Here is a 262676-nt window from a genome sequence, read left to right as displayed (position 1 = left end):
AGCTGAAACTCTTCTGGATGGTACGGAGAATTTTGAAGCCTCTAGTAGCATATGAATTTGGATCTTTTAAGTCATGCTGAATAGGTACTATTGGAAATTAGGCTGTTGTGTGTGCCCCCCTGTAAATTATTACCAGCATGACATTCTGTGCTTACACTTGCTGCCCCAAGACCTGCAATAAGATGCATAAGAGCCAGAAAATGGATGGATGTATAGATAAATAAGTGTAAATGTAAAATAAATTCTAATCAGTTCAATCAAATGATTTTTTACATGAATGCTATCCCAAATACTTCCATCCACCTATATTTGTACAAACGATTACATCATACCTCACATCACAATTCCTGGATGGAAATCACTGACATTCAGTGACCAAGCACCCACGTTCTGTTCAGACACATGTGACAGAGGGGCAGCTGTCACATGTTCGCCAATTCAGATACATATAACAGAAGCACTCAGTCTCTGCTGCATAAGACTCTGGTGTCAGTCAGTGCAATGACCCTGCATGCAGTGTCTCTGAGTGAGTGAGTGTTTGAGAAATCTGTCTGTTAGTATTTACTGCTACTACACTGGTATGCATTCATTCATTCATTCACCCTTTCTATGTGCAGATGTTCAGACAGTAACCGATCTTTTCTCTGCCACTGCAAACCGATTCTGATGCTGTTAGTTACAAACCGATAATAGTTGTTTGTCTGTTTTATTGTGGGTTGTTTTTTCATCTTTAGCACCATAAAATCAAAACAGAGCAGAGAACTTTTGAAACTCTGCATTTTAAGCATGCACAACATGCTTAAAACACATCTGTTTAAAATGAGAACGCTTTTTCTTTTAATTTTGTCAATGTTTAACATTTAAAGTTCTTTGTGCTTTGGAGTGAACCGAACGGAATAAACCAGGTTAATGTGTATTGCACTTTTATAACCTCGTGTCCGCATTTTATAGGTGCCAGCAGAATACAAGCTTTGTTTGTAATGCTGAATGCTACAGATTAAGACTATGGATGGGAATTGATAAGAATTTAGTGATTTCAATTCCAGTTTTGATATCTTTATTAGTTGATTCCTTATCAGTTCCCTTATCAGATTTCATTAGGTTGTCATTGGCTCTGCTTTGAGAGTCACCACCATCGCAGCATATTAAAGGCATTACATTTGTGCAAATTCATTGCATGCTGTGTGGTCAAATGTTTCTGCACATTGGAGGTATTTCCCTTCTAGTTGTGATCAAATCTAATACTGTCAGGAAGCGCTGTGTGGCAGGCAGGAGATGAGGACTCAAAAGGCAGGACTCAGACACAAGGGATGAACTCAAAACCACAGCTTTAATTGCTGGCACGGGAAAAACGAGTATACGAAGCAAACTAACCTAAACTGGGAAATAACAAACTAAACATACAGGGAGACACAGGGAGATCCACACAGCAAGAGGGACGACGTGACACTGACTCAGAGAAACACAGAGTTTAAATACACTGGGAAGTAACGAGGGGAAGGAGACACAGAAGGAGGGCACAGCTGGGAGAAATCAGAGACAAGGAAGCAAAGCAGGACACATTCACATAAGACCCGGACCTTCAAAGTAAAACAGGAAGTATAACACAGAGACACGAACTTGACACGGTGGAGACAGCAACTAAGAAACACAGAGACATAAACCATAAAGCTGAGGACTCTAAGAACCAAAATACACAGAGGGAAATACTAAGCATGGAACACAAGAAACTAGACACGAGGGAGTAACAAAAGACCAACCATGAGAATATAATTCACAATACAGAGTGACAGAAAACAAGAAACTCAAACACGCAAAGACACAGACATACACAGAACAGAGGAGGCACAGAGAAACATGAAGGGCAAAGGATCAAAACTAGAAACCATAGAATAAATCACACGAGTACAAAATACAAGAATCACAAAGAGCTAAAAACGCTGGGTCAGGAGACCCAGGATCCACTGTCTCATAATTATGATTTAACAATACAAACCTAGAGGCTACACAAATTGTTATCTCTAATAAAGACACACATAAAATCTTTTTCTTATTGTCTACGTATAAACACAAAGCAAAGATGAAAAGCAGCGCACTGTCTGTGCAGATGCTTGCAAAGAGCCAAAGTTCTGTTAGAAGCAAAATGCAGTTTTTTCTGTCCTGGATGGAGTTTGCACTTTACCATCGCACTCTTACAATTTTGTGAAATAAGTGAATAATGTCCATATCCATGCTGTAGAAAATGAAACTTTCTGTTCTGCTATCGATTGTAATAGATTTTTAATTTTAGGCTCCAGGAAGGCCAGTGATTTAATGTACAGTGTTATAACATTAATTTTACTGTATACCAGAACCATGTGACAGTTTTTGTAAAACAGTTTGAAAATGCTGCTGTAAAAATTGTCATACATGATATTGATAGAACAAAAAAGTATTCTTGGAAATCTTGAATGATTGTGATTCATGAGTCACTTTCCAAACAGGGAAAGTTTTCATGATATCAAATTACCCATGCACTTCCTCGGGTAATCTAGAGACAAATCTTTTTTAATGCAATGATCTCTCACAGGATTCTGAATTAGAAAAATAACAGTGAGGACATCAATATAGTTTCTTTCCTTAGAGAAAGATTTGTGTACATCAAAACAAATTAGAACTTTTTTTTAAGAGATGAACTTAAATCAATTTTTCAATAGATCATTTTCATCTACTACAATACCCAAATGTCTCCTGTGAGTAGTTTTCAGCTCTGGTTGGATGCTTTAGTGAATAGAGGAACTAATAATTTGCTTCCCGCTCACAAATTAACTCACTTGTAGACTGAAAAATTGCTTCAGTTTACTGCATTCCCAAGCCAGAAGTCTCAGAATACAAAAATAACAGTATATGAATAACACTCATCAGTACCGCCGTGCCGCGTCTGACTGAAGTTGACAGAAGCCGGGTTACTGGCAAGCATGATGCTGACAGCATACCAGTTTTGAGCTGTTGACGCAGCCTTGCATGTCCATGACAGCAACATCTTTGATCTCATTGCTGGAAATGAGACTGTAGAGAGGCACCAACATGAGCTGCTCCAACTTGCACTTTTCACCCACACGGCCAAAGTTGGGCAGGACTTTGTGGATCAGGATCATACCCGTATCTATTTATTGCATTTAGTCATGCACATGTTACAGTGTTGGTACATAAAATATAGTATATTTACATAGCTTTTTTATTTTTATTTTATTTCCACACACACTTTACATCACCAGAAGCCTCAGTCATTACTATTAATTCTCTTTTCAACAAACCAATCAGACGGGTGCTTTTCTGGAACACCTTTAGAAATAAACACAGAGCTAAGCAGCAGCCGAAAAGGTCAGTGAACAATCAAATATTGTAACCTTCATGAGCGTCACCATGGTGCCTGCTTAGTGTGCAAAAGCAGGTAAGAAGGAAGATTTGTTTAAGCATCTGTTTACATGCAGGAATGATTACATTTTAATCTGTCTCCTAGTGGATGAATAGCACAGGAGTATAATAGTACCTATAGCAAATTTGGGGATTTTTTAACATAATTTTATTTTATCAGGTTGCTGTAAGAGACAACTGCTGCAGTTTATTTGGTTTTGGTGTGCTGAGGGGAAAAAAGATTGGTAATAATAAAGGAAGAGCAAAAGTTTGACTTTTCTTCTTATATGAATATTGAATTTTTTGATTTTTTTTTGTTTACACCTTTTTGCTCTTAATTGGTATTTTTAGGAAAGAGACACAGGTAAGAATAGTGAATTTCAATAATTTTTGTTTCCTCTCCTCATGTTTTGTGTTTTTGGCAAGAACCACTTCAAAATTATTGTGCATTTACTTTCATTTTTCATACAACCCCTCAGTCCCTTCAAAGTTAGGGACAAATGCGGCTTGACAAACCCACCAGGAATTTATACACTGGCATCTTTCCTTCCATCTGTCATTCTGAATGACTACTATTCAGGTTTCACAGTCTCTGGTTTGTTTCTTTGTGGCCTGCTATGTATCTGGCTCAGCTAGTCACAGATTTGCACACAAACACACACATACATAAAAGCAAGCTCAGAATTCATATGTACGCACAAAGATTATCCATTAGTCATTCACATTGAAGTGTAAATAAAACTTGCCGCTAAATCGACATAAATCCATCGATATGTTTGAAGCTTGTGTTTGAAGCAAGTATTTAAACATAACTGCACTGTGGTAACACAAACTACTAATAGATAAACACACACTTATTCAATGACTTGACATTACCTCACCACAACTGAGGTCATGTTTACTTGTTTCATTACAATACCCAGCTCTGAAAGCCAGAGAAAGTGATTCGGTAAGCTCACTCCCTCCCCTGTAGCAAGCTGAGTCAGCTTAAGTTTCTCATTATAATCAGACATACGAAAGGACTCATGCAGAATAAATTGAACAAAAACGAAAATGTGTACAATGACTAAGTTAACCTTTACTGGTCTCATGACCTTTCACTGGTGCTATTAATCATTAATTCCAAGACTGATTATGTGCATGTATGGGGTTTATTTAAAAGAAAAGACAGGAATCATTTTATAAAATTCAGAGTAACATTTTAAAATTTCCTGTTTTTTTGACAACAATACAAAACTAACTTCAATTTATCCTTTCATATACCGAGGTTGAGTCTGTTAATGGTTAGCAGTTTGCTCAGTGAAGAATTTGCGCTTTGCTGTTGATCAATTTCACATGAACGTGGGAACGTTATTGAAAGACTGAAAGACTATTGAAAGCTGTGGTCTTGGGATGAGGATAACTGCCTATTCAGTCAACAGATTAGTCGATTTAGGGAAATTATTTCAGAGGAATTTCGTATATCCTCTGAGATTTCTTAGTTTAGGGGCGTGTTTTTTATCATTTTTGGAGGCACCCAAAGGTGTGTTGGCCTGAGCCAATGTAAAAAGTAACAAGCATCATAATTAAATCATTTTTGGTATGACTTTGTATTATGGTTCTCAATATGTATCACTTAATGGATAAGAAGATGTATATGCAACTTGAATGTTGCATTGCGTATGTATTAATACAGGGGTTTCCAACTCCAGGCGTCAAGTGCTGGTGTCCTGATGGTTTTAGATATCACCCTGGGTCAACACACCTGAATCACATGATTAGTTCATTACCAGGCCTCTGAAGAACTTCAAGAAACGTTGAGGAGGTTATTTAGCCATTTAAATCAGCTGTGATGGATCAAGGACACATCTAAAACCTGCAGGACACCAGATCTCGAAACCTGGAGTTGGACACCCCTGCATTAATACATCTAAAATAAAGTTTTACATGATTGTTACATGGTTGCTTTAAGCTTAAAATATACATTTACTAGCACTTGGATTCCTTCGTAAAAATATTAATATTGTCTCTTTATTAATGTAAAAATAATTTGATGTTAATAAGCTTCTAATAGAGACTAATAATCCTTAATATTAGTGGAGTGGTAAAACATTAATGTGCTTTAATGTCTTACCACTTCACTAATTTTAAGCATTACCTTCTTCTAACTTAGGCTTTCAGAGGACTGCTGAAAATCCGGTCAACAAACTAAATGCCTTTATTAAACAAGGACCTATTCAGATTCACAAAAGAACAGTGATGATGATTTAAGGCTTATTGTTTAAATGAAAAGTCCAGGAACCTCAAACCTCCACAGTGGCATGTGGCTCTTTTGCACATCTCTGTGGCTTTGACAAAAAATATATTAATTTTACAGGTTTATGTCTGAGGAAGTAATTGCTGTATGTAGCCAAAGAAACATTTTACACAAGCTTCTGTCACTTCACTGTTGCTCCAATTTGTTGTCAATATTAACATTAAAATACCAAATAATTTTTATTATTTTAATTCCATCCATCCATTTTCTTGAGATTATTTGGGGTCGGATCACGAGAGCAGCAGCCTAAGCAGAGAAGCCAAGACTGACCTCTTCCTAGCCACCTCCTTTAGCTTCTTCAATCAGATTTTTTTTCCCTCCACAAGCTGCAGGAAATTATAACTACTATTTTTCAAACAGAAATAACTCAAACACAGCAATCAGAAATTTAATCAAGTCTCATTGGTGTCATTGGACTAAAAAATCTAGCATTAGCTGATAAAGCCGATTGTGAGACAGATGACAGTAATATCACTACTGCCAGTCTTTTCATCTCATCAGACCGCCCAGTACACACACAGCTCTGCAGGCTGCAGCTGCAGAGTAATCACCACGTTGTCCATTTGCTATTGAGCAGGACATAGGTGTAGTCGCACATTGTTTGTTCTGCCACAATAAACCTCCTGCCCCTTGGCAACAGGCAGTTATTACTAGCACCACTCACAAAACTGAACAGCCTTCTATTTCCCATCACAATCTGTGGTCCAACATTAATGGACAGATAGGTGGCACCGCAAACAGACAGATGCACAAAGAAATCAATGGAAAGAAGAGAGCTGGTAGAGCTAAAAAAAAAAAAGGCTTTACTATTTCCAGTATTTCACAGAAATGTTGGCAAATATTTGAAAATGTACAAAGGACATGAGTAGAACTCAATAATACATATAATGTAAATAAAAGGCCATGCACATATTTTCAGTAGGAGTTAAGGTCAAATCTCAGTGAATTCCTTTAAAAGGCATTCATGAATATACCACTCCATAATACTATGATCATTTTAAAACATGTAAGATTTTATTCATGTTTTAACTTTGTAAAATCCTGTTTCTGAAAAGGTGTTTGAACCAAGGTTGATTTCTGTTTCTGTCAGCAGGTCAGATTTCATCAGTTTAGATACATTTATTTATTTATTTTAAATAATGGTTTAACTGTTATTAGACGATATCCTTTTGTTATGCCATCCCACAATGTTGACTGTTAGCCTGCATGCCACCAAAGACTGCTCAAACAAGACTGGTCGATAGCCTTCAGGTTACAAGACAACTAGAAGGGTAAGACGGAAAAAAATCCAGAACCAAAATCATCATAGAGCAAGCATCAGGAGAGAGGCTGGTAGATGAGTTAAGATAAATTAGGGAAGTTGTGAAGGCAAAACGAGGTCGAACCCATTATTAGCAAGGTGCAACTAATGCAACTAGATTATTAAAGTCTTTTTATGTTGTTGTTCTTTAACAGTGTTCAAAATGTTACGAAAATCCAGTTTGAGGTCATGCTTTACAACAGTGTCAGCATTTAAATTTGCATATCTCACTTCCTTATAATGAAATATTCAAGTCTGATAAAAGTAGCATCTTTCTAGGGAGCCAGCATAATTTTCTTCGATAACAAAACAATGCAGTCCATTAAGGTTGTGTATGCCATCTGCCAAAATTGACCATAAGCATCAGTATAGTGTTGATACTTTAGTAGTATGTAGCTCCTCAGTGGTCACCTTTCGAATGTGGCACCTTTAGCCCTGAGATGGGAAAGACACCTAACGTGTATATGAAGAGAGACTAAAAGAGTCTCAATCGAGCACACGCAAGTCAAAGTAAAGCTCAGACTCTTGCACTAACAGACATATTTATGATATTTGCAGATCAGTTGTGCCGGGTTAGTAACTATGTCAGTACTGATAAGAGGGACATGTAGAAGCCTGTTAATTACTCTGTCTGATGCAAAACACATTCCTCCCCTGGGTCAGGGTTTGGAACCTCACACAGTCTGAGGCAGAACGTATTTGCAGACACTGTCACCTCAAGTGTGCACTTATGCAACTTCATCAGCAGCTATGTTGTCCTCTACGATCTGACAATGAACCTAATACAGAAAACAATGTTTGGAGTAATTCAGAGATTATGTATAACATAGGTTGTCTAGCAGAGTAGTTTGATGTCTGCTGTTTACAAAACTCTCAGCACTGTCTGCGGCACACGTTGCAAAGCGCAAATTACCATAGAAAGACACTATGTTTGCTCTTCTCTTCAGCTTGTCATCTGTCTGTAATATGTGATGCACCAACAGTGAAATTCTGCAGCAGCAGTGGGGTTTAGAATAACAATGTGGCCTTTTTGCTGTCACGTGACCACTAACCTCCAGACTTGGTTTTAACTTGTCTGCCAATTTGCCCATTTTGTTAATCATGGTGACATTTTAGGGTCAAGTAGATAAGACTCCAGTAGCACAGGTGGTTGTTGACTGCCCCTCAAAAAGCAAGAAAAACTGTTTATTTCCCAGTGGACTGGCAAGTGGTTGACAGATGGGTCTAGCGACCTTGGCAACCACTGGTTGCAAAGAGTCTCAATTTCCAGTTTGTGTGGCAAGTTTTGCCACTGCTCTACAGAACCCATCATTTCACTATCCCAACATACACATTTTCTCGCCCTAACAACATAGTTGTATCGAGCAACTAAAAATAATGTGTGTAAAACCCTTATTTTGAATAAATATCCAATGTTATTTAAATTATTTTTACACCTCAATTACGCATTTTAATGTATATTTGTGCAAAACTTACATTACATAACAGATAAATATTGGCTGCTGCCAATGCCATAGGTCGATGTATCAGTGCATCTCTAGTAATTACAGATAAAGAATATGAGAATATTTTTACACCATAGTCTGCATGAACCACTAAAATGTGCAGTATCGGCGATACTCTACATAAAAATAAAATAATAAAATAATAAAAAACATATACTATATAATATATTTAACATAGTTTTAATTCAGTCCTTATCGTTTCTTGGGGTGAAACACCAAGTGTATAAAGCCATGAAAAAGGTCACGGTATCTGTGCAAACTGCACTTCCCTGAGCTTCACAAGAAAATACTTTGCAAGTCACGTCATATTTTCGAAATAGGGATTAATTTACACTATCGTTTCAAGTAGTAACGGGTTTCCGTTTACCTTTTTTGCAATATTTGCAGCTCCTTTGCATATCTAACATGAAATGTGAGAGGACAGCAGGACAAAAGTGATGACTAAGCATTAGTAATAATTTCATGGAATCGTATCAGCACTGTCAACACAAGGAATGTCCTGCATGTGTTACCGATACGGATTAACTCTTAAACCAGGAGTTTAACCAACTATTTGGATATCAAAGGAATTCTTAGATACGTGATGCAACACCTCGCTTGATTTATGGCTGTTGTTTTTTTCCCCCCACTTTCCTTTTGAGGAAAATAAAACTTTAAATCAACAGTGAAGAAGCTGTGCTTTGTGAGTAAGCAACACGTTCTTTGCATTTGCAAATACAGTCTAAACAAACGGCAACAGGTCCAACAAGGTGCTAAATCCTCCTCCATTGTGCTGTGAATTTGGTTTAAGCAGCGGGGCAACTTAAAAGTTCACTTACCTGATCTTCGTGATCACCTGTAGCGGAAGAAGCCATATTGAAGAAGGTGTGTAGCGCAGCTGATCCGGTTCACAGGTAAGTTTATTTACAACAAAATCACCCTGAATCCAAATAGTCGCTTAAAAAGAGGTGACATTTGCTTACAGATTCACTTTCTCACTAAACGTGCAGCCCCAAGGAGTCTCTAAAGTGGTCAGGGAGCAGGAAGGGGGCGGTGTAAGTTCTTCGGAAACGGTAAAAAGTCCAGGTGCGGCGGTGGAGCGGTATGCAGATGCAGCCTGCAGTTACGCTCAGACGACGCAGGAGTCCCGACACAAGGGGGCAGCATTACCACCATAATCATTTGTAGTATCTTAGCTTGCTGTATTATGTCTGGTAAAATATGGCGCAGGCGATAATATCAGTGAATACACGTTTGGAAAACTCGCATATATATTATTTTAGGACTAATATTCAGTATATGTATTCAGAGATGCCAGAAATTTGGAAATAAATGATTAAGTTAATGTGATTCCCCCCCCGCAGATTTCCTATGTGGCAACTTGAAATCAAATAATGGATGATATTTATCAAATGTATTTGTATAAAACATAGGAAAGCCCATTCAAAGCCCATTGGGTTGTTCAATCATTCTATTTTATTTTATTAGGTGCACATTGTTGTACATTATATTAATAAATTCTGGTGTTTTATGTTTAAAGTGTTCATTATTTTTCAATCAGCCAAATATTTTCTAAAGATCTATGAAGGAAATCACACAGCCACACACACAAAATAAGGAGCTAAATTACAAATAACTAAAGTCAATCTCCCTTTCTTATTGAAAAATAGAAATATGGAGCCAGTGATCAAGTTCTTTCATGGATAGGGGAAAAAAAATAGGTGAATATGATGGGCCATCTTCTAAATTAGTGACCATTTCAAAATTTGTGTTGCTATAATAGAATTTTTCAAATTAATGGTTTTAAAAGGACAAACAAGCAAACTGCTGAAACAATTAAACATATGACTGCATAAAAATATAAAATATATTATAAAAACCTTAAAAGAACCAGACTCTTTGTCTCAACATAACTCCTTATGGGGAAGTTTCTTGCACCAGGAAGAGGAATTAGTGCAAATAAACTCCAGGCTTGAAAAGATAAGAGATCAGTATGATCCAAATTAATGCGATGTTTTTTCAGGAACTGAAACTTTCAGTCAGAATAGATTTGCTGGCATTTCTACCACCAAGGTTTGTAAAAGCACATCAGCACTCCTGACATACCAGTTTTATGTGAGAATTTCATAATGTGTTGAGACCCTGCTCATCAAAAAGTTCACATCATAAGCTAATGCATGGATCAAAGATTTAGACAGAAGGATTAATAGTAGTGTGAATGCAAACATGTAACTGCTGCCAAGTCAAGTCATTAGAATAAAAACAAGTTTTTACATAACGTGTGGAAGCTACATTAATACAGTTTCATCCTGATGGTTCTGCATAGTGTAACAGTTTGCTTAAAGAACAACAAAGAAAACTATTCAAGCTTTTTTGGACCTGCACACCTACATTAGCACTGCAAAGGCTGTTTTGAAAACAATGTGTCAATCACTGATTGAGACGTACGATAAATACCTGCAGACACACGCTGCGCTTTGTTTTCATTCTTTTATATTCGCCTGAGAAAGGATTAGTCTATTATTGCATTTCAGAATAAAATAAAAGCAAATGATTAAATTGACTTTGAACAAAAAGAAAAAAAATATGCAAAGTAAATTCAATAATTCTTTATTTAAACATTGGTGCCCGTTGCCTCAAACCTCTCGACTGATGTTTAACAAAATTCATTTTTCAAGCCTCTCATTCCTTCTGTGTAATTTCCATATTCCTGCAGGTAAATACTTCCTCACAACATAACCTTTTTATATGGAGCAGACCAATAAAGGCATCTTGGGTCACAATTAGGTCAGTGTTTAACATTTGATCACATTAGAAATGTAATATTTCTGCTTTCAGGTTGAAACCCACCTACAACTTGAAAACACCTCTTTGGTGGTAGGTAGAGAGGGGTACATCCTCGCCCTTTGTCCTCAAGAGTAAAGAAACAGTCTGAAGTGAAAAAAAAAAAAATGAAGGAAGACAAGAGGGAGATGGAGGTGAAATTTTTTTTTTTTTTTTTTAAACTAAGTATGAAAGAGGTACAGAATAGAAGGGCGTAGAAGAGGAGGGGGAAAATGAGAGAAGAGAAGGTAGGAGGGAGTCAATGAGGAAGAGAATTGTACACAAAGGAGAGAGTTAAAAGAGTGGAGAGGATGATAGTTTGGGTAGGAGAGTGTGGAAAGTATTACTGGAGCAGGAAAATATACTGGTTTTTAAATACTGAACATCTTAAAACAAATAAAGGGTTCCAAGAGCCTTCTTACTTCTTGTTCTCCCCTTTCTGTGCTAAGCTTTTCTGACAAGCATGTTTACAAGTCAGTCAAAATATACACAAATTCAGATTTTATCTTGGCATAAATCCACAAAGGGGTTCAATAAAAATTAATTGAAATGCAAAAGCACAGCTTCAACTCCTACAAGAAATTAGATCCAAGTTAGCTGTGAACTTAAAGTGTCAGTGTTCTGCCCACCTTACCTTTAAATGCTGAAATCAGTGTGTCTTAGTGCTGAACACTTGAAAGCTGTGATGTATAGACTGGAAATTATTCACTTGATTGCCCTTTAATAGAGCTGTTTTAGCACAAAACTTGTTTGTTCCTGCTATGTTTGAAAGCAACACATGAGGGCGGTGTTGAGCCACAGCAGAAATGTTCATCTGTAATCAAACTTGATATGAAGTCCTGGGGACCACATACAAACAGGCCTCAGAGTCAGGCAGCAGCAGCAGCATCAAATGTATACACTGCTTGTTTTGCTTTTGTTTTCAGTTCACTTTCCATAATGCATCCCTCCCCCCAGTTTATTCTTATTAGATTGTACCAAGTTCACCAAACCCATTTCCTCAACTTAGGTGACCTTTCAACCTTTAACTGGAACTCGATAATTCACTTGAGCTATAACGTAAGTGAATTGGTGCCAACAAAACCGCATCATTTCAGTGCTCTTCAATGTTATTTTAAAAAAAGAAAAAAAAAGAAAGAAAAACAAAAAACCAGGGGAAAAAAACCAAAGCATTAAAACCAATGTTTAAGTCACCATTCTATAAAGTTTGACAGATGATGGAAAATAACTGCTTGTCTTTTGTCTTAAGTTGTTTATTCAGGTTACTGGATTTTAGCATAAAGTTGGTCAATCTGAAACTGGAAGAGGTTTTTGAGCTCAGCCCGCTTTGCTTTAAGGGTGGGGGTTAACAGGCCGTTCTCAATGGTGAATTGCTCAGGATGGAGGTGCGCATCTTTAACCTGCATGAGTTAGTAAAATGGAAAATGTTAGCCATGATAGAAAGCAAATTAATGTTACATTTCTCAAGTTATGGCATATATTGTAAACTAAAGATTAACAGGCTAATAATTATTAAGAAAATTGACATTTTGGGGCACATGACAAGAATTAGCTGATTTTGCACATTTTAACCATTAGAGGGTGATAAAAGCCAGGTTACTGAGAAGTGCAGAAAACCTCCAAAAACGTGTTGATAATGTGGATAACAGCCAACTTCCCAAGACATTACACAGCAGTTTCATTTTTGCAATAAAGGATGAGTCATCACCTGCTCAAAGGACTTGAGTCCTGCTTCTTTTCCTAGTTTGGTCAGGTCTGAAATAATTGCCCTCTTAACTTCCTGCAGACAAAGACAAATAATTTTTTTTTTTCAGCAAGTCATTTCAAGTTTATACGATTGTGTTACAAAACTTGCAAGAGAAAAACATTACAGGGATCTTGCAGAGTTCTTCAATGGAACCATGAAAGCCAAGATTTTTAGCAAAACCTGGCAGGACTTCAGGATCAGGGACCACAACGGCAACCAGGCAAGACTAGAGACAAAGAAGACAGTGTAGTCTAGGTGAATTTTATCCACTGTGTATACATAGCAAAGGTGCCCAAAGATTTACCTGTAGACTGTCTCCATGCACAAACACTTGTGCCACTGGTGCACTGCGTACATACACATTCTCAATCTTCTCTGGTGCGATGTACTCTCCTTGAGCCAGCTTGAAGATGTTCTTCTTCCGGTCAATAATCTTGAGAACTCCATTCTGCCACAAACAAAAACCAGGCCAGATCAGAGAATGGGAGCGTGATTTGAACAGTTGTGTGTCCCTACATCTCATTAAAATAATGGTCCACATCTGGGAAAGCATTGTTCCTGAGCTTCAAGTAAACATTTTTAAATGGAAGTCATGTTGGTTTCTTGGTAAGAGTTCCTTGAAAACCAATAACACTCCAAAAGCTACAGCCTGCAGGAAAAGCAAAAACCCCATTCTGTTCACCAGTACTTCTAAAGTGATGGAGCTTGTATGTTGTTATATTTAATTTTACCAAAAAACAATTTCCCCCTCCCCATATTAAAACAGATCCAACTTTCCCCTTGAATCCCCAGTACTTTCAAGAGCCAGTCATCTCTTGCTGAAGATTTACATTTAGTTGACAGATAAATGAGTTGCTGATGTCTTCACTAAACTTAACATGCAAGAGAACAAGCACCTCAAGGTCAGTCTGATCCTTTTAAATGGCAGAACCTCAAGAAAGCCCCTACATTCTTGTCAGGCAGTGTAACCATCATGTCTTCCAGGGCAAGCAGTGAAAAGAAAAAAACAAATTTAGTAGCTCACTTATAAGAGCCTTTGAGCTCTTAAACTCTGATTCCACCTCATTTTCTACTAAACTTTACTTTGTGTTCTATATGATGGGTACATGGAAGGAAAGCATGTGGTCGTACTTTTAGTCAGACTTAAAAATGGCTGGACTATTTACCGGAAGCCATTTCCCAACGTCTCCAGTATGGAGCCAACCCTCTTCATCCAAGGCCTCTGCAGTCCTCTCTGGATCTTTTAAGTACCCCTTGAACACATTGTTGCCCTTGATACAGACCTGGGAAGAAGAAGAAGAAAAAAGTAATGAAATTACAGGATGAGTAGAACATTTTTTTTTTATTTAACCCATCCATGCATTTATCCACTTTTCCCTTTAAAAAACAAACAACCAGTCAAACCAGAAGTAAACTATTGCCCACCCACCTGTTTTAATTCATGGCGAAAACAGATGCAGAACTATACGGTTAACTATAGGCTACAACTTAGTCTATTTACTTTTGAGACAAGTGATGATGTTTAAAAACTTACTCTTATTTACTCTTTAAGAACATGCTTGGATAAATTACTGAACTTACCTCAGTACTTCAGATTAAACTGCTCTTGCTGCAGGTTTAAATATCCCAAAGCCTCACTGTCTGAATTGCAAAAAGCCTACCTCTCCTTCACCATTTGAAGCAAAGTAGTTCATATCTTCAACATCCACCAACTTCACAAAATTGCAAGGCAACGGCACCCCAACATGACCTATAGGAGGAGCAACAAAAAACAAAACCAAATGTTTAAGATGAAAATAACATTAAACACAAAATGTCAGTGAGAAGTGGGAAGTGATGATAAACTCAGCATGCTTCTGTGCCATGTACCTGCAGTGGCATCACATGGCATGGTGATCGTGCAGCTGGCTGTGCACTCGGTCTGACCATACCCCTCAAAGATCTAAGGGGACCAATAAAACAAGTGAACATTGTAATCACAATCTTAAATCTGTAAGATACCATTGTGGAACCTCCTGTTCTTGGACCTAATTCACTTTTAATGTTGTTATTTTAACAAGATGTGCATGTTTACAGGAAAACAACATGTACCAAAGCCCTTGAAAGTCTACCACCATCTTATAGTAGATTTCAATATCAAGAGACTACCTGAGTCATAGAAATCTGAATACAAACTACACACACACACAGGATTAAAGTGTTTATTACCTGGCAACCCAGAGCAGCTCTGAGAAATTTGAGAACAGAGGGAGATATGGGTGCTGCGCCAGTCACCATGACCCTCACACGCCCCCCTAGAGACTCCTAAAAGAAAGGTTGAGCACATATACTTTTAGTGAATGCATTGCAGCTTTTGAATATTTAAGGGGAAGGTTACATTAACTAGAAGATCAGGGGGTCCTCCCCGTGAATGCAAAGTCCCAAAACGTCTCCATTTCCTCATGAACCGTGTACCCTTTTTGCACAGTCAATTACCCACTGACAATTCAACATGCAGTCAGTGACTTGACCTTGCTAGTGCTGGGTTGGATCCCCTTCTGCTTAATTCTTTTTGCCATACAGTCTAGTCAAGATTATGGTCAATATTGGCATAACTGTCACAGGCTTGCTGCAGATTCAGTCGCACATCCATGATATCCTCTTCCACATCCCAAAGGTGTATGGATTGGGATCTAATGACTGGAGGATATTTGACATCAGTGAATCCACCGTCATGTTCAGTTTGAGATGATTTGTGCTTTATGACATTGTGTGTTATTCTGCTGGAAAATGTGTACAATGGGGTGGCTGTAGCTCAGGTAGCAGAGCAGGTCAGCCACTAATCTGTGGGCAGGGCAGCTGTGGCTACAAGGTAGCTTGCCATCACCAGTGTGTGTGTGTGTCTGAATGTACTGTAAAGCGCTTTGGGGTCATTTACATCCCAAAGATGGCAGTGTGTGGGGAGGGGGAAAAAAAAAAAGCCCCCAGCATTTCTGCAGTTTCTGAAATACTAAGCAGTCTTGTCTGACACTAAGAATTATGCCACGTTCATAGAATTTTTAAAAACACCTTCCTTCCCTTTAAAGATCATCAGTTTGAACTCTGAACATAAATGCATGGCTGCTGCCATGTGACTGGCTCACCAGATGCTTGACTTAAATTAAGTGCAGCTGTTCAGCTGTACTTAATTAAGTGGCCATGAGTGCACACAATTTACTATGCTGCTTGTGTTTTTATTAGGTGTGTGTCCCTTGAGAACTACAGCTATTCAAACAGAAGCAGTACCTGGACTTTGTTGAAGATGAGCTTGTCCCATACGCTGTTCTTCCTGATGATGCCATCCTTCACCTCTGCATATTTCCTCTCCACTGCAAAGTTCAATAACCATTTCTTGAAAGGTGTAGTGGCTCCGCTCTGAACCTAAGAGTCAAAGAAAATTTGTGCACTTGATATCAATGAAACTGGAGTTGTGTTGTGTTAATTCTTTGTAGTATATTTAAAAGGAATGTGAGCTGTTTAGCTTACACACACATACACCCACCTTGTCATAGATACGGTTGAGAAGTCGAGGCACAACTGGAAAGAGGGTGGGCTGCAGTGTCTTCATGTCATCTGGCAGCAGTCTGATGTCACCCTGGAAGAATCCCACCTTAGCTCCAGCACCAAACATCACCGTCTGCAAAATACAAAATAAAGTTAGCACACCTAAAGAGAACTTTGAAGGATGATCAAGTATGGACCTTACCTGCACGACTCTCTCAAACATGTGTGCCAATGGCAGGAATGAAATTGTGACATCCTGGGTGTTTGGAATCATCGATACCTGCATTTACACAGAAGCTCTGTTAGCACAAATTTTCGCTCATTACACGAGTTTTTTTTCACCCCAACATTTAGAATGGGGAAAGAAAAAAAAAAAAAAAAAAAAAAAAAAAAATCAAAAACCACTCCACTTTTCATGTACCTCAATGGTTTTGAGTACACCTGCAGCATCGGCGACCACGTTCTCATGGGTCAGCATTGCTCCCTTGGGATTTCCTGACAAATGAGTACAATGATTTACCCTTAAAAGCCTAAACATCAAACGTAGTGCTATCCACTTCTCCCAAAATGTTTTCACACCGTTTCCTTCACAACTGCTTTGAATAATAGGCCAGGAAGAACATGTTTTCCTTACATGCTTCCATCATGATACCAAGACACATTTCCTAAAGACAGTTTGACAAAACATTTCTAAGGATTTGATTCATTTTAATGGGCAATTCATTAGGTGCAGGTCCCCCCGAAAAAAAAAACAAAAACAACAACCCCCCCCCCCCCAGCAAACTGCATTTCGTTGCCATGTACCTGTGCATGTGCAATGACAATAAAGTTGAATTCTATTCCAAATAATTATGTGTCAAATATACAGGTTGGCTGCAGGCTAAGGAGATATGTACATTTAAAAAACATTTGTTGCAAATTGTTGATCAGTCAGGATAATAAACACCTCATTTCTTCCTGGTAAAGACATAATATTCATAAAAAGGGGTTAAAAGGTTCCATCTGTCAACATATTTTGCTTCAAACCACAAGTGTTAACTTCGTGTTTGTACTCACGGGGAAGTCCAGTGAGTCACCAAAATTAGTGCAAAATAATTTTATAGCAATCCTTCCAAAGGGTTCCCACCCTCACTGAGACCAAGTTTGCCATCCTTTCCATATTGTGGTTAATTATCACCTTCATCATTGCCACTTTGTCTTGTTATATTAAATTTGGATTTAACTTTCATCAAGTTCAAGTTTCCTAAATGATTTAATTCCTGCAGGAAATGACTTTGATATTCTTAAGTAAAACCATTACCTGTTGTGCCGCTGGTGAAACAAACAATGCTGAGGTCCTTTGGCTTTGGTGGCTGTTGGAACATGAAATCAGTTCATCAGAACAGTGTGCAGTGTTTTTAAGACTCAAATGAATTTCATTACATGGCTGTATCAGAAACTTACGATTGGCTTTTGAGGATTACTTTTCCCCAGTGCCTGGAGAATAAAAACAAAGCATGTTTTCAATAATGCTGAATGTCTTCTAGCAGTTTTAGTACAGATCTTAAATGTTAGTTCCCAAGCGAGGAGAAAACAAAAGCAATGACTCATCTGTAACCACTATTTGTGCTCAGCGTGCATTACCTCCATTTCCTCCAAGGATGCAATGTTCACACCACACTTTGCTCCTCGCTCGACCAACTCGGAGTTGAAAGAGTCCATAATGATGATGGTTTTGAGGACTGGAGTCTGGCCTTTCTCCCGATTCTGCAGGAGTGTTTCTGCTTTCTTTTGATTGTCACAAAGCACTGTGGAAAGCTCAGCTGAAACAGAGCAAAACATCAGCTGGACTCTTATTAAATTAGAAGGCTATTGTTCAAATTGAAACCAGTACAATTTGAGACAAATGCCTCAATCTAATGCCACTTATAAATTTTCCAGAGCTAAATCAGAAAATCAAAAGCAAAATATGTTTGAAGGAGCACATTGGAAAAGAAAAGATTAATGGAAAGTCACAGATCCCTGTAGGGATCAGGGAGATACCGGACTTCCACCCAGCTCTAATTAGCAGAATTGGATTCAAAGAGAAACTCAATTACCTCGGTCGATAATAAACACAAGAGCCTCCGGACCCAGCGTGTCGTACAGGGGAACAACTACCATTGAATAGGTGTAACATGCCAGTTCACCAATAACCCACTGCAAGTGACCAATGAAACAGTAAGACATTTGCAGCATGTTGATCACATTGAAAAGACAATAAATAAATAAATAAATAAATCTAAACTTCACTGACCTCAGGTCTGTTCTGGGCAAAGATACCAACAAAGGTGTTAGAGTTTGGCTTCAAACCCCTATGAATAAGCCCAGATCCCAGGTGCTCTGCTCTGTCAGTCACCTTTTGGAGAGAGAGAGAGAGGGGGGGGGGGGGGGGGGAGGGGGTGAGTATGAACTGAAATTCACAGCTGGTGTTAATGTTTTCCCCCAGATGCTGATCCTTTTACCTGTTGGTACTTCAGCCACTGGTATGGTCTTCCTGGTTTTCTGTAGCCTAAACATGGTCCATTACCTGGAACAACAAGAGACTTAACGTGAGCTTCACAACACTGTCAAGGTGCTTAAAGGAATGCAATCAATATGAGAGTTAACTAGTTTATGCATATACTCAAGTTTTTCCATTTCTCAGCTGGGAGAAGCAGCATCTAGTTTCTGAGTTTTCCCTTTAGAAGCATTTTCCTGCCTGGAAAAACTGTCTTGTTAAACAGAGCATAAATGCTTTATGCTACATATTTTATGCCGTGTTCAGCACAAGAGTTATCCCACTTATGAGCCCGACTAGTAATTTGGTTTATTGTGATTTCTTCTTTAGCAAGGCCTCGCTCTACGTCACTCTTGCGCAATTAAGACGCCTGTCAGCGTTGAGAAGAGGGCGTGGCCAAAAGCATAGGGCTGCCGACCCCTTTTATTCCAGTGAACTTCACATGAACGCTTAAATTTACATGCACCTTTTACATACCTTTTTGTTTTTAGGTACCAATTTTTGACTTTTATTTTATTTATTTTATTTATTTATAGTTGTACACATTTTAAACAGTTATGCCTATTAATGTTTATAAAGGGTATCGGTGTTTGAAATTAACATGTTTGGATTTATACAGTTGAAGTATGAACAGCAAAGCCTATACAACTGTTTGTTACATTTATTCCTTATAAATGGCACATTTTCACCATCCACACACATCACTACATCACACATACTCTGCATATTCATTACTACCAGAAGAGTGTTTAGCTTAAACCTGCAGCATACATATGGAAGTTAAGTCAGATCGAGGTTTGATCTTTTTTATTTTTTTAAAGAACTTTGAGTTCTTTTTGGATTTGGACTAAGACCACACCCACAAAAGGGTCACACCCAAGTGGAATTACTGTTCCTATCTGAAGAAATTGTACGGAGGAGTTAAATTCAGAATAAACTAACCACCAAGTATAAGGGACAGGTAGATGCCAACTTTAAGACTGGAGAACTTTCTTAGGTCTTCGGTTAATTAAATCATTTTGTATGTTATCAGGTTTTAATCCATATCCAAAATAAGATAACCAGAACCGTGGATAACATGAACTGATAACATTGTAACCTTTGCCATTTCTACCACCCAGCTTTATCAAGGCAGACTGAAAACATGCTCATTAAACCTCAAAAGAAAGCTAGGCAACATTGGGATTTGTTTTGTAAAAGATGCATATAACAAATTCAGTGATATTACCTGAAACCTTCAGACCCCTCTGAAAAACCTCATAGAGTGTCTTTGCATCTTTGCAGTAATATGATATCAGGTTGTTGTTATCCTCCAACAAAGCAGACTTTCTTGCACCATCCTAAGGATTTCAAACAGAGACACTGTGACATTCTGTAGCAGATTATGCACCAATTTAACAGTCATATTTGACAAGATCTGACAGTTTTCTGACTTTTACCTTGATACCCATAGTTTGGCAGCTGAGGTCAGTGGGGGACCGGATGGGACTTGGTCGAGTGTTCAGGTAAAATAGGGTGGCAGCGGCCAAAGCGAACAAGGAGACAATTATAGGGGTTGGGAGTGGGGAGAACAGGAAGTGGAAGATGAAGTCCATGGTGGAGAGTCTGCAGGGATACAGAACAATGTTGTGGATTTATAAAGATTTAGACCTCCAGGTCTTTACTATTTGATCAAATGTAAGTCAAGTTTCTTTAAAAGCTAAGCTAAACTATACATCATTGTGATGCATCTGGGCTCCTTCACACTGCTCTCGATATTGTGCCCATAAATCAAGTTCAAAGTCAACATGAATTGTGCAAGTTATTCTAGTCACTCAAGTTAGAGCCCAACCCATAAAAAGGTCAAGAGAGAATTACAGCCCGTACAGTGTAAAGACAGTAAGTGCTGCAGAATATTTATAAACACCTAAAATGAGAAGAACATAAATCCATGCTTTAATGGCCATTTTACTTTAAGCATAGGAAGGTTTCTTGACCGTTGTGACAAACTGCTGAACTGCACTTAGGTAAAGATGTTAATTAAGACAACTGAACAGTCAAGCAGGTGCATTTAAAAATATTTTACCTTTTGTGCAACAAATCTATTGACACATTTATAATGAGATTTTTAAGAACAGGTCCTAAAATTAATGATAGTTTAGAAATTAACCAACACAATTAGAAATAGCGACAGGTTCTCCTACCTGCTGCTGGTCCTTAGAGGTGCGTGGCATGTGCTCACAGCAGATCTTCGTCCTCTGCTCTGAAGGGCAACACAGAATAAGAACCCATAAAAATGAATGAGCATGAGACTTCAAAACCTTTGAACCTTGACCACCATCACCTCCGCTGATAAAAAAAAAAGAACATGATCACAGAGATCAAAACCTGTCTTGTATTAAAGTGTACATTGTGCAATTTATTAAACTACCTTTCAACCATCAGCTCTTACAACCACAAAATTTCTTTGATTTCTGTCCAAATCAATAAAACTTGTGTGTACACTGGGAAATCCAAGAGGTTGCACTTGGTGAAAAGGGCACTATTCTTATCTCCCGTTTATCAAGCTCAATTTTGATTCTTTCATGTGTTTAAATCCCATAAGTTAACCATGGATATTGTCAGACAGCACTTTTCCCCCTCAAAAGACAGTGCAAGGTGTATTGCATTGTGTTGAAATCACTGGAAAGAGATTAGATAAAAGGAAACGCCACCTCACATTTGCTCATCTTATCATCAGGTTACAGTCAGTAATGGTGAAATGAAACATCAAACAGCAATACTGAAGGATACCAATGAATTCACTGAATTATCTGTGCGTTTTCTCACTTGTGAAACTTTTATCTGTGTGTACAGAACACATGTCTGACAAACAATCACCACACCTAGCTTTGTCAATTTACTTAAAGCAAGGAACACAGTGCTGATCTTCTAACAGGTTTTCTTGTGCGAATGAGTTAATTTTGTCAGGCAGTGAGATGAAGGGAATAGGTTCATTAAAAGTTACCTGGTGGGATTAGCGGCAGTAGTTGGGGACCAGGCTGAGCCGACTCATCCCCTGGAGAAAAAACAGCTGAAGCAAGCAACACCACTAATGTACAGCCTGCCCACCTGCAGTCATTAGCACCTTAAACTGCACACAGGTGTGAGAACTCCTCTGCACAGAGCAAGGCTCGACCTGCCTTATCTGGCTCTTGCAGCCCTGCATAAGCAGACAACACACCCGGGAGAGTTACAACAGTTTTCACTTTTCATTTCTCCCCTAAAAAATCTTTATGAATTTAGCCCACATTCTTTAAATAAACCTGTCCTCTTTTCCTCTCCCTCTTTCCTCTCTTCTATGTGTTTGTTTGAAGTGGACGCATGACACTGTTAAAGGTAAAACAGATCGGGTTGAACTTTGACACTGGATTTATGATTGCAAGCAGTGACTACATGTGCACATAAATGTGACACAAGTTGGATTTATTGGTCTATTGTAGTTGAATCCTAATCAAGATCTTATTTTGTTAATCAATAAAATCAAAAGTTAATCTTTGGATAATTATTAATTCTTATTTGGATTGCTGAATGTTTTCTGGATAAAAATATGAGCTACACAGAAGAAAAGTAAAGTAAAGAGCACAAATTCTACTATTTGATTTGTGTATCAACTAAAAGTTATTTTGAATAGAGGATCAAACCACAAAAACAATAATAAACTTTCCCTCTCTATACCACCTCCCTCCTCCTACATTTTCCCCTCCCTAACCAAATGTCCAGCATCACCAGTGAAGTTGCGTATTTAAGCTCTGTAACACGAAGCCACTAACAGGATGAGAGTGATGCTGAGGGGGGTATATTGCCGTGGCACGAGTCCCATGCTGGTGCTTCACTTCACACTTCTGTTAACTGCTGCTGCTAGCATCAGCAATGGCACCAATGGATCTCAGCCTCACAAGCTGCTCATTGCCTTCCAGGCTCCCTGGAACATAACCTTCCCTTTCAGCGCCCTGCGGCTGGGCTCAGCCATACAGATAGCTGTGGAGAAGGTGAACGCTAACCCCGCCTTACTGGGAAACATTAATCTGGATTTTGTGTTCAAGGACACTGAGTGTAGTCCCAAAGAGTCCCTAGGAGCATTTATTCACCAGGTGTGGAAAGAAAATGTGTCTGCGCTCTTCGGTCCAGCATGTCCTGAAGAAGCTGAGGTATAATTCATGTGAAATTAATGTTTTTGTTTATGTGAAATACATATCCTGCATAAGTTGCATACTTCCTGCATAAGCAGAAAGTATGGTTCTTTTTGATGTATTGTAAATCATCCTAAAAGTTTATAAAAGTCTGTAAATAAAGAGCATTTGATGGATTTTAAATGACTTTACTTGTATTTACTCTAACTTTTTGTTATTGTATGCTAGACTCATTTATTGCAGGAGCATCAAACATATGGCTAATGGGCCAAATTGGCTCCTCAAGTGGTCCAGAATCGGCTATGGGAAGTCTCTGCAAAGACTGAAAATGACAATAGAGGAGAGGATAAGATTCTGAGTTTTAGATTTATTTTGCAGCTCGAAGTTTGGATCAAACCATCAAAACAATTTGTTGAATTGATTGAAGTCCAAGGTCTAATTATAGTCAGTTTTAAAGCCTTCTTAATACAACAATAACCTGCCATATCACACAATAGTAAACTAATCAGGACAAATTTACATTACTGACAAGATATTGACTGAACATGGAAAACTGGAGAAATATTGCTTATATTATATTTCCTAAAACAAATCAGGCAATTCATCAGTTTAGTATAAGGATGGGTCATGAAATTTGACCATTTTTAGAAATTAATTGTGCATCCATACACCCAAAGAAGGTGGTTGATTTTACAGGTTATTAAGTTGTTGTTCCCCTCATCAAGGATGAGTTTATGTTATAAATCTCTCGGTGTTTCTAAAAAAAGACATTTTAGTTAAATAAAAACAGTCTGTTGTTGTAAGGCTTTGATGTTTTCCTTTTGAAGTTAATATTAATTCAAAACTTGCTTTCCCATTTTCTGATAAGCCTTTTTGTCTTTTAAAAGAGTGTTTGTAAAAAAAATAATCTTACCCTTTAAATTTTACTTACTAAAACTGCTTTCCAGGTGACTGGTCTCATTGCGTCAAAATGGAACATCCCAATGTTTGGCTTTGTGGGACAATCAACCAAAATGGACGACAGTGACAACTACGATTCCTACATCACTGTAATGCCCCCTCTTAAAAGAAGCGCCGAGGTCCTGGTGAAGACCTTGGAGTTCTTTGGGTGGAGTCATGTAGCTTTGATCGGCGGGGGATTGGACTCGAATACTTGGGACAAGGTTGATGCTTTGTGGAAAACGATTGAGGATCCTCTGCGAGCCAAATTCAAGCTCACTGCAGCGGTTAAATTTGACACCAGCGATCCCCAGTTAGTTCAACAGAATGTTAGGTACATTTCCAAGGTTGCTAGAGGTAAGAGAAATGTCTATGAGCACTTTGTAGCAAACTATGAAACCACTTTTTTGTCTGTCATTTGTTCCTGTTTTAATTTTTCCCTTTTTTTAGTCTCTGCAATAGTTTGTCCTCTGTCTGCTTTTTGTTTGGCTGTTCTTTTCTGTTGTCTTGTTCTCTTCATCCCATAATCTGAGATTGGTTTTTGCTCAAGGTCTCTTTCGCTTAAACGCTTAAAAGGGAGCTCTTCCTCCCCACTGTCGCCTTGAGGACCTCTGTGATTCTACCTCTATTATTGAAGGGGTTTTACCTTACAATAGAAGCACCTTGTTTTTATGAACTTCTTATGTGTTGTATAAATAAAATTTAATTGAATTCTAATTTCTTCATCCACCCTTCTTCAGTTATTGTGGTGCTATCGAACAAAGAGGATACTATGGCTCTGTTGTTGGAGGCTGAGAGTCAGGGTCTGATGAATGGCGACTACATTTTCTTACTGGTACAACATTTTGAGGTCAGTGGCACTGTGGTGAGTAAAACTTTCACAACACAGTAAGACAAATATTCAGCTGTGTAAATCACCAACAAACGGGGACACCAAGACAACAAAGCCTGAAAAGACACAGGAGAGGTAAGCTTCAATTAAATTCGTTATATCCTGAGGCTATTCTTATCAAACAAAATTCAACAACATTAATAACGTACAGCCTCCTGATTTTTTTTTTTTAAATTAGACCCAGAAAGTCCAATATTTTACTTTTCGATTGACTCTTGAGTTGGATATGTTGTCTTTTAGAACCGTGCTCATCAGGAAACTAAATAAAACTTTAAGGCACACATTATCTAAAATTAAAGGCTCAAATACAGTTTTAGTGCCTACATGCTGGATATAACTTAATTCATGGATTTGAATATTTGCTCCTTTGTGTCAATAATCTGCATGTAAAGCATGTAGTGTTGCATGAGCTGTGCTATAAAAGAAAACTTTGTTACTGCTGTGTTATATCTGCAGAGTGGTTCAGGGTTAGTGAGCTTATACATGATTTCATGTATGATTTGGAATATGACTGTTTGTTTTTAAATAAAATAGCATCATAGCATCCGTCTTCCAGACTGAGTTAAATCTTTATGAGCCATCAAAATTGATCAAAGCTGTTTGTGGTAAATAGTAAATGGACTGATTTTTATATAGCGCTTTTCTACTCTCCTGGAGTACTCAAAGTGCTGTTGCATCTACTGACTCGTGTATTATTCATGTTAAACTTTCTTTTTTCCTGAGCAGGATAACTTGTGGAAAAATGCCCTGAACAGCACGATAGACGAGGTTGCCGTAAGAGCTTTTGACATGGCGTTCATTATTGCTCAGAAATCCTACGAAGGCTACGAGTATTATGATTTCTTTGAACAAGTTTTTGAAAGACTGAGCGGACATCCATTTCGGAGCAACCTAACATCTGAAAAACAGGCAAGTAGGCACAGGGAACAGAAAGCATGAATTTGAATCATGGAAAATACTGAACTTTCACATATTTATTTTACTGATTTAATGTATTTCAGGTTAGCCCATACTCTGCCTATCTGCATGACGCTGTGCTTTTGTACGCCATGGCACTGAAGGAAGTCCTGAAAGGTGGCAAAGACCCTCATGATGGTCGGGAGTTATTACAGATCCTGAAAAAAAGAAACAACTTTCAATTTTATGGTAGCTACACAATTCAATACCTGTATTTTGATTTTGCCTCAGTGTAAAGTGCAAATATTGTTTTTTTTACTTGGTTCTTGAAAGGCTTCTATATTCTTTAGTGAAGGAAATAATCAGTTTAGTGCTAACAGTTTGTTTTGTTGATATAAATTTGGATAATGCTTATGGTCTGCTGAGGTCAGCTGACCATCAGCTCTTAAAGCATGAGTAACTTTTATGTTATTATTATTTTTTTAACCATGCCAACTACCTCAACACGCCACATTCACTCTCTGTAACGCGGTCACGGCACAGCTGCATTAGGTAAACATGTAAACTGAACCAATTCAGCCCATGAATGGGAAATCTAATAAACTGTCCCAGGTGCCAAGCCTGTCCAAACCATTCATCAGTATAGTCAAGGCACCAAAACTTTGACAAGGAAGAGGAATGGCAGCAATAATAAAGAGGATATTTCTGGGCCTGTTACAGTAAATCAACATGTCTACAAAGCATAATCACAAAATAATAATCACAATAAAGTTTATTTTGACTTTGAAAAAACCTTTTAAAAAATGAATTAAATTTACCTTAATTGTATTTTTATCAGATACCTCGTGTTATAGAGTTTGGCATCCAAGTTCAAATTTTACATCTAGAAATTGGGGAATTCCTCATCTTTACAAAAGTTAGACAATCTAGCTGCTGGTATTTTTAAACCTGCTGTAGTTAAAAGTAGTTTCATCTGTGGATGTAACACAGATTGATACTGAAATCAGATCCATGGGCAGAGGGTAGGTGATACTGTATGTTTTGGGTGAACTGACTTTTAATCGGTTGTAGTTACACCCACAAACACTTTGCTAAAACAATCAAACTCAAGGGTGACACATAATGTTCTATGACACTTTGATTCACTAACAGATTGTCATTGCAGGAGCCTCTGGACTGGTCCATTTTGATAGAGAGGGAAAGCGAAATCTAGACTACTCAATTTATGACCTCCAGCACACAGGTGACATCACCAAGTTTGTCCCAATCCTCCATTTTGACAGTCACACCAAAAATATCAGGTACCAAATTGTTTTGTATCACATCTGTATGACAACAATCTTCAGTCACATCTCAATGATAACACAAAAAACACAACAGAGACATGATAGTTATCAGAAAATGTTTTATTTCAGACAAACTTCAATGTTTGCGTCTGTGGTGTGGCCGAAAGGAAGACCTCCACCCGATGTGCCAGTATGTGGCTTCAACAATGAAATATGTGAATGGGTGACTAATGGTAAAACCTATTCCTTATGGAATTCGATTTCAGTTTTTGTTTTTCGTATGCCTATTGGGACTTCCACACCCATGTCAGGAAAGGCACAGGTAGAGAAAGCAGCAGCAATGTCCAAGCACAGAGCAGAGCTGATACAAAATACAGAGTGGACTTACTAGGTTGCAAAGTGGCTTGCAGATGTGAAGCAGATGTGGAGATTCAATTCAATTCAATTTTACTTATATAGCGCCAAATCACAACAACAGTTGCCTCAAGGCGCTTTATATTGCACATTAGATCGTACAATAATAGATACAGAGAAAAACCCAACAATCATATGACCCCCTATGAGCAAGCACTTTGGCGACAGTGGGAAGGAAAAACTCCCTTTTAACAGGAAGAAACCTCTGGCAGAACCAGGCTCAGGGAGGGGCGACCGGTTGGGGTGAGAGCAGGAGTTGGGGTGAGAGAAGCAGCTTAAAAGCACAGCTTAAAAACACAAATTATTTAGGTCTGCCACAGTATCAACCAGTCTGCTAGATTGCAGCTCAGCTTGACTTCATGCCTTACCTACATTTTTTGTTTCAAAACACTAAACCTTTATTTTGTGTGTATTCTTTTTGAAGAAACTTTGATGTCTAACTGTCATAATAACTTACTGCTCTCTCTGGACACAGACATTGCCCTGCTGGCTCTTCTTGCGACCTTCCCTGTTATTGGGGTACTGGCAGTTCTGAGCATTGGGGTGCTGGTGCTGCAGAAGTTAAGACTCCAGACGAGGCTGGATGACTCCTACTGGTGGATGATCAACTACAATGACATCACCATCATCAGGGAACCTACAGTATGAGCATTCGACAGGTGTTGTGAAGTCGAACAATGATAAGTGTACAAGGTTTCACATGTGTTTTTTTTTCCTTCAGGGAAATCAGGGTATGTCTCTAAGCAATTCAGGTACTCATACTTGGAGTGGTAGCTCTCAGGCCAGTTTATCCACCAACAGCTACGACCTGAGGGACAAAGCAGGCAAAGAACATATCTACACCACCATAGGTCTCTACCAGGTACTAGTTTTATTTCGAGTTTACAGTGAGCCTGTGTAACTTTTGGGACTATATTAAGGTTAAAGGTAGAGAAGGATGGTATCTCTTTTTTCCAACACAAAACTTAAAGCCACAAAACCGAAGCTAAAGCAGTCTTTTTGGCTTCTGCTCTTTATTTTGTTTCTGGCAGTCTCAGTTCACCTATATTGAGGACAGAATACCTGATCCATTACATGAACATGTTAAACATAATAATAACATAGGGCAGGTTTTAGACAAACACAGAATATATGTGTAATTCAAATTACATTCAATTCAATTCAAATTCAACATTCAATTCAAAATTGACTTGAATTAATGTGAATTGCAGTGACTCCAGTCAAAGTTTGAGTATCATATGGGCTTTTATGAATTTAGTAAACAAGCTTATTGTCTGAATGGCTAGTTTCAAATATTATTTAATGTAAATGCAAAAGAAAATGTATCAACACATATACAAATATGAATTATTGTTTATCTAAGAATTATAAAGAAAGCTTTTAATGCTTATGTAATATAAAGAGGTGTTTTTTTCTTTACATAGTACTTTACATACTCTTCTTTACTATGACTTTAAGAGATGTATATTTTGTTATTTTAATTTTTCACATAGGGAAATCAAGTGGCTATCAAGTACACTGAGAACCCTGTTAGCTGTAATTTCCAGAAGCCTTCGATCACTGCAGAGTTCAATATGGTAAAGTTCCTCATTTTTTTCAAGATAAAACATAATTTACTTTTTATTTACTCTGAAAACTCTAACAGCCAAAAATCCAGGTGGACTGTATCTAATACAACGTATTATTATGTTTTACTTCACTTTTTATTTATGTTGTACCTAACCTTCTTAAACTCTTCAAGACAGATGAAAGAGATGAAACATGAGAACTTGGTGCAAATTTTTGGCGCATGCATCGAACCACCAAACATTTGCTTGGTCTTCCAGTACTGCAAGAAAGGTAGTTTGAAGGTCAGTGAAGTCTGAAGGTTCTTTTTTCAAAATGGATTGCATTAACCATAAATAAACCTTTAACTTAAAAGTGAACCATGTTGGCATATTTCTGCAGGATATTCTTAAGGCTTCAGACGTTGACTTAGATGGGATGTTCAAGCTGTCTTTTGCATATGACATTGTCAATGTAAGTCTATTTATTTAATGAGTAAATTTCTTATTCTAATAACAATTTAAAAAAATGTACTCAGGTCCATAGCAGGAACTTAAGTCATAAAGTGACTAAAAAATTGTAAAAATAAATAAATAAAATAATTAAAACATATCTACAAAAAGAAACAGATTGAAAAGAAAGAATGAATGAATTTTTTAATTAATCTAATTAATTCCAATTAAAAAATCTATTGGAAATGTATTTTCACATTTTTAAAATAGACATCAAACTGTACGTATACCTTTTTTTTTTTTTTTTAACTTTTATATGTTAAAATTCTGAATATGTATTTTGTACTCTGAAATGTTTTACTATTTAAATCTTAAAATAATTAAATTGTTGTCCAGGGAATGGAGTTTATTCACAAAAGTAGCCTAAAATTTCATGGGAACCTGAAACCTAGCACATGTTTGGTGGATAGCCGACTACAAATCAAACTCTCTGGCTTTGGATTGTGGGAGTTTAAATATGGAAACAAAGGCAAGATGAACTCACTGGAAAACCCCAATTACAAAGGTCAGTGAAATCAGAATTTGTTGTAATAATCACTGTTATCCTAAATAAATTCACATGATGGAGAAGTAACACACGAGAACATGTTGTAGAGATGTACTGGATTGCCCCTGAGCTTCTCAGACAGGTCGGTTCCCCGATCAATGGAACACCCAAAGGTGATGTCTACAGCTTTGCCATCATAATGTGGGAACTAATGTACAACTCCAAAGCTGGTCCGTATCAGGACATCAATCTGGACCCAAAAGGTTGGCATGATTTCTTAACTGTCTTAACCTACAAATTTTTTGTCAACGCCCAAAATCAGTTACTGTTAGTTAGCTACAATCTCCAGCTTTATTTACCTTCTGGCAATTTGGCACCATTAGAAGCATTTCTACTTCCATTTTCTTTTGCGCTGTAATTATCAGTCTATCCCAGTTTTGTAATAACTTTAAAATGTGATGGTTTCAACCAAGTTCTTAAGTATCTTTGTGGATTACTGAGTATATGTGAAATAATGTAGCATTGGATTGAAGTACAAAATTTTATGGCAATTTTTCCGGTATTATATTTTAGTCTGAACCAAAGTTGAAAGATATAGCCCATTAAATTCTAATGCTAGATGTTCTTACAGAGATTATTATGCAGTTGAGGACACCTTTTCAAGGGGAACCCCTCCGACCAGTGCTGTCTGAACAGCTGGTTGAAGAGAACATCAATGCACTGCTAAAAGCCTGCTGGAGTGAAAACCCTGACCACCGACCGCCATTTGGTTCTATACGGAGGCGGCTGAAAGACATTAGTTCAGACAGGTAATATCATACCCCTAAATTTTTATTTTATAAAGTTTTTGTGTAAAGTCATATTCCACATTTTTATTTAAGTGAGACACAAATTTACCATAATGCCCATAAATGTTAAAGTTCACAAGCTAAAACTTCCAACTGTCTTCAGTCTTACTCAAATCTAAGTAAGATTTAACCTAACTAAATCCTCATTGCAAAAGAGTTAATGATGAATTTCTATCTTGTAGCCATGCAAACATTCTAGATAATATGGTGGACAAGTTGGAAAAGTATGCAAATCACCTGGAGGACGTGGTGGAGGAGAGGACCAATCAGCTTACAGTGGAGAAAACTCGTGCAGACAAGCTCCTCGCCAGCATGTTGCCAAGGTACTTGATAACAAAGGAACTATATATTTTGTATTGCTATACTCAGTCAACCTTATCTTGTGTTGTTGTTGTTTTTTGCAATGATTTTAGATATATTGCTGAACAGCTGATGTCAGGGAAGTCAGTGGAGCCACAAAGCTATGACTTGGTCACCATCTTCTTTTCTGACATTGTCGGCTTCACTTCCATGTGCTCAGTCAGCTCTGCGATGGAAGTGGTAACATTCCTCAACGACCTCTACAGTCTCTTTGATGACATCATCAAGATGTACGATGTCTACAAAGTAAGTGACAGTGAACATACTGTGATCATAAAAAGCAAAATATCTATCATACGATAGATATTTTGATAAATATTGACTTTCTTACCAAGACATGAGAATAGCTTTACCATTTCCTTCCATATTTACTAACTCAGCATCCAGTTACATTATCTTATTAAGAAAAAAACAATTAAAGAAATTTAACCAGCAATGCAGAGAAATCATATCTGATTAAAAGCAAAATCTTAACAGTTAAAACTTTAGAAAATTTATTTGCTATTACACGAAATAAAAAAAAAAACAATTTACAATTGTTTAATGAAAATTTTAATTTCCTTGAAATTTCAGGGATCTTTTTTTTTTGTTTGTGCTATGTTTTATTTTCTTCCAGCTTTATTTTATTTTAAAAATGTAATTTACATCTCTACATTACAAGGTGGAAACAATTGGTGATGCATACATGGTGGCAAGTGGTCTGCCTATCAGCAATGGAAACTTGCATGCTTTGGAGATATCCACAATGGCGCTACATTTCTTGAGAGGCATAAAGGTGTTCAGAATCCGTCACATGCCAAATGAGAGCCTTGCAATTCGCACTGGGATACACTCTGGTAAGATACAGTAGCAATGGAGACCATGGCATTACAGAATTTGAAGGTCTTGAAAAGTACCCCAACTGGTTAGTGAGTGATTGCTGGAGGTTGGTGGCTGTTGCTGGGTAAAATTAGTCACAAAGAGAATGCTGCACAAAGAAAAATCCTTCTGATTATTTTGGTCACTAGCAGATTGTCAAGGTTACCCATAGTAACCTTGACAAAACTGGAAATTGACATTATTTGCCTTCAGTGTAAAAGTTGCATCTTTTAAAATGTGTTGGTTTCACCAATAAGACACAACTTTTACGCTGAAGGCAAAACTTCTCTTTTTGGCTTGTGTTGCACTTCTCAGTTATTTGCAAATATTTAAGTTACAAACTATTGGCAACCATGGAAATCGTGACCAAAGCCATTGGACGGGGGCTTTTGGTCCAGGACTATATACTTTTTGGACCAATTTCACACTAGTCACTACCCTGCAATTTCCAGCAAACACGGTCATGGAATACACATTTTTCCTTTGTCACCACTTGGCTAGCATATGGTCACTGACAAGCTCCTAGAGCTCTATTACTGAGACCTAAGTACAAGTGACAAGAAGTATGAACGACTTTGTAGTGGGAAAAATAGTTTGTGCATTGAACATTTGAGCAATTTAAACAAAATCCATTCTGACTTTTAAAAATGTTGTAGGTCCAGTAGTTGCTGGAGTGGTAGGGACCACCATGCCTCGATACTGCCTATTTGGTGACACGGTGAACACAGCTTCTCGCATGGAAAGCAACAGCTTACGTGAGTAAGCAGTTGAAATTTCAAAATTTAAACTCTGAATAACCCTAAAAAAATAAGATTTATGTAGTTGTGGTATGATTTGAAGTGACTATTGTCACTTTCATTTTTTAATAGGGCAGAAATGACAGTGCATTTTTCAGATAAATCAAAACATTCATGACTATTGATTTCTTGCTTCACTATAAGTTTGACAATTTTAGATTTCAGTCAGTTTGGCTACTTTTGAATGAATCATTGTGGCATTGTTTATAAATGATAGATGCACTCTCTGGGTCTGAAGGCCTGAAAGTAAAGTCAGTGTCCAAGTTCCACAAGACTGCATTCTTTCACATGACCAGCCAGAGCTGACCCCATTGGCAACAGAGAGACCAGTGGCTAGCATGCAGTGTCCTTGGTTTGTTAGATATATCCATCACTCATACGAGTTTATGTTGGGTACAGTGTATGAGAATGAAATGAAATTTTCTCTAGATGCTAATGGTGCCTTGAGGATGAATTCTAATTATGTTGACAATCCCTTAATTTTTCATAATTTCATAATATCCATTTCATTTAGTCCAGTTCTTGGTTGGTTTATACCTACAAATATTTATGGCATTCTCCTTCTGTATTTTGTGCTAATCTTCAGGCTAACAGTCTACAGTAGTCGTATTATGCCTTAAAAATTAACTTGATGTGATGGTCTATATTAACATGTTTGCATGATTAAACATGCAGAGCTGTTGAACTCACATGCAAACCTAGGAGTTTGTCTTGCTTAAAATCTCTCTTTAGAAGTATATGTGTATGTCACATACAGCCTTGAAGATTCATGTATCTCAGTCCACGGCAGACATTCTTTTCCAGGCTGGATCATTTCAACTGGAAGAAAGAGGAGAAATTCAAATGAAGGTGAACAGTCTGTAATATTTTTTCCCTCGAAATGAAATAACAAAGATGTTAGGTTGACCAGAATGTCTTTCTCTTTGTGACAGGGTAAAGGGACTCAAAAGACGTACTGGCTGCTGAACAGAGCTGGATTTAATCCTGTCTTCACTGACCGTGGTTCTTCACCAGTAAAAACAGAGGTATACTCACAAATATTTATTTATATGTATATATGTTGTATTGTATAATGACTTGTATTTTTTATTGTTTTACTGTATTTTCTCCCATTGAAGAAACCAGGAGTGACCAGAGGTGAAGACAAAAGAGCCCCAAAAAACCTGACTGTACCTCCTATAACTGAACCCACGATGCCTCCAGTACACATCTAAAGAGAAAAGACGCATATTAATTAGCAGGGAATACTGCAGAAATTTATTTTAAGATATCAGTTTTTAACAGCTTTTAAAAAATTCCATGCAAGATGAGTTTGAGTCATCCATGTATAAAAAGAAGGACTAGAGACAAAATGTGGATGGAGGCCAAAGTGAAAATGCAGAACACAATGCATGAACAGAGACTGCAGTTTGGATTGCAACTAATTGCAGTTCTAATTCTTTATTCTTTGGGATTTAAGTATTTAGTGGATCCACTTTTGCACACAAGGCTGTAAATTATTTCAAAATGCTTAGCGTTCCATTCAAACTGTTTTTTTGTGGCACATGTAGTCAGCTCTGACGTGCCTAAAGTTATCTCATAAGAAAATATTTTGTAAGCTAATCAAGCATTTCTAATTTATTCTTACAGCTGCAGAGCTGGTTGTTGTATCAACATCTGTCATTCAGCTGTGCACAGTTTGGTCACTGAGACCTGGAGAGAATAAATAAATCAGTAATTGAGTATTTTTCTATTATTGTCATATGACTATTTCACAAATAACTAAACTCAATCACTGTGGGGTTTGGTTAGATCATGTAAATCAGAAGTTTGATAATGCTTATTATAATAATAATCAAATACCTGTGATTGAGCTGTGATTGATCACTGAGAAAAACACCTCTTCCCATTATAAAACACTCCATAAAAACATGACAAGCAAACAACGAGATTTAAAATCTGTTTTCATTTTTCCTCTGAATAAATAAATCCCATATCAGAGTTTTTATTTTCAGTGTAACATGAAATGAAGAAGACATTTTATAGTTGTTCTAGATTGTGTCATGGAAATAGAAAAAATGTAATATTATGTTTAGTCATGTGCTCTGTTTGTTGTAGTGCTGTCAGACCGAAAATTTGGTTTTAATTTAAGGACTGAATGAATTTTTTTTTTTTTTTTTTTTTTTTTTTATGGTTTGGAACAAATGGAAAAAAATTCCTTTTCTTTCAAAATGTAATGAATCTTTATTGGAGGAAGGAGTGAAATATCACACAAGGTTCAAAGCATCAATAAACATGCTAAATAAAAATCATATTGTGAGATAATGATCGCGTGGGGAGGAATGTATTCATACGCTCCCTGAGTCCTGGGTGGCACTCCCCTCTGTGTTTGTGTGTTAATGGAAACTGATGATTTTGTTTTATAAAATTCTTGATCCATTGATGAAATCATAACATGTGTTTATCAGGACCACAAGCAGGATGAGCACTGAGACGCCTGTTAAAGGAGGGAGAAAAAAATTAACAGATCAAACCTCAGTGAATGAGAACCAAGTTTGAACACGATTAGCTGAGCGTAAGCCTTGAGAGGATGAGTTCATGTTAAACTTGAGTGGTTTTGCAGCTCATGTACAAAGCAATACACAGATTTAAACATTTCAGTTAAACTCTACTTATTTAAAGCATAAAAGACCTTAGTTATCAAAAAATTTTAATTGTTCAGATTATTTTTGTTTCGATTATGATTTCAATCAACCAAAATTATCATCGCATTGTTTTTTACCTGTTATGTGTCCATTATTAGAAGACTGATTACCTGTTAAAAAAAAACAGTACTGTTCATACTATACAATCGACTGCATGAGTTACTCTTTATTGATCTCAGTCATAAATATGCCACGGTTTACTCTACCTTTAATGTGAAATTCAGCAGTAAGGATCCCCCCATTTGGGTCTACGTCTGATGGCAAACTCCTCACAGAGCAGGGGCTCTTCAAGAAAAAGCAACCATGGTCTCCTGTTTAGTATGTTTGTCTGTTTTTTACACTGTACTCAACTTTGATGTTAAAGGCCAGTAGAAGAACTTGAAAAACAACCAGTCAGAATGTGAAATTAGCTTTTTTGTTAATAGAGGAAAATCACTAATTTGTAAATGTTATTGCAGAAAAAGTACCTAACTGTATAAAGACACAGAATTCAATGTTATAGTGATCTGTTATTCAGTTTATAATTGCATGGTGTCAAAGGCCAAAACATGGACTGGCCAGTAAAGGCAACTTACCAGCTATGTGGAAGCTAGACTTAAAATGTATTGGTTAATGCTGCTAGCCTTGCAGTCTGCATCAGTCCATTGATAGTGAGTTTAATGAGTTTAATCTAAAATGGTTTGGTCAGCCCAGATTAACCTGCAGGATTGTAAATGCATCTATTAAGTGATCTGCTGCCAGGGAAGAAATCAGGTAAGCCTGGAAGAAAATCAGCTCTCAGAGATGATGAGCTAAAGAAGATTGACTAAGAGACCTAAACTCTGAGAAAACTGTAATAGCCGAATTCCATTTAGATGTTTCAGGTTTTGTATCTAGTGCATGTCAAACTTTGGAAATTAACAACAGAGCCACAGTTAATGTTATTAGTAACATCTGTGCTTTTTCTACTATGACATTTAAAAAGAGCAGTTGCAAAACAGCAACATGTAGATGGGAACGACTGCTATAATGTTTTTGGTATCATTAAATAACAAAACACTCACTGGCTGACAGGTGATCCTTTCTCCATCACAGACCTGGACCTCACAGTGAAGCCAAACAGTGGACACCTTCTCCTGCCGCTGGAAGCGGAAAGAGTTGAACTTGAACATGGAGCGGCTGTCTTTGGCGTTCTCAAAAATAGTCACAGTGTTGTCAGAGGAGCAGCTGTTGGAAAACAGCAATTAAACATCCTATAAAACATAAAGAAGTGGGAACAAAATGTTCCTTAAGTTGTTTTAGCCTTTTGTGTTTTAGTACCTCTTAATGATGAGGCTCCACCTTTTCCTGTCTGTGGAGTAAGGTGAAGGAGTTGCCCAGCAGTTGTTTATCACAACTTTGAATCTTTGAGATGTAAAGGACAAATGCGCTTTAGAAGTCTGGGAGAATCTTACCTTTAAAACTACAAAAATAAACATACAAACATCTAAAGTCTACCTGTTACTTAGACCTTTTGCCTCGATGCCAATGAATACTTCAGAGCCGATCTCAGAGGTATCAATCACATAGGGAGCGTCCTTGGCATACAGGAACTTTGAATTCTATGAAATATGGGACATTTTGTGTTTTTCAAGATGTCTGCAGTTCTCGTTTGCATTCAATGATCGTGGTGTGTACACGATAATACCTTCATTTATTAAAGACAGTATTTATAACAAAAACACACTGATAAAAAGCATTTATTACGTTAAACATGTCGATTCCACCGGGCGAATCTTTGAGCAGCTACTCACCGTGAACACATTCATAGACAACTGTGATCTAAAAGTGCCTAAACTCCCATTGTTGACATAAACTGTAGCCACTCTGGAAAAAGCAGAGGGTTTAGTAAAAACGCTGCAAGTCATTGGGTCAGAAGGCACATATCATCCAGACAGCAGCTGTGGTCATCTCGTATCCTGAACTGGTGCTTACCTTTGGCTAAAGACTGCATTATTAACCAGATAGGCTGCTCGGTACGTGCAGCTGAAGGTGTAGTTCACAGGCTGGTTTCTGACTGTCAGTGAAGTATCGTTGGACACAATGGAGTTGTAGAAGATGTATTTGGGGTCTTTGCCGGGAATGTACTGTGGCATGAAAAGTATAAAATAATGTTATTAATACTTTTAAATAAACTGAGAGAGACTTCTCTGTATTTAAATAGTACTATCCTCAAGGGACAGTAAGACCAAATTACAAAAAATAATGCAGTAGTGTTCATACCTACATAGATCATTTTAATTTTATATGCCAAGACCTTGGGATAACCTCAGCATGATTGCATTTTAGTGACCCTGTATTTTGTTGATTGTCTGTTATTCTCAATGCAATGCACTGCAATGCAATGCCTTCATTACATTTCCAGCCCCTGTCCTATGTCTGCAAAATAAAAAGTCAGTATTTCACCTTTCAATTCAGTTTTATTTATATGGTGCCAAACCACAACAACAGCTGCCTCAAGGTGCTTTGTATTGTAAGGTAAAGAGGCAACAATAATCTCAGGTATTGTCTCAATAAAAACTGACAAAATTAATCTCTAAGCATGGCGGCACAGTACCGGTTATTATGGCCTACTTGGCTTCTCACCTCAGACTGAGTCCCACAGTATGAGTGATTTTTGGGTGTGAGATCTGGGATGATGAAGCGGTAGTAACCTGGGCTGTGTATTCCATTGTAACAGACTCCACCGAGAGACAAGTGTTCAATCTCCCAGCCGTAAGGACACTCTGGGACGTTGGCAATTATGGCATTAGGGAAACATGACACCATAACGTAATCTGAAGTAAAAATTACAATAAAAAGGGAATATTATACACTGTACCTTACAGTTTATTTAATCATACTGTGACAGTAGTGGTTATCAATTCCTTCTTTGTTTTTCCTCTTGAGCTTTATTCACATTTAGGGATAATTTTCATATATGTATAAAAATAACTCATATAAGTCATAGTTTTAGGATGCATGGTGATTTTTGCATTAAAAAGCAATGACCAAAAAAATCTACATATAAATGCTATACAGGTCATGAGGCAGAAGCATGTTAAATACATACTCATCTTTGTGTCAAAGTGTTTTTACCTGCTTTTTGGGGAATGCATGACCATGCAACAGGCAGCAGCATTAACAGTGCACTGACAAAAGCCATAGTGTGGTGCTGCAGAGAAATTCAAGAATTATCAATAACAGGATAATGTGTAAAATAAGTCTGAGAAAATATAACACATATGACACTTACCTGACAGAAGTAATGTCTTCAACCACCTTGAGGTCAGAGGTTCCTCATGGCTCTTTAGCAGTTTACCTGGAGTGGTGATTCAAGAGCTAACAACTCTTGATAACTTAGGGAGGGATTTTATACTATCACAGGTAAGGCTAATCGACTTTCACCCATTCTCCTATCTCCACTTTTTCCCTTGGCAGGATGGGTTTAAGAGCTCTATTGTCAGCTTCTCACAAAAGCTCTCTGTACTGCTCAGACATTGACTTTCAAATGACCAAAGTCTCTCAAAGGATTAGCTCTCAGGGTTGTAGAGTGTGTTCAAGACAGCTAACAGAGAATTCTTAAATTTATACAATTAAAACTATTAGTTTTTGACTAGTACAAAATTTAAAGCGAGTCTCTCTATGTGTGATCTCTTTATGTGTGATCAGTGTTGCTATTGTTGCAAAACTAATATTAATATCATGCACATAGATCCGTGTTAGCAAGAAAGCTAATGTTAGCCAGAAGGATGCAAGTTTTATCAAATTAAGCCCATCTGACCAAAACAACATGATAAGCAGTAGAGTCGTCATTGGGTTATTTGATTTTTGGTTTGACCTTCATGTGGTTTTGAGGGCTAAAACTATACACTGCTTGAAGACCACTGGTTGTGGACACTACTTTTTGGAGTTTATTGAGGTTTTCTTTAGCCAAAAGATATCACCTGTAGGGGGGAGGGTAAATCTTAGCTAAGCTAGACTAGCAAGCTGCATTCTTAAAATGTTAGGACTCAAGAAACACATATCTACTAATTAGCACTAAGTAACTTATAAAATGCTAAAATTTCACTTGCTTGGTTGGTTGTACTTTGCAGGAAGCCTTATCTTTGTCGCATAATTTGTTTTTAAATAAAGTTGTCCGAAAACACCAATCTTGAGCCTGCAAATAGGACTTCACAAACCAATGGGTGACATCACAGTGGCTACATCCACCTTTTGTACGATCTATGATTGGTACCTCTGTTAATAATGGTGGCCACGCCCTTAACTCCATACCTGGTAACATAATATATTGCAGCTTACATGGGCAGGTAACTATTGTAAAAAGGATTTTATATTTCACTGAGGCTTTTATAGTTAAATAAAGGGTATAAAAATAGATAAATATGAAATAATAGAATAAAAACTAACTTCACAAAAAACAATCACTTTTTATAGTTATAGATAGATCGGTTTTGTATATATACATCAGGCGAATATTTACAGAAATCTGGAGTAAAAAGAGAAATAGGCAGCTTCTTAAAATGTCTTCAAATTCTACACTGGTTTTATTTCCTTTTATGCTAGAGGACAAAGCATTCAGGAATAGAAAACCGTTTAAGAAGCTAAATAGTGCAAACAGACATGTATAGATACCTCCAAAATGCGATTGTTGACTGTGATACGTGCTGCCTACAATGGTAACTTCTGTTCTTAAGTGGAGATGATAGGCCACTGTTTTGCAGCATTCGGCAATATAAGGTTTCTCAAAGTCTTGTGCTATTAGATATCGCTTTTGTCTCGTTTGCCTTTCTTATGTGTGTGAAACGTGTGTTCTCGCTGGCAGGTTTAGAACAGTCACACTGGCTTCTCCTGAAGCCTTAATAACTCTAGTTGTGATTAGTTACTGTGCATTATTTCTGGCATAAATTCTTCTTTGCCTTTTACATCCTGTTTGTTCATAAAATCAAAAGGTTTGTCAGAAAAAACACATCAATACCTTAATAAAACATCCTAAGACTTTCCAATCTTTCTTGTCATGAGGCTCTATTCACAGCACCAAATACCTCCTTGCAAAGACTTAATGATAAGCTCTGTAACACGATAGCAAAGAGGTTAGACACTAATGTCCTTCACAGAACAATTCAAGTCACCGTGAAATTGAAGGGGCAAACTGGACGATTAGCATGTGAATGGCCCTCAGACTATGCCCGACGTAGTCCGAGGAAGATACTGATCTAAGAATGGGTCAGGGGACAGCTAGCATTACAGCATCTGGTGATGCTAACAATTAGGAGTTGCAAGATTCCTTTATATTATGTAACTCCTTCCTGTAGTCCAAGAAACGTGCTCAGAGGGAGACAGACTCTGTTTTCATAAGATTGCACAGTCGACTTGGTGCTTTAAAGGAATACAGCACCTAAAATCATTTCAGTTTCATCATATTTGAAACATGGGTTTTCTGAGAATTCTACATAATCAAATCTAAACAAAATTGCACAATACAGTTTTAATCAATGAATTGCAAAAAAACCCAAAAAACCAAAAAAACCCCAGATGTAGCAAATGTAAAACAAATTAAAACTCCTATATTTCCAATTAATATTTCATTTAGGGTTTTTTTTAACAACTTGTCAGAAGGTTTAATAAAGAATTTTTGGCAATTATTTCATAATTCAGTCTTTAAACAGTTAACTATATAAACATGTAATTTGAAATTTACTATAAGGTGAGCTTTGTGGTAAGGAAGACAACAAAACATCCAAGAAGATGAACTTTTCTCAAAATGTCTCTACATTTTAATTGATTGTATGCTAAATGAATATATACAAATTATCTAAAAAAAAACAAAAAAACCTTAAAATCTAAAATAATTTTATTTTAAAGAATAATAGTGACTTTACTGTCATTACTTTTAAAAATGTATAATTCTGATTCTACTTCTTATTTTTGCTATATTTAATTACCTTTGTTATCTTGATGTTATTTGGCAAAATTCTCCAAAAAACATATTTTGATTTCAAAACATTCTTTGTCTGTAAAGTCTGGATTATATAAATGTTTTACATTTGTGTGTGTATATAATGTTTCTGTATGCACAGGTACTTTACTCATTACCCAAATGTTTTGATTAGTGATTGGGAATGATCTTGGAAGCTTTAAAATTAAGAAACTGTAATACATTTTTTGTGAAACACAAATTATACTCATTAGTTTTGGAAAACCTTTTCTTTAATTTATGCTTAAAACTTGAAGCATTTCAGACATTTAGAGAAAGAAAGATCAGCAAATGATCATGATGAAGATTTTGGATAAGACACTAGCTTTGTTGAGCCCAGCTACATACAGTAGTGCTTTTTGTCAAAATTTACAAAATGAAATATTAAAAACAACTTTTCTTTAAGCCTCTAATAAGAGCAAATAACAATACAGCATATTTAGAAACATATACATTTAAATATATACAGTATAGTTACACAGAAAATAGAACTTCTGTTGATAATGTATCAAAGGTTGGGCACTTGACAGGTCCAGCTTGTTCGTTCTGGCTGGTATATAAACTCCCTCCTGAAAGACAAACAAACCCAAGTTAGTCTTTGCAAGAAGCAATTATTTTAGATAAACTGAACCATGTTTAAAACATATTACTTGCTTTCAGTTACTGTCATATTGAATGAAAGAAAAAAGCTCTTAAAGCTTGCTGTTACTAAGGCTGTAGATTAGTAGACAATCATAGTACATAGTGCAAACATACAAATTTGCATTGCAATGTAGAGCAACTTTTCTGAGCTGTTTCTTTTACTGTCTTAGCTAAAGGCTTTTTCATTTTTCCATCTTGGAACACTTCTTAAATTTCATCTGTAAATTGTATTGTGGAACCTGTTTTATGCCAAAAGACATGTACATTTCCAGTATAAATTAAAAACGACTCTAAACCTACTTAGTTTGTAAAAGTCTTAAAAATACACAATACAACATAAAAATTAAAAAGTAACATAAAAAGATAAACTTTTCTAACAGTTGTACAAACAGAGAGGCTTAAAAGCTTTAAAAGTTTTCTGGGAAGTTAGTCCTCGACCTGCCCTTTCAAAGGGCCTAAAAGTCCAGAAAACCCAGTATGTCCGTTCAATTGTGTAGAAGTCCAGGAAGAATTTGAATTAACACCCACAAAATGGTATAAATGTGATTGTCATTTGCCTAATTTTTTGCAATAAAATCTAGATAACAAAGACCCCAGAACTGATTTGTCAATGAAACTAAAAGCTTTGGAGTGAATATTGATATCAGTCACTTTAGCAAACCCTTTGTTTGTTGAGTAAAATATCTGATGATGAAAACCAGTGTTTGTAGTACTTACTCTCTCTGTAGCTTTCCACTGCTTTCACGACAAAGTAAACCCTCATCACACGGACAAATCTGGTTGATGCTGAATGCCAGGCCACCATCAGGCACATAACAGCTCTCATCTAACGTCAGTCTTCTTTTGCACACCTGCTCACCATGATGCCGGGCACAACACATCGATGCTCCACAGTCTCTGTCAACTTTACACCTGGCACCTGGATTAAGGAAACAGTGGTCACTTCTGGTTTCGTATGAAGAAAAATTTGGAAATTTAAAAGATTTGGTTACATTTGTTGGTCCACCCTTACCCTCTTGTCCATTGGGGATACTGCGGTGGCACTTCCCGAACATGCAGCTAAGTCCACGAACACATTGTGCATCTCTCCGACAGTAATGACCCTCCCCTCTTAGAGGCACACAAAGGCCAAAGTGGCGATCACATGAGAAACCCCTTCCACAAGCTCTGTCGTGGTCACATGCAGCCTGAAGAAAAGAAGGAAATCATTGCAAACTTTGCCTGAAATTCTAAGCCCAGTTTAAGACAGAAGGGCCATGTTGCTCTCATACCTTTTCTACAGATGTCAAATGATTTCGTTAATTCAAACAAAATAATCATGGCCACTTTCAAGCATCTTACCGTGACTGGTTTGGCAACAGGAGTGCTCTGTCGAAGTGCTTTTGCTCCTTCTTTGGGAGGACTGTGGGGCATGTTCAGCATCCAGGCCCATATACGTGCTTCTGTCCCATAAAAGGACAGACACAAACAAACCAACCACAGATTTCCAAACATTTCCAAAATGCACAAAAAAGGATTAATAAAAAATGAACAATGATTAACTTAAAAAGAGGTGAGTCAAAGAGAAAGCAAGAAAAGCTCGAAACAAAAATCCAGCGCTTAAAAGTGCAAGTCAAAGTGTAAACAGTCAGTACTGAAGGTATCCATGCAGTGACACTGGCTCACTGCTCTTCTGGTTTGACTTTTATAGGTCAGAAGGACTTGACCTCCCCCCACCAGGCTGTTTGTCCAAACAACAGAGTAGGAGGAGACAATTAGTTGTTAATGGATTAACTAAATTGTTGGGGTCACCCCCTGCAGTCAGAAAATAGTGGCAAAATGGCCATTCATGAAGTGGGGAGAAAGGGAATGGGGAGAGATGGGGCACTGAGGGTGGTGATGGACTGACAACAGTTTCACACAATAGAGCCAAGACAAGCACCACCTTCACGTGATTATCTCTACCAGAAAAACAAACAAGCAGGACAAAAGCAGACAAATTAATGACATGTTTCACTGCTCTCTGACAAGTAGAGCCACTGCAAGTCTTGACCCCAAACACTGGGTAAACACTCCTGGCCCCGACCTCGACTGTCCTGATACCCCCTACCCTATCCCACTTCAGACCCCATGCTGTGAGCAATTTGGAGAAGTGCACCCTGCGGATGAACCCTGAACTCATTAAATGTAATTACCATCAGGAGGAGAAGGGAGACAAGGTGCTGTAGGGGAACAAAAAGAAATTTTTTTTCACATTTTTGTCCTGGAATCTTTACACATGACAAGCAGGACAAGCAATTCTCTATAAATACAGTTATGATAATAACTGAAATGTCCAACAATCAGCTAGTTTTAAGTTTTTAATATACACAAAGTGTGTGTTTGAAATCATTTCGTTATGCTTTATTTATCCAGGTAAAAGTCTCCCATATGATTTAGTCATATAACAGATCATTACAAAAGTAAAATTAAAAGCAGTCACACTGACTAAAAGAGTTTAAACTCCCCCACAATGACCAGTTATGACAATTTCAGCTCCTTCCGTACTGTTCTGACTTCAGGAATAAACATTTGTGAGACATAGACTATACTGGTTGTGGTTTTTACACATATAGATATAGATAATTCTAGGTAGTTATTAAAATTCAGATGATATTGAGTCTCCTTTATGGCGTCAGCAATCATGCAGAAATGTGGTCATTCTTGCAGAAATGAGCAAGGCCTTCCCTTAAAAATATAGCAATATCTTCAGTAGTGTCCTCACAGATGTAAAGGTTTCCCATGTACATAAATACAGGCCATACCATCAGCAATGGTGACTTCTGATTCAAATGACCACGTGTCCATGATTTCAAATGACACTCCACATCTACAGCATGGTTTACTGAAGTGTTTTTGAGTCCATGCGGTGATGTCCAAGACAGTCTGTTTTTAATGAAAAGCTGACTGAGAGCTTCAAAGACTACTCAGTAATGATTGAGGGCTTTGTCCCATGCATCCAGAGTTTTCTCCAGTTCCTTTAAATCTTAATTATATGAACCATCCATGATGAAATGTAATTTTAGATTCAGAAACAGTCATCTTCTTCTTTCTGGGATTCTCTTTTATTTCCATTTGGATTCCACAAGATGTTTTATAGGCATTTTAAAGCTTTTTCAGTCTCCCCTGTGCAGACCTTTGTAAAACATTTTCTTGTATCAAAAACAAAATAAGCATGTATATATTTTCAAAAACATACAATTTCATATTTTTAACATTCGTTATAAAGGTTTCACGCTTTTTAAAATTTGCAATGTACACAGCATCCAATCTTCTTTTTTTTTGGGAAATTGGATTTGGTTCTTTGTTTTGCTTGGATGAATGTAGTCATAGCTTACACCTCGCTAAACCCACACAGACCCTCTGTCTCACTCACGAGCCTCCAGGCCACTATAAAACCCACCACTTAATGTCTCTCCAACTAAGACAACATCTTGTCTTGTCTATAATTGTAATTAATGCACCTTGTATGGAGAGCTTTATCTAACATTACCAGGTATTTCTTACTCAGCCTGAGGTGCCTGAATAATTGTCACTAATTTACATTTTCTAAGTGGCAGACAGCCCAGATCAGATACACAGATATTGCAGTCTGGGACTGTCTTAGCTCCTTATCCTTATCAGAACAGAGTAACACAGACTAATGGCACAGTTAGTGGGCACAATAGTAGCAATTAGCAATGTGTAAATAAGTACTGTGTCAGTGTTATGCAGCCTTTGGAGCAGTCTAATCATTTTGACTGGATTATTGAGTTATAAGAGGTAATGCAAGGGATGCATTAATGAGAGAAAGAAAATATAATCTATTCCAATCCATTCAAATAAATGACAGATAGTTTTATCGTACTCATCAGTTTTCTGTTCATTATTGGTAAAAATATTACAATGTTTCTAAATTGTAGGCTACATCAAAGCTAAAATTGGGTTATATTTGGTTAAGTTTAGTGGATATCTAGGTGATGCCTAGCTGTTGTTTCAAAAATGATAACGTGTTATGTATGTGTTTTTTTTTTTTTTAAAAATACACCCAACTCACTTATTATTTTGCTGTGACTTGATTGCAACCACAAAGCTACACAATGTCCATTCCATGTATGCATTTATGTTAAACAGCATTTGACCTTAAATTCTGTTTCTCGTGGGGTTACGTCTCGATATGTGTTTCATGGTAAGGATATTTATATGGACCTCTGGATAATGAAAACGTATTATTCCCACAGAGGCAGGGGAACTGGGAAGCAGTGTTGCCTCTTGGGATGAAGGTGCTGGGTCAGATGGTAAAGAAGGGGCAAGTACGTTTTGGAACATTAAAATCATGTCAAAGGATGCAAGGGTACAACTTCTTGCATCCATTATTTTTGTCACCACGGTGATTGTGTAGACTTGGGTGAAAAGATATACCAACTTGTTGCCGATAAAAACATGAGAAGGGTGATACTTAGAGGAGGGGCAATTCATTTCTTCCAGGGACCACATGAGAAACTAGGATTCTTGTGATGGGCTGCACCAATAAGCTTACAAAGAGACACAATTAATATTGAGCAGAACTGAGGTAAGCGTAATGGTTATTATTAGTCTTTAAGCTGATTTGTTTCTCTGTTTGCTTTGGTTTTAAGCAGAAATGAAAATTGTTAATAATAAAAAAGGGGTTAGATTTGAATGAGTTTTCAGAAGTAATGATGTTGTTTTGCCTTACAAATAAAACCTGTGGTAAAAGGATACATTTTCACTAAATATGCTATTAACGTAATATATTTTCTTGTTTCTTTTTTTTTTTACTTTTTAGCCGAATCTGAATATTAGGTACGTGTCTGGCACAGTCATCTTTTCAATGTCTTTTTTGGAAAAGTTTTAGAGCTTGCAGACTCATCATTGCATCATCAATTTTTCTGTTCTGTAACTCATAAACAGAACTTTTAAAGCGAGTCACACATACACATATTCATCATTCCTAATAAGATTTACAGCACTGCATTTTGCATCATAGGGATTACAGTTTAAACTACACCCACTCCCTCCCCTTATCATTCTTTTACAAAAACGCTATTGTTATACATCTGTACTTACAGTAAGATATCACCCTGACTATTTACCCAATGCAGTGACAGATAACTGTGTCTCTACGGTCCTCAACATGTTTTCCCTGTGTTAATGACTCTGCTAATGACGCTTGTAATGCATGTAAAGAATCAACATCGCTGATGGTCGTGCAATTAGGGATTAAGAGAGACAATAGACAAGCTGATGTCTGCCCATTGTAATGGACCTTGACCCCCCACCCCACCCCCCAAGACCACCACCTCCACCACCACCATGGGGAGCTGTGAATGGTGGAGGTTATGACGAGTCCTCATTCCCACTTCCAAGAAAACACTCAGTGCAAGACGGATGGAAAATTTGGAAAAGTCCCTTAGAGTGTATGTTTATTCAGGTCAGTGGAAAAGAATTCGTTTCAGCATTACTGAAATTACAGTGTGCAGTGTCAGATGATACCAGGCCATGGTAATAAATATTTATAGTCCGGGAAAGGCAAAAGCAAGTTGTGCTACATCAGCTGTGTTGTTTGTTCTTCTGTTAGCTGCTTGAATGTTTCATGACAACTGGAGAGTGGAAACTTTATGGACAATAAAATCAGTTAGTGGTTGGTGTACGATTGAAAACTGTCAGCATTGATTTTGCGTTGTTCACCAGTAGTTATGATTTTTTTTAAAAAGGGTTTAGATGTATTGGGAAAGATTTGTAAATCGCAAGTAATGTAGATGTGCTTTAGTAATGACACAATGACAAAAACAGGCACATGTTGCACATTCATACATTATTGCCACAGGCTAAAGACAGAAAAGCCCAATTCAACTGGCTGAATGGCCAGTGAATGGCTATGCTAAGTGGGAGTTTCACCTCATAGATCAGATGTTTGCTGCACAAGTATCTGCGAAAGATAGCGCATCGTTTATTTGCAGTTTATGCATCAGAAAATATTCAATGACTACATTATTCAGACCTAATTTTAAAAGATCTGCAGACGGTAAAGTTAAGGCAAAATTGGAAATATTGAAAAATGATTTTGTCATTGCATTTGCACGTTTGTCTTTGGGATTCTCTCTCTGTTTTTATGGTTAGCTTTTCCTTTGCTATGTCACTTATGTGTAACACTTTGATCCGCTAGCATGGATCAAATCTTGTATCCACTCTAGAAGGAGGCAGTGGTAACAGTGAACCCAGTATTGGCAAACTTGTTTTCTTAAAGCTCATTTTGATACAACGGGAAACAACTTAGCTGTGCACTGAATAAAAATTAGCACATAGCCACTAAACACAGGAAAAATTAGCCATTAAAGAGACAAATGTTTTTCTTTCGGTGATCGTTGGAGACCAGATTTAAATTGACTTCCATTTATCAAAATTAACACTCAAACGAATATCAGCAGTACTCTGTTTGCTGTGGAAGTTTCAAGATGTTAGAAGCTAAAGCTGCAAGCTAAAGCTGCAAGCCATGCAGCAAACCTGCGTGTTGAGTGGTTGCTGATGTTTGTTATGTTTGTTTAAACCAGCATGCTGTTGCAGCTCTGTTTACCCCCCCCCCCCCACACACACACACACACTTTGTCTTTCTTACTCATTGTCAGAAGTGGTTTCTATAACTAGATTTGATGAGTTTAAGAGCTTCGTAGGGGTTCGCTGCCATTCTTTTTTACTTACTTAATTTCCCTGTTTTGTGTAGAGTTACAAAGCTTAACATTGTTCTTTTTGTTGGACTGTTGGGGGGGAAAGGGGCATCCATGTTTTTCTTATCAGCTTCACTATTTTGTAATTTTAAAGCTACAGACATGTTTTTTCTGTATTTGGCCAACATCCTGTAACCCTTAAAGGATAAATTGACTTTTTGGACTTTGATTTCCAAATAATCAACTTCCATCCAAGTGTCTGAACACATTGATAAATGCAATGATATTCATACAATTTGTCCTCCGAGAACAATTCAAGAAGTGTGAGCAGAATTTGTACAGGTGTCACCCCCATGCTGTGAATCTGGCTGTATCCCTGTAGCACGATGTGTTCGTATCATAGTGTTCTTCCAAATTGAGGTTACAATTTAAAATGAGGTGCTAGAAATGCCTTAAAGCCTTTTCTCTGTGTTTGTGGGCAGGCAATTCACACCTTGAGCAAGCAGGGCAGAGGTTTTATGGTGCTTTGCATGAAGTGAAGTGAGCAGTGAAATGAAGCCAGTAGATGTTAGCAGGTAGAAGACTGCTGCTGGGACTAAGATAGGATTAAAGCTGTACTCACATCAGTACACAAATACAAATACACGTACATGTTAAAAAAAATCTAAAGTAAAGTTTGTATTACTAGTAAAGTTACAGTAATACAAAAGTAGTTGATAGACAATTAATTAAATAATGTCCAGTCATTAACTGTATTCTTTAAAAAATGAGGTAACTTTATTATTGGTAAAACAGATGTTATTTCTAAGGGAATGGCTCCTATGTTTAGTGTCAGGTTTTCTGTAAATAAGATGACTTGTTCTTGAATTGAACTGAACTTTTATGCTTTAATTTAATACAGAAAAAAGAACTTAAAAGGGTGACGTGAGAAAATATAAGTCTTGAATTTGACTCATCTTGAAATCGACTAACACAATATATGGCGAGCTGAAGGATTCACAAAAACACCATATGTCTGCCTCTGTGACTCAACCAGTTCCACATCTGTCCGTTATGATTACTAATATAGGGTGACAGTAATCCTGCAAAGACACATATTTGACAGGGACATGTTGTTCTAAACCTCATGATAGTATTATGTCAGCTGTGTTTTGTATCCATAAAACAAAATAAACCCCCATCTTAACACTAAAAATAACCTCAAATGAACCAAACGTGTGTTTATTTTGTCGTTAGATCTTTGAGTACACTCCTATCCAGGTTTAAATAATGGTCTCTATAACCTGTTTTCAATTGGAACAAGACCTAAGAGTGTGATTCCTTCTATAATGGGAAACAGGCATGCTTTCTTTGTGCCAGGTTTAGGGGTTTTTATCATTAAGATGGGAAAAGAAGCAAAGGACAAGAATGTAGAACAAGGGTCATTGGTGCCCAATAGTTAAAACTGTTATTAATATTAGTTTAAAGCATATAAGTGGACCCCACAAAAAAACTGGTGTAAATTGTGTCAAAATAGGCACCTTTGGAACATCTTCAGTGTATTTTGGTATATATTTTTAAGTGTCTTAAACTTTACTGGTCTATCTTGTAAAAAACGTTCCCCTAATTTGGTGTAGAGCTGCCTAACACATCACTTTAAAAGAGTTAAGATCTTAAAACTCTGTGTCATTGCTCTCCTTGTCTGCCAGGTGTGGCGCCTGCCTTTTCTTCTAGAAGCGCAGTTGTGAGGTCAGACAGTGATTTTGTACGAGAAGGCCTCGCAGTCTCAGTTCTAATTAATCCCAAAGGTGTTCTCTCAGGTTAAGGTCGGGACTCTATGCAGGTCAGTCAAGTTCTTCCACACCAAACTCTTTCATCTATGTCTTTATGGACCTTGTTTTTTGCACTGGTGTGCAGTCACGTTGGAACTGGAAGGCGACATCTCTAAACTGTTCCCATGAAGGTGGGAGCCTGAAATTGTTGTGACTGCACAATGCAGTCAGACAAGTACTGTTCTCATGGCAATCACCAAACCAAGACGGAGAAGCATGATTTGTTACTCCAGATAACACGTGGCTCAACCCTTTAGAGTCCAGTTAGGGTTAGAGGGGGTTAGGGTTAGCTGCTTTACACCACGGCATCCAACACTTTGCATTGCACTTGGTTATGCAAGGCTTGCAGCTGCTTGGCCATGGAAACCCATTCTATGAAGCTCTCCATGTACTGTTCTTGAACTAATCTGAAGGCTGCATGAAGTTTGGAGATCTGCAATAACTGACTCTGCAGAAAGTTGATGAACTCTGCCCACTATGTACCTCAATATCTGCTGACCCTGCTTTACAGAACCTGAGTTGCTATCATTCCCACTTTGTTATAATACCACTTCCAGCTGACTGGAATATTTATTAGTGAGGAAATTTAATGACTGGACTTATTGCACAGGTTGCATCCTATCACAGTACAAAGCTGGAATTCAATAAGCTCCTTAGACCTCACAGATGTTTGGAGAAGCAGTCTGCATGCCTAGGTGCCTAATTTTATACATCTCTGACCATGGAAATGATTTGAACACCTGAATCCAAGTGACTTCTTCAGTCTCAGCTGACTGCAGGTCAAACTGCAGGTCAAACTGCAGTCAGCTGAGACTGAAGAAGTCACTTGGATGAGTGACGAAACGTTTCTCCCACAAAACGCTACATCCAGATGAACAGAATCAACATTTGGAGATTTATTTTCCTGGATGATTGAGAATGCATCAAGACGCTTTTGGTAATATAGTGTATGTCTTCCAGTGATGGGAAGAAACCCTGACCAGCCATACCTGTCATCCATCTGCAGTCAGCATAGTGTTTTAACTCAGCCTTCAATATGCATTGCCAGTTTATTAACATACCCATTTGGTAGTATTGCTCAGGCCTTTAGTTACTTGTCAGCTTGCTTGAGTTAATTCTGCGTAATAGTTATTCACTTGTCTTTTCCACTGCTCAGGGAGTCTACCCTTGACCCACCCACCTGCTTACCTGACCTGTTCATTCTGATTATACTTGCTGGAAATGTAACCTGCTTTATGTTCCCAAGTCCTGACACTGCTATCCTAGAAATCGAGAGACTTTAATCTCCTGACAAGGCAAATCCACACAGTCATGCAGCAGTTTCTGTAGTGTAGTGGTTATCACGTTCGCCTCACACGCAAAAGGTCCCCGGTTCGGAACCAGATGTTAGTTTGGTCCTTTACATGTCACACATAGTTTTGATAAAAACAACTCCTTCTGTGTTACTAGTTCTGCTTTTTCTGTCTGGTTTCCTCTTTTTATTAATATGCCTCTGCAGCTTTGCACTACACTTCCTGTTTTTTAAACTTCCACTAACTTAAGCCTCTGTTGCTAAGGCACTAAGAACATATATTTATTCTTTAACACTTTACAAATGCAGCTTACTAACCAATTTTGCTAGAGTTACTGTATTACTTCATATTGTCATTCTCCAACTGAATAAAGTTAGTTTACACATTTTATTATCTAATACCTTTAACCACTTAACATCTAGTGTTTCAAGGATCAGTGTGAGTGAAGTTAAAAACTCAAATATGCAAATTAATATTTCCTTTTTTTTGTAAATCAGAATTTTCAATTAAGACACTACTTAATTGAAAATGGTAAATATTTCATGGCTCAGACTTTAAAGTTTTAAGCGGATTAAAGTGTACATATGGTATAAAACATTTCTCATTAATGCAGCAAACATTGTGTTGCTCACATTAGTTTTGTTGTTGTTCTTTCTTTTCTTTTTTAAACAGTTCACACAGTTCACAAACATTATGAGTCTGGAGGAAATTCTCATACTTGGCAAACATTTGTGTGTTGTAGCAATATCAGTGAATATACTTTTAATGAACTTCTCACATCAATCGGCAAAATAAACAGTCTCCTAAATAATCATGTGGTACAAATTTACCGGCTTACTGGATCTATAAAAACAGTAAAACCTTCTGCTCTACAGTCACTGTGTTTGCGTATTAAAACAGGGGAAGATAAAACATTGTGTAAGTTTATGGGGAATCACAAGGCAGGTCATATTTTAAGCATAATTCTCCCCGCTAAAGGATCAGAGTGTGTTGGATCATTTTCAGCCAGATCTAGCAGCTCATCTCCATCCAACATCTTGTTCCAATTGATGACAAATGCGCTCATTTAACATTTTGACAGGCGTGAAACACATTTTGAGTTGGCCTTTTTGGTTTAGTCAAGTTAAACCTCTTTCACGTTTCATCCAGAGTTTTGCCCTAATTATGGTACCTTGTGAACAAGCAAGAAGTCACATGAGGAGAAACCCAAGGTAGACACATAGAAAAGATAAAAGAAAAAAAATGAAAATATCCTATACAATACAAAAAGAAGAATATGCTTAAAGTAAGCCGACCACACTGCCTGTTTAATTTAGGACTAGTTTTGTGTACATCTGCTCTGTTTGGTTTATGCACCAAAATATAATGTGCATATTCTGGGAATTTGCACGTTTCAACATTTATAATATAAATGCAAGAATTTAACAAGGCCTACTCTACACAGAACCACATGATGTCCTCCTACCAGTTCATAAAAACACAGGAGGATATAGGAGAAAAATACTGGGGGGCATTAACTGATCATTTCAGAAGAACTATGAATATCTTAATACACCTACTAACATTTCGTCATCCCACTACACTGGGACATTCATCGCTGAAAGTAGAGCAGCACCAATTGCAAATATATGCTGGTGGTTTCCTTATTGTTAACAAATCCTACGAAAAGACCAAAACAATAAAGAGATTCATATAAAAAAAAAATATTGTTATGCAGCTACAACCTACACACAGTCACACACAGTCACACACACACACACACACACACAAACATGTCACAAATTCAGTGTGTGACATGTTCCCTTATTACAACAAGCACACACACCTTGACTTCCAATCCTGTTAACAGAAATGCTCATTGGAGCACCAAATGTGTATTAATCTTCCATAAATTTGCTGTGCGTTTTAGAAAAGGTGAGGACGATGATTTAGGTTTTTTTTTAATTGATATATAAAATAAGGCCAGCCACAAAACCTGTTATTTCAGTTTAATTATTCTTTAGTTTTATACTTGTGTGATCTTTATATAAGACCAATAATAAAAACAAACTAAAAAGAAAAAGATGTAAGCTCTCTAAAAGCAAAAAACTTCAGTTTTAGAGATTTTTTTTATGTGGACAGCTGTCTGTAACATGCTATTGGGACAGATGGAGAAACTTGTGAGGTGCGTTCAGATGATGTTTCTTGTGCCTAAACATAATTACTTTGTGTGAGTAAGGGCAGGGGTGGGCAATTACCAATTTACCAATGGGCCAAAACGGGCTATTGTTCAGAGCCTCGTGAATAAGATGAATATAGTTCAGTTTATAAAGAGATAATCTTAATTTTATGTCTTTATAAACTGCTAGTGGTCAGAGTAGATGATTTAATTATTGTTTTTCTTATTTAATTAACCAGGAAAAGTAAGACAACAAAGATTAAAGTTCCTTTTATGTTCGCGAAGGACAGCAGTCCAAAATTAGTAGCACATACACACATACACATCCAAATCCATGCACCAGTTAGATTCAAAATCCAAAATTTTAGGACAGCCCAACCCTAGGTTTGAGTCATATCATCAATTCTCCGTGCCTGACTCTGTGCAGCACGTATCATAACAGCAATTCTTCTACAAATAAAGAAGTTACTAAACTACACACAAGGCTAACACCGAAGTTTTGTGCTTGTTAGTTTTTATTTGCAATATTTGCTTAATTAATTACTTACTTAAAGCACCGACACCAGTCTTTCCCTCCTGAAGTGGCCCATAGTTCTGAGAGGGTTTTCTGAGAGACATATCAGGCATCTAGTGTGAACACAGGAAAAGCTCTGATAAAATCCAGCAATCCAATAGATAAGATGGGAGTTTTCATCATGGAGCTGTAGCCAAGAAGTCTACAGCAACTGTGTGATGCTATCATGGACCAAAATGTCTGAGGAATTTTTCCAGCTCCTTGTTTACAGTTTTTGCCCGTTGCTTGAACACTATAAACCCATGCTCAGACTAAAGTAACACAACGTGAAGCTTTTGTTACCATACCTCAAACACATGTACCCATACCTTAAACAAAAGCGCTGCTTTGCACCCCAGTACCAACTAGAAAAAAATTTGCATTTCCTGCGAAAATGCAGTGTGGATGCCTTAACGCTGAAGATGTCTGCTGAAAAAAGCTGAAAAAGTTGAAACAAAAAAAAAAAAAAAAAGCTGCCCTGAGCAGGATTTGAACCTGGCCCTCCTGGTCAAAGGGCAGCTATTTAGCTCACTGAGCCAAACACTTTCTCACAAAGAAAAGGTGGAGAGATTGACAATTGTGCTGAAATGAGCAGAAGCTGCTGAGAATTGTGCTGATAAGAGGTGGAAAGGCTGAAAATTTTTCAGAAGAGGTGAATAAGCAGAATTTGGGCAAAAAAAGAGGTGAAAATTCTGCTGAAAAGAGTTCAATCAGCAGAATTTCTGCTGAAAAGAGGTTTTTGCTGAAAAAGAGCTGAAAAAGTTTGGATTTGTGCTGAAAAGGGGTTAAAAAAACTGAAAATTTTGCTGAAAAGGGGTGAAAAAGATGAAATTTGTGTTGAAAAGAGTTTAAAAAAAGTTTAACTGTTAAGTGAAAGAAATGTTGCCATAAGCTGGATTTGAACCCAGGCCTCCCAGTCTGAGAACGGATGCTTATCTCACTGAGCTAAAACACAGCTCAGCCCATCATGCAAAATCAGTGACCACATTGATAATGTGTTCCATTCATTTCAATGGTCAAAAGTCATAACACACATCATCAGAAATAGCAGAATTTTTTAAAGTTTAAACATAGTATTTCTGCTAAAACTTAGTATTTATACTAAATAATATTTTTTTCCTGCCAAATCATAGCATTTGTGCTGGAACACAGAAAGTTCTGCCAAATCATACAATTTGTACTAAAACATTATTTATGATTTAGCAGAAACACTGGGACTTGGTAGAAATACTATGATTTACATGAAATACTTTGACTTAGCAGAAGTACTACAATCTAGGAAAAAAGTACTACAGCATAGCAGAAATTCTATCATTGAGCAGAATTACTAGGATTTAGAAGAAATACTAAGATTTGGCACAAACACTGATGTGGCTCAAGAACCACATAACAGAATTATTAATTGGGCACAAATACCACGATTTGGCAAAAATGCCATGATTCAGCACAAATATGATGACATGGCAAAAATACTATGATTGGGTACAAATACTATGATTTGGCAATAATACTACATTTTAACACAACTACTGAGATTTGATTGAAATACTATGATTTAGAAGAAATACTATTACTCCATACAAATACGATGCTTTGGGACAAATACTATGTTTTGGTTCCAATACTATGATGTGCAACAAATACTATGATTTGGCACAAGTACTATGATTTAGTACAAATACTATGATTTGGCAGAAATACTCTGATTTGGCAGAAGTACTATCTTTTGGTAGAAATTCCTGCTAAAAGGTAGTATTTCTGCGTTTTAGCAGAAATACTGTAATTTGGCATAAATACTATGATTTGGCAGAAATACTATGCCTTAGTAGTGATACTATAACATAAGAGATATACTATGGTTTTGCAGACATACTATTACTCCATACAAATACGATGCTTTGGGACAAATACTATGTTTTGGTTCCAATACTATGATGTGCAACAAATACTACGATTTGGCACAAGTACTATCATTCAGTACAAATACTATGATTGGGCAGAAGTACTATGTTTCAGTACAAATACTATGATTTGGCAGGAATACTCTGATTTAGCAGAAATACTATGTTTTAACATAAATACTATCTTTTGGCAGAAATTCCTGCTAAAAGGACTATTTCTGCTTTTTAGCAGAAATACTGTAATTTGGCATAAATACTATAATTTGGGATAAATACTATGATTTGGCACATATAATATATTCAGCACATATATTATAAAATAACAGAAATATTATGATTTGGCCTCAAAACCATGATTTTGCACAAATACCATGATTTTGCAAAAATACTATGATTTAGCAAAAATACTATGATTTAGCCGAAGTACTAAGATGTAGCAGAAGTACTTTGTTTTAGCAGAAATACTATGATTGAGGAGTAATACTTTAACATAGGAGAAATACTGATACACAGACACACATACACAGACAGTAAAGGGAACAGGAGCTGTGGAGAGTCTGGGCTTGGTATATGTAGGTCAGTTAAATTAGCTGCACCTGCTGTAGTCAGCCCTTACACACACAGAGACAGAGAGAGGTGTGAGTTTTCTTCAGTGTATTTCTGACATTCAGGATTCCACTCGAACAAATGGCCATAATTTCCTAACCGTAGAGGCTAGAACGGTCATTCAGGCATCGTTTTATTCAGAAGAGATGGGGGAATCTTCAGGTCTTCATAATTCAGAGATAAAACATAAATTATTAAAGATATATGACTTGTAATACACTGTAACTGAGTAGAGGCGAAGCAAAAACTCCCTTGACTTGTGCTCAAACAACCTTCGATAACTCTAAATCTATATGGAGCATCAAAATCATTCTTTCACCGTAAGAAACAGCAGGCTTTGGTGAACAATCATGGAAATTTTCAGGGCTCTGTGGAAATCCATCAAAAAGATATGACGAGAGAAAAAAGTGGTTCATTTCCAGAGTTTGAAATCTGATGAAATCTGAGCGAGGGACAAATTTCCTACCCTCAAACAAGTCCAACTCATTTCAAAACGGTAATAGGTGAGAAAGAAATTCTTGAATTGTGAGCGTCAGGAATGTCTGAACATATACGGGGACAAGCCTCATGTCTTAACTTTGCTTCGTTAAGGAGATATGACAATTTGAAAATGCCTCTCATTAGAGAAATCCAGCGGTGATTTTGAACAAACTCTCCATTGAGTTTATATGGAGAGTTTTCTGACTTTGTGTTACTCTGAGGAGATTTGCAAAATATCTATGAGTCCCACAACAATGATAGGGACATTTTCTGAAAGCCAGCAAAAATACCTACGTTTTGATGTATAATTTGTGGGGCTTGAGTGGAAATTGAGCGAGTAGCAAGAAGTTGTTTGGACATGAAGAGAAAATTCAAACAGTTTCACTGTCCCCTCTGAGTTAATTGCATAGCAACCATAGCAACGCATGTATTTTCTGAAAAATCACAATTTTGCAACTGAAAACTCAAAGAGGGATAAGATTAAAACGGTAGAAGATCTGAAAAAGCTGAATCATACAGGAATAGCCAAATCATTTGAGAACATTTTAAAGTTTGAATGGAGTTTCTAGGTGAAAGTATGAGGCAGTAGTTAAGTTTCAAAGACAAGAAAGTTTTAGCAGAATTGTGGAAGTTTCCCATTCATTTCAATGGGACAAATTAAAGGAAAAAAGTGTAATATTTTAATAAGTATAATAGTAATAAACACCAAAAGTCATAGCCGGCATTAGCAGAAAGAGCAGAACAGTTTAGAGTTTGAACGGTGAAAATAGCACAAAAATTGTGGAAGTAGATCCACGGCGAAAAGTGTACGGAAACACCCGGAATAATAATAAAGAAGAAAGAGAAACAGGAACTCAATAGTGTGGATGCCTATTAAGGCATCCACACAATTATGCAACACTCCTACTCCTTTATGCAACACACCTACCCCTTTATGCAACACACATGGTCCTGCATGCTACACTCTATTTCATACATAAGACACTTCGCTCACAAAATGAAATCTCAGGGTGCCATTCGGAAAACACATGTATCCAAAATACAAAACACATCGGATAATTGCAACCACTCAAATACACACCTGAAGACACGTACTTGCAAAACCGAACACCAATTAGCCAACTACAAAAAGCCCTCAGCGTAGCCATTTCAAGAACTTTGCAAGCATGGATGGAGGGAGAGCAAGAGGAAGAGGTAGAGGAGGAGGAGGAAGAGGAGGAGAAGGCCGAAGAGGCCATGAACGGACCCATATTTCTGATGAAATAAGAGCAACTTTGGTGGACCATGTCATCAACCATGGCCTGACTATGAGGGAAGCTGGGCAGAGAGTCCACCCACATCTAAGCCGCTTCACAGTGGCATCTGTAATACGAACATTCCGACTAGAAAACAGGTATGTCTTCACCTCCATACCTTCTGCTCTACTCAGATGGTTTCATAGCACTGTTCTACAGTATATCACATTACCATATCAAGTGTACGGGGTGCTAATGCTCCTTTTGCAGCCACAGTGGCTGATTCCTTATATTGAAGTACAGTGTTGTACAGTGGATGACACAGTACATACAGTAAAGTACTGTAAGAAAAATAAGCAAACCGATGACAATATGTGGTTGTATTCCTCCAGAATGACCCGAAGACCTTCTGGGGGAGGACGGCAACGCCTGTTCACACAACAGCAGGAACTTGCCGTTGTGGACCTAGTGAGGGCAGACAATGCCATCCGTCTCCACCAGCTACGACGGAAAATACTTGCAGACAGGCGAGTGTTCAGCAACATAAACCATGTGAGCATCACCACCATCAGACGCATCTTGGGTAAACTCAGCATCACCATGAAGCAGCTCTACAGAGTCCCATTCGAGAGGAACAGTGACAGGGTTTCGACATGCAAGAGGATATTTTCCCCGGTGCCCAGCGGGAGAGGACACTGCTTGCGATGTTGATGAGGTCCTGTGGCCAGACCCCAACAGACGGCGGGATCCATGAGCCCACTTATGCACAATTGTCATGGTTTTTTGTGTTTACAGTATAGTGTTTTTTCTATTGCAGTATTATTGTGTTGTGGTTTTTTTTTTTTTGCTTTATCTGAATTCATGGTACTGCGATGTACACTATTGAGTAGGTCTATTTGCGTTTTTGGTTGTTTGGAAATGTGTCTCCTGTAAATGTGCCTTCTGAATACACAATGGAAATCAAGGACTGCAGTGTTTTATGTAAAGAAGACTAGTGTGTTCCCCCTGATCTGTAAGTGTTTGCATATGATGCAAGTATGTGTCATTTTGTCAACAGAGTTACATTTTGACAGAGGAATGTTAGGTTTTGACAGCAGAGTTTAGGTTTTGGGAGTGGAGTTTCATTTTGGCACAGATGTGTATGGTATATTTCCCAGTGTTGTGTCGTGTTTACTTGTGTTTAGAGTTTTGGCACAATGAGCGACGTTTTGCCAAATGTGTTCAAGCAATGGGCAAAAACTGTAATTCTTTCCACGAAAAATTCATATAGTCCTGAAGACCAAACTACCAATCTGTACCTAATGAAATTGTCAGAGACTTATATAGCACTCCTAGAGGGAAAAGAAACTGGGAAATACAGTTTTTTCTGATTGCTTAAGCACATGTTATGTAACTATTGGCTAATTTAGCAAAACTCTACACACAAATAAAACAACCTGTCACCCAATTATCCAAACATTTTAGTTCTCTTGCAAAAGCAAACACAGCTAGATTAACTCTTCACACCTTTGTAAAAATGGTGTTTCCGTATCAAACAGTACACACAAGCCATCATCTACTAAGCACACAATGCGCCAACTGCACACTGATGGTATGAATACAAAACACATCTGGCGTTTGCCTTCCCTGTGCACAAGGTAGGCTATGTCAGTTTGAGCTCATACTTCTGTCATAGATCCATAAGCATGGAGGGATCCAAACTTCAAGTACTGGTGTTTAGTCAAACACATCAAAACAAACACAAGTGTTTATTTCCAAGTATAGGATTATTTGCAATCGCCATAATGACTATATGGGTTACGTGGTCTGCAGTGAACATGCTTCCTCTGCCCCCTCCTCGTCTTCCTCTTGCTCCTCCTTGTCCTTGTCGTCCTCTTCATCCTACTTCTTCACCTCCACGTCCTCTTCCTCGGCCTCCTCTACTTCTCACTCTTTCTGCTCCCACCATTGTACTCCGCACACACAGCTTACCTGTATTATAGTGCTTAGGCTGATTGCAAAGTGAACGAATTATCTAAGAAAGTTTTCACATGTGAAAGTGTGCCAGACAGTTGGCAAATTAGTGTTAATGATAGCCATACATGTGTATACTTTTGCTAGGAGTGTGTTGGAAATTTGGAAATTGAGTGTTGTGCAGTGAATTGTGCCTACAGTCTTGCAAAGTGTGTGTTACAAAATTGCAAACTGAGTGCAAAGCAGTTTTTGTGCTTTTAGTTTTGCACACTCAGTGAGTGGTTTTGCTATACGTCTGACTAGTTTTAGAAATTGTGCTACAGGAATCACAGTTAGTGTTTAGGCATTCGGTAAAAACTGTAAAAATGGTCACCATAGCGCCACTATCAACAGCACCTAAATAATTCCAGGTTCTTCTTTTTCAAGTGTTGGACACAAAACATATTTACCTCATCAAATAATCTTCTACTACCAAGAGTAGAAAAACAGTTCTTTTCAAACCTTTCAATTAAAAATGTGCATTATCTCTGTAACAGACTACAGAGGAAGTTCTTCTCAAAACGCCAACCATTTAACTACCACATTTGTTTTGGTTCAGCTTGCTTCCACATGGGGGAGACATGCTCCTCCCATCTTCAACACCCCCTTTTTTTCTACTGTGTAAGGAAAGGAAAAAAAATGTAGAAATACATAAATATTTCCTCATTTTGGGAAGTCTTCTAAAAATCCAGAGCTCTGTTTTGGAGAAAACAGAAAAACACAAGCGAGACAGACAGACATCCAGAGGGGAGGAGGTGAGACAACCGAGTGAAGAGCTAATTCAAAGATAGAAATGTGACTGAAGCAAAGGAAGAGCACAGAGAAAACACATCTCTTCACTTCAGCTGTTTATCATCTCTCCTGCGTTATGGACCGATCATCTGAGACAGTATTCTGAGGGCCAAACAAGGGCAAAAAAGGAGGAGGGAGAAAAGCAGTAAAACTTGGCTGAAGTGAGGAAACAGCAATTGTGTGGGTGAGCAGAGGCGAAGAGACAGAGACGAAAGGTGGGGGAGTGGTGGAGTGAGGTGCCCTATTCCTTTACACAAAGTGAGAGGGGAAACTGGGGAAAAGAAGAAGAAGAAGACAAGGAGTGATCAAGAGAAGGGGAAGGAGGGAGAAGAGTCAGCCGGACATGGGGCTTTATGCTGTTCTCCTCATCTGTCTCTCCCAGGCTGAGCTAGGCAGAGTCTGGGCTCAAGAGCATGAAGGTAAGCCCCCTTTCTTTAACGTCAACACCCAATACAGATCTACAAACAACAGCACCATTACGACTACCTTTTTGCACAACAGACTGTCAAGTGCCACACAAAACAGCTTCTAAAAGTCTCAGTTAAAGTTAATATCACACACACACACACCTGAATTTGTTGTCACTAACTATGGAAGGCTTAAAATGCTTTTTGGCACTTTTTATGGCATGTCTATGGATACGTGCATGCGTGAAGTTAACTGGTCTCGTGGTAGTTCTCACTGTCAGTCACAGGAAGCACATAAAAGATGGTGTGCGAGTCTGGATTTTTATTTTCTCTCTCTTTTCATGATGCTATTCCAAAACTTCTGTATTTCCAGTTTGGAGGGGGGAAAATAAATGTCTGGGGTTCATTTGCTTTAATAATACTGATCCTGTGAATGAGAATTTTGGATTTTAACAAATAAATATTTGAGGGTTTAAGATTCATTTCCAAAGTAAAAGATGAAAGTCAGTCAGTGAGAACAGCATCTGAGCTAGGATTTCTTAAATTTGGAAAGTTTCATCTCAGACTGTGTCTCATCACCTGCTCTGTGCATTTCCTGTATATGGATCCTCTGCCATCCTATCTGTAGGTGTGTGTTGGTGCGTGTGTGCATGTATGTATTTTTGTTCTCCTTGGAGATATATTATTTTTAGCCAGCCCCCGTTCTTCCGCTGTTCCTCCTCCTCCTCCGACAATCAGCAGTGCTCTAGTTTCTCTGGCCTCTCCTGTGGTCCCAGTTCCTCTGATCAGGGGCCTAGCTCTGCAGAGGACAACCAGACATACAGAGAGGCAGATCTCCTCAAATATACGGTCACACGAAGTCCAGCATAATGTCCAGGCTCATCTTTCCTACTAACACTCCAAAACCAGTGATCCAGATCAATTTATTAGAGTCTCCCTCGTAAAGATGGATTCATATTTGGGCCCTGTAAACTCAGACGTTTTTAGATTAGTGTTCTGTTTCAACAGAAAGTAGAACAGCTCTATACTAAAAAGGAAGTGCTGGAAGCTTGGTAATTAAATGACTACACGCTCAATGACTTATCCAAAGGAACGCCTGGCTGCAGATGATGCCAAATCTCTTTTACAGAGCAGATAATAATACAGCAGAGTTAGGTAAAAAGACTACATGGCTGTCCCAACTTTCTCAAAGGTCAGGACCATCAAGACTGTTTACACATCTGCAAATTTCAGTGTAAATTTCACAGAAGTTAAACACCACATAAAAGATATGTGTGGATTTTATGAATGCTGATATATCCATGTACGTGTTGCTTTTATAAGCAGGATATCATCATATTATATCAAATCTGTCTGAAAAATACCAGGAAAATACCTGTGCTAATGAGTTTGTGCAAAAGCAGGCAACACTGTAACTATGAGTCTATAAAGATGCTAGTTGCTAACGTGCAGTAACAGTGCTAACAGTATTTAGCAGTCAGTATCCTTAGCATGTTAGCATGCTAACTTTTGCCATTTAATCTTAAATACAAACAACATGTGGCCCAGGTATCTGGGCTAAAAGCACTAGATGAGAAGCCCAAGTTTATTCACTAATCATCTTCATGTTAGCTGAACCAAATTTCCACAACAACCAATCCAACTAGAACCTAATGGAAGAAGCACAGTATAGGTTTCTGGCACAACCACCTACGTTCAAGGTGGAGAGGAAAAGGTCTGACTTTATGGTCTTGATGGCTTTGATGATGCTGATAAAGGTCAAAAGCTAAAACACGTCAGTCAAACAATAATGCAGTGTCAGAGCTTAAAAGTCTTAAGGCAACAGGGAGTTTTTTGCTTAAAAATGCCTTTGCTGCAAGACCTCTGTTTTTCAACAAATGACAGCAACCTATGTTTCGTATGCACAGTCGTGCACTTCTAAAGTTGTGCGATAACCACCTTGGCTTGAAATCTAAACTATAATCACAAGGATCTTTAATGACAAAGTAGCTTTAATTTATATGTATGTACAAGTAACCACTATAAGGGACTGGATCTGTGTTACCTCTATAGTTTCCATTTGTAGTCCAAGTTCCTAATGACCAATCATGTTTGAGCAGATTCTGGTTGTGTACAGGCAGACAATCTGCACGAAGAGCCAAACAGACATTAGCCAAAGGGTAGTTTTTTTAAACCTGACGATTTTTTAGTTTTTTCTTATCTGAAAAAGCTTTTCTGCATAACAAACAGTGAATAGAAGACGGAGGACAAAGTCTTGGCCTGGACATCGCCTGAACACTCCGGAAACCTCCAAAAATTGGCAATGGACTCCAGAAGCGAGGGTTACCAGATGTCCCACTTTATATGGGAATGCACAGCATATTTGTCCCTTGTTCCGCCGTTCCACATACTGAGATGATGTATCGCATTTTGATTGGAACTAGTTTACAAAAGTGAACACATGTGGGTCTCACAAGAAACACATGGTTCAAAAAGAGATTCGCTGACCTACTGCAACCCAAAGATCAGTAGGCGGGAGAAGAGCAGCTGAAATAATATTTAAAGTTTTTAACAGTATTTACAACAGAAAAAGGGAATGCACAGATATATAAAGACTATAAATATACATTGTGGCTTTCATTTATATTAATAATAAGTTGTGGAAAATTGCTTTCAAATACAAAACAGCATTTTCCAATAGATGGTTATTGCTAAATCATTAATTTAAACTTTTGTGTATTTATTAAGTTAGACGTTAAAACGTGAGACTACCTCTTAGCCCCATGTGGTTAACATTTGCCTCATGTAGATGGATTTGCACTATTAAGAGTTTTTTAAACAATGTGGCATCTATACAAGACTATTTTGATTTTAATCTGATCGGCTGCACTTATCATTTCAAGGGGCAGAACATTATTTTCCTCTGAAGTCATTTCTTGGTTGCTACTGCACATTTCTTACTAAGGTAATCTCAGATTTATGACTATAAATATTAAAGCACTAAATAAACAGTTAACTACAACTGGCCAAGCACATCTGCAAACTCAAATCATATGTCATCTGGACTGAAAATGAAAGATCTGTTCAAAAACATAAACAACTGACCCTTGTCAATTTGTGCACATTAATCTAAACACCACATTTTTCTATTTATTTTCAGGTCTTTATCATTCCAGCTGCTAGTGTTTGCGATTGTGTGTTATGGTTACTGCTGTTCTGAGGATAAGGTGCCAAATAGGTCCTCCCACGCTACTAGCTCCAGGCTGGTTTTAACACAGATCACCCTTTTAAAATCCAAAATAATAAAACCACTGCACTGAACTATACTGAGTCGACAAGCGATGACCTCGTCTTGTGATTATTGTTCCCTAATCCCTGTCCTGACAAAGCACGTAATACTGTGTCTCATTTCCACCACTAGAAAAGAGTGATAGGGTCAAGACTTTGATTGTATCTTGAGATTTAATCTGCTCTCGTGTGCTGTGTTTGGACAGTGCACAATAGTTCACTCTCTTCAGTGTGTCTGCCTCTGGAGCAAAGATGTTGGCCTTTTGTTCTCTGTTGATGGGCCTGCAGATAATTCTCTTTCCCCTTCATTGACCAAGTACATGCCCTCGATGTATTCCCGCCTGTACTCAAACTTCAAAGTGTTGCACATTTACCCAGGAAAATATTGTTTTCAGAAGAAATGTATTTTTCGCCCATGGACTTGATCCATCTGAGCAGACTGAAAGGCCATTTAGCTTTTGTCTCAGTTTAGGAACGTGGCTCTGGTTTTTGTAGAGCCTTCAAAAAATACTTTCATACAGAAGAAAATATACCCTGTTGTGTTTCTTAGATATCTGTCTTTGACAACAGATAATGAGGTAAATTATAAGGATAAGTAAAAGGTTTGTGTGTTTATATTGTTATTATATTACAGCTTTGCATTTTCATACTTATAAAGGAAAAAAATAGAGCAAAAAATGAGAGAAATGGAAATAGGAGTGTGTAACATGGTACTGGCATGAATGAATACAATCCATGTATCAACAGAGCAATGTATATGGTTCATCAGGCTGTGTCCTAGTTTGACAACACCCACTAGATTTGTGGCGGTTGCTGCAATGCAGACACATGTGAAGGTACAGTGGACACCGCTGCCATGCAGGTGCCATCTCCTCAAAATAGCGAGCATTTGTTAAGGGATTTAATGTTTCTTAATCAAGTCAACAGACTTGGCACAGAAATAAGGATTTTCTGCTGTTGGATATGTGAGGTTGGCTAAAAAAAAAGCAGAAAATCTGACATCCTGCAGATGCATAGATGTAAATTCAAAGGACTGTCAGAATGTGTTTCATGCCTTTGATTTTATTTAGCAGCAACATCAGAGGGCATTTTTGCAGTGAAGCCACTGACTATTCACCCGTACATCTGTCACACATCATATCTGTCGCGTCAACAATTAGACCATTCATCAGCATAGGTTTTTTTTTTTTTTTTTTGCACCAGTTTGCACAGTCCCAGTGCAGGGTCCACACGCACATGTGTCTGCCAGACATGATGCTACTGAGGCCTGTCTTAAGTCCAGGTCCTTATGCAAAGCCCAGCACACTTTTGATGTTGAAGTTCATCCAGCCCCACATGCAGACAGTTAGATAAGGTTAATGATGTTTCAGGAAAGAAAATGTGAACACTTGGAAGATCTGTAAAGCAAATCTCAAAGTGACCTATTGTAAGGGTGGCAGGAAAAATCTAAGTATAGTCATGGTCTATTAGACTGTAGCCTAAACTGCGCTAACTTGTGTGCAGCCCCTGAACTCCCCTTTTCAGTTTTCCTGCTCCTCAAAGCTCCTCCTCATTGTTTAACTCTGCTGTTTGAAGCCTCCTCCGCTGTTTAGTGATGATGATGATAAGTGCCAATCTGACCCAGTTAGAAGCTTTTTGTTCTGCAGCAGTGAAATTAGCTTCCACCGCACCATAATCAAACAAGATTCCTCATTAGCACAATCTCCCCCGAGTGTGTAATAACCTCTCTTTTTCACTTGTCCTATTTTGTCCCTTAAGACTTTTTAATTTAATATCATTCTTACTTTAGAAAAATTAACATTTTATATATATTTATTTTATGCACTCTCTGTTTGTGTGGTATCAGGTATAACTTTGTGGAGTGCATGTTTTTTGAATCAGCGAAACAATCAAAATACAGGCAGTTAATGTTGGGCTTTAAAACCGGACAGGAACCTTTTGATGTTGAAGCCACAAATTTCTAATTTTATTTTATTTTTATAAAACTAAGTTTAACTATATTAGGTGCACAAAAACTATAAGGTCATAGCCACCGTGACACGTTGGCTTGTGAAGTCCCATTATGAAGCCTCAACCTGAGTTGTACGCCAAGGCGCTAGATAATCCTTCTTTCTGACAAATTTTATTTTATTTTATTTTATTTTATTTTATTTTATTTTATTCAGTATGACACAAAATGAGCGACTGAGCCCATAAACTCATCAGCAAAGTGTTTACAGAGGCCTGGGACGAGGGCCACTTTCTCTTCTTTTGCAACCACATGTATTTCCCCCTGGTGATCGTTAAAAAGAATGCAGTTTTAAGATACATTAAGACCCAGGAACTACATCCATCTTTTTCAGTCTTTATGATTAGGTGTGAGTTAGTCATAAATATTCATTGTAGTTTTTGTATTAATATATAGTCTATATGTCTATATAAAAGATGGAAAGCAATGTCAACGCAGAAGTGCCTTAAAGCAGCTCCCCTCTCCCCCAGCAGAGATTGACTCCACTGGTCACAACACGAAGTCTGATTGTATAGATGACTGTGAAAAAATTACTAGTAAAACTACTAATAGTTAATTTACCGCCTGTGTTAAGAAACTGGAAGGTTACAAAGCTATGCCTATGCAGCAGCGATTTGCTTTCCTGCCAATCTCACTTTCAAGCACGTTAGCAAGTCCAGCCTTTGATCTTAGGTCATCTTAGGATCACAGTCAAAGTTTTCAGTTCATACCAGAGCTGCAGGATGGGGTCATGGTTGGGGGTTTGTGCAGTTCTTCAACAACAAACGGTGAAAAACATTTTCTACAGGCCTATTTTTTTGTACACAGGCCTTTCATGTTAGATGAGACAGGGGAGGAATACAAACTACTGCTAAACTTATAATCTGGCATTAACATTTTAATCATAACAAACTGTCAATCCAATAAAACAGCTCCAGACTGAAGGGGGGGGGGGGGGGGGGGGGGGGTTATCCACATAATTTTGGCCATAACTTCGAGACGGGGTTCATCTTTCTCACACTGAAGGGAATGTTGATAACATGCTGTTAATTAATAGCTCAGTTCAGTGAACTAACAGCTCAGAACCAGACAGCAAAGGGAATTTAATCCCTCTGTTTCAGAGGGAATAATGAGCTCTTAACCCTGTTGAACTATCAGTGAGTTCTGCTGATTTTGCAACTGCCAACTAAAAATGTGGACAGTGAGTCATAGATCGGTTGAAAAAAACATAAACAGCCATCTATGATCTGTTAAGCAGATGTCACGAAAGCCCACACAAATGTAGGTGGTCAGTAGAGATGTGAGTGCTCTAAAAAGATGCACACACAGACAAACCCCCACAATCCTTTTGTACATACACAGGGATTATTTGAACAAAGAACAATGTTGGCACCACATGATTAAAAAGGAATCATGCCCCTATTTCTGCATGACAGATGTATACAAAATCTACGGTGTTGTTTGTGCTGATCTTATTTCTGTCTCTGTGTGAGTTATTGCCCCGTGACCTCTAAACATGGATTTAATTTTCTTTAGATATGTATGCCTGTTAATGATCCAGATTATGGTAACCAATAAAGAACAGATGTGACCACAGAGTTTAAAGTCAAAGTCATTATAATGTCTATAACACAGTTTTCACACATTTTGAGAGATAATTACATTATCTTGTTTTTCCTCAAAGTAATTGTGATTTAGTAAGCAAGTCTGTGGCTTTTTGTTTGTTGAACTCTTATGTCTCAAATTGATGGTTAACAACAGGTGAGAGATTATGTGGTGAGAGTATTTATTCATGGATTAAATCCTCAAGAAGTACATCATCGTGAATGAATCTGCATGTATGTGTGTGCTGCTGCTTGTGTTGTTCTAGATGCATGGAGTGGAACTGCTTTGGAAGATCCGTCCAGTTTTCACAGAACCAGGAGAGACCAGCAGACCCCACACAAACACAGGGAAGCCCGCAGCTCACAGGCTGAAGGAGGAGGAGGAGTTGATATCAGTCCCCTGCCTGACAACATGACTCGCATAGTGGTGAGATGCAATGACTGATTCATGGCTAAGACCTTAGATTACAATAGTGACAGTAGGAAAATCAACTATTTTAATATGGCCTAAATTCTGTTCATAGAAATGACGCTCCCATTGCTCTTTTACTTACAACACATACAGTAAATATCAAGTTTAATGTAAGCTCTAAAATAATGACATCATGCCTATGCTTGAAGCTAAAGCTACACAGCGTATAGCTGTTCCTTAAGCTTTCAATCTCTCTAATGGCCAGCAGGGGGCATCTGCTCTGGTTGTGGTCCAGCTAGATGGCCATGAGAAAGTGAGCTTCATATCAGTCGATTTCATACCAAAGTAAACACTTTCCTAATGTCTTTACTGTCTTAATTGTTTATCTTATTCTTATTGTATTCCAGTGTTCTCTAACTTTGCACTGTCCACTTTCTGCTGTAACAAAACAAATTTCCCACGTCTGGGACTAATAAAGGTTATCTTATCTTTTCTTAGATGGCCAACTCTTTTTCAATTGAGAATAATGTTCATTTAGAAAATTATGGTCCTATTTAGAATAAAACAGATGTTTTTGTGTTGGCAAACCTTTTGTAAGACTGCGATGGCCAAAACCGCCAACAGTTTCTTATAGAGCCACTTTCAGCTGTCATAACTCTAAGTTGGTATGAGGTTTCCTGTTGAGCAGATATGCTGTGTTTGGTTTTTTGCAAACATGGCACTGTGCATAATAACCAAACATCTTCAATTTGGTTTTATGTTTCCAACGGGCACTTAGGATTGCAACTGTGCAAACCTTAGCATGCTGTTATGTTCTTTCTAGAGAGAAGAGCAGTCCAAACAACCCATATTATTCAGCCATTTTCTAACTGTACTGTCTTGAACTTTAAAAGTTCTACAGAGGAACTGTCTACAGAGTCAGTTTTGTTGCTAAGTTTGTATGTTGAGACTGCGTCACTGCATGTAGCTTCAGAATGTGCTGTTTGTATTGTATTATCTAACTCTGCTAAAATTATGCTAAAATTAGCCTAAACTGCATAATACTTCCTTATGGAGGGCTCATTGTTGTAGAAAACTGTACAGCCACAGAGCTACAACCAGTAAGAGCATGAGAAAAACTGCCCCAAAAACTGTGACCAGTGAGAATGAGGTCAACACAGCTGTGCAAGTCATTGTCAGCTGAATTACAGAAATGAGAATTCTTATATTTATTGGTTCTGCAAGAAAAAGGGCATTAATAGCTGCCAACTTAAAATGACATTAGCCTGAGGGATAAATATCCCCTACTTATTTTAGGAAAACTAAACCATCCATTACACCAAAGCCAAAGAATCTTTAGTGTCAATCAATATAGTGATGTTTACATGGTTATTATAATCTTTAAACCAAGAAACAAGTTACTTTCACGAACGCTGCAGAATTAACCTAACCATAGGCTGGGGTATCACAGGTTGGTATGCTGACCCCTAACAACATTTTAACCTTTAATATAGCTCATTGTTATCTGTGTATGACAATATGAAGAGATAAATGTGAGGCAAACTCTAACTGTAAATGGCTTTGGTAATGATATTGTGCTGACAAGTCAAGTAGCTACTGCCAAGCCAGAAAAAATAAAGTTTAGTCAAAGGTAAAGCCTGTAGCACATCACTGTCCTGTGCCATTTTCCAGTCATTATTTTAGAAGTGTGTGTCTGCGTGTGTGTGTTTTTAGTGCATGGGATGAGGTTTTATGAGTGTCTTACCTCCTAGACTCATCTTTCACTTCAATCAGCCTCAGTAAAAATTAGCCCAAATAAATTGTGTTCTACGTTTTTTTCTTCCTCTCCCTACAATTCAAATTGAAAACAGACCACATACTTGTGTTGCCAGCTTACAGTGTTTGTTTAAGCATGGCTGCGCACGAGTATGTGCATGTGTGTGTGACTCACTTGGATTGGATCACAAGTAACCCTGTTATAATGCTGTTGCTGCTGCTGCTTTTTTAGGGGGAGGCCTGATCCCAATTTCCAAAACCCTCCATCTCCTGTCCAATCAGAGTCACTTCAATAAGTCAGTCAGCTGTGAGGGAAAATAAATGATTATTCTCCTCACCTAGAATCCCCCTAGAAAATATAGGCTGGTGTCAGGCAGTGGAGATGGAAGAAAAAAGTGGGTCACTTGCTGTAAGTGGAGCAGCCGGAGCTGCATTTAACTGCTCCACTTTCTGAGCCCATACTAAACCCCAGAACCATTGCTCTCTGTCACCTTCAACTATGCTATACATTAATAATGCCATCAAGACTGGAGATCTGTATGAAGACACAAGTGCTTGTTGTCAAAGCCAATGTGTAAACAGCTCCATCAAGTGGCACTATGTGAGAAGGACTGAAGGGAAAAATCCCTGCATGACTCACTGAGTTTTATCCCAGTTGTTTTTTCAAAATAAGACATTTTTGCTTTTTTCACATTATTTTTGAGCTGATCGACTAAATAGTGTTTTTTTTTTCACTTCACACTTACACTAACCTAAATATTTTTCACAAAAAAGAGGAAAAAAGGTAAGACTGTACTTTCATCTAATACCAGTAATAATACCTGTAATACCTGTACTACAATATGGTGCAGCGAATAATTATAAGCTTTATTTAACTAAGTAAGCCATTAAGAGCAGAGGAAATAGAGTAGCTTAAAACATATATATCAAAATGTAAACACTGGAAAATCTCAACAAACCAACTCACAAAATGCTGCCTCCTGTTGGTGAAAGTCAAGTTCTGAAGAAGGTAATTTAAAAAAAAGTACCTTGTACAAACACAAATGTAAGAAATCTGTTTAGAACGATGATAAATGTTTTGATTAGCTATTAGAAACTGGTACAATAGGATGCAAAAATCCCCCAAATGTTCATAAAGATGAGTTCTCTTTGATAAGATTTCTTCTCAGAGATATGTAAAAGGGTAAGATGTTCTATTTTTTTCATTTGTTATTATTATATGGAAATGCACGTAGCAATCCTTTAGACTACTAGTTTAAGATGTACATAAAACAAGATTGAAAACTATGCATCTTTATTTTGGAGTGGCTAGAGCTACCCAAAATGTATACATTTTGAATTATCCAGTCCTGTAGTAAGTCATTGATTTCAATATAAATCAGTCTATTTCATACAGAGACCTACTCTAAACTACCTCACCATGATTAATGTATTCAGGAAACTTGTCTAATGAGTGACCTCTTTCTCTCAGGAGGACTCCCAGAAGTACTACAGATGGCAGAGTTTTGGTCCAACAGACACACAGACTGCAAGCTTGTGGGTGGATATGGACAACCTGCACAAAAACCAAGTCAGAATTCACGGCATACTGTCCAACGCGCATCGACAGGCAGCGGTGAGATGAGCGTTCGCACATTCAAGCACTAATGTCTGATTTACAGACAGATTTAACCACATCTGACATGTCTTCTTATTCACAGAGAGTGGCACTCTCCTTTGATTTCCCCTTCTATGGGCACTACTTGAGACAAATTATTATAGCAACTGGAGGTAGGTCACATGCTTCAGTTTAAAGATGTGCTGTTCGACCATGAGGTAGAGGTGTTTTTAAAATCTTTAACAGTTCACTTCTCTTAATGTTTCTCTTCAGGTTTCATCTACATGGGTGAAATAACTCACAGAATGCTAACCGCCACCCAGTATGTCGCTCCCCTCATGGCCAATTTTGACCCTAGCTTTACTAAAAATTCAACAGTGAGGTACTCGGATAATGGTAGGTAAAGGTTCCTCTATGAAGTCTCTAGAGTTTGGGAGCTCCTGGGTATCTCTGACTGGCCTTTGTATACTGCTTTGCCCAGGAAATTTATTTGTCGTGCAGTGGGACAAAGTGCGGTTAAAGGACCGAGAGGCAGCGGGGCCTTTTACTTTCCAGGCAGCGCTCCACAAAAATGGAACAATTGTTTTCAACTACAAAGATGTAAGTTATGTATTTTTAATCAGATGTAGCAAAAAATATAATTCCACCACTTCAATATTTTGTAAAAAACACAGCTCAGCTTGAATGTCAGGTTTACCAGTGTCAAAACAAACTTCTGTTCTTTTTTGAGATCCCATTGCCAGTGGAGGAAATAAATTCTACTGAGCATCCGCTGAAAGTTGGACTATCTGATGCTTTCATGGGACACCTCCCTACATCACTGCTGTCAGGTCAGTTCCTTTAAAATAAAAAAGAGATGCTTCCTCTACTGTTAATTTAAAGTAATTATTCATATTTTAGTAACTTATTAAGCCAGTTAAGGCAGAGGAGTAAAAGCAGAAACTAAATACTTTCCATTACAAGTAGTTCAATTTGAACAGGAGTTAGTCCCCTCTCAGAAACATGGAGAACAGACTTCATTTTAAGTTTTCACATGAGACTTAATACAGAAGAAAGGCTGACATTCAATTTTTGTCTTGATAGAAGCAAAGCGGCGTACTATCTATGAGTATCATCGTGTTGCCATTGACACCACAAAGATTGTGAGCGGATCAGCTTTTGAGTTCACACCTCTGCCCAGTAAGTTCTGTTTCAAACTAGTTTTTGTTCGACAGCCTAGCCTCATTACTCACCCCGTAACTGCGTAATGATGCGATTCCCGTTCCCCAGCTTGTCTTCAACACACATCCTGTGATCTCTGCCTAACATCCAACTTGACAAGCAGCTGTGGCTGGTGCAACACACTTCAACGGTAAGACAAAGTTCAATTCGTGATGTTATGAGACTCTCGCCTTTTCTCACTTTGCTTTTCATTTCTAGATGTTCTGATGGTATAGACCGACATAGACAAGAGTGGCTGGATTACAACTGCCCTGAAGAGGTGAGACTCATTACCATATTACACAAGAGAGAGATGAGCAGCTTTGTTACTGATTCCTGAGTCATTCTTTTCGGCATTCACTCAGGCTAAAGGCACGTGTGAGGACTACAACACAGTTCTACCTGAAGCAACTATGAGCTCCTTTAATCACTCCTCTCCAGGTCCAACCGTTTCAGTGCTTGAAGAACAGCCTGTTACTAGGGGTGAGTTGGAAAATACAGTGCTGGTATTTCAGCAAAAACTCAGTCCCACAACTGGTGAAGGATTAATGAAGGAATATTTAATTGTTTATTTTTTGGGGGATCATGCAAAATGTGACCCTTTGTGAATAGATTAAGGAGAAGCAGAATTACTAGTAGCTCTCTGACTTCTGAGCATTACAGAATTAAAGCTGAATTTCCATAGAGAGCATAAGCATTCAGGTACCAGCTGCACGACTCAATATAAACAGTAGATAGCCCCTAAATCTGTGTCAGATTTAAACTTGTACATCTTTGCAAACATTTTCAGAATGTAAAAAATAACAATAACAGAAAGCTTATCATAAAGCTAGTCTCACTATAAAATTATGACTAATAATTGCTGAACTTATCTATGTATTTATATATGAGATTTTGTGTAGATCTTTTCAAAGACATGTTTATGTAAAATCAAATGTACCTAAGCAAATAGGAGTGCCTTCTGTTGCATTGGCAGGGACACTTTTTATGAATAACTAAATTTTCACTTTTGACAGTAATAATCAGAAGAAACCATTAGAAGTGTGTGAGCAGAAGCTATGATTTCCAAAGCTTGTAATCTAACCAGGGGTAGGCCCCAGGGATCAATCCTAGGACCACAATTTATTCATTCAATATGTTCAAAAATTTTAAGTTCATCTATATGTTTCTACTTATTTATTTGTATAAATTCTGCTAATTAAGAACCCACTGATTTTAAATCTCATGTGTTCTATTATCATAGTTAAATAAAGATTATGTAAGTGTCAAACTCAACTTTAATAAAGTCCAACAGTAAAGTAGTCAAATATTTGTTTTTCCATGTGGACTTTGGGAAGAGACTGATGATTGTTTTTTAATGTTTTTCTGTTGATTTTCTGTGTATACAGATTTTGGGGAGATTTACTGTAAATACAAACAAGTGAACATGAATTTCTTTTTTTTTTTTTTTAATTTGAAAACGAAAATTGTCCCCACTTAGTTTTAGGAAGTTGGCCACAGAGTTTTCCAAAGTAAAGTCCATAGTTAGCTACCTAGGCATTTCTATATTTAGAAATGCTTTAACAGGAGCAACAATCTTCCTTCCTTTCAGATATACAGACGAGCCCTCCAAACAACGGGATGACAGAGAACACGGCCATCATCGCAGGCGTTGTGGCTGCTCTAGTTCTGCTTGTAGCTCTCACCTTACTGGCTGTTTACTACATCAACACACATCCCACAGTGGCTCCACCATTCTACCTCATGCAGGTCAGAAAAACAACATCCAGCTCTCATTCCCTCTGCAGTAGGGATGGTCACAGACTTTAATTTTCTTTTATAATATAGAGGACCTTTTCTTGTCTTAAAATATATGTTTTCCCTTAATTTCACTTTGACCTGGTGGGCTGTAATATACTGCTATGGTCAGATGGTGGTGGTAAAGTTGTTTTAAGCCACTGTTGAAATACATCATTGATGCTGGTATTAAAAGGAATGTAGATTTAAGGCACTTCTGCATTGGCTTCCCTTTTAAACCTGGAAGTTATGTCCATCTTTTATAATGTCTACATAACTACCAGACTTCAGACAGGTGAAACGTGTAAGCATGCATACTCTGTCACTGGGTGACCAGTTTATTTCACAGGTCAATGAAATGACAGATTCACCTGATGAATGAGAAGTGGGTGATGTTCATGTGTCTGCAAAAAGACTTGCAGAAGTCTGTGACAAAACAGCCCTGAACACTGGAAACACTCTCCTGATGATCTTTAAGCTCCAATGGGCCAATGAGCTTGTGGCTTCACAGTAAAACCCACTCTTGACTTGAAAACACTCACCTTTAAAATTCATAAAAGCACTTGCAGTAAAGTTTAGGGGATTTATGGATGTGCAGTAGGCACATCCCAGTGGCTACATTCATCTTTTATGCCGTCTATGGTTGAAGCCTGCATCTTCCCATTTGCCTGCTAGGTGGTCTTTACCTACTACTGTTTCTCTGTCTGCAGCGACGCACCAATAACTACTGGCCCTCTATGAAGTTCCGCAATCAGGGCTGTCACTCCAGTTATGCTGAAGTCGAGCTCGGGGGCCATGAAAAGGAAGGCTTCATTGAAGCTGAGCACTGCTGCTAAGGGTCTAGGACTTGCAGGACTCAATCAGTGGAAGAGAGGACACCATCTTGAGGAAAACTGCGGTACTACAGGAGGATGAATATGGACATTCAGGCTGACCATCAACACAAGATGTCCTTACTCCAACCTTTGAGGCTGGACAGTGTTTACTGTAACTGCTCTTGTAGCTCTTGCCAGCTTTCTCTGTGTCTTTTGCTGTTTGCCATCACACAGAGGATTAGCCATATTATCTAAGGGTTGGAGGGTTTGAGAGGAAGACGGCAGTACAGAAATGATGAGATGCAAATGTCCAAAAGCCAATGATGCAAGGGCCTGTCAGGGAATGAATTAAACTAGCCTTCATACTGCAAATCAATGTACCACTCAACTTTACTCTGTGTTTTTTGTTTTTATCCATTTTATGGAGTCACTTTTGTTTCATGAAACTTCTACGCGAGCAACGATGAGTTCATAAAATGTTATATCTATGTGGACTTCACTACGACAGATATTTAGCTTTATAGCTGATAGTGATTATAAGGACGTATGTTGTTTGGATGAATTTTAGAGACGTGTTATGAGGGTTTTCTTTGAACCTTTCTGTTTAAATGTCTTCTAATAAAAGCTGGTGACGAGTCTGGATTTTGATCTCAAGGTCATAGTCTGGTGAGTGACTAACATCTATTTAGATGGTTTTCAATTTTTATAACTAAATGAATGAGCCTTAAAATATAAGGAAACAGCATTAAAGATACTATTAGAGAAATACCTTATGTGGGCATTAATACTTCATGTGCATCTAATTTTTAAAAATAAATTTACATTATAGCTTAAGCACTGCTGTGATAACAACTCAAAATGACTGCATGTATGGAATTCATTTTTTATGCAAATTTATTTGACAGCAAATGCATCTGTCTCGCCCTGAGACAGCTAGGATGGATGGAAATTTATCTCCTTCCTTGCTGAAGTCCCATGATAGGTTAAAAATTGCAAAAATGTAAGGTATTTAGGGCTGTGCACAGCATTGCCACAGGATGGCGCCATAACACAACACGAAATTCCACATGACAAGCGCAGCCACGGTGATCATTTGTTATATTGAGCTTAAAGATCAAGGTGTGTACCGAGCAGAGACAGATATTCCGATAGTTTTGCTAACATACAGGCATATTAATCGCTTGCAACGTCTATAAATACTTGTAAACTTTGCAGATTAATAAGAAAAGAGATTTTCCACACAACTAATGGTGACAAAATCAAAAAGTAAAGTAAAAGTACACATTGGGACATGTAATTAATTTAGTGGTAAAACCCTCTGAAGAATTTCTTTTAGATAAGGTGGAATATAGTATTTTAAGACGCGGTGGGAAACATAAAAGCGACAAAAAGACATACGGCTACTCGTAGAGATTATGTTCGTTAAGTAAGGAATAAACTTCATATATCGCTAGGCAATCGGTGAAGTTTTCTATTACATTTATTTATACGAACGCAACGACAAAAAGTCACCAAGGAAAGAAAAGAGGGGGCACCCGGATTTGAACCGGGGACCTCTTGATCTGCAGTCAAATGCTCTACCACTGAGCTATACCCCCGATGCACGAAATAGGCCAGTTTTGGCTATATGAATATACCACATGTTCAGTACTGACACGCTGAATATACTATATAGTTGTTTCTTGCATTTACTCATAAATCCCAACATATATTATAATACACAGGTTTGTTTAGTCCGAAGCTTTCCGCTAACTTAACAATGTAAACAAAATGGCAGACCTGGTTGTAATCGAGCTTGTTTCCAGCAGAGGGCGTCAAATAAACAAAGTCGAACCGCAGTACAGTATATTATCATGTCCCCACGTAGCAGTTGGTGATATCTATTTATCATTCACGTCATCAATAGCATGGAAAATTCTTTGTTTTCTTTACTGGTTAAATTTTTGTGTTAGTGCTGTGTATGGGTTTTTTTTAAAAATAAAAAGTTGTAACCCTGTTGTTGTATAAATGTAGATATTTAGAGCTTACCGCGATAAATTTATGTTTAGAGTCGACCTTATTTATTTAAAAGCGTTATTACAGTACATTTGGATTAGTCTATGTTGTTACTCCTTTTAAGGTTATCAACCTCACTTCTCCTCAACGCTGCTGATGCTGCCTTCAAGGCATGCGAAAACCCTGTAATTTACAAAACATATTTGGACAAGCTAAAGAGGCCGCTGAATGATGCGCAATGGTTTCGTTTGTTTTGTTGTTAATTCATTTTAAGTTACTAAAAATATCATATAGAATCACATTTGACGACCATCTCGTATTAATTACTTAAACACCAGAAGTAAAATTGCTATGTCCGACGACCCGTAAAGGCAACATGAGGTCTCCGTGCTGCACAGTTGACTCCTCCTCGCCTTGGGGTCATATTAACTGAAATGCCTGCGAGAAAGCGGGAGGACGGTTCGAGTACCAGCTGCCCATTACAGGTCCTTTACTCCTGAACTTTTGGACTAGTAAACTTGTTTTTGTTTTTTCTGCAATCATGAATCCGCCCTGTGGGAGATGCAATAAACCAGTTTACCCAACAGAAAAAATAAACTGCCTTGATAAGGTAAGGTGAAACAAGTTTAAGCCCATCCACTGACCTTAATGTGATTTACTCTAATGTATGCAAAGATTTATCAGGTGAGTTTCAAGACTAACTTATACTTTCAATTTTATTATAGATATTTTAAATTTAAAATAGTTTTGTCCACTTGCAAAAGTTCTTTTTTATTCTACAGTTTTAAAAATATTTTTATGCAGTCATATCTCATGTGATGCTTTAACTGGGTGCATATTTTGTACAGTCACAACCAAGCCAAAAAAAACATGCAAAATGGAAGTCTAGATAATACACATAAAAATCAACTAGAAATTTCCAAATGTTAAAAAATTTATATCTTACATAATCAATAATAATCTATGTATCTGTGGTTTCTCAAATAGATGTACTCTGATCATTTTAGTGGAATCAGATGAATATTATTTATAATCAAGATGATCTAATCAATTTAAGGACTTAATCAAAGCAAAGTGACCTGAGTTACAGAGATGTTATCAATTCCTGATTTCTTTTGGGAAAAATGGCTTCCTGCAGGACTTTTATTTAATAATGCAAAAAATATATTTATGGGAAAGTTTATATGCATAGTGCATAGGTTTAAAAATGCACCTAATTTCACAGCATTATTTCTCACAGTCATTTTCCATTTGAACCATTTCTTATTGGAAATCTTTTAGTGAAGCGATGGGAGAAATAGAAACAGATTAGTAGGACAGCTGTGGCCTTATGTAGAGGAGTCAAGGGATTTCCCCGCTCAGAGAGAGAAAGAGAGAGAAAAAAGTTTTATTTTTTCAAATGAAAAACCATTTAATTCAATCAGCCAGTAAGAGTGAACAAGATTTCCACAGTGTTCTGTCAAAAAAGGTTAATACAGATCTAAATTTGTGTCGATGGAAATGCATTTTCTTCTAAGTTTAATACTTCAGACTTTATTTCTTCTCTTTTTTCCTAGTATTGGCACAAAGGTTGTTTCAGCTGTGAGGTCTGCAAGATGGCCTTGAGCATGACGAACTACAAAGGCTTTGAGAAGAAACCTTACTGCACTATGTGAGCGTTCACAGCATGCACCACCATGATGACTAAAACAAACACTTAAAATAGCTGGATAGCATCTGACTCTTTGTTAAGAGCTTGCAGTATATTTGAAAGAAACAAAACCGTATCTAAAATATAAAAGATGTGGTTACCTTTCCTCTGAAGCCTCAGCATTAGCATTTCAGACGTAGACGTGGTGGTTTTTTTGTTTGTTTGCTTGCTTTTTTTTGAGCCAGCCTTATTTGGATGAAAGAGTCAAGTGCTAAGTTATGAGGAAACGCTAGCAAGCTTGTTCAGAAAGCTGCATCCTTTTTTTTTTTTTTTGCGCCTGTCCCGTTTGGCTCTTTTGCCATCAGAATTGTTGTCTAAAGGCAAAGAAAGATGCCCAACGGATTTACTTTACCAAATTGACCATCCCAGCCTTGCCGTAATGGTCCATTTGATTCACCTTTTATTGTTTATTTTATTTTCACTTACTGAATACGGGACAGACTTGACTGGGGGAAAGAAGGGGAGAAAGAAAGAGGGAAAGAGAAACAGCTGAGAAGAGGGACGGGGGAGAAGGGCAAAAGACAAAAACCAACAGAACGGGCAGAAAAAAAAGAAAAAGAAAAAAAAATACATATATCGATCACCTGGATCACCTGCTGAGAAAGAAAAAAGAAAACAAGCAGAAGAGAACAAGAGTAATAGAATAAACAACATCACAATGATATATGGGAATATGACAGTAAATACTAAATATTAAACATTATTGTGCAGCACATAAGATCAACAGAACACAGTGTGCTTTGAGGTAGGAGCCAAAAAGAGTGTAGTTTGTGGGTGTGATCACCCGTGTGTACACCTGTGAGCATGGACGCGCTTGTTTTTTTAAAAGGTTCCTTCATGTAATGATCTGCTAGAGGGTGTGGGGGGGGCCACAGCCCCGTCCTCCAGGGCATGAAGCAGGTATGGAGGAGATCAAATCTCCAGACATCCAGAGGCCCCCAGAACACAAGAGACCAAGGAAGAAAGCTGCATCCTTACACTGTAGAGGTGATCCACACAGACACTGTGTGTGCTAACTAGTGCCAAGTAACTGACTAATAAATTATAGAATTTCATTCACTGAATTTGAAGCACAGATTTCTTGGACAGGCTGTGCTTTGCAGCATGCCATATTATAAGTCAGATATTATGAGTTTGCATTAACACACGAGGTCCAGAAGTACAGTTCAGTAATGCCGATTACTGGAGGTGAGGCCTACAGTATCAGCTATGGGCTAGGTGTTGGCACACCTGTCAGTCAAAGGGCTCAACTACTTTAGGCCTCAACAAAATCCAAATGAGTGATTTCTTGGGGAAAAAAATCCACTGTACAGTAATCATAAAAGGCGAATATTGTAAGTTTATTGCTGAATTTGGACATTTTAACATGGGAGTCACTTTTGGAGCCAGAATAAAATGGCCTTTAGAGACACTAGTTTTTGACGTTTCACTTTTTCAGCTCCTTTAGGTTACTGCTTGTTATTAAGTAACATTAGCGTCAATCAAAATCAGTTCATTACGCAACTATAGCCACAAAATTATAATACGTAGCATTATAGGAATTATTTACTACGGCCTTTTTTTCTATTATCTGTGCAAGGTGATTGAACAGGTTTGGTTGTTTCATCATTAACAAATCTACCACATGAGCAGAAGTTAAATTCTGAAGCAGTTGAGCAGGAGAAGCTGCAGGCAGCATGTGGAAGTGATGGAAAAGAGAAGTGTGAGCAGACAGATTGAATCATGTGATTCCAGTCATTCCTAAAGATTGACGTGAGATTAGAAATTTGCTGTCCGACTGTTATTAAACAGCAACCCGGGTTCATCTATTGTGCTCTTTACATAATATTATAAGGCACAAATTATTTGCAGAATGAACAAATTAATCAGTTCATTCAATTCAGTTTGACAACAGTTTGCTTCTCCTGAAAATCAAATATTGCAAAAAACAAAGCAGCCAAGCATAAAGCCATTGAACATCCATAGGAAGAAGACATTCAGCAAAACCTGAACTAAAATGTACGGAAAAACTCTATCAGCCAATCATATTGTTGGGCTGGATTTCATAGAAGATTGCTGTTATGTTGTAGGACTTTGGTTAACACCAATCAATCTAATCATGGTCTTGCTGCTTAACTGGATAGATGGGTGGATGAATGCATGATGTGAATCTTCATTTATCTAATTTCTTCCCTTCTGTTTTTTTTTTTTCAGGCATTACCCCAAAACCTCCTTCACCATAGTGACCGACACCCCCGAGAATCTGCGTCTCAAACAACAGAGCATGCTTAATAGTCAGGTGAGACTTTAGCAGTTCAGGCCTATCTCTGCCATCATTTACATCTTGGTCTTGACCAGCAGAGAAAGGAGATACTGTTTGCAAGCTCACTGCAGCAACATCGCTTGGTGTTACATATCTGTCAGTCCTGATTGCCTCTTTTCCGTCATCACAGTGTTGAAGGTGGTGCGAGAAATAACAGTTCTGCTTTGGTGTCTTTGATAACCAGATATGCCAGGGAACTAAATGTTACACTGTAAAAGCTGGGCATTTTAAAAGAAGTTGCTTTGGCTCATGTTTTATTAAAATTAGCCCTGAATTTTCCGCCATGGCCCTCACACTGTCACTGAGAGCAGTGATTCCAACTTTGGTGGCAGCAATTGTTTGGAGCTGTGCTGATGTCAGCTTTTTTGGCACCAGCATCAGTCTTTTTAAAGGTGGAAATAAGTGGAGCTTTTTCTAGGTTAAGCACTGGCAACAGCAACCCATTGGTGGAAAAGTTCTATATATATATCTCCTTCACTCAGCTCGGTATCAGAGCAGGAGATCAGGACGCAGATCTTGGCTCTGCTCTCATGACAATTGGATTCCTTTGATTAAATCAAAGGTACCCTTTGATGAGTTACTTAAGTAAGGACATGGTAGCTTCATTTTGAGACTCTACTTTTACAACATGAGCCAATCTGACATTCGTGAAGTTCAAATGCGTTTCGTCAGGAACTCTTGTAAATGATCAGAGGTTTGAGAGCATTTTTAAAAATACTCTCAGATCCAGTCTCCTTTTAGCCTCTGATGTGGTACCGGCCTCCTTTTCCCTGCCATCCCTGTTCTTAAGCTCTAATCTAATCACACTGTTCATGCCAACATGTTCTAACCTGATCAAAGAGATAAGTCCTGCACGTCACGCAAAATTAAAGAGATTCCTTCACAGATTAAACTTTAGGGATCATCTTGCCACTCAGCATTTTGAGGTGAAGCTTCTCTTCCCTTTTAAAAGGATGAAAAAAGTTAGGCAATCCACTCACGACTGCATTTCTGCAAGACCCGTGCAGACCTGTATTTGTTAGACAGAATATCGAAATTTGCAGAGAATAGTTAAATTTAGTTAACTGAACACAGCATAACCTTTTATCAGTTCACGTTTCCTGTTTATCAGGAAATGGTTTCTATAGCAAAGTATTCATGCACACTTGCACATTTGTTTTGAAATTTTCAAGTGCTTTAAAAAAAATGCATAAGCTGGTGAATGGTATTTTTTCAGTTCTTAAGAAAAGTGAGGGGTACTTGTCAAAGTCTGACTTGCATAGGCCCATATGCTCCAAAATCAGTGTCCTCCTTGGTCATACTAAAGTGTTTACTGCAGATGCACTAAGGTGCTATTCACAGAATCATTAACATGAGCTTGGTTGTTATTACAATAAATTAACAGCAATGTGGGTGTTTCACTTCTTAATTACCGAACTGTATGACTGGATTTTACATATAAATATGTAAAATGAATATAGCTGAGGGGGCACAGTTAGCTTTTTGGATGGTCCTCGACCCCTACCCCCATTCATAATGTCAGCAGTTAAGCTAAACCAATTGCGTAGGTATGCAGAACGCTAATCTGCATTGCCAAGAAAAATCATCCAAGTGAAAAATGTGAATTTTGTGAATTATTTAATACATAAACTGTTTCTGAAAAGAGAGGACACAGTTTTAAATGTAACTTTTACAATGCAATAAACAATGCAAAGGTCTTATAATGGCTGAAAAAATCTTAAAGGTTGCAGTAACACAGCAGAAACCATTACACGTGTATTAAGGTACATGAAACCATTTGATATTTTTGTAGCTTCATTGATGTCATCTATAAATGCATCAAACAGTATTGACTTTCAGTGCTGCTACTCTGTTTCCTTTGTCATCGCCTTGCTATTTTCAAGTGTTTCTGTGTCAACATGTGGTAATAAATCAAAAACATTCATGGTAAATATTAGCACATCTGTTTGATGAGAGGCACTGTGACCTACATCTGCCCAGTTCACTGAGGTTTGTGAGCATTCACTTATGCACAGCTCTTTTAAGGTCCCCATCACAACAATTCACCTGGGCTGAAGTGTAACCTTGACTGGGTCATTCCCTTCTTTTGTAGATTTGCTGCTGTGCTTGCAATCATTGTCCTATTGCATGACCAAATGTTGACTAAGCTTTAGCTGTCAGCCACATGGCCTCACTTTTGACTCTAGAATACTCTGGTATACAGAGTTCATGGTCGACTCAGTGACTGCCCAGGTCCTGTGGTTGCAAAACCTCATGATGTGTAAGGTATATGTGGTGCTTGTTTGGTTTGCTGTTCTTTATGGCTCCATTTCCACTTTGTTCTCCTCTGTCAAAAGCACATTGTTACAAAAGTCTTGCAGTTCGTTCAGATGCAGCTTTGCAAACCTAAACCATAATGCCAAGTAGGGCTGAGTGATAAGAGGAAATGTACCTGTTGGGAGGGGAGATTGATGATGCAGTCGCAGCGTGTGGGAGAAAAAACTGAATTACGTGCAGACAGCTTAATATTGCCATAGCCATTTATACTGGATGGTTATGATAAAGCCATTTTAACCATCATAGTGGGAAAAATTTGCGATACATTAAGTTTATTTGGTATATTGTCTACTGCCATGTAGAGGCTTTGTCTAACCAACTCTTCCAAACAAGCAAAAAAATGTTTCACCTTTTTTCTAATTTTGCTGTTATGAATTTTATTATTTAACATGTTTACTGAGGTGTGTAGGCTCTGATATATAACTCTTGTTTTCTTTTTTTATTTCTCTGAGCACAGTCTAATTTGGGGGGAATTTGCTGGGAAATCCACCCCCGGGAAGTGCGGAAACTTTTTGACGATCAGTTAATTAAGTGTATTTGATTAGCAGCACTTGGCTGCAACTTACACTCTTAATTCATATGGACACAGTAAGGCTGTACTGAGTTTTTCTGGTTTTCTATTTTTTCAAAGGATTGAGTCCTATAAAAAATGTGACTGTCTTTTATTTTTTATTCCACTAGATTCCTTTTAAGCTGTCTCTTTGAACAGTTAGTCTCTAAATAAACAAGCACCTGATGAAACAGGACAAACACGCCAAGAGCGGCTGTATTTTTGGTTAGCAATTTAATCTGTCGTTTCATTTCAACACGGCTGTTATAACAGCATGATCAAATTTACACCACCACCCCTCCCGTTCTGCGCTTTACTCATCAAACCAGCCCAGTTCATTGTTTATAACCATAAAAGTCTCTGCAGTCAAGCTCTCTTACCGAGGAGGCATATTCCTCATAGCAACATCATGACTCACTTATGTTTGCATGTCTGCGTGAGTTCGCGGGGATCTCAGATTTACTTTCAAATAAACATGCAGGCATGGAATAAGTTTGCAAGTGTTTCCTTGAGGTTTTAAGCTTCAAAAACTCTCACCAAAAGGCCATTTAAAGCCCTGCATGAATCAGTTTTTGTATATTTTTGATTAAAATGCAGTAAAAGTGTTTAACATGATCATTTTAGCAAGTATAACCCTTTAGAATTGAGAATTTAAGCCAAAGCATTGCCCTAAGCTCCTTTGTCTAAGTTAAAAACATTAAAATGAACAATAAAGACTGATGAATGAAAATTTACAGGCGCTCTATAAGGAGGAGTTTGAAAAGAACAAGGGGAAAGGTTTCAGCGCCGTGGCTGACACTCCAGAGATGCAGAGAGTGAAGAAGACACAGGACCAGATCAGTAACGTATGCTCGGTCCACCTTAAAGACCACCAAGAATCGAATTCTCCGATAACATCTCCATTTATCCATTACCTCTCCAATTATAACAAATGATCTTCCTTCTTTTTTTCCCTCCTTCTTTAAAACATTATTGAAGGTTGTGATGCGGCTTTGCTATCTGCATGTCTGCATGTCTGCATGGGCTTCCATACCATCTTATTCTTTACATGTAAAAGTCTTTGTTAATCTCCTTTGTTGGCTTTGATTCAGTGCTGCATTCAGGTTGTGCTACATTTGAGATGAAATGAAAAATAATAATAATCCCAGGAAGTTAGGCAGGTGTGCCTTGCAAAATAATAAAAGCATAGATGAAAAGTTCTAAAGAGATATCTGCTTAGTTTACAAGCTTCACTAAAATGTAAGCATTTGCAAAATGTCTTAGATTTTCCACTTCAGGCTGCAAAGAAGCCATGAAAAGAACTATTTTCTTTTAGTGTGCATGGTAGACGGGCTGCAGGATTGGATTTTTTGTTGCTGTAATAACAGATCGTTGTAACAGTAAAACGATGCACAGTGTAACTGAATGCGGCTTCATTTTAAAACTCGACTTCCGTGGCTTTAGCTGATGTCAAAGATAAAACAATGCATGCATTCGATATGTAACAAAGCTAACTGTTTCCTTCCACTTGTGTCATTTAACTTGTTTAATGTTTAAAGAAATATTGGATCATTGTTGGGAATGTGACCATTCACTTTCTTGGTCAGAGGCAGATAAAAAGATTGACAACACTCTCATGTCCGTATGCTAATAATGAACCACCAGCCAGTTGGCTTAGTTTAACCATTAGGCCTCTTAATATCAATAACATTACCCCCTAAGAGCTGCAGATTCGTTTTTCCACTGTTTTCACAGAGAAAGTGTTCACTAGTCAACCTTATACATGCTTGAAGAGGAATTTGGGGGACAGACCCAACAGTTAACGACTGTTAGCGGCTTCATATTAACTGCTTTAAACCGTCCTCATAAAATCTAGTCAATAACAGCTCTAAGTCTGTAAGGCCAAAAGGAAAGATATAGACCTTTGCAGTTAAACCTTATAGCAATAAGGAAAGTCAGTACACACAGATGTTATTGTACCTGGGCTACAATGCAACCAAGATTGATGCAAAAGAAAGGAAGCACAGCATTGCTACATATTTTTTAGTCATAGTAATTTCAAGTGGTATCTCCATCTTTTCAAAAAAAAAAAAAAAAGGCATTCGGTTGGATTTTAATAACAGATACAGCTCAGTCCTGATACACAAAGAGAGTGGAGTTAATTTTTTTAGAATAATTTTTACCAAGAAAGCAGTTTTTTCTTTAAACTTCAAGTTATTCTTCTAAAATAACTCTGAAATTTGCAGGCCCTTTACAAGGAGGAGTTTGAGAAGAACAAGGGGAAAGGTTTCAGTGTGGTGGTCGATACTCCAGAGATGCAGAGAGTGAAGAAGACACAGGATCAGATCAGTAACGTAAGTGCAGTCATGTTGTCAGACTCCTTCAATATCTTCTAATAGAACTTTTGTATCTTCAGTTTGCTCTTCACTTGCAAAAATAAGGGAAAACTGCTGGATGTTTGGCCTTGACTGTCAAACATCTGGTATGCATCTCACTATGGCAACATTTTTCAGTTCCAGAAGGATGTCATAGACAGATGCAAGCAGCAAGTCTGCAGATGTTAAAAAAGGCATTTTAGTTTTCAAAGAAGAAAACGAGAAAGTCCAGATCAGGATTGTAGATTTGCTGATGGCTTCAGCATACAAAGCAGAGAACATGTTGCTGCAAAGAGCAGCAAAAGATGTCAAGAGTACAACCCTGCAGAGACACACAGGCACATTTCAGGCATTTCTCTCCATCCACTGAGGAACAGCTGCCCTATATGGTCAAAGTCTCTCAGCTGTGGACACAAAGGGAACCGCTATCCACACACACATACACACAAACTTTCTCTTCCTCTCTCATGAGAGCACTAGTTGTAGAAAGGAATCATGGGTGATAAGCTGTGTGTCAAAGGGGCAATCTATTATTTTTGTCCACTGGTATTAGTATGAGTCTTTTTCTCATTTCTCCACCCTCACTTCCCACTTTAAAAACAATCCCTTTCCTCCAGTTTTATTCCCACAAATTCCTGTTTCTGTTTACTCCTCTCGAGGTTTCTTGAGGTCACAGGAGGCTGCTCCTTCTCTTCCTTAAGCAACATCCAGTTTCCTCTAAGTACTAGACCCAGAGTTGTTTTTATTCTTGGGGGACATACTGTATGTTGCACAAGCAACATACCAAACTAACAACAGAATAAGTTCAACACATATAAAGTTCAAGAATCTTTGAGTTGCTTTGTGTCACTGAATACCCCATCACCAGCAGCTTCTGTTGGAAAACGCTGAAAAAAGCAGTTTTTAAAAATAAGTTGCTTTCAGACAGTTAGACCAAAAAAGGCAAATACAATTTACTGCATATAAAAGCTCAGCCAGTGATGTCACTAGGTCATTAGTGAAATTCTGTTTTAAAGCCTCAACTTGAATATTTTTGGCGTAGCTATGTTGGTTTATTTATTTTTTTAATCAGTGAGGGGTAGATCTCCATGACATATGACAGTGATCTGTCATCAGTATTAGTCTGAATGCCAACATAATTGACAGCGTAAACACATTGTTTTATTAAATAATATGTCAAATTAGCGATTGAGACTATAAACATATTAGACAAGTGTCACAACTTGGCTCATAAGGCCATGGCAAAAAGGTTGACACACCGCTTGCCAATATAAACATTATTTATTAAACCTAATTAAACAACTGAAATAGAAACTATTGACATTTGCAAATCAATGGCCTCAGTGACGTAGGGTGTAGATGAGTGAGGACATGTAAGCAAGTGAATGTATGTGTGTGTGCAAAAACAAGTGCTATCTAGGGTGTGATGGTCACAAGGAGCAGGAGGGAAAAAGAGATTGCCAGCTCTAGATTTATAGCCTGGGAACAGCTGGCCATCACAAACCCTCCTCTGCCCACCAGCGACATCAAAACAAATGAGAAAACCTAAAATAGTTGATTCTGTTCATCTAAAACGTTTCTCCCACTGAAAACGCTACATCCAGATGAACATAATCAACGTTTTTTGAGATTTCCTTAACTAGATGATTGAACGTGCATCAAGACAAATGTGAAAAGGTTGAAAACAAGAGTCAGGGGTCGTCACACGTCTTTACTAACCACAAAGATAAACTGAAGTGTACGACTGCATTTGCAACTTCCTTTTGCAACCAGTGGAGAGAAACATAATTATTGATAAGTGTAAGACGCACCAAAAGAAGCTTCTAGGACATGCTGTTAGTACAGGTAACTGCGCAGCAAGTTTGATAATGCCATTAAAAAAAGCTTCAAAACGCACAAACATGGCAAAGCGGTCCAGTTCAGAGGACCCTAACTATAACCCTAACCCTGTTATTGGAAGTGAAACCTTGAAGACAGCTTTTGGCTACAAGCACACCTGCACATCAAAGTGATTCCCTGTTATATCCAAATGAATGAATTAAAAATAATTTGCTGTTTATTTAATGAAGGAAAAAACAGTTCTCTGTATTGGGCTATAAACATGGTATTTAATGATATAAAGGTCAGCATTTTTAACATGGGAGCCTGTGGGGGCTTTTTGAGCCACTCTCAAGTGAAACTAATGTGACAGTGGTTGAAAGGAGCAAGTGGGCTGCAACTACTGAAAATAGACAAATAAAAGCAGACACTAAATAGATGTGGGTCTTTCTCTCTCTGCGTCTGTGGCTGCAATATCCACTCGTCATCTCTCAGCACCTCCTAAAATGGTGAGCTGCTTCTCACAGTGGGAGGGTTTGCTGAGGCTGAACCGTCAAATGTGAAAGCTTAGCACCCCCGTGTGGATTTAACATGTGTGCATGTGTGTGCAGATAAAGTACCATGAAGAATTTGAGAAGAGCAAGATTCGAAGTGACGCGCCTCCTCCGGAAAATAGGCAAGGTGAGACAGATCCTTACACAGGGACTTTATAACAGTTTTCCCTTTAAATGTGTGTATGAACTGTGTGTGTGTTTAGACTATGAGGACCAGCCATCCAACCCTGTCAGTGACTTTGGTCAGTCTGCTGGACAAATGCGTACTGCTGCTGTAGCACCACACAGTGGAGGGGTAAGAACAATACATAAGCAAACGTATGCCCAAAAGTATGTGGACACATACATTACACCTGTGTGCATGCTCTCTTTTAAGATGGGCCTCATTCTGTGGGTACATCAATCATCTGGAGAGATTCCTCCAGAGGTTGAATCTGCAGGGATTCACTATGAATGTTGATTGATAAGGCCTGGCTTCCAGTTCAACCAAATCTATTTTATACCAGAATAGAAAACCAGGTTTTTATGGATGTGACTGTGTAGACTGGGTAATATGTTGACCAAAAAAGCCACAAGAAGAAACACAAGCTGTTGCACAAAATTATATTTTCTATACACGTCATTTCAAGTGTGCTCCCACATTTTAATAGTAAAGAAAGGTGTCTACACACTTTGGCTCATACCCTATATTTGTGTGAAATGTTTTTCAAGCTTTTTTAAATTTTCTCTTGTCTCCTGCAGCAATAACACAGATCCCGGATACTATCAATTCATAAAACACAGCTGTAGTTTTTAATCTTTCACCATAGGTGTGAATGCTCACAGTTTTAGACTTTAGATTTGATTAACTATAAACACAGCAAGCTCTAGTGAACTAATATTAAAACTTCTTGCCATGTATTACATTTGCTTCTGTTTATTTTTCCTGTAGGGAAATTAAATTCAAATGTATCCTGGTAGACTGTGTGCTCTTTATGTTCTTATCTGCTATATCAGTGTGTCTGCATGTCTGACTGGTTCTGTTCATTCATCTCTTCTCTGTGTGTGTTTCCGCTCATTCAGAAGCGCTACCAGGCCATGTACAGCTACATGGCAGCTGAAGCGGATGAGCTTTCTCTGCAGGAAGGTGATCTGATCTTAGATGTGGAGCCGATAGATGAGGGATGGGTGTTCGGCTTTAACCAGCGCACTGGGCAGCGGGGCATGCTTCCTGCTAACTATGTACGACCTGTGTGAAACAAACAGTTCTGCCCAGCAGATATTCAGAGATCCACCTCCTGCCCTGTGGATCTGCTGCCCGCACCTGCAATCAGGCTTTAAAAATCACCTTTTTGCAAATGAAATATTGCATTTAAAAAGCATCCCTGCCTGGTTCTGCTTTGCATTTTTTCCATAAATGTAATTTTCAAATCGTATGATGGGGCTCTGCTTATGGTTTCTTTGACTTCCATGAAGAATAAATATTGATAATAAAGCTTTTATGTTTGTAAGGTCAAAGGAGAAAGGAGGAAAGGAAACAAATTCACAATAAAACCCATTCATCTTCAGATTTACTAATTATTTATATTTTTGAAGGGTAACATTTACTAGCACAGAACCCACTCTTAGAGTAGAATGTTATCCAGTGTATTTTTAAAGCTACAATTACTTATATTTTTACAATTGCTTATGCTTTTATTTTGCAACATTTTCCACTCTTAAAGTGATAACAAAAAAAAGCTACACTAATATGTTACATCAATACCTTTTATTACTATTTCACAGACAATTTTTAAACGTTAAACAGACAGCACAACATGAAACCACAAAACGGAATAATTTTACCCAAAATTAAAAAGGCTTCATTTACAAATTAAGTTAAAAAGTATCTTATCTAGCACCATTTTTCAAAGTATAAATACATATTCCCAACTTATAAATGAAGACATTTCAGTGAAGACTTGCTCAGAATCTTGGTGTCTAGTCTAAACATAGTCCTCTCTAAGTTTTAAGAACTGGCAGAAAAAAAGCTCATTCTCTTCTCAAGTGTCCTCTGTAGCTTCGATGGCAGCCAGCTGAGCTGCAACCTGAGCAGCTCTGAGTTTTGTCCAATGACATCCTCACATAACCTGAAGAAGAGCAGAACACAGGAAAATACCTCAGCGTGCAGTTTTATTTATTCAAGGGAACCATTATGTTTTCTGTCACCTACACTCTCACCAACCACTTTATTAGGTAGACCTTGCTAGTACCAGCTTGGGGCCCTCTTTTGCCTTGAAAACTGCCTTAATTATTTATGATACAGACAAAGTGTTGAAAGCATCTCTATTCCTGCTGCTCACGGGATGTTTTGTATTTTTCAGAGAATTCTCTCTAAAAACTACAGATGGTTGTGCAGGAAAATCCTAGAAGATCAGCAGTTTCTAAAATACTCAGCTCGGTTTGAAGTTTAGCAGGTTGTCTTGGTCATGAGCTGAGTTTGTCATGTAACCAGACGATTAGATATTTGTGTTAATAAGCCGTTAAACATGTGTACCTAATAAAGTGACCTGTGTTCGTATAATACCAAGATAAAGCTTATTAATCTAACGCCTTGCTGCATGTGAGGCAGCACAACTACAAGGAGTTGCACAGCTGTGTTTGCAGACTTTATTAAAACTGATTAATTCTGTGTAAATGGAGGTTGTGAATGGAGGTTTCAGTGATGACAAGAAATACATGTGTTAAAGTATGAAATGATTAACACAACAGAAAGTATGAAACCCATGCTGCATCTTTGTTAAATGAATCCTAAAATTTTAGTTAGGCATACCTGGAGAGGGAGTAAGGCTGAGTCTGAAAGATGAGTACGTCTCTGCAGTGATGTGGTGATGGAAGCCTCAAAATAACCATCTGATGACAGGATTCAAAATAATCCCATGAGGATGGATGATACATGCAAGAATCATTATACCTTTTTTCCCTACTTGAACGTTTTTGGGCACAAAAATTGAATCGGTTTATGGTTGCCACACTTAGTGAACACTCTGTATGTCCTACTGTACGGTCATATCAACGTTTGCACGGACTTCTTGCAGATAATAAATCATAAAGACTTTCTTAAAATCCCTGACATTTTCTAAAGTACTGCTACATTTAACATTAAGAATGAAATGTCAAAATGCTTTTTTTCCATCTTTAAAGCTCATGATTTCTCTCCCACAAACGGTCCTAGGTTCATTTTTTCTGTGCAACATCAGCACCGGTGATCCCAGTCATCTTATTTGAGTTAGTTTTCTGTTTGTGAATGAAGCATAATGCTAAACGTTCTACATCTGAGTCTGAGATGTGGCTTTTAGGGTTGTTGTTGTTTTTTTTTTTGCAGTTTCTTTGAGCATTACATGATCTGAACTTGAGGGAAACACATTGGGAGACATCGTCAGCTTCCCTCTCGTAAATAAACTTTCTGACTGTAGAATGATGGACTTCAAATAAAATGGAAATGACCCAATAACCCTTCCCAGATCAATTAGCAGCAATAATGGCTTCTCTGAGATCATTGCTGGTGTCTCTCCTCCTTCACACTGTGCTAACACATAGCTGGAGGCTCCAGACCAGCAAACTGCCAAAATGTATGTTTTTATAGAGCTCTCCACACTTGCTGATGATCTGATAAACAGATAATAAACTTCACTTTGGCTTAGTATTTGTTAAATAAATAATGGCAATTTGTAAAGTGCCATGTTGTTGTGGTTCATCTGAGGCCCATTTACCTCATTTTAAGACCCGTTAAGGAACAAATTACTGTTTCTGTTGCCTTGATATGTAAAGCCTTAGAACTGAAAGAGGTTATTTTTCACATGACTCTGCAACACATTGCAGGTGCATTTAATACTTTGAGCCCTTAAACTACTTATGCGTCATTTATGTAACACTCCTGGTTAAAGACGACGCTGTAATTGGTTGACTCAACAAGTTACCTTAAGAGTAATGGGGTTTAAAAGTATTTAAGGAAAGTTGCTGTTTAATGCAGCAGCCTTTTGATGATGTCTGCAACGGGAAAGGATTATACCACAATGGATTTATTCAGTAAGACCTTACAGTGTAACAAAACAATATGACCGATGTTAATCACATACCGAATCCATGACGATGCGGAGGTTCCTGCTTCCCCCAAACACCACAACGTCACTATCCCTCCCCAGGCACGCCGTATGGAAAACTCTGACAAGTAAATAAAGGTTTACTGCAGCAAGGCTTAAATTTTGTGCATTTTGAAGTGTTCTGAGGAATAAATAACAAGATTTTATGGATAAAATAGACATTTCTGTGAGAACAAATTATGATAAAACTATGAAGCTGAAACACTTAATTTTAACATTTACAGAATGATTTTAATTACCTGGGCTTGTCTTTGTGGGGGTTTATCATCTTGGTCCACTCTCTTGTTTGTGTGTTAAACTGCCAGGCATCATCTAAAAGAAAGAGGCTCATGATAAAATAACGAAGCTTCACTTTCACAAACCATTCACTTCCTTGAACCAAAAGAATGATTATATGCAATCAGAATGGTTATCTGTTTTATAAATGGCATCAGGAAAAACAAGTGGGGATTTGCTTAAATATTTGGGAGTTTTTTTGGAAATCGGACCACAAAGAACCACTTCATTTTCTGCCTCTTTATAATTACTTTCATTCTTGGAGTATTTTGTCTCATCCCATAACAGATCGGTGCTTATTCTGGGTTCTTAGACTTACTTAAAGTATCTCCATTTGTGCCAAAACCTCCGTACATGAACAGCGTGTGATCTGACGTGGGCGTCATGGTATGCCAAGAGCGACCAAGAGGTGCAAAAGCTGAGGAGATGTCACTGTTCAAAAAAGATAAATAAAAAAAAAATAAAAAAAATACAGAGCAGTGGTCAGTAAGCCACTAAGGACAAATCCTGTTAGGTCATTGCTTTTGTATGTGTGCAAGAGTGAAAGAAAATTTACAGTTTGGTCCAGGTCCAGGTGTCCAGGTCTAAGCAGAACATGTCCAACTCTGCTGCTTCCTGCAAATGTAAACTCAGATGTTAGGCATTGCTCTTGCCTGAGGCACTACACTTGGCTGTAAATGACTGCAGCGCTCAGCATTAAAAGAAAAATATGAAGTACAACAACTTTATAAATTTGTGCACATCTGGACCGGTTATTTTGCAGCTGCTATTTTTAGACTGTATGTAAAAGAGGGCCCGACATAATCACCCCCTGATGGCCATTTAAGGAAAGTTCAAAGCACTTCCATATTTGCTGCACTTTTCAGACCTGGAAGCTATGTCCATCTTTTATGTACAGTCTGGAAATCCTGTTTGACTACTTACTGGCTCTTCCACCAGTCTGTCAAAACAACAACACATTTTTATTTTGAGGAGAAGGAGGACAAAGTTACAGGAAGTTACAGTCTGCCAAGTAGGGCAGGTGGTGAGTTAGTAATATGCTCTTGTTTTCACAAAAATCTACAACCCCTCAGCCTCCTAGTAGACACACCTATGGTATCAATTTCAAAATCACCCTGTTCTCAAGCTATTGCATTCACAAACTTAGGTCTCCACGCCACCCGATCAGTGGCGTGACAACAACACCCCATCACCCTTTTGCAGGTGAGGGGTAAAAAACAGATAATTTCAGGTTCAGCTCCACACAATCTTGTGAATGCTGCAGTGTCGATCCTCAATATTAAAGTCGAATTAAAAGGAAGATGATGAAACAAAATTGGAATATGTCTGTGAAGGTTATCAGTCATCCAGGTCATCGTAGTCAAAGGAGCTTGCAAAGAAAAGCGTCTGGACTTCTTTGAGTTACTTGAAGACGTTTCACCTCTCATCTGAGAAGCTTCTTCAGTTCTAAGGTCAAATGGTGGAGAGTCCCAGATATAAACCTAGTGGGAGTAACCCCCCACAGAGGGACAAAAGGACCCCCTGATGATCCTCTAATCGCCTGAGCCAAGGTGTGAAACTGGGTGTGGGTCCCAATCAGCCAGAGTTTCGGGTGAGCTCATTGTGAAACCTGGCCCCACCTTATCATGCAAATTCCTGAGGTCAGATGGCCCAGGATGTGAGTGGGCGTTAAGGCGTCTGGGGAGGGATCTCAAAACTGGATTATAGATGGCAGACAGTTGGTGTCATAAAACACCGTCTCTGTTCAAAGATGGTCGCTCACAGTGGACATAGATGGCTTCTTTCACTCCTCTTTCAAACCATCTGTCCTCTCTGTCCAAAATGTGAACAACAAAATCGGAAGCTTCACACAAAGATAAAGGCATACATTTAATATGCCTTTAAGGCCACCAGTTATGCTGGTCTCAATGCCTACTTTGCTCTCTCATCTTTCTTACAGGACTAGTTACATGCAAAGTTATTTTTTTCTTCTTTGTCTACACCATTCTGGGCAAGAAAGGTGTTATCAGCCTTTTAGAGCGCCTTGAGGTTTATGTTCATTGTGTGATCCCATGGGTGCTTACGTTACACTTTCACTCACACCTGTGGTGAGTGAAAATATATTTGCCTCTTTGTGTCTCCATATAGAGAAGCTGCAAGCTGATATGAGTTGGTGTATTTTTTCAGTGTGTGTAGAGCTCAGAAATATAGGCGTTTTATTACGACCTTTAGCATTTGAACATGGACTTTGTCATATTTTTTACTGTATGACAGTCGAGTCAGTCTGAGGTCAGAACAGAATTTCTATGGAGCAAACTAATAATATTGGCATGCTGGGAGAGGACTGGAGGTGTGGAAGGAGATAAACCTAAAAGGGGCAGCTGGGAAACTTAACGTGATTTATAAATCCTGGAACTTTTTGGCATTTAAAATCATATTTTTGGAGAAATAAAGTTTTAAGAGAGTGACTGTTAATCTGCCATACACTACATGGCCCACAGAATATATATTATTGTTGAGCATCTCAATATAAAGCTATGTCCATTAATCTGCCGTATTTCTGCTCCACTTTTCTGAGATTTTCCCACCAGACTGTAGCTGCATTTGTAAGGTGGAACACTGTTTTTAGGTGATAAGCCTTGACTTCCACCTCATCCCAGAGAGGGTGGATGGGATTGAAGTCGTGACTCTGTGCAGGTCAGTCAAATTCTTTCACACCAAAAAAGAAAACCATTTTTATAAAGGATCTGGCTTTGTGCATGAGAGCGGCTTCACGTCACAACAGGAAAGGGATGTTGAAACAGGAAAGGGCCTTCCCCAAACTGTTACCACAAAGTTGGAGGAAGAGTATTGTCCAAAATAGTTGCAGTATACTTCAGCATTAAAGTTTCCCTTTGAGGACGACAAAAATGCAGATCAACCGATACAAAATAGGTTGCGTGCAAGAGTGTCTGCATATTTTTGGCTGTTTATGGTGTCGTTAAGCAGCTCAGAAAAGTGAACTCACCACACCACCACTGATGTAACCTTTGTTCCCCAGCAAGGCACTGGCATGGCAGCCTCTGGGGGATGGAGCAGAACCCTGAACAAAAGAAAACACACCATTTTATTATAAAAATCAGCAAAACACAAATTATAGTTTTGTGACATCATCCTTCTCCTTTTTTTAAATGTTTTTTTATTTATTATAGGCCCACCCAGAGCATCATCCTTGCTGGTCTGATAAGCTTGACAAGAACTGATGAGGCTGGTGATCTTTCCCCACAACCATCAAACCCATTCCCCACAAAATGGTCCTCAGATGATGAAGCTTAGACCCGCAGCTTTTCCTGGAGCACCACCAGCATTTCAATACAGTGATTTTACCACTGCAACCATCTCTTCGCTTTCAGTTAGACCCTAATTTTTCTACATACATGAAAAACCTATTATATACCCACCATGCTGTCATATGGTATTCTATTATATGAGCATTGTAAACACAATTTAGGATGTAGCTAAAACCTTAATTCCTTCTAATGGCCAGCAGGGGGCGACTCCTCTAGTTGCAAAAAGGTGTCTAATTGTGTACAAGTCTGTGGAAAAACAGCCCTCAGCTCCCTTAATTATGATCTCAGTAAACACTTTATTTGTGAGTGTATTATCTCAGTTGCTATTTTAATGATTTATTAATTATTTCAAGGTATTAATTTAGTAAATTACAGAATTGTTTAAAAGTGTGGAATTTTTCAGCTGGGATCAACTTCTGCTCCAGTCATTTGGTTAAAGATAATAAAAAATACCATTTTAGTGTGTAATGCTTCAAGGTCATAGTTCAAAGGTCAGACATCAGCGTGTTGTTAGAAAGCAGGCTGATGTCAGCACGTTGTAATAAAAAAAAAAATCATAAAACATCAAAGTTTTAGTGTAGCTTCTGGTACAGCTGTGTCTGAATACAGCCTCTGAGAACTGCTAGCATGGATAGCCTAATAGTTCAAAAGTAAGACCATCTTATCGTTTTACTCACTTGAGTCTCTGGCATGCTCCATGTAGCTGTGAGTGTGTCAAACACATTCACCTCACTGTTCCATCCCTTGCACAGAGTTACTTCATTTACAGCTCTTGACTAAAAAGAAAAACATATCGATCATCATTAGTAAAACAACGATTAACCAATAAATTGGCAACCAAAGTTCTATATCAGAGTAATATCTACCCAGGACATCTCTTCTAAAGTGAAGTTTGATGACGATGTGTTTCGTAACTCCCTCAAGGTCTTGCATCCATATCCACCAAAGTAGATCAATCTGCACAGAGACAACATAGGAGAGAATACTGCTCTTTTAACTTTCATTTACAAATGAAATTACTGAAACCTGGAAGAATTTGTGAAAAAAAAAAAAAAAAAACAAAAAAAAAAAAAACACAATACAAACAAACATCCTTCAATTAAACAAAAAAAATGAGGTAAAGGTGCAACATAAACCCCTGCTATTTGTATTTGTAAAACTGGGGCTGCTATTCATTGACAGCTTGTGTATTGTAGTAACTGACCTGCCTCTGTGTACCCAGCAGGAGTGTTTGTTACGAGGTGAGGGGGTCGTTCCCTTCGTGTCAGTCACTCTCTTCCATGAGCAGCACGGCTCAGAGAGGTCAACGCTGAACATCTACAAACACCGTTCAATTTATTAGACAAAATAAGAAAAATACACTCGCTGGCTACTTTGGTAGGTACACCTGATCAGTTGCTCCTTAATGCAAATATCAAATTAGCCAATCATATGGTCAAATGCATTTAGGCATGTTAGACATGGCCAAGATCAAACTGTGGATCAGAATGAGGAGGAAAGGTGATTTAAGACTTTTAATGTGGCATGATTATGGTGGCAGATGGGTTGATCCGAGTACTTCACAAATTGCCGATCTACTGATTTTTTCCGCACAACCATGACTTGGGTTTAGAGAGAATGGTCAGAAAAAAAAGAAAATATCAAGCGAGTGTCAGTTCTCTGGGGGAAAAAAATGCCTTGTTGATGTCACACATCAGAGGAGAAACCAAACTGGTAGGAGCAAATTTGCCATAAACAGCATGAAAGCAAGGATCCATGCTACCTTGTATCCATGGTTCAGGTGGTAATGGTGCAGGGGACATTTTTTCAGCACACAGTCTAGCCATCTAGCCAATTTTTAATTCAAACCTTTTTTTAAAGGAGCTCCTGGCTGCTTGTGTTTGTATTTTATTGTCAAAAATGAACCACAAATTCTTGACTCTTAATTTTGCATATTATATGGATGGTAAATCCACACTGCTTATGCACCTTTTCATTTTAAAAGCCATTCTTTGTGAACTTCTAGTCTGCCTCTACAGAGAGCTTTCACACGCTTCAAATAGCTATCAGAACAGATGATCGAGCTGGATAATCTCCATCCAGTCTCTACAGAGTCTGGTATGAGCCTGACAAAACAGCATTTGTGAACCACACACACACACACACACACACACACACACACACACACACACACACACACACACACACACACACGGTGCTTGGAATAATACACAAGACAAACTGCATTTGGAGACCGTCTTCATACCCTGAATCAAAACATGAAATAGATGAATCTCCTTTATGCCTCTCTAAACACTGATGTGCAGACAAGCCCCTGCGACTATCTTTATGCACGTCCGATCACATTGTCCAATCTTCCATATCAGTGATAGCCACCAGAAAGCATAAAGAACAGGTCAGGCTCTGAGTGACTTCTAATTAAACATTATCACAACAATGACGTCACACAGCTGAGCCCGTTTTCAGAAGAGACAAATATTTGATGACCTCTGAAAAAGTCAAACAACTTTTACAGCTTTCTTTAAAAAAAAAAAAAAAAAAAAGCTCAGAAGACTTACTCAAATAGTACATCTGAAACATGATGAACAATATTACACTTAAAAAAAAAAAATACATAACTTCAAATGTGTTGCTCCTGGGGAAGGAGGCATGCATATCACTGCACATACATGTAAAGTGTCAAGCAGTTATGCAAGGAATTTTGTTTTGTCTGTTGTTTTTTAGAAACCCCTAGAAAGAGAGCCTTATCTGCTTTCTTACTATCGTGCATCTTAGTAATATTGTGCTGAAACTGACTTTAAAAAAAAACATGTTTGCTTTTTTGCAAGTTACCAAAAAATGTAAAGTCTGATATCAAAAGTTGACGGGCGGGTAGCTGGGTGTAGTTTTCCAAATCTATTCAACTATCCTTCAAACAGTTCTGCTGAAGTATGTACTCCCACTGTGAGCAAGTCTAGCAAAGTTCAGAACGATAACTTGATCTTCACAAGAACAAAAGTGCCAAGATGCTGATGCCTCTCAGGTCTAACATGTACACCAGCTCAAGTCACTAGCTAACTTTTTGACTTTGTGTATGCTAATATTTGCTCATTATATCAAAGACAAAGAACAGCCAGTGTATAAATGCAATTTTCCAATGTGAATGAGACATTTTAAAATATATATCCAGCAGATCTCTGTCCAGAAGAGCTACCTTGTATCCATGGTTCAGGTGGTAATGGTGCAGGGGATATTTATTTATTTTTTTTAATTATTTATTTATATATATATATATATATATATATATATATATATATATATATATATATATATATATATATAAAAAGAGCTGCCATGGTGACAGTTTGGAGGAAAGGATGGGAGTAGGTGGGAAGGTACACTTTCTTGTCCATTCTTCTAAACCACGATTACATGTTTGTACAGCTCATTTACCAAATTTCACAGTAAACTATCTGACAGGAGCAAACTGGTAGGCAAATTGTCACTGATACATCTACACCCAGTCAAATAGAAAGGCTAAAATAATTTTCCAACAGTTTCACATGTTACCATGAAGTTAGTTAAGTGAAATAGTGAACTTATACTGGTCATATGTGTGAATGTGAGTGTGAATGATTGCCCTGCAACAGACTAGCGACCCATTTTGGATATACCCCCACCTCTTGTTCTATAACAGTTGGGATAGTCTCCACCCCCTTAACGACCCCAAATTGGATAAGCTGAAGAAAATGGATGGATGGAAGTAGCTGGAGTGCTGTTAACAGCATGCTCTGAGAAACTGCAAAAAACCCAAGAGCTCAAACTCTATAGGCCTCTGTTAACATGTTAAATGTAGAAGTTCATGGCAGTACAGTTGTCAAGTACAGTGGTGGATGGGTAATGATTATGGGGCTTAGTTTGCAGCCACAGGAGCATGACCTCCTCTAGATGCGAGGACATCTCTGCGACAAGTTAAAACTTCCTTGAAATTGAGCCATACAAGAGGGCATTTACCTTAAGTACTAATATCTGCATGGAAAAGTTCTTACCCTGCAGAAAATTGTACAATTAGTGTCTCATTAGTGAAACATGTACGTACACTGGCCCATTTTTAACTTACCACCGTGCATTTGTTGGTAGAGCTGAATTATTCTGAACCAACAGGGCTATGCAATCTGCTGTCAGACACTCACTACAGCTTGAGTGAAAGCTCAATAAATAAAAAAAGACTACAAGAAAAGGAACCAAGCAAGTGAACGCCATGGAGCGCATGATTTGCAAGTCCAAGATAAGAAAATCAACGTAAAGAAGAAAATGAAAATCCAGATTCTCCAGCATCCATAGAATAGTGCCAAGATGTCTAAGTGTCGACATCTGGCAATACCAGAAGTATTTTAATGAAAGATATGATCATTTAAAATAAGATGAGTTGAGATAATGAATACTGGAATATGTGGAATATGTTTACACTAAAAAGTTTAGTGTTATGTTTTCAAGAGGAAGTAATGGCTGTATTCAGGTTAAAGACTATTTAAATTGGCTGAACAAGACAAAAAAATATATATATCAAGGTCCACACCTCAACCAAGCTGAAACGCTGTCACACAACCTTCTGCATAATTATTTCCTCCGCTGAAGTTTTTCAGACACTACCTTTGCATTTTGATGGATGAACGTGGTAAGTACCAGCTGATTTATTTTATTATGTCCTGATACATAAAATCATAAAATTGATAGAAAGTTTTTGTATGACTGTAGAAGTTTGTTTAAGCATTTATCTTTATCAAACGTGACGCTCAGGTCTGAGTTGGAACAGAATGTGTGGCCCAGCATCTCACCTGGCTGGAGTACCCAGCTGTTTCATATCCTCCAAAGATGTAGAGTTTAGTGTTAATATTAGCACCGCAGAAGCCCGACAGGTCTGGTGGGATGTCTCCAGTCATCTCTCTCCGCTCCCTGCAAAGACAAAAACGTTAAAAAACGCCTGTAAAAGATAAGAAGGTAAAGCCTTAGAAATCTTAAACACACATATAAAGTAAACACTAAGAAAGGTTGGCTTTGGTTTTAGTTGACCTGACTCAAATAACCATAAAAGAAAAGGCTGTTTTTTGAATGCTAAGTCACTTTTATCTAGTTTGTCCTATCCTCTGATACATGTCAGTGTGACACACCGTTTATCTCAGCTGATAAACAGCCCTCATTTGATCTTACCACATCCCACTGTCTAAATCACAGAGCCATATCTCATCACTGGGCAACACGACATCCTGTCCGGCAACTACCTGTGAAGGAACAAAGACAAGATAAAGCTGTGAATGTCCTCTTTTGTTCACTAAAGCTGCACATTGCTGAAAAGCTGTGGTGACCTTAGATGGCTGATGGACATAGCAACAACCTGGATGCAGCAAGATGCAGTTTAAAAAAAATGTTTCTTGTTGAAACATGCTAGAAGGATTTCCTAGAAGGATATTTGAAATCTCCAGTTCATTTGCCAAGTTGGTTTCCGCAGTGTTTTTTTTTTAAGTCTACATATACATATACAGTCACAAACGCATTGAACCAAAACAACTGTTCACTTTTAATTAAAGTGAACAGTTAAAGTGAACAGTTACACAAAGGTGCTTGTACACCTTTGTGTAACTCACTCAGTTCAGTAGCAGCTCAAGCTGTAATACCTTTCAACGACACATGCTGGATGCGTGTTATTTGTCGTACTCATAAATACGAACACTGATATACTTCGGTGATTTATTCCTTTAGGATTCAATTTCCTCAAAGTAAACACAGCGAGGACGCACTGAGTTACCATAGAAGCAGTCACCAGTGACTTTTTCTTTAAATTTATTGTCATGACTTGGCTCCGCGTAGAAACACCTGCACCTAATCATCCAGGTAAAGAAAGGAAATTCTAGAAAGTTCATTCTCTTCATCGAAACGTTTTCCCCCACTGATGACGTTCAGATAAACAGAATCAAGTTTTGGGGACCTGCACAGGTAGCGAGGTTATAATTACACCTCGGCTCTTCTTACCTGGTAACCTCCCCACACATACAGCGTATTGTTGTGTATGAACGCGGTGTGGCTGCTCCTCTCCAGCGGGCTGACCGGCGCGTCTCTCTGAGCAGCATCCATCCCAGCTCTGCGCTCTGACTCTCCTGCCTGATGAGCAGCGCCACGTCGCCCAAATAAAAACCGCCGAAAAGTGCTTAACAAAGCTTAAGGTGAATGCTGTGGCGGCTCAGAGGACCTGATCGTGTCGCTCTGGCTCAGAGAAAAGTGCCGTCTGAATTGGAGGCTTTGCGGAAAGTGTTTTTCAGGCTTGCTGCCTTTGTTTACTCCTCCCATAAGCATGAGCCCTTCATGCAAGTTCGGCACACCAGGTATTGCGTGTTTAGAATACCTAAGTGATTAAGAATCATTTGTTTAGAATGGGCCGCATGAAAATTTAACACATTGCGCGTAATTTCTCTGTGATAGTGAAATATAATCATGCTAGTATACTCAACAATAAACAGGCAGGTTAGAAGCAGTGAAGTGGATATTTTAACACCCCAAACACAGATGAAATCAGAACATAGAAGTGCCAAGTATGGCAGGTAGGTTTGGTATTAAGGAATCTGCTCCGAGTGATACATCTGTTCCTTTTCTTGTCAACCTGTTATACAGCCAAGACTTCTCCCTCCTCCCCTCTTCAGGAGCTTCCAAAATTCTAGTTGAATTCTAGTGAAATGAAGGTCAAAACATTAGTTTCATTGATCCTGTTTTTTCCCATAATACTGTAAATCACATTTAATCTGTGTATTTTCACTACATATTAATGGTCATCCACTTCCTTCTGCAGGAGCTCTTTGTCTCTAAAAGCACATTTCAAGGTTCATGTTAAACTTGGACTCAAGTAGAGTAGCTTTGCATTATTCAGTTTAAAATAATACTTGTTTTTCTCATACTGGTCTTTGTTACAGCCCCATAGACTGTTTTAGGGCCTCTCGCTTTAAGCCATCCTTCTTCTGATTGGTAAACATAAGGTCTGTGGGACTGCCATGTGCCACATGTGACCATATAAGGGATATCCACACTCAATGAACTAAAACAGAGTCCAGAGTGAGGATCAAACTATCTGTTTAGAACACTTTGAAGCATCAGCTTTCGTCATTTATAAATATTGATTTCACTATTCGCAATTTTGGTATGTTTTTATCTTAATATAAGGATCCCCTGATGTATCCGTATAAATATGACAGAAAATGATGAAAAGCACAAAATGTCCATCTTAAAAGATGTTGAAAACAGGAATTTCCCTTCTCTTTTCTACATGTAAAGACACACCCAAATTCCTACAATGATTTCAGTGTGACAGATGGCGATGAAACTAACTTCCTGACTTCCTTATTTCACAGAGGAACTTGTTAAACACAGTGTTATTGTTTTTAACATGACTGCACAAAAACAAAGTTTCCACAGGACTTGATGGAGTCCCATTGCATGACCAAATTTGGACCAAGCTTTAGCGTTGGACAATATGGCCTCACATTTGACAGGGTCATGTGACATGAGCCCAAGGCTGTTAAAAACATGTTCTGCAGAAATATGTGGTCCTCCAGCACACCTGCATTTGCAAAAGGTCCTAAGCCTGTGAAACACCTCTTGCTTAGTCCCTGTTGCAAAGGAGAGTCATCACACCAAATACCAAGACTATAAGACCCGTAGTGCTCACCACATGTCATTATGACGCTTGAGGGGCTGGTCCTCTCGTATATCAGAGTTTTTGTGTCAAATCAAACCTTATTACAGCTTGCTTCCTTAGACCACAGTATGTGCATTAGCAAACATCATCTCTATATGGTAGGCACTGCACAGCCTGTTTTTTGTGTGTCCACAATGGAGACAAACATATCAAGAAGACTAGCTCTGTGTTACAGTCTCAAAACGGAGGTAGTCCATCAGGTGGTGGAAGAATAATCCTCTTGAAAGTGAAGTCAATTATGATCAACCCTGCACACCCACGCCATGCCCTGGAGGTTATCAACAGTAGCATCTTCAGCCAAAGACTCAGTGCACCACAGTGCAAGCTGCTATAAGACTGTAATGCACAATAATATTCGATCCAGGTTTGCATGTTATTGGCAGTTGTATTTAATTGTTTATATATTATTGACTTTATTAGGAATTAATATTGTTTTACTGAGGAGATAACTGACTGTGAGGTGCCGGGGTGTGTGTACTGCAAAATAAGCATCTGGTCTTCATCAGCCTTCCAGGGACTGATGATGAAAATTAGCCCGTATGTCTGTGTGTGCCATGGCTACGGAAGAGGATTAGGGCCACTGGGAAAAAAAAAATCTGAATTCTGAGATTAAAGTCAGAATTCTGACTTTTTTCTCAGAATTCAGGAAAAGAAGAAAAAAAGACGTGCCCACTTTTTTTCCCCAGTGGCCCTAATCCTCTTCCATACATGGCTTTGTGAGTAAAATGAACATTATCTGGTGTGAAAGGCTTAAAATAAAAGACAACCGAATCAAATACACTGACATTTATTTCAATACAGTCATTCATACATAATGAGACAAAATAAATACAAATCCGGAAATAACAGTACTGCAGTATATGCAATTTTCCCTTTGCATATGATATGTTCTGCATATCACAAAATGGAGTTCAGTACATCTTCAACTTATTTTTGTTCTTTGCAGACCCCAGAGAAGTCTGATGATTCTCAGTTCAAAGTCAAAAATGAAAGAAAAGGGAAAAAAAAAAAAAAAAAGCTCATAAACACAGCTGGGTTTTTAGTTTAGGGATAATTTAATGTGGCTGAAGATATCAGAGCTCAAATAACTCAGCTGAAATATCCATTTAACAGTCATTTCCGAGTGCAAATATGCAAATTACGTTTTAAACTTTATAAACACTCATCTCAAATCTTCATTTTTAATGTTTTTGCCACACAGTTATTATTAAATTATTTCATTAAATGCATGAATAAGCAGCATAAACAAATCTCCTCTGTGAGCCTTAACAATTGCCTGTTTAATCACACATATATATATATAGAGAGAAACATTCGACAAAGCGCTCATATTTACACTAAATTTTTTTATTGATCAATCTAATTTTTTTATTGCATGATTATGGGTATATAAAAAAAAAAAGTTTTGGCCCCGTAATAGTGAGATATCATGGGAAAACTGTAACGCTTAAATTAAAAAAAAGAAGGCACAATCAAGATCTGTTAATCAAAACATTTCTCATTATTCTACAAGTACAGTACTAAATATTAATGCTGGAAATCATGTCTGAATAATTTGTGCATTGAGAGAAACAGAAAACATACTGTGGATCACTTTTGTGTAAACATGATGGTTAAGAAGACATTGACAAGCAAAGTAAAGAGCGTGAATGGTCACTTTTCCACTGCACAAACTTGTAGCAGGAACCAAGTTTACAGGAAGTCCCCATGATCAGCTCTTACAATCTGTGGAGATCCTGAATGCACCAAAAAAAAAAAAAAAGGCGAAGGGTAAGACAACGCTATGATTTCTGCTCATACCTTGGTTTTTCTCTACTGATCGGTGCATTACAGCTTTTACCAGACTAGTATGTTTTGGTTCAGGAAACTGAAATAAGTCTTTGACGCAGTCTCCGAGACTTTCCATCTTGATTTCGGTCTCAGTTTCAAAATTATTAAACCACTAGTTAAACTATGAATCTGTGAAACCAGATGATGATGGTTGTCATTCGTTTTATCCACTTAAATTTTACAATTTGAAAGACTCCTAAACTTCTTTGTTCGAATAGGTTTGGGGGTTTTTCAAAGATTTTCTTGTTCTGAAACTAAAGAAGGAAAAAAAAAAAAAAAAAAAAAAAGTAGTGTTTGATAGTAGTTAAGAACCTCTAAGTACAGGCTCTTATTCTGGAGTAGATTCTGATCCAGAAGCAGTCCTACAAGAGGTTTTACAGGAGTGGGTGTGGGGATTCCTGAGTTTAGAATAGGTAATGGTGCAAGCTACTTATTAGTTCCTGCAGTGGAAAACGGCCAACTGTAAAAAATGTTTGGATACAATAGATTGGCAGCACCCTCGACGTCTGACCAGGCCTTTTTTGATGTCGTGGCTGAATCAGAAATCAGAGAGGTATTTAAATCACTGGTCAGTAACATTTGGCTGCATCATGTGAGCAGCACGAGGCTCTGAATGCCTCTACATTAGTGCAAGAGAGTCTAGCTACTGTAGCACTGTGACTTCAAATACCTTCATCTTCATGCTTGCTTTAAGTCAGTTAGGGCAGGCAAACTCATAATTGCACTTGAGGTTACATCATGTGAAAGCTAAATTTTGTTTTCTTTACTCTCCACCAGCTTACGTTTAACAGTCTGGCCCCGTGGCTCACAGCTCAGCACTGTCCCTACTGACCGTGCTCAGTCCTGCAGATCCCTCTCCATGTATTTCCTCATCCGCTGACAGCGAGGACAGGACTGCTCATCAGCCTTGCAGCTTATATGAAACAAAGCTTTGCAATCTTCACACCTGGGCAAGAGAAAAAACAAACCAAATTAAAGGCACTGTGGACACAATTTCCACACCACTTCTAGTAAAAATACTAATGACCAAATTTAGCATATGTTAAAGGTTTTGTTTTGCTTTTCCACAAACTTAAAGTATGATTTTCACAAAAGAATTTCTCAGTCAGTTGACGGTGTCAGCCTTAAATCCTCCGATAGAGAAAATGTGTTTCCCCAATAATTTCCACACATATAGGTAGGGATGGGTATCGAAAACCGGTTCTTGTTGAGAACCGGTTCCCACTGTTTCAATTCCTTGGAATCGTTTGCCATTTTTGCAAACGATTCCCTTATCGATTCCAGTCGCCCCGAATGACGTCACCACGTTGCGGAGTGTCATTTACCTGGCAGGAAACACGGCGCCTAAGCGGCTCAAACGCTCAAAAGTTTGATTATACTTTATGAGAACCGATGACAACAGGGCAACTTGCAAAGTAGATATTTCATTTAAGGGAGGAAACACTACGAATATGCAAAAGCATTTGCTCACAAAACACGCGATGACACGCGTTTTTAATTCCGCTCCGGACTCGTGACTCTCAACCCAGCAGCAGCGCTAACGTTTGCACGTCCTCTCCCGTTAATGCGGCAGGTAAATAATCAACTAACAGTGCATATTATGTTAGCGCAATCTGCCTTATTACAAGACCTGCCATTACTGTACATGTAGGTGACCATGATGAGAGAGACAGACAGAGTCTGGCTCAGATGCTGGCAGTTCTCGCTGCAGTCTACCGGTAGCGTCTCCTTTCAGGCCAGGATAGACTAATGTCACCGAGCAGTGTCTAAGTTTGTGGTCAAAGGCTTGCACCCATTTGCCACAGCAGATGCCCCCGATTTTTGGTAAGTGAATGTGTTTAATTGTGGGCAGGGACATTACTGGATATTCTTGTGTAATTGCCACAGAACAATTTATGTTATACTTTGTTATTGCTACAGAAGAATGTTGCAGCTTTAAGGCAGGGATGACTCCTGGAGTTGCTTTCTCACTGCATATGCTTTATTTCACAATCAGATCGATTCGATAACAAAAACATACAGCAGCTCCTCTCCTACTCCTAGCCCTTCGCTGCGGTGGAAAAAAGAACGACTTCAATCCCCTTCAAGGAACATACGTACAAAATAGTTTTCCTGATACACCAATGGGGCGTTCAATGCCATCTTGTAAATATGAGTACTCTGGCAGAGTAACAGTTCAAATGAAAAATACACCAGAACAAACAAGCAAACAAAAAAAGAAGTGTGGGGTACCTTTGAACCAATGAACAAAGTATAACAATTTATACTTTTTAACATAACCCGACCCCGTCAATATGTGATATGTCTCACAAGAATATTTATTTTATTATTTTACATTTACATTTTTTTTTCCTGGGGACCCTGTGACACCCCATTGAAGAGCCGTAGGCTGGATCTCTCAAGATCTCACTGTTGGGTTTGTAAGGCCATGTTACTCCTAAATTTCTATCTTGTTCAAAGAGAAGATATAAAACAAAGCTCTGAGCTAATCGACCTTAGTGTTCTCCTTTTTTAAAAAAAAAAAAAAGAATCGATAAGAGAATCGATAAAGAATCGAATCGTTAAACAGAATCGAAAATGGAATCGGAATCGTTAAAATCTTATCAATACCCATCCCTACATATAGGTGTTATTTTTATAGCTTTGGAGACACAGATTTTAAGATCTTATCAATATTTTAAAATGAGGTACAGGACAAGACAGTCATTTATATTAGAACAGTTTGAATTCACGTTCTATAAAGCGCTTCTTTGGTAAAGCTGAGCGAGTGGTTGCAGTTGTCACACTATACCTTAGGCTCCTTCCGCCTCACACCCACTCTCACTCAGAAGCTCAAAGCCCCCTTGGACTTTCTCCACACTAATGAGTACACTGTAATTTTCAAAGCCACCAGACAGCAGTTGCTAATCTAAATCTAAAGTGTGTTCTCAGGTATAATTACTATTTTTGTTAGTGGAATCTGGCTGGTTTGACAAGAGTGCAAAGACTTCAGTTCCACTTCAAAAACAGCACATGAAAACAGGGCATTGAGGGATTTGTAGATGAGAAGATGGATCTCGTAAGTAATGCGTTACTTGACTGGGAGCCAGTGGAGATTTATGAGGGTGAGTGTGATATATTCCCCGAGCTTAGTGCATGTTAGAAGCCTGGCAGATGAGTTCTGGACATACTGGATTCTGTCCAGGGCTTTGCAGGAATTTCCGAACAGGACCCCACTGCAAGAAGCCAGCCGGGTGGTGACAAAGACACGGATGATCATCTGTTACAGATTTTGTGTGACTGATGTCAAGAGATGTTCATTAGGTTGGTGACAAATCCCATATGAGCCTGGAAGTAGTGATTGTAGTGAGACCTACTAAGATGGATGGTTTGGAGATGGTGGCACTGGCAGAGTTGCAGGTAGACAAGTTAAAATGCTAAGAGTTTCAGTGCAAGTGAGCAGGACAGACAAGTTTATTGTAACAGAAGGACTGTTCAGGATGAGCGTTTTGAATACAAAGTTAGAGAGGCAAAGCCGAGATGGTTTGGACATGGAGCTGCCAGACAGGAGGAAAAGCGGAAAACCACAGAGAAGAGAAGGAGGACATGCAGCGGGTTGGAGTGACAGAGGAGGGTGCTAGATATAGGGTGAGATGAAGGCAGGTGATCCACTGTGGCGACCCCTAAAAGTAGCAGCCAAAAGAAGATCATTTTGGTCTGTGTGCTTTATTAAAAGTGTTTTCTACGTCTCTCTGGTAGATTGTGTCTTGCTATTCATATTAACAAGAGGGCTTCAGTTTATTTTTGTCCTGTTTACACTTTATATAGCCCACGTTAAAAAGCGACAGACAGTGGCGACTAAAAAGAACACTGAAAACACAAACAAGGGAAAGGAAGTCACACAGAAGAACAGGATGTTTAAAAAGTTGGAGCTGGTGTTTAGCATTTAATTTAGAATATTTGGACAAAAGGCTGGCCTCATTGTGGAGACTTTTTCCTCTTTCTTTTTAAAACTATTTTGTTTTAGGGCTCAAATAAATAAAAAGAATGAGGAATGAAGAGAGATGCCTTTGGAAAACATACCTTGTGGTTGTCTCAAACTGGAAGGGGAAGATGGTGTCATCAGAGTGGCATATCTGACAAATGTAGCCACGCTGGGTGCAAAGGTCGCAGCTGAACACGTGATTAGAGGCATGTTGCACCAGCCTGCGCAGAAAGTTTACATACTGGCCCTCTGCTACCTGACAAAAAAGAAATAAAAAAAATACAGATGCCTATATGTAGGTATTTTAAGGTGGCGGATCCTATATGCAATAAAAGCGGGCCAGAAGGTTACCTGTCGCAAGTCCTTGACACTGTACAGGTGGTTTGACTCCAACAGGTAAGTTCGCTGCCCCATTCTAGAGAGAGAAATGGAAGGAGATAAAAAAAAGAAAAGAAAGGTGTTTAACATGTTTTATAGCATTTAAATTGATTGTTCCTATTAAAAAGAAATTCAATAGGAACAATGTAGCCTAGAGTAATTTATTGTTATTGCCAAGGCATTCTGCCAAACACCTCGCTTTGAGTTTCTTGCAGGCTCCACTGCGGCAGGTATGCAGATATTCACCCAGAAGGCATAGCTTCTGCCTCTGCTCGTGGGCCTGACCCATGGACTCTGTGTGCGCAACCAACTCAGGGTTCAGCTGCTCCAGGTTGAGCAGAGGCTCTTGTTCTACCTGCTTCAGAAGCCACAGGGCTTTCTTAGACACCTGTGCAGACAAACAAGTGTAAGCAGTCTCATGAGGCTGACATGTTGCTTCAAAATGTTCAGCAATTTAAAAAAAAAAAAAAAAAAAAAGACAAACTAGAATATTTAGTTATGAGTGGGTTAGAATACATAAAACAAACCCGCACAGAAAAACTGTAAGAGGACTGTACTGTCAGTTAGCCTGGAGGAAATGCAAATAGTCTGTACTGCCATTTAACTCTATTTCAGCAGATGGCGCTGTATGAACAGTTTCTGTGACAAACAGCAACAACCAGACTTTTTGGTCTTAGAAAGAGGTGACCTCCTCAAAATATAAACACTGTTAGCACATTTAGTACATATTAGCCTAATCCATTCTTCAATTCCTGATTCAGGTTTGCACTGTAATAAATCAATGTTTGAATCAAACCTCAAAACTTGCAAGAAATAAAAAAGAAAAAAAGGTTACTCATTCATATTCATGACAGTGATCACATTTATGCTCATAATTAGTGTATGTGAACATAAATATTTCCTTAATTAAATTTGAGATATTAAATACTGAAATGGCATTTACTTTTTGACTTGATTGTTTTAGCAAAGCCGTCTTTTTATTTAACCTCAGAGGTCACAAAACAGTTAAGTTGCAAAAAAACAAACAAACAAAAAACAAACAAACAAAAAAAAATATTAGAAAATATTTCAAATGAGACTCAGACCTTTAAGATGCAAGTTCATAGAGTTTGGTGTAACACATTACACAGTGTGCTTCATGCTTCCAGTCTGCAGCACTCGTGTTAATACCCAAGGCCAGTTTCTTCAAATGACACTAAGCTTTCATCTAAATTAGCAGGTAGGAAGTCATATATGTTTGTTTTTTCTAATTGCTGTAACAAATTTTTTTATAGAAGTTTGTTTGCAGATAGTTACGTGTTGCACCTACCTCTCTTTGGGCAACATCCCAGTTGTGTACCATGCGTGAGGGGATGATGGAGGTGTCACCTTTGTGGCATGACTCACAGTAGTACAGCCCAGAGAACTCACATAACCTGGCTCTGCCCAGTGACAGTCCAATCTTCTGAGGACAGCCTGCAAGACACAGCAAAGCACAACTCAGTCTGAGTCACATCCACTCTAACAATGAGTCGGATTCCTCTTCCCGTAGACTCAATCAGTGATACATTATGATTTACAAGGCTATGCTTGATCTGCTCCACGTGTCAGAAGTTGATGTCTTTCATCCCAAGATTTATCCCCCCCCCCCCACAAAAAAACCAAACCCCAAAACAGATCTGTCAGCGGGATTACGCAAAGAAACACCTGACCGAGTTTTAAGATACTTGCTAGAAAAGTGGGACAAAAGCAAAGGAATAATACTTTAAATTTCTTTTGGGAAAATAGGTGGATCTTAAAGATGGGTTTTATTGGTTTTGGGGTAAAAGGATCGTAAAAAATACAACTGAACACAAGATCAGGTCTTAGACTCCTAGGCAACATGCTGATTTTTATCATCACACTCAAAACCAAACTAAACAACAGGAAATGAACAGACTGAACAGACAAGTGCAAATCTTCCATAATCTCCAGTTTTCTTAATGTAAAAGTTTCTTCTTTTTTTTTAGTACATAAAATGACATTATCTACTGGTTTATGGATCCTGGATTTTAAAGTTTCAGCATTATTGTTTTGGCTGTCAATATATTAGTTTTGCAGAGCCAGAAGTGAACAATATTTGAACAAGAGATTGAAGTGCAAAGTTATTAGCTAACACAAGCAAGCTCAAGCCATAGGCTCACACACACACAGACGCATCTGCAATGATCAGTACCACACAGCAAGTCAGGTCCATTAAAATGTTCCAAAATGCACATTATAAACATTAGGCCATACCCTTAACTTCAAGTTTTAGTCAAATGCAAACAAATGCATTATTAAAGCATTCATTTACTGTAAAGGTTATTAATGAAGGACGAAACTATCCAAGAGTCCAAAACATGCTTTTTAATGCTGTTAAGCTGATAATTTTAAAACAAGGTTGATTTTGTCCGTCTCAGACTGCTGAAGTCTTAAATTTAAAAAAATGGTGTGCTCAAACCCAGTAAAGGGTTTTGACCCAATCACTTACACTAGAAGTGCAATGAAAAGCTTCAACTTTTGATACTGCAGACAGGATGGATTACCACAACAAGCAAAATCTGCTTGATTTTACATCAAACAGGCTTCAAAAGGTTTAAAGATATTTTTTAAATTCTAACATTACCTGCACATTTGAAGCCCTGAGTGTCCAGGCCCTTCTCTGAGGGAACTTTGAAAAGGTGAACAAGAAGTGCTCCATCTTCTTTTAGCCTATGCTGCACCAGTCTGTACAGATTTCCAGTCGCTTCCAAAGGTACCTCAGAGCCTTCACACTCCCCATTCTCCAGGTATGAGTCAAGAGCCTCTCGGATAAACTTCCTCCAAAAGCGAGCCTCCTTGTCATTCTCCGCTCTAAATCTAAGCGTTTCTCGAATTGTCAGGAGCTTGAAAAAGGCTGGTCCCCCCTGAGAAACATCGGGTACCACATCCCGGATTTCCTCAACAGGGTAATTTAGCCGCTGTAGCTTCCTTCCTTCTTTTACGAGAAATCCTTTCAAGGTCTCCAAGGAGAGAGAGAAAACCATACGTTCCCACGTCCGGGCCTCAGGATCTGTGGAGAAGTACAAAACAGCTTCTTTGATGGAATCTGTTTCTAAATTTGTAGTCGATGTCCAGTCAAATTCCTGCTGAGGAGGAGATGGAGAATCCTGCCCTCCACAAGCATCAGAACCAGACGGGCCTTGCTCAGGGCTGGAAGGGGACAAGGGTGGCGAAGAAACTGCACGTTCATCCACACCATTCTCACACCCGGTGTGCAGCACCTCCCACTGCTCGCCATGCGGTACTGGTCGGCTTTTGTTGACAGCCTCAATAATCCGGTCCACCCAGTCCTCAGCTTCGTCACGATTGGCCGCCCGGAGGTAAAGCCGTTTTCCAGGAAAGGTCAAGTCAAAGCGGCCCTCAGTTGAGGTGATGTGAACGTCTTCACATCGCACCAGGGAGCAGTTTTCGCAGCATGTCCGTTCATCTGCATTCCCATATAGGCGGAACTCAAAGGGTGACAGCTCGCAGTAGTAGTCGCGCCATAATCCTACGGCGCTGCGTCGTTCTAGGTGACCGAGCTTCAGCAACCCTCGAAAGGGGTTTGACAGCCCTGGGAAAAACACATACATAGATGACATTGTCGTGTTTTCACACTGAGAAGGCCTCTTTTATATCCATGTTTACTAGCTGAGCAATACATACAGAAAATTAAGCCACAATTGAACCTTTTGCATTATTTTGAGCAAAGTTGCAGGGTTGTCATAAATAAAAATAAATAAATAAAAGCTGGACTGGTTTTCAATGTAGCTGTCAACTGTGTGTTAAAACTTAAAGACTAAAAGAAAAATCCTCATTAGGACAGGGATTTGTGTCTATGTAAGAAACTATATTATTGTTTGTTAATGTGTTATTACATTAACGTCTGGTAATTCTATGACATTTAGGCCACGTTATATGGTAATGCAAATGTAACATAAGTAATCTAACAAATTACTTTCCCCAGAAAGTAATTCTTCCCTGGCAAGTCCTCTCAACTTGCTACAACACAGTGATGCAATGTAGAGAAAAAAAATGGAGAAGGAAACGGGGTTACAAGAAAAAGAACAGGCCGATATGTGAACTGACATTGGATTTCCAATCAACTATTACATGACTTCAGAGTTCCTGTTAGCAGCGCGAAAACAAAATGAAAAGAAGGCTTGGAATTCAAGTTGACATCCCCAGTGGGATAATTTCACCAGCCAACATTCCCCATTATTTGCTTCAATAGATAAGTTAACATTGACTCACAACACGGTTAAATAATCTAATCTGTTCATGTGAATGACTGAGATTAGCTACTCGTGAACAGTCCCATTATTGACAAAATGATTTTAAAAATAAATAATAACCATAGTCCATATGCTTTGTCACAAAATGTCCCATGACATGCTTCACTATCTGCGCTGTTAACGTTACTGTGTTACACTCTTTCACATTATTTCTATTTTTAAAACAGGCCATGGGACTCATCCAGGTGACGTCCTGCAAATGTAGTAAAATCACATTCCACAGTGATGTGGCCACACGCCAAGCATTATGTAACAGCAGGCGTTTTCTCTTTTGAGACCTGAAGGAAATTACCTGCTGGGAAAATCTGGGGGCGTGGCTTTAATCTCATTCCACGCTTTCTAGTGCTCCTGGACTTTAGTGCAGTATGTTACTTCATTTGTAATCCCTCAGTGGCTACCTGTATTGACCAGGTGTGCGCACACTGCAGGTACCACTAGAAGTGCTGTGGAGCAACGATTTTATATGTGGGCTTCTGTTTAGTTTGTTAACAGCTCTGTCTCTTTCACTTGAATGCAATGATCTATTTGTGATAGAAACAGTTTGTTCAGAGAAACTCAGTTGGCAGAATTCTGAAACTCAGATTTCTTTCCTCGGGCAGTGAGATTGCTGAGATTCCCCATAATTACTTATTCCTTCATTTATGCATTTTTCTTATATTGCATAAAATTCTTACATCTTTTTTTTTTTTTTTTTCCATACACAAGCTTGTAGTGCTCAATTACAAAAAAAAAAGAAAGAAAGAAACTTTATTATGTTCTCACATTGAGCACTGACTGCTGTGAATTATGCCCAGCGCCCAAAACTCTTTTCATACAACCGTTTATCATAAGTTTTACACTCAAAGCTTGGGGGACAGGGGATGGTACCTATTTGTCTGCGATGGACGACACTTGGACGTGACGGCGAGATGCTGGGCTCAGGTGCGGGAGGAGAGACAGGTGCGTCATCGCTGTCCGGCAAATTCTCCAGGTGGGGCTTATAAATGTCATCGTCTGAGATCCAAGAATAAGAATGCTGCAAAAAGCAGGAAAGGATGTTTTATTTAGCATTGGGAACTAAAGGGTTTCATTTGCATGTTAATGGTAAGTAGCAGAGTGCAGTTTGCAAAAAAAGGGTTCCCCTTTTATCATGTGTCATTGGTGTTAGTGGTGTAGAAGCTATAAACAGTGGTCTCTAAACGGTCACGTGAATTTAAGCACAAATGTGTCTGTCTTGACTAATGTTAAGAGATTTTCCTATATTTATGTAAAACACTAAGAAATATCTTTAGTTTTTCCCCATTCAGAGATCACAATTAAGAGTTGTTTTCACTCTAGGCATTTGCTGGTATAGTATGGCTACCTTCTGTACTCCATTTTATTAACATTTCGCCACAGGACTGGTTTCATATCACTACTAATTTGCCTTCCGGCAGTATTCTCACAGTCTATTAACACTGAACACTAGAACAGCAGGTTGGTGTGTTTTTGCTGTGCCCATGTGGGTTTCTGCTGCGTGCTTAAGCTACTTCCCACAGATCAGAGAGGTGTTTTTCAGGTAAAATGTCGCTGTGGATGTGAGTACTATAGTAAGACTCAGTACTCAGTCAATAAAAGTTAGCCCTAATTAGTAGGGGTGCAACGATATTCGTATCGATATTGAACCGTTCGATACAGTGCTTTCGGTTCGGTACGCATATGTATCGAACAATACAACATTTGTAATTTATTTTATCAATTTTCCTTCTGACGATGCTGTCTGTGTTGAGCGCTCAGTGAATCTGTGTTCGACTACTCCGCCTAGGCTGCACTGTCCAGCGCAGATCCACTGAGCGCTCAACACAGACAGCATCGTCAGAAGGAAGAGCGCAGGGCAAGCTAGCGAGACAGAAGTTAAGCTCTCCTTGCAACAGGCAAATTGAACCTCATTCAGATCTGGCGTTTGGAATTATTTTGGTTTTCATGTGACGTATGACCCTGAAGGTAAGCGAGTCATGGACTAAAGTAAAACAGTATGTTGGATGTGCCATGCAATGCTCAATTACATTGGTGTGAACTAGTGTGTTAGCGCAGTTAGCTCGTTAACGTGTTGGCCGTCTAGCCCCATGCATGGAGCGATCGGCGGTAGCTCGTTAACGGAGATTTGCCGTGTTGTGGCGTTAAGGTCATTTCAACGAGATTAACCTGAAAGCACTAGTGGGAACACAACGAATATGACTGCACATTTACGCCGACATCATCCTAGTGCAAAGACAAAAACAACAAGCATGCTACTAACTTTAGCCGAGTCATTTAGACAGCTGTTAGCACATGATTCTCCTTATGCTGCTGAGAATATAGCCCAGAAGAAGCGGATAGTATAGCTTTTATTTTGGAAAGAGACATTTCTCTGTAATAAACTCTCTTTTCCAAAGATGAGTGATTCCTCAATCAGATACAGGGCTCGCAATATCGCTAGCCCGACGTCCCGGAGCTAGCGATTTTTTTCAGTCGGGCTACCAAAATCTATCTCTGCCCTGCCCGTCGGGCTATTGTAGGAAAAATATATGTCAATGCTTTTGCATTCTTTCAGAAATGTAGCTGGGTAATTATGTCATTGGCATCGGTGAGCCACTGTCAATATGTGACATATTGAAGTCGCGTTTGAATTTGCGCTTGTTTTTTTGCTTTCACTTTGCAATCGTGCGAACTGTGTATAGAGAGCGACAGCACTGATCTGTGAGTGATGATAATTTGTGCACCAATTCCTCTGACATCGTCTTATTAATCGTTAGCTTACTATGCAAACATGACAAGTGAAATCTCCCGCAGCAAGCTTAAACATGTGAGAGGTTGATCGCGCAGAGAATCGCTGAGCTTATGTGAGTCGGTGTGTAAAAGCAGCAGGATATATATTTGAGTTCTGCTGAGCCAAATAAGACAGGTCGGGGTGAAGAAGTGACAGCCAAAGAAAAGCTTACCACAAAACGGAGAAGTTATGACAAATCAGACTATAAGGCAAAAAGAAAGTGCAGCTTTATGGTTTCATGGACAAAAGAATTTCTGTGGCTGCAATATGATGAGCTAAATAACCAGGACTGCACATAAGTGGTCCGCAGGTGCGCATTCGCTGTCAAAATAAAAAACACACACAAGGGTTAGGGTTAAATTTAAAAACTGTACTTTTGAGTTAAAATATATATTTATAATTTTAATAAATGACAAATTAAAAATGCATGAACATTTTTTTGTATCGAAAAAATATCGAACCGTGACACCAAAGTATCGAACCGAACCGTGAATTTTGTGTATCGTTGCACCCCTACTAATTAGACAAGGAGTTAGACGATGGATGGACGATGGATGGATGGACAGACTAAGTTAGTAAAACTAATGCGACTACTCACCATTTTTGTGAGGGGTTTTAAAATGGAAAACAAACACAAAATAACATTTTTCCATTATTTATTACAGATATTGTGTTGTTTTTTTCTCTATGCATTATTCAAGATTCAAGAATAAGAGTTGAACATCCTACTTGACATTTCATGCAACAAATATCAAATAGTTTTTTTGCATTCTACGTAATCAGCAACCACAGTATTTATGAACTGATATGAGTGCATTTGACAAATTTGCATTAAGGCCAGATAAAGTTTGTGGTTTTGCTCAAATAACGGCTACCCTCTACAGAGATGTTACACTTACTGATAGTGAATCTGAAGATGGCTTTCTGCTCAAGATGCTTGTAGAGCGACGTGGGCACTGATGAACTGCAGAGTCTGCGTTGGTTTTTTCAGAGCTTTCTGTTGGCTTCTCTTCCTGGACAGGCTCAACAGTGACACTTACTTCCTCCACAGGTTCTGCAGGTTCACTGACTGCTGAGACAAGACATATGTCCGAGTGCAATTCTGAAGAGGCACTTTTGCAGACTTCAGCGGGACACTTATCATCATCAGATGACGGCAGCTCAGTGGTTGTTTCTGGTTGCTCTAAATCAAGCTGTCCAAAGTTTGGAGGCTGGTACTCAGAAGCCTGGGGCTCACTGTCACTGATAATACCCTTCTCAGAGAACTGAGAAGGACCCATGCTGGAGACAAATGAGTCTTCCTGTGTCGAGTCCTGACTGCAGTGTCCGCTCTCCCGGAAATCAGTCAGCGAGCTGCAGAGATACAGATAACTCAAAACATGTATTCTACTTCAAGTTAAATAAAAGAAAAGCTTTTGTTGACGAAAGACCAAAAAAAACAAAAAACAAAAAAAACCTCTGCATCCAAGCTGCTAATTTTATATACTGGTTATTGGCTGCTTTTCAGTCCCGTGCCAGAGCCCATATTGGGGTGGATGTTTTATTGGAGGCTATTTCCTGCCAATGATTAACACATATCTGGTGCTCTATTGATTATTAGAACAACAGGATGGTGTATGAGGGACTGGCTAAAAATATACTACAAGATGGGGCTCATTCAGGTGCTAAGAACAGTTATTTAACTCCTATTTGCTCCAGAATGATTAAAAACTGTTTAAAATGTATACATACTCTTTCTGTGGCCTCTTGGTGCAGATGTTGGGATTAATGGCTGCTTCCAAGTCACATGAAGACCAATGCTCTCCTGTCGGGCTGCGGGGGTCCTGTCCCTGCAGAAGGCTGTCAGAGCTCAAGCTGGAGGACAGCTGAGAGGAGCCTGTGGTATCCAGGCTTAAATTAGAAGAACGAAGAGCAGTCTGACTCCCTTGTAAAAGATCTGATCCCCTCCCCACTAAAACTGGGCAGCCTCTCTGTACATCCAGTGCGTCCGAAGAACCCGATGACTGAGACACTGTATCCCAAATTTCCTTCCATATCGGTTTGGAGGTGGGAGGGTCTCCACCATTGAGGGGCAGGTCGAGTAAGTCTGCCTGGGACAAAGGGCAGAGTCCGGCAAGAGCCAGAGGCGTGGTGGTCCACTCATTGAGGACAGATGACTTGTAAGACAGGCTGAATGTGAGGGAGGCCAGACCCTGGAGGTAGCTGAGCAGAACCTCTCGCTCCTCCGGGTTCAGGAGCAAGGCACTGGGCTGATAATGGGCCTGCAGCTTGGAGTCTTCACGGAACAGCGATACGAGGTAGCACTCCAGGAGGCCGTGGTTGAGGGCCAGCCGTAGCCACGCTCGGCAGCGACCCACATCAGTGCCCACAAAGCTTATCTTCTCCAGCTCTGTGATCACATCACTAGGTTAAAAAAAAAAAAAAAAAAAAGAGTGTGATAAACATATTGCATTTTCACAGAATAATACCTTAAATCAGTCATACTTAAACTTAAGAACAGCATCACTCAATATGAACTCTGAAAATCTTCAGGGACACTTCAATTCAATTCGATTAAATTTCTTTATTGTCCCACAAGGGGAAATTAGTTTAGCAGCAGGATATAAATAAACAGAACAATACTATAAAATAATAATGAAAATAATAGTGATAGAAAGTCCAAGGACAGTTATTTGCCATTGAGGAGACAAGATGCAGTGGGGATAAAAGAGACCTGGAGTCTTTTAGTCTTCCTCACAGGTACTCTAAAACGGCAGCCCTAACCCTTTACTAAAAACTCTGATTTAAACACAAGACTCGGATTAATGACCTCCTGACGTTTCTGTTCTTCATTTCATTTGATCAATCATCTCTCTTATTCTGTGTAATTCTCTATTAACAGCCTTCTTTTTTGCCATGTGATAATGATCAGTCAATTTTTAAAATCTTTTGTCTTGTACTTGTTTTGTAAATGGAAATATTAAAGCTTGAAAATGTTACTCAGGGAACTCAGAACATTTTAACTTCAAGCTTAACAATTGTAAATTTTTCACTGACCACACAGACAACCTGCATACCTTCAATACCCAAAAGGAAGCTGAGGGCCACACTTTGGGAATCACTGATTTGAATTTCTCAATAACATTGTTATTGAGAAGATTGAACATTGTATGTTCACTTTTCTTCTTTGCAGCCACCACATGCTGCTTTAAAGAGACACACACACATACACATGAACACACACCAAAACCCCCTCATCCAGGAGACACAATACTGTCAGAATTCTTTTTGCCTCCTGGAAGATAGTCTTAGCCCAAAAAAGTAGTTGTCATCAGATTACTCGATTAATCAGTGGAATAATTGTTAGAATACTTGATTATTCAAGTTGCCTCAAGGCACTTTGCATAAGGTAAAGACACTACAATAAAATGAACCTGAAGTCTAAGATAAAATCTACAAATGTATTTTTTCCAAAGGGAAAAAGTCCAAAACCCCCCAAATTTAGGAATAATTGTGCCTTGGTTCTGACTTACCGGTGGGTGACACTCTTGAGGAGGCTCCAGAAAAAAGGCTGAGGGAGGGGTCCACGGTCCCCTTTCCTACTGCTGCTTCGAGACTCTGAGCGGATGTACTTGCTCTTGATACCGTGGATGAAGATGGCCTCCAGGGCACAGCAGAGGAGGTTAGCATCGGAATCATCACTGGTGACTACCGAGTCTGACGCTACATATCGTTTCTGCAGGGCCTTGAGCGACTGCGCCAACTTCTCTTTGATCTAAGAAACAATACGTGGAAGAGGAAAAGGATTTTAATAAAACACATGATAGGTTCAAGCTACAAACCTATTCGCTGGAACGTTGAAGGCAATATAATTACACAGCAAGCAAGACACGAAGTAGGCAAAGTTCTTCATGTTTCTCGTGCACAGGAGAGAACCGGACAAACGCCATTCCTTCGCTTGACCCCAGTTGCTCTTGTCCGTTCTCCCGTAACACTGCTCTTTTATTGAGGTTACATGAATATGCATAGGTTCATTAACATATGACGTCTACACACACACAAAGAGTACCTTGCCTTTGTGTGTGTGTGTATGTGATTTGTGTGAGGTCAAGATGTGACCCTGTGAAGACTCCCCAAAAGCTGGTGCCAGGAGTCTAGCGGGTCCATCTGAACAAAAGGCTCTTATACTTAAAGAGATATACGTGTGTTTGCTATATCAACAAAGAGAAGACAGGACCTCTCTTATGCTCCTAGGATGTGGGTGTGCATTCCACTCTAGAATGCACACCAAGCCTTTGCAGCCTGCTAAAGATCACAGTCCTATCACTACACAATTGATTATACACCTCTAAGCATATATGGTTAAATATTTCTAAGCATAAATGACAATCAACAATACAAAACCTAACAACACATTCCTCAACTGGTTCTGATGGGAAGCAGCTGTCAAACAAGAAAAAAAATTCCTGTTCAACCACATACATAGAAAACATCTTCAAGCATTAACTGGCACTTTTTTCTGCATTTCATTCCACAGTGTGATGACAAACAAGCAGTTTGAGATCAGCTGTGATGTTATGACACTCAACCTGTATATAACCTCCTGTCACATGTCACCCACTGTCAGCTGATGGGGAAAAAATAACAAACACATTACAAACAGACCTACATTATGTAAAAGGTTAGAGGACAAAGGCAGCTTCTTTCGCAACACACAAGAAACTTAGTGCTCTTGAGCACTGAAGAACTCTTCCTTTGCAGTGCTTGACTTGTTAAAAGAAAAACATCTACAGGTCCAGTTCCAAGCACCTGGACATATACGGTACATTAATGCAGCGGGGTTATTTTCTGCAAAACTAGAATTACAGGGTTTTTCCACGGTCCACGATGGGCCAGACAAGCACAGTTTGTCCAACTATACTCAAAGCAATGACTTTGTTTCACCTTACCTAATGATCTGAGGTCTCAAAGCCTTGTTAACAAAACATAAAAATTATTTATGTTTTTTTAACTCATTTTTTTCCTTTCATTGAAACATCTGAAAAACACATTTGAGAAAAAAAAAAAAAAGCCATAACCCTGGGGTTTTCCTGGCGTCTGGAGGATGACTACGCACGACTGGTCCATAGTGACGGAAAATAAGATTTGGCATCTAAGCTAACAGAAGTTTCTCCCTGTTATTTTTAGCTATTTTATAAACAAATTAAAAAAAAAAAAAAAAGGTATTTTAAACTTGGGTAAAATAAGCCTCACTTTAAAAAAAAAAAAATACTGGTTACAAATATTTGTAATCATAGTTCTGGTTACTTTTCTTTGGTGAAAGGTCAAAAACCTCTTTAGTGGGTAGCGCCACCTATGACTCAGGCTTCCTACTTTTAAAGGATAATTTACGTCTTCATTTTTATGATCCTAGGAAAGCCTAGTTGGAACACTTCTCCATCTTCTTTAATTGAACCCTCTGGACATTGTGGAGGAATATAAATACCTTGGAGTACACAAAGACAATAAACTGAACTGGGTTAAGAACACCACTGCACTCTACAGTAAGGGCCAGAGTTGTCTCTATTTTCTGAGGCGGCTGAGGTCTTTCAACATCTGTCGGACAATGCTCAGGATTTTCTGTTAGTCTGTTGTGGTCAGTGCTATCCTCTATGCTGTTGCATGCTGGGGCAGCAGGTTGAGGGTTGCAGATGCCAACAGACTCAAACTGATCCGCAAGTTCCTGTTGCAGGAAGGGTCGTGTCTAGGGATGGGTATCGTTTAGGTTTTATCCGATACCAGTGCCGAACCGGTACTTTTGAAATGGTGCCGGTGCTCAAACTGGTGCTTAAAGAATGGAGAACACAAAATTGGTCCAAAAACCTCTCATGTTTAGCTGTTTTTTTGTAAAAAGATAACAATGTTACCTTTTCTGCAGCTATGGGGCATATATGGTATCACTCTTGGCTGGAAGCAGTGCTTAAACAACCGCAGTAGATGCGCTTGGTGTGAGGTCTCGCAGCAAGCTATCAAATACGGCGCATTTTTCGGCTTTTAAAAAAATTTGAGGTGTTACTTCCTTTGACAGTATCACAGTATCAGCTTAAAGCACTTGTTGCAGGCTGCTGAGTTTGCATATTTTGCTGTGAAGTACAGCCAGACTTTTGACCGCTTCGCCTTGGGCATTTTTAATCTGTAGTTCTGCTCTAAAAGAACGTACGTACCTGGACCCGCCTACTATCCTCGGAAACGTAAAATGATTGAATTCAAAGTGTATCACATCTCAGGAAAAACAAGCACCGAAATGTGCGCTGCTTTTCGGTCTGGTCGTTTATGTCAGAACCGGTGCCATGATACCGGTACCCATCCCTAGTCGTGTCTGAGAGGTGGATGGTGTCCAAGATAAGGACAATGCTGAATAATACCACTCCATTACATGCAGGCTAGTCACAGGAGCACGTTCAATGAGAGACCGAGATTACCAAAAATCACACTGCACCACACAGGAAATCATTCCTGTCTGTGGCCATCTCCCTGTACAACTCCGCCATCTAATATACTGTAAACACTGCAATAGTTACACCCTTTAACACACTCTCTACAGTAAAATAACAAATGACAAAGTTCACAGGTTAGAGTTAAATGTCAATCATATATATTTACCTCTGTAATATTCTTGATATTTATAATTGAGCAATTTGTATGTGTTAGCACTGTTTCTTAAATTTGTAACCTTTGTAGCATATTGCATTATTTATTTAGTTTGGTCTGTTACTGTCTTGGAGCAACTTTAACACACATAATTTACTTAGGGATTATAAAGGTATTCTGGTTCTGAAGTCTACCATTCAGGCTAGAGTTAGACTCTCAAAGAGTAGCCCACAGACTGGTGGCAGCCCTTGGCAGTTAAGAACACAGTTTAAGTTATACAATCATATACAGTGCACAACAAATCTCTGCAAGCCATCATAACAGATTGAATATGAATGATGTTGAGGGGTTTAATTGTTGTTAGTGGTTAAAAAAAAAAACAAACACGTTTGAAGCAATAACATGTTTAACATAACAGCGTTGATGGTGAGAGGTGACCGTCTCACTTGTTGTCATTATTTAGATTCAAGAAACACGGGGTGATTCATTAAAATCTCAGAGTTATAATCAATTCTCAAAAATAGTCACACTGAAAATAAACTAATGTCGCATGTATCAAGTATAAGAAAGCCAATGTGTGAGTTAAAATATTAAAAGTAAACAGCAAATATTAGCCAGATCTATTCTTTGTTAAGTAATTCAGCTTTGTACTTCAGTGGTTTTATATTACAGTTCACCATAGACACACAAGCACAAAAAGTACTAACAGCAAGTTCCTGATTCCTGACACGATCACCCAGGACTGATGCGTCAGTTATGTCTATGAAAAAAATCTTGAAATACTTCTGAAATATGTGAAACTATTTCACATTAATTGTTCAATATTTGACTCTTGGGTTAATTTATCAAAGTAAGTAAGACCCTCTGAGACAAAACATGTCCACCACTGATCTAAAAGGATAGAACTTGTTACAAGTTTCTTAGGTTAACCTTCATTCAGTCTTTCAATGCAGGTCCCCTGAAGTGTGCACAACAGCAGCAGAGCGGTCCATTTGGGCTTTTTTCCCCTTCCTGTCTGTACCAGAAGACCTCCTGTAGCCCTGGGACTACACCTATGCAAGACCAGCTTCACCATTAAACATAATGAAAATCCTCTGTTGATGAGCTTAGTACCGGGATTATGATGCATTTCCTCTGCTGCATCCACTATTAGTGGCGTATTGAAAACAGGCTGTGCTGTTGTCGTTTTGTTTTTGTTTTTCTTTTGGAGCACCCCATGTCCCCCACAACCTAAACATCAAGGGGGTACTTTGCATTACAATACTACTTAAATCTCACAAGCCAACTCTCACGCTGTCTCACCAGCAGAGGAAGGAGCCAGACAGAAGTGAAATCCGCAACGTGAAACGAGCTGATTCTTACCTTTTTAACATCCTTAGTCTCGTGGTGAGCTTCAGTCTGCGTGGCGAGCATGGCACCTCCTGGAATAAGTTACTCCAACATGGCACACTGAAACACACACAAAAAGACCTGCCCTTTTCGCACTTGCAGGCTTGACTAACAGCGACCAAACGAGTCATGCGAGTTTGTATCCTGAATATGGCCACGCCTTCGAGCCAGACATGTGACGAGAAGGAAACGAGTTTCCCTCCTCACATCGAGTTTCCAGAATTTCCTATCACGAGGCTGTGCTCTGTGACATTATTTGCCATTTCATCCTTTCTGTGAGTAGCCCTCCAAGTCACGTGAAGCACAGATTAAAGAAGACGTCTGCAGGGAAGTAGCTTCTTAATTCCCCAATAAAAACTGAGAGGCACTCTGAGAACTAATTAGCATGTAATCCAACCACCCTGACATCATCACATCCAAATAAGATTGCGTTAAATACATCAAGTGCTGGGCTATCAGCAAACAAAGTACTGTTTACCAAACAGTGGCTGGTTAATAGTTTCGTTTTAAACACCCAAAGCGACATTTAGAAGCATTTGTTTTCTCTGCAGACGCTTTGCAGTGACGAGCACTGGGCGTATGTGCATTAATGACAGAAATGCACGACCGAAACACTGTAAATTAAACAAATAAAATAAAAAAGCTGTGTAAATAACGAAATGTCTATCAGCTATGTAATAATATTAAACCCAGACGTTGTCGGCGGCTTTTACTAGCTAAGTTTTGCTTACCGAAACAAACAGCCTGGCTAACAGGTCGAAAAACAAGCGCGTGTCCTCCTTAAACTAACGTAAACACGGGAGCTGCACGTTAGAGGCACAAAAATCCGTGCAGTCACTCTCCATCGCTTCCAAAACACCTAAAAATAGAGCAGAAGTCAGCTCGACTTTAGACGCTCGACTGTCACCATCCAACTGAAAACGAAGTGCATCATGGGAACTCAGACTAGTGATGCGTTCAGGCTCCATCACAAATGCTGTGAAACTGAGCTTGTTCTCATGGATTCTCTTCTTGTCGATCTTTTTCTTCTTCGTGAGCTTCTTTATGATTTTCTTGATCTTCTTCTCATTCTCATCCTCTTCAAGGACACAGTGGATCATCTATCTCACCCTATCTTAAGCATCCTCTTCTGACACACCAACCCTCTGCATGTTCTTCTTCGCTACACCCAAGAACGTCCTCCGTGGTCTTCCCTTTTTCCACGGAGCTCCATCTTAAACATCCTCTGCCCAGTATATGCAGTATCTCTTGTCCAAACCATCTCAGCCTTACCTCTCTAACTTTATCTCTAATGTACTTGATCTGAGCTTTGTCTCTGACATGCTCATTTCCAGTCTGATTATTTGCACAGAAAACCTTAACATCTCCAGCTCAATTTCCTGTCTTTTTGTCGATGTCACCACCTCCAAACCATAAATCATAGCAGGTCTCTTTCCTGTCTTGTAAACCTTCCCTCATGGCTCGTACCTCTAGGTCCTTTTCCACCTGCTACCTACTCTCACTGCAGATGATCGCAAGGTCATCTGCGAGCATCACAGCCAATGGAAACTCTTGCCTGAACTTATTCCTCAGTCTACATGACAAAAACAAAACAAACAAACAAAAAACATAATTTATTGACATTATTTGTGTCACTTGCATGCCTACCCTGCCACTGACATTAAAATTATTCTTCATGAATTGTAAAAGTGACCTCCTATGTTATTTAATCTGACTTAGAAGTGACAAATTATAGCTATTAGCTTTATGACTTTTACATTAAAACAAAAAACAAAAGACAAAAATGGCTATTTTGCCCTTCTGGATGATAAAATGGTTTATCACCCAGAAGATAAACCATTCTATCATGGTATTTGTAAAGGGTTAAACCCAAATAGCTTAATAACATGAAAATAACAAAAATACACGAAAGTAAAAAGCTCAATTAAATAGAAAAAAGTAAATAGAATAAAATTGTTTTATCTGTTATGTATGCTTTTAGCTTATTTATATAAGGATTTAATGTGGCAGGAGTTACATAGAGCGTGTTTGCATTTCACCATCTAAACGAGCTCCAACTCAAGTTGATTTCCAATCCTCTGGCGGGATTTCATTTTTACTGTCGACATATTTTTTGTGTCTTATGGTTTCCGGGTTATTTTTTTTATTTAAGACAACACATTAAAAACGAACAAAATCAACATGCAGAAAGTAGGTTAACTACTAACCTTAACTAAAGGTAAACAGAAGCGGTAATAAAAACAAAACAAACAAAAAAACAAACCCAAAGTAGAAGCTGTAGTTTACGAGTAACACTTAAAGACGACATAGTGGTTCCATTGTTGTTGACACCACAGACTTTCTGTTCTCCGTTCTCAGCTCCTGCTCTGCTAAAGACTTTTCATAACACACTCTGCAACTTATAAACTACTCCACCGCATAGCCTCACCACCGAAACAATATATTTCCAGTATAGTTGGCTTTTTATTGGTTTCAGAAACTCAAAAAACATAAACTTCAATCACTCTATACTCCTTTCTTATCCTCTGTAATCGTAGCATACTTGAAAATGAAAGCAAACGTGCGTACGGAAGTTTCGTACTTTCATTTTCCTTTGTGTCTACAGTCAAGACACAGCACTGATGTGTGTGTGTCTACAGACACAACACTGATGTGTGTGTGTCTACAGACACAACACTGATGTGTGTGTGTCCAAACTGGATTTTAACTGGCTGTTTGATCTTTTTTTTTTTTTTTTACTTTTTTTTTAAAAATTACCTACCTTAATGTCTTGCAAACTGCCAAAAAGGTAAAGACTCCCTGAAAAACATTGCTGTAAATCTCCGCTCTTCAATTTTCCAAGATTAAAATCAAGAAGTAAAAACAGATTTCGGATAAATAAACTTTTTCTTGACGGTAATTAAATTACATTTAAATCAACTGAACTAATTAAACGACTATGACGATGACATAAATCTGCCATGTTTTTACTTTTGAGACGTGTGCCTGTGAGGATTTTCCAGCTGATTGGAAAGTGAAATAGGTGTGTCCTTGGGCTCTGCTATAAATGAAGCGCTGGAGGTTTGCTCCATCAGAACACCAGGACACATGAGCGTTTGCTTCACATAAAGGAAATTTCTACATTTTTCAAAAATGATCAGCAGGATTTTCTTCGCTAGCCTGTTTCTCGGGATGTACAGTACGGGCTCCTCGTTAAGTTGCAAATGGATTGTAAAAGATCCAGGCGACAAAATGTGTCAATTCAGTCTGCACAACAAACAAGCTTTAGGTCTACTTGATATGATGGTGAGTGCACTTCTTTGCATAATGTTTAACATGGTATTGATTTAAATAGTTTGATTAGTTCCATGGATATGATGTGTGTGCGTGTTTTGTGTGTGATGCAGATTACTAACACCACTAAGGTTGCTGAAATTGAGCACAACGTGGCTTTCCCTAATCGACTGTATCGCAAGACGTCCAAAGCAACAGTAAGTCACCCCCAACTTTTTACATAAAGTTGTTTCTTTTTTTAATGGAAGAATGGAAAGTGTCAGGATGGCAAATCTACAAAAGTTTGTCTTTACCTATATATAGACTGTTCGGCTATTAAAGGGTCGTAAGGATTCTCTCCCACAGAGCCAAGGGAGTTGTCTCTTATCACGACTCTGTCATAACTGTGCATAATTCAAGGTCGAAATACAAAGAACTCATTTTCAACCATTTATTCCTGTGCAATCTAAGATATATCTGGGAAAATTTTCATTGCTGTGTGAATTCTTGTTCTTTGACTTTCTAAGCCGTCCATCTTCAAGTGTCACAGAAGTATTCCTATAGTAATTATTTCTTCTTCTTCTTCTTTGTCAATGGAAAATTGTACTTAGTAGTCAGTATAATCTTTTAATGATATAAGTTTGCATATGGTAGAATGCTGCATGTAATTATTTGTGTGTAGAAGTATATAGTTGGTGGCATATTGAAAGAATGTCTCATCCTAGGAGGTCTGTAACATTCTAGGGTATTCACCCCCACATCCTAGGAGCATGAGAGAGGTCGTACCTTGTCTTATTGTTTTACGGTAGGATTAACGTAGCTATGTCAGTTTTAGTTTAAGTGCTTCTTTACATATAGATGAACTGTTGGATTTTCCAGACCAGCAGGTTAAGGGAAGTTGTTTATGGGGCCACACTCTGACCACACACACACACACACACACACACACACACACACACACACACACACACACACACCTCCACATTGCAATGTAAGGAACAAACGCTCACTGAAGTATAAATAAAGACCGGGGCAGTTTCTCAGCGCGAGTCTCAGTTTCTGGAGACTGCCCTTGCTAGCAAGAAGTTCTGTGTGTTTCTCTTCTCTGAGTCTTTACTGAAGAAGTGTTTTAGAATATATTTCTTAACATTCTTATTCTTCTTCTTCTTCTTCTTCTTCTTCTTCGAGGATAAACTGGCTTTCATAGTTCAGATTCTGGAGAAGCTGTTTGCCCTGTTTGAGGAGGATCACAGCTCTGCCTCATGGGAGGAGAACACAGTGGAGAACTTTCTCAATATTGTCAACAAACAGGCTGAAGAGCTTCGCTCCTGTGTAAGCTCACTTTCATTTGTTTTTGTAATTTTACAATGAATTCAGTCTCTCTTGTGTAAAAGACCTGACAACTGTGAATAAGTTAAAGTGGTGAATGATTTATTTAAATATATTTTGTTTTATTTCTCTTGATTTATTTAGATTGGAAGCCACAGTTACACGACACAGAAGGTGCAACGGCGGACAGAAATTCATTTCAAGCGACTCTTAAATAAAATCCTAAAGAAAAATGTAAGCCTGCATTATTTTTTTTTACTGAGCCTGTATTTAGTATTTAACTATGACAGATTTTACACCGCTGGTATTTTAATAATGATAATATTGTTTTGTCTGTAGGGTTACAGTGCTGAAGCCTGGGAGACGATCAGGAACATAACAAAAGATCATCTGAGGCGATGCGGATTCCTGGTTAACTCTCTGGGAAATGCCCACTAAAACTTATCTCTTGGATAAATTTTTTTTAAAATATGTTAGTTAATTTATTTTTTAAATTATATCTTAGTTGGTTTCATTTATTTATTGTATTTATGATATTTGCACTATTTTTAATATTTGTATATTATTTATTTATTTATTTATTTTGTAATTTTTATTAAAATAAACTATTTCATATTATTCTACATGTCAAAGTCAATAAATATTTTCTTATCACACAGATTGAAATATGTTGACTTTTCTGTTCCTGAAATATCAAGAATAATGGTTATGCACTTATTTTTAATGAGTGCAATCAAACATTAGACACATTGTCCAGATTTATATAGAAAGATTGTTTTGATTCTTCACAAAAGCTCTTATAACATAGAAAGTAGAAGTACTGATACCTCATGTGGAGTGAGTATGAGCACCAAGACCACTTTAGAGACTTTCTTTGGTTTGGTTTCTTTTGATTTATAAAGTATGACGAGTAAACTGAGAGCTTTGCCTTTACACTCAGCTCTCTCTTCACCCTGATGGACCAGTACAGCAGCCGCAGCACTGATCTGTCTGTCAATGTCCTTCCCCCTTCTCCCATCACTCGTGAACAGGACCCCAAGATACTTAAACTCCGCCACTTGGGGCAGGAACTCATCCCTGATCACGAGTGGACAGTCCACCCTTTTCTGGCTGAGCACCATGGCCTTAGATTTGGAGGTGCTATTCTCATTCACTTCATTACATTTGGCTGTGCAGCATTCCAGTGCGAGCTGGAGGGCATCAGCCGATGAAGGCAATAGAACAACATCATATATGAAATGCAGAGCTGAGATTCAGAGAACACCTAAGTAAAAGCTTTCTGCCACAGATACAAGAGGACTTGTTTTGCAGCCATAAGACGTGAACAACTTGTAGTCCCTGAGTAGACCATGAACTCCTCTCTATGTCAAAATATTCCAAATATGAGGCCAAAATTTGGCCCAAACTGGATCAATGTAAAACAGAAAGGCTGGAAAAACATTATCCACGTTTTTGTTTATTTCATCATGAAATAACTGTCTTAATCGTGTCAATTTATTGATTAAGTGACAGAAGAGTTACATCTTATATTATGGGCTTTCCTTTTAACCCATTAAAGAACACTTTCATTCCACTTTCGTGAACTTCCAAGCACTGTGGAGTTTTGTTTTTCATTTTTTAGTTTAATTGCAATCGAAATCTGGTTAAAGGAACTTACAAGTTCACCATTTTGATATTAAAAAGTAATATAAACAATAAATTCACTTTGTAAGAAGATAGACTCTTTTATTTGGTAAAATATATTTTACAAAATTTTCATTTTGCTCATTATAAAGATAAAAAAATATTCCTAAATCTTCATCAGCATAGAAAAACAATCAAAACAAAAATATACAAATAACCAAGTAACTAAATAAATAAATAAATAAATAAAATAAATAGACAAGCAATTAAATTAACACAGCCGTCATTACAGACATGACAAGAGACAGGTTTTATTGGGCCGTGTGCAGAGATGAAGCCAGCTGTTCTGCTCTCATTAGATGGGCTTTGGTTTCTTTCCTGATCACCTCCCAGGCTTCAGCACTGTGACCCTACAGAAATACCAATATTAGTATTCTTATTGTTATTGAAACAAGTTATTATATCTATTTATCTTAAGGATGATCTAAACCCCAAATTAATGAGAATGATGTGATCTTACCATTTCCTTTAGGATATGATGTGAGAGTCTCTTAAAGTACATGCGCAGCTTTGTGGTTTTCTTCTTGTGACTGTGGCTCCCAATCTAATTTAATTACAAGCAAAATGACAATTAAGAATATGTCATGTCATGTAAAGTATCATATTCGAATGTAATAAAAACCTAACTGAAAGTGAACTTACACAGGAGTGAAGCTCTTCAGCCTGTTTGTTGACAATATTGAGCAAGTTCCTCACTGTGCTGTCCTCCCATGATGCAGAGCTGTGATCCTCCTCAAACAGGGCAGCCACCTCCTCCAGAATCTGAACTGTGAAAGCCAGTTTATCCTCAGCCTGGAAGAAGAAGAAGATCAAATACAGACCACTTTAGAAATGCTTCAATAATAATAAGAGTGGATTTAAAAGACAAAATTAATCTGTCCTAAGGGAAAATTATGTTTTTTTCTATAAATAGGCAAAAGCTGAGGTTCACTTACTGATGATTTGGACACCTGGTGGTACAGGTGATTAGGGAAGGCCACAGTGACCTCCACTTCAGTGGTGTTAGTGGAGTTTTTAGCCTGCAACACATTGAATGTTTTAGTCATCAGATGCTCAAGTGAAATAATTCTAAAACTATTTAAATAACGAATCAACTAATATTAAAACATTAAAACACTCACCATGGTATCAAGCAGATTCAGAGTTTCTTCGTTGTGCTGTCTGAATTTATGATCCATCCATCTGCAGCTTAGCGAGGAGCTTTCAGTGGACAGAGTGAGAAACAGGCAAGCAAAGAGAATCCTGTTCATCATTTTTTTAAAGGTATAAACTTCCTTTGTATGAAGCAAACTCGGATGTCTCCCGGTGTTCTGATGGAGCAGACCTGCAGCGCCGCATTTATAGCAGAGCGAAAATATTTCATTTTCTATATACCTGGGAAACCCGCAGGTACAACAAGCTGTAATGTCGTACACGTGGGATTTAAATTTCCGTCTATAGAAAAAAAAATCCCACACTTAACAATATATCTTAAAGAAGATAAGATATCATGATGTATGAGGGTTTGACCTCATTATGAGGATTCGTGGACATACACATCCATTTGAACACCTAAGAAACATGACGACAAACTCAACTCACGACTGATGATTTCATTTGTAACCAAATCGTGTATAGGCTTACGTTTTGATACTAAACAGGTAACGTGTTACAGGGATATTAATGCTGCTTTGAGGACATTTTCATCTATTATTGTCAAGAAACGGGCATGTGGCAGGCAGACGGTGGACCCACATGCATGAACAGGTGATGAAACAAAAGTGATCAGATCACAGGTCAGATATATGTTAACGATAACGTCATTGCAAGTACTACATGTGCTGGATTGCTTTTCTTGTTTGTTTGTTTTGTTTTGCTGAGGGGGGCTTTTTTCAGTTATTATTATTTCAGACTCATTCAGAATCGGAGCAGATAAATACTCCTGGTTTGACCTCCACTACCGGTTACATGAGGTTAACACAAATACATCACAACTGATTTACAAGTACAGCAGAAGTGCAAGCTGCTTAATAATGAAGAAACTGCTAAAAAAGCTAAATGCAGGCCACATGAAATGACGCAATGATGCAATGAACCAAGGTAAATACACCTGCTCATTCATACCTACGCCCATTCTTCACTCACGTGGCAGCCGCTTTCATTTTCCTCGGTAAAGAGAAAAAAAATACCCAAAGTGGAAGCTGTAGTTTACGAGTATCACCTATAGGCGGCGTAGAGTTTCTACTTGGAACAAGTGTCACCTGGCAGTTTGCTGCTTTCTGCCGTGTGATTGGCAGAGGAACTTTGAAAGTTAATAGGTGTGTGAGGTGAGGTCAGCGCTCCTCGGTGAGGAAGTTCCAGAGACAATTAACTCACTCTGGTGCGAGTGGGTATGTTGTTCGTGTGACGTTTTAATGGTGTTCAAGCTGTAGATCGACAGCGCGCGATCAATATTCTGTTGTTGTGATGCCTCTGCAGTTAATGTTTCTTTTTGGTTGATTTGTAATTTCCTTTGGTTAGTCCGTCCAGCCGTAAAGACTGTTATGAATGAAGGGCGGACTAACCTCTCTCGTTGTTATCTTTATCCTTTCGTTTATTAATTTGTGCCACTTCCCTTTTATAAATCCAGACTGCAGGTTACGCATACCGCTGATTCCCAGCTGTGCTGAGACCAGAACTGTTTGCAGTGCGTGCCCAGTGGTAAATTGATTGCAGTGTCTCTAAACTGGGTTTAGTGTAGTGCAGTGTAGTGTTATTTGCTCGCACCTTTGGTTTGATAGGTTTAATGTGCAGCTGGAATATTAGTAAAATATGTTTTGAGTCCTGTTTGGGAATGAATGGGAAATGTATGTTTAATTGATGGAATAAATAAATAAATTATACATTTATCTCTTTGACATTTTATTTGACACCTTAGTGCTCTGTTACATATTGTTGTAGACGCCACAGACTTTCTGTTCTCCGTTCACAGCTCCTGCCCTGCTAAAGACTTTTCATAACACACTCTGCAACTTATATGACCTGTATATTTGGCTTTTTATATATTTCAGAACCTGAAAAAACATAAACTTAAATCACTCTATACTCTTTTCTTCTCTCCTGTAATCAACCCTACAACCCTAAATGAAAGCAAACGTGCGTAAGGAGCGTCACTGACGTTTGGCGCACATCCGCTTTCATTTTATTTCATCATAAGTAACGAAATGTGTTCGACGTTGACTGTTTTCATTTTTTAACATTCTTTTTTAAACTGCCATTAATGTCTTGCAACCAGTGGCGGTCCTAGCCTGTTTGGCGCCCCGGGAGAACACTCCCTCTGGAGCCCCCCCCCCCCCCCCCCCCCCCCCCCCCACACACACACACACACACAAAAAAAAATATTAAGAATTGTACATTAACATAAAACTGTTGGACGGAACCATACTGAATTTCACCAGAGAAACACACATACACACATATGAAGAGAGAGAGTGTATGCATTGTATGCAAACGGCTACCAAACAGCCATCATAATTCGTCATACAATGAGAACAGGACGAATCAACAATTGACAATGACTAATTAATATTAAAATCTGTAACATAATGTATTGTTTGGAGTTTAGTCTGTTACTGTTACTATTTTTACCATTTCTCTTTGGAGCAACTGTAACCCACATTATTTCCTTAGGGATTAATGAAGTATTCTGATTCTGATTGTTTCAGGATGACCTGCCATTATCCAATGACACATCTGCTTACCTGTATCTTTTGCTCGTTTCTCCTCCTCTTCTTTTCTATTTTTTCTAAACTGAGCACCTGATGGCTTTGAACTGTTCTTGTTCATCTTCCATTGGTTTTAATTTTGCACTCCAGTATGAACACAAATTCCCCAACTCGACGATCGCCACAATATAACCTAATAGACCTACACCTAGTTCGCAGATTCACTTTGTCTAAGGTGTATTTCTGGGATTTCACACAACCCAGGATTCAAATCATGAATACATATGGGCTTGGATTTACATCTTTATGAATGAAATGTGCTCTATTTGGAAGCAGCCAGCCCCCCTCCCCTGTCGACAGGCTGTATGTACAGGCTGTAGTGAGTACAAGCTATGTACAGGCTATGAACAGGATATAAATATGAAAAACTATACAGAATATGAAATAAATAACTTTACAGAATCTGAGATATACAGTTATACAGAAATGGGAACTATGCAAGTTGTAGGATTAAAGATTATCGAAGAGAGACCAAACAGCCACTTCACAAGCGCATGGCACAACACAGAAGAGCCACCTCCACAGGACAAGACTCAGCAGTCCATCTGCATCTTAAGGATAAAGGACACTCTTTCGAGGATGCCAATGTTCACATTTTGGACAGAGAGGACAGATGGTTTGAAAGAGGAGTGAAAGAAGCAATATATGTCCACTGTGAGCGACCATCTTTGAACAGAGGCGGTGGTTTACGGCCAGGTTTCACAATGAACTCACCCGAAACTCTGGCTGATTGGGACCCACACCCAGTTTCACACCTTGGCTCAGACGATTAGAGGATCATCAGGGGGTCCTTTTGTCCCTCTGTGGGCGGATACTCCCACTAATATCTGGGACTCTCCACCATTTGACCTTAGAACTGAAGAAGCTTCTCGGATGAGAGGTGAAACGTCTTCAAGTAACTTAAAGAAGTCCAGACGCTTTTCTTTGCAAGCTCCTTTGACTACGATGACCTGGATGACTGAGAACCTTCACAGACAGATCATCAAACTGTAAATTATAAATTTTAAATTGTTATTGATCCCTTTACCCCGAGTCCTAAAGTGTGTATTTATTTTCTTACTCTTCTTATATTTGTTGTTCGTTTACTTGCACTGCTGTAACTGGAGGCTCGGCGTTTCGTCTCTCTATATACCGGACTGTATATAGCGGAGATGACAATAAAGTTTACTTTGACTTCAGCAGCAAGCAGGCGCACCGAGGGCTCTCGCGCTCACTTTTCGCGTATAGAATTTCGAAAAAACATCGGTGCAAATTCTAAGTCAGTATCATGATGTCTCGTGTTTGGTGTTTGTTGGTTTTTTTATTGTTTTATTTTGCGAGTTGGTTATTAAATGCTATCCAACCAGCCAAAGAATCCCCCGCCGCCCCGCCCTCTCCTCCCTGTGCCACAAGAAGCAGGCGCACCTCGCAAACGGAGGGCGCCCTTACTCCCAGCAATCCGCCCCCCACCACGATGCTGATATCAAAAACCGCTACTGCTTGCAACCCGCAAAGAAGGTGAATACTACTGCCTGAAAATAATTACTGTAAATCTCCAACCTTCAATTTTCCAAGATAAAATAATGTAAGAAAGAATTGAGATGAATATACTTTTACATGACGGTAATTAAAATACACATATATTAAACGACCATTATCCGAGGTTTACTTGAAACCAGCTGAAGGTTAAAAAACTAAAACTAATTTTTATTTTTTTTATTTTAGCTACATTAATGTCTTGCAAACTGCCAAGAAAGTAAAGACTCCCTGAAAAACATTGCTGTAAATCTCCTATCTTCAATTTTCCAAGATTAAAATCAAGAAGTAAAAACAGATTTTGGATAAATAAACTTTTACTTGACGGTAATTAAATTACATTTAAACTAATTGAACTAATTAAACGACTGTTGTTCTACGTTTACTTTAAAATCGCCTAAAGGTTTCATGTTAATCGCAAGTATTAAGAGATTGACATAGAGGTGGAGATTTGTGTTTTTATGCTTTTATGTGGTAACTTGACGTCATCTCATGGTGCTGCTGCCTCAGTTTTTGTTATATCATAGCCAATTTTTGTACAACACTGTCTTTATATGACACAATTATCATAAAAAAACAACAACAAAAAAAAAACAAACACAAACTAAAAAAAAAAATGACATAAATCTTTTTTCTGGTTCACGTTTTTCTAGTTTCTACTTGATAGAGTTAGAAAACGAAATCTTGCACTCTCTATAAATGAAAGAACAGATATTAAATCTTAAAAGGATGACATAAATCTGCTATGTTTTTACTTTTGAGACGATTATCCAGCTGATTAGAAAATGAAATAGGTGTGTCCTTGGGCTTTGCTATAAATGAAGCGCCTGAGGTTTGCTCCATCAGAACACCAGGAGACCTGAGAATTTGCTTCACACTAAGGAAATTTCTACATTTTTCAAAAATGATCAGCAGGATTTTCATCGCTTGCCTGTTTCTCGGGATGTACAGTACGGGCTCTTTGCTAGGTTGCAAATGGATTGTAAAAGATCAAGACGACATAAACCATCAATTCCATGTGTACAACAAGAGAGCTTTGGGTTTCCTTGATATGATGGTGAGTGCACTTCTTTGCATAATGTTTAACATGGTATTGATTTATATAGTTTGATTAGTTCCATGGATATGATGTGTGTGCGTGTTTTGTGTGTGATGCAGATTACTAACACCACTAAGGATGCTGAAATTGAGCACACAGTGGCTTTCCCTAATCAACTGTATCACCAGAAGTCCAAAGCAACAGTAAGTCATCCCCAGCTTTTTACATAAAGTTGTTTCTTTTTTAATGAAAGAATGGAAAGTGTCGTGATTGCAAATCCACAAAAGTTTGTCTTTACCTATATATAGACTGTTCAGCTATGAAAGGGTCGAAGGGATTCTCTCCCACAGAGCCAAGGGAGTTGTCTCTTATCACGACTCTGTCATAACTCCTGTGCATAAAAATGTATAATTCAAAGACAAAACACAACAATGTTATTTTCAAACATTTGTTCCTGTGCAAACAAAGATTTTCGGTCCCTGGGAAATTTCTCATAGCTGTGTGAATTCTTGTTCTTTGACTATTCAGCCATCTTGAAGTTTTAAAGAAGTATGATCTCTTCTTCATCTTCGTCTTCTTCTTCTTCTTCTAGGATGAGGATAAACTGGCTTTCATAGTTCAGATTCTGGAGGAGGTGGCTGCCCTGTTTGAGGAGGATCACAGCTCTGCCTCATGGGAGGAGAACACAGTGGAGAACTTTCTCAATATTGTGAACAAACAGGCTGAAGAGCTTCGCTCTTGTGTAAGTTCACTTTCATTTGTTTTTGTAATTTTACAATGAATTCAGTCTCTCTTGTGTAAAAGACCTGACAACTGTGAATAAGTTAAAGTGGTGAATGATTTATTTAAATATATTTTGTTTTATTTCTCTTGATTTATTTAGATTGGAAGCCACAGTTACACGACACAGAAGGTGCAACGGCGGACAGAAATGTATTTCAAGAGACTCTCAAATGAAATCCTAAAGAAAAATGTAAGCCGGCATTATTTTTTTTTACTGAGCCTGTATTTAGTATTTAGCTATGACAGATTTTACACCGCTGGTATTTTAATAATGATAATATTGTTTTGTCTGTAGGGTTACAGTGCTGAAGCCTGGGAGACGATCAGGAACATAACAGAAGATCATCTGAGTCAATGCGCATTCCTGGTTAACTCTCTGGGAAATGCCCACTAAAACTTGTCTTTCGGATAAATTTTTAAAATGTATTTGTATTTCTTAATGTGTTTAATTTATTTATTGTATTCATAATATTGACACTAGTATTTATTTTTGTATTATTTATTCATTTATTTATTAGATTTCTGAACATTTTCCATAAAATAAACTAGACATATTATTTGATATGTTAAAGTCAATAAATATTTTCTTATCACACAAATTGAAATTGTTGACTTTTCTGTTCCTGAAATATTAAGAATAAGGGTTATGCACTTATTTTTAATGAGTGCAATCAAACATTAGACACATTGTCCAGATTTATATAGAAAGATTGTTTTGATTCTTCACAAAAGCTCTTATAACATAGAAAGTAGAAGTACTGATACCTCATGTGGAGTGAGTATGAGCACCAAGACCACTTTAGAGACTTTCTTTGGTTTGGTTTCTTTTGGTTTATAAAGTATGACGAGTAAACTGAGAGCTTTGCCTTTACACTCAGCTCTCTCTTCACCCTGATGGACCAGTACAGCAGCCGCAGCACTGATCTGTCTGTCAATGTCCTTCCCCCTTCTCCCATCACTCGTGAACAGGACCCCAAGATACTTAAACTCCTCCACTCGGGGCACAAACTCATCCCTGATCACGAGTGGACAGTCCACCCTTTTCTGGCTGAGCACCATGGCCTTAGATTTGGAGGTGCTATTCTCATTCACTTCATTGCATTTGGCTGTGCAGCATTCCAGTGCGAGCTGGAGGTCATCAGCCGATGAAGGCAATAGAACAACATCATATACGAAATGCAGAGCTGAGATTCAGAGAACATCTGAGCCTTCTGCCACTTGGCTACACCTAGAAATTCTCTAAATACAAATTATGAACAGAACCGGTGACAAGGGCGGCCCTGGTGGAATCCATCACCCACCAGAAACCAGTCTGACTTATTGCTCATTGCTGGCTATGCGGACCAAGCTCCTGAAATGGTTGTATGAGAATTGAGTGGTCCATAGCAATGGGCCAAACAGCCCATACTCCTGAAGTACCTTCCACAAGACACTCTGACGGACATGGTCGAGTGCCTTCTCCGGGTCCACAAAGCCCATGTAGACTGGTTGGACAAACTCCCAAGCACCCTCAAGTATCCTCAAGAGGATAAAGAGCTGGTCCAGTGTTCCACCATCAGGATGTAAACTGCATTGTCCAAGGTTCGACTAACTGCCACCTCAGAGGTACCACCCCTGATCTGGTAAATGGACTGATTCTTATATAGCACTTTTCTACTCTCCCGGGGTACTCAAAGCGCTCTATACAACATGCCTCATTCACCCATTCACACCCACTCATAGAAGCACTTCAAGTGCAACCTAAACTACATTCACACACATTCATACTCCGATGAATGCAACTCAGGGTTAGTATCTTGCCCAAGGCATGCAGACTGGGGAAGCCAAGGATCGAACCACCAACCTTCCGATCAGTAGCTGATCTGCTCTACCACCTGAGCCTCAGCCACCCCACACAAAGTAAAAGTTAGACTGATGCAGTACATGAGCACAATGCCTATACAAATATACCTATATCATGCATAAAAGAACTGAAAAATGGTACATACTTCTTCAATTCTAAGTTTTTCCATATTCGAGCATTAAAAATAAATAAAAGAATAAATAAATAATTTGGTCATTTTCAGGTTGTAAAATAATTTAAGTGGAAGCTTAGACGACAGTATTTATAATTATTTAACAAAAAGTAAACTTCACAGCACCACATCTGAAATTAAGTATTTTAGCACAGATACAAGAGGACTTGTTTTGCAGCCATAAGACGTGAACAACTTGTAGTCCCTGAGGAGACCATGAACTCCTCTCTATGTCAAAATATTCCAAATGTGAGGCCATCAGTTAAAATTTGGCCCAAACTGGATCAATGTAAAACAGAAAGGCTGGAAAAACATTACCCACGTTTTTTTTTATTTCATCATGAAATAACTGTCTTAATCGTGTCAATTTATTGATTAAGTGACAGAAGAGTTACATCTTATATTATGGGCTTTCCTTTTAACCCATTAAAGAACACTTTCATTCCACTTTCGTGAACTTCCAAGCACTGTGGAGTTTTGTTTTTCATTTTTTAGTTTAATTGCAATCGAAATCTGGTTAAAGGAACTTACAAGTTCACCATTTTGATATTAAAAAGTAATATAAACAATAAATTCACTTTGTAAGAAGATAGACTCTTTTATTTGGTAAAATATATTTTACAAAATTTTCATTTTGCTCATTATAAAGATAAAAAAATATTCCTAAATCTTCATCAGCATAGAAAAACAATCAAAACAAAAATATACAAATAACCAAGTAACTAAATAAATAAATAAATAAATAAAATAAATAGACAAGCAATTAAATTAACACAGCCGTCATTACAGACATGACAAGAGACAGGTTTTATTGGGCCGTGTGCAGAGATGAAGCCAGCTGTTCTGCTCTCATTAGATGGGCTTTGGCTTCTTTCCTGATCACCTCCCAGGCTTCAGCACTGTGACCCTACAGAAATACCAATATTAGTATTCTTATTGTTATTGAAACAAGTTATTATATCTATTTACTTTAAGGTTGATCTAAAACCCAAATTAATGAGAATGATGTGATCTTACCATTTCCTTTAGGATATGATGTGAGAGTCTCTTAAAGTACATGTGCAGCTTTGTGGTTTTCTTCTTGTGACTGTGGCTCCCAATCTAATTTAATTACAAGCAAAATGACAATTAAGAATATGTCATGTCATGTAAAGTATCATATTCGAATGTAATAAAAACCTAACTGAAAGTGAACTTACACAGGAGTGAAGCTCTTCAGCCTGTTTGTTGACAATATTGAGAAAGTTCCTCACTGTGCTGTCCTCCCATGATGCAGAGCTGTGATCCTCCTCAAACAGGGCAGCCACCTCCTCCAGAATCTGAACTGTGAAAGCCAGTTTATCCTCAGCCTGGAAGAAGAAGAAGATCAAATACAGACCACTTTAGAAATGCTTCAATAATAATAAGAGTGGATTTAAAAGACAAAATTAATCTGTCCTAAGGGAAAATTATGTTTTTTTCTATAAATAGGCAAAAGCTGAGGTTCACTTACTGATGATTTGGACACCTGGTGGTACAGGTGATTAGGGAAGGCCACAGTGACCTCCACTTCAGTGGTGTTAGTGGAGTTTTTAGCCTGAAACACATTGAGTGTTTTAGTCATCAGATGCTAAATTGAAATAATTCTTTCACGAAAAATAACAAATTAACTAATATTAAAGCATTAAACACTCACCATGGTATCAATTAGATTCAGAGTTTCTTCGTTGTGCTGTCTGAATTTATGATCCATCCATCTGCAGCTTAGCGAGGAGCTTTCAGTGGACAGAGCGAGAAACAGGCAAGCAAAGAGAATCCTGTTCATCATTTTTTAAAGGTATAAACTTCCTTTGTATGAAGCAAACTCTCGGATGTCTGATGGAGCAGACCTGCAGCGCTGCATTTATAGCAGAGCGAACATATTTCATTTTCCATACCTGGGAAACCCGCAGGTGAGCGGGTTGAGGCCTCAACGTACAACAGGCTGTAATGTCGGAAATCTCAGATTAGAATTTGTATCCAAATCAAAGAAAATATTCCACAGTGGAGGATAGGCAGCGTTTTTAAACAAGCTAAGGTATCACCCTCGTTAATTTAGTAATTTACGTCACTACGAGTTACCTGCCAAACATAAATACATGAACTTAAATACGTGAAACACAAAACAAGAAACACATCTCACAGCTGATTTTTTTCCCCATTAGGCTACCTCTACATGTTTCTGAAATAGTTAAGTTGTGATATGAAAAAAATTACGTCTTCCTTGAATATTTATCTCGATTTTAGCGCCAGTTTACACCCCGAAAATAAAAATAATTAAATACAATGAGATTTCATTAACGGCCACCTTACTTAAATCTGTGTAATTTATAATAAAAGCTGGTACTGCACATTTCATCAATTTGCATTACTTGTTTGTGGTTTTTTTTTTCCTTTTTTCGGCATCTTTTTTCACACAGCACACAGTGTTTTCGGTTTGAACAACGAACAATGTATTTTTTTCACAGTTGGAATTACTCAGTTGCTTCTTTTACCTAACGCTCCAGGTCTATTGCACAGTGTCCATGTGTGCTATAAAAGGGAAGTTCTTACTTTCAGAAACTGAAAGTGGCTTGATGACTGTGCGGAATGTGTCGTAACGCGGTATCAAGCAGATTCAGAGTTTCTTCGTTGTGCTGTCTGAATTTATGATCCATCCATCTGCAGCTTAGCGAGGAGCTTTCAGTGGACAGAGTGAGAAACAGGCAAGCAAAGAGAATCCTGTTCATCATTTTTTTTAAAGGTATAAACTTCCTTTGTATGAAGCAAACTCGGATGTCTCCCGGTGTTCTGATGGAGCAGACCTGCAGCGCCGCATTTATAGCAGAGCGAAAATATTTCATTTTCTATATACCTGGGAAACCCGCAGGTACAACAAGCTGTAATGTCGTACACGTGGGATTTAAATTTCCGTCTATAGAAAAAAAAATCCCACACTTAACAATATATCTTAAAGAAGATAAGATATCATGATGTATGAGGGTTTGACCTCATTATGAGGATTCGTGGACATACACATCCATTTGAACACCTAAGAAACATGACGACAAACTCAACTCACGACTGATGATTTCATTTGTAACCAAATCGTGTATAGGCTTACGTTTTGATACTAAACAGGTAACGTGTTACAGGGATATTAATGCTGCTTTGAGGACATTTTCATCTATTATTGTCAAGAAACGGGCATGTGGCAGGCAGACGGTGGACCCACATGCATGAACAGGTGATGAAACAAAAGTGATCAGATCACAGGTCAGATATATGTTAACGATAACGTCATTGCAAGTACTACATGTGCTGGATTGCTTTTCTTGTTTGTTTGTTTTGTTTTGCTGAGGGGGGCTTTTTTCAGTTATTATTATTTCAGACTCATTCAGAATCGGAGCAGATAAATACTCCTGGTTTGACCTCCACTACCGGTTACATGAGGTTAACACAAATACATCACAACTGATTTACAAGTACAGCAGAAGTGCAAGCTGCTTAATAATGAAGAAACTGCTAAAAAAGCTAAATGCAGGCCACATGAAATGACGCAATGATGCAATGAACCAAGGTAAATACACCTGCTCATTCATACCTACGCCCATTCTTCACTCACGTGGCAGCCGCTTTCATTTTCCTCGGTAAAGAGAAAAAAAATACCCAAAGTGGAAGCTGTAGTTTACGAGTATCACCTATAGGCGGCGTAGAGTTTCTACTTGGAACAAGTGTCACCTGGCAGTTTGCTGCTTTCTGCCGTGTGATTGGCAGAGGAACTTTGAAAGTTAATAGGTGTGTGAGGTGAGGTCAGCGCTCCTCGGTGAGGAAGTTCCAGAGACAATTAACTCACTCTGGTGCGAGTGGGTATGTTGTTCGTGTGACGTTTTAATGGTGTTCAAGCTGTAGATCGACAGCGCGCGATCAATATTCTGTTGTTGTGATGCCTCTGCAGTTAATGTTTCTTTTTGGTTGATTTGTAATTTCCTTTGGTTAGTCCGTCCAGCCGTAAAGACTGTTATGAATGAAGGGCGGACTAACCTCTCTCGTTGTTATCTTTATCCTTTCGTTTATTAATTTGTGCCACTTCCCTTTTATAAATCCAGACTGCAGGTTACGCATACCGCTGATTCCCAGCTGTGCTGAGACCAGAACTGTTTGCAGTGCGTGCCCAGTGGTAAATTGATTGCAGTGTCTCTAAACTGGGTTTAGTGTAGTGCAGTGTAGTGTTATTTGCTCGCACCTTTGGTTTGATAGGTTTAATGTGCAGCTGGAATATTAGTAAAATATGTTTTGAGTCCTGTTTGGGAATGAATGGGAAATGTATGTTTAATTGATGGAATAAATAAATAAATTATACATTTATCTCTTTGACATTTTATTTGACACCTTAGTGCTCTGTTACATATTGTTGTAGACGCCACAGACTTTCTGTTCTCCGTTCACAGCTCCTGCCCTGCTAAAGACTTTTCATAACACACTCTGCAACTTATATGACCTGTATATTTGGCTTTTTATATATTTCAGAACCTGAAAAAACATAAACTTAAATCACTCTATACTCTTTTCTTCTCTCCTGTAATCAACCCTACTTGAAAATGAAAACAAACGTGCGTAAGGAGCGTCACTGACGTTTGGCGCACATCCGCTTTCATTTTATTTCATCATAAGTAACGAAATGTGTTCGACGTTGACTGTTTTCATTTTTTAACATTTTTTTTTAAACTGCCATTAATGTCTTGCAACCAGTGGCGGTCCTAGCCTGTTTGGCGCCCCGGGCGAACACTCCCTCTGGAGCCCCCCCCCCCCCCCCCCCCCCCCCACACACACACACACACACACAAAACATATTAGGAATTGTACAGTAACATAAAACTGTTGGACGGAACCATACTGAATTTCGCCAGAGAAACACACACACACACACACACACACACACACACACACACACACACACACACACACACACACATACATATGAAGAGAGAGAGAGTATGCATTGTATGCAAACGGCGACCAAACAGCCATCATAATTCGTCATACAATGAGAACAGGACTATTTTTACCATTTCTCTTTGGAGCAACTGTAACCCACATTATTTCCTTAGGGAATGAAGTATTCTGATTCTGATTGTTTCAGGATGACCTGCCATTATCCAATGACACATCTGCTTACCTGTATCTTTTGCTCGTTTCTCCTCCTCTTCTTTTCTATTTTTTCTAAACTGAGCACCTGATGGCTTTGAACTGTTCTTGTCCATCTTCCATTGGTTTTAATTTTGCACTCCAGTATGAACACAAATTCCCCAACTCAACGATCGCCACAATATAACCTAATAGACCTACACCTAGTTCGCAGATTCACTTTGTCTAAGGTGTATTTCTGGGATTTCACACAACCCAGGATTCAAATCATGAATACATATGGGCTTGGATTTACAATTTTATGAATGAAACGTGCTCTATTTGGAAGCAGCCGGCCCCCCTCCCCTGTCGACAGGCTGTGTGTGAGATCATCAAACTTCAAAGTTCACCGGGGAAGACACAAAGGATAACTGTTTGCCTTTCCTGGACTGCGCTGTGCACATTGAAGAGAATGGCAACCTCAACATCGAAGTTTACCGGAAGCCCACACACACGGACCAGTACCTCCTGTTCGACTCCCATCACCCTCTGGAACACAAACTTGGAGTAATTAGGACCCTACACCACCGGGCAGAACATGTTCCCTCTAAGCCTGAAGGAAAAAAGAAGGAACACACACATGTAAAGGAAGCACTCAAAACGTGCGGCTATCCTAACTGGGCGTTCTTAAAGTCAGCAAAGAGGCACAGAAAAGAAGATCAGACACCAGCGAGGGAGGATAAGAAAGACAGACGCAACAACATTGTCATCCCCTATGTAGCCGGTGTATCAGAAAAACTCAGGAGAGTTTTCTCCAAGCACGACATCCCAGTGTATTTCAGACCCAGCAACACGCTCAGACAAAAACTGGTTCACCCGAAAGACAAAACGCCAAAACACAGACTTAACAATGTGGTGTATGCTGTACAGTGCAGCGAGGAATGCCCAGACCTCTACATTGGAGAGACCAAACAGCCACTTCACAAGCGCATGGTACAACACAGAAGAGCCACCTCCACAGGACAAGACTCAGCAGTCCATCTGCATCTTAGGGATAAAGGACACTCTTTCGAGGATGCCAATGTTCACATTTTGGACAGAGAGGACAGATGGTTTGAAAGAGGAGTGAAAGAAGCCATCTATGTCCACTGTGAGCGACCATCTTTGAACAGAGGCGGTGGTTTACGACACCAACTCTCTGCCATCTATAATCCAGTTTTGAGATCCCTTCCCAGACGCCTTAACGCCCACTCACATCCTGGGCCATCTGACCTCAGGAATTCGCATGATAAGGTGGGGCCAGGTTTCACAATGAACTCACCCGAAACTCTGGCTGATTGGGACCCACACCCAGTTTCCCACCTTGGCTCAGGCGATTAGAGGATCATCAGGGGGTCCTTTTGTCCCTCTGTGGGGGGTTTATATCTGGGACTCTCCACCATTTGACCTTAGAACTGAAGAAGCTTCTCGGATGAGAGGTGAAACGTCTTCAAGTAACTTAAAGAAGTCCAGACGCTTTTCTTTGCAAGCTCCTTTGACTACGATGACCTGGATGACTGAGAACCTTCACAGACAGATCATCAAACTGTAAATTATAAATTTTAAGTTGTTATTGATCCCTTTACCCCGAGTCCTAAAGTGTGTATTTATTTTCTTACTCTTCTTATATTTGTTGTTCGTTTACTTGCACTGCTGTAACTGGAGGCTCGGCGTTTCGTCTCTCTATATACTGGACTGTGTATAGCGGAGATGACAATAAAGTTTACTTTGACTTCAGCAGCAAGCAGGCGCACCGAGGGCTCTCGCGCTCACTTTTCGCGTATAGAATTAGAATGATAAGTCAGTATCATGATGTCTCGTGTTTGGTGTTTGTTGGTTATTTTATTGTTTTATTTTGCGAGTTGGTTATTAGATGCTATCCAACCAGCCAAAGAATCCCCCGCCGCCCCGCCCTCTCCTCCCTGTGCCACAAGAAGCAGGCGCACCTCGCAAACGGAGGGCGCCCTTACTCCCAGCAAATGGGCGATAGAAAACCGATGGTGCCTATGCCATTCCCAATACGCGCTGGCTGATGTCTGGGCAGCATGAGTACGAGCAATTTATTTATTTATTTATATTTGCCGATGCCCGTGAATCCGCCCCCCACCACGATGCTGATATCAAAAACCGCTACTGCTTGCAACCCGCAAAGAAGGTGAATACTACTGCCTGAAAATAATTACTGTAAATCTCCAACCTTCAATTTTCCAAGATAAAATAATGTAAGAAAGAATTGAGATGAATATACTTTTACATGACGGTAATTAAAATACACATATATTAAACGACCATTATCCGAGGTTTACTTGAAACCAGCTGAAGGTTAAAAAACTAAAACTATTTTTTTTTTTAAATTTTAGCTACCTTAATGTCTTGCAAACTGCCAAGAAAGTAAAGACTCCCTGAAAAACATTGCTGTAAATCTCCTATCTTAAATTTTCCAAGATTAAAATCAAGAAGTAAAAACAGATTTCGGATAAATAAACTTTTACTTGACAGTAATTAAATTACATTTAAACTAATTGAACTAATTAAACTAATTAAACTAATTAAACGACTGTTGTTCTACGTTTACTTTAAAATCGCCTAAAGGTTTCATGTTAATCGCAAGTATTAAGAGATTGACATAGAGGTGGAGATTTGTGTTTTTATGCTTTTATGTGGTAACTTGACGTCATCTCATGGTGCTGCTGCCTCAGTTTTTGTTATATCATAGCCAATTTTTGTACAACACTGTCTTTATATGACACAATTATCATAAAAAACAACAACAACAACAACAACAACAACAAAAAAACACAAACACAAGCTAAAAAAAATAATGACATAAATCTTTTTTCTGGTTCACGTTTTTCTAGTTTCTACTTGATAGAGTTAGAAAACGAAATCTTGCACTCTCTATAAATGAAAGAACAGATATTAAATCTTAAAAGGATGACATAAATCTGCTATGTTTTTACTTTTGAGACGATTATCCAGCTGATTAGAAAATGAAATAGGTGTGTCCTTGGGCTTTGCTATAAATGAAGCGCCTGAGGTTTGCTCCATCAGAACACCAGGAGACCTGAGAATTTGCTTCACACTAAGGAAATTTCTACATTTTTCAAAAATGATCAGCAGGATTTTCATCGCTTGCCTGTTTCTCGGGATGTACAGTACGGGCTCTTTGCTAGGTTGCAAATGGATTGTAAATGATCGAGACGACATAAAACATCAATTCCATGTGTACAACAAGAGAGCTTTGGGTTTCCTTGATATGATGGTGAGTGCACTTCTTTGCATAATGTTTAACATGGTATTGATTTAAATAGTTTGATTAGTTCCATGGATATGATGTGTGTGCGTGTTTTGTGTGTGATGCAGATTACTAACACCACTAAGGATGCTGAAATTGAGCACACAGTGGCTTTCCCTAATCAACTGTATCACCAGAAGTCCGAAGCAACAGTAAGTCATCCCCAGCTTTTTACATAAAGTTGTTTCTTTTTTAATGAAAGAATGGAAAGTGTCGTGATTGCAAATCCACAAAAGTTTGTCTTTACCTATATATAGACTGTTCAGCTATGAAAGGGTCGAAGGGATTCTCTCCCACAGAGCCAAGGGAGTTGTCTCTTATCACGACTCTGTCATAACTCCTGTGCATAAAAATGTATAATTCAAAGACAAAACACAACAATGTTATTTTCAAACATTTGTTCCTGTGCAAACAAAGATTTTCGGTCCCTGGGAAATTTCTCATAGCTGTGTGAATTCTTGTTCTTTGACTATTCATCTTGAAGTTTTAAAGAAGTATTCCTATAGTGATCTCTTCTTCTTCATCTTCATCTTCTTCTTCTTCTAGGATGAGGATAAACTGGCTTTCATAGTTCAGATTCTGAAGGAGCTGTTTGCCCTGGTTGAGAAGGATCGCAGTTCTGCACCATGGGAGAAGAACACAGTGGAGAACTTTCTCAGTATTGTCGACAAAATGGCTGAAGAGCTTAACTCCTGTGTAAGCTCACTTTCATTACAATGAACAATGATATTGCTTTTTTTTTTTTAAATTTTACAATGAATTCAGTCTCTATTATATATATTTTATCAGTCTCTGACAACTGTGAATAAGTTAAAGTGGTGAATGATGTATTCAAATATATTTTGTTCTTTCCTTGTGGGTTATTTAGGTTGGAAGCCACAGCAACACGACACAGCTGACGCATTTCACGAGTCTCTCAAATGAAATCCTAAAGGCCAATGTAAGTCTGCATTATTTTTACTAAACCTGTATTTCAATATGACAGATTTTACACCGCTGGTATTTTAATAATGATAATATTGTTTTGTCTGTAGGGTTACAGTGCTGAAGCCTGGGAGACGATCAGGAACATAACAGAAGATCATCTGAGTCAATGCGCATCCCTGGTTAAGTCTCTGGGAAATGCCCACTAAAACTCGTCTTTCGGATAAATTTTTAAAATGTATTTGTATTTCTTAATGTGTTTAATTTATTTATTGTATTCATAATATTGACACTAGTATTTATTTTTGTATTATTTATTCATTTATTTATTAGATTTCTGAAAATTTTCCATAAAGTAAACTAGACATATTATTAGATATGTTAAAGTCAATAAATATTTTCTTATCACACAAATTGAAATTGTTGACTTTTCTGTTCCTGAAATATTAAGAATAAGGGTTATGCACTTATTTTTAATGAGTGCAATCAAACATTAGACACATTGTCCAGATTTATATAGAAAGATTGTTTTGATTCTTCACAAAAGCTCTTACAACATAGAAAGTAGAAGTACTGATACCTCATGTGGAGTGAGTATGAGCACCAAGACCACTTTAGAGACTTTCTTTGGTTTGGTTTCTTTTGGTTTATAAAGTATGACGAGTAAACTGAGAGCTTTGCCTTTACACTCAGCTCTCTCTTCACCCTGATGGACCAGTACAGCAGCCGCAGCACTGATCTGTCTGTCAATGTCCTTCCCCCTTCTCCCATCACTCGTGAACAGGACCCCAAGATACTTAAACTCCTCCACTCGGGGCACAAACTCATCCCTGATCACGAGTGGACAGTCCACCCTTTTCTGGCTGAGCACCATGGCCTTAGATTTGGAGGTGCTATTCTCATTCACTTCATTACATTTGGCTGTGCAGCATTCCAGTGCGAGCTGGAGGTCATCAGCCGATGAAGGCAATAGAACAACATCATATACGAAATGCAGAGCTGAGATTCAGAGAACATCTGAGCCTTCTGCCACTTGGCTACACCTAGAAATTCTCTAAATACAAATTATGAACAGAACCGGTGACAAGGGCGGCCCTGGTGGAATCCATCACCCACCGGAAACCAGTCTGACTTATTGCTCATTGCTGGCTATGCGGACCAAGCTCCTGAAATGGTTGTATGAGAATTGAGTGGTCCATAGCAATGGGCCAAACAGCCCATACTCCTGAAGTACCTTCCACAAGACACTCTGACGGACATGGTCGAGTGCCTTCTCCGGGTCCACAAAGCCCATGTAGACTGGTTGGACAAACTCCCATGCACCCTCAAGTATCCTCAAGAGGATAAAGAGCTGGTCCAGTGTTCCACGATCAGGATGTAAACTGCATTGTCCAAGGTTCGACTAACTGCCACCTCAGAGGTACCACCCCTGATCTGGTAAATGGACTGATTCTTATATAGCACTTTTCTACTCTCCCGGGGTACTCAAAGCGCTCTATACAACATGCCTCATTCACCCATTCACACCCACTCATACAAGCACTTCAAGTGCAACCTAAACTACATTCACACACATTCATACTCCGATGAATGCAACTCAGGGTTAGTATCTTGCCCAAGGCATCCAGACTGGGGAAGCCAAGGATCGAACCACCAACCTTCCGATCAGTAGCTGATCTGTTCTACCACCTGAGCCTCAGCCACCCCACACAAAGTGGGGTGATGATGCAGTACATGAGCACAATGCCTATACAAATATACCTATATCATGCATAAAAGAACTGAAAAATGGTACATACTTCTTCAATTCTAAGTTTTTCCATATTCGAGCATTAAAAATAAATAAAAGAATAAATAAATAATTTGGTCATTTTCAGGTTGTAAAATAATTTAAGTGGAAGCTTAGACGACAGTATTTATAATTATTTAACAAAAAGTAAACTTCACAGCATCACATCTGAAATTAAGTATATTAGCGCAGATACAAGAGGACTTGTTTTGCAGCCATAAGACGTGAACAACTTGTAGTCCCTGAGGAGACCATGAACTCCTCTCTATGTCAAAATATTCCAAATGTGAGGCCATCAGTTAAAATTTGGCCCAAACTGGATCAATGTAAAACAGAAAGGCTGGAAAAACATTACCCACGTTTTTTTTTATTTCATCATGAAATAACTGTCTTAATCGTGTCAATTTATTGATTAAGTGACAGAAGAGTTACATCTTATATTATGGGCTTTCCTTTTAACCCATTAAAGAACACTTTCATTCCACTTTCGTGAACTTCCAAGCACTGTGGAGTTTTGTTTTTCATTTTTTAGTTTAATTGCAATCGAAATCTGGTTAAAGGAACTTACAAGTTCACCATTTTGATATTAAAAAGTAATATAAACAATAAATTCACTTTGTAAGAAGATAGACTCTTTTATTTGGTAAAATATATTTTACAAAATTTTCATTTTGCTCATTATAAAGATAAAAAATATTCCTAAATCTTCATCAGCATAGAAAAACAATCAAAACAAAAATATACAAATAACCAAGTAACTAAATAAATAAATAAATAAATAAAATAAATAGACAAGCAATTAAATTAACACAGCCGTCATTACAGACATGACAAGAGACAGGTTTTATTGGGCCGTGTGCAGAGATGAAGCCAGCTGTTCTGCTCTCATTAGATGGGCTTTGGCTTCTTTCCTGATCACCTCCCAGGCTTCAGCACTGTGACCCTACAGAAATACCAATATTAATATTCTTATTGTTATTGAAACAAGTTATTATATCTATTTACTTTAAGGTTGATCTAAAACCCAAATTAATGAGAATGATGTGATCTTACCATTTCCTTTAGGATATGATGTGAGAGTCTCTTAAAGTACATGTGCAGCTTTGTGGTTTTCTTCTTGTGACTGTGGCTCCCAATCTAATTTAATTACAAGCAAAATGACAATTAAGAATATGTCATGTCATGTAAAGTATCATATTCGAATGTAATAAAAACCTAACTGAAAGTGAACTTACACAGGAGTGAAGCTCTTCAGCCTGTTTGTTGACAATATTGAGCAAGTTCCTCACTGTGCTGTCCTCCCATGATGCAGAGCTGTGATCCTCCTCAAACAGGGCAGCCACCTCCTCCAGAATCTGAACTGTGAAAGCCAGTTTATCCTCAGCCTGGAAGAAGAAGAAGATCAAATACAGACCACTTTAGAAATGCTTCAATAATAATAAGAGTGGATTTAAAAGACCAAATTAATTTGTCCTAAGGGAAAATTATGTTTTTTTCTATAAATAGGCAAAAGCTGAGGTTCACTTACTGATGATTTGGACACCTGGTGGTACAGGTGATTAGGGAAGGCCACAGTGACCTCCACTTCAGTGGTGTTAGTGGAGTTTTTAGCCTGAAACACATTGAGTGTTTTAGTCATCAGATGCTAAATTGAAATAATTCTTTCACGAAAAATAACAAATTAACTAATATTAAAGCATTAAACACTCACCATGGTATCAATTAGATTCAGAGTTTCTTCGTTGTGCTGTCTGAATTTATGATCCATCCATCTGCAGCTTAGCGAGGAGCTTTCAGTGGACAGAGCGAGAAACAGGCAAGCAAAGAGAATCCTGTTCATCATTTTTTAAAGGTATAAACTTCCTTTGTATGAAGCAAACTCGGATGTCTCCCGGTGTTCTGATGGAGCAGACCTGCAGCGCTGCATTTATAGCAGAGCGAACATATTTCATTTTCCATACCTGGGAAACCCGCAGGTGAGCGGGTTGAGGCCTCAACGTACAACAGGCTGTAATGTCGGAAATCTCAGATTAGAATTTGTATCCAAATCAAAGAAAATATTCCACAGTGGAGGATAGGCAGCGTTTTTAAACAAGCTAAGGTATCACCCTCGTTAATTTAGTAATTTACGTCACTACGAGTTACCTGCCAAACATAAATACATGAACTTAAATACGTGAAACACAAAACAAGAAACACATCTCACAGCTGATTTTTTTCCCCATTAGGCTACCTCTACATGTTTCTGAAATAGTTAAGTTGTGATATGAAAAAAATTACGTCTTCCTTGAATATTTATCTCGATTTTAGCGCCAGTTTACACCCCGAAAATAAAAATAATTAAATACAATGAGATTTCATTAACGGCCACCTTACTTAAATCTGTGTAATTTATAATAAAAGCTGGTACTGCACATTTCATCAATTTGCATTACTTGTTTGTGTTTTTTTTTCTCCTTTTTTCGGCATCTTTTTTCACACAGCACACAATGTTTTCGGTTTGAACAACGAACAATGTATTTTTTTCACAGTTGGAATTACTCAGTTGCTTCTTTTACCTAACGCTCCAGGTCTATTGCACAGTGTCCATGTGTGCTATAAAAGGGAAGTTCTTACTTTCAGAAACTGAAAGTGGCTTGATGACTGTGCGGAATGTGTCGTAACGCGAACCGATGAGTGACATTTCGCCTTGTTTTATCTTGAACCTGTGGCTTCCCTGTGTGAACCAGGTAACCTACGGAAAACTGCTTCACGTCTTAATCGGAAGATTAGCCCATGTTTTCATCTCAATTGAGAAATAATGAATAAAGACACTACTATTGTATAGGCAGACACGAGATCAGTAACCCTGACTGAAACCCACAATTTCAATTTTCAAAATTTTCTGGACCGGTACAGGACAAATACGGCCTAGCTTGAATTGTGACCACTATAAAAAGCATAAAAACTCTCATTTTGAAGACCCTGAGTAATTTATCGCCTGTAGATTTGATTAAGCAATTCACTGTATATTGGAATGAACAACACTAATACCCCAGTGCAGGTGGTTCTGATGTCATGCAAATGTGAGCATATATTCACTGGTACATATATTAACGAATTAATAAAATATTAGCATTTGTGAATTTTGTAGCTCATTTTTAAACACTTAAGTAACCCTTAAGAAGAGTAACTCTTCTTTATCTGACGGACTTATTGCACCAATATGCCAGATCACACTCGTCTAGATCACTGGAGCAGATCTCGAAATTTCAGGTTAGGTCTATTTACCGTTTCCACTACATTATGATCCTATATTACTTAAAGCGTCATTTTTAGTTTCTTTAATTAACTCATTTTTTATTCCTTTTATTATATACTGATTTAAAATAAAGTCGATCTAAACTTCTGCTTGTGTGGTCACGTTAACCTGTGTCAGTTTGTGTGCTAAGCAATGATGAGAAATTAGTTTGTGAGTTCGAGAATTGCATTCGAAATCCAGTTAATCCTGCAGCCTGGAAGAACAATCACAGACTACCTAACAGATACTTTTACACCACTGCTCAGGAAATTTTTAAAAGGAAAGGTCAATGTATTTATTACATCCAGTGATTTTGTTTAAAAGAAGAAGAAGAAGAAGAAGAGAAGTAGGTTTAGAAGTAAAAGCTGGGGACGCCTGACGGTACAGATGATTGGGGAAGGGTATATTTTCCTCCACTTCAGTGGTGTTGGTTCAGTTATCCTGCATTAAACTCATCAAGTGTTTAAAGCATCAAACACAATATTGAAATATTTAAACTAAACAAAAATCCAACTTATTAGATGGCATTGAGTAGCTTTAGTAGCTTTTTATTATAAATTCAAAGTTTCAGATTTTATCACTGGAATAGCTTGTGTTTTGGTATAAAAAAAATATAATGTGTTACAACAATATCATTCCAACTTTATTACATTTAGACTATTATACAATTAAAATGATTTGTTAGCTGCTGAATTTGGGTATTGTGCATTTACACATGAATTATTTCCACAGATTGTTAATGGTTTGGTTTGGTTAATTGTTTTCTTATTCCTGGGTACTTTTCCACTAGGGCACAACCCTTTACTGTACGCTGACCTATGTGATTTTTTTATGATTACTCAGTTGCTTGTGTGGAAAACTAATACTTCATAAATAAATGAAACTGCACAGTATCCACACGAGACATAAAAAGGAAGCGATAAAAAGTGGCTTTGTGGTTCTGCAACTGTTGCCATTCAGCATTCATTCAAAGGAACCGGCCAGTGATATTTCACCTTCTTTTACCTAGAATATGTGAAACTTGTGGCAACATGGGAAGATTAACATCCCTTGAGACTTTACAAAATTACAAAATAAAAGGCATGGTGAGGAAGAGAGCCAGAGAATAATAACACAGCTGTGTTTGAAGAAAGAAATGCATTTCAAGAAACTCGCAGATGATGATCTGAAGAAAAAAAATCTACATTATTCTAATTCTTACAAGAAGGATTTTTTCATTTAGCTTATAATTTTGTAATATATTCTTCTTTTTTTTCATTTACAAGCTGCTTGGATAAGTGATTCTTTTTTTTCCTCTGTGTGGGCTAACAGATATACATAATTATAAATATGTATTAAACTTAACAGTTGATATAATTATTTAATACTTAATATTTAAGCTTTCTGAAGGGTTATTAAATATTAAACTTTGGTTCTTCTTTGTTTTTTTGTTTCTAAAGTACGTTGTGTGTAATTTTTTATTTATTATAATTATTCATTAAATTATGTCTGGTCAAGACTGTAATAATCCAACAGCAAACATGCTGGAAAACGTGAAAAAAAAACTTGAGAACCAAGTGACTTCAAGAACCAGTAAATGCCATCAGACATTTTCTGTAGGCTCTTATCAAAGCTGCACAAAAAGGGGAAAATTTTGACCTGCTTTGACCTTTTAATCAATAGAACCTTTTCTTTCTGTTTGCCCTTTGGTTGCTTTTAACTTCTTTCATGATTTCCCACTGTGATGTTTCAGCAACTTTGCGGCCGTTTCCAGCTTTTTGTTTTTCTATAGAGCAGTAAAAGACATGATCATAGCATGGTTCACACAAGTCTGTTCTGACAACAACTCCAAGAGGCTTTTGAAAAAGTCTTTAGCAAAACTGAAACGTAAAACACAACAATAGTAAAACAGTCACCATGGTATCAAGTAGAATTAGAGTTTCTTCATTGTTCTGTCTGAATTTATGATCCATCCATCTGCAGCTTAGCGAGCAGCCTTCAGTGGACAGAGCGAGAAACAGGCAAGCAAAGAGAATCCTGCTGATCGCTTTTTCAGAAGCTATAAACTGCTTTTGTATGAAGCAAACCCTCAGGTGTCCTAGTGTTCTGATGGAGCAGATTGTTAAATGTTGGCTTTAAATCTATAATTACACAAAAGAACGGAGAACATGGTAAAATATCAGAATGATAAAAAAGAAACATATGTACCTGAAGATCTAGAAAAGACCAAAAAAAAGCATGACAAAAAATACAACTCATAACTGACTATTTTGTTTATCATAGGCTGTATATGTGTTAGCTTGATAAAAGAAATAACGTGTTTATATGGTGACTTTACATCAAACAAATTAAAACAATCAAATCAAAAACAATTATTGACTGCTTGATTTAATATTACAGAACATTTGTAGTATTGGGCATTTATATATTTATTATTAAATTTCATTTATTTCAGTATTATTATTTTTTTGGCATGGCTTTATAGGAATTCTTTCCATACTCTGTGGGGGTACAGGTGATTTGATATGTACAATTAGCAATGTGGTATTTTCCTATTGTTCAAATCACCAACTTAATTACCAGGCGTGTAAAATAGAGAACTATGTAATAGAAAAACCTGGAGGTCTAAAAGCATAGTATCCATAGAGCCATAAACAGGAAGTTTCTGTATGAAGAAACTGAAAGTGAGTTAGTGACTGAGTAACTGCACTGTCACGATCATTCATAGGAATCGATCAGTGATATTTGCCTCTCTAGGATGTAGTTTTAGAAGTAGGTAAGCCAAAGAAGGGGATTCTCCTTCACATTTTAATGGGAAGATTTGGGAAGATTGCTGCAAAAGGAAGCAAAAAGGTGTTGCCGTTATTTATAATGAGTAGAAAAAAATGTCTAAAACATGGTGAGTGTTTAGTGTAGAAATATCTATTTGATCATTCACCAAGACAGATCTGCTCTTTTAATACAGAAACTACAAAAATAGTTGGACCCGGACCCGACTACACAGTTCACTCTTTTAACAGTTTTATTTGGTTGCTGGTTATTACGACACTCAGTTGCAACTTTTCAGCTACAACCCCACACACACCACAACAACCTCAGGTGCCAGCACGTTTTTTCCGGGGCAGGCGTGATGAGCTCCAATGTGTGTCAGCCTCCCCTGCAGCCGCGCCACAAACCACACCCAGCCACAGCTATTTTAATACAGATTTTATGAATGCTGTGCAACATTTAACCAAATTTTTTTTATTTATGTTGAAGGTTTAATGCCTTTGAAGATCCTCTGCAATCATGCAGACAAACTGTTGAAATGCAATAGTTTAGATATTTCAAGCTGTTTGTCATCGCTTTCATAAATTGAAGGCTTATTAAATATTAACCATAACTTTGACTTTTTTACATGAAAAAAAATACATTTTTATGTTGTTGTTTTTCTGATATATATTGTGTAACCTTATATTGAATTATGTCTGGTTGAAAATCTAATAATTCAGTGACAAATGGGATTGAAAAAGTGAATAATTGCATGAATGAAGTAACTTCAAGAACCAACTTTAGTAGTAGCAAACTCCATCAGATATTCGGTGTAGCTTCTTAATAGAAATGCGGAATAATGAGCCTTTCATGACTTCCTTCTGTGATGTTTGCAAGGACAGCAGCAACAGTACACTTGGGCCTTTAGAAATGCCTTTATGCTAAAGATGTGGCTGTGAATATTGTCTGCTTAACTGGAAAACCTCACTCCAAGATGTTTTTGGAAAGGTCATTAGCAATGAATTGTAAGTGATTGAGCCACATTTTCTCATATTGCAAGTAGTTCAAGGCTTTTCTTTTTTACACTTGCTTTCCAGCAACCAATAGCAATAATTCCATAAAACAAAACAAAAAAAGACAACTTTTGAAAACAATAAGAAGAACAGATTTGATTTGAACCTTGAATTTGAATTCTAATTTAAAGGGGGGGAAAAGGGCAGCATGGTTCTGTAGTTATTCATAATGCCTATTGACTGGACCAACAAAATCCAAAGCAGATGTGTTGACTCACAACAATGATGGCCAATTTGAATCCACTGGCCAGCTATGGTCCTTCTGAGTAAGGTTTGGTGTTCTTCCCATGCTTGTGATTTCATCTTACAGTAAAGGAATACATGGGTTAGGTTTCATTTTATTATCATCATCATCACCATAAAATTAATTAAAAATATACCCAAAAGGTAGAGTATATAGTGAACCTCTTGAAATTGAGGTACACAACAGGTGTGAGGGGCTAACAAAGCAAAATAACCATCAGTGCCAATAGAAAAGGATCAGTCAGTCAGAGAAGACTGAAACCAGTGTGAAGCTACAAAGAAACTGCTCTAGACTAGAAGTAAGACTCTCAGGTTCCTCTCTTCCTTACAAAGGACACTTACCTATATAAATTAAAAACACATTTTTAATTCTTTTGTGTTATTTTGTTTTCCAGGAATCAAAATAATGAAAACATTTAATTGGAAATAAGAGTTATTTTTTATTGAATTCCAGACAAAACATTTATAGAAAATGTTAGTTTCAGTTGGTCATATTTGAAAATAGATACAAATCCAATCAACTAATACATAAAATCAATGGATAAATAAATAAATAAATAAAGGCAATAAATTTTACATTCTTTATGTGACAGAGATTTTAGTTGGCAGTGTGCAGAGATGAAGCCAGCGGTTCTGCTCTTAATAGATGGGCTAATGATCACCTCCTGATCACCTCCCATGGTTCTGCACTGTGACCCTACAGACACAACAACATTATCACTATTAAAACATGCCAGAGGTGTTTAATTAAAGAATTGGTCAAAACATTAAAGACGTACCTTCTTCTTTAGGACATCATCTGAAAGTCTTTTGAAATACAGCTGTGAGTTCTTCTTCTTGTGACTGTGGCTCCCAATCTAAATAAGGAAAAATGGTCATTTAAATATATGTTTTAGCCATGTAAGCAGTATAATTGATCTCAGTTATCTCAGTAGTGGTGTTACTGAAAGTGAACTTAAACAGGAGTGAAGCTCTTCGGCCTGTTTGTTGACAATATTGAGAAAGTTCCTCACTGTGCTGTCCTCCCATGATGCAGAGCTGTTATCCTCCTCAAACAGGGCAGCCACCTCCTCCAGAACCTGAACTGTGAAAGCCAGTTTATCCTCAGCCTGGAAGGAGAGCAATCACAGATTATGTATTCACATGACTGTCTCTGAAAATAAATAAATACGTTGATTAATTAATTAAGTCAAAGCTGAGGTTCACTTACTGATGATATGGACACCTGGCGGTACAGGTGATTAGGGAAGACCAGTGACCTCCACTTCAGTGGTGTTAGTGTAGTTATTAGCCTGCATCACATACAGAGACATATCATGTTTGAGTTAACAGGCACTACGTTTAAATAACTAAATTACAGTCAGTACACTTTTAAATATTTAGACTGAATATTAAAAGATGTGCACTCACCATGGTATCAAGTAGATTCAGAGTCTCTTCGTTGTGCTGTCTGAATTTATGATCCATCCATTTGCAGCTCAACGAGGAGCCTGCAGTGAACAAAGCGAGAAACAGGCAAGCAAAGGAAATATCCACATCATCATTTTTTCAAAAGGTATTAATTGCTTTTGCATGAAGCAAGAGCTTCCTCTTGTTCTGATGGAGAATACCTGAAATGCCGCGTTTATAGCTTTCCATTTCCATTTTTTTCCAACCCCCCCCCCCCCCCAAAAAAAACCCTCTTGATTCTTTTGCTTTGATGTAGTTACTTATCTAAGGTGGAAAGTTTTTTGTTTGTTTGTTTGTTTGTTTGTTTGTTTGTTTGTTTGTTTGTTTGTTTGTTTGTTTGTTTGTTTGGTTGGTTTTTGCTTTGTTTTATTATTTGCTTCGAGCTGCATGCAAAAAGATATTTTGTGAAAAGGGTTGGCGTAATAAGCAAATGCTTCAGCCAATACCTTTTGATTAGCCTTGTCTCATGCTTTCTTGCTTTGTGGTAGATCTTTGTTCTGTTTTCACTGAGATATTTGAATGCTAATCAATAAAAATCAAATCAAATCAAAATAACCTGCTGTGTGAATCCCGAAGGTGAATGACGGCTTTCACTATGCAGAGAACATTACGGATTTTAATTTGTATCATAAGGAAATAAAATATCCCAAATGTTAGGACAAACAAAAATTTAAACACTGAGGATTAATTGCCATCATTATAATGGTTACAGGCAATCGACATGTGTAACTGAATACCTAAAAAAAAAAAAAAATCACAATTAAAACTCACAACTGATGGTGTAATTTGAGTTATTTGATGTTCGATATTGAAAACGTGTATTACTGGGCTGAGTTTCCAGCACAAAGCTCAGAAGATAATTTCTGACAAATTAGATACCTTAAATGAGTGCTAAATTACAAACACCAAGCAATGCACACATATAGGTTTTTTTCTTGGAAGACGAAGAATAAGACTCTAAACAAAGACGCATTCCTTTATAATGTAAACTTTGAACAATGCGCAAGTTTTGTTTCCATTTCAGGGTTAAAATCTGCTCAGATTTTCCCATTATAATGTAAAGGTGAACTCCTAGGTTACCTACTCATCACTCTAAATCCTCAGAAGGTGAAATATCAAAGGTCGATTCTTAAGAATGATAGCAACAGTGCACGCGCACATTCACTAACTTTCAGTTTCTTTATGTTTGAACTTCCCATTTCTGGCACAACAGATACCTACTGTGCAATTAGACCTGCAGCTTTACGTATTGGGTGATTTTCCGTTTAAGTAATTAAATCGCTCATTTGGACAGTAGAAAAATACCGCGTTGGTCAGTGTGCAGATCAAAAACGTTGCTTGTACGCAGAGAATTCCTGGGAAAACAAGACCATCACTGACAATCACAGAAATAAATTAGTATGAAAGAAATTAAGTAAATATATAAATGGGCAATAGCACAAATATCCTGCCTTAGATAGAATTAAATCAAGTAGCCAAAAATTTCAAAAATTCCATGGCTGGTTCCCTTGGTAAGACTGTCCTATGTAGCTATGTCGGTAATAATTTTAATAAACGTGAGCACAAGACAGGACGACACTTGACAATAAGTGGAAACATTAACTTGTTTATTCTTTGATATGCATTTTTTATCAACCATATTGTGTCACTTTGTATGTCTCTCACAATTTCCCGTCGTCACCCCCTCCCCTCTGCTGTGCCCCTACGCTGTTCTGTTTTTGGTGTACCACTCATATATTTTTCGTGGCCCCCATATGGCCACCTCTAAAAAAATAAAATAAAATTCTGGCCGTGCACCTGCTTCAGTTATATGTGAACACTGGCATCCTCGAAAGAGTGACCTTTGTCCTTTAGACCTTTGTCCAGTGGAGGTTGCCAATGTTCACATTTTGGAATGTAGATGGTTTGAAAGAGGAGTAAAAGAGGGCATCTATGTCCACTGTGAGTGACCATCTTTGAACAGAGGCGGTGGTTTACGACACCAACTGTCTGCCATCTATAATCCAGTTTTGAGATCCCTTCCCACACGCCTTAACGCTCACTCACATCCTGGGCCATTTGACCTTAGGAAATCACATGATAGGGTGGGGCTAGGTTTTACAATGAGCTCCCCTGAAACCTTGGCTGATTGTGACCTACACCCGTTTTCACACCTTGGCTCATGTGATTAGGTAGTGGATCATTAGGGGGTCCTTTTTTCCCTTTTGGGGGGTAAACTCCCACAGGGTTTAAATCTGGGACTCTCCACCAATTGACCCTAGAACTGAAGAAGCTTCTTGGATGAGAGGTGAAACGTCTTCAAGCAACTTAAAGAAGTCCAGACGCTTTTCTTTCCAAGTTTTTTAGACCTTATTAAGTATTCCAGAATATGTTAATAATAACTACGATCATATTGTTGTGTCTGTAGGGTCACAGTGCTGAAACCTTGGAGGTGATCAGGAATGAAACCAAAGGCCATCTAGTAAGAGCAGACAAGCTGGTTTCATCTCTGCACAGTGCCAACTAAAATCTGTCTGTTATCATGTCTGTGACATGAACGCTGTTTTAATTTATTCGATTCTCTATTTATATCTATAGTTATTATTATTTTTTATTAAATTGTTTGTGTATGTATGTATTATTGCTATGTTGATTTTTGATTTATTAATGCTGATCAACATATTCATTTTTCTTTTAATTTATACTGAGCAAATATTTTTATGATATTCTTTCTATATTCTAAACACACGCTGCCAGCATCTAGAAGCGTCTTGGGATATCAGTGTTGCTCATTCCAATATACTATGTCAATACATAGTCAAGTCTACAAGTAATAAATGATTTACTCAAGGTCTTTAAATTGGAGTTTTTATACTCGTTTGCAGTTCAGTTTCAACATTTTTACTCTTAATGCCAACTACTGTAAACCCGAAAAAGCTGATGAACTTAAAAGTCGAAGCTTATCATCTTATCAGAACTTTAATATTTTGATTACACTTGTACCTGTTCGTTACAGTAAAACTAACATGTTTAATATTTAAACACTGAACTGCTTCGCACTCCGTCCAAGCACTTTGCTCTCCAATGTTGTCTTTCTATTGTTTTGTATATAATCCTCTAGTTTGTATAATGTAATAAGGTCATCCACTGTTATTTGTGCATGCAACTGCATTTTAGACTTTTGACTGTGAGTCCCTCAAATGGTAAAAGGAAGTGACTCCAGCCTGGCAACAATAATTAAAGTTAAGATTAAATTCTGTCAGCTTAGCTAATCTATGCAGGTTTATCAAAAATGCAGACAGTGTTGAAGCTGACAGTATTCTGCATCTTGATGTGACTTGCTGCAGGTAGCCAGGATGGATCGGAGATGGTAAAAATGGCATAAAAATTGTTTTTATATCAGGACAGATGACAGAAAGAGGCAGTTTGACTTAAAAGAGACATTTGTATAATTTCATTTTTGTATTTAAAGTTTGCAAGGCGATACAAGACACTTCAGTGCCTTGTTTTTGGAGAATTTTCCGAGGTCCATTTGATGCACTTAAGTGTGCACCTGTTTATAAAAGCTCCAAAACGAAAGTCTTTAAACCTGCATCCCTCTGCAGCAGGGGGCTTTTCTTGCCACACACCTACCATTCTGTATCCAGGTTTATTGAAGTGATTTTATCTGACAGAAATTTGCATTTAAATATGAAAAAAGAGAAGCAAATTAAAAAGGGCAGCGTGGTGGTGTTGTGGTTATTGTTACTGAGTCACAGCAAAAAGCACCCTCAAGTATCCTCAAGAGGATAAAGAGCTGGTCCAGTGTTCCACCATCAGGATGTAAACTGCATTGTCCAAGGTTCGACTAACTGCCACCTCAGAGGTACCACCCCTGATCTGGTAAATGGACTGATTCTTATATAGCACTTTTCTACTCTCCCGGGGTACTCAAAGCGCTCTATACAACATGCCTCATTCACCCATTCACACCCACTCATACAAGCACTTCAAGTGCAACCTAAACTACATTCACACACATTCATACTCCGATGAATGCAACTCAGGGTTAGTATCTTGCCCAAGGCATGCAGACTGGGGAAGCCAAGGATCGAACCACCAACCTTCCGATCAGTAGCTGATCTGCTCTACCACCTGAGCCTCAGCCACCCCACACAAAGTGGGGTGATGATGCAGTACATGAGCACAATGCCTATACAAATATACCTATATCATGCATAAAAGAACTGAAAAATGGTAAATACTTCTTCAATTCTAAGTTTTTCCATATTCGAGCATTAAAAATAAATAAAAGAATAAATAAATAATTTGGTCATTTTCAGGTTGTAAAATAATTTAAGTGGAAGCTTAGACGACAGTATTTATAATTATTTAACAAAAAGTAAACTTCACAGCACCACATCTGAAATTAAGTATTTTAGCACAGATACAAGAGGACTTGTTTTGCAGCCATAAGACGTGAACAACTTGTAGTCCCTGAGGAGACCATGAACTCCTCTCTATGTCAAAATATTCCAAATGTGAGGCCATCAGTTAAAATTTGGCCCAAACTGGATCAATGTAAAACAGAAAGGCTGGAAAAACATTACCCACGTTTTTTTTTATTTCATCATGAAATAACTGTCTTAATCGTGTCAATTTATTGATTAAGTGACAGAAGAGTTACATCTTATATTATGGGCTTTCCTTTTAACCCATTAAAGAACACTTTCATTCCACTTTCGTGAACTTCCAAGCACTGTGGAGTTTTGTTTTTCATTTTTTAGTTTAATTGCAATCGAAATCTGGTTAAAGGAACTTACAAGTTCACCATTTTGATATTAAAAAGTAATATAAACAATAAATTCACTTTGTAAGAAGATAGACTCTTTTATTTGGTAAAATATATTTTACAAAATTTTCATTTTGCTCATTATAAAGATAAAAAAATATTCCTAAATCTTCATCAGCATAGAAAAACAATCAAAACAAAAATATACAAATAACCAAGTAACTAAATAAATAAATAAATAAATAAAATAAATAGACAAGCAATTAAATTAACACAGCCGTCATTACAGACATGACAAGAGACAGGTTTTATTGGGCCGTGTGCAGAGATGAAGCCAGCTGTTCTGCTCTCATTAGATGGGCTTTGGCTTCTTTCCTGATCACCTCCCAGGCTTCAGCACTGTGACCCTACAGAAATACCAATATTAGTATTCTTATTGTTATTGAAACAAGTTATTATATCTATTTACTTTAAGGTTGATCTAAAACCCAAATTAATGAGAATGATGTGATCTTACCATTTCCTTTAGGATATGATGTGAGAGTCTCTTAAAGTACATGTGCAGCTTTGTGGTTTTCTTCTTGTGACTGTGGCTCCCAATCTAATTTAATTACAAGCAAAATGACAATTAAGAATATGTCATGTCATGTAAAGTATCATATTCGAATGTAATAAAAACCTAACTGAAAGTGAACTTACACAGGAGTGAAGCTCTTCAGCCTGTTTGTTGACAATATTGAGCAAGTTCCTCACTGTGCTGTCCTCCCATGATGCAGAGCTGTGATCCTCCTCAAACAGGGCAGCCACCTCCTCCAGAATCTGAACTGTGAAAGCCAGTTTATCCTCAGCCTGGAAGAAGAAGAAGATCAAATACAGACCACTTTAGAAATGCTTCAATAATAATAAGAGTGGATTTAAAAGACAAAATTAATCTGTCCTAAGGGAAAATTATGTTTTTTTTTCTATAAATAGGCAAAAGCTGAGGTTCACTTACTGATGATTTGGACACCTGGTGATACAGGTGATTAGGGAAGGCCACAGTGACCTCCACTTCAGTGGTGTTAGTGGAGTTTTTAGCCTGAAACACATTGAGTGTTTTAGTCATCAGATGCTAAATTGAAATAATTCTTTCACGAAAAATAACAAATTAACTAATATTAAAGCATTAAACACTCACCATGGTATCAATTAGATTCAGAGTTTCTTCGTTGTGCTGTCTGAATTTATGATCCATCCATCTGCAGCTTAGCGAGGAGCTTTCAGTGGACAGAGCGAGAAACAGGCAAGCAAAGAGAATCCTGTTCATCATTTTTTTAAAGGTATAAACTTCCTTTGTATGAAGCAAACTCTCGGATGTCTGATGGAGCAGACCTGCAGCGCTGCATTTATAGCAGAGCGAACATATTTCATTTTCCATACCTGGGAAACCCGCAGGTGAGCGGGTTGAGGCCTCAACGTACAACAGGCTGTAATGTCGGAAATCTCAGATTAGAATTTGTATCCAAATCAAAGAAAATATTCCACAGTGGAGGATAGGCAGCGTTTTTAAACAAGCTAAGGTATCACCCTCGTTAATTTAGTAATTTACGTCACTACGAGTTACCTGCCAAACATAAATACATGAACTTAAATACGTGAAACACAAAACAAGAAACACATCTCACAGCTGATTTTTTCCCCCATTAGGCTACCTCTACATGTTTCTGAAATAGTTAAGTTGTGATATGAAAAAAATTACGTCTTCCTTGAATATTTATCTCGATTTTAGCGCCAGTTTACACCCCGAAAATAAAAATAATTAAATACAATGAGATTTCATTAACGGCCACCTTACTTAAATCTGTGTAATTTATAATAAAAGCTGGTACTGCACATTTCATCAATTTGCATTACTTGTTTGTGGGTTTTTTTTTCCTTTTTTCGGCATCTTTTTTCACACAGCACACAGTGTTTTCGGTTTGAACAACGAACAATGTATTTTTTTCACAGTTGGAATTACTCAGTTGCTTCTTTTACCTAACGCTCCAGGTCTATTGCACAGTGTCCATGTGTGCTATAAAAGGGAAGTTCTTACTTTCAGAAACTGAAAGTGGCTTGATGACTGTGCGGAATGTGTCGTAACGCGGTATCAAGCAGATTCAGAGTTTCTTCGTTGTGCTGTCTGAATTTATGATCCATCCATCTGCAGCTTAGCGAGGAGCTTTCAGTGGACAGAGTGGGAAACAGGCAAGCAAAGAGAATCCTGTTCATCATTTTTTTTAAAGGTATAAACTTCCTTTGTATGAAGCAAACTCGGATGTCTCCCGGTGTTCTGATGGAGCAGACCTGCAGCGCCGCATTTATAGCAGAGCGAAAATATTTCATTTTCTATATACCTGGGAAACCCGCAGGTACAACAAGCTGTAATGTCGTACACGTGGGATTTAAATTTCCGTCTATAGAAAAAAAAATCCCACACTTAACAATATATCTTAAAGAAGATAAGATATCATGATGTATGAGGGTTTGACCTCATTATGAGGATTCGTGGACATACACATCCATTTGAACACCTAAGAAACATGACGACAAACTCAACTCACGACTGATGATTTCATTTGTAACCAAATCGTGTATAGGCTTACGTTTTGATACTAAACAGGTAACGTGTTACAGGGATATTAATGCTGCTTTGAGGACATTTTCATCTATTATTGTCAAGAAACGGGCATGTGGCAGGCAGACGGTGGACCCACATGCATGAACAGGTGATGAAACAAAAGTGATCAGATCACAGGTCAGATATATGTTAACGATAACGTCATTGCAAGTACTACATGTGCTGGATTGCTTTTCTTGTTTGTTTGTTTTGTTTTGCTGAGGGGGGCTTTTTTCAGTTATTATTATTTCAGACTCATTCAGAATCGGAGCAGATAAATACTCCTGGTTTGACCTCCACTACCGGTTACATGAGGTTAACACAAATACATCACAACTGATTTACAAGTACAGCAGAAGTGCAAGCTGTTTAATAATGAAGAAACTGCTAAAAAAGCTAAATGCAGGCCACATGAAATGACGCAATGATGCAATGAACCAAGGTAAATACACCTGCTCATTCATACCTACGCCCATTCTTCACTCACGTGGCAGCCGCTTTCATTTTCCTCGGTAAAGAGAAAAAAAATACCCAAAGTGGAAGCTGTAGTTTACGAGTATCACCTATAGGCGGCGTAGAGTTTCTACTTGGAACAAGTGTCACCTGGCAGTTTGCTGCTTTCTGCCGTGTGATTGGCAGAGGAACTTTGAAAGTTAATAGGTGTGTGAGGTGAGGTCAGCGCTCCTCGGTGAGGAAGTTCCAGAGACAATTAACTCACTCTGGTGCGAGTGGGTATGTTGTTCGTGTGACGTTTTAATGGTGTTCAAGCTGTAGATCGACAGCGCGCGATCAATATTCTGTTGTTGTGATGCCTCTGCAGTTAATGTTTCTTTTTGGTTGATTTGTAATTTCCTTTGGTTAGTCCGTCCAGCCGTAAAGACTGTTATGAATGAAGGGCGGACTAACCTCTCTCGTTGTTATCTTTATCCTTTCGTTTATTAATTTGTGCCACTTCCCTTTTATAAATCCAGACTGCAGGTTACGCATACCGCTGATTCCCAGCTGTGCTGAGACCAGAACTGTTTGCAGTGCGTGCCCAGTGGTAAATTGATTGCAGTGTCTCTAAACTGGGTTTAGTGTAGTGCAGTGTAGTGTTATTTGCTCGCACCTTTGGTTTGATAGGTTTAATGTGCAGCTGGAATATTAGTAAAATATGTTTTGAGTCCTGTTTGGGAATGAATGGGAAATGTATGTTTAATTGATGGAATAAATAAATAAATTATACATTTATCTCTTTGACATTTTATTTGACACCTTAGTGCTCTGTTACATATTGTTGTAGACGCCACAGACTTTCTGTTCTCCGTTCACAGCTCCTGCCCTGCTAAAGACTTTTCATAACACACTCTGCAACTTATATGACCTGTATATTTGGCTTTTTATATATTTCAGAACCTGAAAAAACATAAACTTAAATCACTCTATACTCTTTTCTTCTCTCCTGTAATCAACCCTACAACCCTAAATGAAAGCAAACGTGCGTAAGGAGCGTCACTGACGTTTGGCGCACATCCGCTTTCATTTTATTTCATCATAAGTAACGAAATGTGTTCGACGTTGACTGTTTTCATTTTTTAACATTCTTTTTTAAACTGCCATTAATGTCTTGCAACCAGTGGCGGTCCTAGCCTGTTTGGCGCCCCGGGCGAACACTCCCTCTGGAGCCCCCCCCCCCCCCCCCCACACACACACACACACACGCACAAAACATATTAGGAATTGTACAGTAACATAAAACTGTTGGACGGAACCATACTGAATTTCGCCAGAGAAACACACACACACACACACACACACACGCACACACACACACACACACACACACACACACACACACACACACACACACACACACACACACATACATATGAAGAGAGAGAGAGTATGCATTGTATGCAAACGGCGACCAAACAGCCATCATAATTCGTCATACAATGAGAACAGGACTATTTTTACCATTTCTCTTTGGAGCAACTGTAACCCACATTATTTCCTTAGGGAATGAAGTATTCTGATTCTGATTGTTTCAGGATGACCTGCCATTATCCAATGACACATCTGCTTACCTGTATCTTTTGCTCGTTTCTCCTCCTCTTCTTTTCTATTTTTTCTAAACTGAGCACCTGATGGCTTTGAACTGTTCTTGTCCATCTTCCATTGGTTTTAATTTTGCACTCCAGTATGAACACAAATTCCCCAACTCAACGATCGCCACAATATAACCTAATAGACCTACACCTAGTTCGCAGATTCACTTTGTCTAAGGTGTATTTCTGGGATTTCACACAACCCAGGATTCAAATCATGAATACATATGGGCTTGGATTTACATCTTTATGAATGAAATGTGCTCTATTTGGAAGCAGCCGGCCCCCCTCCCCTGTCGACAGGCTGTGTGTGAGATCATCAAACTTCAAAGTTCACCAGGGAAGACACAAAGGATAACTGTTTGCCTTTCCTGGACTGCGCTGTGCACATTGAAGAGAATGGCAACCTCAACATCGAAGTTTACCGGAAGCCCACACACACGGACCAGTACCTCCTGTTCGACTCCCATCACCCTCTGGAACACAAACTTGGAGTAATTAGGACCCTACACCACCGGGCAGAACATGTTCCCTCTAAGCCTGAAGGAAAAAAGAAGGAACACACACATGTAAAGGAAGCACTCAAAACGTGCGGCTATCCTAACTGGGCGTTCTTAAAGTCAGCAAAGAGGCACAGAAAAGAAGATCAGACACCAGCGAGGGAGGATAAGAAAGACAGACGCAACAACATTGTCATCCCCTATGTAGCCGGTGTATCAGAAAAACTCAGGAGAGTTTTCTCCAAGCACGACATCCCAGTGTATTTCAGACCCAGCAACACGCTCAGACAAAAACTGGTTCACCCGAAAGACAAAACGCCAAAACACAGACTTAACAATGTGGTGTATGCTGTACAGTGCAGCGAGGAATGCCCAGACCTCTACATTGGAGAGACCAAACAGCCACTTCACAAGCGCATGGTACAACACAGAAGAGCCACCTCCACAGGACAAGACTCAGCAGTCCATCTGCATCTTAGGGATAAAGGACACTCTTTCGAGGATGCCAATGTTCACATTTTGGACAGAGAGGACAGATGGTTTGAAAGAGGAGTGAAAGAAGCCATCTATGTCCACTGTGAGCGACCATCTTTGAACAGAGGCGGTGGTTTACGACACCAACTCTCTGCCATCTATAATCCAGTTTTGAGATCCCTTCCCAGACGCCTTAACGCCCACTCACATCCTGGGCCATCTGACCTCAGGAATTCGCATGATAAGGTGGGGCCAGGTTTCACAATGAACTCACCCGAAACTCTGACTGATTGGGACCCACACCCAGTTTCCCACCTTGGCTCAGGCGATTAGTGGATCATCAGGGGGTCCTTTTGTCCCTCTGTGGGGGGTTTATATCTGGGACTCTCCACCATTTGACCTTAGAACTGAAGAAGCTTCTCGGATGAGAGGTGAAACGTCTTCAAGTAACTTAAAGAAGTCCAGACGCTTTTCTTTGCAAGCTCCTTTGACTACGATGACCTGGATGACTGAGAACCTTCACAGACAGATCATCAAACTGTAAATTATAAATTTTAAGTTGTTATTGATCCCTTTATCCCGAGTCCTAAAGTGTGTATTTATTTTCTTACTCTTCTTATATTTGTTGTTCGTTTACTTGCACTGCTGTAACTGGAGGCTCGGCGTTTCGTCTCCCTATATACTGGACTGTATATAGCGGAGATGACAATAAAGTTTACTTTGACTTCAGCAGCAAGCAGGCGCACCGAGGGCTCTCGCGCTCACTTTTCGCGTATAGAATTAGAATGATAAGTCAGTATCATGATGTCTCGTGTTTGGTGTTTGTTGGTTTTTTTATTGTTTTATTTTGCGAGTTGGTTATTAGATGCTATCCAACCAGCCAAAGAATCCCCCGCCGCCCCGCCCTCTCCTCCCTGTGCCGCAAGAAGCAGGCGCACCTCGCAAACGGAGGGCGCCCTTACTCCCAGCAAATGGGCGATAGAAAACCGATGGTGCCTATGCCATTCCCAATACGCGCTGGCTGATGTCTGGGCAGCATGAGTACGAGCAATTTATTTATTTATTTATATTTGCCGATGCCCGTGAATCCGCCCCCCACCACGATGCTGATATCAAAAACCGCTACTGCTTGCAACCCGCAAAGAAGGTGAATACTACTGCCTGAAAATAATTACTGTAAATCTCCAACCTTCAATTTTCCAAGATAAAATAATGTAAGAAAGAATTGAGATGAATATACTTTTACATGACGGTAATTAAAATACACATATATTAAACGACCATTATCCGAGGTTTACTTGAAACCAGCTGAAGGTTAAAAAACTAAAACTATTTTTTTTTTTTTTTAATTTTAGCTACCTTAATGTCTTGCAAACTGCCAAGAAAGTAAAGACTCCCTGAAAAACATTGCTGTAAATCTCCTATCTTAAATTTTCCAAGATTAAAATCAAGAAGTAAAAACAGATTTCGGATAAATAAACTTTTACTTGACAGTAATTAAATTACATTTAAACTAATTGAACTAATTAAACGAATTAAACGAATTAAACGACTGTTGTTCTACGTTTACTTTAAAATCGCCTAAAGGTTTCATGTTAATCGCAAGTATTAAGAGATTGACATAGAGGTGGAGATTTGTGTTTTTATGCTTTTATGTGGTAACTTGACGTCATCTCATGGTGCTGCTGCCTCAGTTTTTGTTATATCATAGCCAATTTTTGTACAACACTGTCTTTATATGACACAATTATCATAAAAAACAACAACAACAACAACAACAACAACAACAACAACAACAACAAAAAAAAACACAAACACAAGCTAAAAAAAATAATGACATAAATCTTTTTTCTGGTTCACGTTTTTCTAGTTTCTACTTGATAGAGTTAGAAAACGAAATCTTGCACTCTCTATAAATGAAAGAACAGATATTAAATCTTAAAAGGATGACATAAATCTGCTATGTTTTTACTTTTGAGACGATTATCCAGCTGATTAGAAAATGAAATAGGTGTGTCCTTGGGCTTTGCTATAAATGAAGCGCCTGAGGTTTGCTCCATCAGAACACCAGGAGACCTGAGAATTTGCTTCACACTAAGGAAATTTCTACATTTTTCAAAAATGATCAGCAGGATTTTCATCGCTTGCCTGTTTCTCGGGATGTACAGTACGGGCTCTTTGCTAGGTTGCAAATGGATTGTAAATGATCGAGACGACATAAAACATCAATTCCATGTGTACAACAAGAGAGCTTTGGGTTTCCTTGATATGATGGTGAGTGCACTTCTTTGCATAATGTTTAACATGGTATTGATTTAAATAGTTTGATTAGTTCCATGGATATGATGTGTGTGCGTGTTTTGTGTGTGATGCAGATTACTAACACCACTAAGGATGCTGAAATTGAGCACACAGTGGCTTTCCCTAATCAACTGTATCACCAGAAGTCCAAAGCAACAGTAAGTCATCCCCAGCTTTTTACATAAAGTTGTTTCTTTTTTAATGAAAGAATGGAGTGATTGCAAATCCACAAAAGTTTGTCTTTACCTATATATAGACTGTTCAGCTATGAAAGGGTCGAAGGGATTCTCTCCCACAGAGCCAAGGGAGTTGTCTCTTATCACGACTCTGTCATAACTCCTGTGCATAAAAATGTATAATTCAAAGACAAAACACAACAATGTTATTTTCAAACATTTGTTCCTGTGCAAACAAAGATTTTCGGTCCCTGGGAAATTTCTCATAGCTGTGTGAATTCTTGTTCTTTGACTATTCATCTTGAAGTTTTAAAGAAGTATTCCTATAGTGATCTCTTCTTCTTCATCTTCATCTTCTTCTTCTTCTAGGATGAGGATAAACTGGCTTTCATAGTTCAGATTCTGAAGGAGCTGTTTGCCCTGGTTGAGAAGGATCGCAGTTCTGCACCATGGGAGAAGAACACAGTGGAGAACTTTCTCAGTATTGTCGACAAAATGGCTGAAGAGCTTAACTCCTGTGTAAGCTCACTTTCATTACAATGAACAATGATATTGCTTTTTTTTTTTAAATTTTACAATGAATTCAGTCTCTATTATATATATTTTATCAGTCTCTGACAACTGTGAATAAGTTAAAGTGGTGAATGATGTATTCAAATATATTTTGTTCTTTCCTTGTGGGTTATTTAGGTTGGAAGCCACAGCAACACGACACAGCTGACGCATTTCACGAGTCTCTCAAATGAAATCCTAAAGGCCAATGTAAGTCTGCATTATTTTTACTAAACCTGTATTTCAATATGACAGATTTTACACCGCTGGTATTTTAATAATGATAATATTGTTTTGTCTGTAGGGTTACAGTGCTGAAGCCTGGGAGACGATCAGGAACATAACAGAAGATCATCTGAGTCAATGCGCATCCCTGGTTAAGTCTCTGGGAAATGCCCACTAAAACTCGTCTTTCGGATAAATTTTTAAAATGTATTTGTATTTCTTAATGTGTTTAATTTATTTATTGTATTCATAATATTGACACTAGTATTTATTTTTGTATTATTTATTCATTTATTTATTAGATTTCTGAAAATTTTCCATAAAGTAAACTAGACATATTATTAGATATGTTAAAGTCAATAAATATTTTCTTATCACACAAATTGAAATTGTTGACTTTTCTGTTCCTGAAATATTAAGAATAAGGGTTATGCACTTATTTTTAATGAGTGCAATCAAACATTAGACACATTGTCCAGATTTATATAGAAAGATTGTTTTGATTCTTCACAAAAGCTCTTATAACATAGAAAGTAGAAGTACTGATACCTCATGTGGAGTGAGTATGAGCACCAAGACCACTTTAGAGACTTTCTTTGGTTTGGTTTCTTTTGGTTTATAAAGTATGACGAGTAAACTGAGAGCTTTGCCTTTACACTCAGCTCTCTCTTCACCCTGATGGACCAGTACAGCAGCCGCAGCACTGATCTGTCTGTCAATGTCCTTCCCCCTTCTCCCATCACTCGTGAACAGGGCCCCAAGATACTTAAACTCCTCCACTCGGGGCACAAACTCATCCCTGATCACGAGTGGACAGTCCACCCTTTTCTGGCTGAGCACCATGGCCTTAGATTTGGAGGTGCTATTCTCATTCACTTCATTACATTTGGCTGTGCAGCATTCCAGTGCGAGCTGGAGGTCATCAGCCGATGAAGGCAATAGAACAACATCATATACGAAATGCAGAGCTGAGATTCAGAGAACATCTGAGCCTTCTGCCACTTGGCTACACCTAGAAATTCTCTAAATACAAATTATGAACAGAACCGGTGACAAGGGCGGCCCTGGTGGAATCCATCACCCACCGGAAACCAGTCTGACTTATTGCTCATTGCTGGCTATGCGGACCAAGCTCCTGAAATGGTTGTATGAGAATTGAGTGGTCCATAGCAATGGGCCAAACAGCCCATACTCCTGAAGTACCTTCCACAAGACACTCTGACGGACATGGTCGAGTGCCTTCTCCGGGTCCACAAAGCCCATGTAGACTGGTTGGACAAACTCCCATGCACCCTCAAGTATCCTCAAGAGGATAAAGAGCTGGTCCAGTGTTCCACGATCAGGATGTAAACTGCATTGTCCAAGGTTCGACTAACTGCCACCTCAGAGGTACCACCCCTGATCTGGTAAATGGACTGATTCTTATATAGCACTTTTCTACTCTCCCGGGGTACTCAAAGCGCTCTATACAACATGCCTCATTCACCCATTCACACCCACTCATACAAGCACTTCAAGTGCAACCTAAACTACATTCACACACATTCATACTCCGATGAATGCAACTCAGGGTTAGTATCTTGCCCAAGGCATCCAGACTGGGGAAGCCAAGGATCGAACCACCAACCTTCCGATCAGTAGCTGATCTGTTCTACCACCTGAGCCTCAGCCACCCCACACAAAGTGGGGTGATGATGCAGTACATGAGCACAATGCCTATACAAATATACCTATATCATGCATAAAAGAACTGAAAAATGGTACATACTTCTTCAATTCTAAGTTTTTCCATATTCGAGCATTAAAAATAAATAAAAGAATAAATAAATAATTTGGTCATTTTCAGGTTGTAAAATAATTTAAGTGGAAGCTTAGACGACAGTATTTATAATTATTTAACAAAAAGTAAACTTCACAGCATCACATCTGAAATTAAGTATATTAGCGCAGATACAAGAGGACTTGTTTTGCAGCCATAAGATGTGAACAACTTGTAGTCCCTGAGGAGACCATGAACTCCTCTCTATGTCAAAATATTCCAAATGTGAGGCCATCAGTTAAAATTTGGCCCAAACTGGATCAATGTAAAACAGAAAGGCTGGAAAAACATTACCCACGTTTTTTTTTATTTCATCATGAAATAACTGTCTTAATCGTGTCAATTTATTGATTAAGTGACAGAAGAGTTACATCTTATATTATGGGCTTTCCTTTTAACCCATTAAAGAACACTTTCATTCCACTTTCGTGAACTTCCAAGCACTGTGGAGTTTTGTTTTTCATTTTTTAGTTTAATTGCAATCGAAATCTGGTTAAAGGAACTTACAAGTTCACCATTTTGATATTAAAAAGTAATATAAACAATAAATTCACTTTGTAAGAAGATAGACTCTTTTATTTGGTAAAATATATTTTACAAAATTTTCATTTTGCTCATTATAAAGATAAAAAATATTCCTAAATCTTCATCAGCATAGAAAAACAATCAAAACAAAAATATACAAATAACCAAGTAACTAAATAAATAAATAAATAAATAAAATAAATAGACAAGCAATTAAATTAACACAGCCGTCATTACAGACATGACAAGAGACAGGTTTTATTGGGCCGTGTGCAGAGATGAAGCCAGCTGTTCTGCTCTCATTAGATGGGCTTTGGCTTCTTTCCTGATCACCTCCCAGGCTTCAGCACTGTGACCCTACAGAAATACCAATATTAATATTCTTATTGTTATTGAAACAAGTTATTATATCTATTTACTTTAAGGTTGATCTAAAACCCAAATTAATGAGAATGATGTGATCTTACCATTTCCTTTAGGATATGATGTGAGAGTCTCTTAAAGTACATGTGCAGCTTTGTGGTTTTCTTCTTGTGACTGTGGCTCCCAATCTAATTTAATTACAAGCAAAATGACAATTAAGAATATGTCATGTCATGTAAAGTATCATATTCGAATGTAATAAAAACCTAACTGAAAGTGAACTTACACAGGAGTGAAGCTCTTCAGCCTGTTTGTTGACAATATTGAGCAAGTTCCTCACTGTGCTGTCCTCCCATGATGCAGAGCTGTGATCCTCCTCAAACAGGGCAGCCACCTCCTCCAGAATCTGAACTGTGAAAGCCAGTTTATCCTCAGCCTGGAAGAAGAAGAAGATCAAATACAGACCACTTTAGAAATGCTTCAATAATAATAAGAGTGGATTTAAAAGACCAAATTAATCTGTCCTAAGGGAAAATTATGTTTTTTTCTATAAATAGGCAAAAGCTGAGGTTCACTTACTGATGATTTGGACACCTGGTGATACAGGTGATTAGGGAAGGCCACAGTGACCTCCACTTCAGTGGTGTTAGTGGAGTTTTTAGCCTGAAACACATTGAGTGTTTTAGTCATCAGATGCTAAATTGAAATAATTCTTTCACGAAAAATAACAAATTAACTAATATTAAAGCATTAAACACTCACCATGGTATCAATTAGATTCAGAGTTTCTTCGTTGTGCTGTCTGAATTTATGATCCATCCATCTGCAGCTTAGCGAGGAGCTTTCAGTGGACAGAGCGAGAAACAGGCAAGCAAAGAGAATCCTGTTCATCATTTTTTAAAGGTATAAACTTCCTTTGTATGAAGCAAACTCGGATGTCTCCCGGTGTTCTGATGGAGCAGACCTGCAGCGCTGCATTTATAGCAGAGCGAACATATTTCATTTTCCATACCTGGGAAACCCGCAGGTGAGCGGGTTGAGGCCTCAACGTACAACAGGCTGTAATGTCGGAAATCTCAGATTAGAATTTGTATCCAAATCAAAGAAAATATTCCACAGTGGAGGATAGGCAGCGTTTTTAAACAAGCTAAGGTATCACCCTCGTTAATTTAGTAATTTACGTCACTACGAGTTACCTGCCAAACATAAATACATGAACTTAAATACGTGAAACACAAAACAAGAAACACATCTCACAGCTGATTTTTTTCCCCATTAGGCTACCTCTACATGTTTCTGAAATAGTTAAGTTGTGATATGAAAAAAATTACGTCTTCCTTGAATATTTATCTCGATTTTAGCGCCAGTTTACACCCCGAAAATAAAAATAATTAAATACAATGAGATTTCATTAACGGCCACCTTACTTAAATCTGTGTAATTTATAATAAAAGCTGGTACTGCACATTTCATCAATTTGCATTACTTGTTTGTGTTTTTTTTTCTCCTTTTTTCGGCATCTTTTTTCACACAGCACACAGTGTTTTCGGTTTGAACAACGAACAATGTATTTTTTTCACAGTTGGAATTACTCAGTTGCTTCTTTTACCTAACGCTCCAGGTCTATTGCACAGTGTCCATGTGTGCTATAAAAGGGAAGTTCTTACTTTCAGAAACTGAAAGTGGCTTGATGACTGTGCGGAATGTGTCGTAACGCGAACCGATGAGTGACATTTCGCCTTGTTTTATCTTGAACCTGTGGCTTCCCTGTGTGAACCAGGTAACCTACGGAAAACTGCTTCACGTCTTAATCGGAAGATTAGCCCATGTTTTCATCTCAATTGAGAAATAATGAATAAAGACACTACTATTGTATAGGCAGACACGAGATCAGTAACCCTGACTGAAACCCACAATTTCAATTTTCAAAATTTTCTGGACCGGTACAGGACAAATACGGCCTAGCTTGAATTGTGACCACTATAAAAAGCATAAAAACTCTCATTTTGAAGACCCTGAGTAATTTATCGCCTGTAGATTTGATTAAGCAATTCACTGTATATTGGAATGAACAACACTAATACCCCAGTGCAGGTGGTTCTGATGTCATGGAAATGTGAGCATATATTCACTGGTACATATATTAACGAATTAATAAAATATTAGCATTTGTGAATTTTGTAGCTCATTTTTAAACACTTAAGTAACCCTTAAGAAGAGTAACTCTTCTTTATCTGACGGACTTATTGCACCAATATGCCAGATCACACTCGTCTAGATCACTGGAGCAGATCTCGAAATTTCAGGTTAGGTCTATTTACCGTTTCCACTACATTATGATCCTATATTACTTAAAGCGTCATTTTTAGTTTCTTTAATTAACTCATTTTTTATTCCTTTTATTATATACTGATTTAAAATAAAGTCGATCTAAACTTCTGCTTGTGTGGTCACGTTAACCTGTGTCAGTTTGTGTGCTAAGCAATGATGAGAAATTAGTTTGTGAGTTCGAGAATTGCATTCGAAATCCAGTTAATCCTGCAGCCTGGAAGAACAATCACAGACTACCTAACAGATACTTTTACACCACTGCTCAGGAAATTTTTAAAAGGAAAGGTCAATGTATTTATTACATCCAGTGATTTTGTTTAAAAGAAGAAGAAGAAGAAGAAGAGAAGTAGGTTTAGAAGTAAAAGCTGGGGACGCCTGACGGTACAGATGATTGGGGAAGGGTATATTTTCCTCCACTTCAGTGGTGTTGGTTCAGTTATCCTGCATTAAACTCATCAAGTGTTTAAAGCATCAAACACAATATTGAAATATTTAAACTAAACAAAAATCCAACTTATTAGATGGCATTGAGTAGCTTTAGTAGCTTTTTATTATAAATTCAAAGTTTCAGATTTTATCACTGGAATAGCTTGTGTTTTGGTATAAAAAAAATATAATGTGTTACAACAATATCATTCCAACTTTATTACATTTAGACTATTATACAATTAAAATGATTTGTTAGCTGCTGAATTTGGGTATTGTGCATTTACACATGAATTATTTCCACAGATTGTTAATGGTTTGGTTTGGTTAATTGTTTTCTTATTCCTGGGTACTTTTCCACTAGGGCACAACCCTTTACTGTACGCTGACCTATGTGATTTTTTTATGATTACTCAGTTGCTTGTGTGGAAAACTAATACTTCATAAATAAATGAAACTGCACAGTATCCACACGAGACATAAAAAGGAAGCGATAAAAAGTGGCTTTGTGGTTCTGCAACTGTTGCCATTCAGCATTCATTCAAAGGAACCGGCCAGTGATATTTCACCTTCTTTTACCTAGAATATGTGAAACTTGTGGCAACATGGGAAGATTAACATCCCTTGAGACTTTACAAAATTACAAAATAAAAGGCATGGTGAGGAAGAGAGCCAGAGAATAATAACACAGCTGTGTTTGAAGAAAGAAATGCATTTCAAGAAACTCGCAGATGATGATCTGAAGAAAAAAAATCTACATTATTCTAATTCTTACAAGAAGGATTTTTTCATTTAGCTTATAATTTTGTAATATATTCTTCTTTTTTTTCATTTACAAGCTGCTTGGATAAGTGATTCTTTTTTTTTCCTCTGTGTGGGCTAACAGATATACATAATTATAAATATGTATTAAACTTAACAGTTGATATAATTATTTAATACTTAATATTTAAGCTTTCTGAAGGGTTATTAAATATTAAACTTTGGTTCTTCTTTGTTTTTTTGTTTCTAAAGTACGTTGTGTGTAATTTTTTATTTATTATAATTATTCATTAAATTATGTCTGGTCAAGACTGTAATAATCCAACAGCAAACATGCTGGAAAACGTGAAAAAAAAACTTGAGAACCAAGTGACTTCAAGAACCAGTAAATGCCATCAGACATTTTCTGTAGGCTCTTATCAAAGCTGCACAAAAAGGGGAAAATTTTGACCTGCTTTGACCTTTTAATCAATAGAACCTTTTCTTTCTGTTTGCCCTTTGGTTGCTTTTAACTTCTTTCATGATTTCCCACTGTGATGTTTCAGCAACTTTGCGGCCGTTTCCAGCTTTTTGTTTTTCTATAGAGCAGTAAAAGACATGATCATAGCATGGTTCACACAAGTCTGTTCTGACAACAACTCCAAGAGGCTTTTGAAAAAGTCTTTAGCAAAACTGAAACGTAAAACACAACAATAGTAAAACAGTCACCATGGTATCAAGTAGAATTAGAGTTTCTTCATTGTTCTGTCTGAATTTATGATCCATCCATCTGCAGCTTAGCGAGCAGCCTTCAGTGGACAGAGCGAGAAACAGGCAAGCAAAGAGAATCCTGCTGATCGCTTTTTCAGAAGCTATAAACTGCTTTTGTATGAAGCAAACCCTCAGGTGTCCTGGTGTTCTGATGGAGCAGATTGTTAAATGTTGGCTTTAAATCTATAATTACACAAAAGAACGGAGAACATGGTAAAATATCAGAATGATAAAAAAGAAACATATGTACCTGAAGATCTAGAAAAGACCAAAAAAAAGCATGACAAAAAATACAACTCATAACTGACTATTTTGTTTATCATAGGCTGTATATGTGTTAGCTTGATAAAAGAAATAAAGTGTTTATATGGTGACTTTACATCAAACAAATTAAAACAATCAAATCAAAAACAATTATTGACTGCTTGATTTAATATTACAGAACATTTGTAGTATTGGGCATTTATATATTTATTATTAAATTTCATTTATTTCAGTATTATTATTTTTTTGGCATGGCTTTATAGGAATTCTTTCCATACTCTGTGGGGGTACAGGTGATTTGATATGTACAATTAGCAATGTGGTATTTTCCTATTGTTCAAATCACCAACTTAATTACCAGGCGTGTAAAATAGAGAACTATGTAATAGAAAAACCTGGAGGTCTAAAAGCATAGTATCCATAGAGCCATAAACAGGAAGTTTCTGTATGAAGAAACTGAAAGTGAGTTAGTGACTGAGTAACTGCACTGTCACGATCATTCATAGGAATCGATCAGTGATATTTGCCTCTCTAGGATGTAGTTTTAGAAGTAGGTAAGCCAAAGAAGGGGATTCTCCTTCACATTTTAATGGGAAGATTTGGGAAGATTGCTGCAAAAGGAAGCAAAAAGGTGTTGCCGTTATTTATAATGAGTAGAAAAAAATGTCTAAAACATGGTGAGTGTTTAGTGTAGAAATATCTATTTGATCATTCACCAAGACAGATCTGCTCTTTTAATACAGAAACTACAAAAATAGTTGGACCCGGACCCGACTACACAGTTCACTCTTTTAACAGTTTTATTTGGTTGCTGGTTATTACGACACTCAGTTGCAACTTTTCAGCTACAACCCCACACACACCACAACAACCTCAGGTGCCAGCACGTTTTTTCCGGGGCAGGCGTGATGAGCTCCAATGTGTGTCAGCCTCCCCTGCAGCCGCGCCACAAACCACACCCAGCCACAGCTATTTTAATACAGATTTTATGAATGCTGTGCAACATTTAACCAAATTTTTTTTATTTATGTTGAAGGTTTAATGCCTTTGAAGATCCTCTGCAATCATGCAGACAAACTGTTGAAATGCAATAGTTTAGATATTTCAAGCTGTTTGTCATCGCTTTCATAAATTGAAGGCTTATTAAATATTAACCATAACTTTGACTTTTTTACATGAAAAAAAATACATTTTTATGTTGTTGTTTTTCTGATATATATTGTGTAACCTTATATTGAATTATGTCTGGTTGAAAATCTAATAATTCAGTGACAAATGGGATTGAAAAAGTGAATAATTGCATGAATGAAGTAACTTCAAGAACCAACTTTAGTAGTAGCAAACTCCATCAGATATTCGGTGTAGCTTCTTAATAGAAATGCGGAATAATGAGCCTTTCATGACTTCCTTCTGTGATGTTTGCAAGGACAGCAGCAACAGTACACTTGGGCCTTTAGAAATGCCTTTATGCTAAAGATGTGGCTGTGAATATTGTCTGCTTAACTGGAAAACCTCACTCCAAGATGTTTTTGGAAAGGTCATTAGCAATGAATTGTAAGTGATTGAGCCACATTTTCTCATATTGCAAGTAGTTCAAGGCTTTTCTTTTTTACACTTGCTTTCCAGCAACCAATAGCAATAATTCCATAAAACAAAACAAAAAAAGACAACTTTTGAAAACAATAAGAAGAACAGATTTGATTTGAACCTTGAATTTGAATTCTAATTTAAAGGGGGGGAAAAGGGCAGCATGGTTCTGTAGTTATTCATAATGCCTATTGACTGGACCAACAAAATCCAAAGCAGATGTGTTGACTCACAACAATGATGGCCAATTTGAATCCACTGGCCAGCTATGGTCCTTCTGAGTAAGGTTTGGTGTTCTTCCCATGCTTGTGATTTCATCTTACAGTAAAGGAATACATGGGTTAGGTTTCATTTTATTATCATCATCATCACCATAAAATTAATTAAAAATATACCCAAAAGGTAGAGTATATAGTGAACCTCTTGAAATTGAGGTACACAACAGGTGTGAGGGGCTAACAAAGCAAAATAACCATCAGTGCCAATAGAAAAGGATCAGTCAGTCAGAGAAGACTGAAACCAGTGTGAAGCTACAAAGAAACTGCTCTAGACTAGAAGTAAGACTCTCAGGTTCCTCTCTTCCTTACAAAGGACACTTACCTATATAAATTAAAAACACATTTTTAATTCTTTTGTGTTATTTTGTTTTCCAGGAATCAAAATAATGAAAACATTTAATTGGAAATAAGAGTTATTTTTTATTGAATTCCAGACAAAACATTTATAGAAAATGTTAGTTTCAGTTGGTCATATTTGAAAATAGATACAAATCCAATCAACTAATACATAAAATCAATGGATAAATAAATAAATAAATAAAGGCAATAAATTTTACATTCTTTATGTGACAGAGATTTTAGTTGGCAGTGTGCAGAGATGAAGCCAGCGGTTCTGCTCTTAATAGATGGGCTAATGATCACCTCCTGATCACCTCCCATGGTTCTGCACTGTGACCCTACAGACACAACAACATTATCACTATTAAAACATGCCAGAGGTGTTTAATTAAAGAATTGGTCAAAACATTAAAGACGTACCTTCTTCTTTAGGACATCATCTGAAAGTCTTTTGAAATACAGCTGTGAGTTCTTCTTCTTGTGACTGTGGCTCCCAATCTAAATAAGGAAAAATGGTCATTTAAATATATGTTTTAGCCATGTAAGCAGTATAATTGATCTCAGTTATCTCAGTAGTGGTGTTACTGAAAGTGAACTTAAACAGGAGTGAAGCTCTTCGGCCTGTTTGTTGACAATATTGAGAAAGTTCCTCACTGTGCTGTCCTCCCATGATGCAGAGCTGTTATCCTCCTCAAACAGGGCAGCCACCTCCTCCAGAACCTGAACTGTGAAAGCCAGTTTATCCTCAGCCTGGAAGGAGAGCAATCACAGATTATGTATTCACATGACTGTCTCTGAAAATAAATAAATACGTTGATTAATTAATTAAGTCAAAGCTGAGGTTCACTTACTGATGATATGGACACCTGGCGGTACAGGTGATTAGGGAAGACCAGTGACCTCCACTTCAGTGGTGTTAGTGTAGTTATTAGCCTGCATCACATACAGAGACATATCATGTTTGAGTTAACAGGCACTACGTTTAAATAACTAAATTACAGTCAGTACACTTTTAAATATTTAGACTGAATATTAAAAGATGTGCACTCACCATGGTATCAAGTCTCTTCGTTGTGCTGTCTGAATTTATGATCCATCCATTTGCAGCTCAACGAGGAGCCTGCAGTGAACAAAGCGAGAAACAGGCAAGCAAAGGAAATATCCACATCATCATTTTTTCAAAAGGTATTAATTGCTTTTGCATGAAGCAAGAGCTTCCTCTTGTTCTGATGGAGAATACCTGAAATGCCGCGTTTATAGCTTTCCATTTCCATTTTTTTCCAACCCCCCCCCCCCCCCCCCCCCCCCCCCCCCAAAAAAAAACCCCTCTTGATTCTTTTGCTTTGATGTAGTTACTTATCTAAGGTGGAAAGTTTTTTGTTTGTTTGTTTGTTTGTTTGTTTGTTTGTTTGGTTGGTTGGTTTTTGCTTTGTTTTATTATTTGCTTCGAGCTGCATACAAAAAGATATTTTGTGAAAAGGGTTGGCGTAATAAGCAAATGCTTCAGCCAATACCTTTTGATTAGCCTTGTCTCATGCTTTCTTGCTTTGTGGTAGATCTTTGTTCTGTTTTCACTGAGATATTTGAATGCTAATCAATAAAAATCAAATCAAATCAAAATAACCTGCTGTGTGAATCCCGAAGGTGAATGACGGCTTTCACTATGCAGAGAACATTACGGATTTTAATTTGTATCATAAGGAAATAAAATATCCCAAATGTTAGGACAAACAAAAATTTAAACACTGAGGATTAATTGCCATCATTATAATGGTTACAGGCAATCGACATGTGTAACTGAATACCTAAAAAAAAAAAAAAAAATCACAATTAAAACTCACAACTGATGGTGTAATTTGAGTTATTTGATGTTCGATATTGAAAACGTGTATTACTGGGCTGAGTTTCCAGCACAAAGCTCAGAAGATAATTTCTGACAAATTAGATACCTTAAATGAGTGCTAAATTACAAACACCAAGCAATGCACACATATAGGTTTTTTTCTTGGAAGACGAAGAATAAGACTCTAAACAAAGACGCATTCCTTTATAATGTAAACTTTGAACAATGCGCAAGTTTTGTTTCCATTTCAGGGTTAAAATCTGATCAGATTTTCCCATTATAATGTAAAGGTGAACTCCTAGGTTACCTACTCATCACTCTAAATCCTCAGAAGGTGAAATATCAAAGGTCGATTCTTAAGAATGATAGCAACAGTGCACGCGCACATTCACTAACTTTCAGTTTCTTTATGTTTGAACTTCCCATTTCTGGCACAACAGATACCTACTGTGCAATTAGACCTGCAGCTTTACGTATTGGGTGATTTTCCGTTTAAGTAATTAAATCGCTCATTTGGACAGTAGAAAAATACCGCGTTGGTCAGTGTGCAGATCGAAAACGTTGCTTGTACGCAGAGAATTCCTGGGAAAACAAGACCATCACTGACAATCACAGAAATAAATTAGTATGAAAGAAATTAAGTAAATATATAAATGGGCAATAGCACAAATATCCTGCCTTAGATAGAATTAAATCAAGTAGCCAAAAATTTCAAAAATTCCATGGCTGGTTCCCTTGGTAAGACTGTCCTATGTAGCTATGTCGGTAATAATTTTAATAAACGTGAGCACAAGACAGGACGACACTTGACAATAAGTAGAAACATTAACTTGTTTATTCTTTGATATGCATTTTTTATCAACCATATTGTGTCACTTTGTATGTCTCTCACAATTTCCCGTCGTCACCCCCTCCCCTCTGCTGTGCCCCTACGCTGTTCTGTTTTTGGTGTACCACTCATATATTTTTCGTGGCCCCCATATGGCCACCTCTAAAAAAAAAAAAAAAAATTCTGGCCGTGCACCTGCTTCAGTTATATGTGAACACTGGCATCCTCGAAAGAGTGACCTTTGTCCTTTAGACCTTTGTCCAGTGGAGGTTGCCAATGTTCACATTTTGGAATGTAGATGGTTTGAAAGAGGAGTAAAAGAGGGCATCTATGTCCACTGTGAGTGACCATCTTTGAACAGAGGCGGTGGTTTACGACACCAACTGTCTGCCATCTATAATCCAGTTTTGAGATCCCTTCCCAGACGCCTTAACGCTCACTCACATCCTGGGCCATTTGACCTTAGGAAATCACATGATAGGGTGGGGCTAGGTTTTACAATGAGCTCCCCTGAAACCTTGGCTGATTGTGACCTACACCCGTTTTCACACCTTGGCTCATGTGATTAGGTAGTGGATCATTAGGGGGTCCTTTTTTCCCTTTTGGGGGGTAAACTCCCACAGGGTTTAAATCTGGGACTCTCCACCAATTGACCCTAGAACTGAAGAAGCTTCTTGGATGAGAGGTGAAACGTCTTCAAGCAACTTAAAGAAGTCCAGACGCTTTTCTTTCCAAGTTTTTTAGACCTTATGATTTATGTTTACTTAGAATTAATATTTAGGTATTAAGTATTCCAGAATATGTTAATAATAACTACGATCATATTGTTGTGTCTGTAGGGTCACAGTGCTGAAACCTTGGAGGTGATCAGGAATGAAACCAAAGGCCATCTAGTAAGAGCAGACAAGCTGGTTTCATCTCTGCACAGTGCCAACTAAAATCTGTCTGTTATCATGTCTGTGACATGAACGCTGTTTTAATTTATTCGATTCTCTATTTATATCTATAGTTATTATTATTTTTTATTAAATTGTTTGTGTATGTATGTATTATTGCTATGTTGATTTTTGATTTATTAATGCTGATCAACATATTCATTTTTCTTTTAATTTATACTGAGCAAATATTTTTATGATATTCTTTCTATATTCTAAACACACGCTGCCAGCATCTAGAAGCGTCTTGGGATATCAGTGTTGCTCATTCCAATATACTATGTCAATACATAGTCAAGTCTACAAGTAATAAATGATTTACTCAAGGTCTTTAAATAGGAGTTTTTATACTCGTTTGCAGTTCAGTTTCAACATTTTTACTCTTAATGCCAACTACTGTAAACCCGAAAAAGCTGATGAACTTAAAAGTCGAAGCTTATCATCTTATCAGAACTTTAATATTTTGATTACACTTGTACCTGTTCGTTACAGTAAAACTAACATGTTTAATATTTAAACACTGAACTGCTTCGCACTCCGTCCAAGCACTTTGCTCTCCAATGTTGTCTTTCTATTGTTTTGTATATAATCCTCTAGTTTGTATAATGTAATAAGGTCATCCACTGTTATTTGTGCATGCAACTGCATTTTAGACTTTTGACTGTGAGTCCCTCAAATGGTAAAAGGAAGTGACTCCAGCCTGGCAACAATAATTAAAGTTAAGATTAAATTCTGTCAGCTTAGCTAATCTATGCAGGTTTATCAAAAATGCAGACAGTGTTGAAGCTGACAGTATTCTGCATCTTGATGTGACTTGCTGCAGGTAGCCAGGATGGATCGGAGATGGTAAAAATGGCATAAAAATTGTTTTTATATCAGGACAGATGACAGAAAGAGGCAGTTTGACTTAAAAGAGACATTTGTATAATTTCATTTTTGTATTTAAAGTTTGCAAGGCGATACAAGACACTTCAGTGCCTTGTTTTTGGAGAATTTTCCGAGGTCCATTTGATGCACTTAAGTGTGCACCTGTTTATAAAAGCTCCAAAACGAAAGTCTTTAAACCTGCATCCCTCTGCAGCAGAGGGCTTTTCTTGCCACACACCTACCATTCTGTATCCAGGTTTATTGAAGTGATTTTATCTGACAGAAATTTGCATTTAAATATGAAAAAAGAGAAGCAAATTAAAAAGGGCAGCGTGGTGGTGTTGTGGTTATTGTTACTGAGTCACAGCAAAAAGGCTGGGGGCTTTCTGTGTTGGGTTTTTCTGTTCTTCCAATGCTTGAGGTTTCCTTCCACAAAGAAATGCATTCTTTAGGCTGACTGCCAATTATTGGCTATAGTTGTGAATGCATGTGTTAATGGTTGTCTGCCCTGTGATAGATTTGCTACCTATACCCTGTCTGTGGCTCTATGAGAGCTCATGTAGGCCCCAGTAAAGAGACTGAGAAACAGACAAACAAAGAAAATCCTGTTTATGAATTTTTGAAAATGTATAAATTGCCTTTATATAAGTAAACTGAACGTCTCCTAGTGATTTAATAAAATGATCTAAAAATATTTAGAATTTGCTAAAAAAAAAAAAAAAACATTGATAAAGATTATTTTACATCATTATAATGGCTTCAAGCAGGAACACAGGTAACCAAATACCTTAAAAAAGCATGACGACAAACACAACTCATGCATGATGGCATAATTTGAATTGTTTAAACTCTCACATGTATTATTGGGAAATTAGCTGCCAATACAAAGCTAAAAAGATTATTTCTGTAAAATTAGATACAGTCAATTACAACACCAAGCAGTGATGACGTATAGGGTTTTGGCTTGGAAGAATAAAAATCTAAAAAAAAAGTCGCATTCCTTCATAGTTTAAACAGTGATTTAAAAAAAAAATCAGGATTCAAATCTGCTCAGGTTGCCACATTAAAATGTAAGGGTGAATCCTCTTCTCCAGGTTACCTACTTCTCACTCTAAATTCCCAGAAGGTTAAATATTACTCAGAATGCGCGACATAGCGCAGGCGCTGGGTCACGAAATCACTTTCAGTTTCTTTATACAGGAACTTTGTGGCACTGTGGATATGGTGCAATTAGATCTACAGCTTCACGTACTGCGTAATTAACAGTTTTACGTGTTTAGGTAGTTAATTAGATAATTCGAAAATGAAGAAAATCCGCATTACTACCGAAAACATCGTGTCTGTATGGAAAGAATTCCTTGGGGAAAAAAATCATTACATAAAAGTCAATGAAATAATTTATTATTAAATAAACAGAGTAAATATTAAATAAATAGAGTAAAATATAAATGAGCTTAAATGCTTAATATATTTTGTGTTAAATATATGTAAGTCAAGTATCCAACAATAAGTTTAAAAATTTGATTTGTTACATGTTAGGTCTCGATATAAACAGAGAGAAGGTAAAGCATTTCAGTGATTATAAATAAAATGCATTTCTTAACAGTAGGCGTTATAACTAAATTAATAGTAATTATAAGTAAATGAATCTTTATTAATAGTTTAGGATGTTTGAAATGTATAAATTACAATATAAATACAAATTCTGAAATGTGTCACTTACCTGCATGATGTAATGAAAGCCACAGGTGTTTTCCTTTTTCCGTTTTGTCTGCTATAAATCCGGCGTTACTGGTCTACATCAGAACACCAGGAGACATTTGAGTTTGCTTCATACAAGAGCAGTTAATACCTTTTGGAAAATGATCAGCAGGGTTTTCTTTGCTTGCCTGTTTCTCGGTCTGGTCACTGCAGACTCCTCGTTGAGCTGCAGATGGATGGATCATAAATTCAAACAGCACAACGAAGAGACTCTGAATCTACTTGATACCATGGTGAGTGCACGTCTTTTAATATTCATGCTAAAAAAAAATTTAAATGTGCGTAAATTTAGTGCCTGTTTACTGAAACACTCCATGTGCTTCTGTGTGTGATGCAGGCTAATAATTCCACTAACATCACTGAAGTGGAGGTCACCGTGGCCTTCCCTAATCACCTGTACCACCAGGTGTCCAAATCATCAGTAAGTAAATCTCTGTTTTTCTGATTTAATCCCGTAATATCCCAGACAACTCTTTAAAGTAAGCCAACTTCAGTTTTAACTTAGAAACGTAATTTTCTTTTCAGAGACAGTCCTGTGAGTAAATTATATTTGATTACTCTCCTGCTAGGTTGAGGATAAACTGGCTTTCACAGTTCAGATTCTGGAGGAGGTGGCTGCCCTGTTTGAGGAGGATCACAGCGCTGCATCATGGGAGGACAGCACAGTGAGGAACTTTCTCAATATTGTCAACAAACAGGCTGAAGAGCTTCACTCCTGTGTAAGTTCACTTTCAGTTAGGTTTTTATTACATTCAAATACTTTATATGACATGACATATTCTTAATTGTCGTTTTGCTTGTAATTAAATTAGATTGGGAGCCACAGTCACAAGAAGAAAACCACAAAGCTGCACATGTACTTTAAGAGACTCTCACATCATATCCTAAAGGAAATGGTAAGATCACATCATTCTCATTAATTTGGGGTTTAGATCATCCTTAAGATAAATAGATATAATAACTTGTTTCAATAACAATAAGAATACTAATATTGGTATTTCTGTAGGGTCACAGTGCTGAAGCCTGGGAGGTGATCAGGAAAGAAGCCAAAGCCCATCTAATGAGAGCAGAACAGCTGGCTTCATCTCTGCACACTGCCAACTAAAATCTGTCTGTTACAGGAAGGATTTATTAATTTAGTCATTTTTTAACTTATTTATCTACTAATTTATTTACTGATTTTTACATTGCTTGTATAAGTGAATATTTCTAAGTGTTAAACAGCATGTCTTTATTTATTTGTGAATTTACTTTAAATTAAACAGAACATTTTCTGTATCATTTTATATGTTGAAATCAATAAATATTTCCCATTTAAAAAAGAAAGTGGACATGTTTTTTTCCTGCAAAACGAAGTAAACAGATGTTGCATTTTCACAGATGATGCTTTTTAATAGGTAGAATCAAATATCAGAAACCTGCCGAGCCAAAGAAAAATCTCTTTGATCGTTCACAAAGACAGATCTGCACGTATAACATAGAAATTACAAAAACAGATTAGTCTATTTTTTCCCTCTCACTTTATCATAAGATTGATATCATAAGATATCACAACATTTAGCTAAAGGGGACGAAAAAAAACCTGATTCAAATTTCTTCATACACTATGCTGCTGACATTGTGCAGTGTCACTGTGATGGATTACTGAAAACTACAAATGAAAACATTAATAAAAATCATTAAACAAGATAAGCAAGTTTCAAAGCAAAGCATGTATAATCCAAGAATCTTTTGGAGAAGTCATTATAACTACTACTACTTATAATGTTTTGTTTCATTTTAAAAATATCAGCTGTTGGAGTCTTTCTAAAGAACCAGAGTTTATGTTCTCAGTAGACCTGGAGTATAGTAAACTATGCTTTGTTTACATTTCTTGATTCTTAAGAAGAAAAGAAAATGTTATTTGCACCAAATCATTTTTGCCCTTTCCACTTTTTGAAGCCAGCTTTCCTCTGATTGGATACTCAGCCTTCTACATAAATCTCCTATCTGTCTTGCTGAAATGACCATATTAAATATATCCCATCTCACTGACATCATATATAGCCAAGACAGGTGAAAAACCTAAGATGCATGTTTGTTTCAAAGTACATACTCTGACAATACCTGAAACTTTGGACATATTTAATAAGCCATCGACCATTGCAATAGTAAATTTATATATAAATGCAGAACTAAGAAAAGCACGATAGTTCAATTTAAACGAGGGCATAATGGGAAGGATACAACTTTAAGAACAAATTTGAAATGTCTAATTAAACAGAAGACTCAAATAAAACAGAACAGTGCTGTGATGTGTTTAGTTTTGTTGACTGCAGTGACACAGTCACAGGTTTTAATCCGTAGTCACAGGGGTCCTTTATTGTTGTGGGGTTTGGATGCTCTTTCTGTTCTTGTGGCATCTTCCCACAGAACAGACAAGTATACATGGGTTAAGTCAACAGGCGATTCAAAGTTGGTCGTATTGTGAGTGTCATTGTGCGACCTGTTCAGAGTACGTCCCTCCTTTAGCCTTATGAGAGCTGACATAGGCTCCATGATGGATTGATGAATGTTGTACAAGGATGAGCCTATTACATAAGGGAGGCATTGAAGCAAGGTCTGTGACACCTCTGGCAGGAGAGAAGGATTAATCAATAAACTTTCATTTAAAATGGCAAAGTGTAGAGAGACAGAGAGACCTGAGATTTAACATAAGATTAACTTTGTAAAGAAATGACAGACAAATAATTGTCAGCTTTCATTATCTACTGATCATCATCATAAAATTCATTAAAATATAACCAAGAGGTAAATCTGAACACTACAGGTGTGAGGGGCTAACAACGCAAAATGACCATCAGTGTTAATAGAAACAGATCAGTCAGTTAGAGAAGACTTAAACCAGTGTGAAGCATTTATAGCTACAAATAAACTGCTCCAGACTAAAGGTAAGACTTTCATTCTCCTGTTTACTGAACCTTACTGAACTGACCAAACTGCTTATTTGTAATAATTACAAACAAGTTTAAATTTCTTATTTTTCTGTTTCTTATTTTGTTTCCTATGAATCAAAAGATTGACAATATCCATTTGCAATAAGTGTTCTTTTTATTACGTCAAGACAAAAAAAGTTATAGAAAATATTAGATTTAGTTTGTAAGCACTGAAAATACTGATGCAGTCAACCGATAAATAGAAGTCAATAGATAGATAAATAAATAAATACAAAAAGTAACAGGCAAGCAGATAAATGAATACATTTTCATGTAACAGACAGATTTTAGTTGGCAGTGTGCAGAGATGAAGCCAGCTGTTCTGCTCTCATTAGATGGGCTTTGGTTTCCTTCCTGATCACCTCCCAGGCTTCAGCGCTGTGATCCTACAGACACAACAACATTAACATTAGTAAAATATGCCAGAGGTGTTTAATTAAAGAATTGGTTTTAAAAAAATAATAAAGACCTACCTTTTTCTTTAGGACATCATCTGAAAGTCTTTTGAAATACATTTTTGTCCTGAAATACAGCTGTGAGTTCTTCTTCTTGTGACTGTGGCTCCCAATCTAATTTAATTACAAGCAAAATGACAATTAAGAATATGTCATGTCATGTAAAGTATCATATTCGAATGTAATAAAAACCTAACTGAAAGTGAACTTACACAGGAGTGAAGCTCTTCAGCCTGTTTGCTGACAATATTGAGCAAGTTCCTCACTGTGCTGTCCTCCCATGATGCAGCGCTGTGATCCTCCTCAAACAGGGCAGCCACCTCCTCCAGAATCTGAACTGTGAAAGCCAGTTTATCCTCAGCCTGGAAGAAGAAGAACAGATTACCATAATTCCCTCCTCTATTAGAGAGACATTCAGTAGCCAGAAATATATTGTTTGGCTCACATAAATTACCAATATAATATTTACATAACATTGTAGATTATTGATACTATGGGCTAACGTTTAAAGAAAAACACATAGAAATATGCGCCATGTGGCCCATTTGGACTGTTTTATGTATAAGGAGATATTGTTCTGTGCTCTCATTGTGAACTAAGAGATAATTAGTTTATAAATAAACGCTAAGATTAACTTACTGATGCTTTGGACGCTTGGCGGTACAGATGATTAGGGAAAGCCAGAGTGACCTCCCCTTCAGCATCTTCAGTGGTGTTGGTGGAGTTATAAACCTGTATAACAACCAGAAACACACAGCTTGTGTGTTAAAATAATCAAACATCAAGTTCAAACCACTAAATGTTGTTACAGTTTTCTTAAAAAGAGCGCACTCACCATGGTATCAAGTAGATTCAGAGTTTCTTCGTTGTGCTGTCTGAATTTTTTGATCCATCCATTTGCAGCTCAGCGAGGAGCCTGCAGTGACCAGACCGAGAAACAGGCAAGCAAAGAGAATCCTGCTCATCATCATTTTCAAAACGTATTAACTGCTCTTCTATGAAGCAAACTCGGATGTCTCCTGGTGTTCTGGTGGAGCAGACCTGTAACGCCGCATTTATGGTAGAGCAACATATTTCGTTTTCTACCTGCGGGACCTGAACGTAAACTGTGGCTTTCACCGCAGCATTCAGGTAGAGTCGAACATATTTAATTAGATCCCAAATCGTGTGAAACAATCACTGGGGTACAAAAAGTAAGAATATCGGCTCAAGTAGGAATAAGTTATATAATAAAATAAAAGGGCTCCTGGTAAAACAGCAGCCTACAAACACCGGCCATAACACGGAGCAAGTGAAAACAGACACAGCTCACGACCGATGCGGCAATTTGAAATGTTTGATCTTTGATATTTGATATTGAAAACTATAAATGGTAATAATGACTATTGGGATTTTAGCTGCTAATACAAGTAGGTTGCAAACACCAAGCCATGATCACCCATCATTGCCTATAAGATTTATTTATTTTATTTATTTAAATATTATTTTTGGCAGAGGAACAATAAAAGTCTAAGCGAAGACACCCTCTCTTATCAGTCTTAGGCTGAATATAATATTGCATGACTTTCGTTTTTCTACTAGGATGAAAGTCCACTCTAATCTTCCTAATAAAAATGTGAAGGACAATCCCCTTCTCCAGGTTATCTGGTTCACACGCTGATAAAACAAGGCGAAATATCACTGACCGATTCGTAAGAATGAGCGTCACAGCTCAGGCGCCCAGTCACCAGGACGCTTTCACTTTCTCGACACAGTTTCTTCCCTTTTACGGCACACTGGATACTGAACAAGCAGATCTGCAGTTTTACGTATTGCATAAAGGGTTATTATTCAAACAGGCGCAATTAGGTAATTTGAACAACAGAAAAAAAAAAAACAGGCCGAAAACACTGTGCCTACATGGAAAGAACGACTGGGGAAACAAAACCATGACAAATATCCGTGGAAATGAAATAAATTAAGTAACTATATAATTGTGAAATACCAGAGATACATACATATATATTATTTTTAAAATAATAATAATAATTATATATATATATCTTATATAAATCTAAATGAAAATGAAATGTTATGTCTGTTCTGTATTCTTTAAAATGTTCATTGAGCAAAATTAGATATTTTTGCATTATTTTATAGCATAAAAGGATCACCTCCTCTTGGAATCAGAAAGGTATTTATTGCTGTTATTATTATTTCTAAAATTAAAATTGAGGAAGAATGTAGTTATCTATTTTAATTTGAGTCAGTTTATGTATTAAGTACAGTTATACCTCACAGACACAAAGTACAGTATAGCATGAGAAATAAGTGAAATTTAGACTTGATTTCAAATTAAGCAACAAACAATAAACACGATCAATCATTTTAATGCGGTATAATACTGTGTGAGGCCCGTTCTTCCTTTTCAGCAGGGGGCGCAAGAGTGCTTGATCTGTCTATCTAACTATCTTACTTTCTATCTATCCATGGTCACGTACATAAACACATTCTTAAACTGAAAAATGTGACAAAAGAAACAGTTAGACCTTTTCCTTAACAAAACAGCATAATCATACCTTAGTAATAGTTTAAAATTCAATCCAACTTTTTGCAACAAAGCACTTTAAAATACCCACCACAGGACCAAAGTGCTGTGCAGTAATTCAGTTAAGAACAATACAATAAAACAAAACAGAGAAAATAAAACACATAATACATAAAAATGAAAACAGCCTTATATTTAAAAAACAAGATAAAACATCATAGAATCAACTAAAACAAAAAACCGAGGTGTCAAAGGCCATGAGATGGGTTTTCAGAAGTGATTTAAACACAGGCAGAGAATAGGCCTGTCTAATCTCTAAAGGCAGATCGTTTCACAGTTTTGGAGCTGCTACAGCAAAAGCACGATCTGATGATGCGTGCTTCATTCACCTGTTCACTTTTGTTGCTGGAGATTTTAATTCCTTAGGTTGGATATCAATATTTCTGAATACTAGTAAACAGTAAATAAAGCCTTAACACGAATAGTATAGTGCAAAAATATTGTCCCCAATAGGTAAAATAAGGTAAGGTAAGATGATTTATAGTGGAGAAGAAGTAAAAATAATAAAAATGTACTTAAAGTACACGTACATTAAAACAGTACTCCAGTAAAGTATTTGAGTTCAACTTCTTCTTTTGGCTGCTGACTTTAAGCGGGCCAAGTTCAACACCTACTTCCATCCGAGTAACCAATGTAGTATGAAATTGTTCTGATTCGCACAAAGATTTAGCAGCAAATCATGTTATATTCCCTTCATGAAGCAACTCTCCCCATTTATACCCACATATTGAGTTCGCTGGCGTGTACACCTTTGGATTATTTTCCTTGATGCCACTAATTTACCCTATGGCATTCGTGGAGGGCAAGTCATATTTCAGTGGGGGTCAGTACCGCCTCATCCCCCTTCTTCTGGACTCACCTCTCACCACACATTCAAACGATGTGAATTAACGTGACGATAATTCAGCACCAAACACTTGTATCAGTGCCAGCATATGAGGAGGGTCGTAATGTGATTGATACTGATGTTAATGCCAGAGGAGGTTTATGTATCTGTAGTTACTGAGACAGCGAAGCGTTGAAGACTTGTGCGCACTTTGCGCCTGACCATTTGGCAACCCCGTAACTTTACGCGCTCTTCCCCTTCATTTCAAGTTACAATAATACCACTTACGGATGATTGTGGAATAGGAGGAAATACATTTTACAAATACACTTGTTGCATCGGGGATATCATATTATAATTCAGTACCGCGCTGCGTTGGAATTTTTAGTGATTAGACATGCACTAATAATTTGTTTCACATGTCTTGTCCTTTGGCAAAACAGACAAATGCAATAAAACAAAAAGTTGTAAAACAAGTTAGACCAAAATAAGGGAAGAAGAATATAACAAAAGCATTAGCAAAAGCACATATTGGCACATTTTTGATTTATATAAGGCTGAAAATATGCTCTAATTTCCCCACTGATCGTGAAGGACAATCCCCTTCACCTGGTTCCCACGGTGAAGCAGATATTCTCGATAAAACAAGGTGAAATTTCGCTGACTGGTTCGTATGAATGAGCGTCACTGTAGGCCAAAGAGTCACGAAGCCACTTTTTTTTTCTCCGTGTAAGAACTTCCCTTTTATGGCACAATCACAACTAGAAGTAACTGTGAAATGTGACTCCATTCAAAAGCTTTAATATACACTTACAACCACCACACTGGAGAGAGTGCGTAAATGTAAACATTTTTTGTTTGTTTGTTTGTTTGTTTTTTAATCATCATGAATTGCGGAAATTTCATCCATGCAACGTGCATTTAAGTAAGGACATATAAGTAAAATGTTTAGGCTTTAAAAACATTTATATGTATACTCACAGTAAAATACCTATAACACTAACGTTTCTATACTTTTTAAATGTTTTTCTTTTACACTTTACTATTCTATATTTGTGCATTTATGGGGATATTTTGCACATTGTGGATTATACTGTTAGTATTTCATTATCCATATTGTTATGGATATTATGCTTGAGCAGACGGGGGTGAAGGCCAAACTGGAGAAAGATAGAAGAAAACGGAGGAATATAAGAAGAAAACAACAGAAAAAGAGAGAAAAGAAGGGGGTAGGAGGAAAAGTCGACGATAAAGCAAACAGACATGCTGGATCACAAACAAATATACGACTTTGCAGTGTGTGTTCTTGTACGTTCAGATATCTTTGTAAGGACAGAAAATTAGCATGCTGCTATACTTGTGGGGACCAACAGTCACTTGTAGGGACAAAGTGCCCGTCCCCACCAGTTTGAAGGCATTTTTGAGGTTTAAAATGTGGTTTTAGTGTCAGGGTTGCAATTAGGTTATGGCTAAGTTTAGGCTAAGGGTTGCAGTTAAGCATTCATTTTTGCTTGTTAGGGTTAGGGTAAGCAGCTGGGGAAAGCATTATGTCACAATTAGGTGTCCTCACTAAAATATGAAAACCAGTGTGTGTCTGTGAGTGTGAGTGTCTGTGTATGCACTTTTGTCATGAAAGACACTTGAAAATGACCTGGTCAAGTGCTCCTCTTTAGAAAGCAAATATATGTGGCACAACAAAGCAGACCATTATTCTGCTTTATACAACAGCTGAACCGGACAAAAAAATTAATGTGGGATTTTTTTGCTCCCATAGAAACCAAGTCTGAAATGTGTGACATCAGAACCCACCTTTGTTGAGGTGAAAGCCACAGAGGTGAATATGGAAAATGAAACAGGTGTGCTCTGCTATAAGTGCTGCTGGGCATGTCAGCTCCATCAGAACAGGAGATATCTGAGTCTGCTTCATACAACGACAATTGTCATCCTTAAAAATGATCAGCAGGATTCTCTTTGCTTGCCTGTTTCTTGGTCTGTTCACTGCAGGCTCCTCGCTGAGCTGCAGATGGATGGATCATAAATTCAAACAGCACAACGAAGAGACTCTGAATCTACTTGAAACCATGGTGAGTGTGTTTCTTTTAATAGGCTTAAAATTTTGTTGAATTTTTATTAAATTAAATTATTCAGACTTAGTGTCTGCACTTCAACTCTAAGTCTGGTTCTGTGTGTGATCCAGGGTAACAACTCAACTAACACCACTGAGGTGGAGGACACCGTGGCCTTCCCTAATCATCTGTACCACCAGGCATCAAAAGCATCAGTAAGTCAACCTCAGCTTTTCTCATTGTATCGCATAAAATCCCAGACTAATTTCTCCTTAAAGTAAAATAATGTAAAGGTTTTCAAATTTTACCATGGGTATGACATACAATCAAAAACTAAAATTCATAACCGTCATAACTTTAAGTTCCTATTATGCAAACCCAGGTCTGAGTGTTCTGATATTTGTTCTTATTTTTCAAGTTTTTTGAATTACAAAAACCTATGATTCTTCTTCTTCTTCCAGGCTGAGGATAAACTGGCTTTCACAGTTCAGGTTCTGGAGGAGGTGGCTGCCCTGTTTGAGGAGGATCACAGCTCTGCATCATGGGAGGACAGCACAGTGAGGAACTTGCTCAATATTGTCAACAAACAGGCTGAAGAGCTTCACACCTGTGTAAGTTCACTTTCAGTAACACCACTATTGAGATAACTGAGATCAATTATACTGCTAAAACATATATTTAAATGACTATTTTTCCTGATTTAGATTGGGAGCCACAGTCACAAGAAGAAGAACTCACAGCTGTATTTCAAGACAAAAATGTATTTCAAAAGACTTTCAGATGATATCCTAAAGAAAAAGGTAGGTCTTTATTTATTTTTTAACCAATTCTTTTATTAAACACCTCTGGAATATTTTACTAATGATAATATTGTTGTGTCTGTAGGGTCACAGTGCTGAAGCCTGGGAGGTGATCAGGAAGGAAACCAAAGCCCATCTCATGAGAGCAGAACAGCTGGTTTCATCTCTGCACACTGCCAACTAAAACATGTCTGTTACAGGAAGGATGTGTTAATTTATTTGCTTCTTTTTATTTATTTATCTATTTACTTATTAATTTACAGTATTTCTATTTACCATTGTCTTTTTAATCAAACATGTTGGTGATTTTAAAAAAAGAAAAATGTTTTCCTTAGTTATGGAAAAAAATAAATTTCTTCAGCAAAGAAAGATGTATTTATTATTTTTATTCATGTCAAACAAACCAAATACATATGTATACACTTAATCTTAACAAACAACTGAAAAATAAAAAAACAAGTAGATGTTGTTTTTGTTCTTTGACACAAGTTAGTCTTTGTTTTTGCACCACCCTCAGGCTTCAAAATTTCATGTTAGCACAGTCAGTATGACATTATCCATCTACTTACTTAAGACTTATTTTGTTAGGAGTCATAAGGGGCGTGAATTCTGTCCCAGCTCACACTGATCAAGAGCAGGGGTACAACCCAGAGCCTGTGAGACTGATAGACTGGACATTTATAGGACCAACTGATACACAATACAGTTTAAATAAACATCACCAGAAGCACCAAAAAGATCCGCTGAAATATCAGCTTTTGGGTCTAAATTGCAGAAGGGCTTATTTACACTTTATGACAACAGATTAATTCAAAACAGTGTTACTAAACATCACATTAAAAAAAAGGGGTGGGGGGGGGGCAAGCATGCTGCTGCACATCTACAAACAAACCATGTATTGTGTTGTGAGAAAAATGCACGTCTCCATTCTCAGTAAACTATTTAAGGACTTACTTTACAACTTGCAATTAAGAACATATAATCTGTCCTCATTCAGAGGCTTTAGCAGGTGAAAAGTACTTGTGTGAGTCTCACTCCCACGGGGCCTCAGCTCCCTCAGCCTGAGCATACACGGAGAGTTCCTCATACAGACCTCCACCACATGTCTCGATTGCCAAGCCCTAAAAGACGGAAATAAGTCAGTTTTACTAACTTAATTTGTTTTACTTATACATGTGTCTAGATTTGAGGGCCCCTTCTCTCACTATACGGTTAAAAAAATGATTAAAAAAATTCTGAAAATCCATTACATAGTTACTGTATATGTCTGGGCATACTGGCAGCTACAGTTTTTATTTGCATAGTTGGTGTTTCAGACATGACTCAGAGTTAAAAATGGGCTCCTGCTTAATGTCACTGCAGAATGACATTAACTGAAAAAGTAACAAAACATAACAATGTTTGCATGAACCTCAAACGCTACTGTTCTTCATTCATAATGCAAATTGGAGCTCAGCCCAACATCCTTACTTCATTTGAGTTCATGGATTTTACTTCGTTTGTATTTATTTTTGAATTTTACTTAATTATATTATTAATGTATCTGTAATTGCTGTCTGCATACTAAGAAGTGTAATTGGGTGTTCTTTTATTTTTTATTAGTTTTACTTAATAATTTGTACCAATAGTTGTTCATATTTAACTTCAAATCCTTAGTTTGGCAGTGTTTAGGTTATTAGGTTTAGCCATTGCGACTGACAGTCCTATAGTGCAGTGTACATATTCAGGGTTGTTCAAATCTTAATAAAATATATTGTAACTAAGTGATGTATGAGTCACAGGACTGCAAGAAAAAGTGAGCTCACTGACTTTTAAAACAGGTGCAGTCTTACCTTCCTAGTAGTTCCTAAAAAGGTGACTCAAAGTGTTGATATTAGTAAAACTTAGAAATTCTGAATTACAGCCATGTTCATTTGGTTAATTTGTGGGTTTGACTGATTTACATGAGACGTGCATGCTCAAAATAAAAGTTATCATTTCTCCCACTTAACCCTGTAAAGCCTGAAATATGAAATAATGAAATAACCTTTTTTTAAATGGACCTTAAATATTATTTTGCATATATGAGCTTTAATTTGTATCACATATGCTGCATCCAGCATTTTATGTTATTTTCTTTCTCTTTTTTTGGCAATTTTTGTGTAAAATATATTTACTTTTTTTAAAAGGATTTTCAGGGGAAAACTCACACTGATGATGAAAAAGTCTCAAGAAAAAACACAAAGACTCATGCATTGAGTACGATAATTGAAGTTGATCTTGCTATTGTTATTATTATTATTTATTAACTTACACTTATGTACACTATTCTGGAGCCTTAGTAAGATTATAATTTATGACTATGTTTTTGCTATGTTGCTTTAAATGACTCTTCACTATATGAAAAGTCAAGCAATCACAGTAAGACTACTATCTACACTTTTGGTATAATTGATTTACAAACAGTTCTGTTTGTTGTGCAAGAGAACAGCAGCAACAAGATCTATAAAAATCCTTCAAATGTGTTATTATTAATGCAATAAACAAATGAAATACAAATTCAGCCAGCTAGATGTACTTTATTTATTAACTCAAATATAGGATGTGTATTCATACATTCAACAATAAACCTGACGGTAAATTTGTGGTTAGGAGCGCAGTGGTGCACGGAGATTGCGATTCCTGTTTTTTCGCTGTCTATTGTGCGCCTGCATTTTTATGTAAAGTCACACAGCTGTGGTGTGTATTCACTGTGACATGTTTACACAAATGAGACCACACAGTGAAGCATCACTGTACTATTTTTTTTCTTAAAGAAAGCCAGTGTCTTTCTTTTTTTCACTTTTTATTGTAAAACAAAGAGCTGACAAACCTCATAGATGTGATCTGTTTCCGGCTCCTCGTATTCGCTGTCCCTTCGTTCCCACTGTTAAAAAAGGAAATGGGGGTGTGGGTGGGGAGAATGAATGCAGTTAAAGAGCGGGTACCATCTTATTTAGAGACACATCGCACATAACACACAATAAAATAAATTAAAATGATATTTAAAGTTTTGTTTTCTTTTTTTTCAAAATTTGTCTTTTTGCAGTAATGTGGAAGTAGGTGTTGTAAGCATCGGTCAACTCAAATAACTGTAGTGAAAATCACTAAAGCGAATTTTGTTGTAGGTTATATTAAAAAAAAAATACAGTTGCAGTTGCTTTCCTGTGTTATAAAGACAAAAGCTAAATAAATGTTTGTAGAAAATGATTAACCTATTAAATGGCAACATAATTGTAGCTAACACTGTGATAACTCAAAAACTAGATTTAACTTCATATATAGAATTAAACCGAGTAAGAACTATTTTAATAAAATGTATGGATTTTCTTTTTTAACTATCGGTGGAAATCACTGTCAGTTATTAATATCAACACACCTTTGGTAATTTTTGGTATGTTAGAGAACCTCTTATCTAATACGTCTATTTGAAACCTGCTATTATCTCCACTTCCAGTTTCGTAGGTGCTGGTTACAACATAGAATGAATGAAGGCCTACGGAGCTGTAGCTCAAAAACAGTTATATCTTGGGGTGCACATGTTCCCTCTGGCAATACTGATCATCTTTTTTTAGATTTATTACAGGTTTTATTTAAAGTAAAATGGATTCATGTGTGTATTAAGGATGTCGAAACATTCTAAGACACTTTATGGCATTGACAACTTTGATTTCAGGCAATTCAGATTCTGAAAAAGTGTTGTATAGGTAAAACTGGCTTACTTTTCAGAAAAATTTAAGGACATAGGTATTGTTTTAATTTAATTTCAGACATATATGAAGCAGGTGTAAATAGTTATTTTAGCTGTGTAGCTCAATAGCTATCTCATGAGCACCTGGATGAAATGCAGCCATTTACAGTATAGTGGGAATGCCTAACCTAGATTGGCACTGATTGGTATCTGGCTGGCGCCTTAGTAATCGGGTACTTGTCATTTCAACATGTCAGAAATCTTAACAGCTAGCTTCTTTTTAAGTAAAAACTAAGCTAGCATCTTGACAAAAAGCCAGCTTCTGTTTTGCAACAGCAACATTTATATGTGCATTTTATTGAGCAAATCACAAGATGAAATAACAAAGCATGTTCTATAAATATGATACAATTTAGAAAATGATCAGGCAGCAGCTATGATATTTGAGCTACTGTTGATCGACTGTCTTCTTAATTAGATGATTTTCTGCCTTTCTTTTGCTTTACTTTGGACTGTTAGTATGTTTACAGAAAAGTCAATGTAAAGCTTTTGCCTTCGCCACTGGGATACAAAGCATTTTACTCAGTGCACCACGTTGCATACACATTAAGCAATGCGAAATGATCAGTTAGAAAGCCTTTCTGTTGTGAGTTTAATCATAGTAAATGCATATATTTTTCTCCACAGCCTTGTCATTTCATTTCCCTGCTTCTAAAGAAAAACCTCTAAGTTTTCCTGAAATAAACCATATTTTAAAAAAATTCTTGATCCAAAAAACCCTGCTTTTTGCTGAAGATTTGTTATGCAAGTTCTGCACAAAATCCTTTTTTGGAGCACACATTTGCCTCGAGTTTTGTTCATCGTGTGCCTTACCAGTTTTTGTTTACGTAGCAACAGAGCAGCAATGAACACAGCTAAAAGAAAACCCTGGAACACAATAAGACCGTCCTTCAGATTGCTCCTGTAGAGTGCCTTTTCCATCACAACGGGTCCTGCACAGTGAAAAGATGTATGTCAGCTGCGCATTTTCATGAGTGAGTTGGTACATACTTAAAAAATAAAAAATATGGTAAAAGTTCACTGTATTTTTAAAGATCTGCTGATGACATGCTGTTCCAGCTACTTACTGAAAACTTTTACTTCGGTTCCGGGTCCCTGTGTTTCATTTATCTTGCAGTAGTACACGCCACTGTGCCTCATTTGTATGTTGTTGATGTAAAGATAGGCCATTTGGAAACGAATGTTGTCATCTATCAATGTCGATAGCGGTGTTTGCTCGTCTCCGATCTTGTTGGCCTTGAACCACTTCACAGTAGAATTATGTTGTCGTGAGGATGAACAGTAAATGGGCACACTGCTTTTAACTGCCACACCATAGAAGCGGGGTTTCTGTTTGATCTGCAGTATCTTGTTATCAGCAACTAAGCAGACAAAGAAAGGTTGAAAGAGACTGTGACACAGTTATACCAGCAATTATCACACATTTCAAATGGACAAAATATACATTAAAAGGATTTTGTCATTGTGGTTGAGGATAAATAATGTGTATGCCACTTATGAGATGCTTGCTTTACAGAGAACAGTGATGTACGTAACCTCCTGGGACCCCGTGTTCTCATACAGGGACATTGCATTAAGACTTTTCTTCACCATATATATTTCATTCTAATGAATCATGTTTCTTAGTTTTTTGTTTGTTTGTTTGTTTGTTTGTTTGTTTGTTTGTTTGTTTGTTTGTTTGTTTGTTTGTTTGTTTGTTTGTTTGTTTGTTTGTTTGTTTGTTTGTTTGTTTGTTTGGGGTTTTTTGTGCCTGTCCCGTTCGGCACTGTAGCAATCAGAATTATTGTCTGAAGGCCAAAAACCCAACAGATTTTTTTTTAATCAAGTAGATCATTATTGGCCCACTCGATTGATTGGTATTATTTTTTCATTTATTTTTAACTTTTAAGTTATTACAAACAGAACAGACATGACTGGGGGATAGGAAAGGGGAAGACAAAGACAAGAGTTCAAGAAAAGGAGAGGGGAAAGAAAAACAGGCAGAAGGACAGTGAGAAAAGACCTTAAAAAGTCCACTGGTTCACCTGCTGGAAGAAAAAAAAGAGAACAACACAGTAGGGAGACCACAGCAACAACCTTGGTAACTATAAATAACAGTAAATAATAAATGTTGAATGTTACCAAGCAGAACACAAGACCGTCAATGCACAGTATGCTTTGAGGCAGCAACAAAGGAAGATATAGAGTGTGTCTATGAGCACCCATGTGTACACCTGTGTGCAGACTTGTCTGCGTGAGCGCGCTTGTATGTAAAAGGTTTCTCCATTTAACTATCTGATAGAGGGTGTGGGGAGCCATAGCCTTGTCCCCCAGGGCATGAAGCAGACATGGAGGAGATCCAGGTCCCAAACATCTAGAGGCCCTCCAGAGCGCGATAGCCCAAGGAGGACCACCGGAGGGGCAGCAGTGCCATCCTCCTGGAAAGAGCTGAGGAGAGCCCCAGACTGAGGGTCACCCAGCAGCCACGGTGAAGAAGCTACAGGAGACTGCGGTGACATGCCCACAGGCCCTGTCGGCAGCCAGCCGCGGGACGAGCCCCAGGCCCAGAGGGCCGAGGTCCCCCCACCCCCCCAGAAGGTGCCCAACTGAGCCACAGGTGCCATGCCCCACCAAGATTGAGTCGGTGCATACCTGAGTGCAGCCCCGGACACCGAGAACCACCAATGCACTGACGTCTGCGGGCATCAGCCACCAGCAGGGTAACCCCTAACCCTAACCCACACCTGGGGGGGCTGAGATTTTGTACTTTTTCAAATAATGTTAACTTTCTTGTTTTATCCTGTGAAATAAACCCATTGTCCCCAGATGAGGACATGTTTTTCTGTGAAATCATAAGGGCTTCCTGTTGAAAGAGGAAGCTTAGTTTGTATCACGAAGGAGCTAGCTAGGAGAAGTTAAAAATGCGTACTAAACAAGAGCTCAGGTCTCAAGAGTATGGAAGCCCGTTTCCGCCACTAAAAAAAAAAAAAGGATCCATAACTCAAAATTTCGAGTTATTTTCTCAAAATTTCGAGTTATTTTCTCAAAATTTCGAGTTATTTTCTCGAAATTTCAAGTTAGTTTCTCGAAATTTCGAGTTATTTTCTCAAAATTTCGAGTTATTTTCTCGAAATTTCAAGTTAGTTTCTTGAAATTTCGACACAATAACTCGAAATTTCGATTTATTAACTCAAAATTTTGAGAAAAGCAACTCGAAATTTCAAGTTAGCGCTGCCAATCAGTAATCTACGTGAATGACGTCATTTCCATGTTACCCGAAAGCTGAAGCCCTAGGCTACAAATGCTATAGCTAAGCTACCGGTATTACATCCAGTCGTGAATGCACAGATTGCTGAGTGTTTTCAGCCTGGCTTCACAAATGATGAAATCCCTGTGTTATTAGCTGAATCACATGGTGTTACTATCAGCAAACGTACTCGCGAAAGCGCCAATTTGTTGGGATCCGTTTTTGAGTGCGCGTTCCTCTGCGCCATATGCTTCCGGGTAACAAGAAAGCGACCTCATTCACGTATATTTTTTATTGGCAGAGCTAACTCAAAATTTTGAGAAAAGTAACTCAAAAATGTGAGTTATATTTCTTGAAATTTCGAGTTACTTTTCTCGAAATTTCGAGTTAATAAGTCGAAATTTCGAGAAAATAACTCGAAATTTCGAGTTATGGATACTAGCTGTTTTGTTTTTATTTAGTGGCGGAAACGGGCTTCCATACAAGAGGCTAATGCATGTGGAAACAAAAGATAAATGCCCTGTAACACTAATTATGAAAAATTACTACATAAAAAGAGACAAACTTCAAGATGATGATGGAACCAAATGGTACACATGGTGGAGAAAAGTGCCATTGTTGTAAGAGACATTATTCTTTGTCTCCATTATTCAGTTTATTCAGTCTAAAAAACATAATAAAAAGATGTTGCCAGATTTCCAGGTTTCATCTAACCTACAGTATAAATTACACAAACCACAAGCATCAAAAATAGGAAGATTTTATGAATGTTGCTACAAAAGCAATCATTGCAGATAAGCTAAAGTTTAATTGATAACCTATAGTAATCCACAAAGTTTAGAAAACAAAGTGAATAATGAATTTCCTTTTTGAAATGGTAATGCCAATGAAATGATAAATTGCACTATTTTCTCTAATACTATGGAGTAATGATAAATCAATTAATGTAAATAAAAGCCTTATCATCCACTGACATTGAAAATAATTCTTATTTATGGCCCAAGACATGTATACATGCATGTATGAGGATATCATATTTGTTTGTTTTTAATGTTTACAACACATAAATATCAGATGCTTTTTTCTTTTATTTGCTATTTCTATATTCATTCTTTAAATTAGATTACAAGTTATATGTAAAATAAAGCAATGGAAACTAGGAACTGAATAACTTGGAGGTGCAGGTGTGATATTTATTTACTATAAAATTATAAAGGACTTCAATTCATCAACATGACAATAATCTTATAGTCTTTGTTTCAGAAGAAAACTTCCTCTTTTCCCCAGATGGGCAGGAAGTAATGGTGCTGCAGAGTCAAAAATAATATGCAAAACACTAGTACGCAGTGTAGTTGTGGTTTAACAGTTATAAAAAATACAATTAAAAAGACTGCGTGAGGTGTTATAAATTACCAGTACTGTACTTTACTGAATTATTTTGGTGTACTGGCACTGTGAGTTAATATATGTAGCACTCAAACTGGTATTTTTCCTGTATTGGTTTCATTTTTCAGTCACAAAATCGTGTTGATTATATTCCAAAAGTTTCCATTTACCTGACAGACTGATTAAAACAAGCCCCCACCATCCAGCTAACATCCAGCGCATGATGTCCTCAAAAAGAAGAGAAATACGCTTCAGATGCTGACTCCACGGCTGTATCTGAGTTTCTCTGCAGGTCTAAAAGTGTTGTGAACGAAGATGAAGTGTCTGCATCAGTGGGTGTGCAGTCTGTCTTCTGTCACCATGCAGGCAGGCAAATAAGAGGAAGAGGGCTCTATCGTTGAACCAAAATAACAGCCCACACTTTTACTGTCGGTAACCCGTGTGATTAAATGTTCCATTTTTAGGGACAGATGAAACAGCATTATTAAGCTAAACATTAAGGTTATGATTAGTGATACTACAGCCAATATAATATCATAGTTTCAATATTGATGCCAAGATGATGGTTTTAGATAACTTAGATTTCTATAGAAAGCTTTTATGGTCAAGAAACCAAAGCAGATCGTTTTTAAACATGTAATTCCTTTTTAAAAAGACCATTTACAAGACACAGTATGCAAAAGAAGATACTATACTCTGCAAAAGTCGTTGAGACTTTTCAACCCTTTTTATTTGTTTGTTTGTTTTGTTTCCAATGAGTCAAATATGTCTTTAGCAGTGGTCTTTAGCAACAATTCTCCAGGCTTGGACTAAAGTTTCTACAGTTTTTAAACCACTCAACACTCAACTATGAATCATTCCAGCATAAAAATGGCACCTATTGAAATTGATGAACTAGTTCACAAGCAAATTGGCAAAGAACCAATTTTAAATGGTCTCTTCAGAACGAAAACCCCAATTTATAGAGAGCTTTTACCAGAAAGCTAGCATATTTTGGCATGGTGTGCAGTGTATCCTTAAAGAAATGAGGTAACTGGAAAAGTGAAGGACAGAAGAAGAAGTGGCGATATATAGCAATATATATCTGTGGTAAATTAGCAGTAACTGAAAGTTATGTATGAAAAATAACAGAAAAAAACCCTACCAATTACCTGAAACAGGGCCTGAGAGATAAACCTGGCCCTTAAGTTGATCCATATATACACAATTTGCCAAAGCTTCCTCAGAAATGCTCTGAAAATCAGTGGCAAGAGGTGACAAATCAAGTGACAAATCCAAATTTGTCCGAAAGGGAAATAATGGCTATTAAAGTAGCTATCATTGCCTTTTGGTAGTTATTTTGTATAATAAATTAGCACCAGAGAAATAAAAGTATATATGACCAGAGAAATTAGTGACACATTACAAAAGCATGGTAGCTATGATATGCTCATTTAGCCTTCATTACATTTATTTGAAATAGGTGCCATAAGATAGTAGTTCATAGTTTTGTATAGCAGAAAAGTGTGAAGAAATGACTATCAGGTATCAGTAACTAACTACCTGTAATCATTTATATTTAACCGATTACAGGGAACTTTTATATGCTCATCATTCTAACCAGGCTTGTAGTATTATAGCATTCTCCTCATGTTTAATCTGTTTCTGCTGTCTGTCTTGCAAAAATCAGGTATTTTATAAGTAGTTTGTCTAATGTCTGAATTTTTAATTATGAATGAACGTTGACTCACATCTAACTTGCCAAATTTTGTGAGTTCAAGTGAAAATAGCAGGCTTTTTTAGACTTTAGTTAGCCTAAAGTCTAATTGTAAACCAAAGCCTCCTTTTGGGCATAAATACCCAGTGGTGTTAGACAGAAAACCGTCTGTGTGACTGTCATTTGTTACAGGATGGTTTGGTTAGTTGCACTAATACATGCAGTGGTGGTTCTTAAAACTAGATGGAGATTTTAAAAAACACAATGTTGTTGTTTTGGGGGGATTGAATTGCAAAGACACACAAACTTCTTTAGTCTTCTGCCAATAAAGGCCATGCCAGTCCCCTCTCTGTGCCTCGAGTCACACAAGCTCAACTAATGGGTAAGAGTTGGAGGATTGTTTACTCTTTTATAAGTTATGAACTTATGAAAAAGAACAAAAAAATAAAGGTACTGTTGAATTAAACTCAGCTCAAAACACCTGATCATCTCAGTCTTTGTTCATTTTAGTCCTTCTTACTACACACAAATTTGTCAACCCGACAAGCATCAGGAAGCTTTAACACAGGCGTGTTTTGGGAGTGCTTGGCTAAATGAGTGCTTGGCTAAATGATATTAAAATGATGTGCATAGCAATAAATGTTCTAAACTTCTGAATGCCACCCATGTTATAATGGTATAAAACTAAAACTAAGACTGAAACTAATAAAAAACTAAACTGAAACGACCAAATCAGCTCTGGAAACTAACTGAAACTAAAGTGAACTGAAAATAAAAAATGGAATATACAGTAAAATAAATAAACAAACTAAGAAAAATATAAACCTATAAATAATAAATATATTTGAGAATGAGAATTGTACGAACACAACATACAATGCCATTATGTGGCTCGGTACATCCCCCAAAGAGCTTTTAGCTTTGCTGTGGACTCTCAATCTTGTTATGCAACATAAAGCTGCAGTCAAGAGTGAAGTTTTCAGGTCAGTCAAGCTGATCTCATTTCCCTAATTTTTAAAGCTGATAAACTCCGCACAGCAGAGTCCTCGATTTTTGCGTACAGTGTGGATTTTTATCACCTATCACAGTCTGTAAGGAAGAGATAAAAAGCTTCTTTCAAGAAATATGTAATAACTAGAAATGCTGTACCTCTCCTAAAAGAAAAGAAATATTTCCAAAAAGATTTGCAATGTTTAGGATGTCGAACCTTTACATTTTTATAAGAAATGGTGGCTGCAATTGTTTGCAAAGCTGATTTATTTAATCAATCAAAAGTAAAATGCAAGCACAAAATCTACAAAATTAAATGTCATTTGGTGTTTGGCTCTTAATTGTGACAGATCTATTTACAGTTTTCTAATTATTTGACGTAAAAATTCTGGATTAATCCTACTTGTTAAAAAAATGTTGCCAACCTCAACCAATTTGGTTTACTAGACATTAGGGCCTGAAGAAAAAAACAACCAAAAAAAGAGTAGCATTGAAAACCAGGTGGCAAGAAAACAGTCACTAGAAACATGCATTTGCAGAGGTGATCTCTAGCTGGGTGATGCAGAATGAAATGACATAAAATGCAAATAAATCAAAAATCCCATCGTCCCACTCCATGACAGAAACAGGGTGCTTTTTAATCTACTGACACTCATGCTTGAAAAAGTCAGTGAATGCATATTTTTCAACATAGAACCTGCTATTAAGTTAAGGCCTCAATTAATCCCCTGTTAATAAAAATGGTTTGACTGTAAAAAAAAAAACAAAAAAAACACACTGCACATGTTTAACAGTTGTAAGTTGTTTTTGAGGAGGTTAAAGTAGAGCTCTCGAAGTGTTGCTCCTTAGTGATGAGGCTTTTTTAATGTGCTTTTTCTTACTCATTAACCTACATTTCTTATAATTATGCAAAAAGATGGACACTCATAGACATAGAGATTAATGTAAAGCATAGTTCATTAAAAAGTCTGACTATAGTGGCTTTTTTAAAGAGTAAAAAGTCACTACATTATGTTCTCTTGGTTGTTTTCCATCTTCAGTTTTTAGTGTTGCTGTCAACCTCTCCACCAGCAGAGGGCTACAGTGCATCAATGCAATTTCACAGACAAGACAAAGTAGTAACTGACAAGTGATCGCACAGCCTACTTTTCTTTACAATAACTGTTTTATTCTAACAACATAGTTTTAAAATAACAAAATGATATAAATGTACATTTCAGAAGAAAAAAAGAAAAAAGTATGTACAAGCAACATTGTAGGTGATTGTAGGTTGTACCAGCAAAGCTCCCCATGTGTCTTTTCCTCCAGTAGAAATGTAAACAAAAAGAGGACACTGTCTTGTGAATATGACTGTCCCATGAGAGGACACTATAGCTGAGTGGTGCAGCGGTGTCTCAGTCTCACATAGGAGTTCGGATGGTCACGTTACAGTCTCCTGACAGGAAAAACTGCCATGCTGTAGCAGCAGGATATGACAAGAGAGACCCCTTGTGGAGGAAACATTCATAATTTATGTACCTTCTCCAAAGATGAAATTGGAACAGTGTCAAACTCAATGAAAATAGACATGTTATTGCTTATTGTTAAAAAAAACAAGCTAGAAAACTGTAAAAGTGCATATGTTATTCATGTATATACAGTACTGTGCAGAATGTAAAGGGGCATCTGATCAGATATCAACATCATTTTGTGAGTCGAGAACTGCATGAAGAGAAAAAATAAATCCACAAAACAGTCAAGGAAAGTCTTTAGGATGCTTGGGACAACCTACCTGTGCAAATTAAAATGAAAAAATAAAATAATAATAATAATAATAATAATAATACTGCATGACGAAGTACCAAAGAGGAGTGGTACCGTTCTCGAAATAAATTATATTCACAAAGAGTGATTTTATTTGATTTCTTTCTGTGTTTACTGCACTTTAAATGAAGTTTATTGCTAAATTTAAAAAAAATATGTTTATATGAAATTACTTTTAAAACTGCCTGCAAGTTTTACACAGTACCATATATTTAAAGTAAGACATCATAATTTCTATTAAGACTTAGACAAAAGCAAGAGAATTAACATGTTTATATGACTAGATCCACTGCAGGTTTTCTTGTAAATTTGTAAAAAGATCTGATTAACTACATTTTGGAAAGTGGCACATGTTTTTTTTTTTATTCAACCATTCAATGTGTGTGCCTTGCATCTTGTGATCTAACCTGAGACGAAACTTCCTTTTAATGCACAGCGAGTAAGTATGTGCTTAGCAGTTCTCTAATACAGCCACATTAACATAAAAACATCACATTGTAAGTTTACAGACAGCGTTCAAACCTGAATGCTGAAGGGGAAATCCAGCTATGAAATGGCCAAACATGGCTGATTTAGGTTTTGAGAACATCTGATATCTGAAGGGACCAAAAAATATAAATATAAACATGCATACAGTATGTAAGTGGGAAATAACCTTTGAAATCATTCAGTGGAGTGCAGTGAACTGCTCTTATTTGACTTGGAGGGACATAAATAGTGCAATATAAACTGGGCCTGCCTGAATGAGCCTGTTAGGAACAGATGCTAACTATATTAGCCACACCATGTGGGTTTAGTTAACCCCATTGTTAACTAATAAGTAGTTTCACAGAAAGAGAGGGACAATGAGATCCAGAGACTCTATTTTATAGCAATTTATTTACCTGTGTACAAAACAGATTCCCCATAGAAAGTCATCTGGTACCTAATTAATAATAAAACACTAATATTAGTCTTTTATACTCTTTACCTTTTGATAACATGAATTATGATTTTTTTGTTTTATTTTGTATTTTCTTTGCTTCTTATATATTGAGATAATACTTGTTCCAGTATTATTAATTTGTCTTAGTTGAGTTTTAGTTTATGTTTCGTCTATGTCTCCTGATATGAGTCTTTTCCTGTCCCCTGTGAAGTCTGTCATTTGTAATGTCTTTGTGTTGACGTTGTCAAGCTTGTCTTGTCTTGTCTACATTCTGTTGTTTCCTGTTTTACTTTGAAGGGTCTGGTGTTCCATGTTCAGTGTGTTTAGTTGTACTTCCCCTGTTGCATTCAGATTCAATTGTGTCAGCTCATTATCCCCAGGTGTTTTCACTTCCCTCATTATCATTATCCTGTGTATTTAGGTCCTCTGTCGTTCTCTGTTCAGTGTCGGGTTATCTGTTTGTCTAGCATCATGGACTTCAAGTCACAGGATTATTTTCAAGCTTTGGTTTATGTTCATGTTTTTCATCATAGTTTTTGCAATCCATCTGTTCTGATTCACGTTCATGTGAATCAGCTATTGTTAGCTTATCTCAATTTAGGTTTTGCCTTTGTTTTTCTTTCTGTTTTTTTTGTTTGTTTGTTTGTTTTCTTCCCACTAGAAATTTACCATAAAACAGATTCTAGTCCACAATAATGTTTCAGCCTACAGTAAAGTCTAGCATATTTTTATTGGATAAAAAAGGTTAAAATAAATATTAGATCTTGTATTTCTGTTAAACTGAAAGAAATCATATCTTACTGTTTCATTATTTTTGAATTGTGCATTAAATCACAATTTTCCTTGACCAATTTTGTTAAGTTTTATGTTTCTATGAAGGAAACATTGAGGGGTGTACGACAAGGTATGTTCAGACTTAAACCAGAGATTTTAGTGTCACTAAAACCTCTTTTAACCCGGATAGGTTAGGTATAATTAGCTGTAAGTGTTGTGTTTTCAAAAGTTCTTTTAATGAAATATGATTCTGAGCTGAGAGAATATTATTTTAATACCAGCTGAGCCACAGACTATTATTAGCGTAATACCCCAGTCTAATTGCAACAGCGCAAACTCCAAGCTTCGCATTGCCACGAGAATTAGCACACGTTAATTTGATGATGCATGAAATGTATATGTACGATTTCATGTTTATTCCATCATTATCGTTCATCAATATCATGATGAAATATAGTTTGAAGTTTCAGACCTCCTATGTGTAACTGACGAGAATGGTAAAACACATATATTCATGTGGATTTACAACATTAGCAGTTTTCTGGTGTGTTCTTCTCATCATATTTTTTTTATTTTTGTTTGATTTTGCCTCCTTTTCCTCCCTACTGATGCAAGGCAATTTGTTTATTTTGTGTAGAAGAAAGCATCAAATTTCCCTGAGCCTGAAACAGAAAACTGGGGTTAACAGAGAAAGTTGGTAACCAACTTTCTCTGTTAACTTGTGAACCACCACCACCAACTGAACTCATTAAAACTGAACTGAACCTTAAAACTGAACCTGTAGGTTTTGTCAAGGCAGTTAACGCGCACTTTTGCACACAAAAACCCTGTTATTTTGAACCTGCTTGGCAGTACACACTTCAGTTTCACTTTCAATACCCAAGAAAATTAAATGTAGCATGAAAAAAAAGAGGAATAGATTCTTAAGTTTAGGGATAAAAACTGCATTCGAAACATCAGTTAGACTCTTCTGTATCTAGAGTTAAAAAGCATATCAGCGACACTTATACATTAACAAGAACAGTTTCCATCACTGTTAAAAAAAAAAAAAAAAAGAATAGAGGGAAGAGACAAATAATTATATTGTGCAGTTTACTATACAACTGACTCTGTCAGGTTTTCTTGTAGAGTCAAGAGGTGTTGGTTGGGGGCAGAATGCAATAAAACCTCATTAGTGACTTCTACAGGAACAACGACAATATTTTGCACGGGGGTTTCTGGACAGCACCGTGCCTCTCTGTAATGTGACATTGCCTCAGGATTAGAGGGCTGTTGTCTTGCCAAAGTTTCTAAAGCTGCTTGCTCCATTTCCTCAGCAAGCTCTGCATTACTCCCATAGAGAACCCCTAACCTTCGTGCAATCAACCCTTTTTTTTCTGGTGGATCGTCACCTTCTTTCTTTCTCCCCATCTTCTTAGATCGATGCATAAAAGCTGCATGGCATAAGCAGCGCCTCAGAAGATGGCTGCGGTAAGCCCTCTGAATAACCACAGCGGCCCTCTGCTCTTCTTTGTGGCGCACCGTTGTGATAACTGGTGCAAAGGTGTCTTTGCTATCCTTAAATTTTTCCTCAGTGCTATTCCGTATTGCTTCCATCTCCACTGTGTTTCCCAAGATCAACTGAGTGACAGCCATCAACACATCCAAGTAGTGGATCTTATCTCCAGCAACCAAGGGGAGATCCATTTCGATCAGCTGGAACAGGTTGGGTTTGGCAACCTTCAGTGGCTCCTGCAAGGTATCACAAAAATCTGAGAGCTGGCTATACTCAATAAACTGAGTTCCATCAACGTCAAATTTCTCCCATGTCTCATTGAACATCTCAAAGTCGTCCTCACTGAGTGGATCGCTGCTTTCCTCCTGAGCCACATTGAAGTTCTCTAAGATGATCGCAATATACATGTTGACCACCACCAAGAATGAGATGATGATGTAACTGCAGAAGAACACCATGCCCATGCCAGGGCTTCCACAGTTGCCCTTTACATTCGTGCCAGGATGCTCAAAGTCTGGATCACAGTCTGGAGGCTCCCGGTTCAGCATTGGAAGTAGAAGTCCATCCCAGCCTGCAGATGTTGTAATCTGGAACAAGCAGATAATGCTTCCTCCAAATGTTTCAAAATTAAATATATCATCAATCCCAGCCTCCTTTTTGACATAGGCAAAATTTGACATCCCAAATATAGAGAAGATGAACATATTGAGGAAGAGCAGGAGACCAATATTGAATAGAGCAGGTAGGGACATCATCAGGGCAAATAGAAGCGTCCGAATGCCCTTAGCTCCTTTAATAAGACGTAGAATCCTGCCTATCCTGGCCAGTCTGATCACCCTGAAAAGAGTTGGTGACACAAAGTACTTCTCAATTAGGTCTGAGAGCATTGTACCTGAAAGAAAACACACAGAAAAGCAACAATGTATCAATATATCTGCTGGACCAAATTAGCAATTCACAGCTGTACTTTTAATTCATTAATTACCCACCAGCTATTGACAAGATGACCACGACAAAATCAAAAATGTTCCATCCATTGGTGAAGTAGTACTGCCGCAGGGCAAAGACCTTCAACACACACTCTCCAGTGAAGACCACAATGAAAGCCACGTTTAACTTAAAGAGGAAATCCTCTTTCTCTGCACTTTGGTCATCTGTTTCCACCATCATGGACACCATATTGAGGCAAATGAGGACCATAATGAAGATGTCAAAGAATTGCTGACTGATGAAGTCAAACACTATGCCCTGGATTAGGTTCTGTAAAGGAGAGGAAGCAAATCGAGAGCAGTGAGGAACAGAAATACAAATCCAGGAAAGTCATTTGGCCTGTTAACACAAGTAGTGTGCAGAAAAGGTGAACATAGCCACGTTATGCATGCCAACGTGAAGCATCATTACTTCTGATGATGTCATTCATACATGCAAGTTTTCCAGTCTTGGACTGATCAACATAAAGCATTGCTAATACAGAAAACTAAAATAATCATAATGTCTTACCGTTGGACGAGGAATTGGCTTCTGTGGCTTCTTGGAACCAAGTTTCTTCATGGCTTCATAGTACTTTTTCTGTTCATCAGTCATAAAGATGTCTTCATCTCCAAAGTGCGGAAAAAGCAGAATTCAAACGTAATTATAGGAATTTAAATAATGTCACAAGTCTATGTGGTTTAAAGTTATAAAATTGTACACTTGAAAATAGGAAAGAAAACACTCAATGCTTTTGCACAGGCACTATTTCAGATGAACAAAGTCTTATACTTATCTTTTTCTTTTGCTGACTAAAGTTATCAATAATGACCCCAATGAAGAGGTTAAGTGTGAAGAAAGAGCCAAAGATAATGAATATGACAAAGTACATGTACATGTAGAGGTTGATTTCGTAGGATGGTTGCTCTTCCACCTAAGTAGAAAAAATACAGGTGAATAAATGCCTAATCATCATCATTTGCTCAGTTACAGGTTGGAAGATTTTCTTCATTTGATTCATCGGATATTTTATAATGTCGGATTGCAATGCATACATGCTCTTCTAAGGAAATAATTGTAATTGGACTCATAGTCGCAATTTATTGCCCCAGATGAGGATTCCTTTATGCAGCTCACCAGAACTTCAAAGACACAAAATCATTACCTCTCTTGAGTCGACAGCAGCATACATGATGTCCATCCAACCTTTAAAAGTTGCCTGCAGTCAGTGAAAACATTTATTTAAAATATGTATCAGTAAATATGACTACTAATTTTCTTTAACTCAAACAAAACACCTCACCACTTGAAGTAGGGACAGGTAGCCTTGTCCAACATTGTCATAGTTGACTTTCATGTTGACCCAGCGGGCCTCCTGTGTCGCTTCTTTGATGGCCATGCAGTCGCTCCGGTTATTGACTTCAGTGATGGGGAAAAGCTCCTCCGATGTGGTGTTGATGCAGCGGTAGAACTTCCCAGCAAACAAATTAACTCCCATGATGCTGAAGATGAGCCAAAAAATCAGACACACCAGTAGCACGTTGAAGATGGAGGGAATTGCTCCAACGAGAGCGTTTACCACCACCTGCCCCACAAGACAAGACTCTGTTTAGAACTTTGCAATAGATATTCAGATTTATTCAGTAATTTATTCAGCTGTAAGACCTGAAGTACTGTGCAAAAGCACCCCACATTTCTCTATAATTTGTTAGCAAGATGGGAAATAGGTGGAGCAATTTATTGAAAGGTGCAAATATTCATGAGAGCACAGTATGTAAGTCACAAACAGAGTTTTTAGAACCCTAACAAGATTTCAAGTCAATATTTGGCATTGCCACCTATTTTCTATATTGTAGTCTGAGCTTTCTTAGGCAAGTTTTATTCTGTTTCCTAAAAGGAGTCCTCTGGTCTAGTTCTCCAGGCTTCTTGACTTTTGTTTCGTTCTCTACCAAAATGATCCCAGACTGCATGTCATGTTTTATAGACTCAGCTAAAGAAAAGAGAACATTATGTGCTTTTGCAACAGGCTGCTAGAAACAAAGTGCTTAAAGATACAATTCAAATTGGTTCTTGGCTAAACTGTTATTTGCTGACACACAATACTGATCCTTTGAGTTGGATACATCTTTTATACTTGAATGATTTATAGGTCAATCTTAGGTGACTTAACAAACAAATAAACAAAAATAAAAGGAAAGATAAGGTCGGGTACAAGAACCTGACTGAAAATGAGTGAAAAAGCAGCTAATGTCCAAAGAAAAGCTTTGAAAGATCTTCAGAAACAAAGGAAAACTTGCTCAAAAACACTTTAAAATAACAAGAATGTCTGACTCCTTGGAAAGGAAAAAAGAAAAGAAAGAAATGAGTGGTGGTTCAAGACTTTTGCACAGGGCTACAACAATAATCTTACTTAAGTGAATGCATTGATTAGTTAGTCAACTGACTCCGGGAAACTCACCTCAGTCACCTCTGTTACAGCAGCTGTGGTTTAAGCATGCATTCAACAAACACAGTTGGACAAAGCCAGGCAAATTAGTACAAGAGTGCATCAAACATGACAGGTTTGCATCTTCTAAATCAGTGTTAACCATTCAAAATATTATAATGTTAACATTAAGTATTACAAATTCCATATGAAACAAGCATTAGCAGCCAATAACTTACCCTCATCCCTTCAAATCTTGATAGTGCGCGAAGAGGCCTTAGTGCTCTGAGGGTTCTGAGGGATTTGATTGGCCCAAGGTCAGAGTAGCCCATCCAGTTGGCAACTAAACTAATCAGGGAAATCTGTAGCAGAATCAAAACATTTCCCATTCAAGTGCTATCACAAAACCTTTCTGGCATAGGAGATGTATTATCACATACAGGCAAGCAGTGAAACTTACATCTACAATGAAAAAGTCTAGCCAACACCAGGCATTGGTGAAATAGGTCTTGAAGCCATATGCAACCCATTTAAGGAGCATCTCGATGACAAATATGTAGGTGAAAATCTTGTCAGCATACTCCAGAATTATCTTGATCGTTCGGCGCTTTTCTATGTATATATCTTCAAAAGCCTGCCAAAAGAAAACATTATCTACCTAGATATGTGTCATGACAGGATCAGTGTCTTAACGCTATCATAAAAAGGTCATCGTTTCTAAATTTGTTGCTGTTATGACAACACTCACAAGAGCTCCACTGCTGAGGAGGATCATAAAGATTATGAAGGTTTCAAACCAATCATGCTCCACAATAGTAAAGCAGGTCTTGCGGAGGTTCCACCATTTTTTGCCTTTGTCTTGGGTGATGTCCACCATCAGACATGGCCAGCGCCTCACACAGTCTGAGAAAAGTGGAAAGGTTTGCGATTACCTCATAATGTCAGATTACAGAATGGCTACTGAAAAAGACTTCTGTGACTTTTTAGTTTTGCTTATTTAATAAAATTGTTGTTCATACTGTCAGTGAAGCACGCCTCTGGCTCCAGTGGCTCTGGCTCTTCTATTTCCGGTTCAGGCTCAGGTGGTCGATAGTCTGCTGTGCTGCATACTGAAGAATCTTCACTATTCCGAGCACCCATCAGCTAGACAAGAATCACAGTTAAAGTTCAGATGCAAATGCCTTATGCAATCACACAGATGAAAATACTGTTAACTCACTTTGATATTTCCTGGGATACTAATTTGATCTTTCACATTTTCCTGAAACAGCAGACGAACAGAAAACAAACTTTATTAAGCGTTCATAGGAGTTTGAGAAACATCCAGCACACAAGTTTATTGTCCCAAAAATACATTATGGGGATCCTGGGAGCACAGACAAATCCCTTTGAGGTTACGTCAGGAACAACATCCGGTATTATTTATTTTGAGAATAATTATTTTCTTTGCTGCCTTATTTCCAACAGTTACAAAAATATATATATTCTGATGATAGTTAGGATTTATTTTAATGTTTGGTAAATTTCCTAATACAAAGTTCCAATACATGTTTAAGCTATGTTGCCAGTTTGTTAACCAAAGTCGAATTTTACTTATGCTGGATATATATTTCCTGATTAATTGAATTTTAGCTGCAAATTTGAAAACAAAAAAGTCAAGTTGGACTCGTGAATGAATGAATGAATGAATTAACCAATACAATTTATCGTTGGTGGTCAAGAGCTGTTAAAATCTTATTTTGAGATGAATAATAGATCACAAGATGGCAATTATTTGAAATAAACTGTATGATAAGAAGTTTTCTTACGGTATTCTGCTGGCTATGTCCCTCATCTAAACTCTCAGAGTGATTATCATCATTGGAATCACTGGTTTCATCTTCATCATCCTCATCGTCCTCTCCCAGATTTTCAAAGTCTGACTCTCCCTGGGCAATTGGCACACTAAGACTAAACTCTCCATCCACAATAAATCCAGAAGGCCGGCCTTCAACTAGGCAATCTGATATCCCATCTGCCAGTTTGAAAGTCTGACTGGTGTCCAAATGGTTCATTTCAATTCCTTCCGTTTTAGGGTCGACGTCATCAGCAGGGCCCTCGTCAGGCTCCTTGGGCTTTCTGCCAAGAGTCCGCAAGATAGTTTGAATGATGAACGCTTTAAACCAGTCGATGAACCGTGTGATCCTGCCGATGGCAATCTGGAGATTGTTCATCTCTCCGTCATCTTCTCCTGCAGAAAGGTTGTCTCCACTGAACGAGCTGAGCAGTAAGGCCAAAAAGAGGTTCAGCACCTGAGTTCAAAGAGTAATGAAGGTAATTAACAGCTTCTTATTGTTCATTTTGTTTAGTGAAAATAAATATTTGACAGTCAAAGTGATGCCTAAAGAAGTGAGAATTAGGAATCATTACTCGACTGCAAAACAGTGATCAAGTTTATATCCAGTGATTAGTGAGTAAAACTGTACTAACTTTGCTGAACCAAACACAAGTTTGGAATAGCTCAAGCAGACATCATATACCATATTGTTCCTGTGACGTCACATCAGTAAATATTATGTTGTCTGCCTCCTGTCTCAGATGCAGCTATCTTTAGTTACTCAAACATGTTATTTGATTTCGCGGCTTCTATTTCCCAGGTTTAGCAGGAGATCATGGTTACATGGACTAGTGGGAATGCTCATCTCGTTTATTCCAGTGTCAGAGATGTCAATAAGAAAATAAAGCTGATGGACAATATGAGCTGCACAAAAACCAAACGCGACAATGAAAGATCGGAAATGGATTTGATGATCTTTGATGAGTGGAAAAAATAACTGTGGTAGAGGTTATAGTGTTTTTCAGGGTCATGTTCCTAGTCTCCTGGAATATAATTCAGGTGATTTGTCAGCTAATTCCATTAGCTTTGTACAGTTCCGGTAACCTGATGAAGTGAGACATTTCTTCCTTGTCTTAGAGGAACAGTGTGGCCTATAGGAAATGTACCCAGTCAATTTCTTGCTGCAAAATAGATTAAAATTTTAAAAAAAAATCTAAACATTTAAAACTCATTACTTTTGGTTTTATCTGAAGGCACAGCCAGCAGCTTGAGCTGATGTTATATTATCATTTGTTTAATAAAAACTATGCATAAAAGCTAGTGGTGATTTCATGCTCATTCAACTAAAGAAAATACTCTGCGTGATTCTCAGTTCAAAATAAGCCCCTCCCTCTGAGCCAAGTTTATTCTAATTGGCTGCCCATCTCACACAGAATGATCATCCACCATTCTAACAGTAATGTATGACATAAAATAAATAAAAACATAATAAGTCCCCTTTAAATCTTCTCTGCTCCATATGCTGTGGTGTTGATGGCTCAATATGATTACCTCTACATCGATTAGAGTTCAATCTGCTATCAAATGACTTCTCTTTTACACCCAGACGCACTGCCACCTGAGCTGTGCTCGCTCAGCTGTCCGCGTTTGTTCCATCAGTGGCAGCATGCTTACTTGAGCCGGATCTTAGCGCATACTCAAGGTCAAAACCACTGTTTGGTAGCTTAAGTCATTAGATTTAAATAGAAACCCCCTCCCATGAACCTTGTAAGTATATTATTTGCCTCATTATTAGAGAAAAAAGTGTACATTCATGTGTTAAGTAAGCATGCTCAGGTTTAACAGTGGGTAAGTAACTTTAAGATCCAAGAAGCCTCAACAATTTTGGCACAGCGTGCCTAACACAATACTTCAAACCTTGATGATGAGCCATTTCCTTTTCATTTCTATGAATAACCTGATAGGAAATGGATTTGGCTCTAGTCATTAAATATGATGCTGAAATGATGTCTGACAGTGATGGTCTGTATGGCCTTGTTTCGTGAGGCCAAGATAAAAAGGTCAGGGGGCAGCGTTTTCATGCTACAGACACTCAGAATTCTTCAGAAAGCATTACAAACCCTGAAGCCTCATCACTCTCAATCAGTTCAAAGGCTGTTCTGTTAAATTGTATATGTTGGACTGAAACAATCTCCTGGGAAATAAATGTCACTCTGACACATGTCATTCATCTAGATCCCCAGTTGGGCAATGAGTCCAGTCAAACAACAAAAACTGCTCAGGAGCAGCTTGAGGAACATGAAAAATCTCAAAACACCCGTGAGAGGTGCCATAACAAGCCTGATCCATGGATACTATGCAACAACCCACAGAACACAGAGGATCTGAAGTCTCGAACCACAGGGGTGAGGAGGTCAGGTGATCCTGCACTGATGGGTCAAAATTTTCTTGGCTGCACGACTGGGGCATGCACGGTATAAGAGAGGTTGTTTTAATCTTTTGGCTGATCCGCATAAACAGTTCTTTCCTCCAGCTCCAACAAAAAAAAGTTTCACAAGTTTTTCCTTAACATACTCAAATATTTACTTCACAATCTCCTAGATGGATCACTGAAATAACTAAGACTTTCTTTCTTCAATCTTCAGTCTGAAGATAGCATGCAGTTGTTGGACTCACCACTAGGTTTCCAATGACCATGACCAACATGAAGACAACTAAACACATCCCAGTTCCGGCAACCTCCATGCAGTCCCACATAGTCTCGATCCACTCCCCACACAGGATGCGAAACACGATAAGAAATGAGTGGAAGAAGTCGTTCATGTGCCAGCGCGGCAATTCACAGTCCAAGGAGATCTTGCACACGCAGTCGTTGTAGTTCTTGCCAAAGAGCTGCATGCCCACGACGGCAAAAATGAAGACGATGATGGCCAGCACCAAAGTCAGGTTTCCTAAAGCCCCTACTGAGTTACCGATGATCTTGATGAGCATGTTGAGAGTGGGCCAGGACTTTGCCAGTTTGAAAACTCGAAGCTGTCACCAAACATGGGACAAAAATAAATAAAAACATTTAGTAATAGCAGAGCAGGTAATTCCACTGTGTTAAACTGATGCAAAGAAATTTAATCAGTGTGTCTCACCAGACGGAATGATCTGAGGACTGACAGACCCTGAACATTTGCCAGCCCCAACTCCACCAGACTGAGTGTAACAATGATGCTGTCGAATATGTTCCAGCCAACTTGAAAGTAGTAGTAGGGATCCATAGCAATAAGCTTGAAGACCATTTCTGCTGTGAAAATACCTGTAAAAACCTTTTAAAAAAAGATAAATGTTTTTTTCACCCCTTAAATCTGAGCAATGTCTTTAAAGTATTTTAAAATGTTAGGCAGCACATACCAGATTCCCCACTGACAGCATATAGTCAAACTCCGGGGTCATGGGGTAGTGCTCCATGGCCATGAAGAGGGTGTTGAGCACAATGCAGATAGTGATAGCCAGGTCAACAAAAGGGTCCATCACAACAAAGTATACTCGCTTTTTAAAGACCACCCAGGGGGTACAGCAGTCCCACTTCAGGAAAAGGTCAGCAAATTTGTACCAGCCAGGTGGGCATGGCCTCTGAGCCTCCTCCAACTCTAGAGAAAGAGGCAGAAAACAAAAGGTAATATTAAACCTCACTTAAACCTAAACTTTCAACCTAAAGTCCAAGTCTTGTTGCTTCAGGTTATAGCTGTGCTGAAATAGATCTAGCTTAACACCATGTTTGACAGGAATCTCTGCTACACACAATATATTTAGCCTCGTTATGATAAGCTCAAGACAACTCCACTGTATCGGCCTTGGATAAATTAATGAACAATGTTAACAACTGCTTGATAATCTTAGGAATTATTGCTCACACCAGAGCACCTAATGCTAAGCCTTGTGTATTTCTTCTTCACCCCCAGTGGCACCCGACACTTCCAGATGCCAGATTTCTCCACGCAGTATAAAAAAAAAACATTACCCCGAAATAGAGGTTATGTTGTTGTGCCCTCAGCTTACATTAATCAAAGCTAAACAACATATCCTAATTTTGTTAGTGTGATATCAATATTGTGTGTGTTTGGTGCTGTACCTTCCATGGCAGCTGCAGTGAGCACAGTCAGAGCACTAGCAGTTCTCTCTGCCATGCATGGTTCATCCAGTTGAAGCATGCTGTGAACGGAGCCCAGTGACTTCTCTCTGCATTCATAATCCATGGCAGACTGTAAAATAGCATAGCATAGCATAGAGTCTTTATTTAAACGCACTTTATATCCAACAATGTTGACCAAAGTGCTACAAATATAGTTTGAGAATTTCTCAAAACACATAAGTCAAGGTATGCAATTGCAGATGGACAAGGCAAAGGTTTTTAAAAACACTCATACAGGCACCACTAACTATAGCTTACCTCGTTCATGGTAGGCGCTCTGATCATCAGACGTGGAATAATTCTCCCATTGCAATCTTTGACAATTTCATCACGGTCAAGGCTCTGTTCGTCATCTGCCAAATCAGACCCAGTGTGATGGCTGAGCGAGTTCTTGCTGGTTAGAGTGCCTTGGCTACCAAGCATCTTAGCCTGATTGGCAGAAGATAAGTCATTCAGTAAGAAGTCTTTGTTATTGCATTGGACAGTTTATAAAACCCTTTAAAAGATGGCTCGGCTGTAATTTTACAGTATAAAATATTACTTTATTATAATTTAGTACTGAATAGGTGACATTCCATGTCCCATCTGCTAGTCTTGGTAGCCAGGGATCGGTCCATCAGGGACACCGCTCCTGGCCACCATCCGGCTCACAATGCACCCGACCCCAACGGTGCCTCCTGCAGGAGATGGTCCTGCAGAAAGATGGGTCTTCCTGCAGGATGGGTTAGGAAGATGGCCACCAGACGCTTGCCCTCGGGCAAACTCTCCGGACCTGGCTCTAGAGTGGGGCCCTCGTAACCCTATCCTGAGCAGGGTGAACTGTTCCCTAGGTGTTCTTCTCATAGGGGTCTTCTGAATTGCTCTTTGTCTGGTCCCTCACCCAGGACCAATTTGCTATAAGAGACCCTACCAGGGGGCAGAAGCCCCTGGACAACATAGCCACTGGGAGCCCTGGAACACAAAACTCCCTACACCATGATAAGGTAGCGATTCCCTACTCTCACCTATGGTCAACCAAAAAAAGAAATTGGAAAAGCTACACTACTGTGGGTAGTGACCGAAAGAACAAGATCGCGGATACAGGTGGCAGAAATGGGCTTCCTCCGAAGGGTGGATGGCATCTCCCTTTGAAATAGGGTGAGAAGTTCAAGGTGAGAAGTTCAGGGAGGAGATCAGAGTAGAGCCGCTGCTCTTCCACATCGAAAGGAGCCAGCTGAGGTGGTTCGGGCATCTGACAAGGATGCCTACTGGGCCCTCCTGGTTGAGGAGTTCCAGGCATGTCCCACAGGGAGGAGGCCCTGGGGCAGACCCAGGAAACACTGGAGAGATTATATCTCTCGGCTGGCCTGGGAACGCCTTGGTGTTCCCCCGGACAAGCTGGAGGAGGTGGCTGGGGAGAGGGAGGTCTGGGCTTCTCTGCTTAGGCTGCTGCCCCCGCAACCCAGCCCCGGTTAAGCAGAAGAAGGTGGAAGGATGGATGGATAATACTGAATAAAAAGAAGAAAACAAAGTTTTTACTATGAGCCATAGGATGGCAAAAACCAGTACTGGGATTTTGGCTAAAAGGCTTGAAGGTGAGACTAGTTTTGACCTGTAATAATACTCTAAACGTTTGAACACGTGGACAGCATGGGAAGTTATTGTAAAGTAATATAAATTTGGCAATGAGTCAGGGATTGCTGGGACACTAAATCCAAATAGTTGTGGTTAAAAGTGGTTGTTGTGGCACATATTTGTGTCTTATACACTTTGCATATTCAGTTTTATTTTGAATTTGATCCAGGCAAAGACCAATCTCTTCCAGTCATCCAGGAGGAATTTAGTGTTAATCAGTGCATTTTTCAGGAAGGAAAAAGCACCACGTCACAAGGCAAAGTAAATAATAGTTTGAATCTATGACCAAGAGTCTCCCTAGATCACATCCCTTGAAAAGCATCCGGTGCCAGAAAGAACTGCATATAAAGAAGGAGGTTCAACACTGTAAATACTGTCTCTGTGTATAAGTTTGATTTATTTGCCAATAATAGTCTTTGAAACTTGCATCAAAAATGCTTTTGATTGTTTTTGGAAAAAATAATAAATCAAGCAAATGGAACACAAATTTGTTTGCCATTTGTTTTAATCAGTTTTTGAACTAATTCTGATTTCAGTGTAACAGGCCGGTGCAAGTTACCTGCTCTTGATTCTTGACTTGCTCTAGTAGTCGCTGGAACTCCTCCTCTTTTTCGATGGCCTCTTGCCGAGTTGCCTGATTCTGTTCGTCATAAGCCATGGCTACCACAGCCAGGATAAGATTGATGAGGTAGAAGGAGCCCAGAAAGATAACGACTACAAAGAACATCATGTATGTCCTACCAGCTGCCCTCATGATCTGTTTTAAGAACAGAAAAGAAGCTACGAGGACTAAGGACAAATTTCTTCACAATACATTTTTAAAATTAAAGCATAAACTGTAATGAAGCAAATGAAAGAAGAGCCAACCAGCTGGAAAAGGTTCTCCCAGTAGTCCTGGGTCATGAGCCTGAAGAGGGCAAGGAAGGCCCAGCCAAAAGAATCAAAGCTGGTGTAGCCAAAGTTTGGGTTCCTCCCAGCCTTCATGCATGTGTATCCTTCGGGGCACTTCCTGTCAGCAGAGAAGAAAAGTTATCCAACTACATCTGGACTCCCAGCCTCCAAATCACACTTGCAACCTTTCTAAAACTTCAGTTAAGGCTCATGTCTGGACTGAAACTCCAGTACCCCAAATAAAAGACAAAATTAGCACTGTAGCATCTTTGTGGTGATACGCACCCAGCATCGGAGCTGTTTCCACAAATCAGAGCATCTTGGCTGCCTTCCAGAAAGTAGTGATTCTCTATAATCAACCAAAAAAAGAAATTGGAAAAGCTACACCTTTACACCACTGTGGACAATATTGATTTAAAATTACAGATGAAAAACTTAGAGATTAGATGAAAAATACCTGAGTTTTCAATATATTCAGTGAAATTGAAGGTGCTGTTGGTATATGTATCATTTAAGCCAATGGTGTCGTTGAAGTCCACTGTGTTATTGGATGAAGAGGTGCCGTTAAAGATTTCAAACATGGTGTCATTTGTTTGGATGGGCCATCGCACACATTTCTGTCGCAGGTTTCCCATAAAAAGCTGAAGACCAACGAGTGCAAAAACCGCAAGGGCGAAGACTGTCAGAATCATCACGTCCCCCATTTTCTTCACTGACTGGATCAAAGCAGCCACAATTGTTTTCAAACCTGACAAAACACAATTGATACATGAGTGGTCTATATTTGGAAGTCTCAAAAACCAGTAAAAATAATGTGTACTGAGTGGAGTTAAACTATTAGTGTTATATTAAAACAGAACGCATACCAGGAATCACAGTAATTGTTTTAAGGGCTCGAAGCACACGAAATGTCCTCAGAGCAGACACATTGCCGAGGTCAACGAATTCAGTGACGTAACTGGGAAAAGGCACAAACATATCAAGGAAATGGTTTCCGTGCCACCCGATGTAAGCAGAGGTCTCATCATAAAACATAAAAATAAAACAAAAACATTGGCAGCGGCCAGCGGTACTCTGTGTTTGTGTGTTTCCGATTTTTAATAGATACACCTGTGGTAATTTGAAAATCCTAGGTGACTTCCTTCTTGAATTATCACATTCACAAACTTGGGTGTCTATGTTGCCCACCCTCCCGGCAAGGTGACGACAATACCCCATCAGAATTTTACAGCCGAGGTGTAAAAAGGGAACCACACTAGCAGCTAATAAGACAGGTACACTGTTCTGATGTAATGAAGCAAATGGAAAAACATTTGGTTTTAGTCAATCTTTTACTAAAACCAAATGTCTTTGTTGGATAACCTTCAGTGGTTATATTGCACCAGCAAAAAGGGTGGAGTTCCTACTGTCATTTAAGTACTAACAACTATTTACCAAATGCATCTACATAGTTTAAATAAACACACAAGCAGATACTTACGCCATGCTGATCACCATGAAATCCAGCCAATTCCATGGATCTCGAAGGAATGTAAAAGATCCAACACAGAAACCTCGAGACAACACTTTAACGGTTGCCTCAAAGGTATAAATACCAGTAAAGACATACCTACAAAGAAAATAATCAGAATTAATTATCCAAACTACTGTGTGAGGTGTGACGTGTGAATAATCAGTGATGAGCTACTTACTCAACAGTTTTACTCCATGCTGGTGGGTTGCTCATTGTCATGAACACGCAATTCGATAGAATTGTAATCATGATGAACATGCTAAATAATTTAAGTCAGGATTAAGGAAGCGTACAAGAATACTGTCACACCATTCAAACTAAAATACACTCAATAAATCAAAAGGATATGAATGTATGAGAATTTTGATGGCTCCTCTCCTAACCAAACTAAAGGGGCTCAGAATGTTGCACGCCGGTTCTGCGTTGAACCTGAAGATCGTGTTTCCTTTGGTGATCACAATGAATGTCTGAAAAACACAAAATTATCTATGAAGTTTGTAATTTTTTGCACAAAAAACAACATTTCAATTAATTCTCTAAGAGACCCTGCATGGAGCTGCAATGACACATTTTAAGATACAGTCGAGTTTATTAGAGCCTGAGTGTGCAATGTGTTTGTGTGCTTCAGCAGAGCTTTTTCTTCCATGTGTGCTCATACTGACTTTCTGTGTTTCATAGAAGGGGTCTATGTCCTCCAGGGGTGTGTTGAGCAGCTCTGGTGGAGGGTCCCCAAAGATCATGGGCAGACCCTTGCCTGCCTCCAGATCAGCATTCGGGGTTGCTGGTTCCTCGTCATCAGCCTTTACTTCTGCTGCCTTTTTCCTTTCCTCCTCGAGCCTCTTGATCTTCGCCAGTGATTCCAGAGTAAAGGGGCGAAACGCATCGGTGCCTGGGGGAGGAAGCAGCAGCACCATCTTTGCATTGCGAAGGGATACCGCCTTGCCGGGGTTTCCCTAGAAGGAGCTGGTGGGAGGACAGTGAATGAACAGAGAGAATATAAAACAACCATAGATTTTTAAATAGGTCCAGGTGTCACATGCAGATAGGACATACAAAAACCTTCAACACAAAGCAAATCAAAACATGAGCTTTACAAATTTACATAACCCGTATAACATTGCCTTTTCTAACTAACAATATGCATCAGATGCCCAGGTGAACTCTTGTTTGTCTTGACTGTTGTGCATCTTGGGTTCTTGGGTCTGACTTCTTGTCCTCCTCGGCTGCTCTGTGCAGCTTGTGCAGTGCTATTTTAAGTGTCACTGAGCAGAGAGCCACTTTAAGGATGCTTCTAAAACTCATTCAGGTGGAACTTAAAAAGCAGTTTTGAATGGTTGCAATCAGCTCAAGCAGCCTCATCAGATCCACAATGTGATGCAGATGTAAACAATAACTAAAGGTTAAAGGTTGACTGAAACCTCAGTGTGTAGTTTAACAGTCTTGTGATTTATAAAACTGCTTCTCTGCCTGCTACTTTACTATACATGTTATAAATGTAATAACCTTAAAAAAAAGATTTATGAACACTTGTTGCAACTTTACGATAACCTTCAAAATGATGGTTTACAAACCAATTATGGACCAAATACACCAGTAAACATTAGGAGTTGTTGTACATTTGCTGATACACTCAGTGCCAAATGTAACTCAAATAACTCATTATAACCAAGGCATGCAGAACACCACCTCCAAACACATAGCATATCAAACCTTCAAGCAGATGGGCTACAGTGGTGGCACTCCTGTCAGCTAAGAACAGAAAACTTAAGGCTATAATTCACACACAAAAAAACTGCATAATAAAAGACTGGAAATATGATGCCTGGTCTAAGCATTCTTGATTTGTGCTGCAATGGACATGAAAGCATGGATCCATCCTGGCTTGTATCAATGATTCAGGCTGGTGGTGGTGGTGGTGTAATAGTGTGGGGGATATTTTCTTGGTCCACTTTGGGCCCTTCAATGGCAGGAAAGCATTGTTTAAAGTATTGTTGCTGTCTAAGTCCAATCTTTTACAGCAACAGTAAATGGATGGACTGGTACTTATATAGCAGCTTTCTTCTCAGAATAAGACCTCAAGGAGTTTTGTATTACGTGCCTCATTCACCCATTAGTACACAGTGCTTTTATCTACACCTAAGCACTTTTACCTAACATTCACTCACTCACAAGCCAATGGATGCAACTCAGGGATCAGAGGGGATCAATCCACCAACCTTCTAATTGGTAGATAAACAACTCTTCCACCTGAGCCCTAGCCACAGTTGCCCCAGCTGTTTGCCCACCCTCTGATGCCTACTTACAGCAGGAGAGTGTGCCATGTCACAGAGCTCAAATCATTTCAAACTAGTTTCTTGAACATGACAATGAGTTCTAAAAAGCGTCCTCAGTCTCTAGATCTCAATCCAACAGAGCACCTTTGGGATATGGTGAAACAGGAGATTCATTCATGCATGAGCAGCCAACAAATCTGCAACAACTGTGTGATGTGGTTGCCTCAATTTGGACCACAATCACTGAGAAAGGTTTTCAGCATGCCTTTGGATCCATGGCATAAAGAACTGAGGTGGTTCTGAAGGCAAAAAGAGGATTCAACCCAGAACTAGCAAAGGTATATCTAGGCTGTGTACATTTTACTGACAAAGATAGGAAATGGCTGGACCTTTGCAAAAGCACATAAACCTATGATGATCTGAAGCCAAATGTAAACACACCCTGCATTTCTCTACATATGTCCTAAATACAAAGAATTAATTATAGGTCTTAGTTGCTCTAATGTGTGTCCAAACACCTCACCATCTCTCATTTCTGCCTTCTACCTTCTGCTTTACATCTTCAGCCCAGCACTGCCCCCTCACCTCACCCTCCTCGCCCACCACTGCACCACAAGCAGTTAAAAGTGACCATATGGTAGCAAAATGATTAGACAGACTTAGGACAGGGTCCTGGACTTTCCCACCACTCTAAAGATACCGTGACATTAGTTGTCTACATCGGATTACTTATTACCTTAGCAGGTGCTTCACATCAGGTCCAAGCAGCATTTTCTTACATCCTTTGATGTGTTTAGCAGCCAGAGGAGATCACTTTTGTCTGCAGGAGCTAAAGTTAGCTCCCACTGTGCTGGACATGATCATTTATTAAATCAAATATATGTCTCTATATGACTAATGAATAAGACGAATAACATCAGCATCCTACAGAATAAATAAACATTTCCCCTTAGGAATTTGCCCAAGAACAACAATATTAATATACAGTTATATGCTAATTTCAAGTAGGAAAACAAAGCATAACTGGAGCCTTAAACTGAAAAGAATAATTAATACAATCTAAGAAACACACTGTCTACAAGTCAAGTACCAAAAGTTTGGATTTTCTTAAATAAGGCTGCACAAGAAGGAATTACATAACACCAAATCACCAAAACAGGCAACGAAGACTGTACAAAGAAAAAGGTTCTTGAGTTCACATACATAAGTCAACATGATGGCATAAACAGACTGATGCACTGATCAAAGACGTGAACGTGCAGTTATACTTGCTCGAACCACTTCACTCGAACATAAAATTCTGCATTCACACACATGTGAAGACACGCACACGCTCGCACAGATACGGTGGCTGCCCAGCTGCTACAGGCAATCAAGACGGAGCGTCATGTTACAGAAGCCCGATGACTCTGCTCATTCCTTCCTGGCTGAGTCTTTGCCCTGTGCCTTACATCCCTCCGATAAACAGGACAGCATGCCAACTTATCTTACCACGCTTCTTCTCTTTACCTTCTATTAAACCCAAGGCCCCCAAATATACAGTAAGCTTCCACGTCTGCACCCTTACCAAACCCACCCACTATTCCGCCACATGGCATTTGAGACTCTCGTTCTTTCATTCAGTCATTACCATCTTTACCCTATCACTCATCAAACTCATTACCCTATCACCATCTTTTCTCCTAATCACAACAAAACACAAACCAGACTAACTCTGTGGTCCCCTGAAATAATACCAATAAATTGGTCTGCATGTCCTTTATTTATGACCATTCACCTATAAAACCAGGCTATTTCAGTTGGGCAGATCTGCACCTACCCAGTAATCCCTTCACACCCCCTTCTTAGCGCCAGTTTCCTCTCTCATCATCCCGTTTCAAAACCCCCATTTTGGACCCCGAGGGCCTCGCTGCTCGCGACCCTAAAATACACATCGTGAGATTGGATGTGTTTCTACGTGGCTTATGGGGGAAATTTCCTGATGGCGTTACATCACTCCATAACTGCTGAAGCCAGCAAATGTCCTTTAAAGAAAAAAAAAAGAGCTAGGGCCTTCAGTATCAAAAAAAAAGTCTTCATGAGTTGGTTGTTCCCTCATAAGTTAGGTAAGTAATACGTTTCGTCACCATTTTTTTAAACTGCAAATATCAGTGTGTGTTTCCCCACAGGAAAGAGCCAGCACTGAAAGAGCCTGCGATATTCTGTGTCAGCCAAAGGAGATTCTTGATATCTTACTCCTCAATAAACCATTTACAAACCGTAAATAAAATCCTGTCTAATTTTGAGTATAAGCACCAAGAAAGCATTTGGTTCACTGTTTTAAATAATCAGGTCCTGTACTTAAGTAAAAGTAATAATCTAAAATCACTTAGTTTTCAGTAGGTCTTTAACATCAAAGTTGCTGCAGTAAAATAAGCCCCAGAACGAGGAGCCGTCTTGATAACTGTCCAAATGTTTTAATTGGTGGTTACTAATAGAAGGTTTGGTTACCTTCTGAGGGCAACCTGATAAGTAAAAGAGGTCTTGAAATGATTAATTAGAGACAGAAGCCATACAGACATTTGAAACACTTTTTTTCTTTTTTGTTTTGAAAAATACTGGAGACATTTTGAGTCAAACAAATATTGAAATGGTTGGGACAGTGTGTAAAATGTAATTTTTTTCACATTTTATTCAGTGTAGCAAATTGAAAACACGACATCTTTAAAAAATACACATGTAGTTGGACTTTTCTACAAGGAAGCTGTTCTGTTTGAATAGGTACAGTACAGAGTTTAACATTATTTTGCTGAAATATGCAAGGCCTTCCCTGAAGAAGACTGCGTATGTTGCTCTAAAATATCTTTCAGAATTGATGGTGCCTTTCCAGATGTGCAAGCTGCCAGTTCCACAAACACCCCCATACTGTCAGAGATGCAGGCTTTAGGATACAGAGCTGATAAGAAGCCGAATGTTTCCTCTGCTCTTTAGTCCAGAGGACATGGTATCCATGTTTTCCAAAAAGAATTTCAAGTTTTGATTTGTCAAAACCCTTGACCATCGTCTATTTTCACTTCTGAAAAACAGTCTCTCTATATTTTATACTCAGTCATGTTACTGACCCATTGCCAGTTAACCTAATTAGTTGCCAAATGTTCCTCCAGCAGCTTCTTTTTACCACCACTTATTTTTCCTGTCTTTTGTTGCCCCCATTGCAACTTTTTTGAGATGTGTTGCTGTCATTAAATTTGTTTTCATGAAACAGAAAAATGTCTCAATATAAACATTTGAGACATTTATCCTATGTTCTATTGTGAATATTGGTTCCTGAGATTTGCAAATCATTACATTTTACAAAGGCTCCTCACATGGACTCATAATTCAGAAGCCCTCTACAGAAAAGGGCAGAGCAGGCTGTACCTGCTGTGGAGACTCAGGTCGTTTGGAGTGGAGGGCCCACTCCTGAAGACCTTCTATGACTCTGTGGTGGCCTCAGCTATCTTTTACGGTTTGGTCTGCTGGGGTGGCAGCATCTCTGCTGGGGACAGGAAGAGACTGAACAGGCTGATCAGAAGGGCCAGCTCTGTTCTAGGATGCCCTCTGGACCCAGTGGAGGTGGTGAGTGACAGGAGAATGGTGGCTAAGCTGTCATCCCTGTTGGACAACATCTCCCACCCCATGCAAGAGACTCTGACACACTGAGCAGCTCCTTCAGTGGGAGACTGCGGCACCCACGGTGTGGGACGGAGAGATTTCGCAGGTCTTTCCTCCCCACTGCTGTCAGACTCCACAACAAAGACTCCAAACACACACATCCACACAGATGCAATAACACTAAGTGCAATACTCTTTTCTAACATGGTTGTATTTTTACTCAGTTGTATATAGAATTTGTATTCTATTTTTATCCTATTGTGTATTTTATTCTATTTTATTCTACTGTATATAGTATTTTATTTTATTCTATTCTGTACAGTTGTGTACTGTATTTATTCTTATTATATTCTAATTTTTGCTACATAACTTTTGCACTGTCCACTTCCTGCTGTGACACAACAAATTTCCCACGTGTGGGACTAATAAAGGTTATCTTATCTTACATTTTGGGAACTGGTGTTGTTGGACTATTGACATGTTTTGTGAGGTTTTGGTTTAATTGAAAAAAAAAAAAAGACCCGGGGTAGCGGTCATGTCCGGTTAGGGGCTCTGTTGGCTCTCAGGTGACTGTTTCCTCGCGGCTGCGTGCAGCGGGGCTAGGGGAGGGTCTGTGCTGACGGACGTGGGTTACTGACCTGGTAGCCTGGCTGCCCCTGGGTGGGTTCGGGATGGGCGTGAGGTTCTGGGGGCGCTCCGTCTCTGGGCTGGGGCCCGGGCCGGGCCTCGGGGGCTTGGGTCCTGGTTGGTGTGTTGCCGGGGCTGTGGGCGGGTGGGTGCATGGGGGCCCACCCCTGGAGCAGGGTGCCGCCGGTGCATCGAGCCACCTGGGGGGCTCTTCAACTGGTGGGGGAGATTGTCACATCTTACAGGAGCTTTCCTCTCCTCGGGAGCTCTCTCTGCAGGAGGGGGAGATACAGGAGAGGTGGAGGAAGATCTCAGCCTGGGTGTTTATTGTCTTATGTAGTCTGGAAGATGAGTGGATGGTGGGGTGGGTGCAGTTTTTTCTGTGGTAGGGTTGGGTGGACTGTCCCGGGCTCTGTGGGGCCGGGAGGCGCTGCTGCACTGGGCCCCGGTCTGGATGGGCCTGGGCCCCCTTTCCCTGGCGGGTCGCGGAGTATGGGGGTGCCTACTGGGGTCAGCGGGGGAGCTGGCCCCAGGGAGGGGTCACCTGCCCCTCCCTTCCTTCCCTCCCCATCTCCAGCTGCCTCCCTCTTCCCGCTCCACCACAACCACCCACACATGCAGGACCTTGGAGTAGGGGTATGTCACCAGGGTGCAGAGGAGGCTACCCCCCCCCCCCCCGTCCCCTTCTGGCTGCCTCTGCCTCAATTTTATCCCACAACTTAGACATTCACATTACTCTCACTCTCATTACACATACATATAGGATCTTGGGGGTGGGCACGATACACGGAATCCAAAGTACCATCAGGGTGTACACCCCACCCCTGGCGTCGTTGCCCACCTCTCAATTTTAAATACACGTAGACATTGAGGGCTAGCAGGAGGGACCATGTGTTTACCTGCTGCTCTCTGGCAGGTAGCTCCATGCCCTCCTGGGTTTTAAATGCACCTTAGAACACACATGCATCAACACTACAATGAGCGGGTGGAGGGAGGTTTGGAGTCTTCTCTCACCCCCGTTCTCTGCGACCTGCTGGAGCGGGGGGGCTAGGAGGAGGAGTTGGCCGTCCGACTGCGGTCTGGAGTGTGGGGCCTCCCTGCTGCTGCGGAGTCGGGGCGGTCTGCCTCCCCCCACCGCAGGGAAAAGGGTAATACCACCTGGGTCTGGGTGCAGTTCCCCCTCCAGGGGCAAGGGTACCTAGACCCGGTTTGTAGAGTACGCTTGGGGAGTGTGATCATGTGTACAGCGTCTCTTTATGTCTGTCTCCACGTTGGTTGAGTGTGGAGTAAGTGCATATGAGAGCATGAGGGTGGGAATGGATGTTTGTATATGTGTGTGCCTGTATTTCTGTGTCTATATGTCAGGTTGGGTGTCAGGCGCCACCTCTCTGGGGACATCTCAGGCCCTCCAAGGTTTGGAGGCCTATCTCCCCCTACCACCACTGGCGGACTCCCTCAGACATCGGTGCGTTGGTGGTTCTTTGTGTCTGGGGATGGGCGTCCAGGTACACACCGGCTCACTCCTTGACGGCCGCTTATCGGGGCCTGGAGCCTGGGGCTCGCTCGGGCCACTTCGGAGGTGGGGTGCCCCCGGCCTCTCGGCCTGGGGCTCGGTCACTCAGGCACGGCTGGCTGCCGGCGGAGCTCACGGGCGCGTCACTGCAACTCCCCCTGGCTTCTGCTCCGCGGCTGCTGAGTGAGCCCTCATCTGGGACTCTCCTCAGCTCTTTCTGGGACAGTGGCGCGGCTGCCCCTCTGTTGGTCTTCCTTGGTCTCTTGTGTTCTGGGGGCCTCTGGATGTCTGGAGTTTTGATCTCCTCCATACCTGCTTCATGCCCTGGAGAATACTGTCATATTCCCATATATCATTGTGATGTTGTTTATTCTATTACTCTTGTTCTCTTCTGCTTGTTTTCTTTTTTCTTTCTCAGCAGGTGATCCAGGTGATTGATATATGCATTTTTTATTTCTTTTTTTTTTTCTGCTCATTCTGTTGGTTTTTGTTTTTTGCCCTTCTCCCCCGTCCCTCTTCTCAGCTGTTTCTCTTCCCCTCTTTCTTTCTCCCCTTCTTTCCCCCAGTCAAGTCTGTCCCGTATTCAGTAAGTGAAAATAAAATAAACAATAAAAGGTGAATCAAATGGACCATTACGGCAAGGCTGGGATGGTCAATTTGGTAAAGTAAATCCGTTGGGCATCTTTCTTTGCCTTTAGACAACAATTCTGATGGCAAAAGAGCCAAACGGGACAGGCAAAAAAAAAAAAAAAAAAAAAAAGAGTGGAGAGTAAAAGGGGATTTATTGAAATGCATTCTTGAAAGTATTAGCTATTAAAATTGACCAGAGTAAAAACCTAGTATGGTATTTGTAAAAAATAAAAATAAAAAAAAAGGAAGAAGAAGAAGAAAGAAATAAAATTAATCCAATAGAATATAAAGTACAATCTCGCCTTTAAAATATAGTTGCATTAATATTTATCATACTTTATAAGTTCTTTATTATTTCATTAAGTATAGTTCTTGAAAGGTCCTTTCCTCCACTGGTTTTATCTTGAGAGTAAAACTTAAGACACATCATCACGGCCATGCCTCCATGCTGTCAGACACAGTTGGAAACAGAGGAGGGAATGTCAGATTTCAGAAGCCTTCCCCGACAGTAATATATATATCACCTTGCATGTCAGTGGACACCGTGTGACCTGAGACATTCCAGCTGAGGATATAGACGGGGTAATGTAGATACCTCTTCGTTACATTATATGGCTGGGGAATGCAATTGCCAATATTCGCCTCTGGAAACCAACTCAGCTGGCTTTTGGCTTTTATCACAAGGGCAGGTTGAGTTCAGATGGTGATACAGAGTGTGCTGTATACTCAGAGACAGTAAATACATTTCATTTAACCACCATTAACCCTCTCAGGCTCAAATTAAACCTTTTGTTGCTAATGCACAACCAAGTCCTGCAGTGGTACTTCTGAGTAAAAAAAACTCATAAAATATGTATGTGGGGTAATCAGGTTGTTAGTTTTTAACTTCCAAATCGGCAATGCCTGCCTTGAGAGGGTTAATCAAACACCAAATCCTCAAGTTGCTAACATAATCAGAAGAGCAATGAGATCTTGAGGGGAAAAAAATGTCACATCAAACAAGCATGACAGCAGCTTGGAGTTCAAAGACAAATCTTGTGGTCACACAGCAGACATCTCAGTCCCTTCAATGCACATAATTGAGTGCTGTGTAATTATAAATGACAGCACCACAGAGCAAACAAGGACCTTTATTCACACATCCTTTGGCATTTGCCATCCTCCTGTTCCCTTTTTTCTCACGGGGTCAACTTACAACACTGTAGTTTGCTCTCACATTGTCATCCACCAATTACCCATATATTCCATACTCTCACAGGAAGCCACACTAACAGAAACTGCACCTGTTGCTTCTCCCTGTGGTGTTACTGTATGCTACTACCATAGGCATAGATTTCAGGGGGGATGCAAGGTATAGAAATGTTTAAGAAGCACTACAAAGGGGAAAAAGTGCAACAGCATTACTCAGAGATAAATGCCTCCTATATTGTTCAGTCTTTATTCTTCAGTAATGGGTCTAAGCATGCTACACCCTCAACCTCTAGGTGACTTCTTTCAATCACAGGTTGCTTACTGGAAGCCAGCCTGTTTCCAAACAATCACAACCCGACTTGGACTAAATGCAATCACTCTGGGCAGATTGGCAAATAACTGCCATCTAATTTGTAAAGACAGCTTGCCAACATATAGCTCAATGAATCTTAGTCAGTCTGTGCCAATGAGCACAACTTGTCTGCACTGCATCTCTTTGCAATGGTAGACTTAACTGATTGCCACCTGGTTAATGCACTGGCTACATAGACGAGAGTGGTATCAAATCTGGTCCCTGTCTACAAAGTAACTCTTTCAGATGAAATTAGATCACAAGTTCAATGCACATGGTCACAGTACTTTTAGCCATGCTAAGGTCTACAGTCTATTTTCCCTTGTGTGACTGTAGCATTAAATAAGTTTATATTTGTAATCATCAACCGGTACCAAGATTTTTACTTTTCCTTTACAAGAAGTTATTTCCAATACAAGTTGATGTAGAAAAGGCAGAAACAAGTGCAAATTGGCCCAAATACCACATCTAAAGTGGCTCTCGCAATGCTCAAACCAAACCAAAGTGCATGGATACCAACAGACAAATCATAGCAGGGGCGTAATTTCCAGGGGGTGTAGGGGGGTTATGGACCCCCCCCCCCCCCCAAAAAAAAATAATCAGACCCAACCAATATAACCCCCCAATAAAGTTATGAATTATTTTGCATAAATAGGCTGTTCATTTTCTTTACTCATTTCAGTTATTACCAGCAAAATAGTTGCATATTTAATCATCTGGGAATTTACCCAGATTCATTTATTTATTTAGACAGAGATCTTGAATAGCTATAGATTTTTAATCCAGACTTTCATTAAAGAAAACTGCCTAATAATGTGCTTCTGGCTGACTACAGCGACTGCTTACATAAATGTTTGAGCTCCTGGAGGGTGACGACTTCAAAACATCATGATACTAATAGAATATGAGATTTCAAGTGGGGAAAGTCAGCCTTAGAGCTAACGCAGATGTCACGGTCTGGAGTCTGTGGATTCCGTGTTTATGTTTTAAGTTGATTAATATTCTGTGGTTTTGTTTATTTTGGGTTGTTTGTGATTATTCCCAGTGTCTAGTGTTCTCTTTGCTCTTGTCTAATTACCCCAGCTGTTTCTCCCTCCTTTTTCTCATTCCCTGATTGTTTCTGTGTGTATATAAGCCCTGTGTTTTTACCTGCTTTTTGATGGTTTGTTTGTGTTTTGCCCTGTCTCCATGTGTTGCCATTTAAAGGGTTCAAGTTTGCTTTTGTTAGTTTTTTCCAGTTTAGGTTCTGCACTTGCCATCATCACTGCTATTTGTACCGTCACTGTCAAAATAATGCTCACTCACATCAGAGGCTGTGCCTGCATCTTGGGTCCTAATTTCCACACTCCACACAGCCTGCCATCGCAGCTGTGACAGCAGGAGATCACCACTGAAGCAAGCTTGTTTTAAAAAGAGTTACAGTTATTTCCATCATTACGGATGATTCGTTTGTGTATTTTATTTTTGTATGTATTAATTTATTTATTTTTGTCACGCAGGATTACTCAAAATCTTATTGATGGCACTGCATGATTCTATCTGATTGTGGATATAGAAACTTTCTGATGGATTTTTTTTTTTTTATCATAAGGTGATAAGGCAAATTTAGACATTTCATATCACCTCACCTTACAGCAACACATGAAAATGAAATAAGAAAAACTGTGAGACATCATTTTGACGCCACAAAGGAAATATCACAAAAAAATCCAGAGATAGAGGCGCAATTCATGCATTGTGAAGAGGGAATTCTCAGCATTGGTGGTGGTATGAAAGCTCTCTTCCTGTAAAATTGTCCTCTGGTCTGATACAACTTTCTAAACAGATTTCTGTGGTCTCAAACTGACCCATTTGGCCTTTGCACTCAGTGAGCGGAAATCTGAGTAGATTACATGTGGAAGTGATATGGAGAATATTCCATCCAGCTTGTGTGGGACCAGGGGGAGCTATTATCATAACCATAACACCAACAGAGACCTTAAAAAACAGACATCTATATGAGGGGCTGCCAATGTTTGAACCATCTCACTAAATAATATTTCAAAGACAAACAATATTTTAAAGACAAATACACTGCATCAGGTAGCTGAATAAATTAGATCATGTTTTTTAGAAAAAATCTTTACTTATCTTTAACCTTATTTCACCTTTTGAATACTGTGGAAAATACAGAGCCCCGGCCAGGCAGTCACATGGTCTTACTTGGTGAAAGTAACTCAAAACCGACACCTTCTGCATCCAAGAACATCTGATACAAGACACACAAACACACTCCTGGAGAAGAAGCCAACAGATCTCTCCATAAAATTTCCATTTTGTGCATATGAAAAAACACACATATGTATTTACACCAGATATGTCAGGTCACAAGTAAGAAGGTTAGGGAAGAATGCAGAACAGAAACTACAACTTTGTATTTTTAAATTTAAATATGAACTAAAATTGTGAAAATAAAATTTAAAAATGTTTAAAAATGCCCCCTGAGGTCCCAACCCATGTTGGAAGTTGCACTGATCCTACTGCTTGGCCCCCACTGTGTAAGTCCAGCTGTTACATAAGATCTGCAGGAGCATTGTTGGCAGCCTCTAACAGGAACACCAGCCTCCGGGTTTTTGACGCCGCTTTGCCTGCATGGAGCCAGGCTGTATGCATAGTCCTGGACCTCTGATTTTGGCAGCATGGATTAATGGAAACGGCTGGGTAGGAGCATCCACAGCATCACAGGATCTTGCCCATCTGCTATGAAGACATGAGCTAAAAATACAACTCTGTCTCTGCAAGAGGAAGCGTAGTGGGGGTTTTGAGAAGGTTGCAGTGTCCACACTGGACATTACAGCTACGTGCCACATGGGAGTTTCACCTCGCAGGTGTAGAAACGGCCCTGTTGTGATGTTCACATACGCTTTCCCTGCGTTACTATTGCATAACATTTGCAATGAAATAATTTGTCACAGCTTATGTATGCACACAAACAACCACATGCTTCCTCATAAACATATTTAATAAGCTTTTGTGAAGCCATAAATCTGTCTGGCTCAATTACAGTGTATTTCTGGAACAAATCCAAAGCCTCTCTTATCAAAAAGCTTTTCATTTATTTATTTTTTTTTGATTGGCGCGGAAGTACGCAGTACCCAGCCACAGAAAACTGTGAAGGTTTCACCCCAGTCCAAATAAGAAGAGCATAAAATCAAGTGATTCTAAAGAATAGCTTAACTGCCCTCATCTTAAAATCTGGAAGATACCAAACTTGTCCGTTTAATTTCAAGTAAGGGAGCAAATATAGCAAACTCACAACCAATGAAGACACCAAACAGCGCCAAATAATCATCAAATCCCTCCCGAAACTGCAGCCAGACAGGCAACTTTTTCCGAGTCTTAACTTAATGCAGGAGCCACCTCCAGGATCATGGCAGACAACAGAATACAGGTGGTGCGTTACCTTGCACGGGAACAGAAATATTTCCACAGAATCCAAGAAAATAGAAAAATAAAACAGTGTCTTCTTTCAAGTCTTACACTGAGAACGCAATTCTTCTCCTTCCAGCGCGGGGCTGCAAGGCGGCTGTTGCTGGCGCAGTGTGGCGTCCTGCGCTCTGGTCCTGCAGTGAAACCGGAGGAGTCGCTGCAGGTAAAATCAGACCTTTGACACTTCGGTACCGGAATCACGTCCCGTTCCCACACCGCTGGTCGCTCCTGAGCGCATTTCCCAGAGTGAGACTCGATTACTATTATTTTGTGGCAGAGAGAAGAAAAGAACCGCGGCAGCGCTGATGAACGGAGCGCACGACGGTTTCTTCTCCCCAGCACGGACCCATGAGCGCATGATTCCTCTCACTTAAAAGTTTTGGAGCATAATCTGTTGAGCATTATAAAAATAAGGAACTGAGAGCTGAAGTAGTTTTGGGTTTTGCCAGAATGTGAAAAATCTGCACATTAAGACCTTCTGGTGACATAATACGTTTGCATCAGCACTTCGGAGAGTGCTGATATAAACACAGAGGAGTTAAACATAGCCTGAAAACAGGACTGCAGGTGTTTGGTTGAATTTAATGAAAAGAAAAGAAAAGAAAAAAAAAAACCTTAAAATCTCAGCTCTGTTCACCAATAAAATATTTAAATCAGAGGTGTTAAACTTATTGTATTTCAGTATTCTTGTGTGTTTGTAATCCATTTATCTGATTTCAGAAATAAACTTGAGCATACTTTGCAGGTTCGTACACGAGAAAAACAAATGTACAGTTTGAAAATCTGGATTAATTTTTTTTTCCAGATGTTTATGAGCCTAAATAATAAACATCTATATTAAAACTTTCTCTTACAATAACTGTTTCCACTGTGAGCTATTATGTCAGCTGTGTGGCTGATACCATCCTTACAGACTGGAGCCAATAGAAATATATTGCATCAATAAGTGGGATGTGAGGATAATGGATGAAACTCCTGTGTGAACTCATAGTGGGACACCTTCCCCTTGTTATCAGGCCATTCTGATGTCAACAGTTCGGTATTTAACAATGTGCATCAGTTTTGACCACTTTTGATAATTTACTGCCATTACAAAGAAGCACGAGGGTTATAAATCAAACTGCTGCTCTGAGTAAATTGGCAGTTTGGTTTACCATTCTGTATGTCCAACTTCTCTCCAAAACACACTTTTTAAAGACATTCAGTGAATGGACCCACTCGATGGCCCCAATTTAATGTTTGAAAGAATATTTGAACGAATAAAACATACTTATAGATTTAAGGTTCCCACCTAAGTATCTAAAACACATGTCTTTGCACCCCAATAAAAGACAGGAAAGAAGTAAAAGACTTACTACGGACTACCACCGATTTTAGTGTTTTTCTTTTTAAAAAAAATTAAAATGTGTATTATGCTGATGTTAAAAATTTATGTATGAAAAGTATCAAATGTTTACTAAATGTGCTTCCCCCACATCTATGACTCAAATTAAACCTGCATCTGCAGTTTAATGACAATAATATTAATACGAGGATGTCACCTCTTATCAAATTTATGGAGGGTCACATTATACAAACAACACACTTGGTTTAAAAATCATCCGCATATGCAGTCAGAGGGCCTGATTGTGAAAGTCCCTCATGTCGATGTGAAGGCTATATTTGGCTGAAAGGTGTGTAGTATGATTATACAAGGAAAATGATACCTGCGATTACAAATGTTAACTGGGTGTCATTGGTTTCTTGGAAATGGAGCCTGCTACAAATTTCCCACCTTCTCCTCTCCCTCAGGCCAGCTTACTGTCTCAGTTTCAGAACACAGTGAGCAGCATATAAAATAAAATAATCCTAAATGATTAAATAGATCTGGCTTAAAAGTTTGATCAGTGATTCAGGTAGTATTTTGTTTGTCAATTATACAACTTAAGGCCTTGAATCCTTGACTACTAATAAATGAAAAAATGAAGAAGTACACATTTTAAAAAAGAATAATTACCATGAATATTTCACAGTATTATTTTTGGTTTGTGGTGAAATGAGCAGGATACTTTATGACCCAGATAACAACACCTCATATTCCAAATGTGACAAAACATCTCATATCTCATGTCTGGCCAGCATGACTTGGACTTGAGGTTGAATGGAGACAGTCCAGCAATTTTATGGCATGTTCATTAAAACTGAGTCTAAAGGGGACACTTTCCAGAGTGAACAGCCAGGTGGCCCTGCGTCATGTCCTGTTGGGAGTTTTATGTTTTGTACTCATTTTTTCCCCTTTCCATTTAAGTTTTACTTCCACTCACTAGTAAGGTTTAGTCTATAACAATTACCTGGCTAAGTTTAGATGATAAAACGGTTTTGTCTGGGTTACATACTAAACATAACTTAGTATTAATTGACACCTTGGGTATGAGATTGGTAGATCCAGTTAATGATGGAGTCATCTTCAGGCAGCATTGCACCCCCTGTGTGTGCTGCAAAATTACCATCTATTTCCCCCCATGCAATAAAAGATCCTAAAAATTAGAGTGAACTGAACTTTCTCAAACACTGAGCAACAGTGAACTTCAAATTGTGGTGGTTTGGATTTATAATATCTCCTTTGATTTTCTTAATACTTTCCTCCTGACAACCACTGCATGGTACCAAAAACCCACTATAGTGGGTTTCCTATAAGAAAAGCTAACATTTTTAACAATGAAACTGAAATACACAAACCCATTTTGCAAAATAAAACTAAAACAAACAGAAGGGAAATTTAAAGGACAGAAATCCTTTATATTCTATACAAATTAAAACCATGGCCGTTTGACTGAGAAGCATAACTGAACATGATTTCTATCGCTGCAACCATTCAGTTCACATACAGATCCAACCTTTCTGCTGTGAGGTAACACTGCCCCTGTGTGTTACTTTACAAACACTTTACTTAGAACCCTGAAATTTAGTATTTTAATTTTGTTTAGTTTGGAAGTGACCAAATCAGCAATAACAGGAGCAATAAGAAAAGTAATGCAGAAACAAAAAAAACAAAAAAAAAATCACAAAAACACAACCATTATTCTTTTAGGATAAACCTAAACTCTATAAACTAAGGAAGCAAAAAAAAAACAAAAAAAAAAAACAAAGCCCACATACCACAACAGCTATAGTTTCATTTCTCTGCAGATTTCATTTCTCGAAACTCACAAAGTGGCTTTGCTGCCTTGCACAGCTGTGCGTTGCAGACAAAAGCGTTTTATTATGGTTGCAAAATGGGAAGTGTCTTTATTTAAATAATTATTAAAGGCAAAGCTGTTTGTACCAAAATAGGAACCAGCAGGGTTATTCCATGAAACATTATGATCAGAGTCACTAAAACAAGAATGCTTTTAAATAAAGCATTCACTAAATTAAACTCCTGGAAACCTTTACATATATAGCATTATATGTTTAAAAAAAAAGCCTCTCATGTTCAGTCCTCTGCACTGGGTCTGGTGTTCAGAGGGAGCTCTTCAGCCAAGAGAGAGAGGTCTGACTTCTCTCTTCTTGCAATGTTACTTCATGTTACTGGTCTGAGAAGCCATTTGAATTATCATAAAGGTACCTGAGTCACATTCTTAGATCACCATACAGAATTCAAAATGTTTGTCTGTATTTTGTCTGAGTGAAATGCATAGATAAATGCAATTGCATTTATCTATGCATTGCAACTGCAACTGCAGCTCAAATTTCAATGTCTGAAATGTGCAGATATACATCTAAGTAGCTAAGTTTTAGTTTGCTGCACATTATCAGAAATATAATGTACTTATTAAATGCTCGTTAATGTCACAGTTATATATAATGTTTTCAGGACATTTCATGTTTCTTGATGTATATGGCTTCATCTTGATATTTAAATTTTTTTCTTTTGAATTGTTATTTATGAATAATTGAGTTTAGTCACCAAAGTGTTTTCTAATTGCAAATTACAGGATTACAGTGAACAGTGACAGGAAAGTCATAACTCTTCAATATATTTTAGTTTAATCATTTAAGGATCTGAAACATGTAAATGTGGCAAATGTACAAGAAAAGAAAAGAAGGCAGGCAAATACTTTTTCACACAACTCTATGTTTCTCTATTTTTGTACCTATCCTTATGTATTATACATTTTCTTTATGAAGTAAAACTGTAGCTGCAGATATTTACTTAATTCTTTTACAGCAAATAAAAGAAACGATGAAAGAAACAGAGTATTGATATCGATTATATTGATGCCAGTTCTGGTATTGTTATCAGATCCATACTCGTGTAAGATCGATACTCAGTTTCTGAGGTCAGCCCACTGTATTAAATAAATTATTTTTAGAAAATTAAAAAGAAAAGAAAAAAAACACCTCAAACAAGCACTATGAAAAATGTCTAAAGCATTTTGTGTTGACTGTCACATACATATTTTTATTTATAGCCTATAACACATTTAAACTACAGAAGTTGGCTCGTGGTACCTTAGAGACAGGTACATTTACAGATTTCCTACAATTCCAGATACACGTTTCGTGACGTGGTTTGTTGTGTAAACTATTTATTATTAAGTAAAAAATCACAGTCATTTAGCGGCTGTTAAAATGTGTTAAATGTTCAAATGATGATTAACTCATAAATCATAACACACCGTTCTCCACTGCATAAGCTGCAGTTATAGGTACTGGGAGAATACACTTGTGGTGTATAGAGCAGTAGCAGTCAGAAGTTGGCTAATTCAAAACACTGAGGGGGAGATTAATAATGTGACACCGTTACCATGGAGCCCTAACCACTACACACGGACTTTCAGGAAGAAGCAGGTTTGTTTGTCTTCCTGTCGTTTTTTAGTTACTGTGTGAAACTAACATTTATAAAACAGAAGAGAAAAACGCTTAGTCTAACCGCTAACAGAAAAAAACAAAAACAAAAACGACCGAAATGTTTTATTTGCTGGGAAACTTCCTGTTCCGACGCTACTTGCTGTTTATTAAAAGTGATACATGCGTTTTTCACTTTAGTTGTTAATATAATGATGTTTTTCGCTATTCAGACAGGAAAACATACGGATGGACTCGGAGTATTTAAAAAGAAACCTGGGTCAGTGCCTGGCGGACGGGCTGGCTGAAGTGGCCGAGCAGCGACCTGTGAACCCGATCCTGTATCTGGCTCACTGGCTTTACAAGTACAGCTCAAACCGTGAATACCAAACAGAGGCGAGCTCTTCTTTTATTCATTACTGCACCTGTTACAGTTTACAAGTCATGCTATTTTATGACAACACAGTCAGAAAAAATACCTGAATCAAAAGATTAGTAAATCGGGGCATTAATAGGGGGGGGGAGCCAGACAGATCTAATTTTTGCATATATTTCTGGTTATTTGTTATAAGTGTTGGAGACTCAAGATTATTGTCAATGCCACTAAGAAACAATTAAAAAAATTGAGAATCGTGGAAGAAAAAAAATTCCCTGATAATAGTCGCTGTTTTGTTGTCCTGTCAGTAGGGGGTAGCATGCACAACTTATTGTCTAATATGAGGCGCAGCCTTTGTCACAGTGCAGCGAACGTAAATGACAACCTTGTAAGTTTGGGAATTAAATTGTAGTTTTAGTGTTGTTAACGCCAAAGGTCTAGCGTAGACCTCTGCAGTTACTAACCCATAGTGTTGGTGACTCTTGCTCTGTGGCTGAGCTGCTGTGGTTCTGTCCATATCGTGTTTAGGAGACTAGCCATGTGCTGCATAATAACAGGTGCAACACCATTAACTTACAAAATATAATGCTTGGTGTGATCATCAGAAGCAATACTATTTTGAAATAAAAGTACTGAGTTAATGCAGTTCTGCTGTCTGTTTTGATATGGATGTTTGGCTTGGTGACATCTCCACAATTTTTAAAACTAGAAATTTAAAACTGGGGTGGGGGTTCTTTTCTCTTTTTTTGTACTTTGTAACTTAAATTTGACCTTTATAATCTGAAAACTGTCCAACTTTGAAGCCCTCAAAGTATTTTGAGTCAATTTTATTCCCACTCCAGGTGTCACAATTTAAAGCCAAATATGTCTTTGTGTTATGTAACTAACATAAATAAGCATTCGTGTCATTTGTTTAAGAAGCTACAAGTGCTCAAATCTAAATTATTTTCAGTGGAGTAAACACTTGGAGTATTTTACAGTGTCGCACTATTAGCATTCATCAGCCTTATGTGACAGTATACAGTATTAAACAGAATCCAAATAGTTAAATTAGCACCATAATAACTACAAAAGTGCTGTAGTAAACAACAGCTGACAGTGAAACAGATGATTAGCTCTTGGAAGCTTCCACTGGCTGTTAAAGTGTGAGCAGTGAAACTATTTCTGCTCACACTACTAGTGCCTTAAAGCCTCTGTCCTTACATAGGTTTTAAGGGCTGATATAAAGGATAAAAGAGGCTTAGACAGTCTAAGCTTATCAGGCTGAAAAATTAAAAGCCAAGGTAACAAAAACCCAGTCACCTTTTTACCTTGACTCAGAAAGTATCAACAGATCCCTGCATGCCTATAGAGATCTACAGCCACTTTAGGATTACAAGGATTAAAAGGTCTAGGTGTAAGCTTTTGTAAGCTATGTAAGCATAGTTAGAAGGATCTTTGTTGTAACCACAATTTCATTTGTAGAAAAAGGCCAAACTGGCACTCCTGGAGAAAGAGCAGGCAAAAGCCAGAGAGGAGGAGTTACACCAGGCGAAGCTAAGGGAGGAGGAGCGAAAGGTCAGTGAGACCTGGGAGGAGTCGCAAACTACTTGTAAAACACAAAACTTTTAATCTAACCAAACATTTGTTTGTGTTTCTTACATCAAATTTTAAAAAATTTGTATGTATTGAGATGTTTTCTTATTTCTCCTGTTATCCTTTAAAATGACCAGTTGCTTATTTTCATTTCAATCCTCTCCACTTGCTTCCAATTACTCCAAAATACTTTTAAGCAAATCGTTTAAAAACATATAACATAAACACATCGACAGCTCTCTGAGAACAAGCCCACAGATTCTGAAGCACCCACCGCAGCCACAACAGGAGAAGTGGAGGACAGCAAACCCATACAAGATGAGAAATTAAACACACCCAATCTGGAAAACCAGAAAGGCGCAGAAGATCGCCAAACTGAAGTGCAGGAAAATGTCACTGAAAAGGAGGTGATAAGAATTTATGAGTGCCTCTGGAGGTGGTGGCAATCTCTGTGATATTTTCTGATTGTCCCTTTCATTTCTGTGGTTTTTGGTTTTGAGCCTTTAGTGCTTCTGGGGTTTTTTTTCTTTGGTGATGGGTCAGTCTACCAAGCTCACTCTAAACTGCATGACTTGCATCGTATGGTTTTTGAAAGAAACTACAAATCACTGACTATAAATGGTTTGAGATCTGCCAGGTGGACATCACAGATAAAGCAGCAACCAGTCCAGAGCCACCTGAAGGAAAACCTGCAGAGGCCGGTCATTCTTACCTATCTGAGGGGCAGGGCACAGAGGTCAAAGAGGAGTTTGAAGAGAAGCCTGATGAAAAAACTGAAGTGGAGACAAGGATGGAGCAAATAGAAGAAAAAACAGAAATAGAGCCAAGTACGAATAGTGTTGAGGAAAAAACTATCGAGGAGGAGGAGGAAGGAATTACCAGCCAAAAGGAACAGAAGGAAGGTGACCAAGATGAGGATAAGGTCAGGAGAAATTTTATCGTATTTGCCTGGATAATGTAAGAAATATCATTAAACAGGGGTCAAACACTGTCAAGAAAGAAATGGCACAACTTGATTTTGTTTGTGGTGCTAAAATAGTTTAGTTAGTAATTGTGGCTCTTATCTGCTTTGCAGGAGGTTGATCAGTCTGAAACTGCTGAAGCTGAGAAGACTGGCCCACTACAGTCAACTCTCACACAAGATGGCAGTGATTCAAAATCAAATGAAACAGAAGATCAATACAGCAAGCAAAGTCCTCCTGACCTTGACTCTCACAACACAGAAAAGGTGAAGCGGGTGAAATGCAGACTGCGCGTTGAGGATTCAGTTTGGCACTTATTCAGATCGAAGAGGCAAGAGGTGCAGGCTCAAGTACAAGAAAAGATGAAGGAAAGATCAGCAGAGTGGTGAGGTAGATTTGAAGATGAGTTAAAGTTCAGGCCAGGGGAGGACAGAGGAGACAAGGAACACAAATAAAGATGAGAAGAGCAAGAGTTTTCTGAGACAACACAGTCAGACTGAGCACAGGTAGAAACACAGAATTATTATGTTCTCCATAATCTAATCTGCTTTACTTTTCCTTTACCATAAGGCCCATGAAGAAGAAACTGGCAAACCTGAAGATGCCATCCAAGTGGAGCCAGCTTCAGCTCCACAGAGTGAGAACATTGAACCTGTGAAGACATCTGAATCTGAACAGGAGGCACAGGAATCAGGAATTCTCCTGGACCAAGAAAAGGTGGCATGACCTTCTTTTGAATCCACAATGTTTCCCTTTAATACTTTGCTCATTTTTTAAACATTGAAGTAGAAAATTTGCCCAGGGGAAGCAGCACTTTTGGGTTTCAGAGTCAAAGGTCTGTTCAAAAGCTGGAAATAATAAAACAAGGCTTAACCAGAACTTTTCTGCCCTCAGGCAGGTGATGAAGAACCGAAGAGCAAAAGCACTGATTCCTCACCTCCAGCTGAGGTTGAGGTAACAGCAGAAGAAATGATGCAGCGCGGGGAACCTGAGAGTTCACAAGAGGAACCTGAAAAGTCTCCGTCTAACGAGGAAGACTCCCAGGAGAAGGTTGACCTGAGTGAATGCATTACTCATCTATTGGTTCTCAAACTTTTTCTTGAGAGCACCCAGCAAATATGTTTGGTTTTTAGCAATTACAAAATATCCAGTTTCAATTTTAGTGAAATAAAATATAGCATGATCATATAATTTTTTTCTAAATCATTGGAATATCATTCCCACTCTCTGGTCATTTAGGGACCATTTCCAGTGTCTCTGTGTTTGAGAATCAGTGTCTACATCTATATTCTGACAAGTGTGATATCTATTTTTTTTTTTTTACTTAAAACTGATTAATTTGTAACTCAGCTTTGCTTGCTTTTCAGGACCAAGAAGAGGAAGAAGACCAAGCTTGATCACATCACATGTCCGAGCTTTTACCGAAGCTGAAATCATAAATGGTTACTAATGTGTGAATAAGAAAATACACAATAAATAGTGAGCCAACATAATTTATTATTGTTTATTCATTTGTCCTTTTTGTTTTTGCATAGCGTTAAAGATCCCCTCATTTTTAAAAGTTATGAAAACAACCCAGTCCACGTGCTTGTTTCCACATCACACTTGTGTAAGTAGCACAGTTGGCTTCCAGTCACGTTGCAGTGTCAGAAATCCCAATGGCACATCCACATGTTAAACTGAGATTAAAGGTGATTCCACATAAACTGTGCCCCCGTTTAGCAGGTGAATTTAAAATCAGCCTTGACTCAAACTTTGAGTGACATACAAGCGAATAAAGAAAACCTTTAATGCGATGGTCTGCTTCTTCAACCCACATTAGAGCAGACAATAGCTGAAACTGTAACTAGCTTTTTTAGTAGTAATGATAATATAAGTTTGCATGAGCTTTTATTGATCCTGTTATAGAAATGCTTGATTGTGTAAGCGTGCAAAGTAATTCTCGTCATGGCTGGCATTTCGACTGGATGACGCTGCAGTTTCCAGGCTGTTGAGTGACCTTTAGCCTGGAGGAGGGGCAAAGTTTGGTGCATATGACTGGTTTGTATTGAATGTTTCCGCATCTGCGTTCACCTGACCTTTAGCCTGGAGGAGGGGCAAAGTTTGGTGCATATGACTGGTTTGTATTGAATGTTTCCGCATCTGCGTTCACCTTCTCGTCGCTGATGAAATACAGCTGTATTCAATCTGATCAGTATCTGCACCCAAGAGAGGCTGGGTTTGGGAAACGCTGGCAGATCAGCTGGAGTTGGAATTTAAATGCGCGTTTGAACGCGGTGCGGTCGAGAGTGCGCAACAACAGCGGAGCTGAGATGCTTTAATCAAGAACTGGCTGCAAAAAGAGGCTGTAATGGAACTCGTAACCAATGTTGTGGCCACTGTCGGTGGCCTCGTTACCGGTGTAATGAATTTCATCACTGACAGATTTCTCACACCGCCGCTTGAAGCAACTCTCAAATATTTAGAGGAGGCTGAACTCAAGACCACGAAGGGAGGCGAGTCATATCTGTGTTTACCGAAATAAACCATGCAATTATAAAAATAGTTTGTTTTAAAATCGTTTTTCCCTCCCAGCTGGGATTTGTTACGCATTTAGCCTGTGGCTAAACTTTTACCCTTTCACCTAATCTCTTTCCTTAGAAATAAAGACGTTCAAAGCCAAGTCTCTGTGGGAAAAGTCTGGAGCAGTTATCATGGCAGTCCGGCGTCCTGGATGATTTTTGTGCAGAGAGGTATTGTTCCAGTGACAGTTGGCTATCATAAACTATTGGCTTCTTACTTTAAGCCCTTTGGTTTTGCCTGCTACACAAAAGAGAAAGTTTGCCATACACATATTTTCCATTTCTTGTCAATTGTAGCCAAAAGGCAACATAGGGGAATGAAAAAGGGAATGGATAACTTATATAACATCAAACATTTCGTGTCAGTTTAGGTATGGTGATTTAAAATGATACAAATTATGAAAATGTTTGCACTGGAGGTGCAAAGTGGCTCTCAAATGCTGTGAAGTTCAGTCTTTCTTCATATAAAGTACCTACATACTCTACAACTATGTCTGCCTCTTGTAACTTGAACCTTTGAGTGTGGATTTGCATAGCATAAATTTGAGGTAGTTCTGGAGTATTTTAACCTGGTGTGGTTATAATCCTCTAAATCTAAGCTATGAAAGGCACAAGGATGTATATGTAAATCAGTAGCTCACCTCTCCCCCAGAAGTGTCTCAGTATATTTTATTTCCCCCCCGTCAGAGAGGGCACATAATTGCAGTGCATCCACCGGACTTGGCTCTATTACATGAAATTGGCCTGAAAATTAAGTGTGGTCAAATAAGTATTTAGATTGTTGAATTAACAGAAAGTCATCCTCCTGTAATAATACAATCAAGTACTGTTCCACAATCCCTGCTTACCACACAAAATATGGGCAGTGTGCATATAATGAATACAACATGACCCCTCAATTGTACCTTTCCGTTTGTAACCGCAGTTGCTAGCTGTTAAGATTCTTAATGTTCTTTGGCTGCAGGAAGCTGCAGAGCTGTCCTCTCTGAAACCTCAGCTGGATGAACTCGGGATTCCTCTGTATGCTGTTGTAAAGGAAGATGTCGGCACAGAGGTCAAGAACTTCAGGCCATACTTTCAGGGGGAAGTCTTCTTGGATGAAAAGGTAAACTTTATTATTTTCCTCTAATGAACTGTTCTACCATGGTCAAACGTTATCTGCAAACTACATTTGGCCTGTTTTTAAGCAGAACTGCTTCCAAATACACTTGGACCCATTTAGGGTGTGTGAAAAATCCCTTTAGCTCTGCATGAATTAACCAAGCATTCCATATGCTTGCAGAGACGTTTTTATGGGCCTCGTGAGCGGAAGCTGGGTCTCCTGGCATTCCTGCGTGTTGGAGTGTGGATGAATGGCGTAAGGGCTTTCAGGAATGGGTTCGTGGGAAATGTTCTCGGAGAGGGTTTTGTCCTTGGTGGGGTCTTTGTCATCGGGCAAAGACAGCAGGTAAAAAATTTCACATTAATCCAATGTCATTGGAATGGTTCTAATATATTGCAATACAAATTTCTTAAGAGTGAAGCCATCATACTAGAAAATGTTTAGTATCTCTTGTCTGTTTGTCCTGCAGGGAATACTTTTGGAACACAGAGAGATTGAGTTTGGAGATAAAGTCAACATTGAAGATGTCCTCCAAGCTGTCAGAAAAATTCCACAGGAACTACAGTCTTTGGAGAAGAAATAATTCTTTGTATTACTCGTGTGTTTTTGAACATCTCATAAAATTAACAAACACCTTTCAGATAACATAAAATCTACAGCATTGTCTAAATATATGGTATAGACAAAATTTCTTTCAAATTAGGAAATTTGTACATTTGATAGTTTGCCTGTCTCTTTAAGATAAGGATGCATTTTGCAGTATGACTGTTTTTAAGAGTCTGAGTGTGTTAATGATGGCCTGTCTTTAAACTCTATAGAAGAAGCAGACCTGATGCTTAATGCTCATTTTCTTAAAACTCTGATACCACTATGCTGTCCTGGAAGTAATGAGGCTAGTCTTTTGAACAATAAAATACATTTCGGTGCTCGGCAGATTTGTATTCTTTTTGTTTTTTCTCTATGCATTGACATTATTGAGTAGCTGGACTGATACCAGGGTGGGTGGAGGGTGGAACAGTTTTCAGAGCAAAGATCATCATCTAGGTTAAGTCTGGTGAGTGCTCTTATTAAGTTATGAGAACTATCAAAGTCACTTTGTACTAAGCACAGTTCAGAAAGCATCTTTGAGTCTTGTGTTTAGAAAGACTTCATTTTCTCCTGGATGTTGCTCTATTTATTTATTTTTTTCCTTTAACATTTTCATTAAGATTATAAAATATGAGCATTCTATTTTACTGCAGATATTCATCTGCCTAGAGGGACATGAGCTTGACTTGACGGCTGTGGTCCTTTTAAAACATGTTTTGTAATCTACTTGTGTTGGTTTTAGAAACCAATTACAAAGCAGGTTACACAACCTGATCTGCTGGATAAGCTCAGGAGATTTGGGGGGGGGGTTTAAAAATCAAACTTATGAAACTCAAACATTGAAAAGCATTGGTTAGATAAAGCCTTGCTACACAGTGTTCTAGTCTTACAAATTTAGTTTTGGGTGTAGGCATCTGTACCTTTTGAAAAACACCATGGAGAGCTACATTGCCAGAATAAAATGCAAAAATATTGTCTTCAGACATGAAATGTTAAATTTGCTCTTTGGAAACTGGAGTTTTGCTTAGGTCTGTTTTAATTATGCAGGGATTCTGGATTTGGTATTTAATTAGTATTTTGATGTGCTGTATTGTTGGATTAGGCTTGCCTTTTAGTATTTTGTTTCTCAAAAGAAGTCTTTTACCCATCTTGAGATGACTGACTCTGGGCCCTGTTTCAGGAAGCCGGTTTGGAAAACTCAGAGTGAAAAACGACACTCACGGTTGAGTAACCCCGAACTGTCCAACTCGGAATATTCGGTTTCAGAAAGGCTGATAACAACTAGAAAGTGCATTTTCTGAAGAAACTGCAGTGTGAATGCTTGAATCTGAATGTATGCACTGAAATGAATTAATTACTGAATTTTGAGTTAAAAATATTGAATGAGATAAAAAAAAAAAAACGAATTTAACCTGAAAACAAAAGTGCTGAACTGCTAAAAGCTGAAGGTTACACAGAAGAAGAAGTTGGAAAAAAGCTGAAAATGTTTTAATTGTAAATTAGAAAACCCTAAGAAATGAGAAAAGAACATTTAGAGTCAGAAAACATCTGAATGAATATTAAAAGGTCATATTCTTTGAATCACTGAATGACTCAAATGTGATCCCTCCACTTTGATCCACACAATTTAAAAAGTTTAAATGCCTGAGCTTTGAAAGACACGGTGTTGGAAAGAGAACAATAATGGCGACAATTTGAGGGTAAAATGATGGCTGTAACACTGTGGACACAGCAGCAGTTGAAAGAGAAGTGCTAAAGATGAATCTTGGTACAGTGGCAGGCAGAGCTCGTTAAGCAGCCAGGTGTGAGCCTGGTTGCTATAGTGACCGCACCCAATGGCTCCATACACACGTACACAGACATGCACCTCACTTTTGCTGCTTAAAATGAACAGAAAAGTCAGGCCGAAACAAATCGCTCCCAAATGAAAAGTATAGGTCGTATTGACGAAATTCTTTCACCGTGAGCGGCAGCAATGTCTAGTCTACCTAATTCTCAGTTTTCATGCCTGTGGAGTTTATTATATGGACGTGGTGACAGTGTAAAAACACCATGCTCTTCTGATTTTCAAACCAACCTTCTGAGCCGTTTTAACATTAGAGTCTATGGAAGAGTTGGAGGGAGGAGGCTGTGCATTGGTGACATTTATGAAAGAACCATAACACCTAGTACAATAGTAAACACATTGGATGAAAGAGGACAGCGATGGCTACGTTTTGAGGGTAAAATCATACCTGTAGAGCAAACGCTGCGGACACAGCAGCAGTTTTAAAAAAGATTTTAAGATTAATTTTTTTGCTCCTCTCACTCTAGCAGTTGAGCTGCCTCACTCTAGCCCCAACATTCCGTCCCATACACACCCATTATAAACTCTGAAACGGGTGAAAAAACATCATGAAACTTAAACTGGAACTGAAGAAAAAGTATAATAGATATTGAAAAGATAAATACAAGTTGAATAGTTGAATGTCTTGTCTTCGTTTTAAAGTTTGAATGGTGGCTCTATGTCAATGTATGTGGAAGTAGTAAGAGTTTAAAAATGAGTAAGTTGAATGAGAATTTGAAGGGTCTCCCCATTGAAATACATGGGAAATTTTTGTTGAATAAAGTTGAATAAAATTAAAAATATAAATGTTAAAAATATGAAAAATAGAAGCAGTCATGTCCAAAAGAATAGGAATCTAACGGTGTTTGAATGGTTTTTCTAAGTTGAACGGTTTTGAAGGAGTTAGATGCCAAAAAACGTACGGAATATGGAATAATAATAAAGATTCGAAGAACAATACTGTGAATGCTTTTCAAGCATTCACACTAATAATAATAATAAAGATTAGAATAACAATACTGTGAATGCTTTTCAAGCATTCACACTAACTAGAAAGTGCATTTTCTGAAGAAACTGCAGTTTGAATGCTTGAATCTGAATGTATGCACTGAAATGAAATAATTACTGAATTTAAGTTAACAATTTTGAATGAGATTTAAAAAAAAAACCCGAATTTAACCTGAAAACAAAAGTGCTGAACTGCTAAAAGCTGAAGGTTACACAGAAGAAGAAGTTGGAAAAAAGCTGAAAATGTTTTAATTGTAAATTAGAAAACCCTAAGAATTTAGAAGAGAACATTTAGAGTCAGAAAACATCTGAATGAATATTAAAAGTTCATATTCTTTGAATCACTGAATGACTAAAATGTGATCCCTCTGCTTGGATCCACACAGTTTAAAAAATTTAAAAGTCTGAGCTTTGAAAGACACGGTGTTGGAAAGAGAACAACGATGGCGACGTTTTGAGGGTAAAATGATGGCTTTAATACTGTGGACACAGCAGCAGTTGAAAGAGAAGTGTTTAAGATGAATCTTGGCAGAGTGAGAGAGAGAGCTCGTTAAGCAGGCAGGTGTGAGCCTGGTTGCTACAGTGACCGCACCCAATGGCTCCATACACACGTACACAGACATGCGCCTCACTTTTGCTGCTTAAAATGAACAGAAAAGTCAGGCCGAAACAAATCGTTCCCATATGAAAAGTACAAGTCGTATTGACGAAATTCTTTCACCGTGAGCGACAGCAATGTCTAGTCTACTGAATTCTCAGTTTTCATGCCTGTGGAGTTTATTATATGGACGTGGTGACAGTGGAAAGACACCATGCTCTTCTGATTTTCAAAAGAACCTTCTGAGCCATTTTAACATTAGAGTCTATGGAAGAGTTGGAGGGAGGAGGCTGTGCATTGGTGACATTTATGAAAGAACCATAACACCTAGGACAATAGTAAACACATTGGATGAAAGAGGACAGCGATGGCTACGTTTTGAGGGTAAAATGGTGGCTGTAGAGCAAACGCTGTGGACACAGCAGCAGTTTTAAAAAATATTTTAAGATTAATTTTTTTGCTCCTCTCACTCTAGCAGTTGAGCTGTCTCACTCTAGCCCCAACATTCCGTCCCATACACACCCATTATAAACTCTGAAACGGGTGAAAAAACATCATGAAACTTAAACTGGAACTGAAGAAAAAGTATAATAGATATTGAAAAGATAAATACAAGTTGAATAGTTGAATGTCTTGTCTTCGTTTTAAAGTTTGAATGGTGGCTCTATGTCAATGTATGTGGAAGTAGTAAGAGTTTAAAAATGAGTAAGTTGAATGAGGATTTGAAGGGTCTCCCCATTGAAATACATTATAAATTTTTGTTGAATAAAGTTGAATAAAATTAAAAATATAAATGTTAAAAATATGAAAAATAGAAGCAGTGTTGTCCAAAAGAATAGGAATCTAACGGTGTTTGAATGGTTTTTCTAAGTTGAACGGTTTTGAAGGAGTGAGATGCCAAAAAACGTACGGAATATATAACTAGAAAAATTTGCATTTCCTGCGAAAATGCAGTGTGGATGCTTAAAGCTGAAGCTGTATGCAAAAAGTAGCTGAAAAAGCTGAAAAGTTGCAGAAATTGTAAAAACTTTGCAGAAGCAAAAGAAGTTTGCTAAAATGGAATAACTTAGCAGAACTGCAATATCTTAGAGGAAACATAATACTTGGCAGAAATACAATAGCATAGCAGAATTTAGCAGAAATATTGTAACTTACCAGAAACATGATAACTTCTCAAAAATACAAGAATTTAGGAGAAATAGTATAAGATAACAGAAAGAATATATTTAGCCAAAAATACTTAAACATTACAGAAACACTATGATTTAGAAAAATAGTACAACAGAGCAGAAATATTGTGATTTACCAGAGACACTGTGATGAACTATGAATATTGTAATTTTAAATTAAGACTATGTTTTAGCACAAATATTATAATTTGGCAGAAATACTATCATTTGGCAGAAATACTATGTTTCAGCACAAATACTCTGGTTTAGCACAAATATTATAACATAGTAGAAATATAATTATATAACAGAAATGCTATATTTAGAAAGAAAAATATAATATAGTAGAAATAGTATGATTTAGCAGAAATACTGTATTTAGCACAAGTACCAAAAAGTAGCAGAAATACTATGATTTAGCAGAAATACTATGAATGAGCAGAAGTACTAAGATGTAGTAAAAGTACTTTGATTTAACAGAATTACAATTATGGAGGAGTAATACTTTAAAATGGGAGAAATAGCCTAAAGGGAAGAGTATTTGTGCCATGGAGTGTTAACAAGAAGGTCCATATTAGAAAAGCTGGTAAAATCATAAAAGTTTGCAGAATTGTAATAAATGATGAATATGAATTACTGGTCTGTGACAGTGTATTAATTTGTAGGGAAAAAAACATGTTGACCAAGGTGGAATCGAACCCACGATCTTTGGCTTGCAGACCCGTGTCATTACCAACTGCGCCACTGGGAAAGAGAGCAGCCGCTTTGGAAAAACAGGGTGATGAGCAGTCAGAATTAGATCGCGGTGAGAGGCGACAAACGCCGTTTTTTGGAGGTACAAAATGTTGTGTAACTCAAAAACTAGGTGGACTAGAAGCATAATTCTTGTACTGGGTGAATCAGCGGACTTTGGTGTACTTTGACTGCGATTTTCATTGCTCTATGTACATCCGTCGCTGAGATATGACGAGAGAGGAAACGGAAAACCTCAGATATGATTGGCTGGCTGGGAGGCCGTGCAGGCCCTGATATGTGATATGTGTCTGAGTCCTCACAGAGGATTGGCTGCCTGGCAGAAATATATAGAAATAGTATGATTAAGCATAAATACTACATTTAGCAGAAATACTATATTAAGCACAAATCCTATAAAAAGCAGAAATAGTATATTAAGCACAAATCCTATAAAAAGCAGAAATACTATATTAAGCACAAATCCTATAAAAAGCAGAAATAGTATGATTTAGCACAATAGTAATAAGTTAAACAGAAAAATCAGAAAAGCAAAATGGACAGCTGAAAAAATGCTGAACATGCTGAGGGTCCCTCAAATATACTTGTTAAATGAAAAAAATCAGCAAAAAAAATATATAACAGCCACACAATCAGAAATATGTACACATAAGGAAACACACATGCACAGAGAGACACACACACAAGATCCAATTCAGTCAACCAGTCTAAATATATTGAATTTGAAGCTTAGAATGAGGTCATCCCATTAAAAGCCTTTCTCTCTCTCTCTCTCTCTCTCTCTCTGTCACACACACACACACACACACACACACACACACACACACACACACACAC

The 262676-nt window shown here is 38.2% G+C and overlaps 21 protein-coding genes, 1 non-coding gene and 4 pseudogenes across 27 annotated transcripts; 10 read left to right on the top strand and 16 right to left on the bottom strand.

The window, feature by feature from the left end:
• Positions 1–12561: 12561 nt before the first annotated feature.
• On the bottom strand, positions 12562–20691 carry acsl5 (acyl-CoA synthetase long chain family member 5). Its single transcript, XM_085361013.1, has 20 exons — positions 20526–20691; positions 20315–20426; positions 19052–19116; positions 18844–18945; positions 18647–18746; positions 18192–18370; positions 18012–18044; positions 17869–17920; positions 16990–17063; positions 16771–16848; positions 16567–16701; positions 16311–16445; positions 15255–15350; positions 14916–14988; positions 14708–14796; positions 14213–14329; positions 13351–13494; positions 13171–13272; positions 13008–13079; positions 12562–12699 (listed from the first exon to the last, which is right to left on the bottom strand). Exons 1-20 carry the CDS (start codon positions 20679–20681, stop codon positions 12562–12564), a joined length of 2052 nt encoding a protein of 683 aa, XP_085217139.1. The 5' UTR covers positions 20682–20691.
• A 2234-nt stretch (positions 20692–22925) lies between these two features.
• Positions 22926–34286, top strand: gucy2g (guanylate cyclase 2g). Its single transcript, XM_085360282.1, has 22 exons — positions 22926–23255; positions 24185–24533; positions 24917–25026; positions 25795–25977; positions 26070–26214; positions 27131–27266; positions 27381–27484; positions 28141–28307; positions 28387–28527; positions 29159–29242; positions 29411–29515; positions 29613–29684; positions 30059–30227; positions 30317–30472; positions 30841–31018; positions 31240–31380; positions 31471–31663; positions 32079–32253; positions 32932–33030; positions 33830–33921; positions 34005–34097; positions 34191–34286. The coding sequence occupies exons 1-22, from the start codon at positions 22926–22928 to the stop codon at positions 34284–34286; spliced, it is 3318 nt and encodes a 1105-aa protein (XP_085216408.1).
• Positions 34287–35471: 1185 nt separating this feature from the next.
• Positions 35472–38919, bottom strand: tectb (tectorin beta). Its single transcript, XM_085361011.1, has 10 exons — positions 38853–38919; positions 38361–38551; positions 37710–37861; positions 37529–37601; positions 37233–37336; positions 37056–37139; positions 36800–36962; positions 35963–36041; positions 35834–35866; positions 35472–35548 (listed from the first exon to the last, which is right to left on the bottom strand). Exons 1-10 carry the CDS (start codon positions 38917–38919, stop codon positions 35472–35474), a joined length of 1023 nt encoding a protein of 340 aa, XP_085217137.1.
• Positions 38920–42241: 3322 nt separating this feature from the next.
• LOC146627047 (dickkopf-related protein 3-like) lies at positions 42242–44085 on the bottom strand. The gene is made up of 5 exons (XM_085361010.1): positions 44057–44085; positions 43717–44025; positions 43388–43562; positions 43093–43294; positions 42242–42302 (listed from the first exon to the last, which is right to left on the bottom strand). The coding sequence occupies exons 2-5, from the start codon at positions 43867–43869 to the stop codon at positions 42242–42244; spliced, it is 591 nt and encodes a 196-aa protein (XP_085217136.1). The 5' UTR covers positions 43870–44025; positions 44057–44085.
• An 18131-nt stretch (positions 44086–62216) lies between these two features.
• LOC146627046 (plexin domain-containing protein 1-like) lies at positions 62217–76785 on the top strand. The gene is made up of 13 exons (XM_085361009.1): positions 62217–62297; positions 69410–69570; positions 72782–72925; positions 73011–73080; positions 73181–73303; positions 73389–73507; positions 73638–73737; positions 73991–74086; positions 74177–74258; positions 74327–74387; positions 74473–74590; positions 75699–75856; positions 76594–76785. Exons 1-13 carry the CDS (start codon positions 62222–62224, stop codon positions 76717–76719), a joined length of 1434 nt encoding a protein of 477 aa, XP_085217135.1. The 5' UTR covers positions 62217–62221; the 3' UTR covers positions 76720–76785.
• A 1439-nt stretch (positions 76786–78224) lies between these two features.
• On the bottom strand, positions 78225–78296 carry trnac-gca (transfer RNA cysteine (anticodon GCA)). The gene has a single exon. It is a non-coding gene; the product is annotated as a tRNA-Cys (tRNA).
• An 841-nt stretch (positions 78297–79137) lies between these two features.
• On the top strand, positions 79138–91780 carry LOC146627044 (LIM and SH3 domain protein 1-like). 2 transcript variants are annotated; one of them, XM_085361007.1, is made up of 8 exons: positions 79138–79303; positions 80250–80344; positions 82577–82661; positions 86289–86396; positions 87777–87884; positions 90335–90404; positions 90481–90572; positions 91340–91780. In XM_085361007.1, the coding sequence occupies exons 1-8, from the start codon at positions 79235–79237 to the stop codon at positions 91511–91513; spliced, it is 801 nt and encodes a 266-aa protein (XP_085217133.1). In that variant the 5' UTR covers positions 79138–79234; the 3' UTR covers positions 91514–91780. The 2 variants fall into 2 exon arrangements, with proteins under 2 accessions (XP_085217133.1, XP_085217134.1); XM_085361008.1 differs by lacking the exon at positions 86289–86396.
• Positions 91781–92264: 484 nt separating this feature from the next.
• Positions 92265–104093, bottom strand: LOC146627043 (kelch domain-containing protein 1-like). Its single transcript, XM_085361006.1, has 13 exons — positions 103992–104093; positions 103173–103243; positions 102800–102917; positions 99187–99299; positions 98849–98939; positions 98660–98758; positions 97661–97735; positions 95231–95289; positions 94994–95106; positions 94638–94710; positions 94375–94459; positions 93069–93148; positions 92265–92385 (listed from the first exon to the last, which is right to left on the bottom strand). Exons 1-13 carry the CDS (start codon positions 104091–104093, stop codon positions 92265–92267), a joined length of 1200 nt encoding a protein of 399 aa, XP_085217132.1.
• A 3740-nt stretch (positions 104094–107833) lies between these two features.
• plekhm1 (pleckstrin homology and RUN domain containing M1) lies at positions 107834–127858 on the bottom strand. 2 transcript variants are annotated; one of them, XM_085361570.1, is made up of 12 exons: positions 127690–127858; positions 126932–127018; positions 122473–122714; positions 120692–121363; positions 119860–120313; positions 117061–117208; positions 114504–115472; positions 113187–113332; positions 112072–112265; positions 111851–111914; positions 111598–111755; positions 107834–108481 (listed from the first exon to the last, which is right to left on the bottom strand). In XM_085361570.1, exons 2-12 carry the CDS (start codon positions 126980–126982, stop codon positions 108373–108375), a joined length of 3207 nt encoding a protein of 1068 aa, XP_085217696.1. In that variant the 5' UTR covers positions 126983–127018; positions 127690–127858; the 3' UTR covers positions 107834–108372. The 2 variants fall into 2 exon arrangements, with proteins under 2 accessions (XP_085217696.1, XP_085217695.1); XM_085361569.1 differs by having other exon boundaries at positions 126932–127858.
• Positions 127859–130090: 2232 nt separating this feature from the next.
• LOC146627041 (interferon a3-like) lies at positions 130091–131977 on the top strand. The gene is made up of 5 exons (XM_085360281.1): positions 130091–130243; positions 130345–130428; positions 131399–131542; positions 131684–131773; positions 131879–131977. The coding sequence occupies exons 1-5, from the start codon at positions 130091–130093 to the stop codon at positions 131975–131977; spliced, it is 570 nt and encodes a 189-aa protein (XP_085216407.1).
• A 1496-nt stretch (positions 131978–133473) lies between these two features.
• Positions 133474–134475, bottom strand: LOC146627040 (interferon a3-like). The gene is made up of 5 exons (XM_085361003.1): positions 134344–134475; positions 134158–134241; positions 133865–134014; positions 133683–133766; positions 133474–133572 (listed from the first exon to the last, which is right to left on the bottom strand). Exons 1-5 carry the CDS (start codon positions 134473–134475, stop codon positions 133474–133476), a joined length of 549 nt encoding a protein of 182 aa, XP_085217129.1.
• A 4909-nt stretch (positions 134476–139384) lies between these two features.
• LOC146627036 (interferon a3-like) lies at positions 139385–164769 on the top strand. The gene is made up of 5 exons (XM_085361001.1): positions 139385–139537; positions 139639–139722; positions 140112–140261; positions 140403–140492; positions 164671–164769. The coding sequence occupies exons 1-5, from the start codon at positions 139385–139387 to the stop codon at positions 164767–164769; spliced, it is 576 nt and encodes a 191-aa protein (XP_085217127.1).
• LOC146627039 (interferon a3-like) lies at positions 143126–144124 on the bottom strand. Its single transcript, XM_085361000.1, has 5 exons — positions 143993–144124; positions 143810–143893; positions 143517–143666; positions 143335–143418; positions 143126–143224 (listed from the first exon to the last, which is right to left on the bottom strand). Exons 1-5 carry the CDS (start codon positions 144122–144124, stop codon positions 143126–143128), a joined length of 549 nt encoding a protein of 182 aa, XP_085217126.1.
• Positions 154333–155331, bottom strand: LOC146627038 (interferon a3-like). The gene is made up of 5 exons (XM_085361002.1): positions 155200–155331; positions 155017–155100; positions 154724–154873; positions 154542–154625; positions 154333–154431 (listed from the first exon to the last, which is right to left on the bottom strand). Exons 1-5 carry the CDS (start codon positions 155329–155331, stop codon positions 154333–154335), a joined length of 549 nt encoding a protein of 182 aa, XP_085217128.1.
• LOC146627037 (interferon a3-like) lies at positions 161473–162359 on the bottom strand (annotated as a pseudogene).
• Positions 164770–167321: 2552 nt separating the features above from the next.
• On the bottom strand, positions 167322–168322 carry LOC146627035 (interferon a3-like). The gene is made up of 5 exons (XM_085361005.1): positions 168191–168322; positions 168008–168091; positions 167713–167862; positions 167531–167614; positions 167322–167420 (listed from the first exon to the last, which is right to left on the bottom strand). The coding sequence occupies exons 1-5, from the start codon at positions 168320–168322 to the stop codon at positions 167322–167324; spliced, it is 549 nt and encodes a 182-aa protein (XP_085217131.1).
• Positions 168323–174833: 6511 nt separating this feature from the next.
• Positions 174834–189020, top strand: LOC146627032 (interferon a3-like). The gene is made up of 5 exons (XM_085360279.1): positions 174834–174986; positions 175088–175171; positions 175559–175708; positions 175880–175951; positions 188922–189020. The coding sequence occupies exons 1-5, from the start codon at positions 174834–174836 to the stop codon at positions 189018–189020; spliced, it is 558 nt and encodes a 185-aa protein (XP_085216405.1).
• LOC146627034 (interferon a3-like) lies at positions 178569–179567 on the bottom strand. The gene is made up of 5 exons (XM_085360999.1): positions 179436–179567; positions 179253–179336; positions 178960–179109; positions 178778–178861; positions 178569–178667 (listed from the first exon to the last, which is right to left on the bottom strand). The coding sequence occupies exons 1-5, from the start codon at positions 179565–179567 to the stop codon at positions 178569–178571; spliced, it is 549 nt and encodes a 182-aa protein (XP_085217125.1).
• LOC146627033 (interferon a3-like) lies at positions 185710–186552 on the bottom strand (annotated as a pseudogene).
• Positions 189021–191746: 2726 nt separating the features above from the next.
• On the top strand, positions 191747–192750 carry LOC146627031 (interferon a3-like). Its single transcript, XM_085360998.1, has 5 exons — positions 191747–191878; positions 191983–192066; positions 192215–192364; positions 192458–192541; positions 192652–192750. Exons 1-5 carry the CDS (start codon positions 191747–191749, stop codon positions 192748–192750), a joined length of 549 nt encoding a protein of 182 aa, XP_085217124.1.
• Positions 192751–194907: 2157 nt separating this feature from the next.
• LOC146627030 (interferon a3-like) lies at positions 194908–196043 on the bottom strand (annotated as a pseudogene).
• A 4397-nt stretch (positions 196044–200440) lies between these two features.
• Positions 200441–201538, top strand: LOC146627029 (interferon a3-like). The gene is made up of 5 exons (XM_085360997.1): positions 200441–200572; positions 200686–200769; positions 201016–201165; positions 201259–201354; positions 201440–201538. Exons 1-5 carry the CDS (start codon positions 200441–200443, stop codon positions 201536–201538), a joined length of 561 nt encoding a protein of 186 aa, XP_085217123.1.
• Positions 201539–202385: 847 nt separating this feature from the next.
• On the bottom strand, positions 202386–210035 carry cd79b (CD79b molecule, immunoglobulin-associated beta). The gene is made up of 5 exons (XM_085360996.1): positions 209906–210035; positions 206191–206484; positions 205937–206055; positions 204206–204259; positions 202386–202475 (listed from the first exon to the last, which is right to left on the bottom strand). Exons 1-5 carry the CDS (start codon positions 209955–209957, stop codon positions 202386–202388), a joined length of 609 nt encoding a protein of 202 aa, XP_085217122.1. The 5' UTR covers positions 209958–210035.
• Positions 210036–212755: 2720 nt separating this feature from the next.
• Positions 212756–245018, bottom strand: LOC146627027 (sodium channel protein type 4 subunit alpha A-like). Of its 3 annotated transcripts, none has more exons than XM_085361565.1 (27): positions 244488–245018; positions 231489–231789; positions 231175–231293; positions 231005–231094; positions 230794–230922; positions 230180–230271; positions 229771–230061; positions 229599–229662; positions 229290–229431; positions 228982–229179; positions 227067–227237; positions 226749–226878; positions 226028–226266; positions 225769–225942; positions 225305–225661; positions 222621–223103; positions 222032–222073; positions 221832–221955; positions 221561–221715; positions 221273–221446; positions 221052–221174; positions 219691–219972; positions 219553–219606; positions 219184–219321; positions 218919–219023; positions 218408–218678; positions 212756–218310 (listed from the first exon to the last, which is right to left on the bottom strand). In XM_085361565.1, the coding sequence occupies exons 2-27, from the start codon at positions 231738–231740 to the stop codon at positions 217019–217021; spliced, it is 5691 nt and encodes a 1896-aa protein (XP_085217691.1). In that variant the 5' UTR covers positions 231741–231789; positions 244488–245018; the 3' UTR covers positions 212756–217018. The 3 variants fall into 3 exon arrangements, with proteins under 3 accessions (XP_085217691.1, XP_085217692.1, XP_085217693.1); XM_085361566.1 differs by having other exon boundaries at positions 244565–245018; XM_085361567.1 differs by lacking the exon at positions 244488–245018 and adding an exon at positions 237371–238007.
• On the top strand, positions 244395–253662 carry dydc2 (DPY30 domain containing 2). Its single transcript, XM_085361568.1, has 10 exons — positions 244395–244478; positions 244593–244676; positions 249556–249718; positions 251163–251255; positions 251510–251680; positions 251911–252195; positions 252349–252501; positions 252806–252952; positions 253130–253285; positions 253603–253662. The coding sequence occupies exons 3-10, from the start codon at positions 249572–249574 to the stop codon at positions 253630–253632; spliced, it is 1182 nt and encodes a 393-aa protein (XP_085217694.1). The 5' UTR covers positions 244395–244478; positions 244593–244676; positions 249556–249571; the 3' UTR covers positions 253633–253662.
• Positions 253663–254366: 704 nt separating this feature from the next.
• Positions 254367–256826, top strand: LOC146627025 (peroxiredoxin-like 2A; annotated as a pseudogene). Its single transcript, XR_014906472.1, has 5 exons — positions 254367–254730; positions 254876–254967; positions 255761–255901; positions 256079–256243; positions 256368–256826. The product of XR_014906472.1 is annotated as a peroxiredoxin-like 2A (transcript).
• The last annotated feature ends 5850 nt before the right edge of the window (positions 256827–262676 follow it).

Source organism: Diplotaxodon limnothrissa, linkage group LG8 (genome assembly GCF_057381915.1).
Source record: "Diplotaxodon limnothrissa isolate DT_005_m linkage group LG8, D_limnothrissa_male_GT1.1, whole genome shotgun sequence".
NCBI lineage: Eukaryota > Metazoa > Chordata > Actinopteri > Cichliformes > Cichlidae > Diplotaxodon > Diplotaxodon limnothrissa.
Note: the sequence above shows the minus strand (reverse complement) of the source record. Positions and strands in the feature narration are given on the sequence as shown.

What these genes read in the sequence shown, in the direction of transcription:
- LOC146627029 (XM_085360997.1), top strand. Translation starts at nt 200,441, where the DNA reads ATGATCAGCAGGATTCTCTTTGCTTGCCTGTTTCTTGGTCTGTTCACT. An exon ending in ACCAGGCATCAAAAGCATCA is followed by an intron (nt 200,770 to 201,015) that starts GTAAGTCAACCT and finishes TTCTTCTTCCAG; the next exon opens with GCTGAGGATAAACTGGCTTT. An exon ending in ATGATATCCTAAAGAAAAAG is followed by an intron (nt 201,355 to 201,439) that starts GTAGGTCTTTAT and finishes TTGTGTCTGTAG; the next exon opens with GGTCACAGTGCTGAAGCCTG.
- LOC146627038 (XM_085361002.1), bottom strand. Translation starts at nt 155,331, where the DNA reads ATGATGAACAGGATTCTCTTTGCTTGCCTGTTTCTCGCTCTGTCCACT. An exon ending in ACCAGGTGTCCAAATCATCA is followed by an intron (nt 154,874 to 155,016) that starts GTAAGTGAACCT and finishes TTCTTCTTCCAG; the next exon opens with GCTGAGGATAAACTGGCTTT. An exon ending in ATCATATCCTAAAGGAAATG is followed by an intron (nt 154,432 to 154,541) that starts GTAAGATCACAT and finishes GTATTTCTGTAG; the next exon opens with GGTCACAGTGCTGAAGCCTG.
- cd79b (XM_085360996.1), bottom strand. Translation starts at nt 209,957, where the DNA reads ATGCGCTGGATGTTAGCTGGATGGTGGGGGCTTGTTTTAATCAGTCTG. An exon ending in TGCTACGTAAACAAAAACTG is followed by an intron (nt 204,260 to 205,936) that starts GTAAGGCACACG and finishes CTTTTTTAACAG; the next exon opens with TGGGAACGAAGGGACAGCGA. An exon ending in AAACAGATCACATCTATGAG is followed by an intron (nt 202,476 to 204,205) that starts GTTTGTCAGCTC and finishes TCCGTCTTTTAG; the next exon opens with GGCTTGGCAATCGAGACATG.
- dydc2 (XM_085361568.1), top strand. Translation starts at nt 249,572, where the DNA reads ATGGACTCGGAGTATTTAAAAAGAAACCTGGGTCAGTGCCTGGCGGAC. An exon ending in TAAGGGAGGAGGAGCGAAAG is followed by an intron (nt 251,256 to 251,509) that starts GTCAGTGAGACC and finishes ACACATCGACAG; the next exon opens with CTCTCTGAGAACAAGCCCAC. An exon ending in TTCTCCTGGACCAAGAAAAG is followed by an intron (nt 252,953 to 253,129) that starts GTGGCATGACCT and finishes TTCTGCCCTCAG; the next exon opens with GCAGGTGATGAAGAACCGAA.
- LOC146627039 (XM_085361000.1), bottom strand. Translation starts at nt 144,124, where the DNA reads ATGATGAACAGGATTCTCTTTGCTTGCCTGTTTCTCGCTCTGTCCACT. An exon ending in CTGAAGAGCTTCACTCCTGT is followed by an intron (nt 143,419 to 143,516) that starts GTAAGTTCACTT and finishes TAATTAAATTAG; the next exon opens with ATTGGGAGCCACAGTCACAA. An exon ending in ATCATATCCTAAAGGAAATG is followed by an intron (nt 143,225 to 143,334) that starts GTAAGATCACAT and finishes GTATTTCTGTAG; the next exon opens with GGTCACAGTGCTGAAGCCTG.
- LOC146627043 (XM_085361006.1), bottom strand. Translation starts at nt 104,093, where the DNA reads ATGGATGCTGCTCAGAGAGACGCGCCGGTCAGCCCGCTGGAGAGGAGC. An exon ending in GGAGCATGCCAGAGACTCAA is followed by an intron (nt 97,736 to 98,659) that starts GTGAGTAAAACG and finishes TCTTTTGTTCAG; the next exon opens with GGTTCTGCTCCATCCCCCAG. An exon ending in CAGCCTTACTCCCTCTCCAG is followed by an intron (nt 92,386 to 93,068) that starts GTATGCCTAACT and finishes GCTCTTCTTCAG; the next exon opens with GTTATGTGAGGATGTCATTG.
- LOC146627040 (XM_085361003.1), bottom strand. Translation starts at nt 134,475, where the DNA reads ATGATGAACAGGATTCTCTTTGCTTGCCTGTTTCTCACTCTGTCCACT. An exon ending in ACCAGGTGTCCAAATCATCA is followed by an intron (nt 134,015 to 134,157) that starts GTAAGTGAACCT and finishes TTCTTCTTCCAG; the next exon opens with GCTGAGGATAAACTGGCTTT. An exon ending in ATCATATCCTAAAGGAAATG is followed by an intron (nt 133,573 to 133,682) that starts GTAAGATCACAT and finishes GTATTTCTGTAG; the next exon opens with GGTCACAGTGCTGAAGCCTG.
- tectb (XM_085361011.1), bottom strand. Translation starts at nt 38,919, where the DNA reads ATGGCTTTTGTCAGTGCACTGTTAATGCTGCTGCCTGTTGCATGGTCA. An exon ending in ATGCATTCCCCAAAAAGCAG is followed by an intron (nt 38,552 to 38,852) that starts GTAAAAACACTT and finishes TTTTTACTTCAG; the next exon opens with ATTACGTTATGGTGTCATGT. An exon ending in TGCTGAATTTCACATTAAAG is followed by an intron (nt 35,867 to 35,962) that starts GTAGAGTAAACC and finishes TTTTTTTAACAG; the next exon opens with GTAATCAGTCTTCTAATAAT.
- acsl5 (XM_085361013.1), bottom strand. Translation starts at nt 20,681, where the DNA reads ATGGACTTCATCTTCCACTTCCTGTTCTCCCCACTCCCAACCCCTATA. An exon ending in TGTGTTTATTATCGACCGAG is followed by an intron (nt 18,371 to 18,646) that starts GTAATTGAGTTT and finishes GCTCTGTTTCAG; the next exon opens with CTGAGCTTTCCACAGTGCTT. An exon ending in AAGAACTCTGCAAGATCCCT is followed by an intron (nt 13,080 to 13,170) that starts GTAATGTTTTTC and finishes CTTTGTCTGCAG; the next exon opens with GAAGTTAAGAGGGCAATTAT.
- LOC146627031 (XM_085360998.1), top strand. Translation starts at nt 191,747, where the DNA reads ATGATCAGCAGGGTTTTCTTTGCTTGCCTGTTTCTCGGTCTGGTCACT. An exon ending in TGAATCTACTTGATACCATG is followed by an intron (nt 191,879 to 191,982) that starts GTGAGTGCACGT and finishes TGTGTGATGCAG; the next exon opens with GCTAATAATTCCACTAACAT. An exon ending in CTGAAGAGCTTCACTCCTGT is followed by an intron (nt 192,365 to 192,457) that starts GTAAGTTCACTT and finishes TAATTAAATTAG; the next exon opens with ATTGGGAGCCACAGTCACAA.
- LOC146627044 (XM_085361007.1), top strand. Translation starts at nt 79,235, where the DNA reads ATGAATCCGCCCTGTGGGAGATGCAATAAACCAGTTTACCCAACAGAA. An exon ending in CACAGGACCAGATCAGTAAC is followed by an intron (nt 86,397 to 87,776) that starts GTATGCTCGGTC and finishes TGAAATTTGCAG; the next exon opens with GCCCTTTACAAGGAGGAGTT. An exon ending in TAGCACCACACAGTGGAGGG is followed by an intron (nt 90,573 to 91,339) that starts GTAAGAACAATA and finishes CCGCTCATTCAG; the next exon opens with AAGCGCTACCAGGCCATGTA.
- plekhm1 (XM_085361569.1), bottom strand. Translation starts at nt 126,982, where the DNA reads ATGCTCGCCACGCAGACTGAAGCTCACCACGAGACTAAGGATGTTAAA. An exon ending in GGGATGTTGCCCAAAGAGAG is followed by an intron (nt 112,266 to 113,186) that starts GTAGGTGCAACA and finishes TTGTCTGCACAG; the next exon opens with GTGTCTAAGAAAGCCCTGTG. An exon ending in TGCAAGAAACTCAAAGCGAG is followed by an intron (nt 111,915 to 112,071) that starts GTGTTTGGCAGA and finishes TTCTCTCTCTAG; the next exon opens with AATGGGGCAGCGAACTTACC.
- LOC146627036 (XM_085361001.1), top strand. Translation starts at nt 139,385, where the DNA reads ATGATCAGCAGGATTTTCATCGCTTGCCTGTTTCTCGGGATGTACAGT. An exon ending in TGGGTTTCCTTGATATGATG is followed by an intron (nt 139,538 to 139,638) that starts GTGAGTGCACTT and finishes TGTGTGATGCAG; the next exon opens with ATTACTAACACCACTAAGGA. An exon ending in CTGAAGAGCTTCGCTCTTGT is followed by an intron (nt 140,262 to 140,402) that starts GTAAGTTCACTT and finishes TGATTTATTTAG; the next exon opens with ATTGGAAGCCACAGTTACAC.
- LOC146627041 (XM_085360281.1), top strand. Translation starts at nt 130,091, where the DNA reads ATGATCAGCAGGATTTTCTTCGCTAGCCTGTTTCTCGGGATGTACAGT. An exon ending in GCAAGACGTCCAAAGCAACA is followed by an intron (nt 130,429 to 131,398) that starts GTAAGTCACCCC and finishes TTCTTCTTCGAG; the next exon opens with GATAAACTGGCTTTCATAGT. An exon ending in CTGAAGAGCTTCGCTCCTGT is followed by an intron (nt 131,543 to 131,683) that starts GTAAGCTCACTT and finishes TGATTTATTTAG; the next exon opens with ATTGGAAGCCACAGTTACAC.
- gucy2g (XM_085360282.1), top strand. Translation starts at nt 22,926, where the DNA reads ATGCTGGTGCTTCACTTCACACTTCTGTTAACTGCTGCTGCTAGCATC. An exon ending in CCACCATAGGTCTCTACCAG is followed by an intron (nt 28,528 to 29,158) that starts GTACTAGTTTTA and finishes TTTTTCACATAG; the next exon opens with GGAAATCAAGTGGCTATCAA. An exon ending in AAAGACATTAGTTCAGACAG is followed by an intron (nt 31,019 to 31,239) that starts GTAATATCATAC and finishes TCTATCTTGTAG; the next exon opens with CCATGCAAACATTCTAGATA.
- LOC146627032 (XM_085360279.1), top strand. Translation starts at nt 174,834, where the DNA reads ATGATCAGCAGGATTTTCATCGCTTGCCTGTTTCTCGGGATGTACAGT. An exon ending in CTGAAGAGCTTAACTCCTGT is followed by an intron (nt 175,709 to 175,879) that starts GTAAGCTCACTT and finishes TGGGTTATTTAG; the next exon opens with GTTGGAAGCCACAGCAACAC. An exon ending in ATGAAATCCTAAAGGCCAAT is followed by an intron (nt 175,952 to 188,921) that starts GTAAGTCTGCAT and finishes TTGTGTCTGTAG; the next exon opens with GGTCACAGTGCTGAAACCTT.
- LOC146627034 (XM_085360999.1), bottom strand. Translation starts at nt 179,567, where the DNA reads ATGATGAACAGGATTCTCTTTGCTTGCCTGTTTCTCGCTCTGTCCACT. An exon ending in CTGAAGAGCTTCACTCCTGT is followed by an intron (nt 178,862 to 178,959) that starts GTAAGTTCACTT and finishes TAATTAAATTAG; the next exon opens with ATTGGGAGCCACAGTCACAA. An exon ending in ATCATATCCTAAAGGAAATG is followed by an intron (nt 178,668 to 178,777) that starts GTAAGATCACAT and finishes GTATTTCTGTAG; the next exon opens with GGTCACAGTGCTGAAGCCTG.
- LOC146627035 (XM_085361005.1), bottom strand. Translation starts at nt 168,322, where the DNA reads ATGATGAACAGGATTCTCTTTGCTTGCCTGTTTCTCGCTCTGTCCACT. An exon ending in TGAATCTAATTGATACCATG is followed by an intron (nt 168,092 to 168,190) that starts GTGAGTGTTTAA and finishes AATGTGTTTCAG; the next exon opens with GCTAAAAACTCCACTAACAC. An exon ending in ATCATATCCTAAAGGAAATG is followed by an intron (nt 167,421 to 167,530) that starts GTAAGATCACAT and finishes GTATTTCTGTAG; the next exon opens with GGTCACAGTGCTGAAGCCTG.
- LOC146627046 (XM_085361009.1), top strand. Translation starts at nt 62,222, where the DNA reads ATGGGGCTTTATGCTGTTCTCCTCATCTGTCTCTCCCAGGCTGAGCTA. An exon ending in CCCTACATCACTGCTGTCAG is followed by an intron (nt 73,738 to 73,990) that starts GTCAGTTCCTTT and finishes TTGTCTTGATAG; the next exon opens with AAGCAAAGCGGCGTACTATC. An exon ending in AGAACAGCCTGTTACTAGGG is followed by an intron (nt 74,591 to 75,698) that starts GTGAGTTGGAAA and finishes CCTTCCTTTCAG; the next exon opens with ATATACAGACGAGCCCTCCA.
- LOC146627047 (XM_085361010.1), bottom strand. Translation starts at nt 43,869, where the DNA reads ATGTTTGGAAATCTGTGGTTGGTTTGTTTGTGTCTGTCCTTTTATGGG. An exon ending in TATCCCCAATGGACAAGAGG is followed by an intron (nt 43,295 to 43,387) that starts GTAAGGGTGGAC and finishes TCCTTAATCCAG; the next exon opens with GTGCCAGGTGTAAAGTTGAC. An exon ending in AGTGGAAAGCTACAGAGAGA is followed by an intron (nt 42,303 to 43,092) that starts GTAAGTACTACA and finishes TTTGTCTTTCAG; the next exon opens with GAGGGAGTTTATATACCAGC.
- LOC146627027 (XM_085361565.1), bottom strand. Translation starts at nt 231,740, where the DNA reads ATGGTGCTGCTGCTTCCTCCCCCAGGCACCGATGCGTTTCGCCCCTTT. An exon ending in TTCATGGTGATCAGCATGGC is followed by an intron (nt 230,272 to 230,793) that starts GTAAGTATCTGC and finishes GCCTTTTCCCAG; the next exon opens with TTACGTCACTGAATTCGTTG. An exon ending in GGTCATCTTGTCAATAGCTG is followed by an intron (nt 218,311 to 218,407) that starts GTGGGTAATTAA and finishes GTTTTCTTTCAG; the next exon opens with GTACAATGCTCTCAGACCTA.